The sequence below is a fragment of the Dermacentor andersoni genome, chromosome 10 (genome assembly GCF_023375885.2).
Source record: "Dermacentor andersoni chromosome 10, qqDerAnde1_hic_scaffold, whole genome shotgun sequence".
Classification (NCBI taxonomy): Eukaryota; Metazoa; Arthropoda; class Arachnida; order Ixodida; family Ixodidae; genus Dermacentor; species Dermacentor andersoni.
In genome coordinates, this window is record NC_092823.1 from 53,782,206 (window position 1) to 54,070,563 (window position 288,358).

A 288,358-nucleotide genomic window follows, 5' to 3' on the forward strand; every position below is an offset into this window, starting at 1 on the left:
AGAAATGGAGAACTGTTCGTGGTCTTCGTGGAACCCCTCAACAATGCCACCCTTTCAAATTTTTGGTCCTTCACCGACAATGCCGAGAGATTGACATCGCTGACGATTTCTGCAGGAGGATTGCTGGCGAAACTAGTACTGCTGGAACACTGACGCTCGACCGCTCACCAGCTTTATCCAACCGCGCGTGGACAGTCCCTTCTCTTTGGACGATCTCGAAGCTGTACTTGCCTTGTGCAAGTGTTTATCATTGCCAGGACCTGAATGTATAACCTACAATGCCATATGTAATCTTGGCGAAGAAGCTCGGAAAATGCTCCTGATCTTGTTCAACAGCTCCTGGCCGACAGGCATGGTGCCCCAGGAATGGAACACCAATCGCCTGATTCCACTGCTAAAGCCTGTCAAGTCGCCTATAGACATTACAACATACCGAGCAACTGCACTTGCCAGCTGAATCGGAAAGCTAATAGAGAGGATGGTTCTAGCACGGTTAGAATGGTAACTCGAACACTGCGAGGTCTAGACGCAATGACCGGTTCAGGCGTGGCAATTCTTCCACAGACAACGTTGTCAACTTGGTGACGTAAGTCGAGCATGCGAATAACTGCAAACTATTATCTACTGCCCTGTTACTGGATGTTAAATGAGCATATAATAAACACACGAAGCGATCTTCAGACCGTTAGAGGCAGTAAGGCTTTTCTTATCCAGAAATAAGATCTATTCCTGTATCAGTTGCTACCTACAATGTCAATGAGGATAGTACAACATCCGAGCATTCGAGATACCGTGGGGTCCCCCTGGGCTAAGTACTGACCACAGCTTCAATCTAATACTCATTAGACCCGCCGACATCCTTCCGTGAAGCGGTTGCCTCCCCCTCTACATTGACACAGTTTGTATTTGGACGTCGGGTGTGATGTGAATTCATCTTTTCATGCGGCTTTAGAAGGCAGGCAGTTTAACATCATCCCTCCTTCGAGAGGAAAGACTTCCAATATCATGTGAAAAGTGTGCAGTAGTGGCATTTGCCAGGGAACCAGTGTCCGCATACGTGTTATCTGTCGAGGTACAGATGACCTCGTACAGCACAAATCACAGATTTCTCCAGGGGCTAATTGACAGAAATCTCTCCTGCAGCGCTCTTGTCAATAATGTGAAAACACTCCTGACGACAATTGGCCATATGTTTAGGTCTCCAGCAGAGAAGATCTGCGGAGTGTCAGTAAACTTCATCCTGCAATTGTAGAGGTTCCTCTTTATTGGATTCCGGCCATACAGCCTCCCTGTCATTTCCAACACCTGTAGAACTAACTTGATTATAATCCAAGGTATCCAAGCCCAAGTCCTGAGAATATGCCTCGGTCTACAGCGGAGCGTATCAACGACAACTGTTATTGCAATCGATCAAGATTACACTGTCGCAACACACATTATCATTGAAACAATGCGGCAGTACTTAAGACACTTCGTCCTGACCGCCACACACCATCTCGAAAGTCTTCCTGTAGAAAGTCCCCACACGATATTCACTGCAATCGTCTTCACGCACCGTGCCTCTCTTACGTCAGGATATGTACCTGCGGCAACGCCTTCAATTCCTCCATGGTGTTTGGGCTTTACTCATACAAACCTCACAATCTCAAAAATTCCGGAAAAGTCAGACTTACCGTCATCCGCACTCAGGCAGCTGAGTTTACCCCTCTTGTACGAGATACGAGAAATACAGCGACTGCATGCACGTCTATAGTGATGGCTTAATTACATCAACCAGTTCAGGTGACGCTGTCGTTATACCAACAAGGGCAATAACGCAAAAGTCAAAGCTTCCCATTTCACTACGTCTACAACAGGAGAAGTCACGACTCTCCGCGTTGCCCTTCGTGTGTGTAATACAGAGAGCCCTGGAAAATGGGTACTCTTCTGTTATTCAAGGCTTGTCTTACAATGTTTGTAGTCGTTTCGCCAATGAATTCACGATCAACTGACGTACGAAATCGTGGAACTGATTGATAACTTCAAATAAATATGCCATGATAACTCTTTTTTATGGATACCAGGCCATTGCAGTATTAATGGAAATTATGACGCCGGTAAGGCATCTCGGATGTCAAACAAAGAGGAGCGCTGCGTTTCCGTTACTCTCTAAAACAGAAGATGCCAGACAGTATCGCATTCTAGCACTCGCAATCGCGTTAGCTGAGTGAAATACCACACGTACAGGGTGCGCCAGACTGCACAGACTAAACCCTTCGCTGCAACGAGGATCTCGGGACGCACTCCACCGACGTGAAGCGTCTCTTCTGTGTCGGTTGTGATTAGGACTTCCCTTCACGAAAGCTTCTTCAGCACTAATTGGAATGACTGAGAGTCCTGCTTATGATGTCTGCGGCTGCGAGGGTAACTGTGACCACCTGTCGTGCCGCTGTCCTCAATTTGAATCACGAAGACGAATCTGTGTCCAACATATTTAGGAAACTAGATGATTACTGTCTGAATGAACGGACAACACCAGAACACCGCCTCGACCAAACATCGGTTCAGAAGGCAGCGAAGGCACTTTTGGCCTTTCTGAGGACCTTGCTTGCGCAAGTGCCTTCGCCTCCACAGTGCTGTCGGCCCACGTCTCTCTCCCCCAATCTCTCTCTCATTCCATCACTTACTTTCTATTCCCCTGCTCCCTTACCGCAGCATAGGGCAGCCAACAGGACTCTTGACTGGCTAGCATCTCTGCATTCACTTTTATATCTCTTTCTTGTTACCAGCTAATAGTCGCTCCTGTTGGGGTTGGTTATAGTTTACCTAGTACATATTAGCCAATCGAGGAAAAGACAAGCAGTTCGGCGCAGTACAGGCGCCATCGGTATTCTCCGTACCTCCTCTTGTTATTCACTTATATTCATAAGGAAAATCACAGCTTAATCTCCAAGCAACAAAGACAAGTAAACTGCGTTTCCGGCAAAGGGGACTCTCACTCTTACAAGTGCTACTTCACCGACAGTTTATATAACCATGTCACATCCAATTAGCGCATGTCATGTCCCATTCTAAGCATACTGTCTTCTTTCTAATAAGTGTCACGTAATCCACGAGAGGCATCGCAAGAGCGCTGCCTGTCAGTTCTGGTTGAAGACTAATTGTGTGGCAGGCCACCGGCTCCCAAATCCACTCGCTAATCCTTAGCCTGAAACCATATAGCCATGCATAGCGCGCAAACAGGCTATAAGCCGCCCAAGCTTAATCTGGAATGAGAAACTCGACCATGCTAACTCGTCGCGTACTCCTCCTGCTGACATTGTACGAAACTGGGAATGCAGCGTTAGATTTCAGCGCTTCTGCGGGCACTGCAATTGGCGGTGTGTCCGGTGTTAAGCTCCATGCATTGTCCCCCGGTACGGGCTGGTAGCACGGAAGTGCGACAAAGTATGTTGACGCACAAACAGTAGAGCAAAGCGCGTAGGATCGCGATGTGTTTTGTGTGAATGATTACATCCAGTACTTTTAGCAGCCAGGATTACTTGAATACACATGCTGAGACGTGCTTTAAGGTTGAGGGCTCTGGAAAATTCAGCCTTGGAGAGCAACGTAATTAATTAGGTGCGTATGCCGGTATTTACCACCATCCCTATAAGTGACATGAAGCTTGAACATTAGTATCTGCGTTGAACGAGATATTGCTCCCTGTAGACGGTACCGGCTTAACTTATTCTTGTGAACACCAAAGAATTATTGTACAACTTTCCAACAAAGAATAGAGAAAAATTATGCAGATCCCAAGTACTGTGGGAATTGAAGTTGTGCGAAGCATTTTCCAGGTAGCTGGCTCTGGCGTCAATCTTGTGGTGGTTTGCCTCGACCAGCTTTTTGACTCTCTGGATGAGTTCGACCAGGCGTTCATTGTACAACTCGGACATGCTGAGGTGAGAAATAGCATGGGCGTGCCTGGCTTCTCGAACACTACGAACACGTTCCTCTTCCTTTACACCCAATAGCACCACAGTAGTGCGCCATCCTCGGATTTCCCAACTCCTGAGGAATAGAAAGCCTGATTTTCTGATTGAACGAAATTTTTTGACGAGGCTCCGGCTCTCTAAGAGCTTCTTCTCTGGTGTCAAAGGGCGAGATCATTGATCCGAGCCTCTGTAATAACGTTGCTATGCTGGAGTTCGGCGCTTTGTTTTACATAGACTTCATGTGCAGAAGGTAAGAGCAGGCCTCGATGCTTAATTACACGGACTGGTAAATACAATAAAAGCCGTGAAAGTACGGTGCGAGCGTGAGGGATGAACGAGATGATGGCGCGTCGCTGTCCGGCGATCGGAAATCTATGCTGGTGGGAGGCTTGCTTCAGAATAGAAGCTCGTAAGGAGGCAATCACCACCCGACGTTCCGTAGCCGAGATGGCCGCGTCTTCTTGCGCACTCCACCTGACCCGAGCGGAGGCAGTAGTCGAGAATCGAAGGCGAAAGTCGGATGCTGAAGCTCGAAATGACGACAATGCAGCGATCCGCGACAGTATCGCGAACACGAGCCTATATACCAACGGCTCAAGTTGGGAGGCACCGCCAGCACCGTGGTGAAGGAGGCTTGGCATACTGATAGAGACATTTGAAACGCTTGAAGTTCGCAAACAACGCTTGAATTGAAACGAATGCAGCAACAAACGTTCTAAATCGCATGTGCTCTCAAACAACAAAAACAAACGCGAAGAAATATCGCTTAGCCACTTACAAAATACAAATGTTCTGCAAGTACTAATGACCTCCGTCGACGTTGCCAAAATGGCGCTCGTGAACACGCGCACAAGAGTCTCAAGATACACAAATACGCATCGTGCAGGTGCTAAAGAAATGGCTTATTTCTGCATCTGCAACGTTTGAAAGTGGTCAACGTTACAATAACATTTGCGGTATTTTGTTCGACAGCGCATCCCTTGCTTCAATGGCCATTGGATTTGGTTAACTCGACAGAACAGCATTTATTCTGAAAAAATGTGCTGGAGTAGCCTGCGCTGACAAATGTGCTGACAGCATGCGCTGGAGTAGCCCTCACGCAGGTTGTCACCTGCGAGCAAAAATCGGCAGAATGCACAAATGCTAACTCCCACTCAGTTAGGACCACGCAAAGAGGTATGGAACGAAAATTGTTAAGCGAAATGTTAAGAGGCGAAACATTAAGTGAGGCTGCGAGCTCATTCACAGTCATACACACTCACACTCGTCTGCCCTCTATCGCGTTCCTGCTCGCGCCACTTTACTCACCAAAGTTCCCATGCGTTTGTAGTCACTTCCCTTTCCACTCACTGCTAACTCGCATACATGCTCCCGTCCACTCGCTGTGATTCCCGCTGTACTGTGATTCGCCTTTACGGCCACGCCCACCCAAATTTACCCTCACTGACTTACTCCCGTACTTAAGTAAACCGCGAATCACTTCCTTTCATCTTTACCCACACCAAGGCTCTATCTCCTGTCCGTGAGGCGGGCATGGAGTGATTATCAATCTGCGAGTCCTTGAGTATGACGGCCTATTCGTGAAAGTGCAAGAAATTCCTCAGTAAGGACACCGGCTGCCACAACTCTAATTTTCTGACCCAACGCGGATGTGTTTATCACCTGCTATGGACTTGCCCAGGTTCAACTCACATCCAGGAGCCATTGGCTCGAAGTAATCCCATCTGCAATGAGGAACCTGCTGATATCAGCCCGGCGCTTCCAGCAAACTATCACTACAGAAGCTTTTAAGGCGAAAGCCTCAGGTGTCCCTGTGGGCGGTGGCCTTGGCGGAACTGCGCCGTGATAAGAAATGGCCGACGCCGCTAAGAGTAAAAACGCGTAAAAAATGCTCGGATTGACGTCACATTTCACAGAGAGGTTCCTTTAAACAAAGTAAATTACTGGTTTTGAAGAGAACAGTGGGTACATTTTGTAGGGGTGGGAATCGAGCCCGGGCCTCCGGGATGCGAGACAAGCACGCTTCCCAGGCACCACGGCTGCTGCACGGTTCTGTCTTACATAAGCTATGCCTAGTTCGTGCCTGACTGCACACGTCAAGTCGCAGCCATCTCGCTAACTAGTGCGTGAGTCATGGGCGGCGCAAGTGAAGGTGTGGAGGAGGTTCCGCCACGTCATAAGTATATAAAATGAAAGCGTTGATGACGCTCCGACGACTACAAACGTATAAAACCTTTCGCATTCTTATAGCAGCCTTAGCTATATGCTGAATATTTAATCATCCTGCATAACTCAAGGTGCATCCACGTAAATAATTTTCCCTTCTTGCGCTCCACATCGCAGCCTTCTTCGAATTAAATGGAAATGCTTATGATTTCTCCGTCAAATTGATGCGAGTGGCTTAGCGAAAGGTAACTGTACAACTTATTTAGGTTGTAGGAACAAGGTCATTAGTTTACGAGCAAATACCGCGATTTCATTATAAGCTACGTCATGATGGGCAGCTTTAGAATAATATAGAACAGTTAAGGTTCTTTATCGCGCACCTAAATATAAGTACCCAAATGTTTTTGCATTGCGCCCGCCTCAAGATGCATTCGCTAAAACCATGACTCCTAGACCACCAACGCAAGCCATAGCCATTTACAAAGTTGAAGCTACTGCTTAGGAAGCAGTAAAATGGTATTCTTCGCTGTAATGTATGCAAGCTGCCGACAAAGTTTATATGAAGTACCATAACACGATGTATGCAGTGATAGATAAGCAAGGTAAGTTGATCAGCAATTTTGACGATATAGTAGAAGCAAATAGCTCTGTACTGACCTATACAGCACCCACAGCACAGCAGCCACGAGACCTCCATTAGTAGTAGTGAACAGGACACAGAGGCTGCTTCTATACTCAGCGATGATGTTAGAAGGGCGTATAGCAAGACATGTCCCGGGGAAAAGCGGTAGGAGAAGATGAAATAACGGTCTATTTATTCAAAGATGGAAGCGACATCATTCTTGAGAAGCTGGCGGACCTCTATACGCAATGCCTAACGACTTCATGTGTACCAGATATCTGGGAGAATGCCAACAGAATACTAAACCATATGAACGGAGACGTTAAAAAATTGCAGAATTATGTGCACATTAGGTTGCTTTCAGCATTGCGTCAAGTATACACGAAAACATTTTTCGAATAAAATCAGGGCGACACGTCTTCAATTAATCAAGAGAACAGACTGACTTCAGGAAACGATATCCTACAATAGATCAGAAGCAGAGAAGTGCAGAATCAGGAAAATGGGATATCTCCGGAGTACAATCAGCCTCTCTCCTATATGACTTTCGCAGATTGTGGAAAGCCAGGGAAAACAAAGGCAGAGAGCAACAATCCAATCCAGAGGCTGATTCATCAGTACGATGGTACCGAAGAGCAGCTAATGGAGGCCTTGAAAACTAAACGCTACGGACAGGAAAGACCCGAAGAATATAAAGGGGAATACCAGGGGGAAGAAAACGCAGATATGGACAGGCCAATCACACGAGAAGAAGTGAACGCAGCTCTGGCTTCCCTAACCAAAAACACAGCAGCGGGAGCAGACAAAATTAACAACTCCCTCATTCGCAACCTAAGCGAGAAGGCGATAGATCAATTAACAATCTACTTAAACAAATTGTGGAACGAGGGAACGATCCCGGAGGAATGGAAACACGCCGAGGTCGTAATGATCCCGAAGCCAGGAAAGGAAACTACGGATAGAAAACCTAAGACCAATCTCCCTTACCTCGTGCTTGGGAAAGTTATACGAAAGAATAATCACAAAGAGAATACAGCAACTGATGGAAGGCAAGGAACTGTATCCGCACAGTATGTTTCGCTTCCGAGCAAAGCTATCAACACAGGATGTCCTCCTACAGATTAAGGAAGAGGTCCTAAGCAAAGCACCCAAGACAGGAGAAAACATCATAATGGCACTAGACATCAAGGGAGCCTTCGATAATGTCAGCCACGCGGCAATAATGGAAGGGCTTCAAAACATAAATTCTGGGAAGAGGACTCATGACTACGTGAGAGCCTTCCTAGCAAAAAGAACGGCCACAATAGGACTAGGGATATAAGAAGCGAAACCTTTGTCACCCCAAGCAAAGGTACGCCACAGGGCTCAGTCATTTCACCCATACTGTTTAACATTGCGATGCTTGGCCTGGCCAGGGAACTAGGCGAAATCGAGGGCATACGACATGCAATGTATGCGGACGATATCACAATATGGGCCAACCAAGGAACGCGAGGACAAAAGCAAGAGAAACTGCAAGAGGCAGCAAACCGCGTAGAAAACTATGTTAAGGCAAGAGGCCTGGCTTGCTCCACAGAGAAATCGGAAATACTCAGAATTGGAAAGAACCCCACCAAGGCCGAAATCGAAATAAACTTAGAGGGCCAGCCTATAGCGGAAAAGAACATGATAAGAATTCTAGGAATGTGGCTGCAAAGCAGCGGAAAACGCAGTCACACAATTAGCTTACTCCAAAAATCGACAGATCAAGTAAGCAGGATGATTACGAGAGTTTCAAATAGAAGACATGGCATGAAAGAGGCAGACACGATCAAGTTGGTTAAAAGTTTAGTGGTCAGCAGAGTCACATACTCGCTACCTTACCACTTGATGAACAAGCTAGAAAGCGAACAAGCAGAAACCATACTAAGGAAGGCGTACAAAATGGCACTACACCTACCGAAGAATACTTCAAACGACAAGCTACTGCAGCTAGGAATACACAACACGTTCAGCGAGCTGGCAGAAGCGCAACTAAACACACAAATAGCGAGACTTTGGCAGTCGGCTACAGGAAGAATGCTCCTAAAGAGACTAGGATACGATACGAAAGGGGCAATAGATCGAGAGGCAGACATCCCAGACAACGTCAGACAAACCCTCAGAATAAGTCCAATTCCACGCAACATGGATGCGAACCTACACGCAGCCAGAAGGCAGGCAAGGGCAGATTACGTGGAAGACCACCTGGCAACCCAGGAAAACACGGTGTACACGGATGCAGGGCTATACCCGTGGGACAAGCACACTAGAACACACAGAGTACCTACGGCTGTAGTAGACTACATGGGAGAGACAATCAGCTGCGCAACCATAAGGAATTGCACGGTAGCGCAGGGGGAAGAGGTCGCCATAGCGCTTGCAATGACCGAAGGCTACCGAAGTAACAGATCACTAACCATATTAACAGACTCCAAAGCTGCATGCAGGCATTACATGCAGGGGATAGTCTGTAAAGAGGCCCTGCGAATCCTCCTCGGAGCAGGAACCCTCGGAAATAAAGTGAAACACAAACTTTTCTGGATACCGACCCATACCGGGATAGAAGGGAACGTGAGAGCAGACAGATCACATACCGAGCTGGACAGATAGAGCCTCTCGAGAACCCTACAACGGTGGAGCCGACGTGTGCGGAAATATTAAACTACTACAGAGGGCAGAGAATCAAATATCCTCCGCCACACACACTACTTACACAACAGGAAGCAGCCGACTGGAGAAGGCTACAAACCGGAACTTTCTATAACCTACACATACTAAGTAAAATGTACCCGACACAATACAGAAACTCCTGCCCATGGTGCGGAGAAATACCAACTCTTTGCCACATAACATGGGAATGTAAGCATAACTACACATTCCATAAACATAAAAACCCGAGTGCGGAGCAATGGGAGGGCCTGCTCACCAGCAGCGAGCTCACCGCCCAAAGGGCAATGGTGCAGCACGCGTGCGAAGTGGCCAGGCTCAGTGGAGCCCTGGAATAGGGGCACACCCGTGCTGAAGAGCCAGGCAGCAAGCGCAAGACGGCTCACCGCTAAACCCCTTGATAGCATCAATAAAGTTTCTCTCTCTCTCCCTCTCTCTCAGTACACGTATCAGCAGTCACGCAGGTATTGCTTAATCAAAGCTTACATGAGGTATACACAAACATCTTGGGAAATGTCTACAATTCCACAGCTAGCTTGTTTCTCCACAAGACAACTGAAAAGTACCTATAAAAAACTGGATCAGGCAAGGAGACATGATCTCTCCAATGCTATTTACCGCATGCTTGCAAGTATTCAAGCTATTGCACTGGGTAAACTTAGGAGTGAGGATCGACGGAGAATATCTCAAAAACCTTTTGTTTGCAGATGACGTTTTCCTGCAGAGTAACACTAAGGATAAAATGCAACAAATTATTGAGGACCTTAACCGAGAAAGCGTAAGAGTGGGGTTGAAGATTAACATGCAGGATAGAAAGGCCCTGGTAAGGGAACACGAACTGACGGCCACCAGTCAGCCTCTAGTGTTTGTGCTGGAGTACGTTTATCTAGGTAAACGACTCACAAAGGGCTTTGATCGAGAGAAGACAACTATACAGTAGAAAAAAAATGGTTGCAGCGCATACGGCAGGCATTACGAAATCCTAAGTGGGAGCTTACCACTACCGTCGAAAATAAAAACGCAGAATCACTGCATCCTACCTGGGCTAACATAGGGGGCAGAAACTTTGAGGTGAACAAAGGAGCTCGAGTGAAAGTTGAGGACCACGCAAGGAGGTGTGGAATGAAAATTGTTAAGATACACATTAAGAGACAGAAAGAGAGTGGTGTGGGTAAGAGAGCAAATAGGGGACAGCCGGTATTCTAGGGGACGTCAAGAGAAAAAAAAATTGGAGCTATGCAGACCATGTAATGCGCTGAGCAGATAAGTAGCGGACCATTAGAGTTACAGAATGGGTGCCAAGGGAAGGAAACTGCAGTCGTGTATGGCAGCAAGTTTGCAAGCGCAGCTTGGAATTAGCAAGCGCGAGACACAGAGAGTTAGAGATCGCTGGAAAAAGCAATCATCACGCTTTGCAGATAAAAATGCTGATAACGATGACCCTAATATGGTCATTTCATGAGCAAAAAGCAGCTTGGTGCCTAAACATTGGACTTGAATACTGTGCCAAAGGCCGAAATCGCAAGCATATCAGGGTCGATAAGGACAGTGACACACTTGGACCTCCCTATTTAGAGAAGCGGCAGAACCACTTAGGAAGTTAGTTGTCATACTAAATTGCAGCTGTAACCTTGCGCTTGTAAAAATATTTATTTGAATCACTCAGCAATCCTAACTGTTCGTGTGGTTTATACATGCATGCCTCTCTTAGCACTCTTTAGGAATGCAAGCGTTGACAATCTTCGCAGTTGGAAAGTGGCACTATTCATTCAGTGATAAAGAGGAGTAAAGTAGGCAAAGCGAGCTTGATCGTGCCCATTGAGACTGCGTTTCAAAGGCGAAACACCGTATGGTGCACTTGTACAAAAACCACCATACTGGATAACGTAACATCAGCGTATCATCAACTTCGTGTAAAAAAAGTGATTCGTGCAACGTTCTAGAGCTTTGCTGGCAAAAAAATAGTTGACGTGGCCTTCGTGTCGAAACAGAGTTTAATCCGCAGCGAAGTAGAAATTTGGGGTTCTCTTTACCAGTGAGCTTACCAGTCAACTTTAAACTGCACGTGAAATCCAACCTTCCGGTAAGCTGTTTCTTTCTTTCGTATATATGTCATAGCACCCGAACTCTGTCGAGTGAGGCTAGCTTAGCAGGACTAATTGAGGAATTATCAGGCACTGTGGGGGATATTATTGGCCTTAGTGAGGTTACAAGAACTGGTGGGGCTTATACAGTGCTGACTAACGGCCATGTCCTCGGCTATAGAGGACTCGTAGATAAGAAGCAATACGGGATAGAATTCCTAATCCATAAGGACATAGCGGGCAACAGTGAGGAACCCTACAGCTTTAATGAGAGCGTAGCAGTAGTGGTAATCAAACTGGATAAGAGGTATAGAATAAAGGTAGTGCAAGCCTAGCTGCTCCAACCTACAGTCATGATGATAATGAAATAGATCAGTTTTATGAAGATGTTGAATTAGCAGTGAGAAAAGCGCCTACTCAGTATACTGTAGTAATGGTCGACTTCAATGTAAAACTGGGGAAAAGCAGGCGGGCTAACAAGCAATTGGCAATTACGGAGCGGATTCTAGGAAAACTAGACGAGAGATGTTGGTAGAATTCGCGCAGAAGAATAAGCTGCTAATAATGAACACCTTCTTCAGGGAGCGTAACAACAGAAAGTGGACCTGGAAAAGCCCTAATGGTGAAACATGAAATGAAATAGATTTGATAGTTTCTTCTAATCCCGGCATAGTGCAGGATGTAAACAGACCAACCTAGACACAGTAAGTGTAACAACCCACCAATTCAGGCTGGTACTTGGAAACAAATACGCAGCCTGAGAACAGAGAGATTAATATGACATAGAGGTAATGAATGAAACCATAACTAGGCTGACTTCAGAAGCAGCAATTAAAGTGGGAGGTAAGGCACCAAGGCACCAAGCTCTCCCAAGTAACGAAGCATCTAATAAAGAAATGGCAAAGAACGAAAGTGTAAAACTCAAGAGAGAAGATAGAATTCGCGGAACTGCCAAAACTGGTCAACCAGGAGAAAATGAGGAATGTTCGTAATTATAACGGGAGAAAGACTGAATAAGAAGTAAAAAAGTTACGTAGCATGAAATCAGTGAGAAGGAAACTAGGCATAGGACAAACCAAGATGTATGCACTGAATGATAAGTAGAGGTTATATCATCAGCAATCACGAACGTATAGTAAATGCAGCAGGAGATTTCTACACTGACTTGTACAGTACCCAGAGCAGCCACGATGCCTCCATTCGAAGTAATAATGAACAGGTTGCAGAGACTCCTCCTATTACTAGCGATGAGGTTAAAAGAGCCTTGAAAGAAATGAAACGGTTAAAACCGGCAGGAGAACATGTAATAACCGTCGATTTAATCGAAGATGCAGGGCACATAATGCTTGAAAAATTGACGGCCCTCTATACGAACTGTCTATCGACATCCAGGGGTCCAATGATCTGGGAAAATGCAAACATTATACTAATCCACTAAAAGGGAGTCGTTAAAGAATTTAGAAAATTATAGGCCCATTAGTTTATTCCCAGTTTCATATAAAATATTTGCCAAGATAATTTCCAATAGAATAAGGGCAACACTGGACTTTAGTCAACCAATAGGACAGGCTGGCTTTAGGATGGGATGCTCTACGATGGATCACATCCATGTCATTAATCGAGTAATCGACAATAGCGCATGCAGAGTACAATAAGCCTGTCTAAATGGCTTTCATAGATTACGAAAAGGCATTTAATTCAGTAGTGATATCAGCAGGCATACAGGCGTTACATAGTCAAGGTGTACAGGCCGCTTACGTAAATATCTTGCAAACTATCTGCAGAGATTCCACGGCTACCTTATTTCTCCAGAAGTAGGAACATACCTATAAAGAACGGGGTCAGACAAGGAGACACTATCTCTCCAATGCTATTCACTGCGCCCTTGGAAGAAGTATTCAAGCTATTAAACTGGGAAGACTCAGGAGTGATCATCAACGGCGAATATCTCAGCAACCTTCGGTTTGCAGATGACATTGTCCTGCTGAGCAGCACTGGGGACGAGTTACAAGAAATCATTGAGGACCTTAACAGACAGAGTATAAAAGTGGGGTTGAAGATTAATATGCTGAAGACAAAGGTAATGATCAATAGCCGGGCAAGGGAACAAAAGTTCAAGATTCCCAGTCAGCCTCTAGAGTATGTGAAGGAGTACGTTTACCTACGTTAATTACTAGCAGGGTACTCTGATCATGAGAAGAAAATTTACAGAAGGATAATAACGTGTTTGAGCGTATACGGCAGCCATTTTCAGCTCCTGACTGCAAGATTACGATTTCAATTGAAAAGAAAGGTGTATAATCAGTGCACTTTGCCGGCGCTGACATATGGGCAAGAAACTTGGAGACTGACGAAGAAGCTTGAGAACAACTTAAGGACCACGCAGAGAGCGATGGAGCGAAGAATGTTAGGCGTAGCCTTAAGGGACAGGAAGAGAGGGGTGCGTAGCGCAGAGCAATCTGCTAGAGCCGATATTCTAATTCACATTGAGAGAGAAAAATAATCGAGTTGGGCGGGTCATGTAATGCGTAGCTTAGATAACTGGTGAACCATTAGGGTTGCAGAATGAGTGCAAAGAGAAGGGAAGCTCAGCCGAGGACGGAAAAAATGCTAGGTGGGGCGATGCAATTAGGAAATTCGCTGGCGCCAGTAGGAATCTGTTGGGGCAGGACAAGGGTAATTGGAGATCGCAGGGACAGGCCTTCGTCCTGCAGTGGACATAAGATAGGCTGGTGATGATGCTCATGATGATAATCATTATTATTATTATTATTATTATTATTATTATTATTATTATTATTATTATTATTATTAAATACGGCTGTGCATACACAAACTCGGCCAACCCCCCCTTATGGATTCATCCATCCATCACACTACCCTTATACAACAGGTCCATCAGTTTGTCCTCTAATCAAACCACAAGCGTAGCTATAAAATCAGCCACTAAACATTACGGATGCTTCGTTCAGGCAGCGATGAATACGCTTTCTTTTTCAGCGCATAAGTGGAAGTACAATGAAAGGCTAGCTCCCTCGAATATTTAGGATCATGAGTGGGCGCTCGGAGCAGGGAGGATTAGGAGGGAATTTAAAAGAGTAAAGCCGTTTGATGAGTGCTTAGAAGCTGCTTGGAAACTTAGTAGGGCATTTCAAAAAAATGAAAGACTCATGCATGATTTGAAACAAAGGTTACACATTTGCGCGTTTTCGTTTTCGGATTTTGTAACATCCGAAGCAACCCTGACATTCTGTACCCAAGTACCCTGTGCTGTGACAACAAAAAGCAATCAGCATTTGCTTTGTTTTATCTGGAAGTTAGTTATATGTAAGTACACAAATATAACGCAAAGTACGAATAAAGGACCATCAAAAACGCACAGCCATATACAGCAGAAAACTGGCGGCTCTGATCAAAAGGACGGCTTAGCTATTGCTAATGGACGTTTCGTAATAACTGTCTGGTAACTAACTATCCGGCTTGCTGCAGCCCACATCGCGATGCTGACGTGTCTAAATTACTGGGCCACCATAAAAAAAATGAACAAAACAGAAATGCCTGAAAATGAGAAGCACCTGTGCTTACGTGACAAATAAGTTCCAGCGTGTACAGGGAATTGTTGTTTCTTTCCGTCTGGTCTGCAGCGATCCGGTCTGCAGTCTGGCCTGAATTGGTGGTCTCAAAAGGACGTACCTATCATAGATTTTTGTCGTTCTTGTGTACTCAAATGGCACAGCAGTTTCTTTCCTCGCCACAACTTGCACGCTTCTTTTACCCACTTTGGTGTCACTGGCAGACAGGCCATTGAGCAGGAGGAAGTGCCACCGGTGGACGGAATGAAAGACTGAGCGAATGTGGCGGTACCTTCGCGGACAAGTGACGCAATGTGTCTGGCTGCTTTTCTTTTATTTATTCTAATGGGCGCTGTTCAAGTAACTCACGAGAAAATTCTTGTTCTGAATAGTTTTTTTATTCATATTTGATTAATAGTTCGAACACTCCTCTTTAAGAAGAAAAAAACGCAGCCCAGACACATTGTGTCTGTTCTCCAGAAATTCTTAGCCATGATCAGTATGGGTCTCCACTTTGATTAGAGCAAGGAAGGAGGAATATTTTCCCGTTTCTTTCTTTCTTTTTTTGGCTGTTTTTCTGCGCGCACGCACAAAAGTAAGTTGGTGGGTGAACAACTTCAACAGCGCTGAATAATTGAATTTAAGAAATTAAGGCAGAATCCACCCAAGACGATTATCATCATGTCAATTTTCCGCCGTTAGGGCAGAACTAGGATTTTTTTGCATTCCTACAACTGTGAATGAAATCCCTTGATGCGCATCACTCGTAGCGTTATTTGTTTGCCTGGCTGCGGCCTCCGTTATTGGTAGCCGTGTGTAGCGGCTTTGGCGGACGTGCGGAGACGTCTTCCCGCGGTGGGACGCGGAGGGGAAACGCATTTCGCTTCAATAGGGTCGAAGCGCTGCTTATCGCAGCCCCGCAATTCTGGTCGTTCTTTTGTCCATTCTCTTCTCGCGTCATGTCCCTCATTTTGAGTGGTTTATAATTGCGTAAAGTTCTGAGAGGTAGGCATATTTGCACAGTTCTATGCGGGTATATTTGGCCAGTCCGGTGACGACACGGAGGGCCTGTGAGTGCAAACTTACAAGTTTGGATTTTTTGGCCCTTTATCAGTTGATAGGAGCTAGCGCCGTAAAACGCGCTCGATGTTAACGCCCTAGCGCCTGCACTACCGTTACGGGGACATGTGCTCTTTGTGATGTGCAGAATGCGGCGCCACGTCGGTGACTGCTGTTTGATCCGTGTGCTTGCACACTCACCCCTATCGTGGAAGGGGTTGGCCCGCATGTATACGTATCGGTCACGTGGCCGCCAATATACCCATCCTTCCACTGCCAGACTAATACCCCTCTCACACGGGAAGATTTAATGTCACTCGAATCGAATGGCATTCGACTATAATCCCACTAATCGGGGTTTACACGGGTAAATTTAATGTCATTCGAATGGAATGACATTTCCCATCGAATGAGTTAGGGGAACTCATTCGCAATCGATTTCAAACGAATGTACACTCTTGACCCCAGATAGACAACAGCGACACGCAACGCGAAAAAGTAACGCGCGCATCAGTAAATTCGGAAGATATTTCTCTAGACTTATAAAAAGGAATAATTATTTTTGCCGCGATGATATTTTCACCACGGGCTGTGCTCAAGCGCTACTACTCTTTGCATCAGGAGTCTGTCGCGGCGGTCGGTCACATTGGATGTGTTGATCGAAGTGCTTTTAGTTGTGAATAATTGTAGTCAAAATGTTTTCGTCCGTTTTAAAAGTACTCGCAAAAGTTCTTAAACGCGTTTAGTAGGCAGAACATTTCTTTGCATTTCACAAATTTTGTTCCAGATCGTCATTGCTATCATTTCCGAATACCATTATATCTTACTGTGTAGCACCGCAAGAGACCGAATGGCATTCGACGCATCGAATGTCATTTGATTCGAATGACATTAAATATGCGCGTGTGACAGGGGTATAAGTTTATTCCGTTTTCACTGTCCTGCTCCAGTAAGGATGAACTGTGTCTTCTGAGGTAAAAGGGACTGCCCTTCGACAGCAGACAGGGGTCAATAACGTCCAGGACTTCCTAGATCGCTACGACGGCCTTGTCAGCTCTAAATTTATCTTGCGATTCAGTCCACGCGGTGATATAATCCACGTATATTGCCTGCTTAGCAGCAGGGACTGCCTGTATACGTGCTGCAAGCGCTCGCATCATGAAATTAAACAGTGTCGGTGATAGTACGGCTCCTTGAAGTGTTTCCCTGGTATTGTCAAAGACGCGCGATTTTTCCTTGTCTCTGCGCATATCATAGTTTCGACCGTGAACAAACTATTTGGCAAAGTTCATAATGCGGCTTCCAGGTCCCGTATTCCTCCAGCCCCTTGATGACCGCTGCATGATCGACTGTCTCGAACGCCTTCTTGATATCCACTGCTGCAAGAACTCTCGGGAACTTCGTGTTACCGCGCCGAGAGCTGGCCATTTGTGCCAGGATGTGCAGGCTGTCACAAGTTGACAGGTTAGGGCGGAAACCTGTTAGCGCGAGATGGAACTTATGGAGCCCATGTTTTCTTGAGACAGGCCAATCGGCTGAATTCATTAAACTTTTTGTTGGTAAGTGCTGTTTGGGACTAGTTGGCCGCTTTTACTAGCAATGGGTCCGTTATCTCGACTGCGTAGCAATTCACAAAGCTTTTTATTCGTGCCTACTCTTTGCAATTGGTCGGCCACTTTGCTGATATTTCCGTCATCATTTCTGCTTTTATGAAAAGTTGTAGTGTGATAGCTCTTTTATTAAATGCGGGCCCTGTTATTCGGCACTTAACTGCTTAACGCATTAAAAAGGACAATAACTTCAACTCCTTACGTACGCTAAGAATAATTCGCAATTCGGAACATCGACTTGCTGTATGCTTGTAGCATAACCGTAATCGCACTAGCGCAGCCGTTTACTTATTTCAAATAGGAAAGCGGTGATGAAGTGATCGATGACCTTCGCGTAACTAAAATATTTGAGGGATATTCGCGGCCCCCATGTACTGAACCTGTTGAATGTATCGGATTACTTTCAATCCCTCTAAACCGTTTAGAGCAGGAAATCTTTTGTCAACAGCTTCATGGTATGAACAGTGTCAATCATTCTGTCGCCAGCTGATGGGGTTTATCGTTATAACAGTTAGTCACGGGACAGTTCCAAAGAGACCCGCCATTGTGGCTGGGAAACTGTGGAGTCGAGCTGGTGAGCTCAAGGTCATGATTTCATCTGCCGACCACATTTATATGAAGTCGAAGTGCAAACATGCGTACTTAGATTTATGCGAACCATATGCTACCACAGCTGGTCAAAGCAAAATAATCCTCTATTTCACTTCATCTCGAAAACATTGCCGTTTTGGAACGGAAAATAACGCAATGTATTTCAATTTTTTTGTATGTGAAAGGTATTCAGGTATTCAGAGACCTGGATTGGGAATAATTGGGGATAAGAGTTAATGGAGAATGCCTTAGTAACTTGCGATTCGCTGATGATATTGCCTTGCGTGGTAACTCAGGGGACCAATTGCAATGCATGCTCACTGACCTGGAGAGGCAAAGCAGAAGGGTGGGTCTAAAAATTAACCTGCAGAAAACTAAAGTAATGTTTAGCAGTCTCGGAAGATAACAGCAGTTTACGATAGGTAGCGAGTCATTGGAAGTGGTAAGGGAATACCTGTACTTAGGGCAGGTAATGACCGCGGATCCGGATCATGAGACTGAAATAATCAGAAGAATAAGAATGGACTTGGGTGCGCTTGGCAGGCATTCTCAGATCATGAACAGCAGGTTGCCATTATCCTTCAAGAGAAAAGTGTATAACAGCTGTTTCTTACCAATACTCACGTACGGGGCAGAAACCTCGAGGCTTACGAAAAGGGTTCTACTTAAATTGAGGACGACGCAACGAACTATGGAAAGAAGAATGATGGGTGTAACGTTAAGGGATAAGAAACGAGCAGATTGGGTCAGGGAACAAACTCGAGTTAATGACATCTTAGTTGAAATCAAGAAAAAGAAATGGGCATGGGCAGGACATGTAATGAGGAGGGAAGATAACCGATGGTCATTGAGGGTTACAGACTGGATTCCAAGGGAAGGGAAGCGTAGCAGGGTGCGGCAGAAAGTTAGGTGGGCGGATGAGAATAAGAAGTTTGCAGGCATGACATGGCCACAATTGGTACATGACCGGGGTAGTTGGAGAAGTATGGGAGAGGCCTTTGCCCTGCAGTGGGCGTGACCAGGCTGACGGTGATATGTGAAAGACAGTGCTTTTTCTTTTCTTTCTGTCTCCTTGCGTCTTACTTACAAAAGGTTTCCCAAACATGTGTAAGTTTAACACTCGCGTTCTTGTCTCCAAATTTATTGTGCTGTCGAGCCATAGTTACCCGAAAGGCCAAGAGGACAAATTGTCCTGGGCTGCTATCCAGCTGTAGCATTATATGTACTTCAAGGCTCTCGCAATGCGCTTCCTCACGGCTCACCTTGATAAGCTGCAGGTTAATCGATAATTGTGCGAATTCGAACAATTGCATGGCGGTGAAAGCAGCTCGAGAGACTAACGCAATGCGGAGATGAACAAAAAGCCAGCCCTGTGTTTCTTCTCTCCTACGTGTGGCGTTTCTTGCACTGTTTTGGTCACCACCCCCAGATAAGTGTCCTGCATAGCGTAGGTGAGTTTTACGGAGTATTATAACGTTTCCTTCATGCACACCATGTTTACTCTTCCTCCTACTTCGTCTTCTTTCTGGAAGCTTGCTCACTGTCGTCGTCGCATGCTTGGACGAGTGGAAGTATGATGATACGAAGATTGAAGTACTTCGCCGGACCTACCGCCATAAAACGACGCTATTCCCATGCTGCCGTATGCAAGCAAACGTAATTTATCAGTGGCCCTTTCACTGACGTGCGTTCAGCCCGAACTAGTAGTACAAAAGCGTCATACAGTGAACTTATAAACCAACCTGAAGCTCTCAATCGTGGCTGCCTACTGCGAAAATATAATAATTAATAATAATAATAATAATAATAATAATAATAATAATAATAATAATAATAATAATTCAATACATAACAGTGTTTTTCATATGGGGCAGGCGGTGGCGGTATATCGCTGTAGCCAAACATGTATTTTCTATCTAAATTTTACTGCTTGTCTATCACATATATTGCGACGCATATACCAAAGAAATCGCTAGAATGAACTAGCTGAAATGTCTTTGATACATAATCACGTTAAAGACATTCGTATAACGAGGAACATATCAAAGAGCGTTTAAACCGAAATAAACTTCGTGTCTTGATAATTTCTACACTAAGAAACAGTACCTAACAGCGTTTCACTGCCTATAAGGTGCATCTTTCTGCGCGCTAGGGTTTCTCCGCAGCTGTTCGCATTAAAGAAAAGCGTGTTGTGATTCATGCTGGCTGGGTACTTAAACATTCTATCAAGCACTAACTTCCCAGTTCCTCTCCTTAGACACCAGAGTACGACAGTGACAAGTCACTTCTAAAAAAAAAATATTGGGAAGAGCAACGATACCTTTCGAATAAACTCGCGTCAGCGCAAATCAGGACATGGAAAACAAATCGGAAGGAGATCAGAGGCGGTGGAAAGGCCACGCGCCGATGGGAAGGCCTCCGCTCCTTCCCGCGCGTTCCCTACGCCCCTCTTCCTCATCCAGGGGGCGCCAGCGCCCGCGTTCCCTTCCTTTTTCTCCCCATCCCGGTTCCCTCACGGCGGGCACGCGTCACGACTCCGGCGCCAAAATTAGGCGGGAGCTCGCCGCGACCCGAACGGCGCGAGACAGCGGTCTCCGCGAAACGGCCTGCGGGGCTGGCCGGTGCATCCGGCGAAGAAAACACCGCCAGCTGAGGATACGAACCAAGAGAAGGTGGGGGACGCGTTTAAAAAAAAAGAAAACTAAGGAACCGGGTGAAGTGCGGAAGCTCGGTCTTCGTGTTGTGTGGTGGTGTTGAACCTGCGGCGCTTCGTCGATAGTGCTGTTTCTTTTTCTTCTGGAAGGATATGTTGTGCGCACGTCGACTAGAGTAGCATGCGAAAGGGTGGAGATATTATCTGCACTGCACTCCAGTAGCGGACGCCCGGGACAAGGAGCCTGCGTGGGCTGTCGGCGATGCCACATGACGAATGCGCCGGCGCTTCCCAGGTGAGCTTCGCCGGCTGGTGCGCTCAGCGAACGCGCGGCTTTTTTTTTTTTTTTTTTTTCGCTCCCTTCTGGGACAAGGTGTGGCGAAAGGGGGGAAATAACGAAAATCTGGTGGCGTGTGTTCTGAAAGAGAAATGCGATGTGGCGAAGCTGGTTAAAGCTCGATGTTGAAAAGAAGAAAACTTGGTGAAAAAAGAAAGCTAAAATGAAGAAATGGTAAGATAGGGGTAGACGTGTTGCACCAGTGTTGGCTGTAACTATTTAAAGTTAATCCCGCGCACAACGTATTTATACACAGATCGCGTGAGGCAACCGTCGAACAACGAAAAACGTTACACTTATTCTACCAACAAGGTATTGGTGGAGTCAAATTATCAAACATTACAGGCAAAAGCCACAAACACACAAAAAAGTGCAGTGCAATTGCGGCACACTTGATCCAAAACAACTTTGGTTTCTTGTAGTCGGAGTTTTGCGACGCCTTCATGTTATGCCCGTTATATTATTATTTTTTTTTTTTGATCAGCTTGCTTAGCCGCATAGATATTTTCAAATAAGAGCGTGGAGGCCCTCCTGATGTAAAAACAACAGTTTAGGCTATGCATATCACTGTGCACAATCCAACACCCATAACTTTTTTTTTATCCACTCGCTACTTGACAACTCTTAGAATTCTCGCTCGAGCATTCCTCCTCTGTGGACAATCACAATAGGTATTGGATGTGATGTCTGCTGTACATGCTGGAGCAGCCCGCTTTGGAGAATGCACGGGGTCTTAAGGTGTTAATCTCCAGGCTTAGCTGACGGAAGGTGTGAGAGCCGCCCTACCCTTCAATTTCCGGAGACATACTTCCTCAACTCGAGCAGGATTCTGGGAAAGAGAGTAGAGACGCGAAAGGATTAACTCACCTGCGTCCAGACAGAGAAGTGATACTGGGGCTAAAAGGATTGAGCCGGGGGTCTCAAGCAAGAGCATTAGGTAGGATTTCTTACGCCCAATTTTATTTCAAATTTCTGTGCGCTAGATTCTTGTACTGGTTCTGACCAAGCAGTATACAGAGAGTCTCACAGCTAACTCTAGCCAGAGTTTAAAAATATGCATTTGTCATGTAGCTGGAAAGAGCAAAGGTAATTGGTTTGCCGCCGCTAGGAGATACTAAAACTATTTCTTCATGGCACCTAATTAGATAATTAGTCTTAATTAATCAGCTTCTCAAATATTATATTTCGATTAAAAGTTTCAATGAGAAATTTGTAGAGCGACATGAGAAACTTCCGATACAGCTTTCTGTTCCTAAATACCTGCTACGTAAAAGTGTTTTTCTGAGCGCGAGAACTTGTGAATACACGCAGTGTCTCGATCGGCCAGTTGCGCGGCAATTTCGCGTGCATTTGCGGGCTTTCATGCTCGAAAAGCTTTTATGTGGCTCGTATTGAGCAACAGAAATCTGCATCGAGAGTTTTTCATGTCGCTCTGCAATTGTCTCATTGACACTTTTCATTCAATAATAACATTTGAGAAGTTGAATAATCAATTAGGGCTAATTACTTAAATATGTAGAACTAAAAAATATAGTTTGAATATCTCCAAGCGACGCCAATGAACATTACCTTGCTTTTGCCCAGCTACGTGGCATTTGCATATTTTTAAACTCTGGCTGAAGTTAGCTGGGACATCCTGTATATTATCAATCAATATTGGAGACCTGTGAAGATTGCGATCGCAAATTTCGTGGCGTCTTGCAAACATTCTTGAGGTACTGTACAGAGCTGGGCGAGTCAGCGTAAATTTCGACCTTAATAAGACTCGTAAGTGTATTCGCAGCTTTCACCGATTCATAGACGGCCTGCAGCTTATACAGTAAAGCATCTTGATATTCTGTGTTGTAGCATCGGGTAGCTCAAGCTTTAGGATGCCTTGGACTGACGAAGGCAACTCGGTTTCCTCATGAGTTAACATCGGTGTACGCAGTGTCTATGAGGGACGGTCTTCTCTAGTGCTCTGGGCTATCACGTCACAGAAGCCTGTTGCTTTATTAGGCGTGATGGTACAGTGCCACAGCGGAAGATTGCCCACCGTCGTGGACATTCGTAGCCAGTGGAGGGTATCCGTAGAACTTGGAATAAGCAGCCGCGGCTGATGGGACGTTACGGCTTCATTGTGCGAGCTTGTTGGAGCTGATTGACAAGTTCCGAGGTGGTATGACGCTGGGTGTGTTCTTGCAATGTAGGAATTGGGGTGAGAGGGTGACAGGGATCGTGGCCGCACTCAGTGTCGCCTATTTCTGCGTTGTTCTCCGATTGAACCGCGCGTGGTATACGATGCTTGCTTGGAGCACTGAGCGCACTGGTCAGCGAGGCACATGGATACGGTGGTCCACAGTCCTGGCGCAAATCGCTCTACCAAGTTCAAGATTTCGGTCGACGTTTCGTGGGCCGTTTAGAGCCATGTCGCGCCTGACGCGGAGCAATGGGTTTCAAGCCTTGGGACTCCCAACCTTTCCGCTGCTGGATGGGCCAAGATTTATTTGACATCTTGATTTGGCGACCAACATTTTTCACATTGGTTCGCCATTTGCGTGTAGCAAGAATGTTCTGTTGAAATGTTAGGTGCAGCGTGCTGGGCGTATGCGTGAAGGACATCATGAACTTCATGTAGCTGCTGGTTTTGCGTATGAAGGTCTCTATATGCCAACCAGAGTGCAATATCAGAGCGTCACTCGGAAATCTGATGTCAGGAATGTTATTCAATCTCTGTTTGAGTGGCACAAGAGCAACAGCAGGAGCGCAAGCACTCATTCCGGCGGAGCTATGCGGTTTCACGTGAACCAGTAAACTATGTACATTCTCGAGTACTCAAAATGTCCCGAAGTTAGAAAATGACCCCGCCAGCTTTGTGATCCGATCCGAAGTGGTAGTCTAACATCTTACATGTTTTTAAGTATTGTCGTAGGTTGGACATTATGACATGCATATTTTATATCAGTGGGCACTTTCCTACGTACCAAGGAACTGTGAAATGATGGGTGTAATGTATCGTCCACCCAAACTCGCAAACCAGCTTACATGGCCAAATCCAAATATAAGCTGAATTCGATCAGAACTAGATGACGCTTTGTGTAATGCTCGTGTGAGCTGTGTGAGTTTGAGCTGTGTTATAACTGCTTCCATGAATACATTATTTGTCCAAGCAAATTTTTATGGTATGTTCTCGCTTGAGTGATTATTTCTCTTTGGACACTTGATACCTTTGCATTCTGTCAGTGCCTTCAGGATGCTTTTTAAGCGCGACATGTGTCTTGCATCTACCACAAGAACTTTATCAAAGGCTGCGGCTCTAGTGGAAGCAACGGTGCCAAAGCACTCATTAACCACTTAACCTGGCTAGGACTACCACTGTCTAATACTGGCAAACCTAATAACCTTGGGCGACGAAGTAACAGTATGTATATCTAATCTGCAGCACGGAAAGCACTCATGCAACGTTGGCTAAATATAACGTGAGCACCCGCGCGCAGGAGTTCCATACAACTATTCGTGGCCATAAAGCTTAAAGGTTACGGTAATGCAGGAAGAGAGTACTCATCTCGAGTGCTGTATTTAGCTGCAATGCCGCATTCTCTACCAAAGGCAAGCCGTAAAGGCACACAAGCATTGCATGAAGGCCGGGAAGTGCCTGCGAACACAAGTATAGTTGCTGAAGGTGAAACCCGGCTCGAAAACGATAGGCGTGTCCGCACGGCACAACAAAAGAAAAACTGTTTTAACTACATGGGCATAGAACAACTAGTGGAGCGCTTTGCGATTGGTTTGATGTACGAGTTCCCAAGAAACTGTCTGTAAAGGCAGTGGTCTAACATCTGTGAAACATTAACTTGCCGCTGCATATGCATGACCGCCGAAAGCATGCGATTTTGGAGGATCGAGCAAACCCGACGTCCTACGCCGTCTTTCCCGTTCGTATCTTGCATGCTTAATAGGCATGAAACAGACGTAATACGCGCTCGTCTTGACGTCACTGTAGCCGACTTAGGCATGAAGACTACCCGAGTTATTCATACCGGAGAAGAAAAAGCCTTTTCGCACACAGCCTCGATGCTGGACATATCAGCTTCCAGGGCTGGTGTGAATGTTTAATGGTCGAATCTGATGTTATCATTTATTTAAGCTCTACCGCGCGAAATGTCCAGATGAGGAATGGTTCCTTCAAAGATGTAGGCTCGAAGTAATATTCTTAACACGCACCTGTGGCCGCTCGTATGGGAGGCGTCAAGACAAACTCGAATAAAAAGGTTCGAGCTTTGTTCGGCACCAACGCCTAGATAACAGGATCAAATCTTAATCTTGGTGAGTGGCATGCCATATAATATTCGGAGTGCCAACTTGCCAACATTCGTAAATGCACCTGCCAAGACAACCTTGCTTTAATCCTCTTATAGTATTCGCTGTTCGGATGTTCGCCCTGCCTCTGTTTTCCCTTCAGCTTTGCCGACAGGCTTAGCGGCTTGATACGATTGTATGTTCAGACTGCGATCGTAACGTTAGCAAAGCACGCACCTGTCGTAAAGCTAGTATCGCGCGTTACTGCCATTAAGATCGTTAACAATGCTGGTCGTGCGCATTGGAAGTTGCACACGTTACGCTCTTTAAGAACGGCCACTCAAAGCGTGAGCTGGCCAGTGGCATCTCAGTGGATTTCAACATGACCAACCCACCGAAAAACTCTAAGCGAAGGCACCAAAGAAATACGGGCGCTATTGCAGCTCGAAAAACGCAGATACACATTGGCAGTCATGGTTGCTGCTCTAAGTGGAGATGCCGGAAGTCGAGTGACGGGAAATTTAAAACCGAAACTGCGGCGCTTGTTGGCCACGTCGTAACTGTCGTATCTGTATAAAACGTGAAAGTAGCGCGCATTGTAACATATACGCTTGCGTGTGTGACGGCTGTTGGGCTATTAATGCTTCGTACGATCGTAGTGTGAAGAATTTAGTTCTAATTTAAGCGTTCTCGCTTGCGTTTCTTGCAAATTATCTGCACATTACGCGCGTAGCCTAAACGTACCTCGTCTCTCGAAACACTTTAATGGGTAATATCAGGAAAATGGTCACACTGGCAACCTTTCAAAGACAAATGAAGAAAAATGTTTAAATGAAGACTTAACAGAACTTCAGGCCTATAGAATTAAGGTGAAGATGACGATGAGTGTCTTCGTTGTAAATAAAAACAGTTATTTCCCATTTTGCGGGAATACAAGGAAAGAAAAAGAAAAAAATATATATACAGATCCAACATTCATGTTGTAAGCTGAGAAGTGGAGCTTTCATGGAGTGCTTAAGGAAATGCCACGCTATTGATTATATATTGCACGACGTCTTGCCCACTTGCGATTACCGGCCTCCCAGTGAAGACGTCAACTTAGCGCACCACCCCTCGCCCCCTCAACACCATCACGTGGCCTACTCGAGCATACATTGCAATGTCTCCGGGATTGGCGCCTTTTGCCATGACAGTGGATGCAGGGTCGGGGCGCTGACTGGTTTGCGCCGATCCTGGAGATAGTAGTAAACTTTATTTTACTCGGGGAAAGGCCGACCAAGCAGGTTTACCAAAACCCTGGGAATGTAGGCATGGAAAAGCTGGCGTTAATAGAAATTGCGTTCTTGACGACAAATATTGGTTGCAACGATGATATTTGGGTACCATTTGTTTCCAGCACTGCGTAATTTCGTAGAAAGCAAGGTCAACAGCTAGGCCGCATGTAAGGGTAGCATAGGTGGTAGTGCTGTCCAACATATGAGGTGCTCAGCAAAAGCTAGCAGCCGCGGTCAGAAAAGTGTGGAAGGGCTCACGTATAAACGTTCGCTTTAAAGTTCTTGCATAGATCCCTCCCAGATTATTTTCTTCAAGACTGCAGCTTTCAGAAAGTAGGAAAACATTTGCAGATTGTTCTTTTCTACCGCCGAACACTGCCATTTTTCGGGCCGTAAGAGGTTATAATCGAACTCGTCCGAAGCAGCTAACAGAAAATAGACGCCTTCCATAGTCATTGTACTGTATGTTAGCGAAAAACACCGTAGATAGCTAGCCACTTCGGAAAGTAAATGGCTGACTGTTCAAAAGGGAGTCGTGCTTATTTTACCACTAGGATTTCCACAGTATAAGTAAAGCATATATTCTTGCAGTTAAAGAGATATTTCTCGTCATCTGTGATAGGAAATGATTTTTTTTCTGAGCATTCTCGGTGTTACTTGCTAGCCCGCTTACATTAAACAGACACGGTCTATTCTGAGGCTCTTCGCATGGCCTTGTAATAATGGCGAGAAGCATTCGAAACCAATATAAGATTGAACGTTACGGTCCTGTCTTTGTCAGTCTGTCGCACTTATTTCTCGATCCTGGAGCAATACTTTACAGTTGCTGTATAGGAATAATGTTGGTAATATTTAGGAATGCTGAGTAAACGATAATAGAACACGAGAATGGCCCTGTAGGCAGGGCCGCCGATTTGCCAGAGCTCACATTCCACCTACTTGCAGAAGTGCGCCGTGGAGATTAAAAATATGTAAATATGGAGCAGTTCCTGGCCTCTATGATGCAGATTGGGTCAAAAGACTCACAACCAGACTTTTTCAATCATACCATTTCGCGAACACTCATTAGGCTGCTGGCTTTAAAACGCCGACGCCATAATTGGGAAAGAGCGTATGGGTTGCGCATGGCAGCCTTGGTACCAATGGACAAGACGAATTACAAGACGTTACTTCCTAAACGCAACAATTAAATAATATACAAGCAAGCACTGAAAAAGTTAAGGCCATTCCGCGGAGCAGTAAACATCAAGCGGAGCAGTAAACGTCATGGCGAGAAGTGTTCGCAATCGTCGATAGGTTGTTTTTCAAAACGCAATCGGTCCCACACACCACAACTGAAGCCGAACGTTTTGTCCGCACCATTGTAAGTATCAGCCTTCCGGGCGTGATGGCTCTATTCGTTGCGCCGCATTAATCGCTTCGCAATCTGGGGGACTTTCCGCTCGAGCCCGTCGCTTACGGGCAGCCAGCCTCCTGGGCACGCTCATCGCTGGTTCGTGTCGCCCGGCGCTTCCGCTCACGCTCATGTCTGTCGCTCTGGAGTTGGGCCTCGTGAGCAGCTTGTTCTTCAGCCGCACGCACTACACACTGCCTATTCGCTTCTTGGAGCAGGCGCGTAAATGCAGCACATGGCTCGTTACCAATCACATGTCACACCAAATGATCGATGGGCCCTACGGCAATTTGCGCTCCCTAGTCGCAGCCATAACAAGTAGCTGTGAGCAGCAGTGAGTATGTAGTCGTTCACCGCAAGCATGCCGAAAACACCGACAGGTGAGCACGATAGCGATTATACGCCGGTATTACAAGGAGGCAATCGACAAGTGCGGCCGACAAGCTAGCAGAAAGTGTTATTTTGTTTATCAAACTTATCTTCCCGCGAATCACATTGTACGAAGCGTCAAATTATTTCTCGAATAACGGCTACGTGAATTCCTGGTTTCCTGTCAACCGCTTTGGTCAACAACCAGACAAGAGCACTTTTTGGCCAAGCCAAGTTCTCGAAAGCGAAACAATGCTTTGACACATAATACGAAGTTTTGTGTGTGGCCGTAGCCACGCATGTGCTAATATTGTAGAGCTAGCACCCATTTACGGCACAACTAGCCGATGACATTTTGTTTCTCACATGGAGACCACGCAACTACGGCTATTTACTCGCAAGCTCGCACGTGCGTGCGACAGCATGTGCTGCGACATGCATTGTGGCACGCAAGCACCACTCGTTAGCGTATTCTACGCGTATTACGAAGTAATACGCATACAGTAAAGCCGGAAGCATCTAGTAACATCTGAACTGCAATTTTAAGCAATAAGTATGCTGTGCATAATACTAGCCGATTTGCGTACACTAATCTTGGAGGCTACATCGGAAGTACGAAGATTTCACCACCAGGCCGCGCCACTTATTAGTTATTGAGATATTCTTTGTCAATTTAAAATCATAGTTCCTAGTTAAATCGCGAACAATTTGCTCGATTGTCACTACAAATAATCGTAATTTCATTTCCATCAGCATTTCACAACATTCTGGCCAGTTGTCACTCCCTTTACCAGGCGTTAGGTGACGATCAGTTTGATACTGAGACTCCCTGATAATGCGTGGGTCAACTACCCTCCTGCCCCCCCCCGCTCTCCCACAGACAGACACCTGAGCATGCCCAGAGTCGCAGTGCAGTCCCAACTCGGCCTGCTGCGATGCGGGACGCAAAGCAGTACTTGTCTGAATTAAAGGAATGACAGCGCAATCTGTCGTTGCTAAACTTGACTATAGTGTGTCCCGTTGCATACCATGACCGCGGCAGAGAGCGTCACTGTTTCGGTCCTAAGGAAATCTACATTTGTCGTTTGTAATTGCAACAGGCAATTTCTTTTTATGGTTCATTTTGAAGTAAGCATGAAAGTACAACCAACCACAAAATTTTGCGGAACACGAGATAGGAGGAAAAGCTGAATATCCGCGCAGCCTCAAACGCAGCCTAGTATACACATTTAGGCCTCTGCTAGTATAAACGAACAACATTGTGATGTGCTCTTTTACTGACTACTGTTACAGGCTGCTCGGAAATTGAACGTTTCCGTTGATCATATGGTCCGCAAACTTTCGTGGTTTACCGTACCATCCACACCGGGGGCAATAAACAATATGCACACTGCGAAATGCGCCACCTTACCGATGTACTCGGGCGACAAAAACTTGCGCTGAACCCGTCTCAAGATAACTGTCGACTATGAGGCGCGTACGGCAGGGGGGGGGGGGGGGGGGGCTCGTCTTTCGCGCCTCCCTAAGAACACTCGGCGCCATCTAGCGTCGCCGCCGCGAAGGCTGCGCGTGCACTCCGAAATCCGCGGCGCACCGGTGCGTGCGAACGCCGAGAAACGCGTCATGCGGGCTCCTTTCTCTAGCTTCATCTGGTGGCTCTGCCGAAAAGTCCGTGCATGGCCTCCGAGACGAGAAGCGTTGCGCGCCGATGCGTGCGAATGCTGAGAATTGTTGAGAATGCTGAGAATTGCTGAGAATGCCGAGACTTGAATGCTGAGCACACACATAGTGACCCAAGTTTTCGAGAGGCTCATTTGTGAGCACGACATACAGTGCATACATGGCGCAGCTAGCTAAAGCGTTAGCGCGAAAGGCGTTCTTGGAAAAACCGCGCATGCCTGGTGCATTTGTGGCGCAGCCTGCTAATGCGTCGGGTTTGCTGTCCTTCAGAAACCCACGGGATGTGGGTTCAGTTCAGTTCTGCATCGATTAAATTTAAGGAATCTTTTACGTCATTGTACTGCGGCATGTCCCCAGTGGGACATACAAAGTTAGCCAAACTGACTTCAAAGAACCTTATTGATGAGCGGCACACACATTGGTACATACCCATAGGGCCAAGTTCGTATCAAAGAGGTTCACTGGAGCACTTTTCTTCACCCCACAACGGCCAACGTGTCTTTTTTATTATATATACACTGGATTCGGTGCCACAAGGTTACATTTCAAAAGCCGCAAACTCAATGGAAAACCCAAGGTGGAATGTTTTACACACCAGGGAGTTTTTGGCTGTGGATTATTACGATACTACAGTGAACTCTCACTTGAGTGAACTTCAAGGGACCGAAGGAAATAGTTCACTTAACTGAAAGTTCACTAAACTGAATATTCACTAGACCAACATAAGACATGGCATACAGAGTCAAAAATTTGAAGTGAAATTCATGGAGCAAAAGAAATGGCATCCATAGTGTTAGCAATGTGTGAAATGTAATTTGTACGTGTCAACAAGTACAAGGTTCATAACAGTTATAATGCTGCCTTTCTCACTCAGAAAAAAAATCTGTAATCTTCTTCTGCACTTGTACTCTTAAAGCACAGGAAGTAACAAACTGTCCAAAGAGTCAATGTTCTTGTACACTTCTGGCACAGCTTGCTGTTGAGACACAAGGTATTTCAACTTTCCAATGTACCCTACAACCTCAGCTAGAGTTATAGGGCTTGAAACTGGCTCGGCAGTTGCCTCTTCTTCGTCGCACCCTCTTCTTCTTCTTCAGGACGAACACTGGAAACAATCTCCAGATCCGTCTGTCCAGCACAGGTAATCAGTGCACTGTCACACTGTGCATAGTCTTCAAACGAAGTATCTGATCGTAACTGATAAGTTACGATCAGATAACTGAGTAAGTAACTGATTGTAAAAATAAGCCTTGGTCCTCTGAGCGAGTTCGTTAAACTGAAATATTGACTTCCGAAATTCGTTCAAGTGAAACATTTTTGCATAGAATCTATAAGAAAACTGCCGGGGATTTTTAAAAAGTTCGTTATTCTGAAATATTCGATAAACCGACGTTCGTACAACTGAGAGTTTACTGTATATAATACTCACATATCATTTTCTTCTTTTCTATTCGAATGTATTCCATATGTAGAAATAAGCGCGAACAAGTCTTTTTAATTTTCTTTACTATGGAACGGTGTTTTGATTTTAGGGTATAAAGGTCGTCAACAGAGGTCGAGCAAGGTTACCCTCAGACTTGTTACGATTGTGTTATAACCGAAGGACATCCGCCGACGTCATTGAAAGGTCCAAGGATACAGCATTCTAGCACAAAAAAGGGGGGGCGTACGCTGTGGGAAGCTGTCAAAGCCCATCCTAATAAGGAGAGGAGCCGATGTTGTAATGATAAAACGCTATTGGGAGGCTTGCGTGTTTATCAGACGCTGCCTAATTGGCGGCGTTCAGCCTAAAATCTCCACGGTGAGGCCGGCAACGATAACTCCAACAGGGAAAAAAAGAAGCGGGTGTTGAATATCGGCAAGCAGTTCAGACCGGTGGCGCCAGAATGCCGGCTAATTACTGGTGACCAAACGAGCGGGAGGACGTTCATCATAGGACCTAATCGAGGGAGCCAACATGCGGTTATTTGGAGAGGGTCCCGATCTCTCCGGTGATCGTGTTGTGCGGTTGTCCGCTTCTCGTTCCTGCGCTGGAAGAATGCCGTCTCGGGTCCGCTTCACTTTCCACCTTCGTGTCAAGCAGGGGCACGTGTGCTTGCGCGCAGATCATTCCACCCATCAAAGGCGTAGTCATGCGACAGCTTCAGTCAACCTCATTTGACGTACTACATTACGTTCCCGGTTTTTCTGGCGCAAGAATCCAAAGAAGACCAACGGTCTATATACAGCCCATGTAGTGCGTCACAGCTCAGCTCCGATATTCATTTGCGTGTGCGCTCCGATATAATAACCAGTCTAAAACCTAATATCCCTGCAACTATGCCCCATAATTTTGTAAGAACGGAAATAAACAACTTAGGGTTTCTTTAAGCTACCGCCCTATATAACTCATCACCAGTAAGCCACTCAACATAATGTTACACACGATGGCATGTTTCTCATTAGATAACTTCGTGTGACGTTGCGGTAGGGGGAGCCAGCTATCCGTTTTGAGGCAGCCTGGTGACGTAAGCAAGCAAACTCCTTTGGAAACTCATAATATGCGGCAGACGTTTCCAAACGCTGACTTAGCTTCGGCAGGATGCACTCCTTCATAACCGTGTTATTCCCTCCATGCGTATAAACAAATGAAAGCGTAAATTCTTGGGTATTACGTGCCGAAAACCACTATCTGATAGTAAAGCACGTCGTATTGGTGGACTACAAATTTTTTTCGACCATCTCTGGTTCTTTCACTCGCACCCAATAAAGGATACTCGAGCGTTTTTGCAATCCGCGGCTACGTGAGCAACGCAGCTGCCAAGGTCCGAATCAAACCTGTGACGTCAAACTCAGCAGTGCAACGCCACAGCCAATCAACAGAGTTACCGCGTCGTTTTATGGAGAAACATCGTAATGCTTTGACACCGCCTACAAGTCCAAATCACGTGTCTTGAGACGGAGGAATTAAATGGTGCGCCTGACATCTCGAAGCTTGTCTACACCTCTAGTTCAGAAGGTAGTAAGTTTGGGCGTGCTGCACGCATGATTACATGGTGTTTCGCGCCACACTTTTGCGCCGAAACAGTTAAACAGGACGCCTGAAATGTGACTTCAAACAATTTTTGTCTGGATATGTACCCACAAATACTTACTGTAGCAAACGTACAGCCAAAAGAAAAAGAGTTCAGGGCTGAATTTAGAATGCTTTTTCGTTCGTAAGTGTTTTTACGCTTGTGCCAACCGCCTTCGCAAACGATATCTCCACCATCACCATTCGAATAAATGTTCTCTTAGGAAGATTTCTAGGATAAGCGTTTTATATGTGTGTGCGCGTGTGCTCATGTGTGTGTTCGTGGAGGGGGGGGGGGGGGCTAGATGCGCAAGAATACACTGTTAAATACAAAGAAGGCCAAGATTCAACAAATATGGATGTCAGCTCTCGCTCAGGTATGGCAGGGTGCCGTGCATTACTCCCGGAAACGACCCTTCTTGTCCGCAAGTAATTCATACCCTTCTTAACTGAAGTTGTGTGGTTTAACGTCTGAAACTGCAGTATGAGTTATGAGGGAGTGTTACTACGTCGTAGTGGACTGGTTAGAATCAGTTTGCCGCCATCAGTTCGCGGACGTAGACCTAAAGTAAAGTACACGCGCAGTTTGTTTTCTTTCTTTTGCATTTCGCCTCCGTTCCCGTGGAATGCGGTCACCGCAGCTCGAGAATCGCGCCCTCGATTTGGTGCTCAGCACCAGGAACTCACTTGCAGCAGCTGCACATGTTCAGAAATATATATAGTTCTCTGCCTACTAAAAATACGTTCTCAGATCGGAACAAGAAGGCAAACAACGATAAAAGTGAAAGCATTCCGGGAGCACGCGCTAGTAATATTGCCAGCTGACAGAGATGAAGCGCCATTACTGGATGCGCGTTCGTATCGTCTTTATGCGGGATAGCGAGGAGATGGATCTGCGTTTAAGAAGCGCCGTCAGACCGTTCGCCCGTTTCCCATCCCAACGAGAATACAAAACTTTTTTTTTTGTTTTTTTTTTTAGGCTTTGCTGCTGCCGGGTACGGCGCGCGAACATGGGTACTGCGGCCACACGCCGGAGTTCACTGCATGAAAAAAAAACAGCAAAAGAAAAAAAAAAGATGTCTGTATTAACCGGGACACACCGGAGCACTCCGTGCACTGAGGCAAACAGAAGCCCCGCATCTGGGAGTTCGAGCTGGCGTGCTGGCACGCGAGAAGAAATGTAGGACGGTCTCAAAGTAGGTTGTCTGGCACTGGAATCGAGTTGCCGGCAGATAAGCAACACTCTGCCCCATTTTAAGACCTGCATTCAATGCTATGACATCAAGTGTAAGGGAGAACGTTTGTTTCAAAAGCTCGCATAAGAAACAGGTGCGTAGGTTATTTAAAAAGACGCAGTTACGCACCCTTACGGCAGTTTTCCTCTGTTTAAAAGGGCTAGGAATTTTGTCTTTTTATTTCGTTCATGTTTTTTTTCTTTTTTTTTTTCAGGAAATGTGGTGATACGTTTAGTTTCAAGCGTGGGATACGTTTCTGTCTGAAAAACGCATTTCGGCGCTCCAGGCGAATGACTGCGTACCTTCAAACATACGTTAAAAACGGCTCGCTTATTCGCAATAGACTTGCGTAATAATCTAAAGTGCTACGAACTCAAAACAATTCAGTGCGTTGGTGGTCTCACATGTTAGCTGTCTGAGTTGGCACGACCACATTTCTAGGTTTCTCAAGGCAGCGCGAGGGAACTCTTGCAGGAGAGAAAGGGCTAACCCAAGCGTTCCATATAAAAAAGCCAAAGAGCACATGTACTCGCCAGTCAGCCATAAATACACTAGTTTGCACCACTGTGATTTCAGGGTTTTAGAGGTGTCCAGTTCATTGCAACATAGCTCTTTTTTTAGTTTCCACAGCAGCTAGGATGCTCCTATGTCGCGCGTACTATAGCGCCGCATGGAAGCCCACTTATTGGTGATGTATTTCTTTGCGTCTTTTCTTTAAGAAGCGTTACTTCTACATCCATGAGTGTTTCCCTTTAATTTTTTTCTTCGTATCTATCGCATAAAATAAATGATTGACAAATATGTTCAGAGTGGGTATATGAATCACTGTATTTTTGCTTGCACGGAACTCGAGGGCTGCGCATACATTTAATGGACCATGGGTAAACCGTTGCATTTGCACAAATACGTGCTGCTCTGCATTGTATCAAGGCACTTCTCTGTAACATTTAAACAAAACTCACTTTCGCACACCTCGAAAGAAATTATCCGTGACGTGCCCATGACAGCGTGGCCCGGGTGTGCCACGGCGTGGGTCAAGTAGAAATTTTATGTGTGTACTTCAGTTGATTCCACCACATAATTCAACCACAGTCCGTTGGGGCAGGCCTGAAAATCGGACTCAATTGGCTGACGCTGAAGAACCGGAGGGTGTCAAAATTAAAACAGGAGCGCTCCACCATGGCATCATATTGGCATCATCATATCATCATATTGGCCGTTGCTTTGGGCTCTCATATGAGTCATGCAATCCTTCAAACAATCTTGATAGAACATCAGCTATCACAGCGCTACCAACAACAGAAAAGATAAACTTGTTTTACGAGTGATACAGCGGTCGGCTGCAGCTTTACTCCTCTAGCCAGGTGCTCTGTGCCCCGAAAGAAAAATAGAGTGCTGTGATTGGCGGCTATGTGCTCAGAAGGCGTGAATAATTTGTCAGATGGACTTCGCCAACCCGGAGCCAAGAACCCTGTTGTACTGGTTTGGAAGTATTGCACAAATTTCTCAGCCAACTTAACCTGCGATGTGCATTTAATTCTGTACCGTCAGTAATCGCTACAGTTTGTTGGGCTAGTTGGCGGAACGTTGCTATTACAACAGGGGCGTGAATTGCCTCCCAAACACAGGAAAGGGCAGGCGATACAAGTGCCAATGTGTTATAAGTCACCCAGTGGAAGTTTAGAAACTCGCTATGGTGCCGTGACTGAATATAAAAAAAGTTGGAAGGTGATTCAAGCTGAATTGGAAATCGATTAAAGGTAAAGTCTTCGTGGGCAAATTAGGATGAGAGTTGGATCATCACATACAGTCGGTGACAAGCCAACAATAACAAAGATTCTGCATCCACAAAAGTCCAGTGCACCTGCACTTCACCTGTGAAAGAGAGCTGATCCAGCCGGAGTCTGGTGACAGCTTAATGACTCTGGTCGGCTGGTATGAATAATGGTATGCTAATTAGAAATTAAAAGCTAGTTGTTTCAAGCGAAAATGTTCCTGTTGTCTAAGCAGTGGCGTAAGGATAGGGTATAAAATATGCGCAGACTTTCAAGTTCGAATCCGAAACCTGTGACACAGCGACGGAGAGAATAAGTGTCCCTAATGCAAAACCGCTTGATGACAGGTACCTAACTGAATCTCATTTACAAGATCATTCGTGCAAATTTTCTTTTACTTGGACAGTGCAGATATAACGTAATTCTTAGGTTGTCACTAACCTCAATTTATTAGGAGAGGCCCGCAGCGTCTCAAAGTCAGCGCACAAAGAAACGCATTCAACAAGAGCGAACACTTCCACGGAACCCAACTACCCTTTTGGTTACGTTTTCGGCGCGTGTGTTTTGAAAGCTAGTGGTGCGCGTTACGCCGGCTGCGCTGATCGGCGCTGCACTTGTTTTTGCTTCTACTGCTGAACCGCTGGCTGTCTTGGTGAGGCATCGCTGTTTTTTTCTTTTTAGTCAAACAAGTATGGCTGCGAGCGATCGTTACAAGCCTCCATCGATTCTGTCCTCTGTGCAACGAGCAATTTCATAAAGTTTCACAAGGCGCAGTACGCCTTGTGAAACGAGGCAATGTTTATTTTGCTCCATATAAATGTTCGTTCCAGGTTTTGGTGCGTTCATCCAATGCCGTGGCACCAGGTAAGCAGCAGTAGCTCCTGTACGAAGCTCTACCGTATGGCATGATGTTAAAGAAAAAAACTGACTGCGTCACAGTGGCCGAGCTGCGTTTCGCTAACTGCTTCACAACGACGCGTGCGGCCAACGTAAGGCAAAAGTACCACTAGACGTATAGAAATTAAATCAAAAAACGTTCGGAGTGAGAGAAAGCATGTATATAGCCATATAGACACATAGACACATATAGACATATAGACATATAGACATATATAGATATATATAGACATATATAGTATATAGACAATATAGGAAAACTGCATGTGGAGGCGAAACGTGCGGAAGTGGAGAATGGGCGCCATTACAAAGAAAAGCATTTCTCTTTTACAAACATGGCATAGAAAACACCCGACTCGTCCCAAAGAATACCATACATAAAATATGAAGAAAACGGGTGAATTCCTAGCATTCCTCCGATTCCCGGGCCTTGCTGCACTTCAAGCGCACCAATACATGGGCGACTGCACGTTTCTTACACAGCTGTTTCTTCAGCCGAAGGGATGCTAAGCCAGTCACACAGGGGTGGCCACGACACAGGCTCCTAGCCAGTCCGTGCTACACGCTCGCATAATGCATCCTACTCGCAATCAAGACAAATGCGAGGGTGCAAAGTCTAATTTCAGTCGCTCACAAGACAGAATTTTCGAGTTACGAGTTCCTGGTTTTTGGGCTACTCGGCGTTACCTTTAGCGCGTTCTGGTAGCGAAAGCATCACACTCCCTTGTCATCCCTCTTGGCAATCTTAAAAACAAAGGTTACGGCGCTAAGCAGACGAGGACTAAGAGAGACACAAACCACACATCTGGCGCCAACTTCCAAATGCTTATTCACCAGAGCCAACGCCATTTTATACAAGAAACCTAAGTGAAAGCCAATCACAGTAGAGATAAGCAGGGGTGATAGAAATTAGCACTGCTCGTAGGCCAGTGATGTGTACTGAATTATCATGGCATACGATCACGCTTGCATTACACGCGCAATCCGAGAATCGAACTAGATGTGGCAGATGCACGTTCTAATTTCCGCGGCGAGTAGAGGCTATCATTTATAAATTGATTGATGGATATTGTATTTTGGCGCAAGGGCCAGAAATGGCCAAAGAGCGCCATGACATTTGGTGATGAATGGCAATGAGTATCGATGAATATGGCGGTAATCGAGTGGCTGTATATTGGCCTAAAATATTCGCTATAGATATTGTAAAATCTGTATCTATTAAAATAATGCCAATGAAAAGTGAGTTCTGTTTGTAAAAGTACGTTGTGAAGGATTAGATACTGAGACATGTTAATTTATAGCAGCACCAGTGCCTCTGCGGAGCCCTTCAGCGTAAGGGCTGCGAGGCATGTGCTCTGTGATTTCATTGCAGCTACAGCCTCTAGACAGAGGCTGTGCTACAAGTAGCCTGGCCAAATAATGTCTATGGTATTTGTTTCTTCTAAGAACTTGAGTACTAATATAAAATTAAATAGAGGTTCATTGCCTAAAAAGAAGACTGGGTGTAAAGGTACATTATGATGGTATAAGAAAGGGAAGAACTTTTTTCTCTCCATTTCTAATAATGGGCACTGAACGAGAACATGAATCATTTATGAATGACATTTCTTTGTCACTTAACGCTAGTGACGGCGTGCTAACGCATTTATTTCCTGCATTTTGTTTATGAAGAAAGCCTCGATTACTGATCAAGAGGGGAACATCTAACGCATGCCTCAATTCGCATTAATGAAGTCACGCGAGCACAATCTTGTTACAGGTTTCAGTAATCAGATTAGCCGACTGAAGACACTCGATTTCCTCCCTCCGTTATTACGGGTGTGTGCGAAAGCCTCTTGTAGACGGTAAAACACGGGAAAAAGGTGTGGCAGTCAAAAGAAAAGGTGAACACGCACGTTATTCCCTGCGTACATAAGCTGTCCCAAAATATAAAGAAGGTCGCAGCCAGATACGATGTGCGCATTGTTTTTGCCGCCGCATGCAAATTGGCCAAAATTTGCCCTTTGGTGGCGAATAAGCTGCCCGCTGCATGCTCCAAGAAGCACGTCACACGCTACACCGATTCTGTTAGCGATGTCGTTTACAATATTCCCCTAAAGTGCGGCAAGATGCATATTGGACAAACGAAACGATGCTTCAACGATCGAGCGAGAGAGCCCAGGTGGGCGGTCAACAGCTACATCGGCGGCCGCTTGGCAGACCACTTCAAAGGCTTTTGTCACTCCTGGACAAAACGACGTTTCTAAGAAAGCAAGGAACGCCTGTAATGCATGCATGCTCGTATGTACCCGCCATGATAGTTGAGTACAGATCACTGGTCTACGAGCAGTGTTAAATCCTATCACCCCTGCTTATTTCCGATCCGATTAGTTTTCACTTAGGTTTCTTGTAGAAAATTGCGTGGGTTCTGGTGAATAAACAGTTCGAGGTTGGCGCCCGTACGTGTCGTTTTTGTCTCACTTATTCGTCCTCGTCTGCTTAGCGCCGTAACCTTTGTTTTTAGGTCACGAACCAACTAGCTCAGCAACAAGTTTTGTTAAATCTTGGCAATCACTCGTCGCGTTTTCGACAACCACGAGCACGGAAAGAAAGTTGGTGCAGGGTGTGAGGGGGACGGGAGCATACTAAGCGTCATACGTTTGGCCCCGTAAGTTCAGTCACACAAACTGCGTCACAACAGTGAAATGGCCAAGCTGCTTTTCGTTTCCTGCGTCACACCGCCGGGTGCTCCCAGTGTGCCCAAAAAGTACCCCAAAATGTACCGAAATAACAATAGTGATGGGGAGGTCTGAGAAAACGCCACGAACTTGTCCCATGCAGCTAGCTTCAACACAGCTAAACTAACTGCGTCACAGTGGCGGAGCTATTTTTCGCTTACAGCGCCACAACGCTAGGTGCTGCGAACGTACCTCAAAAGTACCACAGAAAGTAGAGAAATTAGTTAGAATAATGTTGGTGGTCATAGAAATCGTCACAAGCATGTCCCAGATTTAGTACACGGAAAACTAACTGCACCACAACGGCCAAGCTGTTTTTCGCTAACTGCGTCACAGCGCTCGGTCCCGTAGCGCAAGTCTACATTGCTCGAAATGCAGCACAGACTGTCAAGCAAGGTTTCTCACCTTGCCATTGTCCAGTAGCGCAGTGGTGCCGTGTGGAAGTGCAGAATTAAGGAGCGCAGAAATACGCCGAGACCCCGAGAAACCAGCGCTACATCCAAAAAATAAAAGACACACGGGTTGCCGAACAGGCGAACGCTCACATGAGCATCGGGCCTCGCTCGCTTCGGTGGCGTGTCTGGCGCATGGCGAATGCATTCGGCGACTTTGGCATGTCATTGGCTCGTCTCTGGGTACCGAAAAAAAAATAGGTCGCAAAGTACAAGTTCATTTATTACGCAAAACTTTTTTACAGCCAAGCTGTTTATGCGGATCCTGTGCGGTCGTTGTCGTACTTCGCTAAAGAGTGGCCACGTGACCTAGCGGGACAGGAGAAGAACAGCTCAACAAAAGGAAAGGAGTTGAAGTGACTTCCTTCCCCCTGTGAGACTGCTTATCTTATACGCGAATCTTAGACGGCTGTCAGACGAGGAATTTTCCACGATCGAGCAAGATTAGCGCCGAAGTTATCGGCAATTGATTCCCCTCTGCCGCGCTAGAAACAAATGTTACACTGGCGGTTTCCTGCCAACGAAAAGTGCCCAGCGATTGAAAGGCAATACTAGGAGCTCGTGGCTGCCGGCGCTTCTTGCTGCCTCAAGTGCAGGCAGCCACGCCAATCGTCAAACCAATGCAACCAATCGTCAAGCCGATGGCAGCGCCCGCATCTCCAGTGGCGGGCATTGCGCCCAATACATGGACCTTTGGATTATTGGTTCCGTAGATTCCATCCCAGCTACAACTACGGGAAGACCCCGAGTAGTGCGTACTCGTGCCATATTGCCACCGTGTCTCTCCCGTATGTGGTAATGAACAAGCTTTGCATGTCACTTATTCCTGAGAATTCCTTTATCTGTCATAATGACGGCACTTCACACCCGAAAGGGTCCGACGGCCTTCCTTTTGCAATCATCTGTTGGCTACAGCACACAACCACGTAAACATGGTTGGCTCGCGTACACTTAAGAAGTTCTCGTTTTCCCTTTTTGTTTTTCGGTTGGGGAGTGCTTGCTTTCTTCAGCCATTTAAGGAGAAGAGTGCAGTGGTGCTCTCAATTGTATATTAGCTAACGCCAGCTTTCTGTTTTCTCGCACGCTGCATGGTTCTCCAGACAGGCAGTAAAGAAACAAGGACGGGCGGATAGATGGGCCTGTAGCGCCGTTTCGCAGAGGCAAGTCAGACGGACCCTCTCGAGACCAACCCACGCAGGGAGCTCGGTCGATACATCTCCAATACCGACTGATGCCCTTACGTCGTTAGTGCATGGAGAGACACGAAGAAACAAGCCGCTCCCGCGGTGTTTTCTGCGTTTGTCGACTACGCTGTGGCGGCAAGGCGTCGTGGCACATGTCAAGTCCTCGCGGCAGACACACCGTACGGCAATAGGGTAAGCGAAAAAAAAAGGCAACGTAAAGTGAATCTAACGGTGCCACGCGACAAAGGCGTCATTCCATTCTTCGCGAGTGGCCATAAGTGCTCAATCATGTTGTTCGATCCCCCTTTCTTTTTCTCGAACGTCGAAAGGAAGTAAAAGGGGCACTAAAATTAGGCAACTTTCCTGTTTCTTTCGTTTCTCTCTGCTTCGGTATGCAGGACGGAAGGAAATTTGCATGAAAGAAACTGGCGATAACGTTGTGGCGACCTCTTTATACTAAAGCACGTAAGAGAATCCCTCCCCTGCGAAGTGCTGCAACAGCAGTTCCATTAAGCGTTTCCTACGGGGTCATTTTCGACCCCGCCGTGATCCCCGTTTGAAAAGGCATCTTGAGGGCATATGCTATGCCTGTCACCCTTTAAGCTCTGAAAGGTCTCTATGTTCTCTACTATAGAAACACCTAAAAAAGTACTTACACCCTAACCCGCCAACACAAAGAAAGAAAGAGCGCCTTTCTCACACATATACTGTGCGATGTAAAGGGAGTGCACTCACACGATGTCACGTACGACACAATGTTGGCCTATATTCCCTTCTTTCCCTGCCATTGTTTCTTTATCTCGTTCTCTCTCACCTGATTTTTCCTATAGTGCTCTTGAATGAAGCTGCTATATGGCTATGGAACAAAAACCATGATGTGATTGCCACTTTCAAGAGTGCAAGGTCAACGACCACGTTGCTTTAGGCCCACTTGACTTCCAATCTCACAGGTGCCTTTTGGTGTGTAAACAACCCCGAATAGGGTATCAGGGCTATCAGACTTATCAAAGCAAAGGCCAGAGCTTTTGTTGTTGTTGTAATCTTTTCGGGTGAGTAGACGCCGTTCGGTACCAGGGAAAAAGGGCAGGCACCTTTGGTGCTCACGAGAAATCTCCCGTAAATCTGTCATCACAGGTCTCGGCGAGTAAATTTGTTTCTTGTCAAAGAACCACAAGGACTAGTTCAGGTGCCAGAACGTGCTGAATCAAGCAAGCGATGTTAAAAGCTCAATGTACATCGATATACTGGTAAATGCGCATTGTTCACTAATGAACGCTGGTGTCATCTTGGCCAGAATAAATTTTCTGTGTCAAATGCCGCACACGCGTGTGCAGTCAGTTTCGGCCATCCTCATCAGATAGGCAAGAAATAAAATTGAAGCTACTATGTCTCACTAGCTAGGCGCTTGTAGAATGTGCACAATATCCCCTGTGGAATAAAAAACAAGTCATGCTCGTATATAAAGGTTGGCCCATCGAGCTTCGGCAGCTTCATTGGTAAATTCGCGAACGAATTAAATGTTTCCAAAATGAACCCAAATTGATCAATTCATTATTCATGGTTCTTGAAAACTAATATTCGGCGGAATCAGACAAAAAATTCAAAACTACATAGTGCAACTTTTATTATCAGTCGCTTTAATTACATAACATGCCATTGCCGGATTGGCCTCAAATAATCTTTTCATTGAAAAGACGCTCACTTCACGCCACGACGGGCTTATCTTAAGCCTGGACCAACAAGCCCCTAGACTGGCGCATAAGGCCTACTACGCGGCTTGAGGGCCATGTTAATTGTCCTCGAAATTTTTTTGCATGCTTTTCTTCACATTCTTATCACTGGTAGTTTAGACGCTTAGACTGCGATTAACTCTTCATATTCTACTAAACCGCTCAGAATAGTCATCGGTGCCTTACATAAAGTTAAGATTCTCTAGGGCTCCTTCCGTATCGTGTAATTGCTGAGAAGCACTTTGGAAGTGCTAGCACAAAACTTCGCACGCAGGGTGTTGGTGCTATTCGCTATAAGAGCTCGGCTTCTTCAAAGGCTTCGGTGTTCTGTAATTTTCACGTTATACGTTGAACAGCGCTGCAGCATCGCAGTTCGCATTCACCTTGGATCAACGTAAAACAGTTACTCAGTCTGCGTGGCCGCTGACGTAGAACCACAGATAATTCAGAAACAGCGCCTAAAAGTAGAGGTGGATGAATGTCAACTGTTTCGAATGAGCCTAATACGAATAGTGAGCACTGAATGTGGAATCAAATATCGAGTGGAATATCTAATAATCACGCGCTGATGGCTGCTTTCGCAGCAAGAATACTACGCCTGCACTTACTAGGGTCAGAAAGGACAGCTAACTATCAGGGATAAGGAAAGAGCTTTAAACACAGGATCCTAAATTTTTATTTAAAGAGTTCCAGGAAAAGCCTCTTAAACTCTTTATAGCCTGGTTGCAAATAATCTTGGAAAAAATGAATGGCTACTGTTCGACTTGATTTAAAAAAAAAAAACTTTAAATAAATGGTTTTCGCAAACTTATTAAAATTTGGGGGAAAAGAAAAAACTACACACGGACTTCTGTGCCCACGACACATGTAAAAGAGCCCATTGCAGAGAAAATATCACTGGTTATAGCGTAAATATAAAAACTGCTACCAGACTGCCGAAAAAAAACAATAAATGGCACACCATACATGCAAAATCACAGGCTTCCGCCACGCTAACATAAACAAAGCGTGCATTACCCATACTATTTCTTCACTGCTTAGAAACCTATTGTTGATTCATTTCTGACAATTTTCAATGCTACTTTGTTTAGTAGACAAAGACGGCCAACCAGACTTCAGCAGTTGGTTGTTGCGAAATAATTGTTTAGTTTTGATAATTCGAATGTACAGAATAGCTACTTTTGAAATACGAATACGAATATTTAGTCAGTAATATTATATTCGTGTTCGAAGGTCAATCACGCTTCTCCATAATGGCGTGCGCTATTTTCAGATTGTTCTGTGATATGTTGCGAGCCGACAAAATACTTTTTGCCTATAGTTATCCGGATGCATGAAACGTTCAGTCTTGCTGTCACCGTGCTTCCAGTAGGAAATGTGTTGTCTCAGCAACGCCAGCTGTAGATGTGAAAAATATTTATTTTCCCCGTATAATTACTACAATTTTCAACATACAAGCCGCGTTTGAAGCTAAGCCTTACTATCCTTTCACTCTAAAATAGGAACTCTGTCCTTTCTTGACGAAGAAACAGCACAAAAAACACAAAATGAAGAAAAGAAGAGAAAGTGGAGGAGAAAAACAAGAAAGGCGTTGAGTATATCTTCATGTTTAGTTTTTGACGCTATATTTCTTTTTTCATGATGCAGGAATACCAAGTCACACATTAATCGATGCATCAGCCGCATATTGTCCTTTGCAATGACCCGCTTTCTCGGTAACACTATATTTATGCAACCCGTTTTTTGTTTGCGCGCCTTGAGTCCTACGTACTACTAGCTGGAAGAATGACGTCTCACGAACACAATATTCGTGCACAATTCGCGGCCCATCTTACTTTTCTGAGCCATTCTCCTTCGCCCATTGCAAAGGTCAGACGTTACACAAAAATATACTATACCCACGCCACCCCACACCACGGTACACTGACCAAAGCCGAGACCTACGGGAACGTGAGAATGGGGCCGCGGACTGGCGCAAACACGCAGGAACGTGGAAGAGATTCCTTTTGCCGAGGAAATACGAGGTAGCCGGCGCTTCAGCTTAGAGCGAACGGCATAAGCCTGACACGTACCGAGAGCGTCGACGTGCAATAGAAGAGGCATGGCAGGGACCGCTCTCCCAATGCCTGCCGAGGGAAGTATTTGGCCGATGTCTTGAGACCGTTCGAGATCCAGTACAAGCAAACATACTGATCCATTGACGATACTGTCCGCACAAACTCCGGGGTGCAAATCCAACAATATGTCCCCTCCTTTATGCACTCAGAAATATTGATGAGCAGGCCAGGGCGTCCTTCTGATAGCAACACTAGTAGGGGTATACATTGGGAGGTAATATATTCTAAGTTAGCAGCTGATAAATTGTCACACCATAGCAGCAGCCTCGTCAGGTGAGCTGGCTTCCTTGTTTTTCATTTCGTTTCTCTCGAAGACTGGCTACTATATCGCAGACCAACACGGTACGCAATTTGATTTTTCAATGGCAGTGAGTCGTTTAGTCATGCAGTGTTATCAAAAGACTGGCAGAAAGAACCGTAATTGCAAATGAGGCATTTTTTGAAGCAGCGACAAAGCGAGACATTCGAAGTGACCACCAATTTAGCGAAACCATTACGGTCCATGCAGCAGTTTTCTCGTTTGAAAGCGTTTGCCGGCGCGCAACACATGCCGTTTCTTCGCGTTTAGCGCACGCCTCAACGAACGACCAACATCAGACGAAAAATTTTGTGCCCGCGCTGCAATGGCACCGCTTTCCGCTGCCCATTATAACATGCCTGAAACGTGTCTGCAAGGAGCACCCTTGTACTGAGTTAACCACACGGCCAACTCAGGTTTCTGTTTCGAAGTACATGTGAAAAGCGGAAATGTTTCTTTCAGACAACCGCTCGACCGATTTCAATCAAATACATCGAACTTAAGACAGAAAAGAAATCTTAATTTGACCGGCAGCGGGAAATGCACTGCTGACTAAGGGTCTCGTTATCTGCACAATAATTGTCACAAAATTTTTTTGCTTTAAGAACAGTTGAAACACCAATTTTGTGAATCCGTACTTTCGCACTAAATTGCAGTCGTGAAATCGTCATCGTCAAACGCGGACACATTCGATATACGAGTGTGCGGCTCATCTGCAGTTCTTGCAATAATTATGAGGATATTGTGAAAAACTTACAGCCCTATTTATGATAAATTTCACCGTGAAGTATACTAGAACACTTTTGTACACTTTAGATGCATCAATGGGGACGTTTCGCAGAATTTTTGTGAAATTTTTATTGCTGAGTTAGAGTGTTCGAGGCTTGGATGCCGCTGATTTTCTTTTTTGACAGTTTTTAACAATATTCAGGAAAAAATTTATGGCTCAGATATAAAAAACATGTACCACAGGCAGTTGCTTGACTTGGAACTTTTCTTCTCAGTATAATGAACCTCATCAAATTTCGTGCAGTGGTTGCAGAGAAAAATTCTTCGTTTTTATGTATCTAGATAGGAACCCGTTAGTTAAAGCTTGTTCTTAAATGTGTCGTAAACTGACTTCAGGCCATCTCTTGCGTTAAGCCTCGGATTCATTCTTGTATGGCCCTCACAGACAGCTTTTGAAGGTTCATCGTCGGACCCTTCTCCAACACACGACCACACCTTCCAGTTGCCCAGGGGCCTTGACATGCTTTCAACATCGATCGTGCTTTTACAGTAGATGTGCCTACGTCACAGCCCATAGTGTCTTCTATGCGTTGCCATGGCGTCGAGAATTCAGCGTTATAGGCAGGCTTTTTTACATCCCGCCATTTCCAGCTTGCACAAGGGACACTGATCAATCTTTCCTCACCGGCTGCCATTTGCGTGCCTTTCACTGGCTTCGATCTACTTCGTGCATTTTCGATCAAATTATTCTGCCTTTCCCCTCTTGAACCATATAAATCGTGGCACGTTTCGGCAGATCTCTCATCCCCGCCGACCTAGAAAGGCGCTATTCAAGAATTGCCTGTAACGTAAGTATACGTACGTCGACAAAACCTGATAGTCCATAGCCACCCAGAGAAAACCTCCATCTCGCTAATGCTTAATGCTCGGCGAACGTCTTGGGTAGTCCCATGAATTATGGATATTCTGAGCATGCGTGCCTGCATGCAGTCATCTTGATTGGAACGCAGCACAGTTTCCACTGGGATAGTGCATTTGTGCGCGAATGAATCTTCACAGCTGATGCAAACTAACGTTGTCCCGATAAAATTTAGTCATTTGGCTAAACCGCGCACCTCACACGTTAGAAAACTTTGGACTTGAAAGGGCGCGAAATATTGGCGGAAAACTAAAGCAGCCTTTCGCCATTTGGCACTCATTTTTCAACCAATTTGCCGACAGCACTTTGTGCGGTTTCAAGCATAAAGTTTCAACATGAGCCACCTACCTCACATAAAAATGTCACGAAGCTGTTTGTCACGACGAAATTTCTGTAGCGCCGACATAAGAAACAGCACAAATCGATCAAGTTTGATGAAACTTTAATAGTTTGGATTCTGAAATCGGAAGAATTCAACATTTCCAGGAGAACTGCACAGTTCATTCATAGGAACTGCCTTAAATATACAAACGGTCGACATGGAGCCTTTCGGGTGCCGTGATTAGAGGCAAGAGTACTGGAACTCGGATAGTAATATCAAAAGCAGCTGAAAACATTAGCACTGTACCACCAGTGCCTTGTCTCCTATGAGCAGCTGCTCTTGCAGCTGTGCCATCTGAGTGAGACTCATTTTAGAGCCCGACCGGTAATTTTCGCAGCCTGCAATCGTTCCAAAGTATAATCTAGGGAGAGGTGTTCTCCAGCAACTTTGTAGGGTGACGGAATCTTACACTATTGTGGGGCCCAACACTCTTCGCATCCATGATCTGCAGTTTAAAAAAAAATACTATGAGGTCTGGAGCCATCATGATTGTATTGCGACGTCATCTAAAGATTTCGGCAACTTGCAGGGAGAACCAGACCCCTCTGGCGAAAGCGAAATCTATGATACTCGAGCACTTGGACAGAAGGTACAACTGACTAGAAGAGTTTACGGACCATTGGATCTCAGAATACGGTGAATTTCCGAGCAGCCTGCAAGAGTAGCCAGTAAAACCGCACATCATAATGTTGTTCGCATATACTTGTAAATACTGGAAATGCAAATACGATGCTGTGCTGTGAGGCCGCGAAGATATTCCGCTTTTTCTCAAATCCCATGGTCTCTAACCTTCTGTGGTCGACTGTACTTCCAACCAACGTCCACTTTCTTCAAAAGAACATGGTTCTGGTGGTAAAAAATGAAGCTGGCGCAGCCGGTTACTTGTAACGTTCTCACGTGTCGTGTCTTCTCTGTCGTTTCTCGGCGTGTGTCATGGGCTGTCACACGTGACCACGCCGTGTCCTGCACATTGCGTGAAAGTGTTGCCATCGAAGCTGACTAGTAGAAACTCAAGTCTTACGGGCGGCAACTTGTGTTTCCAGACAGAAAACCTGCACTGGAATTTGTACAACGCGTCTTGCCGCTTGGCATGCGTACTCAACGTGCATTAAGATCACCTAAATAATTACGGAATATAAGGCTTCCCAACGTTTTTCACTGGCTTCCTTTGCATGTCGTCGAAGCAGGCAATGAAGTTGCTAACACTCTTACGCACGCACGCTTGAAGTTCAGGCCAATAAATTCTCTTCGGGATGCAGTGGTCTTGAAGCGGGTACTATTCGGCCACGTCCGTTGGGTGTGGTCTGCACTGCGCCGAACTTGTGGCTCCAAGAAACTTCACAAAACTGAAGCCGCCCACTTTTACCACATCAATGTAAACATTAACGCATCGGAACATGACAAGTGCGCGATCGTCAAGTTTTAGTGACATATTTCATTGTTTTTTTGGAGTGGCCTGAATTTGAAACACCATGCACAGTATTAGTAAATGAGCTTCAGCGTAGAGTGACACAGCACACAAGCGCAAGTGACATTAAGTTACTGCGAGGACACTGGATATTCAGGTGGGAACTGTTTTAGCCTTTCAAATTTTTCCGCAATAGAGAGCCAGAGTGTGAGCTGTGATTGGTCTATATGGTATAGCAGGGTGAAGTGCAATAAAAGGCGGTTAGCCCGTTGCACCCAGTTCGGTCCTGTCCACCCCATTAGTCATGCCTCTGTATAATATTAGAGGCTGCAGGCTCTAGCGTACTTAAGTTTGAGCCTAAAATAACGCTCGTTCGGCTTGTTTTAGGCTACAGGGCCTGCGTGCAGCAATCAACGCTCGTTCTTTTCTTCTTTCTCCTCCTCCTTCCCGCTTAATATACGGCACTTGCATATGGTTACAACTACGCCTTCCGAATGTTCTAGAAATAGGCACAAAACGCACATACCCGAGGCATGGTTATACGTTATACCGTCTCGAGAAGCTAATGTTCTTAGTCAGGAACTGGCTGAGTGGTTTCGACGACCGCAAATCCAATTATCCAATGAAGCGCAACGGCATTGTCTACTTCTTGGTGTTACCGCGTTATATTTTATTTAGCCGTTTCTTTGTTTAGTTCACTCATTTTCCGCACACTGTGACCAATGCCACAGTTTGCATAAACGCGTGGGCTTAAAATTTTATGTCTATATCTGCGCTGCGTAAAAAGAGAAGAGGGCCACCTGAACCAAATGTTATGTATTTCTCTTCCTGATGAAGTATCAAAGAGCAATTCTACAGTGGATATGAGCGTATTCAAGACGTTTCAGACTTTTTTTCTACTGGGAGCATCACGAAATAATGCATAAATCTCGGCGCACGTTATACCAAGAGAGCAGAGGAAGAGCATATTCTCGACATCTGCCCCCACAAGACTGAGTGAAGAATAAGAAAATCTGAATAACTCAATTTTTTTGTCAGCTACAACTATGTGTAGGAACAAAAGACGTAGTCTGTTTTCGAATCTCAGCTGATAATCAACCTGCCGCGGTAGCTTGGCGGCTATGCAGTTGCCCTGCCGAGCTCGGGCCTCCGTGTACGACTCCCGCCTGTGGCGGCCGCATTCCAATGGGTGCATTTATTTCAGACATACTGCCAATCCCAACGGGGACTTTAGCAGGAAGGGCATGCGCAAAATAGGCACATTACACAAGTGTAAAATGATTCAACATGGCAAAAATAAGAGTTTTGACTATTTACAAAAGGATTTTGTTGCGCGCACAATAATTCAACAAGCACATGTGGTATAACATGTGTAATAAATGAAGCATTAATACAGGAGTTACAATGTGCGCGCCATGATAAAAAAACGAAGAACCGTAGCGATAGGCGCGAATTGCAAGAACGCTTATGTACCCGGACTTAGATGCATTTAAGACAACCTCTGATGGTGAAAATTATTCCGGACTCCTTCACTGCAGCGCGTCTCGTAGTAATATCGTGCTTTTGCCAAGTGAAACTCCAGAATGCAATAGAATCCCCGGGTCATCACTGTTGTAAGGGGCGCTATAACGCAAAACGATTCCAAACTTTTCTATTCCAATTCTGTAACCAGCCCTCTGCCATTGGTCATAGGTTTTTGGACCCCCCCCCCCCTTCACCTGTCTGTCAAGCGACATATCGAGAACCTCGATAGCTCCCCATTTGATATGACGTGCACACACTGATTATGTGTGATTTGACTGAACAAAAGAAAGATAGTTATTTCTGATTCGCCGCCTTTTCGCCATTAGCCCTCGGCTGTCGGTCAAAAGTTTTCGGGCTGCACCCACTTCACCTGCCGGTCATGCGACGTCACAAAGCTGCAAAAACTCACCGCGTCAAAGTGACGTGTATGCGTTAAAGATGCATTAATATGACGAACAAAACTGAATTTTCTTCTTAATATCCCCAGGCTGTCCCGTTCCTAAAGGAACAATAGATGGCTGCAACCGATCGCTCAGGCACTGGCTACTAGCACCTGCCGGAGACCATGGGTCTATTTGCGTATAATAAAATTTTTACGTGGCTGTGTCGTGTTTTGGAGAACTTTCAGCACAATTGCGACATCGTTCTGTCAAATCCTCTTTGTTGAGGATCAGTTTTAGCGTCATTCTTAAGCTTGCGTTGCATGCCGCCGCGACGTTCGAGCCATCGCAAGCTAAGTAAGGGGAAGCAGACCAGTCGCCCGACGCCGACACCGACCTCTTCCTCCGGTTATCGATTTCAGTGCAGTTGCTCGGCCCCATCGAATCTCTCTCTACTTATGCGTGCTCCTCGACTCTTGTCAGCCAATTAGAGGAGACGAGCCGCTCAGTGAAGGCAATGTTATTCGTTATTCAAGAGAAGAAAAGTGACCTCCTATGAACGAGGACAGCGTTTGTTTAGTCTGTTCAGACAACCCCGTGGGTCAGCGTACGATGCTTGCGTCGGCGGTTACGCAAATTTGATGTCAGAAGATTGGAATAAAAGCATATTGGAATAGTTTTACGTCATAGGGCCCAAGGTTACGTTTGCACCCAGGTTATGCCTACTTTGTCTAAATTTTCACGAATCTTTTCGTCGTTTTTAAGGCAAAGGAGTCTTCTCTAATGAGACTGTGCGTGCGATAGAAATACAATTGTACATTTTCGAATGCATGCGAGCACCAGCGGTTATAACCACAACTGCATGCGCGGGGATCCATACCGAAGTACTGGACGAACTTGACACGCCAGTTCAAAATTGACGACCGACAGAAACCGCGCTATAGTTGCGATTTTTGTTGCTAGTTTTACTGAGCCCAAGGCAGCCCGTCGTTGCTGCTTACTGGCTTTCGCGTTGCGCTGCTAAGAAATAGAGCAGGGGATCAAATCCCGGGTTTGACGGCCGCATTTTGGTGGGGCGAAATGTAAAAGACCGCTGTTGTATAGAGTGCACTGGCTGCATGTTGAAGGACCCGAGGTAGTAACCATTTATCCGAAGTCACCCACTAAGGCATGCCTACAATCAGGTAGTGGCTTTGGCCCGTAAGACGACAGAATTTATTTTTTAGAACACGCCAACGCAGTACAGAGGTAGATTCTTGCCTCCCAATTTTGGCACTGCCTGGTTTTGCCACCCGTCACTAGATAATTAGACAGAGAAAGAGATCTCTTTAATAAAACGCAGAGACTTCTGCTGGCGTGGTATTCGGCATGGGATATGGGGTGCAGGAATGAAATGGCGTGCGAGAGATAGAGAGGGATAGATGGCACAAAAAATGTGAAAAATATGGACTCTCTAGTGTCCATACACGTGATAGTATTGTCCCATACGCACTACATCACCTGAGCATAGTAATAAGAAAATGTGCATTCTAAAACATTTGAAGTACAGTAATGTGGAAAGTTGGGCGAGATGCGAGTGCAGCGAGTGTTGTGTGTGTTTTTTTTGTGTGTGTGTGTGTGCGTGTGTCTGTCTTCGCGTTGTCCTTGTCAGTGCGCTGCTTCAACACCAAGGTATGATGCTTCTAAAACACATTTGTAGAGTAGTATGAACACTAATCGGCGTCAACGTTGGTAGCAAGAAGGAGAAGCAGGCAGACAGTACACAGTGTAGAGGGGCAAATGTAGAGGTAGGAAAAGTATTATAACCCATCAACAACGCACAGGGCAGTATGCAGGCTAACTGCTAGCTCTTAGCCTCTGGTGGGTAACAAATCTCGCGGCGCGTCCTTGCGGAAAAAAGCACATATATCTATTAAAATAAAAGCGATCAGTGATCGCAGGCGAGAGAATACAACGTACAGCACAACATTCGTTTCAGTAAATACCTAGCACAAAACAAGTATCCAAATCAAATCGTTGATGATGAGGCGCTCCTTAGAAGAATACGAAGCATGCAGAGCTCTCCGTATACGTTCCCTGGTAATAAATATTGTTGTGTAAGCTGCCGCGGCGACGGCAGCTTGCGACGTAGGGGGTGAAGTCACTAGCGTTTGATCCAGAAAAGAACCAGCCTAGCAACTAATTTCATTGATGTTGCAACACCGCTATGGGTAGGCAATGTACAGTTAGTACTCCCGAGGTGTAGAGGGAATTCGAGGAGTGTCAAGGAAAAATAAACGCCAATACGACCAGCAGAGGCATGCTGCCAAAATTACCATTGCTCTAAATTACCATTTCTACCATTACTCTAAAGCAATAAAACATTACATACACCCATCAGCAGATGTAATGGTGATCTTAATAAGTTCGCTGCCCATCCACCTTCACAGGGCCAGGATGGCGAGTAAATTTTTCTTCAATTGCATTCTACTTTTTCTATAATATACTTTGATCCGAGAAGGCGATCCCGGTGATAATGCCGTTGTGTTAGCGTTGCATTCAAAATTATATACATTAGTTTGACGTGCCAGAACCGCGATACCAATATGAGGCACGCCGTAGTTGGAGCTCCGAAACAATTTTGATCACCTAGGGCTCTTTCACGTGCACTTGAATCCAATTACCCGTGCGTTCTTGAATTCGGCCCCAGCGGATTGAGGCTGCCACAGCCGGGGTCGAGCCCGCGACGTCGAGCTCGAAAGCGCAACTCGTTCAATTCAGTGACGAAGGCCCGAACAGGAAAAATGAAATTGGTCGTTACATGAGCTAACGCTCTCGCAAGCCAACGCTCTAGAAGTGGTCGATTGAGTCTACAAACAACTGTCCGGCAGGGTAATTAAGCTTCACAAAAAGAAATCAATAAAAGAGGAGAAGGAGCCCGCGCATTTTACTCTTGTACGAGATCTCCTTCCTTTTGTTGACTCCCCCGGCACAGATACGATTTATTTAGTTGTATTTTCTTTCAACAGCGCAGGCCTCCTGTCCATTGTTGTAGATTGATCTGTAACCTACATTCTTACACCCTCTTTAGCCGTAAGAGTGTGAGTAATAGATTGAGATGCGTCATTCTTTACTTGTAAGGGTTCAAATTATTTCACAGTGTACGGTCAGGGTCTGCGACACCTTTCTTGCAATATGTGCGTCACGTTTTGTGACGTAAAATTTTTAAATTTAATGTTGCGGAGAGTCACATGACCCATATGGACATACTGTATATGTGGCGCACTACTTTTTGGTAGCGGATGCAAGCAGTGAAAGAAGTCTCTCTAGCGTTCGTACCATTGCCTGCTATGCATGACACGGCGTGTTTAGTTTTAGTTTGACGGATGAGTTTTAACGTCCAGAACCAGAACAAGGGCTATAAGATATGCTGATTTAGGAGGCGCCAGGATGAATTTAGATAATATGCACTCCTAAAAGCGGCCTCTAATCACATATTTGCATCCTTTTTGGGTGTAAAGGTGGGAATTATAGAGTGATCTACACCCTCGCTTACGTTGAACGGTTTAGTGACGGTACATATGGATACCCGAAAAAAATGTTTATTTCATATATAAAGGTACAAACCACATCGAGGATAAGCATAGCCAGCGCCAGTAAAAAAAATATTGTGTGGAAACCTTTCCTGCAATATCAGAAAAACCTAAGGCAGAAAACTGGAGGAGGGCTCCATCCCAATCCACCCAGGGCTTCGATTAGAAGTTGTACAAACAGCTGTCATCATATGCGTGACACCACTCCTACCGAATGCATTGCATTTTATTGGTCTCCACTGATTGCTTTTAATGGAAAGGGAGACGCGTGCCGAAGTTATTCTCGTTCGTTCTGTGTTCCTGCTCTAAACCAAAATATGATGCTTGGTACCTGTCACTCATTCAGCCAGAAATTTCGTATTCAATACGGAAATCCCGCAAGAAAAAACAATTTGGTCTGTGGCCAGTAGGCCTAAATTACCCCTTTAACCCTTTAATGGTGGATGTTGCCTGTAGGTAACATCAGTCAACAGATGGTTTAAGGTGTAAATTAATACAAACAGTGGGACTCTATATAGTGTAACTAAAACCAAGCATCGATACGCAAGGGTTCCTACTTTCCACTGCAATGAGAACGCGCACTCGGTGGCCGAGAAAAGAACCCCGGTCATCGTGAGTTTAGTTGGGCTGTGCTGGGTCACTTAAGTGCATTGCGTGTTTATTTATTTATTTTTTTACTCCGAGGTGTACTGAAGATGATCAACTATACCAGAAGGCAAACTATAACACAACTACCAGCCTACGCGTGCGCAGAACCATAGTCTGAAGAGCTTAGCCTCGAATCACGACCTCCCAGGGGGTCTTATTGCTGTTGCTTATAAAAGCAACAAGTTCACTCAAGCTTCATCCAGCGATTCCATTCAGTCCTAAATCAGTCTCAAAATACTTCCTTTATTTAACGTTCGCTCTATCGCACATGAAATGCTGCAGTGTGTTTAGGTTGGGTTTCTTTTTTTTTTTTTTTGTCGGGGGTGTTATGAGAGGCAGGCTTACACTGGAACTATGGTGCAAAAAATTGTCCGCTTTTTTTTTGCCTATATTCTTTTATGGCATGCGAGCGCTGTTTGCCAACATAATAATAATAAATCACAATGGAAAAGCGACGACCTGGGTCGAAGCACTTAGAACCCCCTTTCTTTTCTCAAGTAAACACTATTTACGCCATTTCTCGTCTTTCGAAATCCCGATTGGACTAGCCCATTGACCGGATTGAGACGCAGGAAACTTTTGTGAAGGAGCGCAAGGAAATCGCTTTCCTCAGTAAAATCATTTTCTTCTCTTGCGCAAACCGGCGCCACCTAGAATGTTTTTCCCGATAATGAAAAAGGAGCAAGCTGACGTCAAGTGCATAAAGATAACAGAAAAACAAATAATAAACGCCACAACAACGGCCTCGAACCGTGCAGCTCTTTTCTGTGGAAATCGGTCGCCTCCAGAAAGTGGCTGCGATAACTGAGGAGCAATCTTTCCCAAAAGAAAAACTGCAACAACGAAATCAAAATTAAAGAAACAAAAATGGTCTGCCTATTTTACTAGGCCCATAATTTTTTTTTTCGTTCCACCAATGCTTTAGGATACTGTTACGTTTCGCCTACGACGCGCGGTATAGCCGGCGCGGATGCAACGGACGCCGGGGCTTCGTTCAAAGCGGCGGACATTTTCGCCCGTTCGGAGCTCCCGCAAAGCCTCCCCGCCAAGCGCGTCCAGGCGTGTTTCAGTGCCACGTGTCTTCGTGTGTGCGTGTGTGTGTGTGTGCCCACGCTTGTCAAAGCGCGGCAGCCGAGGAGAGGAGTTCCCCAAGTGTGAAGCGAGGAGGTCTGACAGGCGCCGGCTTGGCGGATGCGTCACTACACTCGTCTCAACGTGTCTCTCAGCCTGTCCGTGCCCGCCGTCACGTGGTCTCGACACGAGGCCTTCCTCTTGCCCTCAACTCCGAGAGTATAAGAGCAGCTGCCCCCGGACGCCAAGGGAGAGGCTCCGATTTCTTCCGTTGAGTTACGTGCTCTCCCGTCTTTCCACTTCGGTCGACCTGACCGCCGGCTCTTTTGCGATGTTAGAATAAACAAGTTGTTCTGTTACCAGTCGACTCATGCTTTGCCGGGACCTTCGGATGCTTCCAGTTGTGCCCCAGGCCGCCAGGCCAACGCTAGCCTTGGGGCTTGCGACCCATTTGCAACAACGGGCGTCAGCGCTGAGATCCCAACAACTGTCTGCCAGCGGTGAGATCGCGACAACGGAGGCCAGCAGCGAAGAGATGCGGTTGACTGTATGCTGAGCAGCACAACGATCATCCGGGAGCAGTGCAACGAGCCCTGTGTGATGACTGGTTGCCTGCAGCGGAACGACTGCGCTGAATTCTTGGCTGCGAGGTTTGCTGAGTGCGGGACTTTCTTCTACTGAGTTTTGCCAGGCTTTTGTTAGTGTCAGAAACAGAGCTGGTAATTGTGGTTGTCGTTGCTGCCGGGTTAGTTTGCGGCAAGACAATAGTAGGCAGTAGAGAAAGCAGCATTCAGAGCAGCCATGGATTTGAAGTCGTTGCGCAAACCGAAATTGCTGGAGCTTGCAAGAGAGTTGGGTCTGGATGTCTCAGACAAACTCAGAAAACCAGAACTGCTAAGGGCTATTCTTGAGTTAGAAGCTGAAGATGACGAGCTGTCGGAATGCCTTGAGACCATTGAGGAGCGGGCAAAAAGACAGGAGCGCGAGCTTAAAGAGCAAAAAGAGAAACAGGAGCGCGAACGAAAAGAACAAAAAGAGAAAGAAAAAGAAGAGCGCGACCACGCTTTGGAAATGAAGCGTCTCGAGGTAGAGATGGAACGCGCTCGTAATGCAAGTCAGGCACACGGTGCAGGAGAACGAGTATTGTTCAAAATGACTGACCTGATGCGGCCGTTTAAGCTTGGAGAGGACATTGGTTTGTTCCTGGTTAACTTTGAGCGAACGTGCGAGAAGCAGGGGTTCTCTCGGGAAACGTGGCCACAGCGCTTGCTCACTTTGTTACCCGGCGAGGCGGCCGACGTAGTCGCTCGCTTGAAAAGAGAGGAGGCAGAGGATTTCGACCAAGTGAAATCTAGTCTGCTAAAAAAGTACAGGCTGTCAGCGGAGGCTTTCCGTCGGAAGTTTCGGGAAAATGAGAAAGGCAGAAGTGAGTCATATACAGAGTTTGCCTACAGGCTAATGTCAAACATGCAGGAGTGGCTCAAAGAAGAGAAAGCGTTTGGTGACCACGAGAAAGTTCTGCAGTGTTTCGGGCTGGAACAGTTTTATAGTCGGTTACCTGAGAACGTGCGGTACTGGGTCTTGGATAGGCCAGACGTTAGTACGGTGGCTAGAGCCGCTGAGCTAGCCGAGGAGTTTGTGACGCGTCGGGCTCGCGGAGCTAAGGACGGTCAAAAGGGTGAATTTGGCTCCAAGTTTGAGAGGCCGAAGTTCACGCCCATGAGAGCAAAGGGGGACACACGTAGTTCGGATGCGAGTGAAAGCAGTCCGACCGAACGTAAGGAGACGGCGGCAACCGAAGCCGAACGCAGAAAGCGGTTCGAGACGAAGCAAGCGCGCGTGTGTTATACGTGCCAGAAGCCGGGTCACCTTTCGGCGCAGTGTCCAGAAACAAAAACAAAAGTCGTGTTTTTGTCATTATGCAGCACTGACGAGAACATGAAGCTTCTCGAGCCTTACATGCGAGACCTCCTCGTGAACGGGAAAGAGTGCCGAGTGCTTCGCGATTCCGCAGCTACAATGGATGTAGTTCACCCCTCTTACGTAGAACCCGATATGTTCACGGGCGAGTGCGCATGGATCAAGCAAGCCGTGGAAGCTCATAGCGTGTGTCTGCCCGTAGCAAAAGTGCTTATTGAAGGACCTTTCGGAGCGCTTGAGACGGAGGCCGCAGTGTCATCTATGCTGCCCCCCCAGTACCCGTACCTATTTTCGAACAGGTCCGATCACCTCCTGCGCGAGAAGGGGCTTTTGTTTGGTGAGGCTAGCGTTCAGGCCTTAACCAGATCGAAGGTTCGGGAGCTCGCTGCAAAGGCGGTAGTTGCGGGGCCGACGTTGTCGAACAATGAAAAAGGGTCAGAGGCGCAGCAAGCTGATATTCAGAGCACGTCCAAACTGAATAAAATTGAGCCTGTAGCGTTAAAGGCACCAGATACTGGAGAGGAAATGCCCGACACGGGAAAGTTAGAAGAGCTATCTGCAAATATGCTCATCGCGCCTACGTCAGACGGACTTAATAGGTTGCTAAAAGTCAGCCGGTCGGCTTTGATAGCCCAGCAAAAAAAGGATGGCAGCCTAGAAAACATGCGCTGCAATGTCAAGGAAGGTATCGCCAAGAAAAATGCTCGCTTTGTGGAAAGAGGTGGGGTCCTGTACCGGAAGTATCTAGACCGCAGGGGAGTGGAGTTCGATCAGCTGATCGTGCCTCAGTGCTATCGTCAGGATCTGTTGCGCTTGTCGCATGGGGGTTCGTGGTCCGGACACCTAGGAGTTAAGAAAACTAAGGACCGTTTCTTGCAAGAGTACTATTGGCCAGGGTGTTTTCGGGACGCAGACCACTTTGTGGAGACATGCGACACCTGTCAGCGGGTGGGCAAACCAGGGGACAAATCGAAGGCGCCGTTGAAGTTGGTACCTATCATTACGAAGCCTTTCAGACGGCTCGTTATTGATACAGTGGGACCTCTGCCGGTAACAGCCACGGGGTACAGACACATTTTGACTGTGATCTGCCCAGCGACAAAGTTCCCTGAAGCAGTGCCGCTTAAAGAACTCAGCTCAGTTGAGATAGTCAATGCACTACTGTCCATATTTGCGCGAGTTGGTTTTCCTGCGGAAATCCAGTCAGATCAGGGCACGGTGTTTACGAGGGCTTTGACGACAGCCTTTCTCGAAAGGTGCGGGGTAAAGCTGTTACACAGCTCAGTGTACCACCCACAGTCGAATTCCGTTGAGAAGCTCCACTCCGTCATGAAGCGCGTGTTGAGAGCATTGTGTTTTGAACATCAAACTGACTGGGAGCTGTGTCTGCCTGGGGTGATGTTTGCATTAAGGACCGCGCCGCATGCGGCTACGGGGTTTTCGCCAGCTGAGCTGGTGTACGGTCGCTCGCTACGGTCTCCGCTTCGCATGCTTCGAGAATCGTGGGAAGGCAGGGGCGACGACCCAGTCGTGGTGGAGTACGTGCTTAAGCTCCTCGAACGCTTAAGAAGGGCACAGGAGTTGTCAGGTGAAGCAACGGCAAAGGCCCAGCAGAGGGCCAAGGTTTATTATGATCGGACAGCCAGGGCCCGTCGTTTTGAGGTGGCCGATGAGGTCATGATATTGCGCACGTCGCTAAAGAACAAACTCGACGTGCAGTGGGAGGGCCCAGCACGGATTGTTCAAAAACTGTCGGACGTTAACTACGTGGTGAGTCTGCCAGGAAAGCGGAAAGCACAGCAAGTTTACCACTGTAATCTGCTCAAACCCTATAAACAACGGGAAGCAGTGGTGTGCATGATGGTAAACGTTCCCGAAGAGCTTCCGGTCGAGCTTCCGGGACTAGGCTCAGTGACGAACAGGAAAGACACCGATCAAGTCATTAGTGACTTAATCAGTAAAGCATCGCTGTCGCCTGAGCAGAAAACCGAACTACACCAGCTCTTACAAGAGTTTCAAGGTCTGTTCTCTGAGAGGCCTGGTAGGACTTCTGTCCTTACTCATGACATAGAACTTACCTCCCCAGAGCCAGTACGATCCAAGGCCTACCGGGTGTCACCCCGCCAGAGCGATATTATGGAGGCTGAGGTAAAGAAAATGCTACAGCTCGGTGTTATTGAGGCGGGTGAGAGTGATTATACCTCCCCTTTGATTTTAGTTGAGGTACCGGGCAAGGAACCTCGTCCTTGCGTCGACTACCGCAGGCTTAATTCCATCACTAAGGATCAAATTTATCCGATCCCTAACATCGAGGAGCGCCTTGAGAGAGTGAGTAGCGCTCAGTTTATTTCCACCCTAGATCTTGTCAGGGGTTATTGGCAGGTTCCACTTACAGAAGAGGCTAGTAGGTATGCGGCGTTCATTTCACCAATGGGAACGTTCCGTCCTAAAGTTTTGAGTTTTGGTTTGAAGAACGCGCCATACTGCTTTTCAAGCCTCATGGATAAAGTGTTGCGGGGACAGCAAGAATTCGCTTTACCGTATTTAGACGACGTAGCGATATTCTCCGCATCCTGGTCTGAGCATATGGCACACTTGCGGGCAGTGCTAACCCGCCTGCGCGAAGCGGGCTTGACAGTCAAGGCTCCCAAGTGCCAGTTAGCACAGGCCGAGGTTGTCTACCTCGGTCACGTGATTGGTGGGGGTCGTCGCCGCCCCTCTGAAATAAAGGTGGCCGCTGTGCGAGACTTCCCGCAACCGCGCAGGAAGACCGATATTCAGTCGTTCTTAGGTGTCGCCGGCTACTATCAGAAGTACATCGCCAGGTACTCTGATATCGCGGCTCCCCTGACGGATGCTCTAAGAAAGACAGAGCCGCAAACAGTCGTCTGGGACGAGACAAAGGAAAGAGCTTTTAGCGCCCTAAAGAGCGCCCTAACAAGCCAGCCTGTGCTACGATCGCCCGACTACACAAAAGGGTTCGTTGTTCAGTGCGATGCTAGTGAGCGAAGCATGGGCGTTGTACTGTGCCAACGGGAAAATGGAGAAGTAGAACACCCCGTCCTGTATGCTAGTCGTAAGCTGACCAGTCGTGAGCAGGCGTACAACGCCACCGAGAAAGAGTGTGCGTGTATCGTGTGGGCCGTTCAGAAATTGTCATGCTACCTAGCCGGCTCGAGGTTTATCATTGAGACGGATCACTGCCCTCTCCAATGGCTGCAGACCATCTCTCCCAAAAATGGCCGCCTCCTGCGCTGAAGCCTCGCTTTGCAACAATATTCCTTTGAGGTGCGTTACAAAAAGGGGAGTCTCAACGGTAACGCCGATGGCTTAAGTCGAAGCCCCTAACGTGGGAATCAGCCTCAAAATTGTTTTTTACTGATGTTTTTCTTCCTGAGGCAGGATTTTTAACATATTGCTTTTGTGTAGTGTTTAAAAGTGATGATGTGCTTTCTAGTGCAATTTTCCGATTTGTGGACGCGTTCTGAGTGCTGCTAAACTACTGTAAGGAACTAGGCAGTAGTATAAAAGGGGAAAGAGCCTGGCAGGGCTTAGTGAGGGTTGTGCCGTGCTTGCTGACTGAGCGGTTGAGTTTCGGCGTAGTTCTAACGCTTGCCGAGAACGAGAACAAAAATGTCAACTCTGCCGAAGTCACTTTGCAGTGTCCTGTGTGAACCTGAACGAGAGAACGAGGCCTTCTCTGTGCGCTGCGCTCAAGAAACGCAGAAGGACGACCGACTTCGGTTATGAGCATCATCAAGCGACATCCCTCCGGACAGCGGATGCAGTCCCCTGACCATCGGGATCTCCTTCCCCCGGCGGGGTGGTCTGTTACGTTTCGCCTACGACGCGCGGTATAGGCGGCGCGGATGCAACGGACGCCGGGGCTTCGTTCAAAGCGGCGGACATTTTGGCCCGTTCGGAGCTCCCGCAAAGCCTCCCCGCCAAGCGCGTCCAGGCGTGTTTCAGTGCCACGTGTCTTCGTGTGTGCGTGTGTGTGTGTGTGCCCACGCTTGTCAAAGCGCGGCAGCCGGGGAGAGGAGCTTCCCAAGTGTGAAGCGAGGAGGTCTGACAGGCGCCGGCTTGGCGGATGCGTCACTACACTCGTCTCAACGTGTCTCTCAGAGTGTCCGTGCCCGCCGTCACGTGGTCTCGTCACGAGGCCTTCCTCTTGCCCTCAACTCCGAGAGTATAAGAGCAGCTGCCCCCGGACGCCAAGGGAGAGGCTCCGATTTCTTCCGTTGAGTTACGTGCTCTCCCGTCTCTCCACTTCGGTCGACCTGACCGCCCGCTCTTTTGCGATGTTAGAATAAACAAGTTGTTCTGTTACCAGTCGACTCATGCTTTGCCGGGACCTTCGGATTCTTGCAGTTGTGCCCCAGGCCGCCAGGCCAACGCTACCCTTGGGGCTTGCGACCCATTTGCAACAACGGGCGTCAGCGCTGAGATCCCAACAATACTGACGCCCAAGATCGTACTTTGTGTTATTTACCGAAATTTTTTTGCCAAATAATTATCGCTAGGCGCAAGGTGCAACGAGTGATTCGACCACCATCTCCGTATACGAAGCTTCACCAGCTCTGCTGCCACATACACCATGCCAACATAACCGCTTCAGCAAACACAATACTTTCGTTGAATGCTCCACAGGGCGACCAACCGCGGGAGTAACACGCGCTGGAGTTGAGTAGAGACCACCCGCTGAGAAGACGTCAGGGCCCGCGTCACGGCGCCATTTAGTCATGGTGTCGTTCTGCAGGCGACTACATGAAGTTGTCTCTCTCTCTCTCTTTGAATGCTTATCCGTCAGAGCCAATGATTATAATAAATAAATGAATAAATACAAAGATACATAAATATACAAATCGGCAAAGGGGTTAAACTACTAATAAGCAAATGAACACCGCTGCCCATTAGCAATAAACGCTGGAAAGAACTCCACAATTTTTCATATACTCCCACCAGAACGTGCGACACCATCCGATTGCAGGAATGTACCATTGGTTGTTGCGACTTTTTGAGCAAAAAAAAAGTTATTAACCGTATTTATTACCGCGAAAGCAATTAAATGGACATCCAGGCAAATTTCCCCGTCGCCGTAGCCGTCGCCGTGATGATCCATGTGAAGTCCAAGTGCGATAACATCGTAGCCGCGCGCCGTATGCTGTACGTTCGAGGGAAACATGCCAGTGGGAGGCAAGAAGGATGGTGGCTCGGTGCCGCGGCGTCTTCCCACGCGCGGGAGAGGGTATAGGGGTGAGGAGGAACGCTTACAGGGTGCATAGTGGCGCTCTTCTCCCCTTCTGATCCCGGCCATCACAGCACGTGGTGCGGCTGACTACTGCTGAGCGCGACCGCGCCGCGCGTATAATCTTGGAAATAATCTGCGATGGGTTCAAAGGCTAACCGACCCAGAGATAGCTGATGGCTTCGTGTGCACTGTGTTCTCGCGCGCCTAGTTCGCGTTGAAGCGAGGCTGCACGAAGGGTAATTTTGCTAGCCGCTGCTGGCACCCTTCAACACGCCAGCATTCTGACAGCAAGCTTTCGCGGTCATCGAGAGAGACGCGTTCGTCTTTGCCTGTGCGTGCGGGACACCATGCTTGTTAGGTTATTTAGTAAGCGAGAGTTTGCAGCAGCTTCAGAGCTGAGAAGTCTACTTACCTTATTGCGGGTAGACGTCTATTTATTTGTTATCGCATTCGTGCTTCGGGAGAAAGTGCGACTCTTTCTGTAACGAAGTCATGTGCTGATAACAGCAAGTCGGGAAATATCGCTTAAAAATAATTATGCATATCCAACACACATGTTCAAGCCTATGTCCAAAAAAAGCTTTAGTGACGCGAAGGAAGATAGTCCATTTCATATTTGGCAGGATTTTTTGTTTCACTGATACTATTCACAACTTCAAATTTTTTGCAGAAATTATCTCTCTCATCTACTGAACGACACACTTCCACAAGCAGTAAATGTCACCTTACTTGTGCGCTTGCTACTCGATGCATTCTCCTACTACAACTACTTCACTGGCCAATCAGGCGCCATGTCATGTTCATCAGAGATTGCTCTCTGATGAACATGACAATCGTTGGGCTCCCTAAACAAAAGCTTGTTTTCATGGTTCAATTGAGTCCTCATACCTAATAGTTGGCCACACTTGTTTGTCTTCTCATTTCCCACTTTCTTTCTCGTAGATAAAAACAAACTTGGTGGTAATATTTTCCACACACGACGAATCTTTCATTGCCCCGAAACAGGGAATTCGTGGCGAGTACCGAGACGGAGTTGAGGGGACGCCGCGATGCGCTTGAAGGCCACCCTCAATGAATGTCAAGAAAACTAAGCATGCTCGACAACACGCGCTACATTCGCATCGACGGCTCCCCAACACAAGAAAGCTCGAAGCACCCGAGCCGTGCAGCAACGTCGCCTTCTAGAAATGGACGATGCAGCAGCCTTCATGGAATGCACACGATGATCATGCACACGATATGTCACCGAATAACTAAAACTCGTTCGCGCCTTGTCTGACGTGACTATCTTGCCGCAACCTTGCTCACATATAACCCGAGCTGTATTTCTTTTTAACGTAGCGATGAATTGTGTGGCATTCGGCTGCAATGAACGTCTTTCTTGCTATCTTGGTACACTGGGCATGAGCCGCCCTTCGATTCTTCTATTTCACGCGAAGATCCCTAGGCATGTGCCGTCCTTCAATGACAAAAAAAAATATTTAAGATTTAGCGCTGCTGGGCGGTATCGAACCCACGTTATAAAGTATATTCACTTATTCAGACAATGCCACGTCAACTGTAACCTCCTCAACTGCCACCCAGGCCACGCACATCAGAAAGGTCTACAAAGGACAAGGGCACGGAGAAGAATGTGGACACCTAAGCCGGGCCTGCGTTGCCAAAGCGGCAACCACCTGCAGATTCCCTGCACGCCGACGGAAGTAATCTACCTTAAGCATCTCCTGCCGGTGAATTGACCGAACAGGATCGGCAAGTGGTAATGATGGCGCAATCCCCAATGAATACGATTCGCATGCTACTGAACAAAGTCAATCACGAGTGAAACGCATCAGAAACGAACATCCGGGCAGCAATGCCTCGCAACTTTCAAATGAGAAGAACGCGATTAGAAATAAGTTGTAATGTAACACACCGCGTTCCCGAAGGAAGTCACACACGCCTGGGAAGCGCCAAAGTTTCCGTGCTAATTAAATATGTTAAACATCTGAGTCTCTGAATAAGCCGTAAGGAGAAAATGAAAGCACATTCTGGGGGGGAAAAGTATCGTCAGCGCCGACTTGCTAATGTGTCTCCGCTTTGGAGAGTGGCTCAACAAATTGCACTTCGCCCCACGCCGCCGCAGAGAAACTATACGATCTGGATCGAAAATGGAAACGGCATTCGAGAACGGCAGCACCATTCTCTCTATAGCGGCGCACTAAATCCCGAGTCAATTACTTCAGATTAGCCCCTAGAAGATTACTGGCCTTGCGCACAACAATCCCTACGCTATTATCTAGAACCCCCGGGACGATCTTGGGCATGTATCACCGGATCTACGACGGTACAATGGGGGGCATTTTCGGGAGCGCAGTTGCCTCTCCCCACCAGAGGTCATTAGGCTTACGAGGCACCCAACAACGGCACTGGCTCAAACGAGCACACGGACTTGTGGAGATTACGCGGGGCCAGCCATTCACGACGGACTTGAAATCAGCCGATGAGGCCGCACATTTTAAGGCGTGGACCGGCACTTCAAAACTCAAGCGATGCCCCACGTTTCCTATACAGGTGAATGGCCGAAGTTAGTAGTTTCGTTTGCGTCGTAGCTGAAGTAATGCTGCGCCTACGTGTTTTGAATTGTCGTCAAAGTATTCAACCGGCCAGTATCAGGGAGAAATTCGAAATCTGCGCCTTAAAATATATCGTACTTTTACGACTGGAAAGTAAGCACAGGCATGCAGCTGAAGTGTACCTTCCCTAACACAGCATTTACTCGCTTAACTTCTTGCGCGGAAAATTGATGAGAAAGTGGAAATATCAAGTAGAACGTTCTAGGTATACTGAAAAAGTGAAGTGGCTCTAAATAGAGATTTTAACTCCAGACGCTCTTAGTTATATAGGATATTACTTTCAAATAGAGCCTAACTTTGTGATAAAAGCACGAGTTCCACACAAGTAGAAACTGCAAAGGCCCTTTACTTGCTAAATTAACTCATAAAGGCCGCTATTTCTAAAAAAAAACATCAGGTTACATTATAAAGTTAGTGAGCGAAATTGTGTACGTTTAGTCTGCATATTTTGTTGCTGGATTCAGAGACGCCTAAACACATGCACACTGCGCACTGCTACGACAATAAAGATTCCAGAAAGGAATGACGGGAAAACTCAACTAGACTGCCTTTCGCAATCGTCATCACCAGCAGGCACAAACAGGCAACTGTCGCTGCAGCAGGTTTCGCTGGTGCGATGATTATGGGAATAAAATACATGTTTTGAAAATTCCTAAAAACTTCAATGCGAACATTGCGGGTGCACGTATTACCCAAGTAAACAGGGTGGCTGGAAGCGCGTCGCAGGAAAAACCAAGGAGACCGGTAAGAAATACTGCTTAATATTTTCAAATTAGATAAGCCCCGTATACCAGAACGTCCCCCACCCCTCCCCTGCTCGATACCAAACCGCGACGTGACGAAGTGAAGGACAGAACCGTCCCTCTAATGAAGGGGTCACTGGGCTGCAGATGCTATATTTAACAAAATTCTCGGGGGCCTTAGCTCTGATCGAATTCTCTGCAATGCAGATGTGTATTTCGAGCGCTTCTTGTCGAACGAGCGACCGAGGAGATCTATCGAAGTATGGTATGTTCTTTATTCGAAGAGAAACGCTCTACCCCAAACGACGGCAAGTTGTCTTACTCGTTGGCAGAGTCGAGGAAAAACACTCAGTCAAGTGCCGCCTGGGAATACCGGGGAGAGGGCTCAAGGAAATCGCACACTGTACACACGTGATCAACATGGAGTGAACGGTAGAAGTTGCAAGCAGGATCGAGCGACTCGACGAGGAAACGTATCTTGGCCAGGGCTACACCCTAAAATAAGTTTACACCCTTTGGGTTATATTTTGTCCCCAAACAATAGTAGTCATTTGTCTTGCCCGCATCTCCTTTGTTTAACGTTGCAAACCCGGTACTTCCTAGTCACGAACGGCTTGCGCATTATCAGCTTCACACAGCATCCTCGGCAGGAAAGTAGCGAGTGCCGAGTTTTCAAGAGAGGAAATGCAAGCAAGGAAAGTGGCGATTATCGTTCGGGGACAGGATAAGCCCCAAAGGGTGTAAATTTCTTTTAGAGTGTATACAGCTAGGAGCTAGGCTAGTTTGCCCGCTGCTTTAAAGTGTCGTTACACTTTTCGTCGCTATAGCTCCGAGCGTCGTCAAAAAAAAAAAAAAAACGCTACGGTACTGTTCACAAGTCTTCCGAGGACACAGATAAGCGACGACATTTCTCCCATCACGCTATTATGCCGCAAGCGAAGGGAGTGTTTTTCAGCTACGTATTACCTGTGTTTTCCGAACAGGTGCTTATGAAGGCGAGTACACAAATTGTTTTACAACCTTTGTTTATAAGCGCTAACCGAGAAGCAGTACAGGCAGCGCTTTCAGGTACGTCGCGTGTCTAGCACAATACGCGGTTATATTGTTGCTGTTGGTAATATTTATTCAAGTCGCCATAGATTCGCTATCCAAAGAGCTTATTTTGGCGAAAATGCTCCGCTTAATATCAGCATTAGGTGAACCGGTCATGTCTAAGCAAAAAAAAAAAAAAGAAAGAAAATGAAATTTAGGCAGCGAATATCGCGAGATAGTTGCCTAAGCCAATTGATAGCTTCGCGGCATAAACTTGCTGAGACGTCAAATTGCGTGTGCTACGATCGTGCGTGTGGGCCCATGAACTAGAATATATGGCAGCGACGGTGATGTGACCGCAACGTGGCTGACGAAGACAGAAGCCGATAACAGAAAGGCGATGATGGAGTGACGACAACGGAATTATGCGGACGACATGACGGCGACGAGTACCACATGAAGTTTTTTTTTTTTTTTTGTGCTTGGCTTCCTTACTTTTTTTTTTTATTGTCACGCTTCTCTTGCCGTGCTGCTTCGGTCTTGGTGGCACCGATGCTCACGCTGTCTATGACCGTAGCACGTGCTGTTTCCAGTCTCTATGACGTGACATCTCGCGCAGGAACACGAGGTGAAACACCCCAACCACAAACCGGTGAAAGGAGGCAAAGAGAGCACTGGAATTAATGTTGCACACTAATTGCTTTAAACGCGTTTCGAACCCTGGCTGGACCCTGTTGCGAAGACGAGCAACACGCGGAAGTCTAACAGGCAACGCCCTTCTGGTGCCTTAGAACGTTTTGTCTAATAGAAGCTTTAGTATAACACTATATTAAATCATCTACGAATTACGCATTATTTCTCTCTCTAATAGCACGAGGACATCTGCTGTACATTGCACACTCCCTCTGTCGCGGTGTCTGTCGGGGCCTGTGAGGTATTCCTCAATGAATAAAGAAATATGTGAATAAAGAGACACCGAAATAAACATTCCTTTACATAGAAATTAAATATGAACAATGAAGACGCTGAAAGAACAATGCAATCCCTTAGCGCTCTTTCAAAGGCAACGCGTTAGGACACCGCTCACCCGTAGAACAGCCTAATGTGCCGATGTTGCTATATCAGCATCCGCTGCCCCTGATGCATCGCAACGTCTCTTAAATACTGCGTCTGTAATTCTAACTAGGATAAATCACACGCTCGAGTATAATTCGCGACGGGAACAGTGCATATGCTCTGCTTCAACTTTACCATTTCAAGATTTCTTTTGGCACTACGATATCGTGCTACCATCGTCATTACCAGTCTTCACGGCTCGCGATAAGGATATAAGAGGGATAAAGAGCCAATAGTCACAGTATATTACGATATTAATCTGCATACTTGCTTTCACACGACTGACTAAGTAATCACACTCCCGAGGCCTGTGACATCAGCTCGCATATTCGATCGCATAAGTTCTCTCTCTTTCCCTCTCTCTCTCTCTCTCTCTCTCTCTCTCTATATATATATATATATATATATATATATATATATATATATATATATATATATATATATATATATATATATATATATATAGATATACAGAAGTCGTGCTTATCCAGATTCCGCGTGCTTCTATCGGAACCCTGAAAAATTGTCAGTACATCGTCCTCTTAGAAAGCCGCTGACGGCGTATTTGTCAATATGCCCTGAAAGTGCTCCGTGAAACGCTTTGCGTTTATATCAACGCTTCATTACTTAGCTTCAGTTAATTAATAATGGTTCATAAAATTTTTCGTATCCTTCAAGTAGACAATAAAACAATTAAAATTCCGTTGCGTTTGTTCAGCTTACACTTTCCTTGTTTGTTTCGGGAAACGATTTCATAGCCATATTTGATGCCTATGTATCTGTTCCAAGGCTGGAAAGTTGGCGTCATTTTCTTCACGTCACCACGTTTATGCTCATACTGCCTACAAGCGTCACCCGCCGTGGTTGCTCAGTGGCTCACTGACGAGGTCGCGGGATGGAATGCCGGCCACGGCGGCCGCATTTCGATGGGGGCAAATGCGAAAACACCCGTGTGCTTAGATTTAGGTGCACGTTCAAGATCCCCAGGTGGTCTAAATTTCCGGAGTCCTCCACTTCGGCGCGCCTCATAATCAGAAAGTGGTTTTGTCTCGTAAAATCCCATAATTTAATTTTCTTTTGCTTACAAGCGTCACTCGAAACGGAAGGCATCTGCGCCATCATATGCTTTTCCAGTCTATTCTAATGCAACAGTATCTCTCTCAGACCCGTTTCTGTTTACGAATACATACGAACGGAACCCATATTTTTGATTAAATAGGGATCGGCTTACCCGATTGTAGATGTCGAGAGCACAAAGACATTCTCTCCCGAACCGAAACTACGTCAGACCGATCACTCGTATTTCAAAGACGTTACATTGTACAAGTGCATGCTCGTCGTAGTACGCTTGATACGCTCGCAACCGGGCTCCAGAGAAACAACGCGTTCGGACGCTACGATGTCACCAATCTACAACAAGCACGGAGTGCAACAAGGCAGCAAGCAGACAGACACGCTTGGCGAAATATAAACTCCCCTAAATCCCCATGCCAGAACGCATTTGGGAAATTAACCCGTGTGCCTATTTTCTCCAGCGTCTCAAAATACGCGCTCGTACACGTGTATTCTCGCGTCTTCTCTTACTCCCTGATACTTCTAATCTTGCTCGGCGACTACGTCGGCTGGCTGGAACCGAAGCGCGCGGCGCATGACGCACATCAATTAGCCCCGGCTCCCCGGGGCTGCCACAGGGCTGCAAGTTAACGCCCTTAAGCCGCCTATCCAGTTCCTTTGTTATTGAGCGGCCCTGTCTATTGTCTCAGCAACTCGGTTGTGTTCTTGCTACTTAGGAATTTACTTGTCTTGTCGTGATCTCTGCTCCAATTTTCTCGCGCGTCGGTACGAGCAAATAGGGAGCGGCCAGTCGATACTCTCCTGATGGGGAAGCGCTCGTGGAGTAAACAAACGGCAAGTGCGCGTTAGGAAGCGAGATTGTTTTGCTAGCTCCGGGCTAGTCGGTTGGACGTAGCCCTATTTTCCAAGATAAGGCAGAGCGCTGTCTATCAAGAAAGGTGCCTTTCTTATTTTAGAGCGCAGCTCCTAGGCGCCCGTTCCTGGGGCGAGCGTCGTCGTGGGCCTCAGCGTCGGCGTAACCAAGCGAACGAGCACAACAGCGAAGGATGAAGGAGGGAAAGCGGAGCGGGATATGCAAGACGCGAGCCGTGGACGGCGGGGACCAGTAAGAGCAGCCCCTTCAGTGACGTGCGTGCGGGAAATTGATGTCACGTGGACCCGCCCGACCGCTCGATGCGCACCGAAATCTTGCGTCAGCTGCAGCGCTCGTTTCGTGCTACCGTCTGCACGTGTCAGCTCTCGCTCGCGCTTGTTTGGTCTCGTTCGCGCTTATTTCGAATGTCATGGTTTGTGATTGTTTTTTTGCAATGATGAGTCTAAACCGAGACGTCCTGACGGAAACGTTTTTGGAGACAGTGCGCCACATCTGTTTCTCTATAAGACTGACCCTGAATAGAAGGTCACGGAGGCGACACCCACCACCTCATCCTCCTTTATTTTGGATACACGGTGACTCCCCGACAGGAGTGAGAACACCAACATGATTATGATCAGTGGAAAAGACGGTGTCACCTTCATAAGACATGACTCGCGTTAAGGACGAAGGGCGAAGAACGTAAAACTAGCGCCGACCTGTCAGCAGACGAAGGAAAAAGCACGCGGCGTCTCGCACCTAGAGAGAGGAGGCGGAATTTTCACGCTGTCACTTGAAGTTAGTGTAGCAGCTCTGTCGCTGCTGCGTTTCAACCAAGACGCTTAAGGAAAAGCTGCTGGAGTGGAAGCTCCTGTAGCTTTTTACTAGGAAACGTGAAGCTAATGCTTGCCCCTACTTCACCTGAAATAGAGCCTTGACGGGTGATTGATCTCCACTTAAAGATTAGGTTATTTGGCTCTTTTATTGTAACGTTAGACTTGTAATGTATATGTATAATTGTACTCTAAAGTTAAATTAGAAAATAGAGGCTGGTTGTTCCCAACGAACATAATAATTTCTTCTGAATATTGACGACGTTCTTGCCAATACAATATCCGTGGATATTCAGATTTCACTATATAAAAAAAGTAATCAGAGATACGTGTACATAAGGACCCGGTGAAATAAGCCATGTTTGACAAATGAGGTTGAATAACTTGTGGGAAGTGTGGGCAAAGCGCTTCTTCCCCATTTTTAAAGCGAAGCTTTCCATGTCTGAGTGATTCGTCCATGAGCGCCGAAAACGCACTTCAGGACAGCCAACTCACACATATGCGTAGAACCCTACGGTTTAGATTCGCAGTTGTACGGATAAGAACAATGAGAACAATGTCATGCTCTCGACCAATATATATGCTGTGCAATTGTCTAGTCGTCCGTGAAAGTGTGAGCGTGTGCGTGTATTCAAAGGCTACATGATCTAAAATAACGGCTATGCAGCTAACGAAACTTGTCTACATTCAACTTAGAAACTTTCAAAAAAGGCAATGCTACACAAGCAATCCCCACATATGCATAGCATCGGGTCTCTCAGCATTTCTAGGGTTCGAAGCGTGATCTTTGGCTTTCGACTTTGACTCCGATTCACTTTGCATTCGGTGAAAGCTTCGCGTTCAGCCATCTTTTTTTTAAGAAAGAGGCTTTGATTTTTTTTATCTTTTATGTATATTTTTACCGTGCCCCTCCTGTGCCACTTCACGTTTGGGACATCGTTTCCATTCCAGCAGTTTTTCTTTAACCTCCTTGGTTTCAACGCAGGCGGCACGCCGCGCGCGTTTCACCGCTCGTGTGTGAGGGGCTTTCTGCGGCGACGATCGCTCCAGGTGGCGCTAGAGTAGCGCGCGTCGTCTGTTCACCGATGACGCCATCGATAAGGCATGCGGCGAGCCCGTCGAAACAAAGCGCTGCATGAGTGGAGGTCTGTCTGCGGCGGCTGGTCTGAATCGCGCCCACGCGTCACCCGCGCGCTGCCTCTCGCGATCTGCCGATTAGCGAGGCTGTCGCGCCGCCCTTCTCGACACACTTCGCTATAACGCGCTGCAAATGACAGATTGTCCGCGCCAGCCAATATATCGCGAAATGATAACACTTGATAACACGAGCTCAAATTTCGTATTACAGAGTATAGTAATCATCGGTGGATTTTCCTGCAATAAAAATCAGTACTTATCCAATTTCATGTGCTTTCATATCAAAACGTTTAATTAGTTCTTTATTAGAAATTATTTGCATTTTTCAGTTATTTATTTTTGTTGTGACTATTTTATTTTTTAGCGTGTATTTGTCTTTGCTGAATAACCGGCGATATTTCGGTTGCTGTGTAAATTTTTCATGGGCCGATGCCGAAGATAAAGTGGTCGACCGCAGCGGTAAGAAGCGCGCGCTAGTATCGCCCTGCGGTGGTATTGGCAGTAACCGCAGTACCGCCATTGGTGATACCGGTGGCACTGGTGGTACCACACATTGGCACGGATCTAAAGGGAGCATTATCTCATTCTTTCGTGACAGCTCGTGCTTTTAGACGCTGTCGTCAGGACTCAGCACCTTCGACTGAATTCGAAGACGCCGTCGTTTAAGACGCCTCGCCTGGGGTTGCAGACGCTGCGTGAGGTCCAGAACTGGTCCTTGAGGAAGTGACGTCGCGAACTACGTGAAGTCATGAGCAGACACGTGACCAATAAACCCTCGTATGCTACCTAATACATTTATTTATTTATTTATTTATTTATTTATTTATTTATTTATTTATTTATCGTTTTGTTTGTTTCTAAGCTCTCCATTCATCACATTGAACGCACAAAAACTTGCCTAATTGTCAGTTTTCCTAGAGTTGATACGCTCAAAAGTCAGCGCTTTTATTACAAGAATGCGCCGATTATTTATGTCACTGTCGCTTGGTTTATGCGGTCTATTGAAATACGAGCGATAAATTATTTCAAGGAGAGCCGTGAAACTACTACCCAACACGTGAGAGCTTTGCCTCCCGGTAATAAGCATCCAAGAAGAAATATAAATCAATATAAGAATCATTCACCCCTACGATAGGAAGAGAAGTGGCGTAATAATTTCGTTGCGATGTGCCAAACTTCCCTAAACTTTGCAGCGCGTGCCACATTCAAGCTCCCATTTTACGAACCGAAGAGTGTAAATGGGAAGCACGACAAATGTCCTTCCTAAAAAATATCGATGGCTCAAAATTTCCTGTGCGAGTCAGTGAGCGCTATTTGCATCATTTCATCAAATTGATCGGTATATACTCATCATCATCCCATATTTTCTTCTTGTTCATTAGTCATTAAATACCGCAATTTACCGAGCCGAAGCCACGATATGATTATGAGGCATGCCGCAGTGGGGGACCACAGAATACTTTCACCACCTGGGGTTCCTTTAACGTGCGCCTAAATGTAAATACGCGGGCGTTTTTGTAATTATGGAGCTCATTGAAATCCGTCCACCATGGTAGGGATTGAACCAGCGTCCACGAACTGGGCACTGCAACTACCTAGCACCTACACAACGGTAGAGTCTTTTTTCTTCTCTGTATTCGATCGCTATCCCCTGGCCAAATAAATATGCCCGGCCTGCCTCCGTCTCACAATAAGAACGCTGCTTTTCCAAAAGAAGTAACTATTGATGATTCCTGGTATTTTTTTATAAGACGTTTAGACACTTAATTTGTTAGGGACATGAAGAAACTACGACTTGTGTAGTTGTGGTATGAGTAAAGTTAGTTTTGCCACCATTACGTGAGGAGTGCTAAGAAGTGGCCTGTGCAAGAAAAACTACCACTGTGCGACCTCGAATGAAATGATCACTTAGCATGATTGTTTTGTGCCACAGTCTGATTTTACTTGTTTGCGAATCAAAGGCTGCCTGAGCTGATGGCGATTGACTACATAAAGTTTATGTTAACCAAGTAGTTACTTTGCCATCCTTCACTGTTCCTGCAAGAGGTGGCCACGAAAACGTTACGATTGTAACGGCCTGTACTAACGACAAAAGCCATTATTATCAGGCAAGATTAAAATCAAAGCAAATAGCCTCTTTTGGATTTACACTTACATGGAATCTTCACGTACTTACAGCGCTAATAATAAGGAATTAGATCTAACTTCTGCAAAAACAATCGTGTATTTACGCAGGCTTTCAGGGAGCATATATATCGATTGCATGCGTAGTTTCCTCATTTCGCTGTGCTGCGTTGCATTGCATAGCGTAGGTGCATTAGATGATTGGAATCGCAGACACAGCAATGAATGGTGGGATTGCTGTACTAACGCAACCATATGAGAGCTACTGATATGCGGCACAGAATATTTGCTTACAGGGCAGAGGAGGCGCCAAGCATGCTTCCTTACTCCCGTCTGCACAAAAACTTTCGAATGCAGGAGAACTCTCCGCCTTCCGTGCATTAATGAGCGCCTTAGGCATTCCGAATTTCTTGCCACCATTTCGTGCAAACGACGCCGAAGCCAACCTGCATCTTGTTCCTGTTCTTCCTTTGTTGTCGTTCTTTTTACGTATATCTCGTAGCCCTCAAATTGCGAGACCAAAGGCTACGGGGATGGCGAGGAAACGTGGATGCAAGAGTGCCATCAACTAAAGTGCTGCCGTGCTTTTCTTTTTTTCAAGATGCAACACCGCAATGCGCGACGCACCTGCGGAGTAGCAGACCCCAGGGAATGCTAGCCTGGCGGGCGCCGCCGCGAGAAAACGGAGCGCCTTCCTGCCGGCAGCAGCGCGCAAATGAGCGCAGACGCAAGCGACGATTCGGGATAAAAAAAAATAACGGTTCGTTGTCTTATCTGCAATGCGCGTGTACGCGGAGAAATCCCGCGACTTCAAGTAGGCACTGGGGCACTGTTCAAATCGCAGAGCCGATTCCGAGAAGGATGCAGTAAGCATGGCGGGCGCACGTCGAAAGCGGAACGCGCGCTGCCGGGTGGAGAATCGCAACAGCCGGGCAAGTGTGGAAAACATCCACTCTTAGGCCTCGTTCTGTATTCTGTAAGGCTGACGTCCGCACAAACACCATGAAGGCATCTGGCAACGATTGCATTCTTTCGCACGGCCCCGATACTCTCAAACAAACGCGCTCGTGTCCTGCATTTTCTTCTTTGTCTCTTATGTTTGCGCCGAATTTTCGTAAGCAGTATCTGAAACAAACATCCAGATGCCCTTTCCCCTTGCCTATTGTACAAAGTAACCAATTGGACAGTTGATCCTATTATTACAGCGAAGCTGCATATGGCTATGATCCCGAGATTCTTTCGTGTCAGTCGACAAAAACTATAATCTTCAATGGCTCATACCTCCGTAAGCACTCATACCCTCGTAAGCAAGCAAAAAACTGCAATGGCTCATAGACCCGTAAGGCAGAAGCTACAAGCACTCAGCAAAGTGAAGCGAACAGCGCTTACATTCTTTGGAATCACGCATGTGACATACAGAACAGTATGTCCAAAACTGTCATCATCAATGGCTCATACCCCGGACGCAAGCAAAAAATGCAAGGGCTCATACCCCGGCCAGGCAGAGGCTACAAAGCACTCAGCAAAGTGCAGCGAACAGTGCATACATTCTTGGGAATCACGCACACAACATGCAGAACAATAAATAAATAAAGAAAGAACAAACCCGACACAAGCATCCGAACCACATAATTGATGATGAGACGCTCGTGAGAGCAATGCAAAGCACGTAGCGCAGCCCGCATACCTTTCTCTGTAGAGAATACTGTTGAGCAAGCTGCCGCCGCGACGCCTGCCTTCGTTGTATGGTGTGACGTCCCTAGCCTTTCGCACATAATTTAATCAGCCTAGCAACTGATTTCAGTCTTATTGCAGCACCGCTATGGGTGGCGTCGTGCCGTAAAAATTACGATTAGTCCCAGTCCTACCATTACGCTAACGCCACATTGCCTACCATCCTGAGCAGTTGTAATGGTAGGTTTCGACAGCTTCCCTGAACATCCACTTTCGCAAGGCCGGAATGGCGATTTTTTATCTCCATCTTACATGTATTTTCTGTCTCAGTGTCGACGTCATTTCATTTATTTATAAAATTGTGCGTATTCTATACGTATATAGAGTTGTGCGTATTCTGGCGCATGCGTTTCCTCCTAACGAAATAAAAGTTAGTTGTCTTAGAAGGGCTAATAGGTTCTGAAGATGATGATGATGATGATGATGATGATGTTGATTATGATGATGATGATGAACATGATGGAGATGAACATGAAGAAGAAGAAGAAGAAGAAAGTACGCAGGAGAGGTGAGCTAATAGTTGTTGGCTTCTGGTCAGAGAGCTTCTAGATTATGTTCGCGCATGATCATCAAACGTCGCGAACCGCGTTACAAGAAGTAATATATGACATAGATATTGCGAATATTTTTTTACCCTTTTTTTATCCCGAGAAGTTATCGCCACAAAACAGTAAGATCGAGCGATGAATCACTAGTTCAAAATAAATAAATGTAATCAAAGCAAAAGTAGCCCTGCAACATACCGCTCAAGGTACACCATATGTGACCTTTGAGGGGAGTATGTATATTTAAGTGGCGGACGACACCTGTTTTGTTGTGGGCTTCGCTACACAGCATATACAAAAGTGCGAGCGGCGTCGTGACTTGGCATGCGAAGCTTAACATTTTCAAAGGGTGTTACGTGCATTCCCCGGCTATTCTATATTTAGTAAGTGTAAATGGGCATGTGTATTCCGGGCACAAAAAAAAAACAATAACGACTGCTCCGATAAGAGCGTTCCACATCCTCTGATTAGGCAACTATAGGAACAGTAATTTCCGGAAATTTTCATTTTTCACGCAACGAGGCAACAGCAGACCCCACTACGCAAGCGCTGTGTCGTGTGGTCACCTTTTCGTTCATGAATAATGTGTCAAATTATCACTGTAATACGTACAAACTAACCCTCCTCCCCCTCTCAAGTTTACCTTTCGTCTAACCACTCGCGCTGCTGCTTCCAAAGAGTATATGACCAAATCACTCCGTTACGGTCGATAGCCAAGCCTTGTACCAGCTTCGGAAATGTTTGGTAGAAGAAAGCAAAACAGTTTCCTAAAAATGGATAGTAGTGCAAGACATTTACGAAAAACCAAAGGTAAGCTCTTAATCAATTTTTTTTGTGAATCAAACTTTCGATTATTTGCTTTAATCATAGCGTATGAAGAAACCGTAGTTTCTTTCTAAAAATATTGCTGCACAAAAGAACGCGTATTTGCAGATACTTGCAAAGGAAACATGAGATTCAGGCATAAAAATTCAACATGAGATTCAGGCATAACAGTGCCCAAGATTCCACGAAATAACACCTCGTCTTTGGCTCATCGGTACCTTCTGAATAAATGTTTTGGTCTACTTCAGCCTCACAGCACTAACACCTGGGCAGAATCACTGGCGCAGGACTGGTCAGGGTGCGGTGTCAGCAGCCATGTTATGCGGTTTTAGACAACCGACGTGAAGGATATAACTTTGTCGGTGCACAGAGGAGGCCATAGGTTCGACTAGGACAAACTCACAGGCCGCGTCGGTGGCCTGTGAGATTGTGTGATATGGATGTGTGGTATAGCGCAATACGCTCCACGGACAGCTGTAGCACGGCGTATGCACGCAACACTTCAAGATGGTGACCAGAGAAGCACTAGTGACCTTAAGGAGAGCACGAGATATTCCTGAGGCGGCTGTCGTAATGTAACTGCCGTGGCGCCTAGCAGAACATACTATCACAACAGCTCAACATATATTGCTCAGCTGAGTTCTGAAGCCTCAAATGCGCAGTTTGCAACGTTGTCCTGTATCGAATAACAGAAATAAAGATTATACGTGACATAATGCCGCAGACTGGACGACTACCTTCACAAAGTTTGAATATTGTGGAGCGTAGAGCATGTAGCCCAGTCATTACTTGCTCTCAAAAAGATGGCCTCGTTCAAAGCCAAGCGAAAATAGTCGCAGTTTCGCCCGAAAGGCGAAGCATGGATTGCCATCGCAAATTAGTAGACTGCTATAGGAGTTAAGGATAGTAGATTTATCGGCCGTTTAAACTTGTAAACATCCGCATACTGACAAAATTAACAAGCACGGTATCGAGCGTGCACAAGCAAACATGAACACATCCCACTCGATGACCGCGCAAAATCGGTGTCAAAACTCTGGAGTGAGAAAGCGTGACACCAGCAGCAAGCGAATTGACATTCGTGCTGCCTCTTGCTTCAACGTGACCTAAGTGGCGGGAACACAGTGCACACGAAGCTATCAGCACTCAGTGCACTCTTCAGATCTTTTTTGTTTTTCAATATAGGGACCGCACAGCGGCGCGCGAGAACGCCATACGAAGCCGCCGCCCGAGTAGAACGCCCTTCACCCCTCCCTCCCTGATTTTCTCCCTTGCGCGTGCGAGATTCAGCGACCATTGTCGGCCCAACCTCGCACGCTTTCACTGGCTTACAGCTTACAGTGCGCGGTGACGACATTGTCGCCCTTGGACCTCATACAGAACATCACGGCGACGGCGATGCACCCCGCAGAAATGCGCCTGCAGTGTCCATATAATTGCAATGAAAGAGCTTTCAGCGCTGCCGTCGGCCTTGGTGTTCCTCACATAATCACCGCTGTATTCGCCCTCAGCAAAGTGCCGCCTTGTCATCGTCATCCAGCTACTGCCCTTGTCGATATTATGTTGCCCTTATTGTCGACGATGTATAGATTTTTACATAGCCAGCACGTCAAGGATAGGCCGTGAATGTCGTTGAGGCCAGTCGCTTGGCTTTAATAAACAGGAAGGCGGCTACAAATAATACGGAAACAGCACGTTGTAGATGTTGCACTGAAAATAAGTCATTTATAACCTTTATACGAGTTTAAACAGTCATTCGACAGTTCAAGTCAGAGAGACTAAAGAATCAGTAAAAAGATGAAAATTTCTTCTAGCATTGCTGCACAGCGTGTAATGATTTCAATGCGTTGCGTCGGTCAAGCGCCCCTACGTGAACTGTAACTCTTGACTTAAGTGTGCATGACCTAGGCTGCGAAGAAAAAATAAACTTCCCTTAGCCGGTGGTCTAACAAGTTCTGCGCAAGAGTGTATATAATATATTGCATCTGTAAAATTCGCATGTCGCTCTTCTTTCAAGGTTGAGTGAAATGAGGGAATTAACTTATATCTTGTTAAATTTGTGTTTCAGTCGACTCGATCGTGGTTAAAAGCCATACCTGCAAGAAAATTAAATGAAAAGTCCTAAAGATAGCAAGTTAGGTGATACGCAGGCTCAAAAGGGATAATTCTTTTCGGTGTAAGACCACCGGTTGTTGAGTTACAGAAGTGCCACTTTATCTTTATGTAGGGGCATCGCACATTATACGAGTGTTTCGATTATGATGACGACCTAGTAAATCTAGGACCACAGGGGTCTAAGACACCGCGTCTTCTTCTGTTTTTGTTGGCTAGAGCTCACATTCTTTCGACGTTCGTTTACAAAGATACAGAACACATAGCTTCACGTTGTAACGAAAGAACGCGCAGACACGAGAACGCTTACAAAGATGCGCGGTACAAACAAGGATGCCGCGTCAAGAGACCTGAAAACGCGTGAAACAACACTCCTGACTGCCTCCTGAACCAGTCTTTTCGCGAATTTGCGATTCACGCTTGTTTCGACATAGTCGGCAATCTCACTTCGACATTCAGTGGACCAAAACAAGTCGGGTTTGCTTGCGAGACAGCGGCGTCCAGTGGAGAAGCAGCCAAGAAGGTCGAGCTGGTGAGATTGAGAGCGTAGGCGTCAGCGCTAACGTCTTGCGAAACGCGTTCCATCTTCCGCCGCTCCGCTGGGAGTCAATAGGCACACAGCAGAACACAGCCGAAGCAACGCCCAAACTGTGCGCCTGAAGTGTGACGTCTGGGAGACGACTAGGACACACGTCGATGGAGCCTCTTGAGACTAACCCGCGCCAATGCGTTGGTCGATACGTCAATATGAACGGGTCGCTCACCCGCCTTAATATGGCAGAGAATAAACACGAAGCCTCGCACAACTCGCACTGCGGTTGTGTTTTGTGGGCCATAGTCTGCGCTGTGACAGACTGCTTATTACCTCTGCGCCGCTTGTAGGCGGCAGGTGGCGTGGCAAGTGTATACAGAGGCGCTGAAAGAAACGCGCCTGTATATTGCACGGCGCGCCAGCACCTTTCGTCCGCCCCAGCGTTTCATCTTTCACAAGGATGCATAAGGGTTGTCATTCTCCGCACGCAATACTGTAGGCCGGTATCCACAAATAAGGGCGTAGGACGTGTCTTTGGTGTGTTTGTTTTTCCTTGAGTGTCAATGTACAATTTATATGCGCACTCACGCAGAAATTCTTCAACACTGCAAAAAGGCAGTATTCTTTAACTTCAGAGAGAGAGAGAGACACAGAGAGAGAAGCATTTTAACGCGCGAGAAGCCGGGTCAGGAGTGCCTTTGTCTCTGGCCTGCTACTCTGCTTAGCAGACAGGGAGAAGGGTAGATGAAAGGAGAGACCGGCAGCGAGGATGATTAAGACGCTGTACAGTGAACTATGTACACGTGAGATGTACATACATGCTCTGCTCGAACACATCACCCACGTAAAAATGCACAGGCGTCTGTCATGTAGGCTTAGAGCGTTGAAGTGAAGCCACATTCGCCTAAAAGTGTTGAGCGCTGTTATTGCTTGCATCTAAATATGCCGAGCCCATCTGTGCCCTCATCTTGAATTCCTCTTAGAGTCAGGAATAAAGACGCCAAAACTTGGCGATGGCTGGCGTGCTACAGCAACTGGAGCTTCGGCCGAAGTGCAACAAGCGTACTGTTTGCACGCACGCGTAAACAAACAGATAATACCGTGCTAGGTACACAGCTTTCACTACTCAGCCGACTGACAATCATAAATTATTTGGGTTGTACGACCAAGGAAGCATATACGGGATTCATGCTGCGGTATTCTCTTCTACCGCCAATCTAAACACAGCCATCACTGGCAATTATGAAAAGAAAGGCACATTTAACAGCAACCTCACCTACAGCATTTGTGAGACAGCCAAGATTTGTGTATAATTTGCGTATAAAAGTAAATGTTTCTTAAAAATCCGAGGTAAAAAATCGTTGCGAACAAAAATAGACAGTCTCACACAACGTCAAAAGGCTCAATAGTGCCAATGTGTTAGAGGGAACAGGGGTAGCATTTCGGTTTCACACGGAGAAATAAAGGGTTCGACTCAAAATGTATGAAAGTTCTTTTAGAGTAGAATAAACGTTATAAATAAGCAGTTTCACGGCGGCAGGCAAATATATTTTACCTTTGCTTCTGCTGATTATTTGTGCATATACAGCAAAGCATATGCACCATATACAGCATATACACTAAAGGATATTCGGCCGGCAGGCGCAGGACTCGTTAAAAGCAAACCGTAAAGCAGGCCGAATGCGGTAGAATATAGCAAGGCCACCAGGGGAAAACAGATAAATCAACATGGTGCCGCGTAACCAATACGCGATTTCGCAATGGAACTGCCGCGGGTATCGTCGCAAGCGAGGAAACCTGCTGCAGTTCGTAACAAGTAAGGAGACGCCAGATGTCATCGCCCTGCAGGAGACCGGCGGGATGGCAAAATTATCGGGGTATAAACCTTACAGCGCTTCCGGCGAGAAGGCAACCGTCACGACGCTGATACACAGAAACCTCTCGGCTGTCGAGCACGATACTGGTAGGCGGGGCATAGACCATGTCCTGATTGAAATAATCCCCTCCCGTAAAGAAGAGGGAAGTCCATTTATTCTTAACATATACAGTCCACCCCGACACAAGCGCAAATTCGGCCCACTCTTCCACAAAGCGTTGAGCGTAGCGCACAAGCAGGCGCTAGTCGTGGTCGGCGATTTTAACGTGGCACACGCGGTTTGGGGATACAGCATAGAGAACATTAAGGGCCGAACCCTATGGGCAGGCACTCAGCACGAAGTGCTAACGCTCATAACTGACCCTCATGAACTGAACCTAACCATAATAACAAACAGCGTAACCAACGGCACGACACCAGATCTCACATTTACAAAGAATGTAGCCAATTTTCAATAGACAAACATGCAGGAAAGCTTAGGTAGTGACCATTACATCGTCGTCAGAACGGTACAAGCAGGCCCAAGGAAAAGGAGGGGTAGTGAATTGAAACTTCTAGAATGGGACTCTTTCCGCAAAATCCGACAAGAAGATGCGGAAGACACTATAACAGACATTGAGAAATGGACAGAGACACTACAAGAAAGCATTAAACATGCTACCAAAACTGTTCCAGAGGAGGCAGGGATAGAGGAGATCGATAGCAGATTATTGCACATCTGGGAAGCGAAAGGAAGTATGCTGAAAAGGTGTAAAAAGCAAAAATATGATCGGAAATTAAGGGAGATAATTGGGGAATTAAACACGGAAATCAAGATATATTCAAATAGGTTAACCCCTCAAAAGCGGGAAGCCACGTGCAACTTGATGGAAAGGCAAATAGCAATGTCCAAGACTTGGAACGTTCTCTGATGCCTCTTGAACCCCGGCAGTACAAAAACCATACAAAGACACAATCTACATAAGGTTATACACAGCTACGACGGTACAGAAGAAGAGCTCTTTCGAGAACTCCAAAATATGTACTTTGGAAATGCGGATAAAGAACGACTCCCGTATTACCCAGGTAACGAGAATCCTGATCTTGATACCCTTATTACGGAGGCAGAAGTCAGATATGAACTTACCAGGCTCAACCCGAAATCTGCACCAGGACCTGATGGGATAAGCAACAAAACACTTAGGAACCTCGACGATGTATCCATCCGAGCTCTAACGGACTACATGAATAACTGCTGGGAGCAAGGTGGCATTCCAAGTCAGTGGCAATCAGCCCAAATCATTTTGTACCGAAGCCTGGAAAGAAACCACAACTGACGAACTTAAGGCCCTGATCGCTAACATCCTGCGTCGGTACATGGAACATGGGGTTCTCACACGCCTCACGAGATACATGGATGACGGAGGACTTTACCCACATACCATGGCTGGATTTCGACCCAAGTTATCGACACACGATATTATGTTCAAACTAAAACGTGAGATCATAGATGCGGGGGAGAAAACACTAGACACCTAAGGCCTTTGACACCGTCATGGACAAGGCAATACTACAATATCTCCAAAAGCTGGATGTAGGACGTAAAACATACGCTTACGTCCAAGACTTCTTGACTGATCGTACCGCAAAGATTTCAATTGGAGAATCCAAATCGGAGGCGCTCAAACTAGGTAACAGGGGTTCCCCGCAGGGTTCAGTCCCATCTCCCTTTCTATTCAACGTGGCAATGATCGGTCTTTCTGCGAGACTCGAAAGGATAGAAGGACTCGAACACAGCCTAGACGCGGACATCACCCTTTGGGTGGCGGGTGGAAGCGATGGGCATGTGGAAGAGATCCTTCAAACAGCAGTAAACGCGGTCGAAGACTACATCAAAGACAAGGTACTGAGATGCTCCTCGCAAAAATCAGAACTTCTTCTCTATAGACCCACATGCCGGGGTCGAAAAAGCATTAAAGAAAGGCCTGGCATTGTGGTCACAGTAGAAGGCACCACGATACCGATAGTGGAGAGCTTGAGAATACTGGGACTCCGCATAACGGAGAAACCATTAGACTACTTGACAATAGTGTTCAACAAACAATCAGAATAATAAAGCGGATATCCAACAGGCACTATGGCATGAAAGAGCACAATCTCATCTGATTAATAGAAACATTCGTAATCAGTCGTATTGTATATGTGGTCCCTTACCTCAAGCTCTACGCTGCGGAGAAAGCCAAGATAGAATGCATTATCGGAAGGGCGTATAAGCAAGCCTTGGGACTTCCGGCAAATACGTCAAACGAGAAATTCTTGCCGCTCGGCGTGCACAACACACTTGACGAACTTACTGAGGCCCAGAGAGTAGCGCAGTATGAAAGGCTCACACAGAGTTTGACAGGGAGACACATCTTAGATGACATCGGAATAAGCTACGAAGCACAGCACGCAGTGCGGAGAGACATCCTAAGGAAAGTAAGGGAACATGTGTCAATACTCCCAGTCCCCAGAAACATGCACCCGAAGTTTCACTAAGATCGAAGAAACGCAAGAGCGAGAGCTCTCCACAGAAGGTTCCGTAGTGCCAAGGACGTGGTCTATGTGGACGCGGCGGAGTACACAAATAGATAGAGTATGTCGATATTTGTTACGACTCCAGGGGGTGACTGCAGAGTTAGTGGCACGGTAAAAACAAGGAAGGCGGAGGTGGCGGAGGAGGCTGCCTTAGCACTGGCAATAGCCTCCACGGAAGCTAACATCGTAGTAAGCGACTCCAAGACAGCCATCAAGAACTATGCAAAAGGATGAATCTCTCCGGAAGTGCTGAGAATTTTAAACAACTTTCGCGAAGATCGCGACATTCACATTATATGGGCACCCGCACACTCCTCCCTTCCCGGGAACGAAATAGCGCACTACCTGGCTCGAGAACTGGCAGGCCGAGCAGGTGACACGCAACAAATACTGGGAACGGAGAGAGACCGGATGACCAGCTTTAACGAGATCACCAAACACTATAAAGTGGGAAGGGCCCATTTCCCCCCGGTATATTCCTCAGTGAGTAGACGGCAAGCGACGGCACGGCGCCTCTTACAAACAGATACATATCCGAACCCGGTGGCCTACCACCGCTACTACCCGGACCTTTACACGGATAGATGTAGATTCTGTCAAGAAAGGGCGCACCTACAGCATATGGTTTGGGCTTTTCCTCGGACACCCACACCGAATAAAATAAACAAGACCAGAGAGCAGTGGGAGACCGCGTTGCTCAGCTGTGCACCGGAAGACCAACTCAAGGCAATCCGGCAGGCCGAAGATGCCGCCAGGGCCCAAGGGCTCGAGGCCGTCATCTAGGTAGAGAGGCCTAGGTCTCAAATCTGCTGTGCACAAATAAAGTTTATTCCTCCTCCTCCTTATCCGTATCCTTGCTTTCTTTTAAAGTTCAGGAATGAATTATCACACTGGCACTCTGGTATTCGTACTAATTATTGTATTACCAATTTTGCATGTTATGCTTCAATTATCACCGTGTTAAATGAGCAAACGAATGATCGAAGTAAACACAATTGTTATAATTTTCTTTAAACGAAAGTAAAAGCACCGCTAACCAACTTTTTTAAACAAACTTTCTTCAAACGAAAGTAATAACGGAGCCTACCAACTTTCTTGAAACATGCGTTAATATGAAGTAAAATTATATATGATGGTAATGAAGTTGATAGGAAGTTGGAAAGCGTTCTAAAAAAAGTAAGCATGCGTTTCTGTATGAGGCTTATTAAGAAAGCTCAGGAGCAGGGAATTCAATGCAAAATTTTCGTGCATTCAATCACATGTTGAAATGGAAGGTAATGGAAAAGCTGACGCTCTTGCGCGCGGAGTTCTATCACATGGCTCCGAAATTGAGAGCTTAAATAAATTTGTAGAAATTAACGACGCCATCCGCAATAATTTTCCGGCGCTCGACAAAACGCCGCATCGAGCATGTGTGATTCAAGGACTTACCCTGGTGTATCGCATTAGAACCAACCATGTTTACACTAAGGATTGGTTGTTTAAGACTGAACTATCGGTTTGCCCGCTTTGTACGTCACGTGCTGAGATCATCGATGTGGAACAGCTTATCTGGTTATGCCCACAGTGTGACGAGAAAAGAAAGACGTTGCTTCACAGTTTGCAAAAGAAAGTTCTCCCACACGCGAGCTATCTAGTTGTAGTGTTCCCTGGAGGGCCCACAGCAATCGGAAAGAGAGTGCATCGACTGTGAACTGCTTGCGCTTCTTCTAGACATGGAGTTTCGCAGTCTCATGAAACACCCTTGTTAAACATGCATGATATGCTCAGGCCGAAGAAGTGCCGGCCAAGCGTGGCACGCGAAAAGTTTCTGCTGCTACACAACCACCACCACCACCACCCCACCCTGCATGGCCATTCTAGAATTACCAAAGCGACAAAAAAGAAATGAATAATGTTATTTCTCAAACATTACAACATAAAACACTGACTTTTTTCCGATATAACGTGGAAAATAAGCTTATACCTCTATACACAAAACGATAAGTAAATGCGTGCAACACTGGGCACAATATTCAATGGGCTTTCCATTTTAAAAGAAAACATATAAATGATGCAAAAATACTAAGGTCATTCAGCACTAGAGAAAAATAGTTCGCGGCTTTCTTTTTTTTTTCGAAATGCTTTTTTAAGGTTGCACTCACCCAAATTCTCGCTCAGTGTATTGCTATTTTATCAGTCACTTCCTTCGTTTACCAATCTCCAGAACACTTTCATTCATAGTTACTTCATTACATAAGAACTATTCCGGCCATACGTGCATGTCGATTGGCATGAATGCCTGCCATTGGACGGATACAGTTGAGCTAATTAACGTGGAGTCTAGGGCAATTAGGCTCGCTCGAGATAGCAACGGCTACGCTCTGCGAGCCAACAGGTGTACATGCAACCCCGCGGACATAAAACGTGCGCACAAGCCTTCTTTCGCAACGTTATCGGGGGCCAGATGTGGAGTTGCGCAACGGTGATCCATAAACAATGTTTTCCACGAACGCGAGAGGGGTCTGTCGCAAGCGCGAGCTCGCCGCCGTCGATCGGGAGCGACACAGAAAACCTTAAGACACGCCGCGAAATCAGGTAGCGCTGAAATTGCAAGGATGGTTACGAAGTGCAAAGTAAATGAAGTTTCTTTTTTCTGGCTATCAGGGCATGACGTCATGCGAGAGATTGCACCCGTGCACGTCCATTAAATTTTGGCCCTTCTTTAAAGAGACATTAAAGAAAACGTTTAACCAACCTGTAGCATTAAATTAAGCTTCTCGAATAGCGAAATCAAGGATGGTTACAAAGTGCAAGGTAAATGAAGTTTTTTTTTTTCGGGCTAGCAGGGCATGACGTCATGCCAGAGATGGCACTCGTACATGTCCATTAAATATTGGCCCTTCTTTAAAGAGACATTAAGGAGAACATTTAACGAACCTGTAGCACTAAATCAGTCTTCTCGAATAGCGAAATAGCCCCTTTCAAAGCGAAAGGAGTTATGGTAAGCCAAATAGGAGGCAAGAAAGGAAGAGTAGTTCGCGAGGCCGCCTTGAAGTTCGACAAGTATCGTGATATGACGTCGTGGATTTTTGCCGCGTCTGCTCTCGCCTAGTTGGTCTTTTTATCCGTAGCCACATTGTATTTGAAAGGGCCCAAAAGGCCGAACTTGACAAATTTTCTTGCCAGTAATAACTCCTGCAACATACGCATTGGTATTATTGGAGTACCGGAAAACATTTAGCGCTGATCGAACTACATTTTTCGGCGTAGAACTAAATAAGCACCTGAATCTCGACAGGCGCGCCATCTTAGTCACAGAGTGTTCTATGATATAAGGGAATAATTGAAAGCTGGTTCGTTTGTGAGATTCCCTCATGACCATATATTATGCGTTCACTCTCAGTCACATCATTTAGTGCATTTATTCATTCAGCAATACATACCCAACCCATTACATTGTATGACAGCACGTTTCAAATCTGGCCATTTGAAATGTAACTTTCAGCAGCTTAGCATGTTGTTTGGCTTCTACGGCGCTATTGTAACATTGTCAGATGACAATCTTAGCAAGTGTGGGCCTGGTATTTGGTACAAAGACATTTTTAGGAGAAACTTCCAACGTCTGTAGCTAGCAGCTGCCAGGTACTTATTTATAGTGCCGAGAGTTTCACAACAGAAAACTTGTTACGTATGCCAAAAACTAAGTATAGTGAATTCACATCTACCTTTGCTATTATTCACATCTACCACTGCTATTAAAAATTAGGAATAAGACTAGCATCACAATTTTCAAATGTATTGTGCCTGTATTTATTTCATGGTGTGTTTCACCCGCCCACCCCTCCTTTTTTTTCTCTCTCATTTTTTCTGCAAATGGCGTACCAACCAAAATATGTGTTTACTTTCGGTCAGCCTAAATGCGGCAATGCATTCTTAGCGCCCTTGTCATGCGATGTACAGAAGGTCACCCAATGGTCAAAGACCACGTCACCACCTTTTGTATATACGTATCTTGTATATGCATATCTTGTGTATGCATATCTTGGTAATAATAAATCTGCACTGAGTGCGCAAACCGTCCTCCAACATATTGTTTTCTGCTTCATGACCAAAACGGTATTTTATAAATATACGTGTTAAACCGCAGTAACTGTACATTCCACTGAAGCGGGTTGATCTCAGCCGGACTGATGTAACCGTTTTATGTTAACATTGTGGAAAGTTTTCTCTCATGATCCAGATTGCCTAAGACTAATTCGCTTAGATCAGCGAGCTCTTGAAGAGCTTCTGAAGGCTGACTACCACTCACCAATTATTGTCACCTTACCGGGTTGCTAAATATTGCATTAGTGTTGTTGCCCAAGAATTTGCCTGTTAAAATGTCTTGGCAATATTCCTCGAGAATTTCCTGGATAAACTGTTCCATCGTTTGTCGCCTAACCAGCGTTCCTGTACAGGATGAAGTCCTCTCCGAACTGCCCGTTGAGGCTAACACCCAGTCCTTCCCATCGCTTGGCAAATTATCCCTCCACAATACCAATTAAGTTTGGCGCCAATCATCGACGATCGTCAATGTACGCGAATAATCCAATGAACAAACCGTCGAACGAGCAAGCGAGCCAGCGAACGAACGAATGAACGAACGAACGAACGAACGAACGAACGAACGAACGAATCTTTTCCTTGCCATGTCACACCCCCGACAATTAACGACCGAGCTAACACGAAAATGGGCAGAAGAAGCAAAGAAAGATAATCGGCTTAAAAAGTCATGCTTAGCTTGGTAGATGTCATGGTAAGAAGAAAAGAAGCGCTTTGGGTAAGTTGGGTAATTTGCGTAATTTTGGGTAATTCGAGTCTCCGGCTGACTTTGAAGCTCCCGCGCTAGCCGACTGTGACGTTGTGCATATTTCATGGTGTCTACTCGGTTTCAGTTATTCTTTTTTTCGGTAAACATTGACTAAGTTCAATTCTAAAGGAGCCAGTAAGTGATGTAAATTTAGGAAACCTTTGCTTTATCACAACAGCCCATATACGGGAACATAATTTGAGATCCATGACGTCAGAATGAAGTTATTACGTGGTCGTTTCGGAGCAAATAAAAGAAATGACAATTTCGGATTCATTTTTTTTTCTTTTAGTAATCAACTTCTTACCACAAAATTTACGGAAATGGAGTTCGAAATAAAAAAAAACGTCTATTATAGCAAAAATCATCTGCAATATCTCTTTAGTGCCCATTCAAATCCAACCCGCCTTCCATGATGGGCTCACCGGTGGACGTTTTTTCGTCTAAAGTTCGAATATAAGCCTAAATGTAGCGGGAAAAATAAAAACGATTACATTGGTGGGACTACGCGCAAGTGATAAAGCTGTTAACAATATGGTCAGGCTTGAAGAAACAGGTTCTGTAACACTTTCCTAATTTAGCAGCAGTATCCATCAAGCTACCCTAATAATCCATTACTTATAAGTAGCAACAAGCATGGTCTGCCAAATAAAGCTTCACATGGATGATCTTAGGTCTTAACGAAAAGGGAAAAAAAAAAGAAATCGCAAGGTAGATGTGGGTACTGTTAATTTTCTGTTTGCGTACGTGTTTTTGCAAATGGCGGATGTCCGACCCGCTTTATGAAGAAGTTGGTGAACGCTGGCGTCGAAACGGGTTCTCACTTCACAGTTATTTGTAGAAGCCGTGTAAAAGTACGCTTAAGACCTCAGACAAGCCTCCGAGGTCGCAGTTGTTCCCACAAACAGGAAAGTAACCGCAAAATTGTCAAAGAGATCAAAACCAGCCTACACGCGGCGAAGTGCTTAGCGCCAAGCATAGCGTGCAGCCTGCTCCGTGCTTTCGAATCGGCAGCAGCTTTCGAAGTGCTGTCCACTAAATTGACGCGGAAGCCGGGCTGACCAGTCTGACCCATTTTGTTTTTGTTTTTTTTCGGTCCGTTTTGAGCCGTCGCGGTTTGAAGCTAATGGGAGCCGCAGACCGCTGCGCTGCCTCTTTGGCCGTGTTTCCTGTCGAGCGGAAGGGATTGGATTCGCATGCGCCGCCGGGAGTTTGAAACCGCTGTGTTTGCGTCGGCGTTTGCACTGCGCGGAAAGACCCGAGAAACGCACTCACTTTCGGATGAGCGGCTTGTCACGCTCGAACTCGTTGCGCTGGAGCGTGAGTTCATTTGGTTTGCTTCTTTTTTTTTTTTCGCTTCGCTATAACCATGTGTCCTGCGTAGCGCAGAATCGGGCCACTGAATCGATGATACCCTTCAGTTCATCTTAGCCGAAAGCTGCCTTTCAAAAAGCGTAATGATGCTGAGAGACGCTGTTGCTTTTTAAAGCGAACGCTGCAGAAACAGAGAAGAGATTAATCTCCGAATATGAGAATGCAGTTCAGGGTGCAGCGACTTCAAATTATATCATGAAAAACGCTTTATTTGAGAAAATTTTGGCACTTAGTGAACACAAATTTGACTGCCTTGTTGAAAGCCCGTCAGAGACATTGATTGATTGATTGATTGATTGATTGATTGATTGATTGATTGATTGATTGATTGATTGATTGATTGATTGATTGATTGATTGATTTTAACGTACTAAAGCAGCACACAGTCTGTGAGTGACGCCGCAGTGAGGGATTCAAAAGTAATTTTGACAATCTGGGTTTCTTTAACGTGCAACTAAATCTAATGGCGCGACCACCTCTGCATATTGCCCTCATGAACTCTTCTAAACATTGTATTTTCGTCACCGCAAACGAATTTACAGAATCTAGAATTTTTTGAGATGTTGGAAACCCAGTATGGCTGCGTAGCCTTCGCAATTCCAGCGCTCCTACCGAATCAAACCGGAAGTCACCGAGCCCGATGTCGCCAGCTTCTGTTTTGTAATGTTCATTCACAATTTATGCGCACTAGTTAGTAGTTAAGCTTCCTTAGTTAATAATAAGTACTGGACAGTAATATTACGGTATGGTTGGCTAAAAACAAAGCCATTCAGTGAGATTTCTTTCGACAGAACTCTAATAAGCGCTTTTTTAGGAATGGTTTCATATCTGCTAAAGAATGCCTCAAATTGAAAGTTAACCTTAGCTTGCCGCCTGCGTTAGCGCACCCAATGATGTTCGTGTCAACGTCTTTGCAGAAAGGAAGCCTCGAGACATTTAGTTTCCATAGTTGTGAAAACGCTCCGAAAAGATGCGCTTGCGTTACGGAACGCTTGACCAACAGAAGGGCGTTTGCGGCAGGCACACGGTTGTATAAGACGCTCTTGACAAGTTAATCGAGCACCAGCTCTTACGCGTTTCATGAATAAAAACAAAATTGCGCAGAAACCAATGACGCCGATTGTCAATGTAAGCAAGTAGCCGGACACTTCTTACAAATTTATACGCTGTAACAAAGCAATCGCGTTCTTGAAGACCTGTATTTGCTGCAGTGAGAATACTTACGTAACACTTGCTGGTCAACCGCATAATTCTGTACAAGGCAGAGCCGTTAGCCGGCATTTGTGCAGCTGTCGTACAGGTAGCCATGACTATAAGCTGATTCCTCACCTAGGTGTCGTCAAGTGCAGCTGTGCGAGCCCCGAAGTGGCAGGCGACAGCGGCGCTAATCTCCCGCCGTCCGCGCCCACGGCTGCAGCTGCCATCGGGGTAGAGGGTGGCGGGAAAAGAAGGAGGGCTCAGCTTCCAGAGCGTACCGGTCCAGAGCACGCGATTAAGCTATCACACGACAGGGCGAGCGTCTGAACGAGATATAATAGTTGGCGCACGTCAGTTGCTCAGTTGCTCGAAAGCACGTGACCTTCGCATCGGCGCCTTTGTATCCGTGGTGAAAGATGTGCCCCCAGCGGCCACGACTAAAATGAGAGGAAAAGCCGAAAAACAAAAACGAAACTGTCGGCCGAAGCTTTGCCCGCAACGTGTTCGTGGCAGCTCAGAGTATTTTTTTTTTCTTTCATTTGTCTTTTTATGTAATAATAACCGAAAGAAAGCACATAGCCTTTAACAGAGATGGCGCGGTTTCGAAGCGAGTGATATAAACAAAGCTTCCAGTACACGCTCGTCATCACCATCCCGCTTTCTTTTTTTTTTTTCCTATGGATGAAAGGCAAACGAAGTTAGCCCGTGAAAGGCTGAAGCGTCAGCGGAAAATAATGGGCTGGATATTGCTCAGTGGCTGCCTCGAGCGAACCGTGGAAACAACAACCTCGGATGTCATTCCACACAAAGGCGTTCAAACATGAAAGCGAAAAAATGACGAGAAGGGTTTGTTTCCAGCGTCTCCTTTCACCCCTTCGAGGCAAACTATGCTCATTTTGAGCTTTTTCTTCCACGTCGCACGCCCGCAGCGATGAATGACGTCGTTTTATTTATGACGTAATTGGTTATGTGATGTATACCTCCAGGAAAAGCTGCGCTTCCATCAAGAAGAGAATGAGGACGTCCGCGATAGCAAGTTAGGGAGAAGAAAAGTAAATGAAGGTTAATAAATGCCTGGACTAATCAAACCTCCTAATCTGTAATTATTGAAGCTTTAATTGTGTAACTGGTCTTTGTCCGGTAGAGTCGCAATGCATAAATGATGGTAGTGCGTTCCTGCTACCCTCCTCATTACGTAGCAATTTCTTTCTTCTATAACTACAGAAAGAAAATATATTGAACAATAGTGTTCGATTTTACGTGCGAAAACTACAGTACAACTGTGAGGCGCGCTGTGTTAAGGGACACCGGATAAATTTTTGACCAGCAGGGCTTCTTGATGGTGCACGTAAATAGAAAGTACACGAGTGGTCTTGCGTTTCGCCCCATCGAAATGGGCAACAATTGAAACTGCGACCTTGAAATCAGGAGCTTTATATATATATATATATATATATATATATATATATATATATATATATATATATATATATATATATATATATATATATATTGTTTTCTCAAGTTAAGTTCTTTCCCCGTAAAAATTACAAATTATTGGACCTTCTCTTTCTGCGGCTATATTCACAATTTTCAGCTGTAGATTGTCAAGCCGGCCTTGCATCTCACAATGGCCGTTGGAAAAGTGTAGTTTCTTTCTTGTAACGTTTTCTCGCCTCTCGGTTATTTACAGCCAAAACCTTTATCATTTCTCCAATTAAATAATTTGTTCCTAAAGCAGCAGCATTACATAAGCCCACTGTTGATATGAATAGCCTATGCAAAGCTCAACTACACACAAGATGCACGCGACGAGTAGGTCACGTCATTGCCGTCTACAGATTTCAGCGAGAATATATACTATTTCAATGACCCTGTAGTACCGAAACAGCGACGCTGCTTTTAAACCCTTAAACTATGATATATATGTCGCGGAATATTTATCTCATAGCCCATAGAATACATGATACGCTGGATAATATGATACACTGGAGGAACTTTTCAGCTGTTGATAGTTCTGCAGACAAAGTACTAATTAGGTAATTATTTTACTAGCTAACCACTGAAATAAGATTTCATCGTTTTCTGTGTCGAATGCGCTTCCTACACTGTAAAATACTTACACACTTAAGGGTGTTTTCTCATCGCATTAGGTAACACCTCTACCGATAGGGCCTTACAAAAATTTATAGAAGTCGACAACGGAGCTCTAACTAGACGTGCGATGACGAAAACTATGTGATCATTTTGACAGCCTTGGGCGCACAGGAATATCTCAGAAGAGAATTTCACATGGATAGATATGAAACCCTCCTGTCGGATATTTCTGTGCGCCCAAGGCAGTCAGAATGATTATATGGTTTTCAACTACGTCTTTCGTCATCGCACATCTGGTTAGAGCTCCGTTGTCGTCCTCTATAAAGTTTTGTAAGGCCCTAACGGTAACAGTGTTACCAGTGCCACAAGAGAACACCCCGAAGGGTGTAAACATTTTTTTTACATTGTACGGCCAGACGTAGGGTTGAAGAAATTGTTAGAATCTTCTTTCATCTTGGATTGCGATTCGGTCTAGCCCGGTTAATAGATGATACGAGAAAGAGCGTCTAGAAAGAAAGCAATCATATTTCGCTGCACTCTTTCGTGAAGTTCCATCTAAGCTTCTTTAAGGGCACAAGCTTAACCCCCGTATTCACAAACGGACCTCGACTTGACCCTCCACTCGAAATGCTCCTTGAGGGCGGTTTTTCATTTCACAAATCGCCCTCCACTTTAAACGCGCCTTGAGTGAAGGAAAGCTCGAGCGCTTTACTCCAGAATCTCAAGGTAGCCTAGCAGCTACCTTGAATCGCTCCTCGAGTGAAATTAGTGCGTAAACATGGCTACCTTGCGATCTGTCGCTCGCCTCGTCAGCTTTTTCCGATGGAGGCCAGTTGCCTCCGTAGCCTTTCTTGGGTTAACCGTGCTGCGCATTCTCAAGGGATACGTTTTAGGAACTGGTGCAGTCGTCTGGAGCGCATCGGCAACGAAATCGTTTCAATGCGGCACCGAGACAGATCGGTCGTTCTGTCAAGAAGACTGCGAGCTAGTGCAGTGACTGTCGTCTTACTCCGTGCATGAGCCAATTGATGACCTGCACACGGGTATTCTTCGTGCCAGCGCTCCGAAACTACTATCGGCGTCAGTGCATTCACGTGTTTCTCGCGGCTCATCGTAGAAAGCCGCGTCAGTTCAAGCACGGCGCGACACATAACTGCGGCGAACTGCGATCTTGGAAAAAAAACAGCTACGAAGATTCCTGTTATTAGTGCGTGTATTGCCTGTGTGCGTGTGTTGCTTGCGCGAGCGCCGTAAGTCGCCCCGTCGGCGCTGTTTTTACTCGGGCAGATCATCACTGCCTACGCTAATCTAAGGACGGCGAAGCACACGGCAGCAAAGCGAGCATCTCTGTAATCGAGCAGGTGCGTTCACTTTAATTTTTGCAATTTTCTTTAATTTGATGCGGCTAGTTGCGTTAAGGAAAATAAGAAATGTACTGTAATTTCGCGCTGACCATGTGCAGTTCGTGTGGTTTAAAGTCATACGCAATAATTAGTAATCCTTGCTTTAAGTATTTACAAGTGAATTCTCGGAAGATTAAAACATTGCGTAGCGTATATGTGAAGTGAGGAAGCACAGGAAATGCAGGCACCAGTGCTGGTTCGTTGACCATATGTGCTACAAGTTGAGCAAGCCGACTGACAGCCACGGCTTTTAAAACAAAGTAAAGGACTCAAAAGACGCTTGTTTTTTTTTTCAACCTGCCGGAGCTACGCACTCAACCATATACGCATTCTGCCACATGTATACTATAACTGCTTCTCCTCTACCGAAAGATTTCATACGCGATACTGGAATGATCGTTGGATGCAGGTGCCAATCCGTACCTTCTACATTTTCGTTTAAAAAAGCAAAACCAACAAAAGGTTGTCGTGCCGAATCTTCCACAAGTTCCCATTAGCAAAAGAAATATATGTTTTGCACAAGCTTATGCTGCCTCGAATATGTTTCAGGTACTAATTTATGTCCGCAGCATGAGCAACTGGAGTCAATCATGCTTGTGTACATCGGAAACGGCTCATCGACAGCGCAGCGGCAACCTCAAGAAAACCGCATTGACATACTGTGCTTCCATAAAAAAATGGCTCACTCACCCATATTTCCTGTCCTGTTGTTGCTTTCAGCAAACTCACAGCCCCACTCGGTCTTGAAAGTAAACAAAGCTGCCCATCGTCCGTTCCATCTGTGGCTTCAGAAGTCATTCAGGTTCGGTCACCATACGCACAAGGACGAAATCACCCATGATAACCGCGATTAACAACCGCAGCGTCAGTCACCAATGAAACACTAGGAAACGAAGAGCAGCGGACAAATGCCGGCGCAAATTATCTTGGTTCTCAGCCATGCGCCATGCTCTCAGCTCTTGGGATGCGATTGTTGCCAGACCTCAAACACAGCTCCCGCTTGCTCTATCAGTCGAACGCTCACACTGGCAGCGTTGCCGAGCTAAAGTGCCATGTAGTGCCATGCCATTGCGCCGTGTAGTTGTTTGACTAGGAAGGCTAAATGAAATGAAACACATATTTGTCTTAAATAATGGGACTTTTAATAAGCACATTGAAGAATAGTCTCGATATCAGACGCTTTTCTCGGTCGATACACTTCACTTAAGTCGAGGGCGCATTTTCAAGGCGTTCCTTGGCGGAGGAAAGGTGAAGTAGTGTTCATGAAACGCAACGGCGCCTTGAGTGAAGGAAGCCCCGTCGCCTCGACTTGGCTGAGTCGAGGAGAAGCTTCAAGTGAAGGCGTGTTTAAGAATACGGGGGTAAGTCTTCCCGCCGTTTCGTCAAAGTCGGCTGCTTGGCCCCAACACTTTCTTCTTTGAGTAGCCTTATGCGCCCTCTGCTGTTTGCGAAAGGGCGCCTGGCCAACGGCCTGCAAACAACACGGCTCGTTGCTTAGGAAAATTCGGCCGTCCTTGGATCAGCACCCTCTGATGCAGCTTCGTGGGGCAGCATCACTGTGATCCGGCCATGACGGAAAGCCTTTTCATGGCTTTCGAGGCTCAGCGAAAAAAAGAAATGTCACCGTTCGGCAAACAGCGAGTAATAATCCGCGATAAGACAAACGACAAATAAAACGCGAGTGACTGTGTGCCGAAGTCGCCAGATCTTCGACGTCATTGTGCACGTCAATCCCTTAGTGTGTAGATCTCTTGGTTGCTTCACAGCCTTATCTCTCTTTGGTTCTTCGCCCCTCTTAGCGGTTTGCATGTATGTATGCTTCTGTTTGGCCATTTATGTGACCCTGACGGTGCCCATGACAAGTGCATATGTGCAGGATGTAACTATCTTGCACCAATGTTTCAAAAAATACGCAAATGCCACGTAGCTGGAGAAAATCAAGGTAATGTTGTTTTCCGTCACTTGGAGATAGATTATTTTCTGCATTCCGCCTAATTACGTACTCGTAATTAACTAATCAGCTCCTCAAATATTATGATTCGAAGAAAAATGTCAACGAGAAAATTGCAGAATGACATTAAAACCTCCCGTGCAGTTTTCTGTTGCTCAAAACGTGCTACATAAAAGTGTGTTTCCGAGCATGAAAGAATCTCGTGAATACACGCAAAGTGCCTCGAGTGGCCAGTCGCGAGGCAATTTTGCATTTATTCGCGGGCTTCTTTCATGCTCGGAAAAACATTTTATGTAGCACGTACTGAGCAACAGAAAGCTGTATTGGTAGTTTTTCATATCGCTCTGCAATTTCCTCATTGATACGTTGCATCTAATTATAATATTTTAGAAGTTTATCAATTAAAACTTATTATATAGTTAGGCTGAATAAAAAATAATAATCTGACTATCTCCAAGCGACGGCAAACAACATTACCTTAGTTTTATCCACCTACATGACATTTGCTTACATTTAAACCATGGTGCATGATAGTTAAGATACCCTGTATAATTTTAGAGAGAACAGTACCACATAAGTTGTCTCACGCACGATACATTTCTGACGTTTCGGCTGGTGCGCCAGCCTCAGCAGAAAGAAAAAAAAAAGAAAAATATGAAGAAAAAAAAAACGTTTGTCAATTGTGACAAGTTATCTTTATGCACGCTGTCATTTACTTTTGCCTTATCACTTCTGCATTTCAATTGGACGTAACAAATAATGTTCGCTCTGCTGTTTCTGGCTTCAGTGTCTTTTTTTTTTCGTACGGTAGGGACTGGGAAAGAAGTCAAGGCCCTTGGATCTCACCGATCTTCTTGCTCGCTGTTGTATTTGTGCAGTCAGAGAAGCAAATGCACTACTTATCTACCCATGTCACTTAGGCTGTCAGTGATTAAGATAGGGAGTAGAAAGCTGTTAGTTTCAAATCCAGATAGCGCGGACAGCCCTTTATTAAAGTACAGTCATTCATCTAGGTGCATCGTCGAGTGAAAGTCAGCGCATAAGCTAGTTCTCCAATCCAATAACTTGTATAAATATTTATTGGCAGATTTGCTCGTGGATGTTCTTGAGCACGTTTTCCTTGCCGCACACTTAAATGGAATGTGGAGACACTGAAAATGTTCAGATCATGTGCCATATTACCGCAAGCTTGAAGTTCATTGGTGCGCGGCAAAAAAGTTCCCAATCAAGGCGCGAAATTCAGTGCTCAATTTCACTTCAAATATTTACGCCGCAGAACAAAAAAGGTGGCGATATTTGCAGCGCCTACGTTCCACCAGCTAGTCTCCGCGAGACCAGCAGGTGCACGTCACCCGAAAGCGTACATAATGTGTCTTTCGGAAACAAAAACTAGAAGATTGTGCTCATATCGACATTAATTACCTAGTCACGCTCTCACCGCATCTGTGGATATCAGAATATCGGCCTCTACAACGTGTAAATGGACCGGCCAGTGGAAACTAATTTCACGCTTGCAAACGACGACACAATCATTTTATACAGCCCAAGGTACCCGAGAAGTTTAGTTCTAGCGGTGACAAAATGGTGGAATCAGTGCCCCCACTTTTGTCACACTACGCAAATACAGGTATAACTTTTAAACAGGTTGCTCAAGCTGGTCCAATGTAAACGTTCATTGAAGGTTCTCGCTTGAGCAGAGTTTAAAAGCGAAGGATTCTTACCTTGGTATGTGTGTAAATATTGAAGCACGTATTTATGTTTTTATGCACTTAGAAAAAGCTAAGGACCACGCAACGGACGATAGAACGGAAATGTTGCGAGGCGTAACGATAGGAGAGAGAGAGAGAGCAAAGAGAGGAAAGGTAGGAAGGTCAACCAGACTAGCGTCCTGTTTGCTGCCCACGATAGGAGCATATCAATGTGGACAGTGGAGAGAATGAAAGCGGAGGCTGGTATTCTTGTTACATTCGAAGGAAGCTTTAGGTCAGGAACTCCTATCTAAATACACGAGAATAGAGAAATAGTCTTTCTCCCGGCAACCAATGCACTGAATTTCATGAGGTTGGCTGCCGTTAAAAGAAAAAGTTGAAGTCCGGTGTCTGTTGGAAGCAGATTATATTATTTTGGGCGTCAAATATTTGACAAAGATTCTTAAAAATTTCAATATTTAAAAAACAAGACTATAAATTTTGCAACTTTGTAACTCAGCAAATAAAAGAAACGATATACAGTGGAAGTGCAGTGAATTTCACCTAATAATACATCTAAATCGGATTAAATTTATGTTTTATACCCCCTCAGAAATATACCACTGATTTATGAACGCATTTATTGCAAAACCCTAGTAGATATTGTTAACAATCCACGGCCGCTGTAAAGCTATAGGTCAGATGTGTATGCTGTATAGTATACAGAGGCTCGATATCGGTTTTTCTTGCATAGTTCCAGATAAGCAAATTCCGTGTTTTCCTTCTTTTTTGCAACTTATCGATTTATGGCAATTTTCTTACAACATTCTAGGACCTAAATCAAAGTTTTGCTTTCATTGGTCGCAATAATTTTAACTTTCTCTCGCAAACGCAAAAAAAATATTTCAAATCGGTCCCGCGGTTAGTCTCATTAATGCATTTATGTGTTTTACGTGTATTTGTACAGAAAGAAATCGAAGGTTGCCCCAGCTAAAGCTTTCTAGTATGAGTTAAAGGTGGACTTAGGCAGGTCAATTAATGCGTAGGACGGATAATCGGCGGTCCATTACAGCTGTTGAATGGCTGCCAAATGAAGCGAAACACATTTCTATAGCGCATGCAACAGGGTGGTGTGGTGAGATTAGGCAATCTATATGCTGGAATAAGGTCAGCTAACAATATATTGGGGTAATCACAGATAGCTGAGAGAGGCTATCGTCCTGTATTGATAATAATATATGACAGCCACGATGGTTACCCTACTGGTGTCACTGTACTTTTGAATGTCTGCCAAGCGAAACGAAACGCATTTCTCTAGCGCAAGAAACAAGGCGGTGTGATGAGATTAGGCAATCTATATGCTGGGATGAGTGTCAGCTAACAATATATAGCGGTACTCGCAGATAGCTGAGAGAGGCTACCGTCCTGCATTGAGCATATAACATAATGGTCACGACGGTTACCCTACTGGCGTCACTGTACTCAGCGCCGTTTTCACGCGGTGTGGGGTGTTCAGACCCCGAGGCGTATTCGCGCGCCAAGGGCTAGCGCGACGGCGCTGCGGCGAATTCGCCTCCTGTGAGGACGCGCACACAGCGAGAGCGCAGTCGACAGGAGGCGTCGCGGATCGCCGGAGAAGATTGATCATGGCTTATAGCCCGCGAGCAAGAAGCGTAGTTGTTTGCGTTCTCGTCACTTTGCTTTCAACCAACGGGATTGTTCCATCTTGTTCACCGCCGCCGCGCTCGCCAGGAGGAATCAGGGGAGCCAGGACACCGAAACGGCGAGGACGCGCCGAGTTAATGGAAAGTCGGCGTTGCGGAAAATGGCACGTCTTTCGCACCACGCGAAGGGATTGAGGGATTGCGCCGAGAAAAAAGGAAAAAGAGGGGAGGGGGTATTGTTTTTAGGGAACGAAAGCATTTGGCCGGCGGGAAAGGTTTTCAGGTATATTAAGCGTGTTCCTCCTCTGTGAAGTCCTGTTCTGTCCGTGGGAAGGTCTGGTAGGGAACAGCGAAACGAGAGTAGTTCCAGTGCTTAGCTTAACCGTAGTTCCTTATATGTGTAATTTTCACCTCTTCGTTTTGGCTGGCAGCCATCGAAGATTGAGTGAATTTGTGGATGCATAAGACGAAGCAGGCCGTAGCAGGTCACATTTCCTGGGAGGAAAACGCTAGGCAAGTAAATGCAAGAACTCAGCAAAGCCTTGAAACCTGATGTGATCTGACTATCGTAACGCCGATATATATCATAACGGGGAGGAAATGGGGGCGGTCAAGCCGTCTGCTTGCGTCTGTGTTGTTATCGCAACCACTGCGAACACTGTGTTATCCTTGCAAAACGTGTATCACGCGACAGTGGCAGAAACATTCGTTTAGAGGAATATTAAACCCCCTTCCGGTATTTTGATCACAGTCACCGGGTTTTGTATGGTTTTTCACATATCATACGTGGCGTCGTCCGCTGATAGAACGAGTACTCTACTATTAAGCTCAAACTTTGCTAACACTCTTGCTGCAATTGGCGGCGGAAGCAACGTCAATACACTAAACAGGTTTGCAGAAAACTCCCTGCAGGACCGACCCCGGTGATTGTAGGCTTGCCAGAGGGAGAAGATTTGCCCCATGTTCTACATCCACGTGCTCTCTTCAGTAGTGCATCGCGCGGTAGAATGCGTAGTATACTTACACTTGCTTTCACTACATTCAACGCTTTATCTGTACCTCACTCGGTATTGTATTTTTTTTTTCTGTCTGAACGCAGGTAAAGGAACAAGGTACGAGGTGCATCGCCGGTGCAGTGAAGGATTCTCCCCGACGCAGCAAATACAGCTCCTACAAATAAATATGGCGGCCATGTTCACACCGACGCCATTCTGGTTGACCCCTGGCCAGGTGGTTACCTAAGAAAAGCCGAAGGCTTCGGCTTGGAAAGCGCGCGCTCCGCATCAGTAGTGCGCAGTGCTGGCCTGAAATGACGAACAAAGTGCCCGGTGACCAGTTGCTGCCCGTTATGGACACTGGGCTCAGACCAGAGCCGCAGCGTCAGTTCGAAATGGAGGGTAAAGCATCCCTTCTGGGCTATTCGCCATTTTGCAGCCCCATGGTCGACGACCGTAGCTCCTTCGCCAGGTAAGCTCCAAAAAATGTGCTGTGCGTTTTTGTGTTTTTTTCAATGTAACGCTTTCTCCGCGAGCCTTCCCGGATTTTCATGACCACGGGTGCCGTGTGCAGCTGCTGTAGATCTGGCTGAATGGCACGTAGATATAAACAAATATCTTAATACGTGCGCTACGGCGGGATCAAACGGCTGTCCCTAGGCACAGCAGCTCGATACTCCAACCATTGGGTCCCAATCGTACGTGTACTTCTAATGTGCCAAGGCAAACTAATGTGCCAGTGCGAGTCCTCTTCGCCTGTGTCCACGCGTGCGAAATGCCTCGCTCTCTCTGCACACGCTGGCCCTATGATCGGAAGTGTGTGGGGTTACCAGCTAATGCTTTCTTTCGCGGGCTTTTGACGACATCCTTTCTGCGAGGAATGTGTGAGAAGTTATCTGCCCGTGAAACAACCGCAAGACTTGTAAACATTGTCGGATGGCCGCTGCAATTAACAGGGATCATGCAGCGTTTTGTGAAGTAATGTGCTCTCGCGCGCTATAGCGTGCTCCTCAATATTACAAAGCACGCCGGCAGGAACCTCGTAGCTGTGGCCAGTACACATCGAAGTGTATTTTCCAACACACGCTTGGAAGTAAGTGCCAGCGCCAGGCAACGTGTACGCGCAATCATCCAATCGTCCCTGGCCGCCTTGGCAAAATATGTTTAAAGAAACATTCACAGAAATTCGTTCAAAATAACGTTTTCGGTTTTTTTATCCGTGATGAGGCATATGCCAGTGCATGAAAACACACGGCTGAAAGCCACACGAGAAACTGCTTTACGCGCCGAATCGCTTTAAACGTTATCGCTGCCGGAATGTCTCCGCGCATATGCGAAAAGCCGAAATACAGTAGCAAAGTGGATGTAAAGCTTACTGTTATGATAGCGTGCCACTGTCCTCTCAGCAGTGTTTTGTGGCTGTGCGTTCCGTGCGCCAAGCAAAAGCAGACCGCCACTCACGAGATTCGCAGTATTATATACTCGGCAGACATAAAGACAAGTTCCGGAGCCAGGATGCGCATAGCACAGCCACTGCAGACCTGATGGTTGTGGCACCCGCGCAGCATTTTGTGGCAACTTGGGCCACGTTTATCTACGTTGAGCTATGTAACCTGCTGCGCTATAGCTAGCTAAGACGGTAGAATAAAAGGTTGACTCCCATTTGACTAAGCACATCTTACGCGGGCGCCCGCAAGTGCCGAAGACAACGGATCACCCTACCACAAGGTTCTCGGAATGCCTTACCAGCGGGCGTTTGTGAAAGCGAGCCACTATCTAAAGTTAAAACCGCTCAAACTTCGTAAAGTAGTGACACGCTTCGAAGAATGCCGCCTATCCGTCGCGCGCCCTGGCCAAGGCCGACGCCGCGTCGCTATTGGACTAACTGCATCACGTGGGCCTTCGCGCCGGCTTCGTTTGTTTCCAGTCGCGCTCCAGCACTGTTTTCGCGTTAAAACCCCTCAATTTTTTAAAAGTAGCGCCATTCTTAGATCTTTCCGCCACCCCGCTCACCCTGGCGCGTCCTCCTCCACGCTTTCTGTCGCCGCAGCTCCTCTGCTCCCCCATTGGCCAATCTGTGTCACGTGGAAGCCGGCGCCGCGCTTTTGTATATTTTTTTCTTTCCAGCACGGAGCAGGCGCCGCGCTTTTGTATATTTTTTCTTTCCAGCGCGCCCCGACCTCCATTGTTGGGCCTGCGCGAAAAAAGTACGGCAGGCGGACTGACGGAGTGCGTTAGCATAATAGAATGTGCAGGGCCGAGAACTTAATTGCGATGCCATGCTGCTGCGCCTTCAGTTGCCGCAACAGACACAGCGAGGGCAAAAAGCTTTTTGCTTTGCCGTCCGGCGGGCGCAACGCAATAAGAAGTGTGGATTCGCAGGATCGGGCGGGCTGACTTCGAGGAAGTGGCAAAGAACGCACGGCTTAGTGAAGTAAGGGCCACGGCTACTCACAACCTCTTATTTTGAGCCTAGTTCACGCCTTCCGCTTCGAAAAAGTGGCTGTTCATGCTCTGCGTGGTTTTTAGCGCGTTGTTTGACTTTCTTTTTTCGAATGTGCTACCTTTGTTTCATGTAGTATCGTCTTGCGGTGAAATGCACGCATCTGCAGCTGGCCTATGACATAAAAGCGACTTTATTCAGGGTGTGTTTTGAGCTCCACCAGAAGTTAGCTCATTCTCGACGCTATTGCAACGCTCACTATGATTTACGATGCAGTCTTTTAGCTTCGAATGTACGCCCGCATGTATTGATGTGGTTTGTGGTGATTAATGTTTTTAGCGTTCCGAAGCGACTAAAGCTCGGATGGAGGTCGCAGTGGATGGTTCCGGATAACTTTATCTAGCTCGCCTGGGGATGTTTCACGTGCACTTTGATCGTAGAGTCGTACGTGGGCCGGTAAATTCCTCGTTGGCGTTTCATAATACTCGCGTGCTAGCGCTGCTTTAGAAGTTGGCGCCTCGGCGCGATTGTATTTCTTCAATAAATTTTATTTACTAGTGTAACAACTTGTCATTATTTCGTATTATTGACGGCGCCTCCAGGGCACCAAAGCGGCAACGGGAACACCAAAGCTAGAACCAGCGCTGGATGGGGCTCGCCGAAGCCTGTGCATGCCAAGGGGGTATAAGATCGCGGACAGCCAATTTTGTATGCGAACACTCCCTGCGACGCCCGCATTAGTGTAATGTTACGTGCTCTTCAGAGGCCTCCGTTAGCCATAACATGTGCCCTCCTGGAGCAGTACTTGTAAAAAAAAACAATATATCGTCACGATTACCAAAGCACCCCGCAATGAAAAAACGGCCCTGTTGCCAGGCATTGCTGACCGCACACAGCCGGAATCTCTCACGCGCCGACCGAACAAAAGTGTCCTGCAGGTACGTGAATGAACCTACGAAACCACGTACACATACTTTCACGCTGTCAACACCTGAAACTTTGGTAATTACGCGCGTGTTTGAGTACACCGCGTGCTTGCGTCGTGTTTCAGCAACACGAACTCTCAACGTCGCGCGCTTTACGCCTTAAATACGCCTTGAATAATGGTCATTTTCTCTATTTCCTCCGCAATTCTAACACGAAATTCTAAAGGCCAGTTACCGACTGACGAAGTAAGATCTCGATTGAAAAAAAATTACCGACGATTACGTTACTTCCTAATGCGAAATTTGAGCGCAGCAAATAAGCTGTTTCACCTTTTCGATAGATTGAGGCAAAGAAATCGAGCAACACATGTATGCGCTATCACAGAATTTTTTTTTATTTTTCACACGTATTCCTTTAACAAAGACTCCACTAACAGTTCTTGACAGTCATGAAGGAAGCTTTGTGGTCGGAGAAATAGACTGATATATGTTCGACTTGGTACACCAATGCTTGATTCTCAAAGACGAGATCTATACAAGTGCCTCGCGAGGTTGTCACAGCCGTGGGACGCGTTACGAGCGAGAGGAACGGGATGTTCTCCCGCATAAGTGTTAGGAAATTGCTGTTTGTCTTTATGTCAACATTAAAGTCCCCCACTACTAACATCGGTGTGGATCGATGGACGGTTAATGCGAGTTGCAGGAAGTGCACGACGTCTTTCGTGAGTGCGGTAGGGGCGAAGTAGGCAGCTACTACCAGCAAGATAATTTCGCAGTGGCGAACGGCAGCGGCAATTTCGGCTCGGGCGGTGCACATATACAGATCCGCCGCCACCGATCTGGCTCTCTGATTGCCACCGCACAGGGGTTGCATTGGAGGAGGAGCGAAGAAAGGAATTAAGTTCGAGCCGGCGCTTTGACAACCGGAGACTCGCAGGAAGAGGGGGGAGGGGGGCGGCGTGTACACCCAGCGGCAAACGATGGGGGCAGAAGCGCGCGCAGCAAGCGGACAACACGATAAAGGGAGGAGGGAAGAGATAGCAGCGACTGACTGATACCGCTGACGCCGATAGTGAGTCAACCCCAGCTGCGGAGTTGGTTTCAGGGACAACGCCGCCGATGCCGACACAAACAATATGATACCCTCGCTTCCGCAGCGCTAAGAACCAGGTCTAGCCGTGGGAAGGTGGTCACGTATTCGTCGACGTGCCGGGGCCTACGTGAAATAACCGGCGCGTCGGCAACTGAAGAGCACCCTATCCGCCACACAAGAACAGGGGGGGCGGGGGACCCTTTCCTCCTCTTTCTGCATGGCGGCGGCGGTGTTCTATGCAGTCACGTTATCTTGACTCTCTAGCGGCGTCAGCGGCATCCAGCGGTATCAGTCGGTCGCTGCTAGCGCTGGGGGGATGAAAGGGGGGCGGAGCTGGTTACGAGGCCGACGACAACGCCGACGACGACGCGAAACCCAGGAACGGACGCCAAAGAGCTGCGCTCTAAAAACTGCTCCGCAGGGCTCGAACGGACTTTTCTGCGGATTTCCTCCCGTAGCGTGTTAGCCGTCGTCTGCTACGGCAGGCCCACCACCGGCGGCGCCACCGTCGAGGCCGCGCCGAGCGGAGGAGGAGGGAAGCGAATGGCGCTACTTTGGGAGATTGAGGGGCTTTATTTCGCGTGAGAAGCGTGCGCCGCCTGGCGAGGAGCGCGTGTAGACGCTGTTGCTATTCCGTGTCGTTTCGGTTTGCGAACGCCTTGAATTAAATTTTGTGGCAAGTGCGTCGTCGTGTCACGGCATTTTTCATCACCATGACCTGTTGCGCCCTCATATGCCAAAATAGTTTCAGCAAACGCAAGAAGCTCTTCTCGATACCGTCCGGTAAGCGCGAGGGCTTAAGAAAGGCATGGATGAATCGAAGTCGCAGGGCCAACTTATTGCACAGTGAGTTGAGCATGTTGCCGTTAGTCTGCATGCTTTAAAACGATTTCTATGCTACGTGTAGTTCGTTTATATAAGCAGTACGCGGTCGTATTCGGTGCGCTTCATGGTTTCGCACGCGAGGATGCGTGCGGAAATGCGATGACGAAACTTTTAAGATTCATCCCAGTCCTTCTGACAAAATTTCAGGTTCGAGCGTGAAAACTCATCTTAGGAAAGCAACTCTCTGTCTTTTGTTTTTACTTACTAGGCGTCTTTAAAGCGAATAGCTTTGTTTGCCTTCCTTAGTGCGAATCGCTTTGTTTGCTTCCTTTGTTGTCGTTCGTAGTTCGCGGTAGCCCGGTGGATTTGCGATAGGAAGGAAAAGCGTGCGTGCTCTCCCGAAACAGAGTTACGGGGCGCGTTCCTCGCCGAACGACGACATCATATGTCTTTGAGACGTACGCTCATTCGCGTGAGCTTTAAACTGTGCGAAGGTTAAGAAGCGAGGATGGAGCACTCGCAAAGAAAACGTGCGGTCGCCCGCTCTTTCACCGGCTGCTTTAAGGCTGTTTCACATGCTGCGACTGCAACGACGAAAATCGGTGCTGTCGCACGCGTCGCAATGCGATTTTTTGAGGGCTCATTTCACATGATTGCGATTTCAACAATGCGACTGGTGCGACGCCCAGGGTTGCTTACTGCCAGGCTTCGTGGCACACGCTGCATAATTCTTTTATTGTAGTGAATAAAACGTTTACACTATAATATTATTGACTTCTCTTGATTAGAAGCAAATAATATGTACGTTTACTAATTTAAAAACGTTAGTTAAGATTTGTCTTGGGGTGCGCGACGGCGGTTTCTGTAGTTCAGTGCGACATCGCGCACGTCGGTGGCGCACGTAAACAGCTGTTCGCAGGTGGTTCAGCGCTGTGTGTTGTCTTATCTACATTCTATGACTGTTTCGTTCTGCCTACGCTACAACAATCTACAAGATGACCTATCGACAAGTTCATATAGCTACCCTCACCGTATATGCAGTATTCGGAATTCGGCTGCCACGAAGCTGTCGTGTCAGCCCAACAAGATCCTCGCGCTACCCGTGCTCGGCGTCAGCTTCTGGAGAAATGATGCGTGTATATTGCCCGTCATTGCGCATATGTGGTGCCTGCTCCTAGCCATATTCTTACGCCAAACGCAACAAGAAGCACCTACCCGAACGCCCGCGTGTGCCCCTGAACGAAGCCTCAAACGATCTGTGTGATTACGACGTGGAATGAAAATCGTGTTGTGAAATTCAACCTTAGCGCTAGCCTGGTTCGTCCATCGCCGTGCTTGCGCTGCGAATATATATATGGGAGCCCTCTCTAAATATTTCTAAAGGCGCAAAAGCCGACGCATCAAATGTTTCGAGCAGTTACCGTCACTTTTGTAGAAACCTGTACGTTGTAACAAAGCATTATAAAAGACACGCTTCTCGTCCACTTTGTTGTCCCGTGTCTCGCGCTGGTAGTATACTCGGAACTTCTAACAAGAAGACCATATCAATATGCGCTATTCGTAATGCAGGATCGTAGGCCCACGGCAGGCGCACTTGCCGTAGAATTTTTCAGCTTTCTCCTCAGCCTCGCACGCCTCTCACGGTTAGCCTGTTTTGTGGAAATAAATATTATTATTATATTATTAATGTTATTAGATATTATAGTTTCTTCATTGTAATATATAGCAATCATCCAGATTTCTTAAGCTAGTCATGCATTTAACCTGTATTAGATCAACATTGTTACGACATGCTTATGGGAGTCATTTCAAACTAGATTGCTCAGCCAGAGAAAGTACAAATGCAAGCCTCAATGTTTATTCCAATTTGGTATTCCTAAACAGATTATATTGGCAGAATTTTATGCCTGCTTGCATTTCCTGCAATTCAATGTTCAGAGCTGGAAAAACTGATTCCTTTTCTAGCTGTCGAAAGGCTGCTTCAATGTCGATAGCAAGCTATAATTATTCATTTTAAAAGTGTGAAGCAATGACTATATGTCTAAGCTTATCAATGCGTTTTTGTTCCACGCACAAAATGAATGCATGACGTGCTTATGTACTTATTTATTTATATACCTCGCAGGCTGCAAGGTTGGAGTATTATGCAAGGGGGAATAAAAAAGTTGTTACAAAAGGAAGAAGGGCACAACATTAAGAAAAAAACCAGCAAAAAAACCAGTACCAATACATTGCACCAACTAGCCCAACGTGTTTTACTTGCACAACAATATACAATACTTAACAAACAATAACAGAAAAAGTTACTGCCCATGCACCCTGTAGAGACGGTGAACCAGCAAAGCTGAAATGTGCAGCCCCGGTGTTTATCACTGGGTTAATTCCAATGGTTTATTCAAGTCTTTCTATATTATTGGTTATGTCTGCGTTTCTTAATGAGGTTATGCACATGTTTGGCTTGGGTTTATCACATTCTTTATTTGGAATGCCACACATTGCACTTTGCAAGATCACCATCATAGAAATTGCAATGGAGTGGTTCATTGTGTTAATCCAGCAGGTCCATCAAAGTCTTTCTGAATTATGTTACGCACTTGTGTTTTGTAATGCGTTAATCATAATGTTTATGACTCAGTTATGCACTGTAGTTACGAAGTGACACACTGGGGCTGCACATTTCATTTAAAAAAATACAGGGACACATTTTCGAACCTATTGGGAAGTCGGAGAGACTGCTGCACGCGCGCTCTGCTGCTAGAGAGAAACGACGTCACTATCTGTCTAGCCAATGGCCCACCACACCTTTGCTGTGATAATAATGACATCATGATCTTGTCTTAACCCCATCCCCCTTTGTGTCCCTTCCCTGCAATAATACGCAAATATAATGTATGTTTGAAATGCATAAGCATTTCTATGTCTACCCAACAGAAATGTCTCCATCCATCATGCAAGACGAATGCAATGGCTCATACCCCTACACTAGGGTTTTTGGGATCGGACCATGAGTGTTTCGCCTAGGCATATACAGCTTCACTGTAAAAAGAATGAACGCCTTTCTGCTAGAGACCAAGACAATCATGAGGTGTATTAACAAATGAAAGTTTATTGAACATGCCGAGTAAATGCTGTTCGACAAGCAATAAATCGAATTTACACAAAAAGCAGAAGCAAGATCTGATGTGTGTCCATACAGATCCCAAGAGGAAACGCATCCATCTCTGAAAGTGTAACAGCGGCCATGCTGACACAAGATTCTCCCAGTGTATTTGCATCTACAGCATCCATAATTTCTCTAGGCAGCCGATCTCCACAGAATGCTAGCTTCTTCCTCTACAATGCACTCTCCACATCTGAGCGTGCATTGTAGAGGAAGAAGCTAGCATTCTGTGCAGATCTGCTGCCTAGAGAAATTACGGAAGCTGTAAATCTAAAAATGCTGGGTTAATCTTGTCAGCACGGCCTCCGTTAGAAATGGATGCATTTCCTGTCAGGAAACGCACATGAATTTTTGCTTCTCCTTTTTGTGTATGTTCAGTCTATTGCTTGTCAGCGAGCATTTACTCGGTGTGTACATTAAGCTTTTGGTTGTTAGATCATCTCGGTTTTTTTGTTTGTCCTATGTGTTCTCTGGTGCCATTTGCAGCCAGGCTATTCATTTTTTTTTTTTTTAGACTGCAACAAGTCACTTTAATGGCCCTCATGATACCTTATAAAATCTTTTATTTGGCCAATGTAGCAAGAATGTACAGTGTGAAGCAGTAAGAACAGGGTATGCTAACTTCTAATTAAAAAAAGGTTTATTGTGAAAATGCAGTGATCTATAAAGGTTACCACAAAGTAGTACAGCAATAAAACCTGATAAAGACTAGCACTTGATGAAACCAAACATAAAAGCGGGAAAAGGAGAAAATACATATAGATATACAAGTCCAGGGGAAAAAAACATTGTGATCACCAAGTGTGCATGTGGCTACCTTCCAGGAAACTCATTTTTTTCCCAATGGCATGGAACTGGAAGAATGTGCTTGCATAAGCAAGCTGTCAGTCTGTCTATTGGAATAACAACAGTGTTCATTGAAAGGTGCTGGCATGCAGGATTGGCAATTGTAATGATTTTTTCCTGCACTTGGAATTTTTCTCTATTTTCTTTCTGTAGCATATTTATTTATATTTGGCTGCATCAAGCACCAATTTTTATCTATCCTTCAAAGATGTCTTTCTTTTTCTGGGGAAAACTCGGGGAAGGCAGGAGATGGAAATTCAAGACGATGAGCAACACGAGAACAAGGTGAAACTAGGAGCCAACGTTTCCACACGTGGACCTTGAAGAAGACAAGTCCACTTGTCGAAACGTTATATGGGGTTTAAGTTTATGTAGTGTCATACTACTGTTACACTGCTATTGCCAGATCAGTGTACTATATGTGCCTTATGTTTGCTTGCATCTTCATGATTAGCAACCTCCTCTGTGTGTTTGGCAGTTGCATACAGTCTCCTGGCCTAATTGTTTGCCCCCATATTCCACGGTATGGGCCTGTCATGATTCAAGTTCAGGTACTCCCGAGGTTGTGTTTCTGAAGGGAGGGGTAGTCGTCTTTGCATCTCATATGCTAGCTGGCATAGTATCTTGGGACGAGGTTCTGAGCTCTTGAGACAAAGAATTTGTGCTGCAGGCTGCAACTCTACTCTGTCGAGGTGCTTGTTCGTTAGCTCTTTCTCATAGAGGTCTTCAAGCATGGTACAGTTGGAAAGACCTGTTATTACTACCCGATGCCTGTATTCGATGAGTTGTCTTTTTTGTGTGCTGCTGGTATTGCATACCGTACCACACCTTGAACACGAGCACAGCGTCTGCGATTTTCTATAGTATCCACTCGTCCACCCCCATTATTTCGAGATTATTCTTTTCACCAGGCGTGGAAGTTGCGCCCAGGCATTGCATAATTGTTTCACCCACGTGCTGGCTCTGCCGTCATGGGCTTACACTAGCTGAGGATTTGTGGATGTTGACTTGCGGGCATATTTGTCCAGCTGTGTGGATCACAATGTGCAATCTGGGGTAGTTCTTGATTCTAGTCTTTCTTTTTTTTCCAACGTCGATATGAGCTGACTTATCAGAAAGCAAGAGGCCAGACTGGCCAAGAAAGTCTGCAGTGTTGTCAAGGGCTTGTTGCATCATTCTTGATTTCTGTATAAGATAGCTTTCCCATAGACTGTAATACACCATAGGCTGTAGTGTTTCTTGTAGTATGCCTGTGTTGTTGGTGTGTGTGGGCCTAATGTACCTCCAACTCTCACCTGGAATTTTCTGTCTTTCAGAAAGTTACTGTTTAAGTGTTCTACCAGAAATGTTTTTGCTCATCGTTCCTCTTATTAGAGCAGCATGAGCTACTGCTGTTAAAAGCCTCTTCACTCTCTGCATTCTTTCATAAGCGGTATTACACAATGTCCTGCAATAAAGTTTCTGCTGCTTATGGCCCACTCATATCTGCCAGAAGGGAAAACTCTTGAAAAGGGTTTTTTTTTTGTGCTATGTGTGCAACGTAGTATGAGCATTCATGCCTTGACATTTATACATCTGTAGAACCAGCTTCCTGACAGAGTACTTGCTATACCTGATCATGCTTATTTGTGCAGTGCTGTTGAACAATACATATTGATGCAATGAATATTTACACACTTGAATTGTCACGAAAGATGGTTGTTTTACAATTCTGCCCTTTGCTTTCTATTGGTGTTAGATTTTGCATAAGCATGCCCCCCTATGCAATAGCATTTTGAAGTGTAAGGGTTCAATAAAAGGTGAACTAAACCTAAGTGCAAGAGCTTTTTTTCTCACCTACGACTCCCATCGAAATGCGACTTCCATGGCTGGCAAATCAACCCCTCGCCTTGTGTTAGCAGCAGACTGCTATAGCCACAGTGGCAGGTGAACAAATTGAAGAACAATATTTCTGTCTATAATTTCTTTTCTTCCCTATATGTAAGTAAAGTTTGGAATAAGTTTGTCATTGCAAAAAAAGCCCAGTTTGTGGTCTTTTATTGAATAAACAACATATTGTGTATAGTTGAAATGCAGAAATTTGTTCTAAAATCCTCGGGTGATGTATGTTCTTGCAAGTAGCATGGTATTTCATTACTTCTAAAGATAGTAATCGCAGCGGATATCGTTATATGGGTTTACACACTAATATTTGTGATCACAAACTTATTAGAAACTTACTAGAAACATGTAAGGCATGAATGTTTCTGCACACTTGATCAGCTGTGAACATGCAAGAACTGCTTGTACTGGCTGACTTCACTGCACAGTTTTGATTTACTTTTCTTCAGCGTGTCGTTTTATACTGGTTTATCCCCACAAGAACAGCCCGTTTGCCTGCTTTTCGCATTGTTGCACGAGTTCTACATAATTGTGCAGGAGGGTACGTCGTCACTTTGCCACTATAGCAAGCAATTTAATTAATCTACTAGCTGTACAGTTAATTACCTTGCAGAGCAAGTGTTCATACAGCTGCAGTAAGGATACAAAGTCCGCAACATAGTCTATGTTTATTGGTTTCTGTGCAAGAAAAAAAAAATTATCCAGAGAAGAGGTGCAACTTAACGTGCATGTAATATTTTATTCAAGCCACGGATCTAATGCTATCGTAGCAAATTCATTACGATAGCCTACACTTTTGCTCTGTCAAATTTAATAAGAGGCAAGATAAGCTTTCAAGATGCATCGGGAAATTCATGCTTGAAAACCGACAAGAAAATGCAACTGAACGGTACCGCGTTCAGCGCAACGTTGAAACTTCGGGTACTTTGCTGTCTTGTCATTTACCCTTGCCGAGGTTGAAATAATTCAAGCTGCTCCGTAAGCGCGATTTTACAAAAGAACATTGTGACGACCTCGTCGTCTGCTGGGGATCGAACACCTCCTAGCACTGACAACTCGCAAAGGCGTACGAAGCAAACGTGAAAATGCACTTCATTTGCTGTGTAGCGTGTCAACAAACGCATAGCAATCGGAGAATGCAATCTGCGGTACAAGTTTTTTTATTCTCCCTTCGCGTACGTACCGAATTCGACGATCCACATCTCCGCGCATTGCACTTGTCGTACGAGACGCCATTTTCCAAAACAAACCGGCGAAATAGCTCCGTTGACAGCTCTCCGCGCAATTTCGACGGAAAATCGCAGCGATCGGTGCGACGGTGCGACTGTGCGACAAACCGGTTGGTCGCAGCCGAAAATCGGGGGGTCGGCACTGCGACTGCGATTTTCATCGCAAACGACGGAAATCGCACTTCCGGTGCGACGAAAATCGCATCATGTGAAACAGGCTTTAGTCGTCGTTCGTGCTCGTTCGTTTAGTTCGCACGCTCGTTAAGTCATCCGTTCAGCTATTAGTTCGTACGGCCACTATGTCTGAGAGACGCACTTGCTGCAGGGCACTTAGTCTGGTTCATTTAATTACGCACTGAGACAACAAATGGTGCCTAAACATCAACGAATAAAAAATAAATTTCATTTACCGCAATTTCGGCCGCACCATAACGCGGCAATTATTTGCGCTGTCGTCACTTTAGTAAAGTCATATCTCGTAGACGGTATTTCGGAGAAAGCCCAACCGTCCGCAATACATGCATCTAAGTGCAACTCGGTTCGTAAGAAGTACGTCACTTCATGAACGGACGGGCTAACGCACGATGAAATGTTGTTCGTAATGAGTCACTAACCTGAACAAATAATTTACTCAAAGGAAGCTCACTATGATCTTCGTCGAACCTTAATCAAGCGCTCTTACCACGCGTCCACTTCGCGAACGAATACTAAAAAACTGATTTCATTTTCTATGTACGCAGAGTCCCGACTCTATGATCGGCCACGCGTATTTCTGTCAACTTTGCGGCTCTAGAAGCATAAAAATAGCACGAGCGCCCACCTCTTAGCCTTTCCATGTGCTTAGAAGATTTGCAAACACGCATGTTTGCGACACTGTAGGGGCCCTATAACGTAGCACTATTCCAGGATGTTTTTATTCCAATCTCCTGACGTCAAATTTGCGTAACCGCCGACGCAAGCATCAGGCGGTGACCCGCAGGGTTGTCTGAACAGAGCAATCAAACGCTCTCCTCGTTTATAGAAGGTAACTTTTGTTTGCTTTAAAAACGAATAACATTGCCTACACTGGGCAGCTTGTCTTATCTAATTGGCTGACAAGAGGCGAAGAGCACGCTCAAGTGGAGAAGTATTCGGTGGGGCCGAGCCACTGCACTGTATATCGATAACCGGATGAAGAGGGTGGTGCCGGCGTCTGCGATTGGTCCACTTTCCCTTACTTAGTTTGCGGTGGCTGGTGGAAAATCGCAGCGGCATGCAACAGAAAGTTAAGAATACCGCTAAACCGGATCCTCAGCAAAGAAGAGTTGGCAGAATGAGGTTGTAAACGTGCCAAGAGTGCTCGTAAACCTTACACTGCCACGCAAAGAGTTTTATTGTACGCAAATAAACCCATACTCTCCTGCCAGGTGTTAGCAGCCGGTGCCTGAGCGATCGGTGGCAGCCATCTTTTATTCCTTTCGGAACGAGGTAGCCTGCGGCTTTTCAGAAGAAATTTCAGTTTTCTTCGGCATAATAATGCATCTCTTACGCGTACACGTCACTTTGACGCGAAGAGGTTTCGTGGTGTCGTGACGTCGCGTGACAGGCAGGTGAAGTGGGTGCAGCCCGAAACCTTTTGACCAATAGCCGAGGGCTAATGGTGCAAAAAGCATCGAATGAGAAATAACTATATTTCTTTCCTTCGGTCCAATCGCGCATAACCAGTGTGTACACGTCGTATCAGATGAGGAGCTATCGCGGTTTTTGTGACGCCGCGTGAGAGACAGGCTAAGTGTAGGTGATCCAAGAAAATTTTTAACCAGTCGCGGTGGGCTGATTGCAAAATTGGAATAGAAAAGTTTGCAATAGCTTTGCGTTATAGCGCTCTAGCTTGTAATACTCTATCGAACCTCCATAGCAGCGACCATGCCCTCTGCCGGCCTTTGGGCGTCATAGCTAATACGCGCCGCGAATTCACATAGTAAAGACGGCACCATATATTAAGGTACTGAGGGCTAGCTGGAGGCCAGGATGTTGACGTTCGATCGTGAACGCGTTATTTACAACCATTCGCAACAAGAACGTGCGACACGCGATTGGCAAATCTTGTGTACCTAATTGTAGCGGGCGCGATACAATTGGAATTGTCATGGTACGATGTTAGTGCTCGTTTAGATAGATTCTTAAATATATTTATCAAAACAGGAAAAAGAAAAGCTGCCGTTACTGAATTTGTATAACCCTCCGTATAGAAATTCTATGCTGTACACGAGTTTACTCGGTGCTAGAAAGCCAACACGAACACTTAAAGCACACCGCGTGCATTCACTCTGCGAAAGGTCATCTGATACACTCAAGCGTTGTAGGTGGCGCCACAGTCGAGGAGGGAGCGCGAAAGAGAGGAAAAACGAGGAGGAGGGAAGGTCGAGGAGTAGAGTGTCGCCAGCTTACGAAGTTTCAGGAGCTTTATCTAAAGGTGTCCATTCATAGCACGGGTGAATGACAGCACATACCCACGCACGAGCTGCTTTTCTTTTTTTTTTTTGCCACAAGAACGGAGAGATGAAATGGGCAAATTTATGCAATTTCAACAAAACATTTCGCCTCACACAAATTGCATGATTTGCGTTAGATCTGCACAATATTTTGTTGGGCTCCTTAGCCTTTTTTTCTCGCTTATAGACTTTGGACCAATACGAGAAACAGTTGTAATCTCATTTGATGTAAAGTTTAAAATGTTTATCTACTAGTAGGATAAATTCAAATGCGAAAGCATCGAACACGACTCGAATGCTTTGTTTAGTTTCAAAGTTTCCCCTAACTTCCAATAGTGGCTTAATTAGCGCTCAAAACCGTACTTCTGGAACTACTCCACGCTTAGAAACCTTCCACGGAGCATTATTGCACCAAGTTTATGTGCAACTACACAATACAAGCGTTCTTATCGAATATTTTCTGTTCGTTTGTTAATTTAGCCTGAGAATACACTGTAAAAATATTTGCACCCTGCAGGGTGTTTTTTTTGTTGCACTGGTAACACCCCACCATTAGGGCCATACAAAAATTTATTGAAGCCGACAACGGAGCTCTAACTAAACGTGCGATTACGAAAGACGTAGTTGAAAACTGTGTAATCATTCTGACAGCGTTCGGCTCACAGAAATATTCGACAAGATAATTTCACAGGGAGAGGTATGAAACTCTGTTATAGTGCGAGAAGAAAACACCCTCGAGGGTGTAAACATTTTTAAAGGGTACGCCTGGAAGAACTTGCTTTTAGAAATTAACAGTGCTCATTCTTCCAGCCTTGGTTCTAGTAAGAATACATTGCTTTGTATATCACGCTTCAAGAATCATAGGCTGCGTATTCACAAGGTGAATCATGAGGTAACAATGACAGCCGTGAATCTTTCAGGTAAGCAAATAATAGCAGGTTTTCTAGATATTGGTCCGGTTTGATGAAGAACACTCTCATGATGACGAGTGCATCCTAGAGAACGGGAGACACAACTTAACGTGATTAAGAGCAATCTGAAATTTTCTAACCTCACTAGAAAACCCTCTCTGAATGATGAGGGGTAAGTTTAATGGCAGAATGATGGGGTATACGATATTCATTAGCCCACCGTTGCCTGAAAAATATCAGCTGTAATCGATGAGAAAACGACAAATAGCAATACTTCACAATATACTGAAGAAAGGTACTGAGGCAATTGGAATCGTATAATAATGCATACGCACTCATTTGTGGTTCACAAATGGTCAATCTACTGGCAATACGTTTTCATTTTTAATGTTCAGGCTAAGCTATCGTGCAGCACACTTCCTTGTGACGCAACAAATTTCAACAGAAATTCATTCATTCCCCTGTTATTGAAAAAAAATTACCGCTGAAACGGTCATGAAATCAAAAGATCAATTGAATTCAAGGCCATTTTAGAGGTAACTTTTTTTTCCGAATAAAAATCCAGTCTGAGGCAAACTGGGCTCTTTGGGTCTATTGTGGTTCACAATTATTGAAAAAAGTTACGTATTTGCTACTGACGAAATGTAACCTAACTTTACTTATGAGTTAGTCTGCAATGCTTCCTTATACGCAACATTTTGATTTTCATGACCCTGATTGTGTTTATCTGTCTTTGCCGTTCCGCAGCCCAGTTGTGGAGGATAAGCCAGTAATCAGGTAAAACGTAGAATAGCGATGCTTGTAGACATAACATAAATATAGTGAGCGGCGACTAGAATTAGGCTGCATGCTAATTACCTATTGAAAAGTGCTTTGATTTCCACCGTGCGTGTTTCATTTCGCAGCCTGATACAGAAGAAGAAGGTCGTGGCCAGGTAAACCTTAGATTATCGAAGCTATCTAAAGTAAATAGAAGTGAGTTGGTCTGACAAATATTGTTATTTTGTTTTTGTTGAGGTGTATGAGTTACATCATTTTTTTTTTTTTTTGCGAAGGAGCTTTGGTCACGGAATACTGCTGCGAAATGTTTATATCCGCAGACAAGCTTTTTTTTTTTTTCAATAATCAAAACGCACCTCTTTTGGAACCGGTGGCTTCTGAGAAGGCTGCCTGTTTCTGATGAACCTGTACCGGTATAGGCAGCTTCCAATTTTTGGGGTTCAGATCGCATGGGCTTGTACCCAGAATTCCTACTGGTTGGTCACAGGCAACACCACAAAAACCATCAGACCGAATGTATAGATTTTTTGGTTGTTGTTGATGTTAACGTAGGTCTTTTTGTGCCGGAGCCACGTTTCCTGTGTCGTCTTCCTTGTCAGCAAATATCAGAAGCGTTACATCAAAAGCAAAAACATCGAAAGCATTCGGCGTTTGCTTGCACCGAGTGCCTATGGTGGGCGAAATCCAAGGAGGATATAACACTTCCTTGGCGACAACCAAAGCACCACAAACAAGCTCCTCCTACAAAAACTCACGTGTTCACCTGCCTTTCACCTCACAAAGAGGGCCGAACGTCTGTTCGGAGTGACTCGAAACAATGTGTTGCTTCTTTCTCGTCGGTATGATCGCAAAAAAATGCTTTACGAGTTTACCTGAAAGGTGTCAAATACCATCTCGCGAAGACGAATAATGCTAGTGAACTTCCTCCGGTTAGTTACAGACAGATAGTCGAAATTTTTGCACCCATATGAATGCTGGTTTGTTCCAAGGCTAAAAATGGCTAACCTGCAGCGCTGTAAAATATTTGCTGCAGCGAGCTCTAACTACACTTGCAATCGGCGAAGACATATTTTAAATCTGGGCGCTTGCTTTGAGCCCCTGAGGCGCACCGAAATATTTGGCATGAGGGTTGGACAGTGATAGCTATAATGGCTATTCCATGCCATTTTCCTGTCGTCATAATAACTTTCCTTAAATGTCGCTGAAAAACAAAAACTTAATTTCTCCCTATCAGTGATGCCATATCTAACGCCTTTGGAGTAGGGTTGTCAGCCTTGGGACTAACAGCACCCTTGAGGATGGAATACTTTTAGCTGCGTATAAGGACTAAAGATGCGATTCTAAGGAAACATTTATTCAACAACCTGGGATAGGCCATTTACATTTAACATTATCCGGTTAACGTTGAGCAAGAAAACGTTACCCTTTCCTTCTCCAGCTACATTGTTCTTCGCTTAAGTCGGCTTTGTTAAATCATCACTTTAGCAAACAACCTTCTCGTTCTTTTCTTTCTCTAGTTCTATGTGCTATCCCACATAACGAGACAACTTCATTATTCATAAAAGAGGGCAGAGTGTTTAACAAACTGGTTGCTCTCTATTTAATGCATTTTTACATGAGCTTATGAAGTGTATAATAAGAGACCTTGCGCCATAAGAGACCTGCGTGGGCTTCTTTTTTTCTGTCGAGCACAGAATTGCAAAGAAGTGCGTGCTTGAGAAGTGTTGCGTACAAACTAGTGTTGCGTGCTGCATAAAAAAAATTATGCGGCGTGTTGCAGCCGAACTGGCTGTGAACGTCTCCGCTAGAAAAAAGCGTCGCCACAAGTCTTAGATAACGCTTACGTTTCGACACATTGAACTAGACCACAATTTCTTGTTGACAAATACTCGCTTGGTACCGAAACTGGATGCATCTTGTTTTTAATGGTAAATTTACCGTTCAGTAACAGCGCAAGGACTTGGGGCATAAAACTCAAGGGAAAGGGGCGCGTGTTGAAAGCGTATTAAAAGCCTTAATGATAGATGTTTGTCCATGTAAAAGGGGGAACTGAAAAAACGCGTAATTAAAGCGTTGACTGGTTCAATTATTTTTTTTTTGTAAACATGTAGGATATATTATTTAGGGCTATATTCACACCGCATCAGGGCCCATTGTATTCACCAGTTTTGTGTCCAGGCAAACAAATTTATGACAAGGTAGTCTTATTCAACGGGGAACAAACTTTCAGAACCACAAGCGTTGTGCAGAAAGAAGCTCTCACACATGAAGTACACTCCATTAGAAGAGCGACATCGAAAACAAGAAACGAATAACTGGTTAACCAGAATAACAGTTCGATTGATTACTTCGGATGCTAATGTCGACATTCGCGTGACGACGAAAGCATTAAAACGGCGCCCTTTCCTACAAGTTCCGAAAGTGCCATGCAAAATATTTACAGTGACGACGGAGAAAACGTTGCGGAAAAACTACTGGGCACTCATGGAGCCAGGATTTTCGAAATGGGCTTTCAACACACAATCTATTCCCCGTTTTCTGAAATCATCCTCAGTTCGAAGATCTTCCTGCACTTCATTATGATTAAACTAATGACGGCTTATTAGCATTTCCGTTAAAACGGCGCGGTGCAAACTTGCCAGCTATAGCCTGTTCGAGTTCATTACGTATATGCTATGGGTGGTTTTCGCTCTAGCATTTTGTATACGTCTCCGAGTTTCGCATTCATCCTCGAGTTGAGCCCAGTGCCACCCCTCAGTTGCAGAAGACGCTACGCTTCTCAATAATTCTCGCGCAGTGTCTACGAAACGCGGTGAATACATATGCCGATCGGCGGCGTTGATATCACCATTGGTGACCTGTTGAGTGGAGGGACATTCTAGAATACACGGGTTAGCCTTGCATGTTTCATTTTATGCAGAAAGTCTAGGTGGGTGCTTCCCAACGCCCTCTCTTTGCCTTCTTTATTTTCGATATGCTCGATCGGGAGCGTCGGTTTGCCTAAGCCTGACGATAGTCTAGCAGGACGGGGAGAACCATCTTACTTGTCTATATTTTTTCCTGCCTCATACATCGGTATGAAACCTAACAGTCGCAACTGCGGAGTCTACAGGTCAGGCAGCGAGTATGGAGACAACGGGGTCAAGGCTTGCAAAGAGCTTACTTCGGGGCTTCAGATTAGGGCCCCTGTGTGAGTAAGCCAATTTCATTTATTCTCTTTTTTTTGCCTTCCCACAATACAAATATGTTTTCGCTATTGCCTTAAGCCGGCTCGACCCGTCCCTTTCGGTCACAAATTAGCTGAGTCATGTAATCTTGGGCAGTGCAGTGCCATATTTTGTATTTTTATGGTACACGTCGTGTTTGCTGAAATTTGGGTGAAATCTCTCCCGGTCATTGCATCCGTGGAGTTTCCTACGAAATCACTTGAGGGAACTGTGGCGTTAATGACTACGGGAGTGTAAGGGAAGAGAGAGAGAGGCCCTTTATTTAATAGCACAGAGGTATGTCGCAGCAGAAGTATTCGGAAACATGCTGCCCTTGAAGAGGAAGAGGGACAGAAAGGTCCTAGAATAAAGGAGGGCAGAAGAAAGAGCCATAAATATTAAGAATAAAATTAATCGACATCTTGATTTGGCCTTAGAGTCATGTCTCAATATGTAAGCCCTCATGACTTCAGCGATCGTTGATAAGATGTACATAGTTCGAGTAACAGCCAGAGTTTTGAGAGGAAGCCAATTTATTGTAGGTAACCATTGTAAGGAATGGGGTCGGGCATGAAATAAATGGTAGCTGGCCCATGCCGTCATCTAACTCATCCACGCTGAGGACGTTGTTGAAGGGAGAGACCTGTTCTCATCGAGAACGAGGAATATGGGATTTAGTTACAATATCTACATGAAGGATGGAGAACGTTACAGTTCATCAGTCTAGCATGACTGAAAGAGAATGCACACTGAAGAGCCGGAAACGGCTGCTTTAAAACACTCTGTCCTCCCTAGATCACTAGGTGAGGGAAAACTGCCGTTCAATCTTCGACCAATGGGAGCGTCCAAAGTCATCGTCATCAACCCGCCTTTGAGGGGAGCGTTCACACGCACACTTCCGCACTTTGGTTTCACGGAACACACCGAGGTGAGAGGGTTCTCGTATACAGAGGTCTTGACCCGAGCAGGCGCCTCTTGATCCCAGAGCTGACCCCGAAGTCAGTGGCCCCCGCGTTTGTCCATTGTCCGCGACGACTTCTGGGGCCCGTGGGAAAGCACCGCAAAACATCCCCTTCCAGGAGTGGCCCCGCTCCAAGCCAACCGTGAACGCGACAGCGAATCAACCAACAATACTTGGCCCGCCGAACGGCTAGCCCCGCCGGCGCCGCTGTGCTGTACGAGGAGGCGCATTGTCGGCTTTATAGAGGGACTCGACGCAGGGAGCCGGGAAGGGTTCCAAGGGCGCCTCTCTGAAGATCGCCAGCCCCCGCAGGCCGATCGCAGCACCATGCCATAAATCAAGTGCTTGACATCGCAATTATCAAGAGAATTAAATTCTGGAATTTTACTTGCCTAAAACATGATTTTGATTATGAGGCGCGCTGTAATTGTGGTCTCCAGATTAACTTTTGACCACCAGAGGATCCTCAGCGTGCCCTCAATTCGCGGGACATGGGCGTTTTTCGTTATTTCGCCCCCATCGGAATGCGGCCGCCGGGGATCGGATTTGATTCCCCAAATTGGTGCTTAGCAGCCCAACACCATCGTCAATAAACCACAACGACGTATTATTATATTGAGTGCCAGAGATCTAATACGCACCTAAGTGTTTTGATTCCGGGACTGTTGGTGCTTGTAATTTTTTCTTGAGTGCACCTTACTGCCTTCCTGCGTTCAGAAAAAAAAAGGAATTGCTTAGAAACTTAGCGCATATGGCGATTCAGCAATCATCAGAACGATAAGCAGTACATGGACTATTCAAAACTTCATCTTTCTCCAAAGAAACAGGTATGTGATAATGCAAATGCATAATTTTCAGCAAAATGTAGCATTACAAATGCGACACAATGCAGTCACAATGCGTGTGCGAAGTCTGATGGGTGATTGCTTGGAGCATTTTGTTTTTTGCACTAAATCCCGGAACCTATGGCACAATATCTAGTGGTGACAATGTCGAGGGAGCGGAGGGGGGCTATATTATGTGGAATTATATACGACACCTAAAGAGGAATTGTCCAATAGACTGTCAAAAGCTAGACGTAGCACAGGATATATAATTATTAAAAAAGAAACGTTCTTCAGAAACCGATTCGGCACACGAGCAAAATGCAGTTGATGGTCTTCCAGAGCAGGCAACCGTCAGTTGGAAAACACCAGCATGTATATATATAAAGGGTGTTTTTCTTTAGCTGCACAAAATTTTTTTTAAAGATGAATATTGCCTATGCCAGATAGCGCAAGTCTAACCCGTAATCTACATTACTCGATGAGGTGGCGGTTACTTCTACGCGAAATCAAAATGTTCAATTGAATAATCAACACGCTTACGCTAATTAAATTTTTCACTAATTGTTTACGCCACATATTTGAATTTACGAATTATAGCCTCTGAGTTCGCAGGGCGTATCCACTTGGAACGAATTCTCTGGACAGCACCAGTTTCACGATATTAATCTTTAATTTGTCCGACGAAATGCATTGGAGTTCCAGTTACTTTCTTTAAGAAACCGCTGTTTTCTGCATTGAAGCACACGACTGATACGAGTGCAGAAGACTTCGCTTGTGGCGCTGAATATTTCACAGAATCGCCCCTCCACGTACAAATTACCGTTCTCAGAATGCCGGAAAGGTGCTCCAGTCGATCACGTTGTTGGCCTATAGCTGGCACTTGCTGTGAGACGCAATTGCAGCTAAAAGAACGCGCGCTAACCACAGACACGCAAGAGGAACAATCATGACGTCGCGAGCGGCCCTCCATATATGTCGCCGTGATTGTTTGTTGTTGTTGTTGTTTTGTTGTTGTTGTTGTTTTCTACCTGTTGTTTTTGTGCGGCCCCTTAGTGGCAATGTCTCTCACAGCCGGAAAGATTGAGGCGAGCAGCACTACTGGTGGTACTAGGAGTTTAGTATTAGTTCGATTAGAGCGCACATGAGGGTTAATACGATGACAGTTGTGCTTATGACAGGTAGCACAATGCGGTCGCCCCCGGTGCAGCGATTAGGGTGAACTGCACTCAGTTTCGTGCGCAGCGTGCAACTATGCGGAGGCTGGCAAGACTCCTTCCTGTAGCTGCATTCGAACCGAGACATTAGTTTGGCGTTTTTGTACCAGCAATTACGTGAATTCTTTTTTTATTAGTTAGGCTCAGAATAAAAGAAAAATAGTATACACCTTAGAAATGAGCTGTGTTGTACGGCGATTAATATGGTACTTTAGGTCATCTTATGTTTCGTTGTTTTCCTTTGCGAGTTTGCTTATGCTTTCCTCGTTAGGAATTTTTTTTGTACGTCAGCTTCCAGTGTATCGCCGCGGCCTCGCGCGAGCGTGAGTGACCACAAAACGTGACCACGGAAAGCGTGGGGCTACGCATTTAAACGCATTAAACGCATTAAACTCATTAAACGCTGTACATGGAACAGATTATAGCCATTCTCTTTTCCTTCGACCATGACCAGTTGGGCAACCAGAAACTTCCTACGACAGTGTAGTTCAGCAAAGTGCCTCAATATGGCGCTACCAGCACTGTCGCTGCCGTCCACGTCACAGGTGTATCACAGGAGTATCAATACTGTATCTACTGTTCATCCGCATTGGTCATGAGGCTGGCTTAGCGGGTGGCTCCAGATCAATTTCGACCACGTTTATACTGCGACATGCACCGAAATTTCAATACGCAAGCATTCTTGCACTACACTACCTCTGAAAGAAGCTGCCGTGACAGTCGGGAAACGAACCCACGACCTCGTGCGCAGCAGCACAACACCATAGCCTCTGAGCCACCTCGGCAGGTGTGTAGTTTCCGATATTACGTAAACTCTACGCATCGCCCCTCGATACAACAAGAACTGATATAAAATTATATCTGATACAATGAAAGTAACTTAAGATATTTCTAGCAAGTTTCATCATGTACCAAATATATCGAAAGAACTAAAATTAGATATGATGACGGTGCTTTCGTGTCGAAGTCTGCGTCGATGTAACGAGGCTCCACTCTTGACCAATTCATAGAAGCATCGTACAGAGAGGCCGTCATCGTGGGCGGTTCACAGGAGTGCTTCTAACTACTACAACAAGTGCACTCTACTATGGACGTATGCTATCAATTACAATTGTTGTGAATGCGCGTTCGAGATGTCATGACCATGGTAACTTGACGTCTCTGTACAAGGAATCTTTTTTTCAATGGTTCTTGTAACAGCGCCATACGGCGGTGCTTATGGGTATTAAAGTCGATGGGTGTGTATAACTGCTTGTGCACGAAGCATATCCAGAACCTATTCAATATACTCAGAAGCTTATCTAAAAATAACGCGATTACTCCTCTAAAATAAAGAAACAAAAACTTAGTTTTATATGCACATAATATCTAACAGATAAGTACCTTATAACTATGCTACTACGTACAACGGAAAAACTTGGAATTGATATAGCTACGCCTTGTGTGCGCGTTTATGTAAACAGGTTATGGAGTCATTGTAACATTGTGACCAGATTCGTATGGTTCTTGGAACCACCATCTTCTTGGTGGGCTGCCAAGGTCTGTCTTGGAATTTAAATTGTTGTGTCGACCAAAACGCAAGAGATGCGGGGTCGTATGATAAAGTTATACAACTATTACATTTCGGCTGAGTGTACTGAAAACAAATTAACCTCTTGTATTCACTGGGCTTCAAGTTATCCTTGGAAAATAACTTATCAATATGGCTCTAAATGTATGATGTTCGTTACTCTCGAACATTGACGAGACAAGATTTGCCGCTTACTGCAAACGTTCTCGACTAACTCTATTTTTCAAAATTCCTATTTCGTGAAAACCAACGCATCAAATTCTAAGCTAGCTTGCTTGCAAACTCCGGAGAAAGATTTGTCTTTTCGCAATTCACCTGCCCTAAGAACTTCAGCTCTCGACTGCACAAAGCAAATGCGTGAAATTACAGGAACCAGAGCTTTTGAAGACGGTGCACACGAGACAAGAAAACTGTTTTCTTTGACAACGCATTTGTAGAGATAGTGAGAGTCTGTGAATTTTAGCAATCTCTCAGTATTTAGCACGAAATTTTTACAAGTCAACCGCACAATAATATGTTTAGGCCGAATGTTTTCACTTGCCTAAACAAGGACGGTAACAACTCAAGGCATCTGCACCTAGTAGGGATATTCAGGCCAGCACCATTCTTGAAATATGCATTCCCAAACATGCAGAAAGATACATTGCCTGTCCAGTTACTGTCATGTTAGAAAGGATCCTTCTCCGCACAGTGCTGGCAAAAGTCACGGGCAAAACAAAAGCATCTTTCGACTGATTCGAGTACGATTATCTTGAATGTTGTGCCAACATCACGTTTCATGCAAAAAGGACATGCTTTGAGAACTAACAGTCTTTAATTCGGCAATTTCAGCATTTGCCCTAAATTACTACCTAGAAGTTGACTAGGCAATCATATTTAAGAAATTATTATCCCGAATATATTCACGTTCATCACCATGAGCGACGCGTTGCTTAAAGAAAGGTTACCTCTACAGAAATTTCTTTCAGATTTTCTCATCTCGCCATTTGAAGCACGTGCTATGTGCTTGCTTTCAAGGCACACGGGAACAGCAGCGCCCACCTGCTGCTATTCAGAGAGACATGAAGTTTTGAATTTATTATTGCTAGAACGCATGAGTGTTGTGTATTGCGATTTTGCTTATTTTATTTGTGAAGCAAGACCGCTCAAGGCTTCAATTTTTCAGACATTGTCATGGTGACTGTCAGCTCGATGTGAAAAACACTTTTTCACGCGGTCGAACTTCATTTAGAATGCCTTTCTGTAGATATTTTTGGAAACATTTACAACAAACGGCGACCAAAAAAAAAAAACACAACTTTACTGAAATGAACGCCGTACTTCCGGGTACCACGAACATGAGTAGATCCCGAGGATTCGTCATCAATTTTTCACTGAGCTACTGCCCGTTTCTTTTCTCGCTTTCAGGACAAACCTAGGGGTCTTTCCCTTCCGGGATGGCTGCAAAAAGGGAAAGATGACCTTCCAGGGAAAGGTGTACAATTTCCTTGAGCGACCGACGGGCTGGAAGTGCTTCCTCTACCATTTCTCAGTGTAAGTGCCACTAACACTTCCGGAACATCAATGTCTCGTTGTTTCATTTTCCGCTGCTTCACTTCATACACAGAAGCTTTCGGAATCAATACCTGGTATACACGTAACATTGTTGTTTTATTTCCTTAGTGCGGGGCCTGACTAGTTCCCTTCGTTTGGTCTCAACACAAGGCCACAGGAATTCATAATTTTCTAAATTTCATTTGTTTGAAAACACAGGGAAAGCATGGCAACTTAAACAAGGGTAGTGATGTATTCGACAAAAGCTGGTCTTGTCAGGAAACACAGTAGAAATAAATGCAAAGACTTCTGTGAAAAGTCCAAGTCGAAAGCGAACTGACGTTTCGTAACTAATCTCGGGCTTCGTGTTCGTAATGCAGTGTACACGGTGGTCGCCACTTTAAGTATGCAGCACGTGACGTAACGATTCTAATTAAACTCTTGAATGATGTAGTCAACACTCTATATTATAAAAGGGTATGATGGTACCTTGCCCGTACTTTATACCTATCCAATCATTACGTCGCGTGCTTTCTACTAACGCTTGTGACGATGTTATGTCTTTTTCCATAGCAAACAAGAAACTTGCGTGAATTTCTAAACGCCCAAATTTCATTGTCAGCGGGGGAGAAGAAGCCTATAGAGCATTCCTGCGGCTGCGCGCTTGGAAAAGCATGCTATTAGTTTACGTGTCTCTATATTTCAGAGCCGTCCAATCAGAACCAATTTTGTGTTTCTTGTTACAGTGAAGCACACCTCTGCTCCGCATTTGTAGCGTGCATAAAACATACGCGGAATTCACCAGGTACGGTGACAGATCTAATATATCCACCATATCTAATGTGGCGTGGCCGCACTGATTGTTCTAGACAGCTTTCGGTTGACTATGCATAAAAGAGTAGTCAAAATGCTAATACTCTCTATTTCGCAACACCAAAGATTAACGTTCCACAAAGGAGTACTACAGCAAAGTCAGTGCCTTCTTTGTAACAACCGCTCACTTAATTGAGAAATAACAAAAGGTGTTGGGCGAGTTCTTTAATTTATTTATTTATTTATTTATTTATTTATTTACTTATTTATTTATTTATTTATATTTTTATTACCTATACCGCAGCCCATCGCAGGAGTGGGAGCATAGAAAAAGTAAGCAGTGTCAAAGTAAATTAATGCAAAATTAAACAATGCACGTCAAGGGGTCAATCAACAAAGAAACAGTTGCGTGGAAAATAAGCACTAGGAGATGTAGTTCCAGGTAAAAATAAAGGTGAATTCTCTGCGACAATAAAAATGGTAGGCGACCCTAATCCTTGACTTAGGTGTCTCTCAGTAGCAATCGCACCTGGGGCGTTGGGGTTCTTTAGGTAACGCGAGCGAACGAATTTCCTCTGGCGCGATATGCGGGCGAGGAGCGAGAAAGGGTGAGGAGGAAGCTCAGCGCGCGCCACTTGGCGGGGCGTAGCCCCCTAGCGAGCGGCGCCCGAAGCGCGCCTCACGCGCACTCTCCGGTGCTGACGTCAGAGCATGTAACGAGCGCGAGCGCGCAGCTGTTGCGAGCGAGCGAGCGAACACGTGAGCGCCGTGAGAGGAGAAGCGAGAGAGGAGGGAGCGACGTCAGATTTGTTCTGCTAGGTAGATGTTCAGCCAGGCAACTGTGTTCCATTAATTAGCCAGTTAAATATCACGCCACCTACCTGTGTGTGACGTCATTAGTGACGTCATTACTTCCGGTTTCTATTTACGGGCTTTCAGGAATACCGCCAAAGTCGCGGTCATGTGGCTGGTCTACGATATTGTACTTTGGTGTGCGGTAATCAGTGGTTTCTAATTAATTCTAATTGTACCAAGCACTTCAAAACAGAACTTATAACTAAACTTACGCTATGATATCATATCTATCATGAAAGCCATGAATTTTGTACTGTACTAATTCTTTCTATCTTCTTCTGATTTATTTTGAATTTCATCCCCGATCGTCTCAGGAGGTGAACCGGAAGTGCTGCGCAAGAGACAAGAGTCACTTGCGCCACTAAAATTTATGCTATAGGTAATTAGTCTGTGTTGCTAGGTACTTTGTGCCACCGTTCTGTGTTTGGGGAAAATAGGTGTGCCTAAATAAGTCGGGCTGAGAATAAAAAACGTATACAGGAGACTGGTTCATGTCCGCAAACTGCAAAAAAGAAGGATATAGAAATCGACAAATACAAAAAAAAGCGACAGGGCGAGTTACTTTTCCCGTCATCTTTCTTGTATTTAGACCTTGACATTGTTCTTGGGTTTATCTTTTTTTTTTTCGTTTCTTATTGACGCATGCCTGAAACTGCATAAGCTTTTATAATAAAGACTTCTCCATCAATGGCTGCTTAAGCTATGCATTAGTGATTCACGTTTTTTTTATTCCCACAGCAACAACTTTAGCGCTATTACACATAGTTACCTATGCAAATAAATTTAGCACGAACGCACGCCTGTGAACCGAAATTATCATATCAAGCGCAGTTGTATATAAATCATTACATCGCGGCTTGTAAACACTGAGCGTTTGCAAGTCCTGATGTCACTGGTATTCTAGACTAGAAAAATCAGACACATAAATGTGAAAAAAGCAAAAAATACTAATCATATAATAAAAGCTGCGCTTTTATGTATTCTGCTTCCCTCTTATGTTTCATCTTGAGGCTTATTTTACCAACAACCACAGCTTTCGAGCGTGTTTTCTTTTCTCCTTCTTTTTTTCCTCAAGAGCAAGCGCAGTTCCTTACAAAGGGATTTAACTCGTTAATCCTATTACTTGTTGTTGAACTTCCGGGATGAAGTCATGTAACACGCTTAATGAGGGGATTGCCGTGCACCCCGTGGCCTGAATAAATGATTACCGCTGCGACAACTTGAAGAGGAAAAGAGTGTACTCGTGTACTATAGTTGTTGTGCCGTAAATACGCATTTTAACCCTCGAAGTTCATAAACGCGGAAGACAATTCTGTCAGATCCTGTCTGTGGTGTTTTTGTATTGCGCCAGCGTAAATATTTTATGCGGCAGGATCCTTTTATGGAAGGGTCCTTGCTACCACTAACGGTTGCCCAGCATCGGGTGGTAGCTTTTCGCGTGCCTCATGACCTCGCATGACTCAGGATTTTGGCTGTCACGACTCCCACTCTGCACAGCACGCGGATTTCAAGTGAACTCATTTAGAGCATCCCAGAAACTGAGACAAGAGATAACGTAAAACTCCCGCATTAAAAGAATACACGTCAACCTGGTTCGCCGGCCGCTCCCGCAAACTACAACGTACGGCAAATGCGTACAGAAACACGTGGTACGTTCGACAAGTTCCTACCGCGTTTCCAGTTGCTTTCCAGCAATGCAGAGCCCTCTCGAGATTGGAACCGCGGTTTTACTTTCCCCAGCCGAAGGTTCAAAAGCTCCCAGAGATAGGAGTACCGTGCTGTGGGGTGGAGCACAGCACTCTGATGGAACGAGTAGAACTTGTTCCCAGCGCTCGGATTTCGACCGGCCCGAGTACAAACCGCACCGCGAGGGCGTTTTTAGAACACTCTACAGCGAAACGGTCAAACGTACCAATAGTGTGTCAGGTGATTATGTACATGCTGTGCAATGAAATGCTCGTGCTTTTTAGCTTCGCCGCTGGGGGAGATATGCAAAACCCTCAAGTGACATCAGGCTCGGTCGCCTGAAACCGTTTGTTTTGCTTCGATAGCAGTTAAAGATACATTGCGTGGGCGTTAGCGCCCTCGTGACGTCACGTTATCGACGGCGTAGCCCGTGGCACGTTAGGGAGCCTGCACATATGCACACGCACGTGAATGTGCATGCGTGTCTGCGAAGGCTCCCAAGGGTTATGTCTCCGGAAACGCGAGTGACGCACACTTCATTTGGCCGAAAAAAGAAACGACGAAGCCAAGTGCACGAACTGCCACGCTCTTCTCAATCGGCTGCGCAGAACAGCCATAGCAGCGTTCTGCCTTCCGGTTCTGGCGTGAGCGCTCCCCGCACAAACCCTACGTTGCTCCCTACGCACCACGGTACATGGAATGGTCTGAGCGGGCCGGACTACAAGCTTGAACCCACAAGCGCCGACGGTTCCACTTGGGATTCACCTCGTGCGCCGCCCAAGTACGCCGCCTACCGGGCCAGTGCTGGCACTCCTCATCGCACCAGTGTAGTGTCGCCGGATAGACAAGTCCGTTGTTTCTTCTGCTTAGCAGGCAGCTGCGTCGCGCGCTGTGTGGCGCCGACGTGTCAACCCACGAGCGCTGTGACAACACTGTCTTGTCTGCGATAAACACTGCTATCACTCTCGATGGTTCACTTCTTGGGCTAATGTCAATGTTTTCTCTAGTAGACCGAGATGAAAAGAAAGAAAACATAAGCAGGATAAGATTTACTATCGGCTTGTTTGTGTACGAGCACTGGCAAGGGGATTAGAGCGCAAGTGCTAAAGAATATACTGTGTTGTAGAGAAGGTTCGATGGGTTCGCGATTAGGTTATTCGAATTTGTAGTCCCCGGATGCCGTCGGCGGCATTGTCGTAGAGCCGTCAACGCCGTCGTCGTTCCGTCACAGTCGCCGCTGAACTAGTTATCTCGCAGCAATTGTCGTCTTGACAGTCGCCATCATTCTCGCCGCCGTCGTTGTGATCGTGCGGATATTGTACTCGTCCCCGTCATCACCGCTGCCATGCCACCTCAGGTTATTTTTCGCAAGCAACAAACGATAGCAAGAATTTTGGCTAGGTGTTCCTGCATGACAGGAGAACCACACTGCATGAGACGAGGCACAAAGTAGAAAACGTAAGTAGACACACAATTTGTGTCTCCTACATTTGTCCCGTGTCCGATTCGGTATTAACATTTGAGGTGGCAGTGAGGCTTGCTTTCAGTGGTTGTCTACATATATTTTGCGCCGTTTTCAGTCGCAATGTAGCAAGCTTTCAATGTCGCTAGTTGACTTCGATAGCTATATGAACATCCACAAAATTTATGAAATCCTCTGCGCCTTCTATGTGGAAAGCTGACCAATATAGTTATATGAATACACAATGAACTAACTTATAGAAACCCCTGGGCCTGGAAGCTTTCCGCGCAGTCATGTGAGGTTTCCCTTTGTTAATTTTTTTGGCTGGTGTCCTCCATTTTCTTTTTTTAAGGGAGAGGGACAAGTGAAATATTCTGTAAACAGTTGTCCTGGGCCAAGCTCCACAGCGGTCATAAGGCGATCGGCAAACACTCAAAAAGTACTGCAAAATGCTTCGCACAAGCGTTGATAATTTCTGGATAGAACTCTTATAACAAAGACTTACCGAATCTGCCATACCAGAGCCAGTCTCGCGCCTTCGACTATGACAGAGAAGAGAGGGAGAGAAAAGAATACAGAGAAAGGCAGAGAGGTTAACCAGATGTAGCTCCGGTTGGCTACCCTACACGGGAGGAAGGGTTAAGGGGAATAAAAAGAGAAAAGTTTGCCTCATGCATAGTGCCGCATCGGGTGCTTTGAATAATCTCTTTCTTATGCCGGGAAAGCACCAGTCAAATCACGAACGAAGTAATGCGCCCTACAGACATGAAGAATCTGAAGACTGCGAATACAGGAAAACAGGCACCATTAGTGTTTGAAAGTGCCTACACGGTGCTTTCCAGCATGGTGATTTGATTGTATTTGTAACTCCTTAATATATTATTATGATATCATCGAGCGGTGCTCAAGAGACGAGCCACCGTGAGAACGACGGTGAAGTTGGTCGGTGCGCTTAGCGCGAGCGAGTGTCGGCCTGGCTGCCTGGCTCCAGTGTAAATAGCCTGTAAATAGCCTCTTCTGTCTGTGTCTTTCCACACGCAACAATATCTTTATTGTCTTTTCATAGTTTTATGTCTGTGTAACTTCCACCTTGGGTCTGCAGTTTATAAATGACAAAAACAAAATGTACTGCTCTGATATTTACTAATTAAAAAAAAGATGGCCACAACAAACCTTAAGGTAATTTTTATATCCTGTAAAAAAGAGTTGCCTACAAATGAACAGTTCTTTGTAAGCTCTTAATACGTATATCATCATTGCATATTCAAATTACGGGCACGATGTATGCGATCGATACTCGAGACTGCGTCTTGATGGTAGATGGTACACCTGACAATGTTTATCGTTTTCTTTTCCTTTTTGTCATTTCACACGCTGTCATTCGAGCTGGTCTGCCTGGTTAGAACATAAGCTTTCTACATGAATTTGGTCAGGTTATTAGTGCTCTACAGATCTAACCGTAGGTGCCGAATCTTAATAATGGTTACTGTGATAAAATTTATACGTCAAGTACAGATTGCTTTAGCTTCACTTGCATTAAGCACATTACTCAGTGTACCTTGACAGCCTTAGGTTAGATAACAGTGCGGGTTTCCTTTTACCCTACGTGAGCGGTTATGCAAATGGCGTTGCCGTTCTCAGCAGCTACGGCCAAACCAGCGTTTATTTTGGGCCAGGAAACTCCTCTAATAATTACTCTCGTGGCCCCAAGCGACAAAAACAAGATGCGTGCATCATCGCGCGTACCGCACCCGACCGGATAATTAAAGGTTTCGCGTCGCGAATGAGACACACTAACATTCTTTCGGTTCACATAGCAAGCTAACGAGAATTAACGATCCAGCAAGTGGCCTCCCAAAGAATGCTGTGTTGTTAACCAAATCTTTCCGGCAACAACATCCTTGCAATTTTGCTGTATACTGCGATGCCTGTGTTCGCTGCACCAAGGCAGCGTTTTTTCACAGTGCGCTCTCTTTTACGTAGGTGTTTTCACGGCGGGTTGCTAGCTGAGTCAGCGAAAGGCTAATGGGCCTAAACGCACTGCCCAGAAAACGCAAGGCATTGAGTGCTTATTTCCAGACATTGCTACAGACGCGTGCGGTGTTTCTGGCACCAAAATGTGTCCTTGATGCCGTCATTGTTGTTGCTGCTGCTGCTGTCTCAGCCCCACAAAGAGCTTAATACAGAACGTGTTGTTTTCTGGTCTCAGCTTTCTACGTGTTGTGCGTACTGCCGAAGCATCACTTTTCCTTATTTTTCTATTTGTAGTGTAGAAAAGTGAGAAGGCATGTTTTGTTAGGACCAGCTATACCAAAACCCTAAATACATTCCTCGGGCACTACTAAAAAAAAAGTAAAAGCAGAATGCAAGAAAAAATATGAACAAGCAATATCAACGCGAACATGCCACAAGCACAGAACATTCACCTTTCCTTGTCATGTTCTTTCAAATATAACTATGGCCGTTGTTGTCACCCCAGACGAGCGTGGAAATAGAGTTCTTAGAGGTGCCCCGTACGTCGCGCCTGAAAAATAGTAGCGGCATAGGAGACAATCGACCTAGTCGTACCAATTAACAAAACCGCAAGATGTACTCTTCACACGTGACCGCCTTCTACGTTAAGATGCCACCAGACTGTAACCGCCTAGGAAACGAAACTGAAACTGGCTGTATAAAATCTAATGTAATTAATCGTGTAAGGTGAGCTTGGGCTTGCCGCTGTATTTTAAGGTATTAAGGTATAGAACCTTTATTTGCAGCAAAGGATTAATAGTCCTAAAAAATGATGTCAGTAGCTTTTTAAGGCTTTTGTTTGTATGTTTCTTGATGTAGAGGAAGCACTATCGGCAGAAAACTACGAAAGATAACTATACTGTGATGGTACTAACCGAGTAAACCTACTACGAGCGCTTAAGCCGTAATATATCTTTAGGCAATGAGTTTTTGCGCTCACAGCAACGTGGGAAATAAGGCGTTCCTGCAGACCTGCGCACGAAATGCGATAGCTGGTAACCCCTCGCCGCGATGGCGTGCCTTGCGATAATAGAACTAGAAAGACGGAAGCGCTCGAAATTACACCGCAATGGCAAAGTGCCCTTCGCAAGCATCGCGTTATCTTGATTGTCTGCACAGGACCGCAAACTTTGCCGCAGTTTCAGTTCAATGATTACTGTGTTGTCTTTCTTTAAGACAATGTACGCGAGTTGAAATTGCCCCACGAGCCACGGCGTTTGCTACTAGACGACGCGTACATGTGTCAACGAAATTCTATAAATGTTGAATCACCAATGACAGATGCAAAATGAGCTTATCACAAAATGTTAGCATAGGAATAGTGTCTCCAGCTTGCACACGACGCCTGTGAAGATTCCTGTGTGGACAGGTGAGCGTGGATTAAGGCTGTAATCTGGTGAATGATACAGAATTTCAAAATATTGCGAAAGACAATAACGGCAATATTGAAACTGGCAAACAAATAACTACCACTAATGCTTACAACATTTCTTGTGCATGTGCATTTTTTAAACTTGGCTTAAGTAGCCTGAAAAGACTTCTTATCGTTGCATAGACAACGAACTTAAAGCGCCTTAGGTCTAGTCCTCAACCGTTTGCTGAAGCACTAGTGCAAAATAAATTCAAGATCAAATAACATAGCTAAAATATGTTTGCCGCCAAAAGCACGCGTCAGTCAAGGTGTTCATTTTTAGGATATACTTTATATATTACGTTGAAATGCAGGTAAGCGCAATGCCCCGAACATGACCACGAACGTCTCTTCATTTAGAAAAAAGACGGGCACCGTTGAGGGCTTTATATAATATGGGATAAAACAGCGAATAGAAAATATAATTTATTGACAGGAAAAACAGAGAGGTTGACCTGAGCTAGTGTGCTCTAGTGTGCTACTCTGCATGGCGGAAGAGGGGAGTGAAAGTACTGGAATAGGTGAAGACGACAAGAGATGGAGTGAGTGCTTATATATATTGAACAGTGACCCTACTAGAGCCAAGGCTATATTATACATTATGGACGCGACTTACGCCGCGCATGAAGTAGATTTTTAGTTCTGATAACAGTTGCTGCGTTTTTATGTTAAAAGCAGAACTAGGAGAAGGTGGTTTTGGTACGGTGTACGATGCAGCCGACGGTAAGTTATTACGAAGCGCACTTGTTGCATGCTTGGTGCAGCTTGACTTTGGCTCTGCGCCTGTTAAATTTATTGGAAGCCGCTCAAAGGACACGTCTTAACAACAAATGGGGCATCTTTACACTATGCTATTTCTGGATACACTAAGGTACTCATTGACTGTACTGAGTGACACCAATAAAATTGCTGTCTGGGCTTTGCGTGGCGTGCATAGAAAGACTACACGCGAATTGCTTTTCGAAGGATGATTTACTTGTCGCGTCTCCTTTCATATTTACTAAAACTAAGCTCGCAAGGCCTCAGTCCTCCGTCAGGTCATCAGTAACAGCCTTGTTCAACGTCGACTCTGTCTATGTTGTAAGCGGAATAATGGTACCGTCGAACGAAAAAAGGTTGCGGACCACGGTATCTCAGAAAATTTTGAATTTCTGAGTAACTCGCATCAGTAGTTAGTAAAACTGTTTATCAGAATGTTGTTCGCATATACTAGTAGAGGCTGTAACAGCAAATCCCAGGCTGGCTTGTGTGGCTACGGATATATTCATCTCTTTCTGAGATCGCATGGTCCGTAATCTTTTTTGGTCAACAGTACATGCCTTTTTAGGGCTTTAAATTTAGAAAAATGCCACAGGAACCAAAAAATACCTCTTGTAACATTTTATTGAGCATTATATCAGTTTGAGTAGTGACATACGTGTATAGCATGTTTCTCGAACCAGTTGCTATTCTTAGACGCTTCAGGTTATGAGACAAATGGATCACGACATGTTTAATCAGCGACGCCCTGAAGATGCATGTTCACGCGTTTACCGATTGCCTTCCTTCAATCCACAAACGCTTCCTGCGCGGAATATCGCAAAGAATCAGGCCAGCCACAATGGATGGCATGGTATGTGGAATGTAAAGAAGGTTCTGTCGGAGAAATTTATGGAGCGACCAATGGTGTTGAGCACCTTTTTTCTTCTTTCTTATCATTATGTGCAGTACCATTACATGAGATGCTTGAATATGGCCTCGCCCCAACAAGAGGGAATACGTTACCCTACTCTCAATGAAGCTCGCCGACATTTTCTTTCCCGATGAAGACGGGCCATCACCCCTATCATAGCAGCCGCCCACTACGACATGCACCAAGACCCCGTTTGAAGTTACCATGCCTATCTCTAATGCTTAAGGCGATTCGATTTGCTGTTTATTTTCTTTTTAATAAAGGCGATACCATCTAAATCAAACTTAACTTATCTTTTACGGCATTCTTGCTATTCCCCGAGCCTTATTTCACCGATTGACATGTCTGCAGCATTGTTATCAAAGCTAATGAGATTACTTTTCGCACGTCAGGGGAGCTATAACGCAAAGCTGTTTCCATCTGTTTCCATTCCATTTCGAGCGCTAGCGCTCGACGATTCATCAAAACTTCGTTCGGCCACCCCCCACTTCACCTGCCCATCACACGAAGTCACAAATACCGCGACACCTCCAAACCGAATAAGACGTTTACACACTTGATTGTCCAAGATTCCGCCGCAACAAAAGAAAAATACTTATTTCCGGTTCAACGCTTTTTTCTTTTAATCATTAGCCCTCCGCAGTTCGTCAAGAAAATTCAGGCTGTGCCTACTTCATCTATCTGCCACGCACCTGACAAAACCCTGAAAACCCACCACAGCGAAATGACGTGCGTGAACTACAAGTGGAATAACGCACCGGACACAATAGCGTTTCTCTTTTTTTTTCTTTTTTTGTTGGCATAGGCGGACACTGCCCCGTTCCGAATGGAATAAAAGATGGCTGCCCGCCGATAGCTCTGACGCTGGCTGCTCGCAGCTGCCGGGGTGAATACATTTCTCTGCCTATAAGGAAATTCTTTGCGTAGCCCTGTAACGTTCCCGAACCGTTTAGGCACGTATATTACCTCGCTCTGACAACTCGACGATACATTTTAACTGCATCCTTAAGTTTCGGTTGCGGGGCGCTGAGAATTTCGACCAAGTATACCACAAGCTGAGCAAGGGGAAGCGTGCCAATCGTAAATGCCGTAGCCACCCTCCTCATCCAGTTATCTGCTTTCACTGCACCGATACGGACCCATCGAAATCCTCACCACTTTTACGCGAGCCCCACCTGTTGTGAGCCAATTAGATAACAAACACTGATCAAGGTAGGCAAAGCTATTTACTTTCAAGAGAGAGAGAATTTTTAATGGCAGAAAGGTGGAGAGGTCGGCCTAGGTAAAGTGCTATTTACTTTAAAGGCAGACAAAGGGGATCTATAAAAGGGGACAGAGTTCTATTGGGGCTGCTCAAACACTGATGCGGGTGACCGCACGATACTTGCGTCAGTGGTTACTTAATTTTGACGTCAGAAAATTGCAAAAAGAAGAGCATGGTGTAGTTCCACATTATATGACCCCAGGTGGCATCTTCTCGTTAGGGCACCGCTTAAACGAAATGTCGTTTATAGCTCTCGAATGGCACACACAAACTACTTTCACAGGAAGTGCACATTGGCTGCAACAATAGAGCGGTGTGAGCCTGCTGTTGTAAACGCGCGGAGTGATTTCTTTCGCTTTAGCCCTGGAAGCCCGAAATCATCGTCTTCCTCCCTTTTTGTCCCGTCGAGGGGAACGGCTGCAAAGTAAAAGTAAAGAGACGGCTATCGGTGTGTGGCCGATGGCCGTTGCTTCACGATCGAAGCACAATGGGATAATTGGTAGTCAGCGTCGGGCGGCTATCGCCGTGACGGCATACAAGGCGTACGTAAAAGCTGTATTCATCCCGCACTGCGCGCATTGTGATCGTTGTAGCAACGCGTTTCTGAGACCGTGACCATTGTAGGAACCATTTTCAGAGCGAGGGCTTACTTGAAAGTGTATGCGCGCCTAAAGTTTGGCATTGACTGATTTCGTTCACGCACCGCCTGCAATTACTAAGCTACTACGCTATCGGTTTTGTCAAAGGGTGCATGCAGGTAGGAGCGGAGAGTGGGGTGACACATCGTAGGTCTGTCACCCTTATACCTTAGCTTGCAGGTGCTGCCTGTTTATTACTATTTTATTGTGCCCATTGCGTCGGGCTATGCGGCTTTGCGCAGGATACGATTGGTGCGCGTACGTGACCCTCTCCCTTCTTGCGTTTTTTTTAGGTTCTTTTTAGGAGAGGAGCAAACATCTGTAGGTGAGGTGAACGTAAGCGGGTGTGTATATAGACGAGGCCCAATGCTTGAATATTGAATAGCCGGTGGACCACTCACACGATGATCCTTGTACCGGATTGGCGAGTGATGTGTCAACGGGCCGTACTGAAAACCACTCTGTGGTGATTATAGGCTGTAAATGTTGGGGGCTGGGCACCAAGGTGTCGAAAAGGTGACCAGGTTGCTCTGACCCAGCATTCTGGGCTCAACTTGCGGTGCTATGCACCGTAGGCTCTGCCGATATAGGATAACCCTATGTGTTCTAGTTCCACCTTGCGATCTTTATATGCCCTTTCTGTAAAAATTTGTAAATACCAAGCATCCTCAAACTTCATCAGTGCCTGCTTCCATCCATCCGAAACGTCCAGCCAATCTAACACCGCTATCCTCAGTGGCAGTACTTCTCACTTGCATGCGCACCATCCCTGGCGGCTTCTCTCGGACGCCTAAGTGGAAAAGTAACAACGTACCTTCGAGAGGGGGGAAGCAGCCCTTCCATCCTCACTATCGGTCACCCAGCCTTCAGGAACTGCGGCACTAATTAAGTGATGTTACTAGAAATATGCTTAAAAAAGTTGTGTCTTCCGCAGAGCTCATAGCTTCGGCAAGACCTTGAGCGCATAAGCCGCGAAATGCGCCTACCATCGTTGACTTTCTGCGAAGCCATCCGGCCTTCCCCGACTTCAATGTGGATTACACGGCGAATTTCTTGAGCGCTGCAATTTTGCGACGACACTACGGAAATTACGCATCATGCCGTGCAGACACAGCTTTATAGTACTGCAAAAAGACAATGCGGCATCCGGTGGAACAATCTAGCAGACGTTATGCCGACCAATTTGCCAACGATAGTTCCTGCTGCACTGCCCTGCTTTTCGGGAACTTCGTCAAGAAATAAAGCGCTTGCGCTTGAAGGAGAGTTTTCGTTACACTAGCGGAATTTTAGGCGCTTCAAGAAACTTTGCCTTCCCTGCACTTCCGCCTTCATTACGACTAACCCGGCATGACATCTATGGTGCCTGACGGGGAGTTTACCACCGTCAGTCTTTTTCATCGCAGAGGCCATATGTAATAACATTTCGTCCGGGAGGCAAGAATAGCACGTAATGTTTCTGAGTGTCTTTGTTTTAGTGTGCAATGAATGGCTCAGTCCATCGCAGGCATGCCGGGCAACCGTTTTCTTTTTCCAGAAAGTGAAATTTGGAAGCCCCCATTTTTACCGCCGTTAGTGGAAGAGAAGCTGCTACTAAGAGTAAATACAGTGTAGGTGGAGGACGCCCATTCGAGAGCACCCAATGGAAACGTGCACTTCAAATTTTTACAAAAATTTATCTTAAAAGGCAGTATAGTAGAGAAACAAGATTTGCAGGAACCTATAACATGGATCTAGAAGCTGGACGCCTTGGGCTCTTTGTCTCAGACTCACTGGAATTTCGTTTGTGATCCTGCAAGGTCCCACATGTCAAACAGCTTTTCTAAGCTCGTTTGTTATTTCTCTCGTTCCGCACAACGACGTTGATTGAAACTTTCGCGCGCTTATAAACCTGTCGCTCTTTCATTTCTTGCCTCTCTTCAGGAATCCTATTACACGGTCCTTCAATATATCACGATAATGGAGTAGGATTAGGTATTGCCCAAATGCAAGAAGGAAATAAAAGAAAGCGAGGGCATTGACGCCAAGGTTAGCAAACAGCTAAGTTCTTTTTCTTTGGAGTCCAAAAAGCTTTTATTATGCTTAGTGTCAGCGTTCCAGAAAATTTAGCCTTTAGCCTGAAGTCATCATCATCATCATCAGCCTGGTTACGCCCACTGCAGGGCAAAGGCCTCTCCCATACTTCTCCAACTACCCCGGTCATGTACTAATTGTGGCCATGTTGTCCCTGCAAACTTCTTAATGTCATCCGCTCACCTAACTTTCTGCCGCCCCCTGCTACGCTTACCTTCCCTTGGAATCTAGTCCGTAACCCTTAATGACCATCGGTTATCTTCCCTCCTCATTACATATCCTGCCCATGCCCATATCTTTTTCTTGATTTCAACTAAGATGTCATTAACCCGCGTTTGTTGCCTCACCCAATTTGCTCTTTTCTTATCCCTTAACGTTACACCCACCATTCTTCTTTCCATAGCTCGTTGCGTCGTCCTCAATTTAAGCAGAACCCTTTTCGTAAGCCTCCAGGTTTCCACCCCATACGTGAGTACTGGTAAGACACAGCTGTTATACACTTTTTTCTTGAGGGAAAGTGGCAACCTGCTGTTCATGATTTGAGAATGCCTGCCAAACGAACCCCAGCCCATTCTTATGCTTCTGGTTATTTCAGTCTCATGATAAGTAGATGTATTCCCTTACCACTTCCAGTGCCTCGCTACCTATCGTAAACTGCTGTTCTCTTCCGAGACTGTTAAACATTACTTTAGTTTTCTGTAGATTAATTTTCAGACCCACCCTTCTGCTTTGCTTCTCCAGGTCAGTGAGCATGCTTTGCAATTGGTCTCCTGAGTTACTAAGCAAGGCAATATCATCAGCGAATCGCAAGTTGCTAAGGCATTCTCCATCAACTTTTATCCCCAATAATTCCCACTCCAGGTCTCTGAATACCTCCTGTAAACACGCCGTGAATAGCACTGGAGAGATGGTATCTCCCTGTCTGACGCCTTTCATTATTGGGATTTTGTTGCTTTCTTTATGGAGGACTACGGTGGCTGTGGAGCCGTTATAGATATCTTTCAGTATTTTCACATATGGCTCATCTACACCCTGATTCCGTAATGCCTCCATGACTGCTGAGGTTCCGCCTGAATCAAACGCTTTTTCGTAATAAATGAAAGCTATATATAAGGGTTGTTTATATTCCGCACATTTCTCTATCACCTGATTGATAGTGTGAATATCGTCTACTGTTGAGTAGCCTTTACGAAATCCTGCCTGGTCCTTTGGTTGACAGAAGTCTAAGGTGTTCTTGATTCTATTTGCAATTACCTTAGTAAATACTTTGTAGGCAACGGGCAGGAAGCTGATCGGTCTATAATTTTTCAAGTTTTGGCGTCCCCTTTCTTATGGATTAGGATTACGTAAGCGTTCTTCCAAGATTGCGGTACGTTCGAGGTCATGAGGCATTGTGTATATAGGGTGGCCAGTCTTTCTAGCACAATGTTCCCACCATCCTTCAACAAATCTGCTGTTACCTGATCCTCCCCAGCTGCCTTCCCCCTTTGCATACCTCCCAAGGCGTTCTTTACTTCTTCCGACGTTACTTGTGGGATTTCACATTCCTCTAGACTATTTTCTCTCACATTATCGTCGTGGGTGCTACTGGTACTGTATAAATCTCTATAGAACTGCTCAGCCTCTTAAACTATCTCATCCATATTACTAACGATATTGCCAGCTTTATCTCTTAACGCATACATCTGATTATTGCCTATTCCTAGTTTCTTCTTCACTGCTTTTAGGCTTCCTCCGTTCCTGACACCATGTTCAATTCTATCCATATTATACTTCCTTATGTCAGCTGTCTTACGCTTGTTGAATAACTTAGAAAGTTCTGCCAGTTCTATTCTAGCTGTAGGGTTACAGGCTTTCATACATTGGTGTTTCTTGATCAGATCTTTCGTCTCCTGCGATAGCTTACTGGTATCCTGTCTAACGGAGTTACCACCGACTTTATTGCACACTCCATAATGATGCCCATAAGATTGTCGTCCATTGCTTCAACACTAAGGTCCTCTTCCTGAGTTAAAACTGAATACCTGTTGTGTAGCTTGATCCGGAATTCTTCTAGTTTCCCTCTTACTGCTAACTCATTGATTGGCTTCTTATGTACCAGTTTCTTCCATTCCCTCCTCAAGTCTAGGCTAATTCGAGTTCATACCATCCTATGGTCACTGCAGCACACCTTGCCGAGCACGTCCACATCTTGTATGATGCCAGGGTTAGCGCAGAGTATGAAGGCTATTTCATTTCTAGTCTCGCCATTTGGGCTCCTCCACGCCCACTTTCGGCTAACCCACTTGCGGAAGAAGGTATTCATTATCCGCATATTATTCTCTTCTGCAAATTCTACTGATAACTCTCCCCTGCTATTCCTAGAGCCTATGCCATATTCCCCCACCGACTTGTCTCCAGCCTGCTTCTTGCCCACCCTGGCATTGAAGTCGCCCCTCAGTATGGTGTATTTTGTTTTGACTTTACCCATCGCCGATTCCACGTCTTCATTCAAGCTTTCGACTTCCTGGTCATCATGACATAATGTAGGGGCGTGGACCTGTACTACCTTCAATTTGTATTCTTATTAAGTTTCACAACAAGACCTGCCACCCTCTCGTTAATGCTATAGAATTCCTGTATGTTACCAGCTATTTCCTTATTAATCAGGAATGCGACTCCTAGTTCTCGTCCCTCCGTTAAGCCCCGGTAGCACACTACGTGCCCGCTTTTTAGCACTGTATATTCTTCTTTTGTCCTCCTAACCTCACTGAGCACTATTATATCCCAATTACTACCCTCTAATTCATCCAATAACACTGCTAGACTCGCCTCACTAGATAACATTCTAACGTTAAATGTTGCCAGGTTCAGATTGCAATGGCGGCCTGTTCGGAGCCAGGGATTCTTAGCACCCTCTGCTGCGTCACAGATCTGACCGCCGCCGTGGTCAGTTGCTTCGTGGCTGCTGGGTACTGAGGGCCGGGGTTTGATTGTTGCATTTATATAGGAGGTTGTGGCCAAGTACTGCACCAGGGCGGCCAATCCTGCTCTGATGAGAGAGTGCGTTACCGGTTCTGGTCACCGGGATCAGGCCTCACTCCAGGCCTGTTTTGCTTTCAGTATATGCTTTCAAAAACAAATTTAAACAAAAAGAAACAAAATAGAAAATACAGAATTGATCATCAACGAAATGGCAGCCTATTTATGAAAATGGATTCTGAATATCTTTCAAAGATCTTTTCTTTATTTCGCTAAACTCCAGTAAAGAGGAGGAGGAGGAGGAGGAGGATGAGGAGGAGGAGGAGGAGGAGGAGGAGGAGGAGGAGGAGGAGGAGGAGGAGGAGGAGGAGGAGTTGGTGCTAGTAGTGATGGCGGTTGTTGAACATTTTTGGCATGGCAACATAAAAACATATTTCACAACATAAAATCATATTTCAGTTTATGGAATATCATTTCTTTCGTGATCTAACGTCCCCTGCCCCATATTCTGCAAGCTGCAATATCACTGCCTGTAACTGCTTGTATTACGAGAGGCATAGTTACGAAAAGATGGACATCGTAATGACTTTCCTATCACGTATCTGCGTTCCCACTTGCCTTATCCGCTAAGAGTCTAATTGACAGACCTGTACGCTGTACACATTTGTACTCATGTCATGGAAATTGTGGGCACCTTGTGCCTATAATTGTAAACTCACGCCACCATGCTGTGCAAATCGAGACGACGTCTTCCTCCAGTGTCCGCCGGCGCAATGCAGCATCATCAGTAACAATAGAAATTAATCAAATGATGGGGTTTTACGTGCCAAAACCACGATCTCATTATGCGACGCGCCTAGAGGGAGGCTCCAGAATTATTTGGACCACCTGGAGTTTTTTAACGCCCACCTAAATTTCAGCACGCGGTTGTTCTCGCATTTAAGCCCCAGCGAAATGTGGCCGCCGTGGCCGGGATTTGATCCCGTGACCTTGTGCTTAGTAGCCCAGCCCCATAGTCACTAAGCAACTGCGGCGGGTCATCAGTAACTCTAGCGCTTTGTATGCTATGCGCTCTTTCCATAGAAATGAGCAAGCATTCATTTTCGTCGACAGAGACGGATGCGGCCATGGCAACTTCCATACTATCGATGCATTCATTCGCTGTCTGCTTATAGGCAGCGGTCATACATAACAAAAAGCAATTTGTCTTGACTATGAGGCTGCAACATTCTGAGTTTGCCTGACTGTTTATTGAAAACCACTTCCCATTCCAATTGACCTACACACATCACTCGGAAAATACAGGCAGCTCGTTTAACATACCACTTGATATTTATTAGAAGCATTACACAAGTGCAACCACACAAATGTGTACGAAGTATTCACTTAGACTAATATTATATATGTTCATGCACCGCATCCATACACGCATACATATCCGTTGATTCATTTTGAAATTAAATTTTGCGCATGAAATCTCCATAGAAAGAAGCAAAAAAAGCTATATTTTGCTTGATTTGACTTAACACAGCCCAATAGCGGAAAAGCTTTTTGAAGGCTGATTCCTATTTGGTAAATGCGGCGACATCCCGACAGCACAATAGAATTCACCGCTGTTTAGGGACACTTAATTGTGCGTAGTGTATCTTTCCTCGCAGCTTCAACTGCCAGCTATAGATTTTGTTGTTTTGAGGTATTTTACTTTGTATGCGGTGATGAAAATCAGTTTCACCAATGCTTGGCTATGCTCACACCATAATGTTTGCTCACACATGCTCACACCAGAATGTTTGTGTGCTTGGAGTATGCGTCTGTGTGTTATACGGGAAAATAAGTAGCCTCAATGTTTTCACTGCGCCTTGAAAAAGCTGATTTTATTCATGGCAGATAAACAACAGCGCACTGAAAACCAAGGTTAAGGAAGACGTGGGCATAACACAAGCGCTGACTTTATTGCAGCCTAAGTGCCTATATCTCTACAGTTCAACGGGCCCTCAAACACTTTTCAAGTCACCGCTTTCAGGTCGCGAGTGGCCTAGGTTGGCGGTTGGCGTGATAAATACAACAAGAATGATAGCGACCGGGCTGCGCCCTCCGATGTCATTCAGCCGAAAAATTTCAAACAAAAAAAATCTCTGGGGCCGCAAAATTAATATGGGGACGAATTACCAGCGAAGCTGTTTAGGCTGCATGCATGGGCTGCATACATTATGAAATCATACTTGTTTTTTCTTACGGTACCACACTACGCCGACACAAACGCCGCCGCGGTCGCCGCACCTCCCATGCACTTGCCGCAACCGCTGCCGCAGCTGCACCGGTACCTTCGACGCGAGTGACGTTATAGCCACAGAAGCCCCAGGCGACGTGCACAGGGGCCATCGCGGCACTCTTTCCCCCTCTCCCGCTACCCGTCCCCATTGCTGCAGCGCCGTCGCCACTCTTTCTCCTCTCCCGTACCTGTCTACATTCCTGACCACGCGCTGTGTCCCCGATACGCACGTAAGCCGCCCTGAGAACGCATGCGGGGGATGCATACGGGGCTAGATTGGATCGGATTGGAAAAACTTTAATAGAAGTCCTGCAGGACGCACGTCAGCGCGCAGTGGGCGTCTCCCACGCAGGGACCGACAGGGAGTACCTGGCGGCCGCTGCGCGAGCCTGCTGGACGGCCCATTGCTGATCTGGTAGGAGCGGGCTTCGTATCGTCTTCTCCCACTTGTCGGAGGTAGAGTCGGGCGGAGCGTTTCTGCACTCCCAGAGCACGTGTGCGAGTGTCGCCGTGACCCCGCACGAGGGGCACGCATCGTCTGGGTAGACGTCCGGGTAGATGATGTGTAAGGTGGCGGGGTTCGGATAGGTATCTGTCTGTAATAAGCGTAGCGTTAGTGCCTGAGGCCTGTTTAGTTTGGGGTGCGGGGGCGGAAAGAGACGTCGTCCCAAGTCAAAGTGTTTGGTTATTTCATTGTAGGTTACTGGGGCGTCCCTGTTCGCCTCCAACTCATCGAGACGTGGTTGTCCGGGGGTGACGGCGCGGTCGGTAAGCGCGCGCGCAGCGACGTGGGCTGTCTCGTTGAGGTTGGGCGTGGGCGCCCGGGATCCGACCCAGGTGGGCGGGAAACCAGACGATGGTGTGGTGTTTGAGGGTGCTTGGATCAGCGCTGCGGAGAATGCGTAACGCCTTGACGGAGACGACTCCTCTCTCGAACGCTTTGATGGCCGGTCTCGAGTCGCTGAATATTGTCGTTCGCTTATCGTCGAGCATTGCCAGGGCTATGGCCACTTGCTCCGCCACCTCGGGATCACGTGTGCGTACTGTTGCGGCGTTTAAAGTCCGTTGCGAGGACGAGACGGCTACCGCGGCGAAGGCTCGGTTGCATCGGTAGGCGGCGGCGTCCACGAAAGCGACGTCGTCCGCTTTCTCGTTGATTCGTTTGAGGAACGCGGTGGCCCGGGCTAGGCGCCTGCCTCGATTGTGTTCCGGAATGGGTGCGATTGTGATCAGGTCGCGGAGCTCGCGGGGAACCGGCGTCCTGGGGGTTCGGTGGAAAGTACCCCAGCTCGCGCAAGTTGTGACGGCCAGTCTTCGTCATCGTCAGACGTATCATCTGCGCTCTCTCCTGAGCCTCAGTGATCTCTTCGAGGGTATTGTGCACCCCGAGCTCGAGGAGTCGAAACGTCGGCGTCGTGATCGGGAGCCCAAGGGCCCGCTTCACTGCCTTTCGTATGAGTGCATTGAGCTTGTCACGCTCCGATTGTTTCCACTTATGCATTGCTGCGACGTAGGTGAAGTGGCATAGGACGAACGCGTGTACGAGACGCAGCAGATTGTCTTCTTTGAGGCCGTGGTGACGGTTGGCCACCCTGCGTACAAGTCGTATTGCGTTGTCCGTCTTTGTCGTCAGCTTGTGGACCGTTTGGATGTTTGATCCGCCCGCCTCGATAATCATTCCCAGTACTCGGATGGAATCGACCCTGGGGATTGGGCGACCGTCTCTGGTGCGGACAGTGATGTTGCGCTCGGTCGGTGGTTTCCATCCCTTAGGCCTTTTGCCTTGTCGTTTTGGGCTGTACAACAACAGCTCCGATTTGGCGGAGGAGCACTTGAGGCCCGTCTGGTCGAGGTAGGATTCGGCAGTTTCGATTGCCTCCTGCAGAGCGGATTCGATGAAGCCGTCCGACCCCGCGGAGCACCAGATGGTGATGTCGTCCGCGTATACCGTATGGTTGAGGCCTTGTATCTTCGACAGGCGTTCGGAGAGCCCAATCATCACCAGGTTGAACAGCGTCGGCGAAAGGACGGAGCCCTGGGGGGTGCCACGCTGTCCGAGCTCGACTTCTTCCGACGTGAGGTCTCCGGCACGGAGCACGGCCTTGCGACGGGTTAGGAAGGAGCGGACGAACTCGTAGAACCGGTGCCCGAGCCCTGAGGCCGTGATCGCCTTTAGTATTGCCGAGTGCTGGATGTTATCGAAAGCCTTCTCCAGGTAAAGGCCGAGTATGGCGCGGGTGCCTCAAGTAGCCCCGGCGTCTATGATCTGGTGTTTCAGGAGAAGCATCGTATCCTGAGTAGAGAGCCCGGGTCGGAAGCCGATCATGTGGTGTGTGTAACAGTCCTGGTCTTCGAGATACCGGCCGACTCTGTTGAGTACGACATGCTCGGCCACCTTACCCACGCACGACGTGAGCGAGATGGGGCGAAGGTTATCGAGGCCAGGCGCCTTGCCCGGTTTCGGAATGAGGATCGTCTGGGCGAGTTTCCAGGCATCAGGTAACTCGCCCCGCCTCCACACGTCATTGATGGCGCCCGTGAGGTACACGACCGAGGGGTCGTCTAAGTTCCGCAGGAGCTTGTTGGTTATGCCATCGGGGCTAGAGTCACGCAGCCTTATTGTAATACAAGAAAGAAATGCATGCCCTGAACTCAAATCTTGCGTATTCTTCTTTTGTCCATCTCTCTCGCACGCTGACCTAACCCCTCGCTGCCAATGGCAGAAGCCCGAAGCACCTACGTAGCGGAAGCTCGCACTTCATGGTTGCCTACATCTTTCTATATTCACGGATTCCGGCTGCTCCGATGTGCTCATGAGTCATGACGCTTGACGAGCAACCTGGGACTGCGCAACGCCTCTTGTCTTCAGTTCAGCTTTAGGTCCGCGCAGCACCCCGAACAACAAAAAAAGGATGTGTCAAGAACGACGGACGCCCAAGGTGACAAACCTGCATTACGAGAACAACGTGCGAAACGAGGCAGCGAGCCGACAAGGCTGATCACGAGCGTACAACATCGATAAGAGTAGCTTTTGTGCTCAGAGGCCAGAGGTACGCCGCCATACCAGAGGCGAAAGGACCGCCAGCACCACAACCGTGTTTAGTGGTTGCAGTGTTTCTTTCTTTCTTTTTTTTCTTTTTTACGGCGGTATCTATCTGCGTCAATATAAAGATTGCCCCAAACGAAAAGTAAAACCAATCCGTAATTAATTACCTTTTTGTTGTGTAGCAGTAGTTACCTACAACTTAGTTTTTAACCAATCGCGATTGTGCCATCAATGATGGTTCTGGTGAGCGCCATTGGATGATGGTGCAATCGGCAGCGATTCTGTGATTTGCTTGCATTATTAAATTATTAAATATTTTGATATCACTACTTTGACCTACGCTAGAGGCATCCCCAACCCTTAGTCTGCACAGCGTGCAACAGAAAGTTGGCGGTTTCAAAAGTCTTCGAGGGTCTCTTTAATAATGAAAAATAAACCCGCGAGCATGTCTTGCGGTTTCTGAGATATTTCTGACCAAATGTCCCCTCGCTGACGTTCATAGGCTGGTCTCCCTTACGAGCTTCTGGATATTATTCATATATTTCTGTTCTTGTTCAACTCCTCTTGAGTACACACTGTAACCGTCTCAACGTCATTATTCCAGAAAGACATTTATACTTTCTCACGCACACTGCAAGTTCTTTTTATTTTACGTTATTGATTATCTGATACTTCCTATGATGACTTCATGACTTCTCTTTCATTTTTAAACGACTATTCTTGTTTTTCTTTACTTGTAGTAAGACATTAACGAGTAATTCCCAGCAATGTTACTCTGAATGCAGCTGTACTGAAAGACTAAGCTTATGCTGCCTCCGTGATCCTGTCTTGCTTTTTTTTGTTTCTTTTCTCTACCGTGCTTTTGTTCTAAAAAGAACTGAGTCAAGGGCTAATTAAGACGCGTAATCTCCCATGTCACTTCGGTTTATTGCAACTCATTGTAGTGTCGACAAGAAGAGATGAAGCTATGGGCAACCTTAGTATATACCGGCTGTGTCAGCTGCATTTATAACTAGCGAATGAATGTTCGACCCCTGTCACAAACATTGTTTTATGAGCCTTTCAGCTCAATGACACCTAGGCATTGTGTGGACTCGATTATAAAGCGAAGATTTTGATGCCAAGCTTCACCCCCTTCGCGGTGTCGCGTCATTTAGTTACTCCGCAGGTACCTTCCTTGGTATGTAACAACAAACTCGCTTATAAGCATAGAATTCACCCACAACATACTGCACGAGAGCACTCCTGTGTTCTGCATAAGAAAATACTGCATCACAACATAACACTTGTACACCCGTGAGCAAAAGTATACGGACCACAGTGTTTCCGAAAAAGACTAAATTTCTATGTGATTAACATGCATACACTGAAATTGACGAGTACATTGGAAAGTTCGCAATGCCAAGACTAGACTGCAGTCCTCAATTTCCAGTTGCATTCACAGGCAGAGGAAAAAAATCGGCTTTATCGCGCGATTTCTGGTCCGTATACTTTTGCTCACGGGTGTACAAATAATGAAAGCGCATAGGCATATTCAAGTAAAACTCTTGCTTGGGCTAGTTGGTTCATGCTTGAAGTAGGTAAAGGCAAGGCGCAGAAGACCAGGACTTAGGAAGAAGAACACAAACGACAAGACGGGCGCCACTCAGTGAGTGGCGCCCGTCTTGTCGTTTGTGTTCTTCTTCCTAAGTCCTGGTCTTCTGCGCCTTGCCTTTACCTACTTCAGGCATATTCAAAGCGCACAGATATCTTCGTGAAATAGCGCATCGTATTGAACGGCTTCTATGATTTCTTGGCGTTCTTTATACTTGTGCTATCTTATTCTGAGCCAATACATATGTACAAGATGGGTATGTGTAATTCTTCATCAATTCCCCATAATGGGTAGGGGCCACTGTGGCATAAGTAATATGGAAGCCTCTGTGCATACTTCTGTCATTGTCATTCTTCCCTCGATAAGTATCAAACATTGCCTTCATCCTCGTTTCATTGCTGCATCGACATCTTACAGTGTACTTCCCTTGAATCATTGTTTGCGTTTCTACAGAACTTAGGGAATGCGTAGTCCGTAAGCACAAATATCGCATTATAGTAAAGCCGCGATTCGTGTCACGCATGATCATAAGCATTGTAACGTAATACTCGTTCAGGGCATTTGTACGGGTCGCATTTAGTTGTACAGCATTCAATTGATTACGCCAAGAAAGCTTCATTTCACGTACGCTTCATCGTGGCCGTCGAACGTGCAATACACTTTCTAACTTTCCCTCCTACTTTTTTTTTTCTTACAGATTTCTAGTTGTATTGATTTGCCTCATCTTCAGCGTCCTGTCCACCATCGACCAATACAGCGATTTCGCCATGTCATCTTTGTACTACATGGTAATGTACACCTTAATTACTTTTTTACATTCAATATTTCACAATTACAATTACAATAGCAGCTACCGATCCTTAGAGGCAAATATGCTGCAGCTACACGAGAAGGTGGTTGGACAGTGTGCAGAATTTCAGTTGAGTACGTGGTGTTTCAGAGAAAGGCCAGCAATCTTGAGGGCAGTTGCAATGCAGATAAATAGGTTAACGGTAGGTCGAAGGACCATATGGGCGCACCCAGAAATATTGGGTTTGCAGATATCACGGAAACCTTTTATTTAAGAAATTTTTTTTCGTTAGCACTCGAGTTTCTCACTTTAGCGATCATGTTGCATGACCAAAATGAATCTGATGAGCGTGAAAATTTCAACACACAATATAAGTCCTCCGGCTGGCATAAATATGAAAATATTTGTCAGCAATAGCCTGCACACAGCACATTGACATTACGCTTCGTCTCTTCGCGTACTCAATAATAAAGGCTTGTTTAGGAGAGCAATTCGTGAGTTGGAAATGCATATTCCCGTTCACGTGCAGACACGTATACTAATGATGATGGTGGCTACGGGATGCAGCTAAGTTGACATCCTACGAGCGCTCAAAGTGAGGCACGATATCATCCCTGTTATGACGCCATGCAGCGCTATATCATTGTTAGTGCTGGATCATTTGGGCATTACCGCATTACCACCCATATTTTAATATTCACACTGTGGCATCGTAACCTGTTCTTTCAGCCATGTAGCGATCATGCCCAGCAGCATGTGTCCACGTGCTTGTTGAGTAATCAAGCAAGAAATGTGACGCAGCCCAGCAGTTCTGGTCAGAAAGGTTACTCCTAACCTAGGTTTTCTACGGTGATTCGCACTTTAGGTCCTAATCTAACCTAACCTAACCGAACCTATCGTCATTCACGCTAAGCTTTAAGGTAAACATACCAAGAACAGTAAAAATTGGGCCTCAGAAACTGCAAATAAGACAATTCCTTATAAATGTAAAGCTCAAAACACAGAAAAGAGAGATTAAGTCAATCACCAACATTTGAGACGTCGCTGTGACCACGTACCTAACATCGCTCATTTTGGGTGTTTTTTTTTTCGATATTCTTTCAGGAGATTTTTCTCGTAGTCTTTTTTGGAATGGAGTACTGCGTCCGGCTTTGGGCTGCCGGATGTCGGAGCAAGTATCTAGGATTCTGGGGCCGGTTGCGGTTTGCTCGAAAGCCCATTTCTATCATAGGTAAGCAGAATACGATGTCGTTTATGGCTTTGAGCAGTGTCAGTACACAGTTGTGCTGGGTGGAACGTCCGAGTCCCAACTGTTTAATGCGAAAGTCGTGTTCCATGTGGCGTTGCGCAATGAAGTACTGCTCTATTTGCTCTCTCAACTTTACGGTAACGTAATATTTTTTTTCTTGAGAGGCATAAGTAAGGACATGTCGGCACCAACACATGGTGTTATTTTTTTCTTGCGTAAGTAACATGGAAATGCATCACAAGTTACACAACATCGCAATGGTAAAAAAATGGACAATGTAAAATGCGTTTGCAATGAGTCCTCAAAACTCGAGCTGTCACCACAGAGAAATACGACTTAAAATTTCATAAACACTCAGATACAGTGCAGATGCACAAAATATCACAATAGAGAAAGCTGCACGCATTGTCACGCGTATTCATGCCACGTCATTTTCACGAGGAAAAGTAATCTTGCACTCAGTATGTTACTATTTATCCAGAATATGAGTGACCTTTAAAACCTGCTCAGAAGAAGCAAGTGCTCGTTCCTTAAGAATAACTATTTGCCAGAGTCCAAACAGCTTCTTTAGGCACGTTGGCCACGAAGCCTCATCATTTGCGACACCGTATGGCTTGCTTTATTCAATAACGAACATTCTTTATTCACTTTTTAACCATCCCTAAAGTAGTAAGTGACAATCTGCGTTATACAGTCGCATTTTCTTGTCGTTTTCTTGCGCTTTTTAATATTGCGCTTTGACTACGTCTATGTTCTATGGGTGGAGCTCTATGGCGTTATGCCTATGGCTATCTTCGAAAATTCACTTTGCCATGTCACATTATAGTGCAGCTATCTAAATATCTTTCGTATTGTCGCACTGAACTTTAAGTGGTTTAGGCTTTAAGCACGTGGTTTAAGCTTTGATTTGTGAGTTTGTCATCACAAGTACGAATTTATTTTTCAACCGAATGAAATTTGACCCATGGCTTCTTTCTGTTTCTTTTTTTTTTGGCATGATAACCTTGCGCACCTCCAGAACTCTTCCATTTCTTATAAGTTCCATGAGGCTATTTTCTCATATCAAGTTCACCTACTCTATTATTTAGTAAAAAGTTCAGCAGGAAACAGCGCTTCGCTGCGACTAGCTAAGTTGCTATCCCACCTGTAATACTGAACTCACTGCATAAAGTAGAATACTTTTTTAAAACATTACGCAAGTTCGAAGTGAAGGATGATACAGGTGAGCCTTGAGAACATGACACGTACCCACAATGGGGAATAAGCCAGGAATCGGGAGGGTGTACGCGCAGATAATAACCGCTTTAACTAATGAAGAATCGGTAAAGGTTAAACTGTAAAGAAAATAATAGTGCCTATAATGAGCAGAAGAATGAATGATTACATCTACAAGAAACGACAAGAAGGTTGATTGAACATTGTTATTAAAACCTGAAATCAGCATCGTAAACTGACTGATGATTGGATGAAAACACACACAACCCCAAACTGATCCCTATGTAGAAAACCTAGTATCGAGTCCCCAAAAGGCAGCAAAACCAAGCATTTAAATTGGCTTCAAGTTCACGAAGACGACCTTATTATTTTCATTTCCAATAAACCGGCAACAGAATAATATAGGTCGTGTATTTTCTTGCTGTCCTATTCTTTTCAGATCTCATCGTCGTTGTCGCTTCTGTTGTGGTCCTAGTGGCCGGGTCGAACGGCCAGGTGTTTGCTACCTCAGCCATCAGGTAAGGAATTCGACAAATATGGCGAGTGCGTTTACTGTTAGCAGATATACGATGGTTAGTCAATTTTTCTTTTGCTATGAAAACCAAGATATGTGCCTAGGCACAATGATATCTCGAGTGAAGACGAAACGGGAGTTGGTTCACGCGTGGATAAATACAACTTTAAACCATGCAAGAGAAAAACGTAATGTATCAGTTTGGTCAGCTAAAATTCAATATGTTAAGTAGTACTAAAAGACAATAGTTTAAATCTTACAGAAGAAATTGATAATGGGTAAGTTAGAGTGTGAGCACAGATAAGAATAGAATTAAAGTTAGTGCTTACTAGGAATTTAAATACATGAATAAATAATCGGGGCTGCGCTAACCTTACGGAGTGATCTATTGGTTTTGAAGGAATGAAATTCCCTTTTCCTTGCGACGTAAATACAGAACACCCACGTCTGGGGCCGGCACCATCTTACAGATGAGTAGTGATGTGTATCATATTGCATTTGTTTTTCGCACATACTGGCACTGCATATCCACACACATTTCTACAAATTCCAGTCACGTTGGATCCGCACATATTGAATATTCTGCAGATAAGCGGTCAAATATTGTAATACGACACAAATACAAAAATATATAATTGCTCGATTTGGCAAGAAGTCTTACCGTAAAATATATTGGTTGTGAAAATGTTTTTAACTGTCAATGTCTGTGATAATTAAACCTTCTGTTCTCTCCAGCTGTACTTGGTTTGAAAATTTTGACCTCCGTTGCACACCAGATTAAAACAATCTTAAAATTAAAACAAGAAAGATGTAAAAATAATCTCATCTGGTTCCATCTTATTCGTAAGAGTTGACAGATTGCTAGATTTAAAAAATACAATTGAACACGATTATCTGTGACCCACAATTGCAAATATTTACGCCATTTCACGTTCAATGAATGCAGCTGAGAGACTAGGTGTAACCTTGATTTGGCAATGGAAAGATAGTCCAAATACTGCTCCAGCTACTCTTCTGGGAGGTTGGAGCTGTCGGCTGCTAAAATTGTGAAATTGCGGGAAATATTTTGTGTTCTTCTTGAAAAAGCTTGCTTTCCGTCTCATCTTCAAGTTTTTTTACAGAGGCACATGCGAAGTAAAGTAATTCTAGCTTTAAGAACCAGCTACACCAAAATCTTTGACCGCGTAAAAACTGCAGCTTAGGATAGCGTAGACATAGTGCAGCTTCGTGTCAAATTTGACGCTTAAGATACAAATGAAAGCGTCACAAAAAGCTTCCCAGAACAGCCATTTTTTTATACCAACGCTGAAAAAGAAGACACCGCCATTACAGCTCGCCGTAGATGACTCATGAACTGAACTCGTGATTAACCGGCATGGCCTCCGAGATAAAGTGGAGACTGCGGCTGCGCGCGGTGCGCTGAGAAATCTCGGAGGCGGTATACTGGGGCTTACGTCATAGCCACAACCAACCGGTGCATGCGTCTTCTTATAAGAAAGAGAGAGAAAGAAATAGAAATCAGGAAAGGCAGGGTGGTTAACCAGACGCACGTCCGGTTTTCTGCCCTGTACTGGGGGAAGGGGGTGAAGAAGAGAGAGAGATGAAGAGATAGCACAGTTTCGCCCACAGTGCAAGGTTCGCACCGAGTCTACACGCGGTTCTCAAGACCTGTCGACTTGAGGTATTTCAAGAATGGTTGCGAGGCCTTCGGTGCCATCGACGCGAACGGCCAGGGTTCAAGATCTTCATTACGAAAAATGGTCTAGACTTCAGCTGCTTCAGTGCTGTCCGGAGAACTTAGCGCTCGACGTCGTATTGGGGACAGATACATAGGATGTGTTCAATCGTTGCTATGGTCCCGCAAGAGTCGCACATGGGCGTATCCCCCATTCCAATGCGCAACGAGTAGGCCTTCGTAAATGCCACCCCGAGCCAGAGCCGGCACAATACTGTCACCTCATAGCGGGGAATTTTTTATGGGTCTTCTACTTGGATGCTGTATAAACGATGCTAACACGAAAACAATACAATTCTCATCCCGGTGGCTTTGCGGGGATTGCTTTAGTGTTAAATAATAGTCGTTTATAACATGTTCGGCCAAAGTAAAATTGTGTTGCAGTTGTCCTTTAAGACGCCCACTCTGAGGACTTAATTTAAACACATTTCACTGGGAAAAAAAAACGACGTTACCATGTCGCAGGCGCATGGCGTTTTCCTACAATAGATACCCCCGAATAGAATAATTGCCAAAAGAAGGAGCGCGGGGCAGGGAAACGAACCAAGTCTCTTTGCTGATGGCGCTACTTTACGGACATCGTACCTCTCCTGTTGTCCACAGGGGAATCCGTTTTCTCCAGATCCTGCGCATGCTTCACGTCGACCGGCAGGGAGGCACCTGGAGGCTGCTCGGGTCCGTAGTATTTGTACATAGGCAGGTGAGTTTGCAACTGCTCGTGACCAAAACCTGAACCAAAGTGCGCACCTGCTATTTTTTTTCTCGTCTGCACGCATTCGAGTGCCGCGCTTTTGTTGTTACCTTACGCACTGCAACCATAAATGTCCATAGCAGGCGCGGGTACAATAGATAATTTACAAAGAATTCCACACGCAAAAAGCATCTGCAAGAATACCACAAAGCCCTATATGTTGGAACATGACGTAGCAGCACCGACAGCAGAAGTAGATACATTAGGAGGAAAAGAGTGCTCAGCAGCAGGTAAGGAATTTAAAGGGTCGATTGTTCTCGTACAAAAGCTGTAATCACATGTAACGTGGGTGGAAAGGTTCCAGGTTATGCTCGTGGTCGATCATGGGGAAACTGTTCGTAACAAGTGCGCACAGCTTAATAATCACTCAAGTAACCGAACACAAATGTTCATGGGAATAAGCTGCACGCTGCAATTTTACAGTCCAATAACTTCTCCAGTGGCTCCACGGATTGCCAAACGTCCAAAGTGGAGAGTTGGCAAGTGGCGCAGCGGTCCGTGACAAGCCAAGATTTCCCTATTCTCGTGGCATACGCACATTTAGGACCATCCAACATATTGAGCAGCCCTTCTAAGCCCCGAAAAAACTCCTCTGTGCAGACGACCGAGCAGTGTTTTGGAAGGGCTAGTTGGATACTCGGGTCTGCTGTTGGGTCATCTGGTTTTACAAATGTTTGATGATTATAGGAGCGGGAGAATCGTATAGATCTAGCAAAACATAGCGCTTGCTGTTAACGCATATGTATCGTTGGATTATCGAGAATTTATGAAGTGTAACCACCAAGTGAAAGAAAGACGCCCTCCTATCGCTTTGAAATGGCGCCTTATGTATTCCGGAAAAATAAACTATACCCACGAGCTGACATAAGCGCTGTGCCTTGTCTGATCTGCTCGGTTGTCTCGCCATTTCTCTGTCCGATTACGCTTTACATATCTTGTGGAATCAACTAACTACAAAGATGAGTTGATACTCAGAGCTCTGTATTGTCTTGACAATTTGTTTGTCCAGTTTCGGCACTGAAAAATTAGCACTGTGTATGTTGGCCCTTCACTCAATCAGACATCGTTATTGTCGATGTCTGATAAATCAGCTCTTTATAGCAAAACGTATTGGGTTAAAGCTTGTGTTGTACGATGCGATCTCATTCCTACGCAGGAGCTCATCACAACGCTGTACATTGGTTTCCTGGGCCTGATCTTCTCATCCTACTTCATGTACTTGGCCGAGAAAGACGCCATGGGCATCGAGGGAAAGTCCGATTTCACAAGTTACGCCGACGCCCTCTGGTGGGGAGTGGTGAGTGTTTCCCGAATGGTGTGTGTTCAGGGTACAACGAGAACAGCTATGTCCACCGATTTCGAGATGGCTATGGGCAAATGAGCTGCACGGCTGACGAAAACACTGACAGTAGCTTGCTCGAAGCATAATTAAGACTGTCCATGCCAAGGAAAACGGCATATTTCGTGAGCCAATACAGTGATTATAAGCTTAGGCAGCTCCTCCATGCCTGCAAGGTATGTACAGTCTTTATGTACAGGTCCAGTTCAACAGTTAACTTGATCACCCAGAACAGTGTACACACATTTTCTCGAACCGAGCTGTAAGCAGTTTTCGTGTCATATCTTGTTTATTTGTGATACTGTCACTTGTATGCATTTAGGTTAGTCATTCCAATAAATCTGACAGTTGAGTCAGGGCATGTCCTGTGGCTGTCTTCTGCTGAACTTTGTTTAGTTAGAGCACAGCCCTAACTTCTAGACGAATTCTTGCCAACATGATCAACCTTCTATCTTAAGGTAAATACACTTAGATGTGTAGCTGCGTGTCAGCGTGCTACTGTACTTGAGCGCGGCACTTGTTTATCTCATTGAAGGGCGTCCGACACTCAATACCGAAAGTAATAAAACAAAAATATTGAACGCGAGCAACATTTTAAGGAAAGTTTACGACGTGGTTGTTTGCCATGATGTATTTTTGACTTCATTCTTTTGCAAGCAACAATACCAGAACATATGCTTATTCGTCCAGACGACTGTGCAGAGAATCTGCCTCGGAGAATGAAAACCCGAACCCCGAACCCCCTCTACGATAAGACACCGAATAATAAATTGCCACAAACGTCAGCACGAAGTTGTTTTTGAAGGTGGTGAGTGGCGGGGGGGGGGGGGGGGGGGGGTGCATGACGACAGCTTTACGTGCCAAACGCACAGCGCACAGAATTAGAAACACTTTGTCACGCCACCTTCTTTGGCGGTGCCTAGAATTCCGATCCAGGAAACGCGCTGCAGAGTGGCGGCGTGTATGAAAACACTGTATCGGAAATCGAACTCAATCTCGCCGAAAAGAAAGCGGGTTTGGCAAAGGCGTTCAGTTTCAAAGCCGCCGACTCGACGCCAGCCAGAATATGCTATCCTCGTTGACGGCAAACACACCGCGGCCTGAAGGCGCCTACTGACAAGCTACCCAAAAATGCTCTTACGCGAAACGTGAATCAAGGACTTGAGCAAATATTGCAGCGCGTATCGATCGCAGAAGCCTTGAAGCGCCAGTGTGTTAAAAGGGAGCCTCTGAAAGTCTCTGTACGTTACTACTCATGCGGTGGACACTCAGCTGGGAAGCACTTATTGGTAATATGGCTCGAATAAATTGGCTACCGCAAACAGAAAAAGAAAGAGAGAAACAGAGAAAACAACTTATCGTCTCCAAGAACTCTACAGCACTAGCCCGATGCTGCACATGGACGCAACTAAACACGTGTAGTTTCACCAAAATGTAAACACAAAGACGGCAACTTGTGCATCAGGTTCATTGTCAATACGTCGCATAAACGTACGCGGCATAAAGTATGCAGTGCTCAGGCTAAATTTTCACTATTTGTTAAACGCGTGGTGAGGTTTGCTTCATTTCGGAACTTTTTTTTTTATTAAGATCTCGATGAGGGCTAGTTGGTTCATACTTAGAACTAAGGTGAAACAGCGCGAAAAAGACGAGGACACAAGGAAACGAATACCACAGCAGCGCTTGTCTGTGGTATTCGTTTCCTTGTGTCCTCGTCTTTTTCGCGCTGTTTCACCTCAGTTTCTTTTTTTTATTTTCCGAAAGTTGGAAAAGCAGGCAAAACTTACGCAAACATCAAAATGTATGCTGAACTAATCAAGGCATTTCACTAATGAACTTCTTATGTAGCAATTTACGCGTTGTAATCAAGGAGTTCTCAAATCGTTGCCCTTGGGACAAATTCTCAGGATGGCAGATGTCTCGAGAGATGCATTCCCAAGGTGTGCGACGAAATACGTTGGCGTTAATGTCGTATGTTGTGCTTCCGTGAGTGAAATGAAATGTTAGAAAAAGTAGGTCGAACAACAGTATACTGAAGCAAGGTCTGACTACGGGCTAGTTGGAATTCCATGTTATAAATCGTGACTTACAGCGCAAACATAGACGGAGGACGACAAAAAGGACGTCGTCCTTTTTGTCGTCCTCCGTCTATGTTTGCGCTGTAAGTCACGATTTAGAACAACAGTAGTTTTTTACCGCAAGTTTGACAGCGCATACCTTAAAATAAATGCAATCCGCATAATTTGGTCCAAGTCAAGATTCCGGTGCGAACTGACGGGCTAAAATTTGAACAAATACATGCCGTTAAGTAATTATTTAGGCTTATGAATTAAATTTTTATTTTCTTTTTCTGTCGAATATATATCTTGAATTATTGGCCAAGAAGCGTCAGCCTCTTCGAGCAATCCAGTTCAAGGATTGATTTTGCTATCTGCCTAGAGAGAGAGAGAGTAAACTTTAATGAACACCAGCAGTTCTGTCGGCTGGGCCTAGGCCTCCCACGATGGGACGTCGAGGTCTTGCCTCTTCGCCGCTTCGTAGGCCTGCTGGGTCGCCCAGAGTTGGTCGTCGAAATGGGAGCTGCGCAGGGCGGCGTGCCATCTCGACGAGAGGGTCACGGGATTAAGCTCTTGGTATTGATCTTTGCACTCCCATAGCATGTGGGGGAGTGTTGCCGATTCAGTTTTACAGACCTTGCACGTCTGGCTCGGGTAGATGTCGGGGTATATAGTGTGATAGCGTGTGAGGGAGGGGTATGTATTCGTCTGTAGCAGGCGAAGGGTGGTTGCCTGTGCCCTGTTTAACTTGCGGTGAGGGGTGGGGAAAGTTCTTCTTGCGAGGTAAAATGACTTTACAAGGTCGTTGTATCTTGTAAGGCGGTCGCGCCCTGCGGGTGCACCTGCACCGTCTCCGGCACGGTTAGATGCAATAATTTTTAATTCTGTGTAATATAAATAAACGTCTGGTATTCAGATGGAATCTTTCATGTTGCACGAGTTTGACCTAATACAATGCACTAGTGGGTTACGTGATGGTCACCGTATATAGTAGTTCACTTCACAACGCGTACTATTTTCCCACATCATTAATATAACGATATCAATATCTGTAGCACACAAGCACTTTTCTCCAAAAGCGCTCGAAACACGAACACATCCGCTAACCCAACAATCGCCGTTCTACGGGGAGATCATTTATAAGGTTACCCAAAATAAAAAATGGCCTTTTACAGGTAACGTAATTTTATTCCTTGAGCTGAATTATTGAGAGAGGGGGACATTACTTGCACTAACCTAATTTAATTTGCAACTAACTGCCACAATTAAACTGCAAGTAATTAAAACAATTCACTCAGTACATACTTAATTCATTTGGGGCGCAATAATGAACTTTATTAATTGTAGCCGATGAGTTTGCAAGGCGCATCTACTTGGAAAGGATTTCTAGAATGACGCTAGTTTGGAGATATCGGTCATCAAACTCGCGGTAAATATGCGCCGTTTTTCCAATTTTTTTTTTTTTCACGAAGACACTCTTTTGTGCAGTCCTGCACAAAAGTGACTGGAACGCCCGGGCATCTCGTCCCACGCTTTGGGAATAATCTATACAGAGGCTATCATACAGTCAACCTGTCTAAAAGCTATGTAGAACACATCAAAGGCTTTATCAGAGTAAGCTACTTACAGGATGAGAACGAGGGAGCTCGTTTTCTGAGGCACAAGAAGACACAAGTCATTATTCACACAAAAAAAGTCGATCAAGGAGCGCGTTTCGTAAACTGCACATCAACGCCTGTATTTTTATCATTTCTATACGACATTCAGATCACGCGGCTCACTTTTGAGACACGGCGGAATTCGCATTTCAGGAAATTTTCACCAACCAGATGGACACCCCTTTGTAGTGGGAAGAATGAGGCGACCTTGCAATATTGAAAGGGGATTTACGCGCTGTGCCATTGAAGCAATGTGCCTGTTTGTGCTTGCCTATGTCCGATCACTCCGCCATTTCCGCTACGGTCCTGAATGATGACGGAGTGTCGATAAAGGAGTCACATATAAATGATTTCGAGGTGCTGGAGATTCTACTGCAGGAGAAATTTGAGGTGGCAGGATAATGAATTTTGCACATTTTGTAATGAGTATTCATGACTACACAGTAATTCTATACCGGGGCAGTGCGTAGTCCTTCATGTAGCGTTTTAACACAACCATAACTGAATGACCGGCTCAAAGCACACGATTAAGTTATTTATTGGCTCCAAGCATCAGAGGAGAGCAAGAACGTTTCTTTCGCCATTGCTTACAGAACGCGGTGCGTAAACCGCACAAAGTGGTCACGTGTTCTAATAGCCAGTGAACTGGGACCAATTCGAACCATGATGGGTAGGCAAGAGGTTCGCTTCACCCGCCACTTAATGTGAGATGCCTTTTCTTGCTGCTGCTGAACAGCACAGGTGAAAACAAGTCACCGTGATCAAGTATACGAACGCCGTGACTGAAGTGGGTATTCGAACAAAACTTATTCACAACTGTGTGAAACATGAAAACTATTATTCCATAAGCAATTATAAGACAAGAAAAGGCAATTCGTACCCAGCGAACGTGCCACGGCTGCACTATGCTCCATTATTATTATTATTATTATTATTATTATTATTATTATTATTATTATTATTATTATTATTATTATTATTATTATTATCATTATTATACTTTATTTCTTGCGCGACCATACGGCGCGCTTCCCTTGAGCTTCCCAGCCCATTCCTTTTTCTTACCATTGTGTTGGAATTAGCGAAGCTCTGCATTTTTTTCTTCTTTCTTTTTCTGTCTTTTTTAATTCTTTTTCTTTTTGCACAGAGATATGTCAAGAAGGGCGTCCGGTGCCCGGTCACATTACCTGGAAATTCTCCCGCATTAGTTCGGCACTCCCTCGGTATATTTGCTTTCCTTTTTTTACATCGATAAACCGGCAGTAACAGCAGTTCAGGCGTACGGAAGTAATCGACACTGCAAAAATATACGAGAGGCCCCAGTGGAAGAAATGAGGTAATTTATTCCGTTCACCCGGCGAGCCGCCCACTCTCCACCGCGGAGCAACCATGTTGACGGTTCCCTTCGCTGCACAGGTCACCCGAGCTCTCTGGGTTCACCTGATGGGGCAGTTTACATCCCATGGGATCAAGTCGAGTTAATGAGAGATAACGAAAAGACCTTGGCCGTGTTTTCTTACAGTTTAAACCGCGCATCCCAGGGTGCATTCTTCAACGTTTAGAACCAAGTCGCTTAACTTTTTTTTTTAGCGCTCTAAAGTTCTGAATGCACTGACAGCTTCCTGCGTAAGTAAAGCGGCTTAACTCGTGACATCTTCAACAAGATTAGAAGAAAAAAACTTGTGAAGGTTGAGAAGCCAAAGAAGCAACATTATAGGATAAAAAATATTTTTGTCGTTCGCCAGCCACTTTCGCTTCTAATACGGCCAGAATGAAGACTGGCGGCAATTTCCTCTTAGAAACAATATTTTAGCGTAAGATCGTTTTGTTAATACCGGCCGAGTTTATCTTGCACATTTATTTCACAATAGTAGCAGCCAACTGTGGATGGTACTATTGGTACCTGCCACAGCAGTGGAGCAAGAATTCAACATAGCGCAATACACTGCCAAACGCTGTACTCGGTCATATACACCGCACAGTACATACACTGTACAATGCACATATTGTACAATTAGAGGGGCGCTGTGATGTAATGCTATTGTAATCTGCTTCTATTCGGCTTCTGCACCCACTTCACCTGTCTGCCACACGACGTCATGAAAACCACGAAATCTGTCCATCTGATATGACATGTACACACTGATTATGTCTGTTTGGGCCAAACAAAAATATTTTTGCAATTATACGCCTCTCGCCCTGGGCCCTACACTATTGGTCCAAATTTTTCTGGCGGTGCCCACTACGCCTGTCTGTCACGCGACATCATAAAACCGCGAAAAATGACCATGTAAAAAGGACGTGTATGCACTGAAGAATCAAAAATACGCCAAACGAAACTGAATTCTTCATTCAGAATAGCCGGAGACGGTCCAGTGCGAGAGGAATATAAGGTGCTTTCCCACAGGTCCATCTGGCATATATTCAAAATTTTGTGGTGGCAGTCTAATGTTGTCGAGCCCTTTTTTCCATGTATTACACATCGCTGTGCCAACTCGTCTTCGCTCAGTATTTGTTTTACAAGTGTTTTTTTAAGCTTCCGTTCCACCCCGCCGCAATTTTCGATCAGCCACTGCAAGCTAAGCAAGAAGAAGTGGACCAATCGCAGACAGGGACACCGTCCTCCTCACCTAGTTGTTTACTTTCACTGCAGTAGCAAGGACCCACCGAATCCCTCTCTACTTGTGCGCACTCCTGGTTTCTTGTCAGTAAGTTAGATAGCGAAAACCTATTAAGCTAGCAAAGCCATGTTATTTGCCTTCGAAGCAAACAAAAATGGCCTCCTATAAACTAGGAGAGCATTTGATTGGCCTGTTCAAACAAGGCTGCAGGTCACCGCCCGATGCTTGCGCTGGCGATTACGTAAGCTTGACGTCGGGAGATTGGAAAACGGTCAGTATGAAATAGTTTTACCTTGTGGGGCCCCGATACACGTACTTGTAATGCCAAAAAAAAAGAGATTCATGTTTTATTAGAAAGAGAAATACATTAAAACACCTTTATCAGAGTTAGGCACCATAAGTACGTACGTGTTCGGGAAGAGAATTTCAGTTTGAGGCTGTGCGCGGTGTAAAAAGGACTGTAAGCTGTCGGCTTCGGTGAAGGTTGCTATAGCCAGTAATGGCGAGTTTGACGAGCTGTTCATGTTGGTGGTTTTAGAGACAGAGTTCTGCGGATTTTAATCAATCCTGATAAAATAATTCGCAAAACTTTCACACATCCTATCAGTGCTATTTGTATTCTTTGTGAACTTCACCCGGTTCCGTACGTCGATCTGCCCGTATCGGACCTCTTTCTCGTGAACTTGGCTCAATGGCTACTCTATGGTCTAACGGTTAGAGCAACTAAGGTGCTGCTGGGTTGAAAGAACCACGTTTGAGACCAACAGTCAGAAACTTTGTAAAGCTCCTAGCATTCCTTGAGAAAAAAATTTAAAAATTTAGTATATGCATTCATGTCGCAGTTCCATAGGTAGCCAGCATAAGCTATGTTGCTTGTGTGCGAGGCTGGCTGCCGGCAGGTAAAACTAATACGTGTAAAGAACGGATTAATGAAGCACAAGAAATATTAAAATAAACTAACATCGCAACATAAACGCAGGTTGGCCACTGTGATATTGAATAGGCGTGCGCATACAATGCCTATAAGGTAGATTAAAAAGAAAGACAAAGACACTGACAGCAAAGATAATTCCACAATCATGTTAGCACAACCAGATTACGATAAGTACCAAAACGCGAAAAATGCACATAGCAGATAGCCGTGTTCTGACAGTGCTCCGTATCTGAGCATTACATGCATCACTCATGACCTTAAGCATTATTTCATTTGTTTAAGTGACCCTGTGATCTCATCATCCTTCAACATATCAAACTTAGGCGGCACAAGCTTCGCCCAGTTTGCGGCACGCCGATTTGTCTTTACCTGATCTCTTTTAAAACAACTTGAGTCGCTCCGTATGTGACACCGGCTGCGTGCCACTCTTCGATAAACCTCTTCCCCGCCAACTAGGGTCACTAAGTACGTGTGACTGCGTATCTTCCGCTCTCCAATAAACCCGCTTTGATGTCAACTGGAATAACCGGATGTGGGTCAATAGGTATCTGGCGCCATCTACTGGCAAAAAAAAACATCCTTTAATATTTCTCCGGTGGTGGGCGTAATCGAAAGCGCGTCATATACACTCAGAAACGCTCCACACGCGAAATTCCCGGCGGCGCCGCTAGATGGCGCAGCTTGTCCAGAGGGAAGTGCGACAGATAAGCAGGGCGGCTGTACGCGCCTTTATGTTACGCACTTTTGCAGTGGCAGTATGTACGCGTACTGTGTGTTTCGGCATTTATTCAGTACTAATCGCATTAACATCGACAATAATCCCGACATGGTTTCTGTCGACATTTTTATTCGCAACGCTACTGCTGCTACACTATTTGCTGTCATGTGTTCAGTTATAATGTCTAGTTTTATGTATTTCCCGGATATGCCTAAGGACTCTCCACTGTACTACTTCTAAGCGGTATAATGTCTGGTTTAGCATAAGGGTCGTTTATATATACGTTTATATATATAATAAGCACTTCACGTTCAGCTTATTAAGGAAAACAGATATAAGTAAGAAGTTTTATTAAAGATGTAGCCAGCTAGGCGCAAAACAAATTAAAAGTGATATTCAAGCAAACATTGCAAAGCGTGACAAACCCCTCGGTTACGTAAGGAAAATAGAAACCTAAAGGAAATACTGAAAGGTGGCAAAAATTTACTTAGATATATCGAGCAGTTTCGCATCGCGAAACTACAAAGTGTGTTATCAGGGACTCCATAGTGAAGGGCTTCGGCATAACTTTGACCACCTGTGTTTCTGTGCGTATCGCGTATCATGCATCGAACGCATGATACGCGAGCGTGTTTGCATTGCCTCCAATCGAAATGAGGCTGCCGCAGCGGGGATTGAACCCGCGACTTCGTTATTAGCAGCACAACGCCATATAGATGCTCTGCTGATGCGGTGGGACGAAGTTAGGACAGAGGCTGGCACTTCTATTTAAGGATTGATTCTCAGCTCCACTTTTTTATGAAATTATACAAGAGAGAGAGAGAGAGACGAAAGGAAAGACAGGGAGGTTAGCCAGTGCAACTACCAGCTGGCTACCCTGTGCTGGGGAAAGGGTTAAAGGGAATAGAAGGAGAAAGAGGACAGATAAAAAAGAAACAAGAAAAATCCACGCAGTAACGCTATGTTACGCGCAACAATAGTCAAAGGCGGTCGCACAATTAACAGGCCCTTAAGAACTTCAGCGAAGCCCTTAAAGCCTTGAGCGCTGAAACCCGTCTGGACCAGTGTCCTAGAACATAATCTTCTGTGAAGGGGCGATTGTCCAGTTTTTTGGAGCGCGGTCACGAGCACATTTCGTTGCACATTGTAACGTGAACTCTCCTGAAATTATGCAAGCCATGTGTAAAATATTGAAAATTGAAACAGCTATATATATAAAAAAATGAAATTATGGGGTTTTACGTGCCAAAACCACTTTCTGATTATGAGGCACGCCGTAGTGGAGTACTCCGGAAATTTCGACCACCTGCGGTTCTTTAACGTGCACCAAATCTAAGTACACGGGTGTTTTCGCATTTCGCCCCCTATCGAAATGCGGCCGCCGTGGCCGGGAGCTATATATATATATATATATATATATATATATATATATATATATATATATATATATATATATATATATATATATATATATATATATATATATATATATATATATATATATATATATATATATATATATATAATGTAGAGAAGGATTGGAACGCTATAGTGGGTCATCCTCCTCAGTGCTGTTGCTCGTGAATGCCGCTCGTGCTGCGAATCTGTGCCCTGCGCTTGCGGTTCTTCCCATACGCCGGAGACTAATAAGCGCCTTTGCCATATATATATATATATATATATATATATATATATATATAAGGGTGATAAGAATAAGGATATAAGAGCGATGAGGACTCATGATGAGAGGGTATTGAATTCACATGATCACGCACATTAACAAGGACATTCGCTAACAAAAAGAAGCTCCCCGTTTTACACATCCTTTTCACATTATCAGTCAATTTCAGTAGGCTGAAATTTGCTGCATTTCAAGGAACATGACAAGTTCGGGAACAAAATTTTCATTTCAACTCACTATAGTCTGAACGAATTCGCAATAACAAACATGATTAGACGTTTGGAAACTGTAGATGAAAATGCGCTTAAAGCGGGCAGGCTTACCACATCAATCAGCATTTAGGTAAAAATATGTACTTTTCGTCAACATTAAGCTCCTATTCATCGCTCAATGTGTGAAGTCACTTGTCAAAAAACATTTTCGTTAAACATTCTCATCTGCTAATTTTTTGTCAAATACGGAGGATCCGAACAAGCACTACTAATGTTTACTGCAGTTATTACGCTTGATAAACCCGCAAGCAGTATATCTTACTCCAAGAAAGCAGCAATTACACTTTTTTTTCGCAGCTTTCAAAATACGTCGAGCGAGACAGAAATCCAACAGTTGCTACCTTCTGCACATGAGCCAGCAATTTTATATATTCACACTTTCAGTTCACTCCTTTCTTAAAAGCGAATTAGTTATTCTGTAAGTCGGGCATTGCAAGAGCGATTCAGCCCAGATTGGAAGATCAGCTCTGAGAGCGGTCTGTAATCTAAACAGTGCTCAGAAAGCTCACAGGGCATTCTTTTGCGTGTCGAAATACGGGCTACTGTACAGGGTATGACCGTGTCCTCAGACACCCAAGAATTGTAAGTGGTGCTGTTGGACGATTGCTACGAGATATGTATACACCTGAACAAGCTAGAACGTCATGGTAAGGAAAACTTAGACATCTACGAACCGCCGTGCGAACTTACTGCTGTTCTATTAACTTTCAAGTAAACTACTATCCGGACTACAAAGTACTTGTCGCCTAGTACTGAGGCTATAAAAATATGGGGTCCTAAACTGGAAGTGGATGTAGGGAAAACATCGAAGGTATGCGCCCGCAGCTTTAGTGCATGACAGAAAAGCAATGACGGATGATTCGGAACTGAACGCCCGCATCTGCCTTAGATCACTCATTTTTTCGCCTACTTGTATGCTTCCGTTTGGCATAGGGGGGAGCCCAAGATGGAACAATCGATTTTCGTTCCCGGCTTGCAAGGTTCGCAGTTTTTGCCGCGTGGCCTCCTCTACAAGCACCGCCTTGAAAAGCTTACACGTTTCTTTGAAGTCTGATGAATTCGGGGAATTTTATTGCTGGGCTACCCATTCTTCCAAGTGACGTTGCCCAACTCAGCGGTCATCGATTGAAGCAGGCCTTTTTTCCCACTTTCTTCTTACATATTTCTTTTTTTTTTTTCATTTCGTTACGCCACTAACTCGCAAAATCATTCACTAAGAATATCCAACTAGGCTCTTCATGCCTTGGCCAAGGCCGAATGAAGATAACGGAATGTCTCCCGGGGACGGATAAAGCTCTTTGCTAATTGCTTTCTTTTGGACAACACTGAAGTTCTCTGAATTTTTGCAAATGAGATATTTTTGAGGCTGCTTTTCGATGAATGATGCACGTACTTCAAGGAGCATTTTTTGTACCTACATTAGCGCACACAATTTTGAGCACCCGTCCAATGTCCTGATGACGTACTTGCGGCAACGTCCAATTTGCACGAACGCTATGTAAGCTTTCGAGGCAGTCTTTCCAGCAAGAAGAATCCGTCAGCATTTGCGGAGTTCATTTTTCAAGTAATTAAACAGGGGTCACGAATTTAAGCGTCTAGGGCATGGCGTATGTTACGTTGCCTCAAACTGCGGGACCTCAGGTATGAACGCCATACAAAAAAAGTGCCATGACGACTATTAAAGCGTAAAGGTTAAACTATGCGTGATTTGCCATGATTTCACCTTTCGTGATTGGACCAGTGTCACGGGTCCATGTATGCGTGATGGCGAAAAGGAGGCATTAGCATTTCAGCGCGAGTTTTCCAGAACAAATTGCTCTTGCTCTGAATCACGCAGAATGAGGGCTTTTCCCTATATACGGCTGCGACTTTAGTGCCTAAAGGGACACTAAAGGCAAGTGCAAAGTCAATATAAATTGATAGATTAGGGCTCGAGAATCTCTAAGGCGTCACTATGATAGCGAACAGAGCTTTAATAATCGAGCAATGGAGGTAGATGCAGGACATGATTAGAGACTCCCCCGGGACATTCAAGCACTTGACCGATGACGAAAGCACTCTTCAGTTAAATTCTGCCACTAATACTATACTACCCGTTGCAAAAAACCACCATCTTATTGTATTATAAGATGAAATAAAATGCTACTTGTCCAGTTCCATTTCATGCTCAGAAAAAAGAACTCATTGAAATTACAATTGACACCGACGCGGGCGGTCGAAAGGTTTCGTTTTCACTCGACTCTGCGCCGCTCGCACTTTCGCGTTGAAGTACTTTCCTGATCTCGCAGTGCTTCGCGGGCTTTGCTGGCTCACGAAATTCGCAGAAACTGCAAGTAGCAGAGAATTCAGCTTCCATGCCCGAGCGGTCTACACCACTTGACCAAAAAGCATCTGCAGCGGCGAGTCCCCAGCTCTGCCTTGACTCGGTGCTGCCATCCGTCGGGCGCCGTTTTTACTCACCGACGGCAGCACAGAGCGGTAATGGCGTATGCAACGTCACAACTCCCCCGGTTGGGTGGTGGGAGATTTGAATTTCGAAAAAGGTATTCGCACCCATTAGATACAATCTTCTCGTAAACTAAGTCTATCCTTGGCACTAAACAAGCGTTTCGAGCTTTCTGGAATGGTGTTTAAACAGTGCACGTCGACTTAGTATTCGCCTTTAGTATCCCTTTAATCATAACCACGTGTAGATTCCACAATATGAAAATAAAATGATCTCTAACGGCTAATTTTGAAAAATTTCAGCATGAAACTAATGATGAGGTGCTGGTTGTTCTAGCGATATTATTTTTCTGAGGCAAAAATTTCAGGCAGTGCGTGTCTTATGTTTTCTTTAAGCTGCCATCCGTTGTCACTAGAACAGCAATCACAATTCAATTCCACGGTGCTATGTCACAAAACCAAAATCTGATTGTCAGGAATGCCGGAGTCAAGCACCTCGGATTTATTTGGCCACCGGGGAACAGATGCTATTACACTTAGCAAAAGCAGAATATTTCACCGTGCCAATGCACATCACAATACCTGCAGCCTGCAACAATCACTGTGACAGAGAAATTCAAGGGTAGTAAACTATTGTCGTAGAAGGATTAACAGAAAATTGTTTCACCATTCACCAGAAATTTCTAACGAAGTTCTTCACTATGTACGTCCTATGCTTAGATCTCTTAAGCCAGAACAGTTCTTTGGACACAAACAGTGGCAAACAGTGAGCGCAGCTGGAAAGCTTGTGGTGGATTGTAGCAACAGGCGGGTTTAGACAGGCGATAGACGCTGGCAGTTTCCCCGCCTCAGCGGAACTTGTAACGCTACTACGATATGTCTACGATACTACGATACTACTACGATAGCCTCACCGTTGCCTTCAAGGACCCACCAATTACATCATCAACTCCAAATAATGGGAAGTCACCATGGCGCTGCCGAACAACTTCTCTTCGCCCCTTTGAAGGTACGGCGTCTTCGGTTTTTGGGGACACAGGCATAGCTTCACCAACTTTTATCTAGGAAGCACGTCGACTTCACCGCCTACAGGAGAGGAAAATAGAGAGTGATAACGAAACAGGAAGGTTCTTAGGACCTTTTCTTTCTGAGTATAATGTCTGCGCTTCACATGCTGTTGGTTTATCCACGGGCTGCTTCCCCTTCTGAAAAAAGGAGCCTACTTTGTTTATCATTTAGTTACCATGAGGACATTGAAGGTGGATGTGTATGCCGCGATTTTCTGTTGCAGGATGTGCCATGGTGAACATTAAACCTCTATGCATTTGATGACGCTGCTAAGCGAATTCTTTTATGTGACCGTGTCTAGCCTAGTGGACTCCGGACACTGCATTGTATTAGTGAGAGATTTCAGTTGTGCGTGTGGTCCGAGGGATCGAAGCGGCATTGACACTCAGCGGCACCGATGTGGTGAAGTTTCCTATAACGTAATAAAGAAATCCAGGGCTCGCTGATATACACGAGTCGTGACAGAGATCTTGTTCTTACACACGTATTCAAGGACGCTCTTACGCCTGCCTTCATTGCATTTGCCTCTTCATGATTCCTCTCCTGAGGACTGTCCTGTATCACCATCCCAGTTTGTAATTGTCTGGTTATCACAAAGATTGGTAAGAGATCTGTAACACATTTCCGACCACAGTGGGCGCTCTGGATGTTTAACTCGGGACTGACTCCTCTCCAGTTTTATTCTTTGATCATTTTATGGTTATCACAAAGATTGGTAAGAGATCTGTAACAAATTTCTGACCACAGTGAGCACTCTGGATGCTTAACTCTGGACTGACTCCTCTCTCGAGGAGTGTCCTGTATTACCATCCCAGTTTCATTCTCTGATCATTGTATGGCTATCACGAAGATTGGTAAGATATCTGTAACAAGTTTCCGACCACAGTGAGCACTCTGGATGCTTAACTCTGGACTGACTTTTCTCCCGAGGACGGTCCTGTATTACCATCCCAGTTTCATTCTCTGATCGTTGTATGGTTATCGCAAAGATCGGTAAGAGATCTGTAACAAATTTCCGACCACAGTGGGCACTCTGTATGCTTAACTCTGGACTGACTCCTCTCTCGAGGAGTGTCCTGTATTACCATCCCAGTTTCATTCTCTGATCATTGTATGGCTATCACGAAGATTGGTAAGATATCTGTAACAAATTTCCGACCACAGCGGGCACTCTGTATGCTTAACTCTGGACTGACTCCTCTCTCGAGGAGTGTCCTGTGTTACCATCCCAGTTTCATTCTCTGATCATTGTATGGTTATCGCAAAGATTGGTAAGAGATCTGTAACAAATTTTCGTCCACAGTGGGCACTCTGGATGCTTAACTCTGGACTCCTAAATGATGAAGAATTTGTTATTATCGTTCGTATAACTCTAAGAACTCCTTTTTCTACCGACTTAACGTTATTTACTGCTTGGAAACTCTTTAAGCAAGAGGTTCACACAATGGATATAGAAATTGGAAAGGTGAAAGCACTTTATAGAAAGAGTGAAAATAACGCTTCTTAAAAGTTTGTGTCACCTTTACGAGATGGAGTGCGAAATGCCATGCACTTACATCGACGACATAGAAAATATTAAATGACAGTTACAAAAGTATGACGCACTGCGTCGCAGAGATGCGGGTGTTCGATCTCGAAACAGCAGTGCTTGTTACTCTGAGTAGCCAGCGTGTCAAGCTTTACCTGATGAGCCACGTCACGCTATTTTCCAAAGCACTTCCGGAAATATTCTCCAAAGGTAGTCTTGTAACTAATACTAAAGGCATAATGTCACAGTTAGAAAATTATTACAACGGTTTGTTTGTGCCCCTCCCGACGATCACGATGCGAAAGTCCTAGATAGTTTTGTGTCTATTGTAAAATCTTTGCAGGATGATGAGTGTGCATTCCACAGTCGCACCCTTACGATCCAAGAAACTAAGGTTCGGGTCCCGTAAGCTGCCTTCATTGAAAACACCCAGCCCTGATTGACTCTCAAGTTAATTTTATAAATCTGTGGAAAATTATGAGTCCCATATTGTTGTGTATATTTATTAGAAGATTAGAGGTTTAGAGGTTTGAACAGAACGCAGTTCTGTTGAAAGCTACAGACCAATCACATTGTAAAGGTTGATTATAAAACTTCTGCAAAAGTTTTATCTAAGATATTACAATTTGCGCTGTCAATTTTCATTGGTTTCCTTCAGACATGCCAAATTCGGCGTCGATCCATGCAAGCAACCATATATACCACCCTTGAACTTTTTCAATACTGTTACGGTTCCACTGAGCAGCTTGCAATGTTCAAGGCAGACCTTGCAAAAGCTTCTGATCGTGTCAGTCATTCCTCTATTTTCTAGTCTGGAACACGCCATTTATTGACTCCATTGTGCTTAAAGGCGTTAGGTTTTGTTACACATGTTGTCCTACTCGTTTAGTGATTAACAGCCAGCTCTCGGAACCCGTTTTTATTTGCTCTCCGGTAAAATAAGGAGGTCCGATGTCCACTGCTCTTCGCCCTTTACCTGGAACAGCTATGCTTAAGCGTAATTCAGTCGATTTGCATCCATGGCTTCAGTATAGTGGGTAATAAGGTAAACGTGCTAGCTCACGCAGATGATCAAGCGTTCTTCTGTGCGGATAAGCAAAGTGTTGAAAAGGTTATATAGACAATAGAGAAATTCAGCAGCGTGTCAAGAGCACGAATGAGCTCCTCGAAAAGCTTAGGCTTATGGCTTGACTCGTGGTGCTATAGGCCAGAACAGTTTTGCAGGCATTAACTGGACTCATCTTTCGCCAAGATATCTTGGCGTGCCGCTAGACGCACATAAATTAAGCGCGCACTATTGGACAGAAAGGGTTTCGGCCCTGCAAAGCTTCACTCAGACATTCGTTCCACACCGACTTTGTGTTTTCGGAGTAGCTGAAATCTGCAATAAGCTTTTGGCAGCAAAAATTTACTACGTATTGTAAGTGATTCATAGTGCCAGGAACTATACATCCAACGCTTTCACCGAATTTTCGCAACTTTCACATGCCTTCAACTTTTGAGCCTGTCAGGCGAGACAATATCTTTAGGCCAGTTAGTGAGGGTGAGCTAGGCTTAGTGCACCTTTACGGGCGGCAAACGGTGACTCGTTCCTATTAATTCGGGATACCTCGCATCCTATAATTCCGTCATTCTTGCAAGTGACACTTGTTTAAAAAAATTAAATGATGGGGTTTTGTGCGCCAAAACCACTTTCAATGATGAGGCACGCCGTAGTGGAGGGCTACGCAAATTTCGACTCTTTAACATGTACCTAAATCTAAGTATACGGGTGTAAGTCGCAGCCGTTAATGCTTTACCTGGTTTACTTGTTCCTTCAAGTGTTTCTTCGTGTTTAGGGTCGTTGCGCTTCATGCAAGAGGTTTACTAGGCAGTTCGTTTCCCGACAGTTCGGTATTCCACTGAATGCTTGTAGTATGGCTGGCATAACAGTGCACGGTGTGCCGGAGCAATTCTTGAGGATGTGGTACTCGAAGTACCGGTGGGCTCCCGCGCACGAGTAAGCCAAGGTGGTAAGGTTAACGCCACCCGCAAAATGTAGTGCCACAAATAGCGACCACCTAATCCGATAATCCGACCTCTTAATCCAAATACCGACCTCCGCTAAGAAATCTCGAGGACGTCAAACCGCTCCTGGAAGAGCCAAGCTATTAAAGAAATGTACCCCTTACAGCGCACTATCTTGAAGACAAGGTCACCTTTGCTGACTTCCCACGAGTTTGGCGCATCTGGGGTGCTATAACGTAAAGCTATTCCAAACTTTTCTATTCCAATTCTGTAATCAGCCCTCCGCCATTGGTCAAAAACTTTTTCGAACCATCCCCACTTCACCTGTCTCTCACGCGACGGCACGAATACCACGATAGCTCCCCATCTGATATGACGTGTACACACTGATTATGCATGACTGGGAAGAACAAAATAAAATAGTTATTTATCACTCAACGAATTTTGGCCATCAGCGCTCGGCTATTGGTCGAAAGTTTTCGGGCGACCGCCACTTGACCTGGATGGCAGGCAGCGTCACAAAACCGCGAGAACTCACCACGTGAAAGAGACGTGTACGCGTTAAAGACACATTAATATGCGGAACAAAACTGAGTTTTCTTCTGGATAGCCGCAGGCTGCCCTGTTCCGAAAGGAATAAAAGATGGCTGCCGCTGACGGCTCAGGCTCTGCCTACTCGCACCTGCCGGAGAGCATGGGTTTATTTGCGTTAATAAAGCTTTTTGCCTAGGCATGTAACATTTTCGAGCACTTTCGGCATGTTTACAACCTCGTTCTGCCAACTATTCTTTGGTGAGAATCCGTTTTAGCGTCACTCTTAAGCCTCCGTTGCATTCCGCCGCGATTTTGGACTAGCCACCGCAAGCTAAGTAAGGGAAAGCAGACGCCGGCACCACCCTCTTCATCCGGTTATCGAGAGAGAGAAGTGGTTCTTGCGGGGAAGGAGGAAAGGCGAGCACTATTTTCGGCAACCCATGCGGGAGCACGGCTCAGAGCTATCGATTTTCAGTGCAGTGGCTCGACCCCATCAAATCCCTTTCCACTTGTGCGTCCTCCTCACCTCTTGTCAGCCAATTAGATAAGACAAGCCGCTCAATGTAGGCAATGTTATTCGTTTTTAAAGCAAACAAAAGTGACCTCCTATAAAATAGGAGAGGGTTTTATTGGTCTATTTAGACAACCCTACAGGTCACCGCCCGGTGCGTGCGTCAGCGGTTATGCAAATTTGACGACAGAAGATTTGAATAAAAACATATTGGAATTGTTTTACGTTGTACGGCTCCTGTCAAACTTGCAACCGCTTCCAGAAAAAAAAACCTTTCGTGTCTCCAGGGCGTCGTAGCGAGTTGCAAAAGAGATCAAAATGTAGGTACGACCAAGACAATAAGCTACATTTAGTAGCAGAGTAGGAAAAATTAACGGTGTGGACGCAATCAGCACAAATAGAGCCGAAAAGTATTCGTACTGCACCATAGTTACACTATCTCCGAGACCAACCCGTCTGGATTCTTGGTCTTTTTAGAAAGCGTACACCAAGTGTCGACGCTATAGAGGATACGGTCGATGTAGTAGTGCGTGAAACACCGTAAGAATAAGATGTGAAGTGAGTGAATAACATACTTGAAGAAAGATACAGGACGCGAAAGAATGGAGATATGCAATCAATATTTAGCATGCGAAACACCATACAGATCGACCTTGTCTTCTTTAGCGTCGACAGTTGCCTGACTCTTTTGCTTCTTAGAGTGCGCGTCTTATTGTACCATACCTATATTTTTAATTTTACCAACTGTCGCAAACATAGTACACTCTGTTTTGAACAGTTATCGTGGAGAAGTATTGCAAACGAATGCAAGGTGAGTCAGTTCTTCGATGTGTGCCCTCAACACGTGCTTAATTTTTATTTGGGCGAGAGGAGGCATTCGCAAACGTATTCACTTAAAAGATCGTTCAAACGCTGGATACAAGTTTTAAAATCCGTAATCGGTGTTTGACATTCTAGTTGATACCACTACTTTCATAATAATTCTACTTAAGCCTGGAGTATACACGTCCACACGACGATATATAGGGATGACATAAAGGCCAAGAAAATATTTTTCGCTGTATTACAATTTTATTACAGTTTATTACAGCTCTCATTCCGGATATAAGAGGGCCTCCGTTACTTTTGCTGTGAGAAAACGTTTCGATATGTGTGTCTTTTGCATTCTTGCTTGCAATAGTATACTACATGGTACAAGATTTAACTACTTCACGATGATTTAAAACGGTGATTCCTTGGTTGTACAGCTTCCATACCATCTATTTATCACTGATTTGATTGATACATCCCAATAATGGGACATTAACGACATGATTTTTATCTGTTTTGGGAGCGCAACGATTTCACATGAGAGTGGAACTACGCAGTCGATAGCGTTTAACTTATATCCAGAGTGAAGGAATAGGATAAAAAGAAAGCTTCGATTTCAAAACTTTGTTTTATAAGTAACCTTGATTATAAGAAATTACTTCAAGTTCACAAGTCCCACTTCACAATTTTGAGCTCACAATCTATTAATTGCGCAAGGACTTAGACTTTGGATAGTGTACGAAGGCGGGACCTCAGAATTATAGCAGGAATCGTAAGAGGGAACCCTAGACTATCAGCTTTTGTATAAACATAATTTGCGCATGAGTGGAAAAAAATGTGCTTGCAAATCAATTGCCTCCTTATTGAGTGACGCAAACATTAAAGAGCAAAGGTTAGTTTTGTAACAGATAAATTACTGTTATCATGTTATAGACCCGTCGGTAATTTATTCCACCACGGTGCTGCAGCATACGGAAAGGAAAGTGAGCGGCAATCTGAACGGGCATGCATTTCGTACCACTAGCGTGCTCGGGGTTGTTGATCGCAGTGGATGCGCAACGTTGGGATAAATAAATGTTTATTCAAGAGCATAGAATAATTTTGCGTGGAATTCTGTGAAACAACACCATAATACGATAATGTAAGCAAGCGATTACGGGTAGAATGTTAAGCATGGGAGCGGATCTAACTGAGGATATTCTCTTTAAGTAGAACCTAACTCGAACTGCAGTTTTCTTGTGCAGCAGTAATGGCCAATAAAGTGGTGTAAACTGCAATCTTATGAGATAGTCGGTAAATCACTCATATATACCAGAAAAACAAACGGGCCGAACATAGATCCCTGGGGTATTCCGCGTTTGCATATTAGCCGAGAAGACGTCATAATATTAACAACCACATACTGCTGACGGTACTCCAATATTTACCAATCAGGCTAAACGATTAATATAATAACAAGCAATAATATTCCTGGATGTTCTTGCCTGTCAGTATCTTTACGACTTTCGAGAGCTGTTTTTATTTTAGTTGCCACGTTGCAGTTTCCGCGTTGGTTTACTACAACATCACGGCAAAATGTGTACCCAAGCGATATCAGGTTCGGTTGGTATCGAAGATTCATCCCACTACCGTCGCTCCCGGCAAACCTATGTTGCCATTGTCACCACTGGAAACCGAATCTTGTACCATCAAAATATTTCCTTAGCTTGGAAAGTGCAGGAGTGGCACCGGCGCATCAGGCACGTTTGTCAACACGTTATCTGTACAGATATAGAGATACCAATATGTGCGCATCGGGCAAAGTGTCAGACCTACGCGTGAAGTCACGTGTTCCGAATCAGCTCCTCCGTGCTTGCGTCAAAAAACTCCTGTACGAATGAATTACTTGTCCTCTTGTTTAGCACGAATCATGCATCAAGAATTGCACGAGACGAATTCGTGTGAACAAATTGGTGCATTTGATTTTAGGCTAAGCTTTCTCCGCCTCCGCGCCTCCCATATTGCGAGCCCTGGCTATTGGCTGGTGTCTCGCCTAGTACAGAACAACTTGGGACGCTGGGTTCGCGCAGCTGGACATATTCCACTGGATAGAGCGGGACACGAAAGAAATGCAAGAAGTTGGCTCAGAGTGAACACGACGTCAACAAAAACAGCTGAGTGCGGAGAAAGAAGTGAAAGGAGCAAAATGGGAGCAAAGCTCCAGTTTAGCCAGAAACTATAAGTTACTAGTACGCGAGATTGAGGACATTTTATTGAACGTGACGGAAAGCTACGCTTATCATGAATTCAGGCATACAACACCCAGTTGTAAAGCAGACACCCTTGGGCCGCAAACAAGAGACATTCGTTTTCAGCCGCGTCTATGAGGGGGATAGACACGCGCAGGCACAACTAGCGGACTGCCTGTTCCACCTCGTTCATACTTGTATTTTGTGCCATTTTTCATGCGCTCTTTCAATGAATCAGACATGCCGACTTAAAAGTGCGTGACGCTGGGCAAACGGTGCGTCTGCACTTTGTTACGGCGAAAATGTACAGTCACGCTCAATATGAGCTACAACGCCAAAGTACGTGGCAAAGCGGTTCAAACGATCTAGCTCATACTGATCGCTAAAGTGCATGATTGAAAAAATTCAATACGGCGCTTAATGCACCGACTTCAGCTTTCGGCTCGACCATTGTCTGGCAAAGCCGACACTTCGCCCGTATTTCACCCTAATCGTAAAAGCCAGATGCAGAAGCTTCGATTCATCAGTAACACAGTGTATTTAAAGGAATGTGTACAGTGAACACGATGACAGACAGCGGACAACGGACAGCGACCGCAACACCCGCTTGCTTGGTCGAATACTCAAGTGTTTACGAGGCTACACTACGACCGTGCTGGACAACCATGTGGAATTTTTTCCCCGGAACCTATCACACCATGCCACGCTTCCTGCTTTGCTTTCTTCTTCTTTTTCGGGTAGGTTTTTCGTCGTGTAGGTTTCCGTCTACGTCAAAGTCGTAGCTCCTACTTTCACTATAGTGCTAAGCGACGACACGTTCTTGGTGCAGGCCGGGCCACATGCAAAGGTATTCCAACAATCCCGATGCCGGGAACGAAGTTTGCGTTCGCAGGGCCGTGTTATGCGGTCAACAGGCTGTCTGTTAGTCATAACGCCATAGCAAGCTCAATGAAACCTGTAGCGGAGCTTGTGCGACGCCAAAGCTTACCAAGAGCGCACTGCATTCGCATGCGTCTATACTTCACGATGATGGCAAGAACCGAATCTGCGCACAGGGTTGTTAGCATTATGCAAAGTGTCTATACGCGTGGTATGTACCGTTTTTTTTTTTTGCATTTAGTTCGATCGAACATACTTCCTTTATAGAATCTAGCCACAAAGGGTGCTTTTATAAAGCTCCTAGAGGTGTTGTCATGACGACAAACCTATACAAGCCCATTTGCCTTTAAAACGCTTTACTGCATACTGAAAAGAATACAGAAAAAAAAGTAAGAAGTTAGTCTCTAGGCCCATTTCGTGATCCTCCGGTTCTGCGTTCCTTTTAATCGCCGCTAATTTGTTCTCTCGGTCAGGGCGTGCTTCATTTCATGTTTGCACCAGCCGTTTGGGGGCTCGCCGGATCCGTTGCGTCCAAATTCTTGACATCTTTCGATGTCGCTCAAGATAGGTAGTTAAATCCTTACCTTGGTAACAGAGATAGCTTCATGCCGTAATTTCTTTCCTGCTCATAATGATTTTATCGCTTCAGATCATCGACTAAAGCACTCATTAGTCATTCTTCCCTCCCAGCATGCCTCCATAAAAAACAAGTACTGCCCAAACAGTGCATGAATGGCATAGAGTACATTGGCTCTCCTCAACGTTCACAGCTTCGTTTCGTGTTCAGCCGGATGATGTTTTTCTTTCGCCAGTGATCACTTGTGATGGCCGATCAAGAAAATGATGCTGAATTCTTTACTGTTGGCCTAATGATGTTTTGACTAAGAAATTTGAACAATTTCTCTTCTGAACAAAAGTAGGTTACCGCAGAAACTGGGGCCTATGAGTGTAATATGAACAATTGAGGTAGTTACAAGTAAGTTTACAAGTACGTGCCATTGAAATGTTTATTGCCGCGTGGACACCTATCCGCTTAGTTTCAGTCACTAGGCGGTCCCAGAGTTCCTCGCTCGTTTGTGCTACTAGATCGCCAGCCATACGCCTTAACTGGTGGCGCAACCTACAGAGCACTTCATTGCATTCTTTGCCGTTGATGCAGCCATGGCTCCTGATGGAGCCATGCCGGTTTGTAACACACGACACTGAAGCTTAAAATTAACGTTAACCATGGGACATCACGCGTGTAGCAACCGTCGACGAGCTATGGAATATTTATACAGTTGATATGACCCATCCGAAGGTATTACATAAGCGAGGGGAGCATATATGATGGTGTATGAAGCCTGAAGGCACGCCAATCTAGGGCAATGGCAGCGGTGTGTCATCCGCGGTGACATGAGTCAAAAGATGCCGATCTTTCTGCAACAGAACGGTGGCGCCATTTCTTACCGCGTGGCGTGTTTCGTTGTCTTTTGTCATATCGAAGATAGATGGCACCACTGTTTCACTGATGCGGAAATATGAGCTTCCCATGTGTGACTAGAAGCTTGGCCATTCATTCCTCAATATCAAGAAACACTATCGAGAAAACCACCGAGATAATGGTCAAAATTCGCTGCCGAGGTGAGACAAAGCGTAGGGAAAGTCCACTACGCTATTCAGCTGCCGTGAAGCAGACAAAAACGAATTAGAAATGGCAACACGTTCAACTTGAAGCTGGCAAGATGCTGCTATGTCACGTGATGGCGCAATTTCCTTCGCATACGGAAGCCTCCCGGAAGGCCCTACAAAATCTGTTTTTGTTGCATAAATCAGCCTCTTCGTTCCTGTCACTTTTGTCGCTCACAAAAACGTGTAGTTATGCATTGTACATGCTGATAAAATATGGTTCCTTTTCGTCTTACGCAGATAACGGTCACAACCATCGGCTACGGCGACACTGTTCCTAGAACCTGGATGGGGAAGATTGTGGCCTCCTGTTTTTCTGTTTTCGCAATCTCATTCTTCGCATTACCCGCGGTAAGTACTCTCATATTGTCATAGATAAGATACCTTCGTTTTGTGTGCTTCTTGGTTCTGATGTTTGAATAGCAGTGCGAGTTGATCCACACATTTCTCACATTTTGAAGCAGTTATCATTATAAATATCACTTCTGTTTAGCTTCGCACTAAACTCAATTCTCATTCGTAACCTGAAGAGAACTGGCGCACGGACGATGACATTGCTATATTTGTGGAACCTTCGAATGCAGAAGACTCTGATCAAACCCTGTCAGTGGTTAGTTGAAAGTGGAAACGCGCTGTGCTACGCTATGTTTGCGTAGAGCGTAGCTCTGCTGACCTTTCAACTTTCTTTTTCATTTTTCAGGGCATTCTAGGATCAGGGTTCGCATTGAAGGTCCAACAGAAACAACGGCAGAAACACTTCAATCGTCAAATACCAGCGGCTGCCACATTAATTCAGGTAAATGAAACTCCAATGTGCAAAATTGTCTCTGTTGGCTCATACTCATACCACCCATTTAATGCATACTGCAGTGACACCAAAGTTCTATATAAAAAAAACATCTTTCAGATCTTGTTTGATTACCTTGAATCAATTGGCTGCCTTTCGGAACTTTATCCGTCATTCGGACTCTAATGTACACCATATAAAAAGCCAGTAATGTAATTAAGACAACAAGTCCGGCTGAAATATTCATTACTGAAGGTATCAAGTTGTATTGTAATGTTAGTCTTCTTTTTTTCTTTTTACTTTGTTCGGTCCTCGTTCTCCTAGGGTCTTTCTCTCCGCCTTCCCCTCCATAAGAGAGTAGCAAGTTGGCGAATAGTTTAGTTGACGCGCCGTTCTGCTTTTTAATCGGGAGAGAAGAATCCTGGGGTTGCACGCGCCAAAACCATGAAATGATTATGATGCACGCCGTAGTGGGGGACTCCGGGTTAAGTTTGACCACCCGGGGTTCTTCAACGTGCACCCAATGGACGGTACACGGGTGTTCTTGCATTTCGCCCCCATCGAAATGCGGTCACCGTGGCCGGGATTTGATACCCACAGCCGCGGGCTTAGCAGTGCACCACCAAAGCCACTACGCCACCTCAGCGGGTTTCAATGAGGAGATCTATCCTTCTTTCTTATGAAATAACGCAATCGTGGCTCTCTCTAACTCAATGTGCTGCTTCTGTGCAGTGCCTGTGGAGGTGCTACGCAGCGGAGAAAACTTCCCGGTGCGAAGCCACTTGGAGGATTCACGTCAAGGAATCCAACCATGGTGGCTACAACTCGGGAACACCACTCAGCAGGGTAACGTATTGTTCTGTAGGTGGAGCACGCTTGTGTTGAAACGAAACTTTTGTAAATGCGCACACAGGGTTGCAGAAAACATCCGCGTGCAGAACTTTCGTTTGGGCTATTTGGTCGGTGAGGAGGAGGAGGAATAAACGTTATTTGTAAAAATTAGCTGACAGTGGAGTCATCCGACGTGGGCGGCGCCCCTAGTCCAGGATGCCGCGGGTCTGAGCCGAAAGCTTGGCCCTGCTCACCAGACAATGCTGGTTTTTAGGGCTCAGGCTCGTCAGCTGGGCCTCCCACAGCTAGACGGTTGGCCCAGTTATGTGTGGTGTAAATGCAAAAAAAAAAAGTATATGGAGCGAACTAGACGAGGACACAGATTCCGCATCCGCCAAGCTAGATGCCCTTCATCATTCATTTCCAAGATTTGTGAAGGAAGTTTGAAGCAGGCGCCACATGCATCGAAAGTGCCATTGAAGAAACACGCGAAGAATTTATTGCCTGTGCAGGTGGTTCCGTACATTCACGCACTGTCGCATAAGATTACGAAGCTGGCCTTTCAACATTATGTTGGCTTTGTAATGTCAGCACCATGCAAACTGTCCAACATTTGTGCTATCATGAGCCACAAGAAAAAGAAGGTTTGTGAAACAAAACCCGCAACCACGTTTGCGGAGTGTATGTCAGGGGTAGTGTGTATCATCCCACTTAGCAGTCAGAAATATTGCATCAGGTAGACCGGTCGGTGTTTTACTAATTGGACGTGACAGCACCAACTTAATGTCAAGAATGGTTTTGGCTGCATAATGGCCACACGTTGTAAGAAATGCGGATCTTACCCGAAGTTCCCTCAGATGAAGTTTACAAATTGAGTTAAAGCTAGGACATAGACGAAAGTAATAAGTGCTTATTACGTCAAGCGAAGGGGTGATGCCTGTGTCAGCATCCCGTCTTTATCCCTTCTCGGTAAGGAACAGGTTTTTCTGGGCAGATCTCTGTGCGAGTCATTTGATAAATACGCGACGCTTATCACTGAGCATTAGTACTTTGTCTTGGTTATTCTGTTTGCAGCGTGTTGATTGTGATTACGTGACTTGGCTATGCTTAAATAGCTATTTATTGTTCTCAATAAACTTACTTGGAGGATTGGCGCCCGTTCTGCCATTGTGTTCTATGTCCTCGTCCAGATAGCGCCATAAGTGTCTCTGAACATCCGTGTGAGCCTTTTTATAGATCTTTTAGGAGCTCTCCGACATAATTTTGTATTGCTTCCACCAGCACTATCGACATTGTCACGTTGTATAATGATGACAAAGAATTGAACGCTGACAGAGCTATGAGCTAAGTATCTAACTCTTTATGGAGCAAACTTGCACCAAGAAAAAATAGGCAACACTGAAACAAAATGAAGGCTCCGAGCACAGCGCCAAGAGCCTCTTCCATCGCTTAATATAACTAGCTTAAATTATTGCTGTATAGTGTTTGATTTGCCGGTATATTCATTATCTTGTCTGACATTTCCTCCTTGTATCAGTTACCAGCCTGCAGTATATTAAAATAAAATAACTACAATAAAAGTAACCTTTCGCTCATTAAGTTCATGGACACGACGTTGATGAGCGTGTTCGCGGTAACTTCACACTGCAGGCTTGTATCGGGAAAGCACGTTGCTTCCAAAAAGAAGAAAGGTCGACAGGTTAACAACCCTATCAGCGCGTTTTTAAAGCGAATAGCGTTCTTTGGCCATTTCATTCGTTTTCGCAGTGGTCGGCGGCCGGACTTTCTTCGACGACACAAAGGCACCGGTGCAAAGACCGCGTTCTCTCGCGCGAAGGAGTTGTAGGACGTCTTCGCCGCGGAAGCCCGTCTAGCGTTTTGACATACACATGCTGTCACGAAAGAGTTTTCTGGCGTCTGACAGTTTGCATCGTCTGTAGTCGGCGGTGGCGCTGTGTAGCGTCTTTTTTTTTTTTCGGCGAACGGCCAGATTGTTGCGGCGCACAATCGTAACCGAATCACGCTGCGCGTCTCTTGTCGAGACGTGCCGTTTTGTCTTGCCTGCTCACCACACCATTGCTAAAGCCGAGTGCCACATTGCATGTGATGCATAATTTTAAAGCGACTGGTCCTTTAAGATCTGTAACGTATCAAGCATATCGTGGAACAAAGACTGTGGTCAACACACAGGCTATATCAGTAGTTTCACAACGCCGAGTTATATGGAACACTGAAACTTACGTCAATCACTCAAAAGGTCGTCATAAATATAGAGAAGTGCAACTAAGGAATGAAAAAGGGGCCAGTTTACTTGCGTTCCGGGGGTGTGCTTTAGCCAAAATCGGCTGCCAAAGTCGCATGCGTTGATTTTCGAAACCTTTTCCGGTCCCCCTCCCCTCCATTTTTGGGCTAACGCCACGTTTCGCTCGTGTCTCTCTCTCACTTGTGTCCGCAGGTGGCCAAGAGGGCGAGCGTGCTGCGGCGACGCAAGTCCAAGCAAAAGATCGACGTGTCCAACTACTCGGCTAACACGGCCGCCAACGAGACGGAAGGCGACTCGCAGGCCGAGGACAGCGCCAAACTAGGCGAGTGGACACTGTTGCGCTATTTTCTCAAAGAGTCAAGTTCTTTGATCGATGCATAAATGTATCGAAGTAAGAAACATTGATTCATTGTTTGATTTGAATGGTTTATTGATTTATATGGATTAACGTTATAAAGCAGGCACGCGGGCTATGAGAGATGGTGTTGCGGAGGACTGCGAATTTATGTCGACGACTTGCAGCTCTTTGACGTGCATTTAAATCTAAATACATGAGCGTTTTTTCTTTCTTGCATTTCGCCCCCCTTGAAATTTCGTTGTCACGGTAGCCAATCGAACCCGCGACCTCGTTCTCTACAGTAAGACAGCATAGCCAATGAGTCATTATTAGGTCGTTGTATAGACTTGCCTTTGCCAATAAATTCAGAGAAAGTTTAGAAGTTCAGTTTTTCGAATTCATAAACAGCGGAGGTTTCATTTTTTAGCTTGCATAATATCTCATTGCCCTTTTGTTCTCAATGAAAAAGAACATCTCTCTGTTTCACGAAGATAACAGCTTACTACCGGCACGTACCGTCTCTTGAGTTTTTAAGCGAAGCATATTACTAGAGCTCAACCCAGCTCCTCAGGCGCGGCGGTGTCGCCTTCAATGACCTTTGACCCCATGCCATACCACTTGACACCGTGACGTCACGACAAAGGAGAAACGGGGCTCCAACTCGCGCCGTCGCTCGTGGCGTCGCCTTCAAGGCTCACCACGTGACACCGTGACGTCACGACAGAGGAGAAACGGGGCTCCAACTCGCGCCGTCGCTCGCGGCGTCGCGGCGGTATATAAGCAGCTGCGCTTGTTGCTAGGTGGCTTTGGCTCAACTCTTGCAAGATGGGCTGGGTGGGAATCGAATCAGGGTCTCCGGAGTGTGAGACGGAGACGCTACCACTGAGCCACGAGTACGATGCTTCAAAGCGGTACAAAAGCGCCTCTAGTTAATGCGGTGTTGCCTTAGAAACGAGCTGTTTCTAAGGCTCAGGCGTGCGTCGCTTGCTCAGGCGCACATTTCGTTGCCGCGCCGAACGCTGCGTTGCTCGACGCTCACCGCGTCCAATGCGCGGCGCGTAGTCGCTGCGCCGTAGCCCATTGTCTTACACCCCTTGGCGGGTCGACGGGAACGCTGTCGCGTTCCACTCTTGAAGGCGAAGCAGAGTAACGCATGAGTTGTTTCTTCGTCTAGCCGAACCAAATATAGCCAAGCAACAGCAGTTCACCAGGCTAAACAGTGGTTCAACAACTAAAATAAAGGCTAGTATGCTTCGCATCCTGGGCTTAACCTTAGCTAAGCCACAGCCATTTTTGACAGGCCACTTAACCAAGCGGTCGAGTAAGCTTTGCGCGGCACGTGTCAAATGCAGAGTCGCGCGCAATGCGAGCTGCAACACGATGCCCGTGTCCGAAGGGGCCTCAAGATTGCACGGCGGCTCCGACGTCCGAATAAATAGAGAATTAAACACCCTCGCAATTACTCGCATTTATTGCACCAAGTTTTCTTATGCGGCCACTGCCGTGCAGCCTTGGAGTACTTTTAAACACGCGTCCCGTGTTTGCATCTCCAGTTCCGCGCGACTGTATCTGAAAAAGTAGCCGACCAAAATGCAAGAAACCCGCCGTGGTTGCTCAGTGGCTCAGTGGTGTTGGGCTGCTGAGACAATATGCGACAATATTCCTTTCGCTTCACGAAAGAAAGCAGCATGCGATGTTCCTTTCGTCTTCACTTTTAGCACTTTTTGTGAACACTGCCGAGATGAAGCAACCCGCCCAAATTGAGGTACTGTTGCAACATTGTTCAACGCCAATACAGCCCTAGGAGACAAGTGCTTCGCATCCTCCCCAAAGCCAACGCAGTCGTATGACACTGTTTGTCTTAAATCAACGACAAATATAGTCAAAAGAAAAAAAAATGATTCATTAATGTGATTGTAGCGACGCAGTATAGATTAGTTAGCCGCTGGTATGCGACCGCACCTAACTATCGCTCTGAAGGTCTCGACAATCATAAGAGTGTTTAGTTCCTCCGTTCTCGTTCAACGCAGGGCAGCGAAGAAAAACGATATCGACGTCCAGCGCGAACTGTCACGACGCAAACAACGAATTCGTCGAGATCGACATGGACGAATCGCCTCAAGTGACCAGGTAGTGGTAGTAACTTGGACTGCCGCGTTTTCTACCTCGCGCATCTGAGCGCCCTCTGCATAATCCTCCCGCTACGAGTTGGGGCTGTTGTTGCTTTTAATGGGGTAGTGGGACAAATGGCCAGAACTGATACATGTGTATTACGGTGCACGGCCGTACTTTTGAGGCTGATTGCGGCTGATATGTGGACGCGTCAGGAACTCTTGTTCACCCGACCGCTTGTTGGCGATCAAGCCCTGGGTGTGGCCAGCATAACGTAGCACAGAGACGACGGAAACGAAACGACTACATAACTGACTAACAGCTGCATGTTATTGTAGCGATGCGCCAACCTGAGGTAGAAAAATCCACCAACTCGTACTCTTGCCACAAAACACAATGGCCAATCACCCATATGGGGGCTCAGTGGAGGGAGCGTCGTCCTGTCTGTCAGAATTGTTTTCTTTTCGACGTAAAAAGAGCTTTCCATTGATAAATAACAAAATCAAATTGCGCCTACGAACCTTCCTAACGTGTCGTGAACATCCTCTCACAACGGTGTTCAAATAGTTCCCGCAATACGGTGAGAAAATTGGCCTGTTTTCCACGTAGCCGATAGCTGAAACAGGTGTTTACGCTTTTCATGCTTAGTGAAATGGAGAAGGTGCAGACAGTGCAGTAGGGACGTGATTGTATCGGGTGACATTTTCGACGATAGTAATGGGCTATTGATTGATTGATTGATTGATTGATTGATTGATTGATTGATTGATTGATTGATTGATTGATTGATTGATTGATTGATTGATTGAGTGAGTGAGTGAGTGAGTGAGTGAGTGAGTGAGTGAGTGAGTGAGTGAGTGAGTGAGTGAGTGAGTGAGTGAGTGAGTGAGTGAGTGAGTGAGTGAGTGAGTGAGTGAGTGAGTGAGTGAGTGAGTGAGTGAGTGAGTGAGTGAGTGAGTGAGTGAGTTTGGTTAGCGCTCCAGTGCAACACGTGGGTTACGAGAGCCAGTAGGGTGAAGGAATCAGGATCAAATGTCGCCATCTGGAGTTCTTTCACGTGCCTCATTGCTGATTACTAAAGAACTGACCAATGTGCCAAAACATCACGCCGCACTGACCACGAAAAGTCTACCAGGGAGCTGCGCCATCTCAATGGCACTGAACGCATACTTGCTCCGCTTACCCCTCAAGCGCTAAAAATTCTTTGTTTCTCGGTACAAAATCTAAGTCGTTCAAATTGCAATGAATGTTTGGCTGTGGGAATAGTAACATAGAGGCAGCGTTTACTGGCACCACTTTCCCATCGGCAATGTAAATAATAGAAGAAGTGGCGATGCAACGGAAGGGGCTCAATAGACTTTTTATGCATTCTCTTTCTTGTTTCCGCAGCCTGACTGAAGCACACAAAAATGCCATTCGCGGAATACGCAAGATCAAGTACTTCGTGGCGCGAAGAAAATTTCAGGTACGTCACTGCTTGACAAACCCGGTAGGAAAAAAAAAACAGAAACAAAAAAAAAGGAACGCGGCAAGACAAAGCTCGAGGTGACTGGGTATTGGCTCATATTAACTGCAAGCGAATGTGGAACAGTAATAGCACGTAACACCGAATCACATAAGCCCCCCTTGCATGAATGTGAGAGTGGCTATTCTCATTGTGCTTTTTTAACTAATCGCGTCCCAAGTCGCGCCTTTACATGAATGCAACAGTAGCGCATCCCACCACCATTCTTGTTCGTCACATATATATCAAGGAGAATAATTTGTTGGAGAAATACACATCGCAATAATTTGGTGGGTGGAAGCGGCCCGAGTGTATGAAGGCGCCTTTAGTCGAATTCAAGTAAATGGCTAGCGCATCGCATCCCAGGTTAGAGAGCCAATGCGAGATGTCTTGCCTTTGGTCTCCGCCACTCGCAAGGCCAAGACGTGCACGCTAAGAAACAGGCACGGCCGCTGTCTCAGTGCCATCACATGAGAATGGATGCAACACGGGTAAAGGTTGTAGCGCGTCGCACTACGGCATTGCGCTGCTGTGACATTATTGCGCACGCGGTTCACCTGTAAACGGGGCGAACGCAGTCGGAAGGCAGATAGCGTTTATCCGAGAACGGTAAGTCGTCTCTCGTTGTCCGTCATCTGATCGTCACTATAGCGCACTTGCCGGAAATTGGCTCCAGTTCGTTTTGGGCGCCTTCTGGAAGCGATGATGCGCCACATTCAACGGTATCCGTAGAGCTACGTTGGTACTCTAGTAAATGCTAGATATTGTCATTCGAATTCCCATAAATGACTTTACACAAGCCATCGCTGGTTAAAAAAAAATCAAGAAAAAGAAAAGCGAGGAACTAGATAGTCGATAGATAGATAGTCGGAATAGATAGTCGATGAAACACTTTTCTTTTTCTGTGTGTGTGTTGCGAATGCGGTTGGAAGTGGGAGCCGTTGCGGCTACAATCTATAATTACTTCTCGGGGATCAGGAGCCTCGTCTGGCCGGGCGCTGTTGTTACTGTTGTCTTGACGAGTACCCACATTCCGGGACCAGCCCCACGAGTCGAATGATTAATCGAGACGAACAAGAATGAGAGGAAGCAATCAATTAGAATTTGTCGCGCGCACTGGTGCGCTCCAAAATCCCTTGATGCAGGTTCAGGAGCCGTCGTCTTCATCATTGGCGCAGCAGACGATTGTCACGCCACCTCGATATCAAACAATTGGGACTCCCACTTTCTGTCTGCTTCTTTTTTTTTTCATAAACAAGACCGGTTGAAATTCAAACGCACAATTCGCAAAGTAATGGAGATTGTCAAATCTCGCATCCTACATGACCTAGGAACGGTGCAATAAAATGTGTCCTATTTGTTTCAGCAAGCACGTAAGCCCTACGACGTTCGTGACGTCATCGAACAGTATTCTCAAGGGCACGTAAACATGATGGTGCGAATAAAGGAGCTACAGCGGAGGTAAGAACAGTTGCTTTTCATAAACTAGAACGACCCAGGGTTGGGTAGTAATAGTAAATACGCTCAGTAGTTATTCTCCAGGGCGAAGGTTATAGCAGTGAAAGAAATAACACTAAAAGTTTTTTTTATTTTGCAATGACTGCAATTGTGAGTTCACGTATAAGTTCATCGTCAAACTGAACGGACAAGCTGTGTATAAAAATGCAAACTAACTATTCTACTGTGCCGACAGCAACCGTCCCGACATGTAGTAACTGCGTAGATTGTAACTGTGTTACGAGCAACTGCGCGCATGGTAATGGGAGAGAGGGATTCTGCGCAGATAGTGAACAGTTTATTCTTTGAGCAAAACAACGAACATAGTTATTGTCAAACCTACGTAAAATGCCCTTGCTGTATGGCTTCAGAAGGGAGATAAAAATTTATTCAGACAAACTTAACTTGCTCTGGACTGCCACTCTGGGCTTAGGGAAGAAAGCCGGAAGAAAGAAAGACTGGTGAATGGTAATAAGAGACGCAGCTGCATATATACCAGTCTTCTAATTGTCACTCGACTAGTAATGACACCGCTAGGCAATGACAGTTTTCACTGAGACTAATAGCACTTCAAAGAGCAAGTGCTTCTCTAGTAAGTGAGCTTTCAGTATTTCGCTATTTAGAACTGAGACGACGCATATCAACGACACAAGAAAAGAACACAGAAGCTCTGTCTGACGACTGCGTTGAGACTCTTTGATTTCTATGAGTGAATTATCTTTAGCAGCACTTGTGAAACCCTCGTCTCTTCGCTAGGTTTTGGCTCCCGAGTGATATTTCAACACAGACCCTCGTACGCTGATGTAAAACCTTGAAATAACTGCAGCGGCAGTTGAAACGAACAAGTTCGTATCATTCAGTGCGGTCACGCACTGCTCTTTGGAGTTAGGTATTCAGTGGAAATAAGGGCAATGCCGGGACACAGATTCAACACGAGCTCCTTACTAAACCTTCCGCCTGAGTCAACTATCACGTTTTTTTTAATTCCTTGCCTAGAAAGCAGCCACTTTCATGGATGAAGGATTTGTTAACACCATATGTTCGCAGAAACAGCGCCTAAAGAAAGCAATCATACTCTTAACGGAACCACAACAGACTTAAGCAGGCTGTCAGCTATTATACCATAAAATGACCCAAACAATTCCATTTATAGATAAGACCTGTCTTGTCATGACGTCATGTCATTTGGTGTACTTTTCACGGTGGTAACTATGAATCAATCAGGCCAGCAACAAATAGTGATCTATTATCAGCTCTTCTCTTTAAATTACATTTAAATTTCTAATCCTCTACTAACTCAGGCTGAACACAAAATTGAGCCGTCATAATTTTGACATCGATGTGCCAAACAGGGTCAGCCTGTGTTATTTAGGATAATTTTTAAATGATTCCTATTCAGAATAGAAATATTAACAAACACTTGCCTAGAACCTAAAACGTATCTGATCGCTCGATTCCGACTCACCCTTTCAATTTAATGTTGTTGCGCCTTCATTGACAATGGCAACCGACCGGGACAACGGTGGTAGCGTTGTGTTGAGGAATTCAACAGAGTGTAGGCAAAATTACCCGTTCGTCAATGAGGTATTACACATTGTATAAAATGCAATAAATAATCAGCCCATTTTTTTCTACCAACTCCTTCTCTCTCTCTTTTCATCTTGCCTCAGGCTTGACCAGACGCTTGGGAAACCTGGTTCCTATCTGAACGAAAAAGGCATGAAGCCAATGACTGTTGGAGCCAGGCTGCATCGAATGGAAATGCAGGTATTTTTACACATTGCTCACCGCTAACAAAAATCTCTGATCAAGATATCAGGGCTGCTTGCGTAATGCGTGTATTCTATTCTACTAAATCGCTGACAAAGTGCTCTGTTGGAAAGCGAGGTAAATGTTATTTATTTATTTATTTGAGTTGATTTGCTTTGCTTTGCTTTGCTTGCTTGCTATAAATGTAGCTGGCAACTTGAAATTTTCATTGGCTTCCCCCCCCCCCAACCAAATTATTAAATGATATCTCTGTGCCTAAAGAAGAGTTCTTTATTAGTAATGAATACCAAGTGCCAGTATAGGACACTTTGTTTCCCTTTGTATCCGCATTCCCAGATAGCACACCGCTCACGAAAGCCTAAAATAAGGATACCACTTTCACCATATGCCTCTCCATTAGTAACCGGGCCATTGAATCAAAGGACTATATTGCTTCCAGGAGCGTACGGGCCTACAAAGCGGTCGACATTTCAAATAAGCGCATTGTTCTTTACTCGCAGCTCGTGTCCTTGGAGCGAAAAGTGGACAGGGTTCTGTCTATGCTGGAACTAATCACCAGCGGACACAAAGCCGACCACGGACCGGAGTACGACATTTGAAGCGATGGCTCCGCAGTGAAGAACAAGAAGCAGGCGCTGAAAGCCAAGCAGTTTTGTCTTGCCCCTGAATCCGATCTACATCCAATGCATCTGCAGCTTGGCCAAGAGATACAGGAGATGCGTCTAGCGGCCGATCGACGTTTTCGAATCCGAAGCTGTCCGATTCACTCGTGGTCAGGGTGGTAGTGATTCGCGGAGGTGTCGCAATGGTCCTTTGCGAGAAATCATGTCAGTTGCCCTTCAACACCAGATGGCGTCGTTTTACCTTCCAGTTGTTCCATCTCCATGATGGCGTTGAGAACGCAATACCTTTCTTTATTTTTCTGTATCGTTCTCGTGCTTTTCACGCTTGCTCAATTTATCATTGATTATGAGCAAGCTACCCATTCAAAGCACACTTTGAGAATGTAAGACGTTACAAAACTTAACTTGGTCGTTCAGTAACACAATGCCTCCCGCTCTTCAATGCAGTTCAACGATCAGTACTGTAGAGTTCTCGCGGAAACACAGTAACGTTCAGCCAACACCACTTGCTTGCATGACGAACACTTAAGAGATCCAAATTCAAACCAGGTAAGGTCTGCGAGATTGAATTACAAAGATAGTAGAAGATATTTCCAAAAACTACCAAATGGAAATGCAAGATAGTCTTAAATGGCTACTTCATTCAGGCGATCTCACCTCTAACACTGAAGCATGACCTATCAGTGCAATTTGCTAGGTAATATGTATATATGATAATATTCTCCAGGGAAGGCGATGGTTACTGTTTTTGTGTTTTAACGCATTCGTTGCGCTCGACTACGGCGATCGATAGGTTATCGTGGAGAATTGCCCATCTCTAATCAGAGTGGATGGAGGCACTAAATGATAACAGATTTATATAGGCCAGGTACAGATTCGCGTCACATTTGCGTGGTGGTGTGTGTTGTACGACTTGATTGTTTTTTTCTTTTTTCGATGAGAGTTTGTGCCGTTTTCACGACACAGCATTGTTTCTACTGCTGCGATAGCATCCTCTATGCTGACACAGCTGCTTCAATCGGTATATAGCCTTCTGCGCTTTCGCGACAAAGAAGGCTTACATGCACTACGTTAAAATGCGTGACACTTTTGTACGTCACATTAGAGTGAGCATCGCCACGATATAAGTGGTACCCAACCTTCATGAAAGCAGCATGTATGAGCGTTTAGAGGACTGCGAGTTGATCCATCAACCTAGTGAGAGCCAAGGACTCAAGCTCTTAAATTTTCTACATAGTCATAGAAGCAACAAGCCGTATTGAATATATGCGTATGGTTCATGCAAACAAACGTAATTAATCATTGTCTACGCATCAGAATTGTTTTCAATTCACTCTACTCTAAGGTGAAATATTTTTTTCTCGGGGCGACCAGTGATCTCTTTAGTCATCAAGAAATCATGGAACCTACATTCAGTATACGTATCGTTATATGAAGCTACAAGGTATGCTTTATGTAGGTAGCGTCTAACTTTATAGCGCAACTTATTGCCTCGCGAGGACCAAGTAAAGAGAAGCAACGGTTAGGCACTCACCCATTATTAACTTCAAGAAGTTGGGTATGCATATAATCGTTTTAATGCCTTTCGAAGACCACGTTGGAATTACATATCAAAATGTTTTCCTAAAAAGCTTTAAAAAAGCCATCACAGACGTCTCGCGTTTGCTCATATTTGAGGGCACTTATCTGGGAAACAACTTATACGAGTACTGGCACGACATGGTCAACTGTTGTTTGTTCGAACTAAAGGTTGTCGAGCCCAAAATTTATGCGGTAATAGCAGCAAGCCTTAGAGTGGTTTAAATAATTTGCTATATGAATTCTTTTACGCAGCCATTTGGTTTCATTTGCAAGGAGGTGTATGCACCATGTTGGAGAAGTATGGGAGAGGCCTTTGCCCTGCAGTGGGCTTAACCAGGCTGTTGATGATGATGATGATGTATGCCTCGTGACGTCAAGGCTAAAGAGCTGGTCACGTGGGAAGAGCGCAAGGTGCCGTTTAGACATTCACTCTGCCTCGCTGGGTAGTCTGCTGTGTTGCAACTTATTTTGAGACCCGATGTAGCAGCACAGTAGACAACCGAGCGAGCCAGAGCAATTTCCAAAGCGCCAAAATGTCCTGCTCTCACGTGACCACCTTCTCAGACTTGACGTCCCGACAAACACACAAATTCTCGAAAACGAAACTGAAACTGTCTCGCACAAAAGGTAATGTAATAATTGATTTAGTGTGCTCTGGGGGCTTGCTACTATATTTTTGCACGGATGTTGGGGTGGAGTACATTCATTTATTAAAACAGTTAATAGTCGATGTAAAGCCAGTACTTCTTTGATGCAGTGACTTTTTTTCGCGCGTACGAAACTCCTGAGCATTGCCCATCTCGCCTCCCTGTGCACCATGGCCTGGTATAGCGTCTTCGTACAGACGTCCACCTTGTATAAAGCATATGAGTGAATATGGTAGTGTTTCTTTATATGTTCTCAATCTTTATTCTTCAGTGTGCTTGTTCTTTCGTATAACATGAACCTTCTTTCTTTATGAGCCAGAGCTACAATGATTGTCACCAGAAAAATCATGCTTAAAATGTATACAGTTCAAATCATGGCCTATTATAGTCAAAGAATGTCTGTGCATTAATTATGCATCTTGTACACAGTTCAAACGTTTTCCTACTTCGTTGAAGTAAGTTAAGAGAGCGGGGGTGATGCAAAATAAATTAGTGAGTACTCGCATCATTTATCGGCTATAAATTAGTAAATTCGGCCCTCAAATAAATAGTTTTATAGAAGAAGCGCCACGCTAAGATTCTTTCCGTCAGTATAAACTCTATATAAAACATATATTTCGAAAAGACTTTCTCATGCTAACGCAAGAAAGGCTTTCGACTCTATGCCAGAACAGTTACTTATTGTGATAAGGAGCGACCTATTATTGTATTAGGTCATTGTAAAATAGTCCCTTATCGATTTTTGTCAGGTCAATTCACTAAGCCTACTTGAGTGTGCCAATACAAATTTCCGAGAACGTAACTGTGAAAAGTGATTAGTGATCCATCTATTAACGAAATCACAACCTCATCTTTCCCCATAGTTAAGGAATTCTGCGATGTTATGCATAATACTTATGTTAACATTTTCGGTATATCTGCTGTTTTTGCCATTCTCGTCTTCTATAAGACGCATGAGGTCAAGCACCTGGTCAGGCGCACTGAGCATCTTTTGTCCCTGGCCGTTCAGTTTCCTTAAAGGAAGAAACTGAAAATGCTGAATATACAAACAAGCGACATCAAGATACCCTATACGATTTTAATAACGTTGATAGCACCTGGTATTAGTATGGTATACTTCTTAATTCGGCGCATTTTGATGTGGCAATTGCTTAGTAACTACTTTGGTAAATGAGCTGTTGCCAGAATAATTATTCATTTGAGAAACGTATTCAGCCGGGCGCAAATCTTTCGCCATGTATTGGCCAGAGGTCACTAAGCGTACCAATGGGACGTTCAATTTTATTTATTGAGAATATATATACACCGCTCTTAAGATGCTATTCGTAAGAATGGTATTTCCTAGCAATTGCTGTTTTCGCGGTCAGCTTTTATGCTTTCTTAAGAGAGACTACATTGCATCGCTATTGCAGCTTTCGTATGCGAGCTTACGTAGGCATGGGACATGTTCTAGTAATTGTTAATAAGGTTGCGTTAGCCCACATAAGATAATAGACGGCCCCCGTCAGTGCTATCTAGAGCACGGCAACATGGCGACGTGTTGCGGGCCAGCGCCTTCTGCAGCGACCTGTGCTGATTTGAAGGCTTTTACTCCTGTTACGCGTGAAAAAGCCATACTGTGTGGATGGCCCTAGTCAAATGCTGCCCCAGAAACAACTAACTATACCGTACCTTTTTTATGGTATACTATTTCTGTACCGTTCTTAGTAAAGCGTGATACAGATTGTCTAATCATTTTCTTCCCCGGCCTTTCACGAGGTTAGTACAGAGCACGTGTGCAAATAATTTAACTCCCCGTGTTACATTTCTGAAGGGCCATCGCCACTAGCCGTTAACTCAATATTCAGCATTTCGCTCTACTCCTGGATTTCAGTGACTGCTCGTCGGGGAACATTAGCACCTCGCCATGGAGCAAAACACTGGCGGTCGTCTATTCTCGCTCCTACATTATCCGGCATTTCAGCGGTTGTCATCGTTTTGCGGTGACATATACAGGTAATGATTACTTTTAGAACCTCATGTGCGATCTCAGACGCGAACTTGCTGCAGAGGCGTGCCGCCATACATAGAATGCAATCGCACATGTGAAAGCTTTCTTTCTCTTTATCCTTTTTTTTTGTTTGTTCAGCGGAACCGTTGGCCCGAAGTCATGTACGAACACTCATATAAAACCGGGGAGGTCTTCCGCACGTAAACACTTTGTTGAGGACATAGCGAATTTGTTGTCCATTACAGAACGCATATAACTCTTTCGTCAGGGGATAAAAGGGAATGTCGAGGGAGCCAACGTCCTGCAAATGAACTTCGTCACGGTGGCAAATGCTCTTCTTATCTTTGTTTATGTAACGCGTAGCGAGTGTTTGTGTACGCGTAGCTGGCTCTGCCCCATTCTGAATGATTTAAGAGGCGCATACCAAGCTGGCAACTTGAGTAGGGGAAGGCAAGCCCTCTTGTCATAACATTTACCTCTGGGACATTCCTTGCTTGCCCATTGTTTATTATTTGAAACTCACATGTCTCTGTGAACATTAGTCTTGTTTTGGTTTTGATATCTGATTAGATTATGGCTTGGCATCTGTTACCATTCTCCCTGAAGTAAGCTTTTCTTACTGTGCAAAGCCACTGCGAGAGGTGACTATCATCCCATAGATGCTGGAGCGGCATACTTTTTTGCAGTAGCACTGGGTCTACAGTTGTTGGAAGTCTGTAGGTTGAGGTGACAGAAGCTTTAAGGGCCACCCCAGCATGCATACTCCGTAGGGATATTTCCTCCACCTGAGAGAGGTCACAGTGAAAGTAGCAGACAAAGGGAAATTGGGGCACAACCTCATGCTTTAATCTGTTGTGACGAAGGCTATAATGAACCGTTCCAAAATTTATTTCTTAAATGTCTAAGCTTATCTGCACCTTCTTTGACGATTTGTGTGGCTGTTCCTCTTTTTCTTTGTATGAGACAATTTTCTTTTCATGGCTGAACTGAGAAGCCGTGCGACAGATACGACAGAGTACTTGTAGATACTGTGAAGGCCACTGAGATCAAACACGTCCTCTATAACTACCGCCGAATCCAACCTGAAAGACTACGGTTATTTTGTACGAGACAATTTATACTCAGAGTGTACAAATAACGTGAGCCATATCTGTCCCGTTTTCACCTTGCACGAGGCGGTGACATTTCGTTGCCAGCTGCGATTCTGATGAAGAAGGTTGTTTTGCTTCCGCATTGAAGCATGCACAGCATATGTACAGTGCGAATCGCACGTGTCTAGATAGGTGAGCCGACAGATGGAGTCGCCACCTTTTGCGAAAAAATAAAAACTTTCAGGCCGATGGTGCAATAAGACCGCACATGGTCATTCCTAATGTTGTCTGTATGACGTTGCAGCTTTTTAGACTTCCTACACGTGCTGCCGATGCCAGCCTCCTGGACTGCAGCGCCACTCTTCGAGGGAAGTAGTCGCTGCGTTTAAAAGACACTCCATGGTGATGCTTGAGAAGCGTGGCGTCATCTTCAGTCGAAGGGTTGTGCTGCACTGAAATCGGCGAAGTGCAGGAAGGGCTTCCAGTCGAGGTTAGTATTTCAATACAGGGGTGGAACCGGTTAAGCGAAGCCTCACCCAATTCGTGGCATGCGCTATTGTACAGCCTTTGCAGCACGTGGAAACTGTCTGTTTAAAATGAACACCGGCCAGCGGATACCGCGGTCGCGTAGAATCTACTGCAAGATCGGCGTCTTCTGCTCGCTATAGGCTATGTGGTTTGGTTCTGCTGCCAGTAAGCTACAGCGCGCAAAGCCTTACTTGCTGACCAGGCAAGCCACTCGGCCTCTCTGGACAGGCGCGATTCACACTGTACGAACGTAGCAAATCGGGTTTTGGTGGCACATCGTTCGTGCATACAATAAACTCGTACCTCCACCCTGCCACCGAGCCCCCCGGCTACTCACACGCAGTGTTTGGCGATCTTAACACGCCAGAAGTGTTAAATAGACCAATTGAATTGCATACTTGTTAACAAGCAACGCACGTAGAAAAGAATCGCGCGAGACCGACGCCACTGTGAGAAATGTTGACCAATGATGCTGGACCAATAAAAAAGATGCTGTGAGAGAAGTGGGGTCTGCGCAGCCGTTATTTCCACGGAATGTACACGCTCGTGACCACTGGCAGCGACGCTTGGTCCACGTGGCGGGCCTACAGAGCTCCTCTCCCGTCACTGTGCCCGCCTTGACTCACCCTCCGGTGGTCCTCGAGCAGAACGGGCGATGGACACTTCGCCGAAGCTGAGGTGCATGTACGGTGCGCACACCGGGGCGTGGCCGGCGCGCACAGCTGTAGAACTACGGTTCGTGCGCGAAACGCTTAATAGCACTGCCCTGGTTCCGTCGCAAGGCCGATGGAGCGTGAGGGTGCGTCCGTCTCCCTTGGTAGTTTGTGCAAGCAAACGCGCAGCGCGTCTCTAGAGATGTTTTTCTATCCCTCCGCGTCCGCTAACTTTGCACGGTCGACAACAGCCGGCCACAGACCGGCGGCAGCATCAACGTGACTCTTCTGTCTGTATAATTTATTATCGCAATGAGGTGCCCCTCGAGCGTTCGTATAACTGATATCCCAATAAAGCGCAATGAAGTAATTGTAAACTATTGCGATCTGTTCTATTTTCCACACCGGTTACTCGTGATGAATAACCGAACGTATCTAGCCACGAGCGTTTTATATTATTGTAAGAATAAGCGATCATACATGCTCTCCGTGACACCTTGTCTCCTTCAAAAAAAGGAAAGCCTCCAAATACAAATAAACATTGACGACGAAAAAAACTCAGATCACTTGGTTGTGGAAATATCGCATTTTTTTCGATCGGTATTTATTTATTACATGAATTTCCGCAGCATTTTGCTCAACACTGATGGAAGCTCACGTCACAGAACGGTTACACGGGACCGCGAACTTACCCCCGTATTCAGAAATATGCCTCAATTTGAAGCCCATTCTTGAGTTCATCTAGATGACGCCTCATGCACGTGTTGAAGACGATCATTGAGTTTCATTAGGCACGTTCATGTCAGGCATTACTTTGACCAAGTGAAGCATGGGCTTCTGTTTAAGGTGCATTTCCGAATAGAGGGAATATTCACGTAACGTAAGGTCTGCTTGTTAGCTGCCATTACACCGTGAATGCATCAACCAGATCCTGGGAATGAAAGCTGTAGCCTGCGACATCTGTCAAAAAGTTACGTCAACGAAGGTCTGGGAGTGACGAACCTATAGAGCGCAAGTATACCCTTGCTGGAGGATTGCCCAGGAATGCACACTTGCCTAGTGGCAAGCAAGGCTTCACTTTCAAAATGTTTGTTCACATGGTAGGGTTTTTCGTCACAAATGCTGTCAGTTGCAGAAAAGCTTGTAAAACTTAGGGCATGCCGTTAGAGGCGCATGTGGTTACTACGGCTCATTTCTGGAAAATTCGCAGTCGATAAACAAGAGAGAAAGGAAGGAAGCGCAGGGATGTTAGGCAGATGCGCATTTCTAGTTTGCTACCCTGCACTGGGGCGGGAAAATATGGTTTGTTAAAAGGACAAAGAGAGACAGAGAGAGAAAGGGTAAGAAGAAAGAAGGGTAATTAGGAAGTGTCTTTCATTTAGAGGCGTTCGCAAAAAGCTAGTGTAGCCTATGGTGGTGAATCCCGTTAACAATCTGTAAATAAACGAGCACTGCGCATGATTATTTCAATAAAGGAAACTAAAAACGTCACAATAGCAAAATTTTCAGAATCCTCATTAGTATCGTTGCGAGGGCCACAATTCTGGGAATGACAAAGCAAGCTGCGGCCATGAGGCAGTAGGTCGTAGAGAAAGCGCAAATTGAACGTCTCGCTCAAGTTCCGTGTCGGTGCGTAGACGTAGCGGCTATTATTATTCCAAATAGCCTTTTGCTTAAGCGCACAGTGAACAACAAGTGAATTCGAATCGCGCAGTGTAGTCATGGCGGAGGAATACGCGAGGTCGCATACCCTCGAGATCAAAGCGCTTTACAAGCCTCGCCACTAAGCAGGGACTCGAAAACCTGGGAGAAGCACCCACGCATTTCTTCTTATTCTTTTCTTCCTTTCTTTTTTATTCCTAGGAGTAGGCTAACGAGCAATGTGACGAGTCTCCACTCTCGCTCCGCCTCAGGCGTTTGCCGAGAGTTATCGATTGGTTTGCCGAGCTCCATCTAGCAAGCGGCGACACGCCTGCTTTACCTCCAGCGTTAAACCCTCGGCAACATCCATGTGGCGCGGGAAATTCGCCACGCTCGAGCGAGCTCAAGTGGACTGCGGGCCCATTTTAGGGACGACTGAATTTGAGCAGCCGAGCAGCAGCTGTCCGCGCGATTAGGGCGCTTCGCTGGTTTTCCGCGGGCAAACGAGGTTTGACGGCAAGTGACCAACTTCTCCGACAGCTGATTTGACCTCGCGTTGCGTTTCAGCCTGATGGCCCCTCACGACGCGGGTTTATTTGAATCTTATTTAATCTCTCAAATATGTACATGTAAGGTTGGCGTAAAGGTGATTAAACCCATAGCCAGAGGCTAGTTTCAGTTCCAGTTCAGAGGGCACATTAGGTACGTATCGGCACACAAAACTTGAATACAAATAATTTACATAAACAAACTGACAGATACTATACTACATACAGGCACTAGTACAGATTCGGGTCTAATCATATTCACATTGGTGCCTTTGGACGCGAGAATTACTCATTGTCAACAACTTGGCAATTCCCTATTGAAAAGGCCCATACACTCAGTAACCTCCCATACCCAATAATATCATTAGATGTATCATACGTTTCGGGTTTCTGTAGGAAATCTCTTTTGTACATACAGATTTCTTGGATGTGAAAGTTGCATGATTTTTTTTAATAATTTTTGTTGGGCAGTAGAGAACGCGTTTCCTCTTGGCGCATGACGTCGACGTAGTAGTCATTGGATGGAGGACCGCTTATATTCGGATCATCCTCTCCTCGGAAGTTGATGGGTGTCGGTATGCGGCATTGTTTGTAAGACACACTGAAGACTGTTTCAACGCAGTGACAGACTGGTTCAGGCAGGCGTGAACGTATTAGGGTTTGCTTGTATTCATGTGCTTGTTCCAACCAGCCACTTCGCTTAAACATTCATACATATGCCTTCGACAATGCTCCGGGAGCCGATGGTGGTGCCTTGTTACTTCGTCGGCATGCATATGCATTTTCACGGTCATCACGCAAAACAGTGGACTAAATATAATCTTTGCATACCTGTTCTCCCGTTTCTGCCCACCTCGCTGAAGGCTCCCCGTGGCTTATTACAACTCGCCTGTTCCAGTCGAGCAACCTTAGGTTCGTACTCCTGTAACTAAAACCCTAACCTTGCTTCTAGAGTAACATTTGTGCATTCCTATCCTCTTTCATTGAAGTTTCAAGTCCTTGTGCACGCCGTGCTCATGCAATGCATGAGAAGTCAAAATATAAGCTTCATATAACTAGCCCGGCTGAGGACGAGGACGAGGAAAAGAAGCAAGAAAAGCAGGGAGGTGTGCCGACGCGCGCCCGGTTTGCTATGCTATACGAGGGGAAGGGGGTTAAGAAATGAAAATGAAGGAAAGGGGAAAAGCAAGTACTAGTCATGCAAACGCGCTGTTTTGTCCATCACATCACGGCCTACAATCAGTCACTGAGGCTAGTCGATTTTATACACCGTAAAAATGCCCGCGTCGCTTTGGCCAACGATACTTGGACCATGGTCCAAGTATCGTTGGCTCTGAAGATTGTCTACTGTCTGATCGGTTTAACGCACACCGAAGAACGTCGCGTTCGTCTTCATAACGATCATAAAAACACAACACCGGTTCGATCGTCTCTTGAGTGCTGCACGAGAAAGAAATAGATGTGTCATACCCTCCGATAAGGAATGCGTAGGATTTCGTAAAAGCCACCACTAACCAGAGGCGGCACAATAAGGTTGCATCACGGCGGGATAAAAACAATGAAATCTGCACCTTCAATGTGCAGTAAGATCAAGCCTGTGGAGGCGGCAGGTCAGAAGAATCAGGGAAACCGCAGCGCTCTTTTTTTTTTTATAACAAACATGCCTATTAATCGTGCGTACGATTAAACCAAGAAAGGTATAGAGGAAATAATTGTTTTACGCAGTTGGAAACATGGAAATAATTAGAAATGTTGATTTAATTTGCGATCAGCTTCACATTATTACTACTGCAAAATAGGAGTAAAGCGCAATAAATCAGCCATAAGAGACAACTGGCAGACAGTGGAAGCCGAATTCACACTCATCCCATGACGTGTGCGACCCTATCAAATGAGACAGTAACAGCTTATGTTATCGATGATGATTGTGATGATGACGATAACTTCATAATGTGCTCAAGGTAAATTGTGTTCGTATTGAGAATACCCAATCATGACCCGGTTCTCCTGCGACTGCTTAGTTTAGAATAAATCGATAAATTTCATGAACTCCTGGATTGCTACGCGCCCAAACCCCCATCTGCGTGTGATTTTCACCGTAGTGAGAGACTAGGGATACACCTTTAGTTCACCTCGGCTTCGTTAACGTGACATCCCACCTAAGTACACGAGCGTTTTTGCATTTCGGCACTATGTCAACCCTGATACTTCGAGCTTAGCAGTGCAACACCACAGCCATTAATCTACCGCGCAGGGTTAATCGAGAATAGCGCACTCACTCTTTCACAAACCTTTTTTTCCTTGCCAGACATTGCAGGTGTTCGCGTATTATCACACATGTTATTGCGATGAGGCCTGGATGTCTTGGCAAACCTCACCGTATAGACTGCACTGGTGATGAAACTTACCACGGATCGGGGTAACCTGTAGACCTCTGTATGTTATCGAGCACCACAGAACGAATTTATTCGCTATCCCGGTTGGCGCTTCTTTCAAGGTACTGTTAGCTTACATTTTTCTCGCTCAATAGCGCAAAGACTACCTTTTTTTAACTTTGTGTAAAACACAAAAAAAGAAAAGAACAGAAACCGAGTAAAGGGAGCTTGAGCTCACAGTTTAAAACTTCTTTCGCGACAGTTCTGTGGTGAGCCACGCATTGAATTTCAAATTGTGGTGTCAGCACTCCGAGGCCTTTACGACGCTTGTCTCAACTCTATACGGGATCATGGCGGTTTCTTTTTTCTCGCATGTCACCACCCGCTGACGCCTGGGAGAGTGGCGGTGCGGTGACACAGAATACATAAGCAGAGTTCTTTCCTAGATGTCGCGACAGCTCAGTAAGAGGTGTGTGCCGTAGCTCCTTCAAAAGCCGGTGATAAAGCAATGCTCGAAAAGCAATGAATTACTTTTGTCAGCAACTTCTCACAAAAAAATGTTGCCATCACTCGGGAAGGCAAATATTCCATAAACCAACTGTCTAAGAAAAAATGGGAAAAAAGTTGAGCAAGTTTATGCCATCACCTAATATGAAAGAGAGTGTCCCCTCTCTTCGCCTTATCATTTCACAGCACCGCATTCACTAAAAGGAATAAACAAAAACACAGTTCATTGTTTGTAGGTGAACCAGACCGTAGTGCGGCAGGTGTAGCAGATATATCAGACGTTGAGAAATAACCATGGCCCAAACATCAGTGCGAAAACAAATCGACATCTTCCAGCCCCCCTGTTTTCATTTGCAGCCATAAAATGCAAGTTACTAGTCAGAATAGCGTAATAACTTCCCTTCAATTTCTTTGAAATAAATGAGTTCGCTTTATTCTTCCTATTTCCACTAGAAATGTGGCTATAATGGCGATAAATCTCATCTTAATTTGCCATCAACAAACACGTCACGTAGGTAGCTACCTACGGTACCTGTCTTATGTAATAAAGTACGGTATCTAATAAGGTACCTACCTTATCTAATGATGACATATGGGGTTTCATGGCGCAAGGGCCACATATGGCCAAAGGGTGCCATACATACAGTGATGGGTTTTCACCGAATTGTTTATGAAATTGAGAAATGTACTTGGAATGGTGGATACGGCATGGCTGCTAATTGGCCTAAAATCAGACACTGTCTATTGCTTAAAGAATATAAGTATTGACAATGACAATGAGAATGACCAGAGACTATGATACTAAATGTTTTGTAACGCAGGGATGATGTAATACAGTGTGTAAGTCAACACAGCACTGATGCCTCAACAGAGCCCTTAAATGCAAGGGTCTGGATACACGTGCTATAGTAGATGTGACAAACGCAGCAGCAGCAGCCGATGGTAAGAAGCTGTACTACGTAACATGTGGTCTGATAATGTGCAATGTAAGAACGCCATTTTAAAAATGTAAAACAGATTTGGTGTCGAATAATGGGTTCGTGCCAAGAAACTGTGCTGGATGTATGGGATATGCAGTCGATATGCCAAAGTAAAGTATTTTCCTCGAGCATTCTATTTCCGTACACTCCACAAGGACGTGAATGACCGTCAGTCTTTCACCACATCTACCACATGTAGGAGGGTCATCACCAGTCAGCAGGAAGTTGTGTGTACCGTATGTGTGCCCTATGCTTAGTCGACACAACAAGACATCGATTTCTCCTGATTTTATTGTTGATGGGAAGGTGCTTAGCTGTGGCTTAATTAAACGAAGTTTATTGGATGTTTGGGCGTCCCAAAAGCGTTGCCGATAGCCTATTAATTTTTTTCCGTATGAAAGGTTTCAAATCTGTGGCGGGGACAGCTATGGAAGAGTTCAAATCTTTTGCTGCTGCGGATGTGGTGATTTCGTCAGCGAGCAGATTACCCTCAGTACCTCTGTGTCTGGCACCCAGCCTATTACGACACGTTGATTGCATGCATAAACAGCGCACAAGAGCGTATAAAGATCAATAATTACAGAATATTTGTGCTTTTTAGCGATACTAAAGGTTTGACAACGTTTAGAAAGTCGGTAACTATAACCGACTTTCCCAGTTTTATTTGTTTTATGTGCTTCAGAGCCGATAATAGTACATAGGCTTCAGTCGTAAAGATACTTGTTTGCGCACACAGAATGCCAGAGTCCAAAAAGGACGGACCAACTGCTGCATAAGAAACGCTGACTTGTGACTTAGATGCATCGATGTAAAACTCCGGGCAGCAGTACTTCGACCGAAGTTCACGGAAGCGCATTCGAATGTGCATCTCAGGAGCACGCTTACTGACTTCGATAAACGACATGACACATTCCACTAGCTGCTACTGCCAAGACGGTGAAAGCTTCACTGGAAGAATTATATGTTGTTCTACAAGTGGGACATACATTTCTTCACTAAGATTGCTTACACGGAGCGAGAGGGACTTCCTGGCTGTAGGCTGATTATTAAAAATTTTGGAACAGGACATCGTTTACAGTTGTGTAACAAGGATGCTCAACATTCGAGTTTACATTCAAATAATATGTCAAGCTGGAATATGAACTCTGTAAAATGAGTGACCACTCGTTTGATTCTACACAGAGACTTTGTACAGGACTTGTCCTGAAAGCACCGGTCGCTAGTCGGATACCTAGGTGGCGCACTGGGTCTAAGACCTTTAGCGCGCTTGGCGTTGAGGAATGATAGATTATAGCACCATAGTCAAGACGAGAGCGGACGAAGCTCCTGTACATGTTCAGGAGACATTTTCGATCACTACTCCATGTTGTGCGCGTTGGGGGATGAAGGTAAGCTTAGAGTCTATAATTATTCCCAGGAATTTGTGTTCACCGCTCGCAGACAGTTCCCCTCGGGTAATGTTAAATTTTGGCACTTGTGTTATGCCTCCTTTGTTTGAAAAAAGTATACATGTACTTTTCTGGGCATTTATTTTAAACAAATCTACATCCGCCCATCTACACAATTTGTTTAATGGAAGCTGCACCTGTCGTTCGCAGATCTCAATGTTATATGACTTGAAACCTATCTGCACATCATCGACATACACAGAGTAAAGCATGGTGCGTAGAATGACTGTGCACAGGGAGTGCATTTTTTACATTATTGTGCAACTAAGCACACCCCCTTGCGGCACGCCAGTCTCCTGGGTGAATGTTCTAGATAAAGCACGGCGTACTCTCACACGATACGAGTGGTTGGATAAGTAGATTTTCACTGTGTTTAACATATTTCCACGAACCCTAATAGCGGAAAGATCGCGCAAACTCCCGAGGCGCCATGTCGTATCGTGTGCTTTCTCTAAATCTAGAAATACCGAAAGTAAGAACTGCATATGTATACACGCATCTCTTATGTTTGCCTCTATGCTAGCAAGGTGGTCTGTTGTCGACCTACCTTCTCGGAACCCACACTGGAAGGGGTCTAGTATTTTACTATATTCTAGAAAAGAGAATAAGCGATGGTTTATCATTTTTTCATACGGTTTGCACAGACAACTTGTTAGTGCTATTGGCTTATAGCTGCTAGCTAAGGACAGGTCTTTGCCTTGTTTAAGTATAGGGATCACTATGGCTTCTTTCCACGAGGACGGAATATATCCAATAGCCCACATGGCATTGAAGAAATATAGGAGCGTTTCCAGTGCTTCAGCGTGTAGGTAGCTAATCATTCCATACATAATGCGGTCGCCGCCTGGCGCCGAGTTGGTTCAGAAAGCGGGAGACGCCCTAAGTTCAGCAAATTTAAATGGACGACTGTAAGCCTCACTCGATGAACCTTTGTAGTTAAGGGGCTGCCTGTCTTCACATTATTTGAACCTCAGGAAAGTTTCTATATAGTGCGATGCACTCAAAACATATTGAAAGTGTTCGCCTAGATAATCCGCCTGATCTTCTAGACTATCACTTTGGCTACTTACTAATGGTAGAGAATGTGTCTGCCGGCCAATTAATTTATTTACCCTATTGTAGACTTTCGTCTCGTCCATGTATGAATTTATAAGGGAGTTGTACTTCTCCCAACTCACTCTTTTAGCACGTCGACGTGTTCTTCTACCCTGAGGCTTTATTTCTTTAAACTAGTCAGGTTCTTGGTGCTTGGAAAGTCGTGAAATCGTCCCCAAGTTTGTTTTGTCTTTTCCGTGCTCTTCTACATTCTTTATTCCACCTTGGGATACGACGCTTATTGGACAGTCCGTTAGTTTGACGGATGCATTTTGTGGAAGCCTCAGTTAAAAAACGTCGTCTACAGTAAAACAGGCAACAACATCCCGGATTATATATGTTAGCTCCCGGAAAAGTTCCCAGTTAGCTCATTGAAACTTCCACCGGGGAGCGTGTGGCAAGCATCCATCTTGTTTTGTTAAGTTTATTATAATTGGGAAGTGGTCGCTCCCAAAGGGGTTCTTGAGAACGCACCGTTCCCGGTACGGCATTAGTGTACTCGATACTATGCTTAAATCTATGGAAGAGTACGTTTCATGTGAAGTGCTGTGGTACATTGGCTCTTTTTTGTTAGATACATGCTCCTGAGGAAAAAAGGAAAGTGTTCAGTTAGGCAATCTCTCGCATCACAGCGAGGGTCTTCCCCCAAAGTGTCTCCCCCTCGCACAGCAATTGCCTCTAGGGGCGTATAAAGTTTTAATTCCCGGCAAGTAACACCGCTGTCGACTATAATGGTCACACCACCGGATGACACGATAGTTTGATGATGTGATATTTGGCTTTTTTGGAGCGGTTGAGACAATCGTAACTTGCGATTCGCTGATGATATGGCCTTGCTTAGTAACTCAGGGGACCAATTGCAATGCATGCTCACTGACCTGGAGAGGCAAAGCAGAAGAGTGGGTCTCAAAATTAATCTGCAGAAAACAAAAGTAATGTTTAACAGTCTCGGAAGAGAACAGCAATTTACAATAGGCAGCGAGGCACTGGAAGTCGTAAGGGAATACATCTACTTAGGGCAGGTAGTGACGGCGGATCCGGATCATGAGACGGAAATAATCAGAAGAATAAGAATGGGCTGGGGTGTGTTTGGCAGGCATTCTCAGATCATGAACAGCAGGTTGCCATTATCCCTCAAGAGAAAAGTGTATAATTGCTGTGTCTTACCAGTACTCACCTACGGGGCAGAAACCTGGAGGCTTACGAAAAGGGTTCTACTCAAATTGAGGACGACGCAACGAGCTATGGAAAGAAGAATGATAGGTGTAACGTTAAGGGATAAGAAAAGAGCAGATTGGGTGAGGGAACAAACGCGAGTTAATGACATCTTAGTTGAAATCAAGAAAAAGAAATGGGCATGGGCAGGACATGTAATGAGGAGGGATGATAACCGATGGTCATTAAGGGTTACGGACTGGATCCCAAGGGAAGGGAAGCGTAGCAGGGGGCGGCAGAAAGTTAGGTGGGCTGATGAGATTAAGAAGTTTGCAGGGACAGCATGGCCGCAATTAGTACATGACCGGGGTTGTTGGAGAAGTATGGGAGAGGCCTTTGCCCTGCAGTGGGCGTAACCAGGCTGATGATGATGATGATGATGATGATGATGAGACAATCGTGCAGCTCTTTTGGAGGTATGGGCGCCGTCTGTATGGGTGTTGCGTCAATCACCTCTTCCGAGGCGACGGACACCTGCTCTTCTGAGAGGTTTGTTTGCTTGGAAGGCCTCGCCTCGGGACATGAGACCCTGGAAGTCACCAACCCGGAAGTCGATGGCCCCTTCTTCTGGGACGGCGGAGGAGCTCTAGCTGCAGCTGCCAAGGGGATGGATGGCGTCACCGCCGGCTCACTGTGGGCGGCCCGGACAGCCGCCGGAGGCCGTAGTGGCGCTGCCCCCTGACGCGTCACTTCGCCAAACTGACTTTAGGCAGGTGGGACACCCGCCTGCATGCTACCTTGAATGAGATGTTTTCTTTTACTTTTATTGTCAATTTTTTTTCCATGATTGGCAAGACCGCGAGTACGCGGCGTGTTCCCCATCATAGTTTACACAGCGGATAGAGTTTCCACACGATTCAGGGGAGTGCGCATGAGCATTGCATTTAGCACTAGTTTGGTGGCCTCGGCAGTTTTGTGAACTAAACATCTAAGAGGGTTTGCGACATACGGTCTGACCCGGATCCTCACATACCCTGTCTCAATATTCTCAGGGAGCACACTACAACCAAAGGTAAGTATTAGATACTTTGTTTTAATCTCTTTTCCACCGCGCCTCAGCACAATTTTCTTAACATTGATTGCATTTTTATCGCTCCAGCCTTCTAATAGTTCAACTTTTGTTAGCTCCATCAGGTCATCATCGGAAACAACACCACGAGTGGTGCTCATCGTGCCGTGCGGGGTCACTTTGACTGGGACATCTGCAGATGATACTAAGTTACGCAGTTTCTCGTGTTGCTTGTTGTCGCGGAGTTCCAAAAGGAGATTGCCGTTAGCCATCTTTGATGCTTTATAGCCTGGTCGAAGTGCCTCAGTTGGGATTTTCGAAGCAACAAAAGCCGAGATTATTAATGCTAGTTTTTCTCGTTCTTCAGACTGGATCATATAAAATCGGGGAAGGTTTCTTTTTGGCCACCAAAAAATTCGAAGATTTCATCGGCGCGCCCTCTCTTCAGGGAGCGATCAGGTATGGGGGGAAGGAACTAGCCATAAGTGAGAGAGTATTCTTCGGCAGTAATGCCAGCCACCCATCATGGAACTCTACAGGGGCACACTGCAGGACCTGTAAAAGAGGCCCTGCAAACGCCAGCTATACGTTACCACTATAACCAAATTATCTTGGCTACCAAGGTTGGCTACTCAAACAAGGTTAACGCTTGCTGCCTGGAGTGTCCGAAGTAATAAAGAAATGAGTAGGAGACCGGAAAAATGAGAAATGAGAGAGACAGACGAAGATAGGAGAGGAGGATAGGAAAAGGCAACTACCGAATTTCCCCGGGTGTGTCAGTCCGGCGGTGCCGTCTAGGTGATGCCGAGGCCAAAGGGGCATGTTGTCTCAGCCGAGGGGCCGTAAAAATCCAAACTCCCGGCATCAGCTCCGCCCCCCGAATCCCCTTTTCCCCGGAAACGGATAAGCCACGCACGGTTAAACGCAGGAGGATCCGACCCCATGTGCTTTGGTACGTGGTGGCGTAATTCACCAAACGCCTGCTTACACAGACAACCCTGGAGGGAAGTACATTATCTAACCGCCATGCAACACTGTGCAATAATTTTATTCAGAGGCCTCACCATATGCTGCGTGATATCGATCGTCATCACATGGACTGCATCTTATCATACAAAGAATGTTTTCGCATCACATTGCCTTTTTTTTCATCAATTTGAGCGTCATATGATTTCTATCTTTTCGTCTCAAAACAATATGGTTAGCAAGTCATCATGTCAACAGGCTTTAGACTTATCAAGATCATAAGGTTCGCACCTCAGCATGTCAAGAAGGCATCCACATCACTTGTTATCAAGGCTTCATCTCCACAAGATTTCTGCATGAGAATGCAGATCAACTGGTGCCTTCGAGAAGAGCAGCGGCTAATATTCGAGAAAGTACGTTGCATTTGCTTCCGTTTCTGAAGTAGTCGGAATGGACGGAGATCAGGTAGCACGATTTCGTGAACAGGAACGAGGCTCTCAGGCGGAACTACACCCAGACCAGTATTACTGGATATTCCTGCATGTAGCAACACCTGCACTGCCACTACTGTCTAGTCGTGAGAAACTTTCTTTTTTTGTTCAACTATGCCTCGTGCTTCCAACAATAGAAATGACGTACGATACATGTCCGTAGAATCCACCATGATTTAAGCCTATTTATTTGTTTGTATTAAGGATATGGTATATTCCATGGATATGTAGGAGCTGGAGCAAGGCTTTCCTTGATGTTTTCAGAAATCATAGAGCAAAGGCTTGTGAAACCTCAATGTTAGTGACGCAAATATTCGCACAAAACGGTGCCTATGCAGTACAGTGTTGCACAAATGTACCGTTATTGACAAAAACGCCGGGCAACGTTTATGGAATTGCAAGGTAATTGCGCAAATTTAACACAATCACGCAAATGTTTCGCCATAGGGGCGGTGCCCACAACAGCTCGGCACAAATGCACAATGAATGTACTACGTGCGACGTGCGTGTCTGTTGCTGTTCTGTACTGCTTGTCACTTCAACGACTCACAAGAAATGCAGTTTATTTACGTTACGAATTATCAGTAACGCGTAACTGTTCGTAATCGGTGATGCGACTTGAGTTAGTGTCATTTAACATGGTTTCATGCGCATCGTATCATGACTGTCAGCTCGGCACGTAACTGCCAGCACACGCAAAGTGGAGGAAATAAGTGGTAAAAGAAGATTCGCTCACGATATGACATACAGGGTGTTTCAGCAAACACTTCCAAAATGTTTAAAGGTTGTCTGTGCCATATAGCTCAATTCTAGTGTCATGAAGCGGCCTACCCTAAAGTAACAAAAATAGACTAATTATCATTTTAACTATTTACTTTATGACCCATATTGCAATTTACAAATTCTAGCCGTGGAGTTAGCAAGGCGGATCCACTTGGAAGGAATTTTCAGGACGACACCATTTTCGAGGTATTAATACCCAAATTTTGCGGAGAAATGCATTGGTGTTCCAGTTACTTGCGTGTTTCAATGCATAAAACGACGTTTTATTAACAAATTGACTGAAACGTCAATGCATTTGTCCGCAATGTTCGGGAATTAATATCTCGAAATTGATGTCATCCTCAGAATTCATACCAAGTGTGTCCACCTTGCGGTCTCCACGGCTAGAATTTGTAAATTGCAATATTGGTCACAAGGTAACTAGTTGAAAAGTTAATTAGTTCATTCTTGTTCATTAATTTTACACTTCAATTCCTTGTGCAAGTTGTGTCCTCCACTTCGACTAGACCAGCTCAAGAAGTAGAATTGCGATAACTGCCACAGGTAACCTATAAAGACTTTTGTAAGCGTTCGCTGAAGCACCCTGTACATATGCTGCTCGGGCCAATACTATGCTATCAGTGTCAACAACATTCTCTATTGGCAAATTAGACCTCACTGCTCGAGCTTTCTGATAGCATCTCTGTGCAAGAGGACGCGTCGCTCAATTTTCAACTGCTGCCGGTGTCTGGGGAATCTCAAATGAAAACTCTTGGCCAACCATGTTCGATGCTGAATAAGTATTGAAGTGCTCGAGTCTGTTTTCCCAAGCTCGTACCATTCCCTCGCCCTCGTTGTTTACCCCGTGGTTGGAATTCGAGGCCAGAGGCGTGTTTACCCCGTCAAGGGTTCTCGCGCGAACTCTTGAACAAGCCCGTTTCCTCTCAGCACGATGCAAATGCGCGAACTCCACAACACCTGTCGGGGTTCCCTCGAGAAGATTGATCATAGTTTCGCGCAAGAGAGAAGCCGGATGTTTACGTTTTTGCTCGTGTTCTTTTTCCAGTTTGCACGTTAACTTGGTGTTTATTCCACCCGACCCATTTCCCCTCCAAAGTACAGCCCATAATGACACCTAAAGCCTCCTCGGTGGATGCCACCTTCGCATTACTGATAACTGTTCCTTGCACTGCATGTCATAAATGTATTTACTGAGTGAAAGTGACCTTTTAGGTGACATTATAATCATCCTATTCAACGTCTGCAAAACTTTTTCGCTGCGTAGAATCACGCACACCTCGCAGCAAACTGTCACCCCACTTCAGTCGCAGCGTGCGTGATGATAGGCACGCTAATTTGTATAGCCCGTTTGCGAAGAACTTAAGTTGATCGGGTCATTACATCGCGCGCAACAAACCTAATAAACGTGTATCAAAATATTTTGTACATATTGAACATCCTGTCTGCCAAGTCCGAGAATAAGAAAATTATGTGAGAGCGTTTCCGTGATCAACTAATAACAGCACGTAAAACGAGGGAAGAACATAGAAGAGACATACACAACGCACTTAAACGTTCGCTCATCGTTTTACACACTGTTATTAAGTGATCATGAACAACCGAACAGCCGGATCTGCCGCTCAAATGTTTTCTTGCTGGAACGCACAGTAAATAAGTCGCAATCCGCTTCAAGTAGTATTCAGTTGTCACCTGTATTTACTAAACTGCGACTTCTGTTTCTGCTATCGGTAACTTGGGTAATGTGTCGTTGCTATGAACATTGCCACACTTTTGATTTGCTTCTGTTTATACAGCAGCTTTATTTGAATAACTTTTAGCTGTTTCTTTTGCAGATGTCTACGTCCCTGTGACACTGCCTTTACTGCCGCGTGTTCATGTCAGACACTGTAAGCCTTTTGCCACGTCGCAGAAGATAATTTCCTCTGTATATCGTCTCGAATGAAAACGAAGAGCAAGATCGACGTATAGTTATTTAAGGCATATTTACCGTCGCTATTTTAGTATCAAGCAAGCCAGCGCTCGGCTGTAGCCTTGGCTCGGTTGCACATGGCCTCCGCGGGGAAAGTGAGAAAAATGGTTTTATGACTTAACCTCACGAAACTACACATTACTTATGAGGGACACCATTCTGACGACCTCCGGATGAGTTTCAACCAGTTGGACTTCATCAGTCTGCACCCATCTCACGGTACACGAGTGTTTTCGCATTGGGCCCTCCTATAGGAATGCCGCCACAGCGACCGTGATAGAATCCGCGACCTTGTGCTCTGGGTCATAGCCTTGACCCAGAGCACATATCATGGCCGCGGGGCCACTGCGGCAAGCGGATAGCGAAATTGTCGCTATTACATACGATGACCTAATTTCAAGCCTGTGGCGTTTTTCTTCGGGAGTGAATTTTCTTCGCCCAAATTATAAAATCGAAGCAGTTCGTGAAGCCATCACTCATTTAATGACATGGCGTGAACACGATCACAAGATGTCCGAAAATGTGGAAGCTGCTTTCTACTGATTGCAAGTAACGCAAAAGCCAGCACTGAAAGTACCGTAAGTGTATATGACTGAAACGTGCAATGCAAAGATGAACGCCCCCGCCTCCAAACAGACATAGACTTAGTTTGTTGAGCAGCCACGTGTGGTATTTTATCGTTTCAATTGAATTTCTGGAAGGGAACTGCACGAATCCTGCCTGCGTGCCACGGTGGCTGATTGCCTACTAAAATGCTCGAGGTGGCGAATTCGATTCCCGGCGACGACGGCGGCCACATTCCGATGCAGGAGAAATGAAAAAAAAAATAAAGTTCGTGTACTGCGCTTTCGGTTCACATTACAGAACCCCAAGTGGTGAAAATCAATCCACAACCCTCGACTACGGCGTCCCTCCAAACCCAGTGGGCTGTTTCGGCACGTTTGAAATCCCAAAAATGGTTAATCCCGCAGTCAGCCTCGGCAGACCCCTCTGTTTGGACATCCTCTGTTCTCACAACTTCTCGTGAATTAGAATAGCCTCTGTTCCATCGATTCAAGACAGGCAAGGGAAGCAGGACCAGATTCAGTAACACAATACTAGGATTATGTTTCGAAACAAGAAGGGAGTCGTCACATGGTACAGAATAGTGCCAAATAGAACCGATGGAAGCGAATCCTGCGCATGTTGAACCTAACAGAAATTGGCACGAAGCAGACTGCTGACGCCGTAAAAGGGGGGGCCTTCATGTAAAAGAATCGCGGTGATAGCGCAACGAAAGTCCGAACGGGTCTAACTACGCAGTCGTTTCGCGCAAGCATTCCCGAGACACCAATTTCGGCAAAGGGCCGGCCGGCTTTATGACGGCGAGGGAACGCGGCTGCTGTATTCCGCGTGTATCCTGCTTCTTTGCTTCCGAATGAGAGGTCATGCCAGGCGAAGCGAAGAAGCCACGTGTCGAATGGTTCCAGACAGGCGGCGCAAAAAGAACGGAGTGTCTACACTTTAATTTTTGTATTGTCCTGACTCAGTGCGAAAGCCGAATGCTCAGAATGAAAGCTGCTGACATGTAAGGGTCGAGAAGCACGTGCTGCCACACACTCGTTGAAAAGCCATCGGTAATATGCTCCCGGAATGTTCCGGGAGCATTCCGGGAGCATATATATATATATATATATATATATATATATATATATATATATATATATACATGTCGTTCACTTTTATTTCCCTTTACTTAATTATTACTACACGTCACTGAAAATTACTTCACCGTTTATTTTTCTTCGTTTCTTTGTCCAATTCATAGTTGGCTCATGGTACGAATCGTCTCGTGTACAAGCCAATACTTTCATGCACACAGAGAGCGCGCGCATGAGATAACAGAAGCTGAGCTATGGAATATAATAGGTAGAAAGAAGATGTTCAAACCACCAGCTTTTGATAATATCCACGTACAAGATCTGTACTACAACATTACCAAGTAAAAGGTGTGATTCTCTAAATACTAAACGGAATATTAGAAACCAAAATGATGCCCAAAGAATTGAAAATTTCGATAGTGAGACCTGTGTACAAAAAAAAACAAAGATTATCTGTTTTAGAAACCCACACAAACGAATGCTCCTAGGGGAGTCTCTCTTTTCACATAACTCACATTGCGATCCGGGCACATGTAATGCAATACCATTTGAACAAGCAATCAGGAATCTCGGAGTAATATTTGATGAGCATATAACATGGAATGATCATGTGCAATATATATGTAACAGGCTTAGAGCTGTCTCTGCGATGATGTACAACGGATGAGGTAAAACTTCGATGTACTTGAGGCGCACCATATACATGGCGCTGGCTAAATCTGTTATAACCTACGGTATTACATTTTATGGAACTTGTTCTGATCACAAAATGGGAGCCATAAAACGCATAATTAAAAGAATAATAAACAGTGTAACCTACGGAACTGCGCTGCAACAGGCTGACAAGGAGGAACAATACAATAGGCTTGGCATACTGAAAATGCGTGAAATATTTTATTACACTGTGCTCACACGTCATTACTATGCAAAGGATTTCAAAGGACCTGTCAAGAAAAACGTTGCCCTAAGAAAGACAGAAATATATATTAAGCCACGATGCTTTACACATTACGCGAGAAAATAAGGCGATACTACGTGCCACAGATATATAATGAACTTGGAGAAGCCTTTGGAAATTGCAAAACTAAACGGAAAATGACTAAATCAATAAAGAAATGGTGCTCATCTTTGCAGATAAATCACTGATGACCTCTTGCATGTAGAAGGTTGCTTTCCTGGGTTTGCGCCTTAGATGTTCTGCGAGTTGTGATATGGCTCATTGTCAAGCTATTATGATGTCATTTCTTTATTTATTTACTTTCTTTTAATTTTCCTCGAGTTGTACTCATAAATGCTCATTATGTCTCTATAATTTTGTATAGTATGCATAGCATGTACTAGCATGCCTTACTTCATTGTTTCGTGGCACACATTCGATGATTCACTTTGCTGCCTGAACTACCAACAAGCACGCTGTGCTTCGGTTGTACAGGAAATAAAAACCTATGTACCAAATGAAGATGAATAAATTTTGATTTGATTTGATTTGATTCCCTCCGTATTGGAACGCCAAGTATTCCGGGCCAATTTGATACTTGTTTATACGATGTCATGCCCTTCAGGTGCGTTTAATCTATCTATCTATCTATCTATCTATCTATCTATCTATCTATCTATCTATCTATCTATCTATCTATCTATCTATCTATCTATCTATCTATCTATCTATCTATCTATCTATCTATCTATCTATCTAGCTAGCTAGCTAGCTACCTAGGCAGCCTCTTACGCCAACCCTGTTGCGCAAGCTACTTAATAGTTTCGGCCACTATAGGTGTGCTCGTGGTCGTGATGCCATTGTTGCGATTCCGTCTTAGTCACTCCATATTCGTCATCCAACTCTCGTCCCACGGTCGTCGTCACGTCTATGTCATCATACACATTATCCTCCCATTATCGCCATACCGTCGTCATGACAGCGTCCTCAATCGTCGTCGTCCTTCAGTTGTCGTTATGCATTCGTTGTCATACCGTCATCCTGATGCCGTCGTGGTTGTCACATCGCCGTCATTATAACTTCGTCATCCGACTCTAGCCACGCTGCTGTTTAGTCATTGCCGTTACTTCAGTGACGTCATCCCATTGTCGGAAGGCCATTGTCATCATACCACTTTCGTCGCTCCATCGACGCGCGCCGCGGTGGCTTAGCGGTTTTGATGTTTCGCTGCTAAGCACGAGGTGGCGGATAATATCCCGGCCGCGATGGCCGAATTTCTATGGAGGAGAAACAGAAAAACTCCGTTGTCCCGTATAGATTTTGGGCACGTTGGTGTTCAAAATTAATCCGGGGTCCCCCACTACGGCGTCCCTCCTAATCAAATCGTGGTTTCGGCACGTAATACCCCAGAGTTCAACTCGTTTTATCGACGTCAATCCTTGTTTGTCAGTCTATTGCAATCGTAATTTCTTCCTTCAGTCGTACGTGTGACGCCATTACGTCGTATTATAGTCGGTATGATGCATCCACTGTCATGCGACTGTCGCCATGCCTTCGTGGTCACGTCATCGTCCTCACTCTAGCTTCATCATCCGATTCCTCACGCATTCATCGCACGCCATTGTCGTCATACATTCGTCGTCAATCCACTGTTCCCATACAGTTTTCAAGCAATCATCATCATTTAGTCGTCCTCATGCATGTGTTGTGATACCATGGCCGTGACTTCATCGCGGTCATTCCGTCGTTCTCATTCTAACTTCGCCATGGAACTTTCCTCATGCCGTTCTATTCGGGTCGCCATTGTCACACAATCACCGTCATACCATTGTATTCGTGCAGTTTTCGTCACGCTGCCGTTTTACCATCGTCATGACTTCTGTAAAGTCCCATTGTTGACATGCCATCGCTGCCATACCTCCTTTGTTATTGATCAACGTGGACCTTTTATTTTTTGTAATTCTATCGTAAACATGCTACAGTCATTTAATAGTCTTTATGAGCCATTGTCATGTCATCGTCGCTGTTACCTCATGGTCACACAGTCGCTACCGTAAATCCGTTGTCATACAGTCGTCATACCGTCGCGGTCGGGACAAAGTCACCATTCCAGCTTCCTCATCCAGTTGTCGTCATACCGTCACCTTAACGCCATCGCTGTCATACACTCGTTATCATCCTATTGTCCTCATCTCCTCGTCATCACGCTGTCATCGCTATACCAGCATCATTTAAAAATCGTGATCTCGTTGGCCTAATGCCATCTTTTTGCCATTCCATCAGCATCATTCCTTCTTAGTCATTCCATCGTAGTCTCGGTGTCGGCGTCATACAGTGATCGTCATGCCACCATGCTCATTGACAACGTTGGCAAGCGAGCGCCATAGCAAAGTGGAAGGCTGCAGTAACTGAAGGCTCACAACGACCACTATACGCTTGTTAAATAACCGCGAATTCAGAAATACAGTGCTTCGCTACATTGCCCGAATTCTAACCGCATTACTATCAACAGAAAGTTGTGACGCAATTTTTTGGACAGGAAAGGCAGATATACTAACGGGGCTCTTTTTTTTAGATTATATTTTTATGACGAAAAATTTACTAGGCTTAATGACGCTTCAAATTACATGCATTCTTGAAGAAAAAAATGAGACGCTTCATTGCTCAGACTTATAGGTGGAGGCTGCGTGAAAGACAGTGAACGCCATTGGTGCCATTATTACGTTGTGAGCATATAATGTAGAAGCTGAGAACGAGAGCGAATTCAAAGTTAAGGTGCGAAGAATTGGTAACTCTAAACCGAATGAGATTCTATACACACGTTATTTCAGTATTTATAAGTTTCAGCGAGCATCAGACACGAAACCTGGCACATACCAGCGCCTAGCACGTAGCCGTACTAGATTACATTCTGCATTTATTTTAGGAGCGCCAGTGAAATCGGGGGTGTGCATCGCGCAGTGTACATTGAACACGAACAGAAAGGACTGCTTAAAATATTGCCACATTTTAGTGATTCGCTGTACTGAATCACTGAGAATGGTTGCTTCACAGTTCGACATCGGCATTCACCGGATTTTGATAACCCGTGATTGTGTTCACTGGACTCTGACTTGCGACTTCGCCTGCAACCTGGACTCCCCCGTCGTGAAACAACTTTAATGTGTCGCCTGTGGTTGGGCATAGCATTCACAAACGCTTATTTATTACTCACGGGAATGGCCACAGCTATCCATGCCACTCTTGGCGACGGGATGAAACAATAGAACACATTCTCTGCCGCTCAAGAACCTACGACTGCCAAGGGTCTGCTCTGCGTTCGTCTTAGCGGCTTAGACAACAAACCGTTCTTGGAAGAAAAGATCCTGGGGCCTTCGCCGTAGACCTCTTGTATGCACAGTACCACAGAAGCCCTAATTCGCTTCTTGAAAGGAAGTTGACTAGACGAGACTATACGTGAGCAAACGTTCATCTGCGGGTGTGGGCTCACTGACTCACCTCCTCTCCTCATTTTTTTACCTCTTTACCCTTGATTACCAGTAGGTCAGCCAAACGGACACGACCCTGGTTAACCACCCTGCCATTACTTCTTTATCTATATCTCTCTCAGCCATCAAGCATTCCGCGTACGGATGGTTTTCGTTTCGATACACTACATTTCTTGTTAATCTTTAGTTTCGCGTCCTTCAATACACGAAGTAATAGATTGCATGGTAAGGTGCACTTCGTTCTTTTCTTTAGAGCACGGCTTTCTTAGCCTATCATCCAAAGGTTACTCCTGGGCCGGTTGCTTTGTCGGTCACTGGTTGAGTTCTCGCTGAGTAATTTGCTCCTCACTCATGCGAAAATTGGGGCAGAAACTTCCCACTGGCCAATTGTTATATAGTGCGTAGCATTCTTAGAGGGTAGTATGAGCCTTCTGCGAGTGGTCAGGATGTTTTCTGGAAGCGCCCACTTCACCTGTCTGTCATGCGACATCACCTAACCACAACTCAGCATGTCAGAGTAACGTGTACGCAAAAAAGAGGCTATAATATTTCGCACAAAACTGTTCTTTCTTTCTCTAGAATAGCCGGCGACTGCCATTCTGAGAGGACTAGAGGACGTGTACCCACTGATCACTCTGCCACTGGCTACTCAGAGCTGCCTGGGAGAATAGATTTATTCCTGTACCATAAAGAAATTGTGTGACAATATAGAATATCAGAAGAACTTACCTGCCACCTCACCCAAGCTTTACTAGGGAAAAGGCAGTAACCTTCAGAAAATTACAAACCAACAGCTATGTCCACGGGATCCTATTTCACCGACTCTCACCGACTCAGCATCTATACTTCTGCACGTATGCTGTAATGTCCCAGGCACCTTATGCCATATGGTATAGGTACGTGTCGGAAAAAATGACACCATAGACACCCAACCATCACCGAAGAGTATTGGGAGGCCAAGCTATCAGACTCGGACCCGAAAAGAGAGCGCAGCCTCATCGAACGGGCACGGAAGGCGGCTACCTGCAATAAGGAAGCCGCCCACCTAGGCCGCAGACTACGCTTGTCCAGAATAAAAGCTTATTCTATCTGTGTGTGTGGCAATATAGCGTTGTCGATCCCTTTGTCGATCTGCCAAGAGTTGGCAGATCGATGTCGACGACATCTATCTGCCAACTCTTGTTCGCTGAGGATCCGTTTTACCTGCATCTTTAACCTTCCGTTGCAGGCTGCTGCTATTTTCGACCAGCCATTGAAAGCTAAGCAAGGGGAAGCTGGCCAATCACTGACACCGGCTCCGCCCTCCTCACCCAGTTGTCTATTTTCACTGCCCTAGCTCGGTCCCATGAAGCCCACTCCACTTCTGGGTGCTCTTCGCCTCTTGTCAGTCGGTTAGATAAGAGAAAGCCTGCGAAACTAGGCAGTGCTGTTCTATTTGAAAACAAACAAAAGTGATGTCCTATAAGTGAGAGCACGGTTTGATTGTGCGGTTCAAACAACACTGCCCGTCACCGCCCGATCCTTGTTACTGCGGTGGTGTAAATTTGACGTCAGGAGATTGAAATATAAGCAGATTGGACTAGATTTCCGTTGTAGGGCCCACGATTACAATTTTCATACTATAGTGCATACCTAGTACGGGAAATAGGCCAGGACGCAGCCGGTATATTTAAAATAAATAAGAAGGAATGAAGAAATATAATCCATGATAAGATTTATCAGATTGCAGAGGACGGGCGCTCGAGAGCCCATGTGCGTACCAGTTTCATTTACTCCAGGGATGCTGAAATGAAATGGCAGATTTATAACATTCTGATGAATCGTTCATCATAGCTTCGCTTGACATATTTCCTAACATGTTCGTTAGATCTGCATAATATTTGGTACTTCCATACGGTATAGCTTAGCAATGACGGATAGAGACATTTTTCTTGAAGGTCCGCGTACAGTCAACCACCAAAGTTTACGTACCATGGTATCTCAGAAAGCGTTCAATTTTCGAGTGGCCTGCAACGGTAGTCAGTGAAACCGGACACCACAATGTTGTTCACGTGTACTGGTAGAGGCTGCAAATGCGAATACTACAGGCTACGTTGTCAGAATGCGCAGATATTCAGCTTTTTCTCAGATTTCGTGTTCCACAAAATTTTGTGGTTGACTGCACGTGCATGCTCAATCAAGTCTGTTCCTTAAACCTGTTCCTTTCTCAATGAAGTCAATCGAACCATCGACCACACTTTCAAGAGCAGAATTGTATGGTCGCTGATTCAGTGCGACTGCAATGTCATGCTCGTGCGTAGGGGCTTTCATTATGTGAACATTTCGGCATATTGATGAACACGTGTTTGGCAAAACCCACCACTTTTTACGGTATGTGAACATTACATACAACAGAATGTTTTATGCGTTGTCTTTGCAAATGTAATTTTCGAGGCTATGATGGAGGCCATTTCGAGATGCCACCGAGTGCTTAAAACAAGGCCGCTATTTGGCCTCACAACCTTGTGCTCACTCTAGCCAAGAATCATAGCTAATCAGCCACTGCAGAAGATAAGATATAGTATACTAGCGCTATACACAAGAAACGGTAAATTGCATGACAATAATGTGATATTTTGTTAGTAACATTTCGGATCGCGTGAGTAATATAAGAGCTGATTTTGGCTTCCACCTTTCCAGAGTTTCATGACTTTAGTAGTAGATCGTGAATTTAGCAAATACAGAAGTAAGGACTGCAAGAGCGCCTATAATGACCTTAAGCGCAATGCGCGAATACGGATACAGGACATTCCCTGAGTTTTACAATTTCAACGTTCAAAATGTATTACGAACCAACTACAGAAAAAGCGATTCTCCCGTAATATAAATCGCACCGCTCCTCGAAAAAAAAAATAGAATTTGGCTAAATTTATTAAGGCTCTATTGCTTTCGTCTTCACTTTATTTCCGAGTTGTTCGATTTCGCAATAATATCAGTGCTCCTGGCTGTTTTTACTCCAGCAATGGAAGTTCACCCCCCTGTAACGTCATTCGATTCAACCTGTTTCCAGTAGTGCTCGCTTTTCTTTTCTGTTTCTTTTTATACTTCCCCCACAGTGGAGGACTGAGTGATACATTTGACGCCGGAGCAGTGAAGTACCGCTCCCTGTGAATCATTGATGCGTGACGTCAGCCAATGGGAAAGGAAGACCGTGTGCAAACAAGCCACTGCGGACATGTATATATATACATATATATATATACACATGCAGCTTTTATGGCCGGGCACACACCGGATGTGCCGAGCTCCCTCGCTGTCTTGCGCTAGCGGCGTATTTATGTCGCCGCGTTTCTTTTCGGTAAGTGCCCCTGCTCTTAGTAACTGGCTCCCGCTAGCTCGCAATGTTCGTCGCATGGCTGATACATTTATGACACGATACCTTGGATAGCTTTCTGCTGTAGGTGTACTTCTGCGGTACAAAACGTAGACGACCTTGTTGTTTTTGTTTTGTTCATTTGATGTTGTTTTTGAAACAACAGAAGGAACGACTGCATTAGGGATGTTTTATGTAGTGATCTTCTGCTGTCATGTGCCCTGCAGCAGCTCAGTGAATCTGGCGTAGATCTTCTTAGCACGCGATGTCGCCGGTTCACTCACATCCACGGCGGCCGCGTTTTTATGCAGAATAGAAAGACGCCCGTGTACCATGCTTTGGGTGCAAGATAACGAGCACAAAGAGGTCAAAGTATAAACCGGAGCCCTAACTAGGGCGTCCCTCATATTCCACTACATAATCTACTCATAACCCACTTTCGTGATTGTGGCGTTCCATAACGGCATAGATTGCTCGTGCGCCTCACGCGATCAGACCCTCATTCACAAGTGACTGACCGGTTAGATCGGCGGCGAGACAAAGCTGGGTCTTGGCATGCCAGCAGGTAGGCTATTGTCGAGCGAGGATGCAGCTCCACTGGAGACGCCAACAGGAGCCGTCCACAACGGCGGAGGGGGCCTCGACTTCCGAGGTTTGGCACCACTAATTGTCTCGACGTGCCCACGGCCGACGTCTTCTGCGGATAGCTAATCAGTCCTTGCTTTCCCCGACTGCGTCTCTATTCACCTTGCAAGCGCCAAAGAAGGTGCAGCAACATGGGGGTAGTCCTGCGAAGAGTTGGTCCCCTCTGAATGGCCGGGAATTGAGTTGGTTTATTTATTTATTCATGTTACCCCTGAAAGGTCCCCTGGTTCAGGGGACTACATAGTGAGGTCTGGTACAAATAGGATTACAGTACTGTGAATTGTATTCCAAGCAAACAATAGTTAACCAATTCGTAGTCCAGGCGCATAAAAAATAATACAGTACAATAGATTAATATAACAATGCAGTAGAGTTATCGGATTCATTTGTATAGGTACGTGGGGAAGACGACTGCTTAAAAAAATATTTCGTGAGCGTTTCTCAAGCTTTCCCAAGAGTCTTCTACTTACTGCAAGAGAATATCTACCTTGTTCACTTTTTACGCTCGACCTTCCTCATTCCTACACCTGGAAGGTTGATGACTTGACCAAAACACTTGGTCAGGGCATGACGTCACACGATCAACAAACAAGCAGTGTTAGTAGAAGCGGTGTAGGTGAACATTAGCGCAAGCAAATGTAAATCAGTGCATTTCGGAGATCCCCTCGGAAAAAGATAGGTCTCGGGCTGCGTCCTGATTATCTGACCTGCTGCGCGACAAAAGCGAGGGAAGAAATTAAAGCAGCGTCGTCATGGAGGATGACCGACCTTGGGAGGATGATGGCTACATTTAAACGTTTCGAGATGCACAACACAACACGAGAACCTTCGTGTTGCAATGCCAGCTCGAAGTGCCGCGATTAGGTTATACTGGGTCAGCTTTTCAAAATCACATACACAGCCTAAGAAAGAAGCCGAGCTCCCGATTACTTTCAACCTTCTTAGGTTATCTAACTATTCTAAGCAATCCTACGTGCGCGAATATTTTTGCATTTCACCCTCTTCCTTATGCGACCACTGAGGCTGAGAGACGAAACCATGACATTATTCTCAAAAGAAGAATGTCATAGCCAACGAGCCACCACGGTGGGTCACACCGGCTCACCCAGGTATTCATTTCACTTCCGCGACGAAGCAGTCTACTTTCTGATTACTTCCATTTTACAAATGAAAGAATGTAGCTTAGAAAACTTGTCTGGGTAGCTTCCTGTACCCCGCAAAATGCAAATTTATTACCCTTAAAGCATCCAAAGAGCCATTTTTCCTATAACCATGTTAGGATACACGGCGGATTACTGCGTGAGCAACAGCTCAAGTAACTAGTGCAGTAAGCTCGCGAAGTGAACTTCAGATGAAGAAGAATTCACCTAGCGTGACTTCTTTTGTAAACCAAGCTCCTCTTTTTTTTTGGACTTGCAGGCTGAACGAGGGGTTACGACGCTGTGTGCTTTAGTTTAAGTGTCTAAGTGCCCAAATTTGTTTAGAAATATGCCGCACCTGCAAGATAAAAGTCCCGACATTATCGGTAATAAACGCTATTTCAAACAACGCCCAAACAATAAAGAGAAAATAAATAAGACTTGCGAAATCTGCACTGTTTATTCTTTCTTTTGATTTGGTGTGAACATGCAGTAACCCCGCTGTTAACTCTGCGAGGTGGTAGCTTGGGCGCGTTGGTTCTGTTTGAGTGAGTTGCTAGCGTGAGGTTATGATGATTCTTGATGCTTGAATGACATTGCCATGTCTGTTCTGTTAGACTTTCATATTTAGTGGCAGTTTGTAGGCATCTTTCCTTCTTTGCGTCTGGCACCCGGCAACGTCGTGTTATCTATGCGAGCCCTGTGTTTTCTTTTATTCTCGTTTTTCTTCGTTTTCATTCTAAGAAAAATGTAAGTATAAGACAACTGCTGTGAGATAATCATTTAGAAGTATAGCAAATGTGTATTTTCCCTTTCTGTTTTGCACTGACGAAATGCTGACTCTGGCCACAATAAGGAACATTTTGTTGTATTTTGCGTATTTTGTGCAGAACAAGCTTCTGAAGGCTAATTAGGGCAACAGTCGCTTTTTGTTGCTCACGAGACTCTCCCGTCGTTCTTTCGCAACCCAATTAAAACTTTCGGTATGCCACTGCCAAAGCGCTTAGGGTAAACATGCGCTCAGTTTGAAACGACCAAGCGATGTCGCAACAATTAAACTGCACGCAAAAAAAAAAACTTCTAATTAGATATTCTACTTCGCAACCAACCAATGCTATAAATGTTGCAGGGACACTGGGTGCGACAGAGAATCCAGGATACTGCGTACTGCTTCTAACGAAAAAGCAAAATCTCCAGCACCGTGAGCCAGTGTTGTCGAGAGACGTGCTTCCCAACGGAGTGGCGAAAAGCGTGCAAACCTGGAGACGTGGCAGCATCGCTCTAAAGTGAAATGGACGCATTCGTCGAAAAGAGGCGGCGTCGGGGTGGACTGTGGTGCATTTTTTTTGGCGCTGGTTACCGTATACACACGTGTAAGCGCCACACTTTTATTTCCTTTTCGACAATCTTGACAAACTGCGACCCTTACGTGGGGGGGAGGGGAGGGAGAGGCGGCCATTGTTGTCTAGCTTTGCCAACCGTGCGTAATCTAGTTGAGGTATTTATTATTATTATATGGCGCCCCGGAGTAATATAAACAATATTACTCAGGTGGGAGCCCCGGGAAGACGCAGTCCCTGGAATGAGTTCACCCCGAAATAGGTGGTTCCGTAAAGCGGTAATGCTCTGGTGCTGTCCGGTGCTCTCCTGTCGGCCCTTCAAAAATCCGGGTGATGGAATGTACTTTTCGCGCTGGTCCGTAGCTGCATCCGCAGCAGTTCTCCAGCATGAACATCCTCTATGTCGTAGATAAATGTACACAAGGAAAGTCGGCAAAACGTATCGCTAGACCTTGGGAAAAGGATCGGCTCGGAGGGATGAGCTGCTCGGGCTGAGGTCCCGAAGCAGGAACGGCACTGCACCGGGACTGGGCGAGGCTAGCTCTCCGCCGTGAGAAGTAGCCTGGCGCTCCCGGGCTGGCCAAATTCTCCAACAGGTGGGCATCCTCTAGAGCTTTCTGAAACACCCGTAGCTGCCGAGCAACCAGGCCAGGAGCGCGCTTGTAATTATTTCACCGGTAGACACCCGGTGACCAGCACTCGTCCGGCTCCCACAGACGAGGCTGACGCTCTTATCATTTCGTTGACGCTGTGGGTTTATTATTAACCCGCAGCAGGAGTGAAATGTTATTATTACTGTTTTATTTTTGTTATTTATACTACAATTAAAAATATTATAGTAGTATTCTTATTGACCTTATTATTATATGTATTTGGGCGTTTATTTGTTCCCGCATGCACATGTTCATCTAGTTCTCGCATGCCGCTGTCGCCACTGCTTAGGCTCCGTTCGGCAGCCTACTCGTGCATACAACTGTCATCCGTGCCATCCAGGCAGAAGTGTAGATGGACACTGTGTATATCCAACGCCGTCGTTAAACATAGACAAGGATTCGCGAAAGCACCGCAGGCAGCGCACTAATATTACGAGAGCAGAGAAGCTGCAGTGCGCCTTAGTCGTTCAGTCGGAGTCTTCAATATTGTATGCAGCATTGATTTTTTTTTTTAATTTTCGACCCCCAAGTTGAGTGCGTGGCTCTTACACTGATGCGGCCCTTACACGAATGTATACGGTATTCGATGTTGCCTAAGCCCTAAGGTGCCTCTTTCTGTAACAAAGTATGGAGAGCGAAAATCGCGAAGTTGGACGCCACTACAGTATCTAATGTACTACGTTTGCTTCTGAAGCAGGGACAAGTATCCACGTTCTCCTGTCTCCATTGCAGCGAACGCATTGTCGTCGCAGCATTTCTTTCTTTGTTGCGAGGTGCAATGCATCCTTTTGAATAAAAGGCGTGACCTCTTTGTGTACGAGCATAGTGTACGTTTTTTTTAAGCATTCGTCACATCATTTCTTCCACGCCCTCATTGACTACGCTGTTATTATAAGATTTCACTCGCTTTAGAATGCCAAACTAATCTATCAGTTAGAATGCGCTCAATGCAAAAAAAAAATATATCGTACAGGTACGGCAGTTCCCGAACTATGAAGCGATGCTTGTAGCACTGGATAGTTTAACTCGGTTACCGCATACATGTTACTGCTCATTCATATTTGGAATTATGTGTTAATGTTTTATCTATTTATTAGTATGCCAGTCAACAAATTGAAGCGTACTACGCAGCCTGAAGGACATCACGTGAAGGATACGCGATTGCTTGCCGAAACATGTAGACCATTCTCTTAACTCCTCATATAATTGATGTGACTTGAATAAGCATAACGACGAAGCCAATTCGTATGGAGCCTTCATTTAAAACTTGCCGCGCAAGAACGCTGCAGTTGATATGTCTGTAAATGTTACCTCATGAAACTCTATCAAGAATAGTTTATATAACATTATTTTTTCCTCGATGCAAGAGTTCAATTTGTCAAGTTTTCTCTTCGAAGTCTTTCCTCTCGTGCCGTATATTTATTTCCTACAAGAATACCGAGCGACATTTGCTATCTTTTTTCGACCCCACGAAGTCCCACGTATAGTTGTCAGTGCGGTGAGCTGGCAGCGCAAAATTCATTTAATCGTTGCAACCTTAACACAAGAACTCACAGCGGCGTTGTGGACACGCTGTAGCGAAGTTTCGGTTAGAGATAGCTCAGCAAATCAAATAGGAAACAAATAGTTACTATACAAAATAATTTGTAATTGAAATCTCATAAATTTTTTTTGAAAAAATAAATGTGCCCTTCATGACCAGAAATAAAGGGGATCGAGTTCCATTCATTTTCGTTGACGCGGAATGACATTCTGTTTTTCTTTTTCTTTATTCTTTGGCGAGGGGGGGGGGGGTAAAGCAGGCGAAGTCTCTCATTCTACCCTGACCATGTAGCCGCTTCTGTGCCCGGTTAAGTACTCGTTAGCCTCATTTCCCGTTAACGACCTACGCGTCGCATTTAGCGTTTCTGTAGTGCGCGGGACCATAAAGGCTTCAGAAGTGCGATGGAAAGCTTCATTAGGGCGTCATCTAGAGTATGTGTGGCAGAACACCTACAACGTCCATCGTGCTAACAGTATTCTTATGTGGCGTACATTTTTTTTTTTTTTTTTGTCAGGCAGCTTGCGGCTCTCTTGACGGGCAGAGTGATGAGACGCCAGTAAATCTAAGCCAGGAGCCTGTTTAGGTGGGCCTAGCAAATATGCTTCGGACAGCTGGCACAAACTATACTGTTTCATTTTCAGCAATAATAAATATATTACTCTTTCCTGCCCCACTCTCAGTCACATTTCCTTTCTTTCTTTTTTTTTTCTTTTTCTTTTTTTGCCGCCTTCCCATACAGGAAACTTACGTTTTCGACAACATCTACGAAACTTAGCATTGCATGAGAACGCCGTGCAAGCGCTGCTCCGCATCTTGAGGTCCACTGGCCTGTCTGAACGCCTCGAATTCCAACTCCCTTCCTGTTGAATTTCTTTTGTAAGCCTCTGTTTTTAACCTCTCCTCTTGCAGCTCCTTTTTTTCCCCACTCCAGTGCAGGGTCGCAAGCCACAAGCTCGCGTCTGGCCAAGCTCCGTGCCTTTCTCCCTCGCTATCTACCTATGTTCATGTATGCGTGCTAGGCGTTCATAAAACTTCCACGCCTTTTAGGGCTCATCTTGCGCCCCCACCCCCCCCCCCCCGCCCCCCATTAATATCGTCACTATAGTTGCGTTCGTACCATGGAAGCGCACCAGAGAGGAACGAAAAAGAGATAGACAGTAAGACGCACTGATTGGAAAATAGAAAGCCTGCTCACCACACCTAAACTATATAAGCACATCTTGTAAGGGTACTGTTATGGGCCAGTTGGTAACTATTGATTATAAATGTTGCCCGCGCACCACTTGCAGAGAGGACTAAGAAACTACAGACACAAGCGCAAGCGTCAAAATGGTTTTAACGGTAGGGAATGGAGTGGTTTTATACATACATAAGTGTTATGCAACCTGAAAGGAACCATAAAATATGCACGTGCCATCAACAGAACAGACTTCTTGCCCGTATGCACTCGCAATAGCAAGACACCAAGTTAAATTCCAAATAATAAGTTTCAGACCAAAAACACAGATGTCAATGGTGTGCACATCTATCGCACCACGCTTTGTTTACAGGGCGGCGCAAGGGCATTTGGGTTTGCACTGTCGGGATTGCGGTTGCAAGCCGTTTTTTAGCGGCTGCAAGGTTGTAGTGGGCCACAATAATGAGACGACGCCAGAGATAATTGAAGCGGCAGAAATTTTCCGTCTTGGGAAAAACTGTGTCGATGTGGCTTCGTCGGGACTATCACAAATAGAACTCAGTTATCTTAACGGGACCGAATTTTGCGAAAGCTGAGCAATAGATGCGTAGACCATCGACATGTGTGTATAAAACCACTCGACTCCCTACCATTAGCGCCAGTTGAAAGTCTTCGCTTGCGCCTCTCGTTTCCTTGTCCTCGTTTCAAGTGGTGCGCAAACAACATTTATCGACTATAACAACAATACACAAATTTTAAGGCAACTTATCCTGTCCAACGACGATAGCTGTCACCTGCCCAACGTGGATCTTTTTTTTTAATTATCCATGCTTGTTCGGGGTACTTGTATCCCACGAACAGCATGCGCATAAACCGGATGTGCCGATCCATTTTTCTTACGGCGCTTGTTTTGTAGACGTCAGGATAACTCCGGACAATCGATTTGGCTTTACCCAACGCCACTTGCAACTTTCCTTTTCACCAGTATGACGTCGCTCAAGTGTTTATCGTACCCTTAAAAGAAAGAATGAACATTACACCATCACCGTCGTCGTCATCATCGCGTATGCACGTGCTGTGGCAGGTCGCGATAGCTCAAGGATCTACATCTACAGTAGCGACTGGAAAGCGCCGAGCCCGCACTGCTACAGAAAAGAAATTCACTCAAGAATCATGCACGCAAGAAATGCTCTCTAGTGTGAGTGTGTCAGCTTCACCGGTATTTATTTATTGGTTCTGCAAGGTCGCACATGCCAGGCTAGAATTCTCAGTTACAATTTATCACCAGTAAAGTCCATCACTTTCGGCTGGTAGAAGAACGCATTGCATCCACAATATCGTCGTCAGCCTTTTTAATGCTATCAGCATTCTTTGCGACATTTATCTAGTTGGCGGTATGCATGTACGTATGTACGTATGTATGTACGTATGTACGTATGTATGTATGTATGTATGTATGTATGTATGTATGTATGTATGTATGTATGTATGTATGTATGTATGTATGTATGTAAAGCACGTCACCAACAACTATGCATTGACTATCAGATCGATTGTTCATAGCTATAGAGCCACCGATCATCTCTGAATGATAGACGCACAGACAATCTGTTTATTATTATTATTATTATTATTATTATTATTATTATTATTATTATTATTATTATTATTATTATTATTTGCACTGCAGGACAAAGGCCTCTACCAGCGACAGACCACCACTAGCCGAAATTATTCCGCGGTTACAGCTTAATAAATAGAAATCTGGTGCATGGTTTTCCATGCTAACAGTTCTATGCGTCGCAACCACTCCATTCAAGACATGGCGTCAAGTGCCAATTCAGCCAAATAAATTAGAATATGCATCGGACAGGAACCCTTCTGCGAGCAGACGTAAGAAAATAAGCGATCACGGAAAACACTTATTCCCTCACGCAGCACAGCCGAAAACATTTCCTGCCTTCAGCCGGGACGGGAGAATGGGGAACGAGCTAGGCACAAGACGTCCCGCGCATGATGGACGACATCACTTAATGAAGAAATACGGGCTCGCCAGGCGTCAGGCAGCAGGGAGTGACCGCAGCTGACAGGCATTGCAGCGCGCATGTTACGTGAGTGGGGTCGCAAAAAGGCATCGCAGAACCCCCGCCGTTACTGGCTTCTGAACAAGAATCTTACCCACGTACTATCGAGAAGAATCGCCTAGCATGAAATGAGACTTGTTACTTGCGCATGGACAGAACGTGCTGAAATATTGAACATGTCAATTTCAGAACTGAATGTCCAGCGATGTTATCAAAACCAACAAGGCAAGGAAGCCACCGTTTTGCCTCCAATATCAAGGGTCAAGTGGAAACGCCCTCGCACGCCTGGAAACTTAAATGAAACTCAGGCTGGCAAAACAACGAGCGCAAGATTGAACTAGGTCAGGTTATACGGGACGGCTCAATCCTTCCCTTAAATATTCATTAAACGGAAAACGAGCCCAAGAAAGAGGACATAATGACGGCTTCAAGAACCCATGCATTTTTGTTATTGCTACTCGGGAAACAAAAAAAAAACGCGTTTAGCCTTGACAATGTTTACACGGCTGCACTAATTAAGGTTTGTGCGATTTGCAGGCTACCAAATCTAAACCAACAAATCTGGGAACATTTTCAAGTGGTGGAAAAAAGCCAAAGCAAAAGCGAAGGATAAGAAGCGCCAGAAACTAGTTAGTTAATTCGAGTTTAGTGGCGCCAAAGCGACTGAGGCCATGCTGCGCCAGCCACAAGATATTATCCAGAGACTAGAGCTAGACTAGACTAGCTAGACTAGACTAGAGACCCAAATTTTAGATGTATGGCGCTACGCAAATAACTGCTCCATGCGTTTTAGTTGTCTTAAAATACAGCTATTTCCCTATTTCCCTATTCCCCTATTTCTTTTTAGCCAAATTACTGCTGCAAATGCGAAGTCAACATATCGGTTCTCAGGGGCGGACCTTTCTTGTACAGGCCCGGCCTTATCTGCCATTGTCAGTTGTCGAAGCTGGCGGTTGTGCTTCACACGTCCATGGAGTACGAGCAAAGAAGTGTGATTCGTTTTCTGTAAAGCCAGGAACGAACACCCACCGAAATCCACAGGGCAATGCAGCCCATGTATGGGGAAAGGTGTCTCGCTTTGAGAAGTGTGAGGTGGCGGTATTGCGAGTTCTCAAAAGGCCGTGAAGACTTGCATGACAATGAGCGTTTGGGGAGGCGGCGTGCGTCGCTGACTGACGACAGGGCCATTCTACCAAACACCAACATCTACCAAATATCATATAATTAAAGAAAGCACAACTAATGTCATACACTGTGCTTCCAAACGCCTTATTATTTTTTTACGACAGGAGCAGACAACACGAACGCGTTTGCAATACACATAGAAAGCTAGCGTGAATTCGCGAACTTTCCTCTCGCCCTCGCTTTAAGCGCCATAAACCTCAGCCATCCGACCGTACGCTGTAAAACAAAGGCCGCCAAGGCCAGTGAGCCTGCATGATACGAAATTGCAATCGATGCGTTTGCTTTTAGAAAAGACCGTTGTGTACGAGGGTGCTGCTGCCTTTTCTTGAACTTTTGTCTTGCGTTTGCTTAGTGTAAAGCCGTGCCAGGGTTAGCCGAATTCGTGGCAGTAAAAAAATTGTGCAACTTTACGTCGCTTCGAGGCGCAACAGCTGTTCTTTATATCTTTTGCAACAGGGGACAAGTGTGAGAGACACAAGTGCAGAAGGTTGTTCTCCCTGGTGGACTGAGAGAATTCCTCAAGTCGTACTAGTATAATTTTTGGCGTATCTTTGCAAACCACGGCTATTGTCTTTGTTTCCTAATTCCGGTGATAATACGCACAATTCCAGACTCGTTTTCTTTTTCTTATTGTCATGAATAAATAAGATGTTCGCACCAACGTATGGTGACGGCTCCTGCTCTTCATATGGGTTACATGGAAGTGTATCCCATGTTATCGCATATTATAAAAAATTTCACTCACTATCACATGAATCAATGGTAAGAAAATCCATTATATAATAACACATGATAAACTAATGCATCATATGTGTCGCAAGCACTACAGGCATAGCACACGTCCACCAATTATCACATCACAGAAAGATGCCTGCAGTCCACCGATACCGTAAAAACCGGAAAATAGGTCGAACCGAAATATAGGCAAAACACGAAATAAAAGAAACTGTATAAGCCGATAAAAAATGTGTGGTATATAAGATGGGGTTCACTCCGTGGCACGCTTCTTAAAAAAAGTTCGACCTGTATTCCGGTTTTTACGGTACTCATTGAGCATACGTACTTCTCTATTATCGCCACGCAAACAATTCCTGTGTTTATGATTTCACGTACTCCTTCAGAATATCAGTGACCTCCAAACACTCTGCAAGAGAAGCCAGTCCATGTTCCTGGAGAGCAGCTGTTGGCCTACCGCCTGGGGAGCTCCTTTAGTCTCATTGGCCTGCGATCAAGCCTCATTAATTTTGAAGCCATGCCAGTCGGTTTCTTGGCTCACATTATTTGTGTCATTCCAAATGTACATGTTGTACATTCTCATCTGCGCTGGCACGTTCGCAGTGACGGTTTTTAGCACGGTCAGTCCGATGTGGCAACCTTTTTGTGTACGCCGCGCTCAGACTAAAACGGTGCATGAGTGTTCCGAGACGCCTCTTGTGCTCTTTCGCTGTGTGAAATTCAACAAGCGGATCAATATTATACATATCTGTAGTCTTATCAGAAAAGGGGACATTAGGACACTAACGGGATATATTTAAGTTTAATGCACGGTACAGTACGTTTCTGTTGCTTCGTAAAAATAATAACCATGCAAATTTGGGAAGCGGACAACTGCCGCAGAGCGTGCAGAAGCAGAACCGCATCAAAGCGCACCGTAGGGTGAAGGCGACAGTACGTAAACGGTCATACGTCAAAGCAACGCTTCTGTGCACCCATGGGTAGCTTTGCGGCAATGGCCTTGCTCTAGGTCACGGATTTGACCCCGACCGCGGCAGACGCATTTCGACGGGGGCGAAATAGAAAACGCACATGCACTTAGATTTTGGGACATGTTAAAAAACCCCACGGTGTGAAAATTATTCCGGAGTCAGGCACCACGGCGGGCCTCCTAATCATGTTGTGATTTTGGCACGTAAAGCATTATAATTCAATTAAAGCTTGATACTTCTGCCACGATGTGGTGTGCTATGTCAGCCAAGCTATGTCACCCTACGCTCTCAGAGGTTATGAAATTGGCGACAGTGCCTCAAGCAAACACTTCCCCCTGTGTCTTCTGCGCACTACGCAGACAGAATGCAGTGGTGCATGCAAGGTAACGTTGAACATCAAGTCACCATTCTCATGTTGGACTAAACGTTGAAGAAATTAAACATTCGTTATCGACCTCATTGCTATAGTTCTCGTCAGTCAAAGCAAACAGCACAGAAAGGTTCGCTTACATCAATTCCCACAGTGCTTGGGATCCACATAATTTTTCTAGCTGTTTCGAATCCACTTCTGCCACTGGCTCTCCACAATTGGTAGAAAAAAATAAAATATGAGCTACGCTCTCTTCGTCTGTGTGTTTCGCGACGTCACGAAAACTGCGGAAACTCTCCATCTCCTACAAGGCAAACCAGAAAATATTTGCCCCTATCTTTTTTTTTGCCAAATTGCGACTGTAAATGAGAAGTCAACATATCCATTTCCAGCGGTTGACCTTTCTTGGACGGGCCCGGCCTTATCTGCCGGCAGCTCCGCGGCACGGCGCTGCTGTCAGTTGTTGAAGATGGCGGTTGTGCTTCACACGTCCATGGCGTACGAGCAACAAAGTGTGATTCGTATTCTATACGAGCAAGAGACGAACGCCCACCGAAAATCCACAGGGAATTGCAGTGCACGTATGGGGAAAGGTGCCTTGCTTTGAGAAGTGCGAGGTGGTGGTGTTCCAGCTCGCGAAAGGCCATGAAGTTTTGCATGACAATCAGCCTTCAGGGAGGCCGCGTGCGTCGCTGACTGACGACAGCGCCATCTCAAATTCAGTGCTGCGATGGTACACATATATGTCTGAAGTGGTGTGGTGAATATGTGGAAAAAATAATGTAAGGTGCGTCGAATAGTACCTATATTTGTAGTCACCTGTGTGTACCTTATTTTGGTTAGTACACAACAGGGGCAAGGACTTTGTGATTCGCCCTCGTATATGACGTCTACACACTAATAATGCTTGATTAAGCCGAACAAAAGCACAAAAAGTGTTTTTTGAGTAGGCGTCTCTCCCGCGAACAGCTCTGTGCTATCGGTCAAAAATTATCGGGTCGCACCCACTTTGCCTATCTGTCACGCGGCGTCACAATATCGCAAGAACTCACAGCATCAAAGTGAGGTAAGCGCATTAAAGATGCCATTATTATGCCTAAAAGACTAATTTTTTTCGAAATAGCTGGAGATTGCTGCATTCCTAAAAGCATACAAGATGGCTGCCCGCCGATAACCCTCACGCTGGCTACGGAGGGCACCCGACGAGAATGCATTTCTTCGCGTAGAATAAATTTTTTTGGCGTAGATGTGTAACCTTGTCAAGCCCTTTCAGCATGCATAGGACATCGCTCTGCCAACCTTAGGGCCCGTTTTAGCAGCATTTTAATTCTCCATTGCAAGTCGCCTCGAGTTTTGACCAGGCACCAAGGGCTAAGCAAGGGGAAGCGGACCAATCGGAGCCGCCGGCACCAGTCTGCTCCCTCGATTATCAATTTTCACTGCTCTAGCTCGCCCCAGCGAAACAGTCTCCTATTCTGCATGCTCGTCGCCTTTTGTCAGACGATCAGGTAAGAGAAACCTGTCAAAGTAGCCAATGCTATTCGCTTTGAAAGCACACAAATGTGGCCTCTATAAACAAGGAGTGCGATTGATGGGGCTCTCCAAACAACGGTAGCGGGTCACCACCCGATGCTTGCATCGGTGGTTATGTAAATTTCGCCTCAGGAGATTCGAATACCATCCTATTCGAATAGTTTGACTTTATACGGGCCCCATACCTATTTTTTAATAATTCCTTCCGCCGGGGATTTCATACTTGGAACCACATGTACCCATACGTGGCAACCATTCTTCAATACTCATGAGCCGGCGATATATTCATGTGCTCTCGTATAATAATGCGAAAGGTACACTTGTCCCTCTTTAATCATTTTAATGGGGGCTTGTGATGCGATGACTCAAGACAGCGAGGAACCGAAGTCCTGTGGATCGATTTCCAGCGTCCTCTCATCAAAAGGCAGCCAGTTTCGCTGTAGCCAGAGCGGATTTCCTGTTACGCAAACTCCTTTTTGCTAAGACAAAGCCGTGCTTTTGGGTGTGTACGTTACTGAGCGAGCACTTTTCGTTGCCAAGACACGAGAGGCTTATTGAACACGTTTTGCGAATTTGCGTATCATCGTTGTCATCATCAGCCTAATTTACGTTCAGTCCAGCGTGAATGCCCTCCCCAGCCAACTATAATTATCCATGTAACGTGCCAGATGAGTCCGTCCCTTTGCTTACAAATTTCGCAATTTCATTAGACCACGTAGTTCTCTGCCGTTCTCGACTGCTCTTCCGTTCACTGAGCATTCATTCTGAAAATCCTAATAGGGCACCGTTAATGGCCCTGGGCATTACGTGGCCGGCCCCAGCTCCATTTTTCCCTCATAATGTCAACTGCAATGTCAGCTACCGCCGTTCGCCCTCTGATACGCACCACTTTCTTCCTATCTCGTAAATGACTCCTCACCAAGCCCCAAAGGCGACGAGCGTGCAGAATAGGAGACGGAATAGGAGACGAGCTAGCGCAGTGAAAATCGATAATCGAGGGAGGAGACTGGTGCCGGCGTCTCCGATTGGTCCGCTTCCCCTTGCTTAGCCCTTGGTGCCTGGTCAAAACTCGAGGCGACGTGCAATGGAGAATTAAAATGCTGCTAAAACGGGCCCTAAGGTTGGCAGAGCGATGTCCTATGCATGCTGAAAGGGCTTTGCAAAGTTACACATTCCTCCCCGTCCCTCTTCCCCAGTGTAGAGTAGCAGGCCAGAGTAAGTTATAGCTCAGGCCGACCTCTCTGCCTTTCTGTAAATAAATTTCTCTCTCTCTCTCTTGGTCATACGTTGGAAGCTGTAAAACGGCGTCTGATGAGCGTTTTACCGAAATAGTTTTTCAGGCCAGTTTATTATTGGAGGAGACAGAGGAAATTAATTGTCCCGTTACCATGCCGCCAATAAGCGAGTTTCAATGCGCAACGCAGACACTCTTTCCCTCTTCCTCTATACTCGCGCAGCTCGCGGACAACTTTCTGTGGCTATAAAGGGAAAGCTAAGGGAGCGGAGTTTCTGCACGTGTGTTACGGCGCCCAGTAGTCCGCCAGCCTTTCACAGTGCTTTCGGTTGCTCGGAAATGACGCTGAATTGGCACAGCTTCCCCGTTCGACGGTTTCGCGTTCGCCTAGACGCGGAAGGGACAAGCCGCAACATAAGTAAGCTTTTACATTCACTGGTGTGTTTTGTTTTATTTAATTGTTGCTAATAAAGGTTTCATGTTCTCGATTCCCCAACGCGGATGCAAATGCGGGACTTTTTCTCACAAGCGCTCTCACTTGTGCGCGCGCTGCCTCCGTAGCTTTCCCTTTATAGCTACAGAAAGTTGTCCGCGAGTATAGTAGCTTTCCCAAGCGCTGTTCCTTCCCTGCCTTCTCTAATACCGGAGCCGAGGGGCGCACCGCGGTGTAAGCCACACATCCCTTCTTGCGGCGTTGCGCCTTAAGGCCCAACCATTGGCTTGCGTCAGCACGCTTCGGCGCGTGCCGAGAAGCGAACGCGTCGCTTCGCGTCGGTGGGAGCGAAAGGGCACGCAATCACTGGACACAAGCTCTGACGCGCGCAGACGCTCGCTCCTCGGCTGCGGCCACGGTGTAAGAATAATATTCTTACACCGTGGCTGCGGCGCGCTGTTGTTCGACCATTTTGTTTTCAACCGTCGAAGTCCGGGCTAAACAGCATGTAAACTGAGTTTGCGAGAATAAGTTAGTGATGTGTATGCTCCTTTAGATATAAAAAAACAACCGTTTTATTATACAATATACGCCGGCCGCAACATTTCCCTTTTACGTTTAGAAGTACCAAATCCTTGGAGGACGCTTTAGCTTCGCTTTTAAGAGTGGAACGCGATAGCATTCAAAGATCCTTGACTGCTTCGCACACTTCCGGCAATTGGAGTGTATGTAACCGTAACGTTTACCGGGAATGCTGGCCGCGACTGCTACACACGAAGTCGGGCTTTTTCATAGAAACGCGGCCTATTGCGTGGGCCGCGATGCGACGGAAGCGAGCGCCAGCTGGAGGCGTTGCAAGAAACCGGGCGCGCCGCTCCGCTGCCTCCGAGACGCCCGCGCGTAGGTGCGCGCAAATGGCGGTCGCCGAGGCTGGTTTGTGCATGGTATAAATGCTGGAAAAGGGGTTTGTTTGAGTGTTCGCGTAAACAGAATTATGTTTTCGCATATAGTCAAATTACAATCCGAGAGCTATCATGTCTGTAGGTTGTGTGTAAATCATAGTTTACGATTTTTCTACGTATTTTAGCTTGAGAAATTCAATTAGTTCAGTAAATTCCTTGCGTCACGCGTAGGGCCTGGGTATGGGTGGTTCGAAAATCTTTCCGGGGATGATGACGTCCAGTGCACACATCGGATGTTCTGCGAAATGGGCTCCAAGGTAAATATACCTGGTAGCGAAGCTTCCATAGGAGCCCATACGTTCAAAACATGGCGGTCCATCAGCGGTCCACGGGGCTTAGCGCCATCTGTATGTGGTGGGAACACTTCCGGCGGAAGAAAAAATAATGTGACGCCATGTCCGTTAAAAGTAGAAGTGACGTCATTTTGTTTTCGAAGGCGCGAAATTTGTATACGTAGAGGACAACATAGAACCGGACCTTCTCGAGGAGCGATGGCTAAGCGCTCTGACTAGCTCAGAACTAAACGACCAATTATGGGCTATCCAGCGGGCCCGGGCAGCGGTGGAAAGGCTATGCCTCACCGCACACAATGCCCGGGTGGCCTGAGCCCGGGCTGGCAACCTCGCAGGTCCTTTTTCCATTAAAGTTTTTTCCGTCCGTCCGTCCGTTCTTCCTTTGGAGCTATATATTCAAATGCCCCGCCATTCGACTTGATGGGCGTTTCGAGCTTTCAGCGTGGAAAGCGATGCAGGAAAAAGGCCAGCCGTACGGTTGTCGAAATCGCATCCCTGCACAGAACATACCTTCTTTGGAGGCCGACGAAAGCTTTAGGTGTAGAGTGCTGATCCTATTGTTGGATGCCAAGCCCGTCGGCCAGCGCAGTCGCACGAAAACAACTACATAATTATCTGGCGGTCGTAACTCACTACTTTTGACTGAATAGATTAAGAAGCAATGAAGCTACCCGCGTCACCAAATTCAGACAAACTTCGACAAGCAAGAAAGCACAAACTGTGAGGGGGGCGTATTTCAACAGGTGATACGAGTGCGCCTTTCTGCCCATTTCAAGACGTGCATTGCAGTGCGAGTGATAGTGGCGTCAACGCCCCCTGTAGCGATGGGCGCTGAAAAGAAATGCATTTATTAATAATAATAAAATTAAACTTGTATTTTCTTAACTCGTCACGAATATATAAAATTGACTAGGAATTTTATTTTCGTTGAATGAATCTAACTGTGTCTCGTTTGAATTAAAAAAACGCGTTTTTATTTCCCAATGTTTGTTCCCTCCAAACGTAGTCGCGCTTCAATCGCTGCTCCCATAACCCCCCATGCTGATGTCGGTGACAATCTGTACTGAACCGCTTTTCGCCCGAAGCTTCGCGACCTATTTGAATCGACCTTGTGGGCTCCTTAACGCTATCGCCTAAATAGTGCACAAGATATCGCCATAAGCGCTTGCGCTGGCTGCCCTTGTCGTCATCTGTCTACAGGATCGCTTTCCTAACACCTGCACGGCTATGTCATATCATTTCAAACGCTGTCGCAGAATTTCATTTTTCGTAGCTCATTGCACAGCGAACTATGTAAGAATTAGGTGCGCAAAATATCATTGAAAAATCTGTATCAGAAATATAATTATGCTTGCTGGCGTATGAAAAAAAAACGCGAGAACGTGGACCTTGAGAAAATTAGCAAATAGAATTGAAACACTTGTAGCACTCAAACACAAAAAAAAAACATTTAGAACCGCTAGAATTTCCAAAACTTGTAGCTTGTCTTCTACTGATTCTTGCGTCAGTCTAATCTTGCCCATCGACCACCTCATTTATTTTTCTAGGTTGTTTTCAAGCATCACATAGCATAGGGAGGCCTTCACGTTGAGCAGCATTGACTAGAAAAGCTTTCACTGTTTAGAGGACATGTTCTATTGTAACTGGTTTCAACGTGCCAAGTGTTTCTTTCTAGTCAATAATGAAATGACATACCGTCAGATATTACAGACTTGCGAATCGAAGAGTTTTAGTAGGTGCCTTTTGTGGCGCTTTGCCAAGTTGCACTATTGCAGCACTTAGTCCAATATAGAGGAACAGCTCAGTTGTCTAATAACACACACACACACACACACACACACACACACACACACACACACATATATATATATATATATATATATATATATATATATATATATATATATATATATATATATATACAGATTATTTTCACGAGTTATACATTTCAAGTCGCCACACAAAAAATGAAAAATATCAGTTTGTTCAGTGTTTACCATTTGCAGTGATGTTTTGGGTGACAACGAAATTTTTTTTTTTTTTGTAAGGCACGCAATAATTGCTGTGCCCTATTATTTTACTGCACAACACTGGACACGGTAGTCAACCGTTATGAAACACCAACCGTTATTAGCGCAATGCATATGATCGGGCACACAGGTTTTTATTGCATCCTAACCGATGCTTTAAAACATTGTTACACTATAACAACATTGCACAACAGTTACTGCGGTGAAATATTGTAATAGTACATACTTAAAAAACACAATTTTATGCTCTAATAATAATAATAATAATAATAATAATAATAATAATAGCAACAATAATAATAATCAATCAAATTTTTCTTATAGTGCCCAGAAACACTAGAGATCCTTTGTGATGATTATGATAATGTCTGGAGTGGCTGAAGGGCCAGAAGTGGCCAAAGAACGCCAAGGCTATGATAATAAGCTGCCATTGGTAAATGATTAATGATCATTGGAATGCGGGTGAAACACGGCTGTATAGAGGCCCAGATATATTAATTGGAAAGTACGTAAATATATTCCTAATAAAAGTAGATAGGGATACATGATATGTGCTATGGAGAAAGGATGTACTACGAAGAGGTGATGTACTAAAATATGGCGCTGCAAGTTAGCACTACTGCGCCACCGAAGCCCTTAAGCGCAAGGGCCCGGAGCAATCTGCCGCACAGGTCGCTACTCTATCATAGCATCAGACTCTTGTGAGAGTACGTGTTAAGCAATATCGTGGGCTTACAACGCGCACAAAGATCATTTGTACTGATGGGCTTAAAAAGAAAGCGAGGAAACAAGAAAGCGCAAAAGAGAGTCAATTATACAACCTTATTATCTACATATATACAAAGCACAGGAAATGAACCCTGAAATATGTCAGTACAGGAACAATTCTTAATACGTGTTTTTTAGAGTCAAGCCATATATAGGACCGTCTTTATTGTAAGAAGGCCAGGCAGAAAATGTGGATTTCTGCCTGGTATACGGTTGCAGCACGAAAAATCGCACATGATCAAGTTTTGGGGAATGTATAATGCCATGGATCACCTTATAGATGGACAAAAAGGTCTGGTTTAATTAGCTTTGAGCCTAGAGCTGCAATCTTAGATGTACTTGAAGTTGGATCATTGTTTCCGGAAGGGCAAAAGGGGTGCTTGAACATAGACATCTATTCTGGACGCGTTCAACGAGGTCCGAATTAGATTTGCACACTACACCTATAGGAAATACGCTAGTATTTCAAGGCACTCAGCAGAATATAATTTCATAAACAGAACAGGTGAGTGGAAAGCACGCAATATACGACATACAATTTCAAGAACTTGAGGGGCACATCGTGCATATTGAACGTGTGAAGAGAAGCTTAGCGTTTTATCGAAGCACACAAAGATCTTCCGTTTCACCGACCCGGGGTAGTAGAGCGCCTCGCGTGAACACTGCACATGGTGTGTTTTCCGCCTACAACCTAATACCATAGTTTTCGAAGCATTTAAGAGATCCTTAGTGCTTCTGAACCAGTTTGAGAGCAAAAAAAATATATTTTCGGAGGTCAATGCAGTCGTGAACACTGTTGACAGTCTTAACTAGATTGAAGTCGTTTGTATACAAAGCTATGTTGTTCATCTAGCAAGATGTTCTGAGCACTAACAGAATACAGGCTTTTGACGCAGCGCAGAGCATAGATATAGGCCGGTACTAAGTAACTCCACTCTAACACACGATTTCTGCACGGGCAATATCCATGCTACCTTCCAAGTGCTAGAATATCTACTGGACTTTAGGGAACTATTGAAGAAGCTTGTGAGAACAGGGACAAGTACGCTTCTGTACATGTTAAACAGTGCAGCAGCATATACCATCAGCACCACAAGAAAATGAAAGTTTGAGGCGCTTCATAGACATGAAAACAAAGTCTTCATTCACTGATAGCGTGCACACCGCGCTATACTGAGATGGAAGGTTATTTGAAGCATCTTTTACACCACATAGAGAACAAAAATTCTCTACAAAGGCATCAGAAGTGTTCGAGACAACATCACCATTTTCATCAAGAAGACATACATCATCGGCGCTCTTTTTAGAAGAGTGAGAGCGCATGCACGAAGCTCCTGAAATATTTTGAATTGCATGTCATGCATGCTAGCTGCAACACATTCAATGAGGTCGTAGTGATGCTTGTAATAATAATAATAATAATAATAATAATAATCTTAGCAGTAACATGGCACTCTAGAAAGCTCGCAAGGCTAAAAATATATGTGCATTATAATGTCTCATAGAGCGTCTCATAGCCAGCCATCTAGAGCAGGACTTGCAGAGCAGGACTCGCAGAGCACGTCACACACACATACAGGGCAATAACTGGGCAGTCGACGGGTGCAGAATGCGCAGGCGCGCCCATTCAGTCCGGTCGCAAGGAAGGGGAGCCCGAATGTCTAGGGGTTGGAGAGAAAGCTATGTATGACAGATATAAGCATGGAGTTGCGGTGTCGGGTGATACAGTCGTGATGGGCCTCAGGCTGTCCCAACCGCTTGTTCAGACGGACTGAAGAAGAAAGATGAGTGCGGTCCAGAGAGCCGTCAAGTATCCTGCAGAATAGACGGACTAGTGCAATGTTGCGCTGGTATTGCAGGGCGTGCCCCTTGAGGGCTTTGAGGCGATACTCGTAGGCTGGCATGAGCTTGCGACGACCAAAAAGACGGGAGTAGAGGGTGCGTGTTGCGCGGCGCTGAACAACCTCGAGTTTATCAGCGATGCGAGTTTGGTACGGGTACCATACTTATGAGCAGTACTCAAGCCTTGGCAGAAGAAGAGCAGTGTAGAGTGCTCTGAAAACCTCAGGCCGAGAGGGAAGGGAGACACGGGACACAAACCCAGGAATGCGACGAGCTTTAGATATGGTGCTGGTGACACGTGCGGAAAAGTCGAGAGAAGGGCTGGTTGCTGCACCCAGAATGGGAAGGGCCCAAACAGTTTTCATAGGGGCCCCTCCGAGGAAGTAGGTTGGATACGCTGCCCTTTTGTTGTGGCTGATACGCATGGCAACACCTTTTACAATGGTGACACAAAGTTTGTTATTGAGGGCCCAGTCGTTCACCTTTACAGGACGTATTTATTCTAGAGAGAGAGAGAAAGAAGAATACAGGAAGGCAGGGATGTTAACCAGTCTGGTTGGCTACCCTACACTGGGGGATGGGAGAAGGGGAAGAGAAAGAAGAGAAAATATTCTAAGTGCATATGCTGCGTACCGGCATAAGGTTGCAGTAGAAGTGTTAACACATTCCGCGAAGGCGAATTAGGAACTTGGTTTTGAGATATTTTTTCTCACTGCATGATTCAAGATGTAACAGCGTGACTTCGAACGAGGGTACAAACAGAAGAGCCGTCAACGAAAATGAGCGATTATCCTTCTCCGTTTCTTCTTCCCGTGTGCTTCATTCTCCTAATTCGCCATGTTACATTTAGAATCTTCTTAGCTAACATCCACGCTTCGGCCTCATATACAGTAGTACCGGCGACCATAGGTCCGCAAGATAAACGGAATTTGCTCAGACTTTTTTCGCTTAGGGCTCACTTGAACTCAGACTCACAAAAATTCCACCGAGTCGTGTTCACTCAGATTCCCGAGTTGGTCTGAATCTGAGGCAGTGTGAGTTAGCCCACTTGAAAGTAAGTTTGGAGAACTATGCCGGTGGCATGCAATGATTGCACACACTTATGCTCAACGGTAATGCTAAATTCATCGTGTCATCACATTGCCAGTCATCACATACGAATTGTAGTCGAAGCGTGCTTGGAAGGGAAGGGTTTGGGAGGGTTTATATTGCCTATATTACTTAGAACGAGAAATAATCATATTTTGTATATACGGATTGTAATAAATTGCAACACAATACGAACGCAAGCCCGCTGTGCCGTGTTTATGAATAGTCGATTGCGACGGCATAGATATAATGTCTCTAAAACAGCTGGCTACCTGGATCGATTTCGCGGGTGTACAGAACAACATTATTTAAGAACTCGTCTAAGAACGTAAGACTCGAGCGACAATGGATGATTTATTTGTTCTTATATAGTAACACAGCAGACTGCCGGAGAGCAAAATCAATCATCCTGTTTGCATGGCAAGGCTCATCTTGCTTCGCACATCGTGGAACTTCATCGCATAGCGTTACACTTTGTCCGAAATATTACTCATTTTGGTTCCTTGAAGACAAACAGTACTGTGGCGCATTCTTGCTCTTGTACTAATATGCTAAGTGGGATGTCTGCTCTAGATCATGAAACATCATGTATCTCCATTTAAAAATTCATATGCCCCACAGTTCCAATAGCCAATAATGCGATATGAAACATATAGAATGCCATACAAAAACCAGTTTTTCCTACATGTCATATGATGTTATCGGATATAGGAGTTATGGGAATTACGGGCTTTTTTTCAGTAGGGATGTTTGTCGCCAAAGTACGAAGTAGATATCTAGGCTACTAATAATGAAGTAGATAATGAAAAATTTCAGTGGAGCGGTTTGCGGCAGCTTGCTAGTTCTGCGAAGCTCGAACGAAGTGTCTAGCGGGACGAGTGTCCTGCGGAAAGTATGAGTAATCTTTCGTCCCGCCATCTCTCTCATAATTATCAGAATCTCAATATGAAGGGGAAGAAGACGAAGTGCCTTTCAGGCAGAACGCCGAGTCTTCCAGCTCTACTCATTTTGTGAAGTTCTTGGACTCTGCCTTGAACTGCTGTTTCCTCCTTAACTGCGACGGAGATGGAGTCTCACGCGCGTCCGCCGGACTCGGCAGTGCCCGCGACGGCTGCCTCCAGGAAGCGCAACGGCACCGAGAGCGACACTGACAGCGACGACACGATGCAGTACTATGTCAGCGGTGAAGATTCTTGTGACGACACCTTCGAGCTGGTGCGGAGTCGTAAAGCAAAGCGAAGATTTCTCAGCGCATCATCGAATTCGAGTGAGTCCACCGTGAGATCTTCGCGCAATACCGAGGAGCTCACCATCCTGTTCGCGCCAGTTCTCGCCACTGACAACCTGAGACGCCTCAACAGGCAAGCCGTGTCTTCACACCTAGAGGCGCTAGTTCCGAATGAAATCAAAGACATCAGAGTGAACACCCGTAAGAACGTCCTTGCGATTGACGTAGAACACGCAGCTGCGTTGGATTCTTTGCGCAATGTCACGGAACTTGACGGGATGAAAGTCCGCCCTTATATTCCGCTGGGCAAACAAGTCAGTACTGGCGTAATTTACGATGTTGACGAGACCATTGTCGACTCCGATCTGTCGATCTTAATCAAGCCGGCTACCGAAAAAACCGTCATCACAAACGCGTTTCGTCTCGGCACGTCACGGTGTGTGAAGATCATATTTAAGGGCGATTCCCTCCCATCGCATGTAAAAGTGGGCCACTTTCGACACGCAGTTCGCCCATTTATACCAAAACCGCTGCAGTGTTGGAAATGCATGAAGTTTGGACACGTGAGTAGTGTGTGCAAGAACACTACCGTCTGTTCTCGCTGCACTGGGCCCCACACCACTAACACGTGCAAGGCCAATGTGCTGAAGTGCACAAACTGTAGCGGCCCTCACGATGCATCCTCGAAGGAATGCCCTTTGATACGAAAGGAAATGGCAATATTGAAAAAAATGGTTAGAGACCACTCGTCTCACCGAGAAGCAGCAGCATCTATTAAGCGACGACGATCACGTCGCCGACGTCGATCAAGAACCTCCAAAGCCTCTGCAGAACGCCAGCCGCGGACATTACCACCCGCTCTTCCACCCCGGCCAAACGCAATCAGCTCAAAGGACACAGGTGCATCGAACAGCACGGCTGCTGACGCTTGGCCTGCACTCCCGCGGCTACATGCCCCTACTGAGCGAAATCAGAGCTATACAGCAAGGGATACCTCATCTGTTCCTGATAAATTGTCAGACCAGGATCAACAAGTTGTTGTCATGATAAGCTCTCTGATGAGTGCTATTCGTGTTCTCCTGGACAAGCTACAGACACCAACAGCTCTAAGTGCGTTGCAAGTGCTGGATGCCATCAATCCGGTTCTTGAGAGCCTTCAGAAGTCCAGTGCTTGAGGGCTTCTACAGCGGAACCACGGCTCATCAACAACAACAGCGATCGTTCCGGGATTATGTCAGAAGTGCCTCCATATTCCAATGGAATGCCAGAGGCTTGCGGTCACGTATTTCGGAGTTGCGGCAGTTCGTGTTTGACAACCACTTCCCTATACTGGTTATCTGTGAACCGAACTTATCAGCCTCCATAAGACTATCAGGGTATGAACCTTTTGTTTCAACCACGTGTGTCCGAAGTAGTAAGGTTTTGGTTTACATCCGCAAAGACCTTACGTATTTTTCCCAACCCGTAGCGCCACACGACGGTAACCAATATGTCTGTGTTACTGTGAAAAAGAAGAGGCTGTCTTTTACTCTTATTGGCGTCTACCTATCCCCAACCAGTCAGTTTGATAGCAAAAGACTAGAAGATATCATGACTGCTACTCCCGGTCCTTGGATAATAACAGGGGATTTCAACGCTCACCACCATATATGGGGAAGCTCCAGGATAAACTCTAGGGGCAGGTCACTAATATCTTTTGCATCTGGCCACAACCTATGTCTTCTAAACGACGGAAGCCCGACATTTCTGCGAGGAACAACGTACAGCAGCTGCCTTGACTTGACTTTTGTGTCACGTTGCCTGACTTCGAGCGTGCAGTGGTTCACCGATATTGAAACCCATGGAAGTGATCACATTCCGACCTATGTGAGAATCGATGGATTAGACGCCGCATTACCGGTTGTATCTCGCCAAATCGACTGGTCAGTCTTTCAAGCTCGTGTAGAAGACACATGCAAGAAACATATTGCACGGAAATTAGAAGAAATAATTGCTGACGCAATGCAAGATTGCACGCGTTGCTTCACACATTCATCAAAGCGTACAGAGAATGACATTGAGTTGGAAAGGCTTCGTGCACTACGTCGCCGAGCTGAAAGGAGGTACAGGCGCACGAAGTCAATTCTTGACCTCAGAGAAGCTCGGCGCATGCAAAAGAAGATAAAGCGGCGAATGGATAAGCTAGCGGATCAAAGATGGAAATGCTTTTGCGAGTCACTGGACCCCCGCAAGCCATTATCCCGTGTGTGGCGCACCCTACGGGGTCTTAGCTCAAGCCCCCAGCAACGACGCCCTTTCAACGCCCTTGCTCTCTATGAAAACCGCCGCGAGATAGAAGTTGCGGAGGATTTTTGTGCGAAAGTCGCCGGCGGCACAAATTTAGTCTCTGACATGACTTTAGGTGACATCCCCGGTCCACGAGATACAAGTATGGACGTTCCATTCTCTATGGAAGAGTTAGAAGCTGCTATGGCGCTCTGTAGGTCTTCATCTTCACCAGGGCCCGATGGGATAACATAGTGCTTTACGCCACCTAGGTCAAGAAGCACGAAGAGAACTCCTCAGCCTTTTTAACAGCTCATGGTGAGATGGTGTCGTCCCACAGGAATGGAAACGAAGCCGCCTGGTACCGCTACTAAAAATTGGAAAGTCACCGCTCGAACTGGCATCGTATCGGCCGATAGCACTTGCCAGCTGCGTCGGGAAACTCATGGAACGTATGATCCTCATGCGTCTCGAATGGTACCTTGAACACAACAAAATTTACCCTGACTCAATGGCGGGATTTCGACGAGGCCGTTCATCGATTGATAGTGTCATCGATCTGGTATCATCTGTAGAACAACAAAAATCTCGGAAGCGATTATCAGCAGCACTCTTTCTTGACGTGAAAGGCGCCTACGACAATGTTTCCCATCAAACCATTCTAGACGCACTTCTGACAGTTGAACTAGGAGGGCGAGTATATCGATGGATCAGAAACTACTTGACACAAAGGTCCTTGTTCGTGCGTACGGAAGATGGTCGCACTACCGACCACTACACATGCCGAGGCGTTCCCCAAGGCGGTGTTCTAAGCCCTGTTCTTTTCAACCTCGCGCTTCTTGGGCTGGCTGAATCCCTACCGGAAACAGTGAGTGTTTCAATATACGCCGACGACATCTGCATCTGGACATCAGCGGTCACTCGCCTGCAGGTTCGCGCAAGGCTACAGCAAGCAGCAACACAGGCATCTGACTATCTTCGGACACAAGGGCTTACCATCTCAATAGAAAAATGTGCGTTAGTCGCTTTTACGCAAAAAGCGATGTCTGGATATCCAGTGTACATCAATGGCCAGCCTATCTGCTACAAGAAAAATCATCGGTTTTTGGGTGTCATTGTTGACCGGGACCTCTCTTGGAGCCCTCAGGTTGCCCACTTGAAGAAGAGGCTCACATCTATTGTTCACATCTTCAAGTTCATCGCCGGCAAAACATGGGGATCGTCAGTGGGCTCCATGCTACAGTTATATCGAGCACTCTTTATCGGATTTCTCGCTATAGTTCTCCCGTGCTTACTAAAACATGCAAGTCAAATCTTCGAGAACTTCAGAGCGTGCAAGCACAGGCACTACGTGTTTGCCTAGACCTTCCGCGGAGCACCTCAACAGCAGGAACCATTATAATGGCTCAAGACCATCCGATCACGACTTACATCAGCACCGACTCGCTTAGGGCCCATGTTCGTCATATTTCACGGATTCAATCAAGCTTTCTTGCCTGTCTGCCAGAACGACGACCACAGGCATCCTTCTCCAACGAGGTCAGCAAGCATCGTGCCTCCCTACCATCGGGCTTCACACCATCAGCACGTTCAACCTCAGCTTTGTGGTGTTTAAAACAACCTCAAGTGCGTCTTACGGTTCCAGGGATAAGACAGAAGACCGACCTGCCTACCTTGGCCTTGAAGCAAGCAGCTCTGGATTGTTTGCACACTTTCTACTTTGACCGCGTCCACATATATACGGATGGCTCTTCTACCCAGACCGGCTCCACCGGGGCAGTGGTTATACCATCACGATCACTAAGCATCCGATACAAGATTTCTCACTTGACAACATCGACCGGTTCGGAGCTTGTTGCCCTCCGAGGTGCCGTAGATTATATTAGCAACCAACCGGCTAATCGGTGGGCAATATTCTGTGATTCAAAGGCGGCCTTACAATGTCTTCTGTCATCTCTTCGTCGCGGGTCCTGTGAACAACTAGTGTCGGAGATACGAGAAATGCACCATGGTATCATAGCGAAAGGACACGACGTCGTGTTTCAGTGGCTGCCTGGCCATTGCGGTATCTCCGGCAACGACGTCGCTGACGAAGCTGCTAAGAAAGCACATGAAGGAGCAACCCTTGTTTCTATACCTTTATCGCGGACTGACGCAGCCCAACACTTAGGCAAGCTAGCGCACCGTATGACATTGGAGAAGTGGCACACACCTGATTTCACTCAACATCGATTGCATTCCCTCGATCCATCTATGCAACTGCGGCTGTTACCAGGGCTTCCGCGTAATGAGGAAACAATGCTGTGCCGCTTACGCTTGGGCGTCGCATTCACGAATGCATATACGTTTTTAATTGGAATGGCTGATAGCGCCGAGTGCAATGCCTGCGGTGTCGAAGAAACTATAGACCATCTACTGTGCTACTGCCCATCATTTGAAAATGAAAGACAAGAACTCTGCACAGCTCTGAACCAGTTAGATAGAAAACCGTTCACCTTGAACAAGCTCTTGGGACCATGGCCTCGCATATCGCAGCTACAAAAGGCCACAAAAGCGCTGCTGCGATATTTGAAAGATACAGGGTTGAGTCAGCGTCTGTGATCCGGACTGAGTGACTGAACGATATCCCCGGTGGACTTTCTCTTCTTTCTTTAATCTTTCCGTCCCCGTTTCCCTTTCCCCAGTGTAGGGTAGCCAACCGGGCTCAGTCCTGGTTAACCTCCCTTCCTTTCATTTATCATTTGCTCTCTCTCTCTCTCTCTCAATATGAAAGGCTAGACAGATCGTGGGTGTATTAGCGTCCAGTTTGAAAAATCTTAATGATTCTGGGTGAGGAGGAAGGTGGACGGGGGATCTTTAAGTTCGAAAGTCAGAAAGCACCCACTTCCCTTGAGCACTTATGCTGACTTTTCTGACAACGTAGTGAGCGCTACGGTACGGCGAGTTTTGACACATGGCAAAGAATTGGGTCCGTTCCTAGAGCTCCAGGTTCTTTTTTTGTCATGCGCACCGATTGCAGAAACCTCTAAACAGCGATACTTTAAAAACACTCCCATTACGCATGGCTCGAAAGTGTCCACTGGTGTGCGCTTACTGCGAATATTTTCGCTTGTTCCGGATATTGTTCTAAGATGCCATTCTTCCAGCCTAGTGTCGGAACGATAGCATCTCGGTGGAAGAACCTGGCCCACAGGCTGTCAAATCAGTAATTTGAACAAATGAGCATGAACAAAAACTACAAATGCTCCACGAGCTTCATTTCCAATGAAACACTGCTTCTCGCTTGAACCTGTCTTGAAGCGCAAAGTCTCACCGGCGCTCATCAGCACGTTCAAAGCGACGGAAGATTTGCGTATCTGGAACGTTCAGTGTGCATATCATTTCATTTTTTTCGCATGTACATCTTAAGTATCATGCCAGGGATGACCTCTCCAGAACTCATAAAGGATCTTTCTCTCTCTCTCTCTCAATTCCTCGACTAAAGTGTTTCGGGACTTCACCAGACAATTGTGCAAAAAAGCAATTTGAGAACACATTTCGGAACGTGAGGAGCGTGAGACACCTCCGATTCTTGGTTTTTCGATAATAGAACAGGATTTATTTGACGGAGGGCAAAATCCATCATCATGTATTCATGGAAGCGCTTGGTTCACGTTTCACAAACGAGGGTCTCTCGAGTAATTGATGCGAGCGAAAGCATTTCGTCATCATTTGAGGCGCCTGTCGATGACGTAACTGCACCACAGGGTTGCAATCTGAGCCCTTCGTAGCCACGGCGTATCACGAGGCGCGATGAATGTAAAGGAAGTGCCTAAATAACTACACAAGCCATAAGACATAAAACTATATGAGATATTCCACTTTCTCTTGGGAAATCTATTGCTCTTACTGTTGAACATGATTCATTCTCGACTGCCATAGTCATCAATGTCGTCTTTTTTTCGAGCTCAGTGATGAAAACAGGATTGCAGAAATAGTATTCCAATCTCTCACACATTTCAATCATCGAATACAAATTAAAGAGTGGTGACGTCTATACATACGTTTTATATATTTCATTGAGAATGCCCAACACCGTCTAGACCGATATGCTGGCCTGGTTGCGAAAAGACAGGTAATTTGGCTGTGCTACCCAGACACAGCGGAATGAATTTTATTCTTGCGTACGGTAAAGTATATCAGTCTAGACAGTGCTGCAGGATTCTGAATGAAATATACGAAACGTATGTATAGATTTCTATGCATAGGGGCTGCTTGACCACAGCGAAATTAATTTTATTCTCGCATTCGCGATTGTATGTCAGTCTAGACAGTGTTTCATAATTCTAAATAAAATGTAAGAAACGTGTGTATATACTTTAACACTTCTTTCGTTGGTTTGTATGTACGTTTGGACATGTATACTCAACGAGAAAATCATTTGTTCAATTCTAGTGCCGTCGTGAAGCTTGAAAACGCAGATATTGATGCCTCTGAGCGTGAAGAATCGTGTTTTATTCAGAAGTAAGAGCAATAAATTTAGTTACAACTATCGTCAGAACAAATAAACGACTGTGTAGGCCACTTAAAGAAAACATAAAGTGAGTGCCAGGTTATTCCTTCGCTCACCATACGAACAAACCGTAGAGCTCAATTATACGACACCCATTTGCGTTAGCATCACCACGTTTTCTTGGCCATTTTAACACCGCGGTTAGCGTTCATGTCTTTTACTTACTTGATATTAGGCAAGTAAATATTTAAAAATTTTCAACGTTTTACCGTCGCATGAATAAGGTAATGATGCGCCGTAGCCATGCTCTCCACCAATATGAAAGAGAACACTTCGCTTGTGTTAATATGGTGATTCTAGCAAACCTGCTGGTCAGAACTTCACTCACCAATATTTGTTATGCTCTACTGGAGATGAAGAATCCCGTTCACGGAACTTTTCCTTGTTACAAGCTTACCCACAAAGAAATTACAGTTGTAGAGACAAATTCGCTGTGCTCTTTTACATTAACGGGTCGTGTCCGTTCCACAATAGCAACCAACGGGCGATTGACACCATTTTTTGATATATACATATATATGATTAGCACCACCCACTTTAACTAGCAAGCTATTAAAAAAAATCTGGTAACTTCCAACCGGAGCATGATGCTAATTTATTTACTAAGGCTATGAGTAACCCATGTGTGAGCACTGCTTCGCTGCTGTAATTTTGTCGGAAAATACACTTTGCTGTTCACTTAACCGGGCACTAAAAAAGAAGCAGCCTACTTTACAGCGACAGATCATACGATGTGTCTCATAATCAGATCACACTTTGGGCACGTAAACCCCCATGAATCATTTTAAAATATTTCAACAAGCCATCATACGACAAAATATGTGCCGATCCAGAACGTGTGCAGTGCAGTTCAAGATTGTGGGTTGATCCCGAGAATAGTGCAGTCAAACCTTTTATGCAGTCCGATGGTCCTCCTACTTCCCTCAAGCGACGGGTGACGTGATAGAGTGCCGTGTGCAAAGATTGCATTGCATTCTAACACCCTACTCGCTCTGGAAGACATTGTCTGTCGTCGACTAAAAACAAATTACATTCTGGCGTTTTACGCGCCAAAACCATGACACGATTATAACACTATTATAAAGGCTATAAGATTATGAGTAGTGAGTGACTCGAGAATGAGTTTGGCCCCCTGAGGTTCTTTTGCGTGCATTCGATGCACGGTACATGGACGTTGTTCTATTTCGGTCGCCCTCCCCCCCCTACCGATATTGAAGCCGAGCGCTTGTGAAGTCATGTAAGCTTAAAAAAAATTCGAGGACAAGCACCGCCTTTTCAATATTCGTACTCAAAATCTGCTAAAAGATATCGTGGCATTCCCGCTAAGGATTGTCCCGCACTGCTCGGGAGTGTTCTGAGAAACAATGCCAATGTATTCCGTTGTACGTTTTGAGGTCCTGCATCTCGAAAGTGGAACTGTCTGGAATTCTCTAAGCGAACTTGACTGCAATAAAGCTCGGGTACAATTTCGCAGGCCGCCTAAATTCAATAATTACAAAAGTTATTTCCTCATTCGGTTCAATCGCCCGCCCACACATTGCCATTTGTCGTGCAGGTAACGGCAGCCTAGTCGCGCGTTCTACCTGAACTGATTGCACAGCGGTACATGTTCCATCCATTTGCTTCTTAATTTGCTCAAAACACAAAACTGATATTGTCAGGATATGGAAAAGATTCATGATATATTCTATGGGACGATAAAAAAGATAGGAAACAATAAAGAACAACCTGGCCCGATAATGAGGCAAGCAAGGCAACTTTATTCACCAAATCCTTCTTTATTCTTATAGAAAACTACAGATTCTAAAAAAAGCGTTCACAATAATTGCGCCATGGCGGCCAGTACTGCGTCTAGTCTAACTTGCTGCCATAATGGAAGAACGCAGTTCGGCAAGAAAAGAAATAACGTTTTCTTAGAGCGGATAACTAAATGTAATACAACTTATCCTCAAGATACAAAAAACTGAGATAAGAATGGCTTGTGCGGGAGAGCCATAATTAAGCGTGCATGGTTACCGTTCAAAATAAAAGAAGAGCGCGCGCACGCAGTTCCGTTTGTGAACGTTGGGCTCGGAACACACCTGAACATTTCTATGGGTTTATTTCTCGCTTGCGGAGAGAAATGAGAGCTTTCAGGAACGAGATTTCGTTCAAAGTATTTTCTGACGTAGTTTGGCTCGCATGTACGGTTCTTACCACGTACCTTTCGAGCAAGGCCGCTGCTTTATATGACTTAAACGTACCACAGCCCACTAATGATAGTGCCTTGAATGAAAACATTACGCCGGCCGATTTTTGGAGTAAAGGATTGTTGTTTCTTTTTTATTGATATGTTTTTTTTAGGTGGCCTCATGTGCACTTTTCTGAGAGTACGTCCTTTGGAGTTTAGTGAGACTTAACCTATCTCTCTTTCGAGAGCCAACGCAGCGAAAAACCTTTCCGCGCTTGTGCGTGACCTAACATTGACGTAGTGAAATTCAGCCTACTTCACAAGTGCACGCCTTCATACCTTGGACCCTAATTTGCTGCTCCGTATTCCGCCCGACCTTCCACAACGTAACTTGCACTCTTCTAGCCCGCCTGTGGCTTGGAGTAGCATTTTCAAATCCGTAGTCATTTCTTATCGGAATGGCCCACTCTGTGACTTCTGCGGGTGCAACGAAAGAATAGCGCACCTTCTTTATGAGTGCCCTCGTTTCAACCCGTAAGGACCAGCCCTCTCAACCACCCTAGACCAGCTGGACAAGCGCCTAATAACGAAAATCAGCATCATTCTAAACTGGCCGACGCGGACATCAGCGCGATCCGCTATGGAGGCGCTTCGGCGTTACTTAAAAGACACGGGACTTTGTAAGAAAGTGTGACTGTGCACTGTGTGACGTAGGATGACACGGTGACACTGCGCAGCACTAGGAACGCCTTCGCAGACTGCGTGACAGTGCCCACAGAAACAGTTCGTGTGTATCGTGTGTACATGTGTGTGTATGGTATTTTCTTGAATTCTTCTTCTCTCATCTTTCACGGCCCTTAGCCCCTCCCCCGGTACAGGGTAGCCAACCGGAGATAATCTCTGCTTAACCTCCCTGTCTTTCCTATGCCTTTCTTTCTCACTCTCTCTCTCTCTCTTAAGCCTATGTTAAGCCTCTTCCGGCTGCACTGAACGTTAACATTTGACTTAAGATAGTTGAGCGTAACTTAATTAAGAACAACGTAACTAAACATAAGAAAAAGCTGAGTATGACAATGACTAGAACAAATTATGAATTCATGCATGCAAACATCGTTGGAAATACGTTCCACTTATTTGTTGGAACCTTCGTCTAACGAGATTTGATTGTTCCAGTTAGTGAAACATGTAGAACAATACGGACAGCGATATAATGCGCTGCGTTTTAGAGCGCAGCTTTTAGGCGCCCTGCGTTGATCATCGACGTTCTTGGCGTAACCGAGCGAACGAGCAAAGCGAAGGATGAAAGCGCGAAAACGGAGCGCAACGGGGGAAGAAAGACGGTCATAGCGAAGAGAGCGCGAGGAGGAAAGCGGAGCTAGAGGGTGCAGCGCAACCATGAGACGGAAAGCGGAGGAGGAGAGTGTGGCAAAAGCGTGAGAAGAAAAGCGTAGCGCCACGCAACACGGGCTCTGCGGCGACGACGGCTACGGGATGGCACCAGACGAGGTCTGTTCACTGATGACGCCATGGATAAGGCATGCGGTGACCGCGTCCAATGATATCATATATATGGAAACAAAGCGCTGCATGAGCGGAGGTCTGTCTACGGCGGCTGGTGTAAATCGCGCCCACGCGTCACTCGCGTGCTGCCTCTCGCGATCTCCCGATTAGCGAGGCAGTGGCACCACACTACGCTCCGTTTGCAATGTGCCGCTTGAGACAGATTGTCCGCGCCAGCCACGCTACTAACAGCGCTCTCTTCTTAATATAAACCGTGCCTATGTACAATCATAACACAAAATATTGACATTAATACTCTTTTCGTGCCTAGAGCTGTGCTCAAGCTTCCCACAAGGGAGTATGGTAATCTTTCGTGAATTTTCCTTTCTTTGACAACTTCATTCTGTTTAAACTGCGTTTCCAAAATTTGAAAGACAGCCTGTTCTTTTCACCTAACAGTAACGCTACCGTTGTTTTCATGAAGGCGTCCCTGTTTGTCCGTTAAAGAAACTACTTTTATTTCCGCAACTGGCCAAAGCAGGTTTGCAAACCTCCACACAGGGTGTCAAAATTCTCCCCTGTTAACCTGCGTAAGAGCCACATTATTCTCTTTCGGCTGATGGGTGCAGCACCGGCCAAGCACAATGACCTCAAAGAACTCCTATCGAATCTCTTAATTAAATGTTTTAATTTTCGCTCCCTGTACGAAGCCCAGCAGTAGACGAATGCGTACTCAGAAGCAATGTGTTGAGACAGGCAGGCCGTTCTTTTCCTTTCTCTATATACTGCTTCTTGACGAATTCTTGTTTAGACTTATATCGCAGAAAACTGTTTACTGCGATAACGTTGAGCAAAATATTTGGTAAACTGACTGTACACTCACTTTACAATGTGGTGGCGGGGGAAGGGGCTGCAGTTCCTGCGTTCTCTCACCATATTGTGAAACATCATGAAGCATTCAGAGAAAGTAGGCTTTTCGCTGTAGGACATCAATGCTGGATTACAGCGCAAGATCATACGGGACCGAAATACGCATGTGTGTACTTAGTGCAAGTGACACACACATATATATATATATATATATATATATATATATATATATATATATATATATATATATATATATATATATATATATATATATATGTGTGTGTGTGTGTGTGTGTGTGTGTGTGTGTGTGTGTGTGTGTGATATCTCTTTTTGTCTTTCATCCATTGATACACGGGTCGACCCAGCTAGCTTTGGCCAGAGTTTAAAAAATATGCGATTGCCACATAACTGGACAGAGTCAAGGTAGTGTTGTTTGCCGTCGCTCGGAGATCCCCAGATACTTTTTTTCATTCCGCCTAATTAGAAAATTTGCCCTAATTAATTATTCAACTTCTCAAATTATATAATTAGATTAAAGGTGTCAATTAGAAAATTGTAGAGCGACCTGAAAACTCCCGATACAGCTTTCAGTTGCTCAATACGTGGCACATAAAGGTTTTTCCAAGGGTGAAAGACGCCCGTGAATACATGCAAAGTGCCTCGAGCGGCTAGTCTGGCGGCAATTTTGCGTGCATCGGAAAAACACTTTTATGTAGCACGTATTGAGCAACAGAAAGCTTTATCGGTAGTTTTCCATGTCGCTCTGCAATTTTCTCATTGACACTTTTAACCTAACTATAATATTTGAGAAAATGATTAAGTCATTAGGACTAATTACTTATTTAGGCGGAATAAGAAAAATAATTTAAGTGTCTCCAAGCAACGGAACACAACATTACGTTGGTTCTGCGCAGCCACGTGGCATTTGCATAATTTTTTTAACTCTGGCTAAGGTTAGATGGGACACCCTGCGTATTACAGAGGAAGTATCAGGCCGAGCCTTTCACTAGGTTAACCTCTCCAGTTATCACACGAAATTTCTACTTCTTACAGCCATAATACGGCCTGAATTCGTAGATGACGTCGCTACTTCATCGTCCACAACCTTAAGCCGAATACGGTGCGAGGTCGTATCACCCTGTTCCTGCGGACGTCGGAGGACATGTCATGCATGCTTGCGAATGCCGGTTGGTAATTCGACATCCGTAGCTTCCCTAACCGAGTGCTTTCCAGCTACGTGGCATAAGGCCGAGTGTCGGAAGGCTGGGCTCTCGGGAAAAGCTCGCATCTATGCCAAGCCTCGTGACACCTGCAGATTACAACAGTGGTGCAGCGCGAAGGGGCGTTGTACCCGCCGCATGCCTCTGAGGAGTTCTTGAGCTAGACTTCGTAAACAATCAAGACAGAAGTGTTCCTAGCTGGTTTGAAGCGTGCAGCACCTGTCGTGTGTTCTGGTTTATTTTTCTTCTCTTTTTTTTCATTGTCGCTTGGCTTAGAGAGCGTTATCTTCGCCAGTTACCGGGTATTTGGGCACTTGGACAAAAAGTTAAGTTGTGAAAACAATGCACCTTCTGTTACATTTCTCCTTCTTTGTGTTCGTCCGGCCACGACGCCCAAGTCGCCAAAATACTAACTCGCCCACCTGTCTGTTCTACCAAAACAAAGTTATTTTGCCTGCCCACTCGACTTGCGCCAAGCGGCTCTTTAACAGTTGAGTAAGCATGCCCAAACAAAGTCGCGGTTAGAGTCCACAACCACGTGTAACATCGCAGAAGGATACAGCTCTGCTGTCTTACTTCGTCCAGAGAAATCAAGTTTGTGCTTCCGTAACGTCACGTCTAACGAGCACTCTAAGTCAAGGCACGGTAAAAAAGAAGATAGATAGACACTATCTAGAATAGAGCGCCGAGAGACCGAGGTTAGTTCCACTGCAACAATGTATGAGTAAGCGAGCGAAAGATCTGAGAACCGTTCGGACCGATGTCAGGAGCCGAAGAAACTTTTTTTGCTTCTTCTAACCTCTCAGCAGGAGACGCGATACACACGCGCAGGAGCGAGCCATATATAAAAGGCGGCTGAGGAAGAGTACGATGGCTACTGGAGGGCTCTCCTCCCCCTTTTTTTTACGAGGAAAGCAGCGGGGCAGTGGTGCCGAACAAACAGACTTTGCTGCCGGGCGATCGGGTAGATCCGTCGTTCCAGAGAGAGTTCGTGCGTGTGCGGCATTATTTTGCGCTTGCATGGTTTGCTCACGTCTCGGTTTAGAAGGTATTCGAAATGCAAACCAGCGTCGGGGTGCGCTCCTAGTTTGTCTAACTGTCTCTTTTGTTTCTTCCTTTCTTTTTCTTATCGTTATTCTCTTTCCCTTCTGACGAGATAAACCGCGGCGTTGCTTTACGGTGGAAGCTGACTTTACAATAGAAAGGCGCGTTCGCTTGGCGCTCGACTGCTTGCAATCAGCGACGCTGGTTAGAGAACCCACACCAACAGGTAAGCCCACGGGAATCAACCGGTACGCTAACGTAGTTCGACAGTTGTCGAACGAAAGAGAGTAAGCAGACGAGAATAGTAGGCGGAAGCTTTTAGTACCGAAGGAGTGTGTTTTCTCTCAGGATGCAAAAGGGGCGCAAACAAAGGCCCTAAGCCCCTGAGACCACCGCCAGCACGAATTGCACCCACTTGCGAAGAGAAGGAGGCGTGAAAGCGGTCGTTTAGAACGCCGAATTTTCGACAGGGCTAAGTCCCCAAGCGCCCGAAGAAAGGGACTGTAGAGTCAGTTGCTCAAGATCTCGCTTGTACCACGTGCAGAAGAGTTTTGTGCAATCACTTTTCGCACACCCGGTTGCCAGCCTGCCTCGAAGTGTTCCCGCAAATTGGAGCTGCGTAGCAAACGGTGAAGCTGAGTGCGCACTCTATGTTTTCGTACAGTTGTTGAAATACAGTTAAACCTAGGGAAGTGTGTTAGAGAAATGTGAAAGGAAATGCTGGTTTAGTTCTAAGGTTTACTAGTTTAGTCTCTTTCGCACCATTATGGCGAACCTCATATGATACATAACCATTTTCATGGGAGAAACACTTGGGTGCGCGGCCAAGAAAAAGCTACACGAGAACGGCCAGCCAGAGCCTCGGAAAATTATTGGAGAATTTTTTAAACATAACTTGTTTACATATGTTTGCTTGAAATATGTTTGAAATATAAGTTTGCATTCAAAACATTCAATATATGGTTTGTTTAGGTTTTGTCTTTACACTTATTCAGACATCATTGCTACATTTGGGGCTACACTGAACTCATAATTTCCGAAATGTGTTCTTGTACCTTCATTGCATTGCATACCTTCGTTGTTATTCGTCTTCCACTGAGTAAGAAATCATCTACCCAAAAACTAATCTCTGACTACCGGAGAGGTAACTATGAGGCCATAAACAGTGGACTAGAGTCATTTTGGCAAAACTTTCAGACCACTTTTTCGTCACGCTCAGTGAACTCCAACTGGGAGCTATTTAGAAACGCAATGTTAAAGCTAAAAGATAAGTACATACCCACTATTGTCGTAAAATCAAACTATAACAACCCTTGGTTCACTAAACGTGTAAAATCTTTTTTAAACGTAAAAAACGTCTCTACAGGAAAGCAAATCAAAGTAATAGCACTGCAGCATGGGAAAGGTATCGCGCATGCGTAAAACTGTATATTCAGGAGGTTAGTCAAGCTAAAGATAAATTTAACAGTCACGATCTACTCTCCATTTTCCAATCAAATCCAAATAAATTTTGGCGCATGCTCTCCACTAAAGACAGATCTAACACCATAGAACTTGTTGACCTCGATGGTGAACCTATCCATAATGATGGATGCGCAGCCGCCCTAAATAACTACTTTTCTTCTGTATTTACTGCTCCCATTCACGTACCTGACCAGCCCACACTTACTGCTTCAGTGCAAACTATGCCAGACCTAGACATATACGCGGAGGGCATATTTCACCTAATCAATAGCCTTAAACCATCATCTTCCGCTGGCTGTGATGGTATTAGTAGTAAACTTCTGAAGAACACCTCTCATGTATGAGCACAAATACTCTGCGTACTATTCCAACAATCGCTAGAAACGGGGACCGTTCCAGGTGATTGGAAGAAAGCTAATATCTTGCCCATTTTTAAATCAGGTGACCGCTCAAACTTTACCAATTACCGCCCAATCTCCCTTACAAGCATCTCCTCAAAATTACTTGAACACATTATAGCCTCAAACCTAATGAAATTCCTTGAAAGCAATCATCTTTTCTACCCATTTCAGCATGGTTTCCGAAAACACTTATCGTGTGATTCCCAACTCGCCGAATTCAGCCACGACATTCTGCTTATCATGGACAGGAACCTGCAGATCGACGCCGTTTTCTTAGATTACTCAAAAGCTTTTGACAAGGTGCCTCACAAGCTCCTACTGCAAAAACTATCTGGACTTGGAATCTGTAATAACTTACTCAGATGGATTGAGCAATTCCTATCCGGGCGCACACAATACACTTCCACAAACAATCACCGCTCACCTCTTACCGATGTGACTTCGGGCGTCCCTCAGGGCGCCTGTCTGTCCCCTTTATTATTTCTAATCTATGTAAACGACTCGCCTACTAGCATACATTGTAAACTACGACTTTTCGCAGACTACGGCGTAGTTTACAACACTGTTCAAAGAACATCGATGTTCTTTGCCTGCAGCGTGACCTCGATGCCATCTCGTCATGGTGCGAAACATGGCACATGCCTCTCAACTTATCGAAATGCAAATCTATGTCTTTTACCCGAAAAACGCAGTCCTTTTCAGTCCACTTATCGCATTAGCTCTGTCAACATCAGCGCCACTTCATCTTACAAGTACCTGGGTCTTATTTTGACGTCATCACTCTCTTGGATAACACATATCGAAACAATACGTCGCAAAGCTGCGCGCGGGTATCTACAAAGAAATCTAAAGAAGGCGTCCCCAGAGGTAAAGAAGTTGGCGTACTTGACATTTGTCCGTCCACAACTCGAATTTGCTTCTGCTGTCTGGCATCCATCTCAAGATTATTTGTCCGTCCACAACTCGAATTTGCTTCTGCTGTCTGGCATCCATCTCAAGATTACCTAGCTGCATCATTGGAATCCGTTCAACACTGAAGTCTCACCGCATCATATCACGTCTTTGCTTGCTGCACTCTTTTTTTTTTACAATCCACGCTCAAGGCACCACCTTCTTAAACCACCATTACGAACTTCCTCTCGCATAAGTCACAGCTCTGCCATAGCACGTTTACCCAGCCGCTCATCTGCCATGACCACTTCCTTCTTTCCTGATGCAATCGTTTATTGGAATGCGCTCCCTGACAACTTCGTTACCTGTACTGACCGCAAAAAATTTCGTGAATACCTAACAAATCACTTTGAATAACTTTCTGTTCGCAGTGTACATCGTTCATGAACCCATCATAAACCTATCGGAATAGTCTACCCTTGTCAACCTTTCCACCTAGTCTTTTTCTTTTGTTTCTTTTATTACGAATGTATTGCCGTGCTACTTCTTTCAATTCGAATTTTTTCTTTGATTGTTTAAAGTCGTACAAAATCAGCAATGTGTTTTTTTTTCTTTTTTTTTCGTTGTTTTTGCAAGAAACCACTCTTACACGTGTTTGCATTGCCCCCCCTTGTGTAATGCCTTCGGGCCTTCAAGGGGATAATAAATGAAGTGAAATGTATATTCTTCTATTGTGGTGCATGGTGTTTTGTGGTCGTCTCTATGAAGTTAAGGCGAAACTTTCTTTTTGCCCTTCAACTTTTCCACTGCTGTCGCCACTTCCGCCACCATCGCCGCTGTCGCTGTGTGTCATGCTACGTCGGGAGGTGGTGGTTCAGAGTGCGCATATAGATGATAGGAGCGCTGCAGAGAGGAAAGGCGATGTGAGGAACTCGTTTGCACATTTACATCGCGTCACCAGAATGTCCTCTGAAGCTACCTGGGCGTCTCCACAGTATCCACATTACCCTCTAAACTGCTGTAACGTGCAACAGTCCAAAAGCAAGGTAAATGTATTGGCAGAAAGTAGGTCAGAAGAAGAGGCAGAGAACAGGCAGAACCAACGCCAGGTAGTGTTGGAATTGACAATGCCAACCATTCCGGAAGCTGCAAACAATGGCGCACAACAACGCCTCATGCAAGCCCGTTTGGCTGGGTTTTCTGTGCACTACGCATAGAACAAGCAGGCTGGCACGCAAGGTAACGTTTAAGATCAATTCACCACTTTTGTATTACACTAAACGTCAAACGGCTTAAGCATCCGCTGTCAACATCACCGGCAGTTATCGCCAATCAACGCAAACAGAGAAGAAGGCATCCTTCACACCGATTCCCAAAGTGCATTGGATCCGCACGATTGTTCCCATTTTTTAACCTTCTTGTTTTGATTTCTTTCACACGGACTACGGAACTTGGATTGCGAACTTGCAGCTAAAGTGTCACAGTATGTGAACTATTAATGGGAACTCGTTCAAGAGTACCTTACTGTGTCGCTGTAGCTTTGTTCTTGCCGGAGTGTTTCTCTCATTATCGCACCATGGAGAATAAGAGCAGCCGGTGCTAACACCTCCTCATATACATTATTATAACAATCCGAATTTTATCTTGTGGCCTTGGTTGGTCTAGATTTTTTTAGTAACTAACAAGCATTTCCGGCGTAGTGTACCTTGTATTGGTGTTGCAAGAGAGCCTGATCATCACTTACAGAGACCATTATTATGAAAATAGTTCTCTACCTGCAGCAGGGCGCGAATAGAAACAAGCGCTTTTGCAGAATCTTTCATCCTTAAAAAAGGCCTGATTTTTATTAGTCAGAAGCCAACAAACACTGACCCCAAGGACAACATAGGGGAAATTATTTGTGCTTAATAAATCAAATAAAGAAACCATGAGGTATGGAAATGAAAGTGGATGAAAATACGACTTGCCGCAGGTGGGGAACGATCGCACAACCTTCGCATTTCGCGTGCGATGCTCTACAAATTGAGCTACCACGGCGCCGCTTCCCCATCCAGTTTCTTGGGTATTTATGTTTCCTAGTAGAACCCATTAATTTCCATTTCCATTTCGAACCGAAAAAATTGTGCCGGGCTCCTAATAATACGCCAGCGCATGTGCGTGTGACAGTTAAGAGATCCTGCATAGAGCTCACCAAACTCATCAGCTGCCACGCCGGCGTTCATGGAGCAATAGTGAGTTAAGCTATTAGGTCTGCGCCGCACGAGATTTTGTAGGCGCTGTGTGACGGAGAGCTTTCCGTACAGCTTTTGCTTTTGCGATACTTTGCGATACGTTGCTTGCTTGCTTGCTTTGCTTTGCATTGCTTTTCTTTGCTTGCTTGCTTGCTTACTTGCTTGCTTGCTTGCTTGCTTGCTCACTTACCTACTTACTTACTTACTTACTTACTTACTTACTTACTTACTTACTTACTTACTTACTTACTTACTTACTTACTTACTTACTTACTTACTTACTTACTTACTTACTTACTTACTTTTCTCACTTATTTACTGACTCACTCACTCATTCACTCAATTACTCACCTATTCCCTCACTTACTTACTTCACTTACCAGCTCACTTAGTCGATCGATCGATCGATCGCTCTTTCAATCACTTATACTTTAATTCTCAGCTTACCTACTTACTTGCCTACTCATTTATGCCTTCATACATGCACGTCATAGCCTGAAGCCACGACTGCGATGCAAAGTGACGCGACGCTTTTTCACAAACAGTGCCCAACTGCTCCCTCCGAATTGAAGGGAACCCTCAACAGATTTCATTGGCAGGCATCGCTCCGAACGGTTCGGATCACCCCAAGGCAGCCGAGCATTTACATTACGCTCGAGTAAGCCTTCGCCAACGGACATTGCCTTAACACGAAAGGACACTTTGTAGCACGAATCCCTCCCACGTGATTGACGCTTCAGTCTGGACGTCTGTCGCTTGGGCATCGCAATTCACGTGGCACACCGAATGCTCTCCGAGGAACGCTGATTGCCCGAGAACAAAGAGGGCGAGAAGTGAAAGCTTCTGTTTACAAGATGGCGACGAAGTTGGCAGTATGCCTCTTTCGTGTTCTCCCCGCCCTCTCTCTTCTTTGTAGACATTCTGCGACCAGTGCTGCGACGCCCAAGATGACGCCCATGTCTGATTACGAGCAAACACGTGGAGTGTGCAGACAGCCATTTGTGCATCGCCCACGCTTAATTTCCGGCTAGGGCGGCTGAGTATACAACTGAACATCTAGTTGCAATCACGGAGTTATACGGAAAAGAATATATGAGGGCAGTACCCCGGGTGAGCCTGTGTGGAAAGTCCGATTTCTGAAAAAAAATAATAATGAGGTCTTCATCTTCTCCATTATAGTAGTTAAAAAACGTATAACAAAACAATGAGCAAAACGAGAACAAGGTAAACGCAGGAACCAATGTTTCAACAAGTGCACTTGTCTTTTATAAAGACAACATATGCTGTTCTCCGCATATATATATATATATCTATCTATATATATATATATATATATATATATATATATATATATATATATATACACTGCACCGTTTTGCTCATCTTGAATTTCCGTGTCCCGCCTTCCCCGTGTTTTCCCTGGATTTATAACAAAACAATCGCTGGCGAGTCTGTGTTGCTTACCGCGAACTGGATTTCCAAGCCGGGACGACAAATACAATAGACAATAGCTATGGCTTCCATGGGCCTTCAACAATCCTGAGCAGCACTTTGCAACTTATATTTCTCTTGCTCCTAGAACTAAGAAGCAGGCACAGACATTGCATCTCAGAAAAGCACTGTCAGAGGTCGGCGTGAATCCATTTCATCGTCTTAGACTGTCTCGATATTAAATTAAGCTCGTCCCCAATTTTAATCTGTCTCCCGCTAAGAACACACGCACAGATAAAAAATACCGATGGCATTGCGTCTCTTTTAAATCACAGTCTTCGACTGCCAAGGAACAAAACATTCGACGATTACAGTGGATATGCAGCAGTGAATGAAACGGAACGGGTTGCTTGCATCGACAATTCAACGGGAAAAAGAAAACTCGCTAAGTCGAAGCCCTTTTAAATAATGGATTGTCGCGTGCGCACTTCCAAGAGGGAGGCCTTCGTCGGCTCGAAACTTATCGCGCTTTATTTTTGCTGAATTTGGTTGTGAATGTAACCTCCTCCTTTCGAGCATCACTTAATAATTTTCCATCTCGCTACAGTTGGCTCACCAGCCTAGGGCATTTTCACGTTCTTTTTCGTAGCATAGATAGTAAGACAGACGTTTTCAAGAGGGAAAAGAAAAGAAAAAGCGCAGCAACGTTGCAAGCGGACGTAGAGAGTTAACGCCAGAGACTTCGAGAACCTGGTTTAAGCAAGCGAGGCAGTCACGCCGCAGAGAAAAGAGCTAAAAAATAAAAACTAATTTAGGACTCGTTAAACTCATTTGATTCAACGATATGCTTTAGGAGGAAAGCTCAAAAAAACATTTTCGCCGTTCTATATTTTTTTTTTTTCTGTAGAGCTCTCGACTTCTGCAGGATAGAGCTAAAATGCGTGTATATTTTGTCGTTCGTATGAAGACGGAAAAGCGAAACGACAATTAAAAATGTATTACGTGCGATAGTGTTATTTAAATAAAATATCTTCTTGAGCACGTAAGATAAACGTATAAAGCCGCCTATAAAGAAAGCATAGGGGTTACTATCTAATTATGGACTTAATCTGCACGCTCTAAATGTACGTCAAACTGAATACCATAGGTGCGGCCTTACTGCGCATTCGCTGTTTTCGAAGAACGTTTTAATAGCATGCGCGAGAATTTTCCATACTTTCGATGCAGGATAAGGTAGTGAAAGTTGCCAGACACAAAGTCGGCGGAACCCATATCACGATAACTGTCGATGGTACTGCGTTCAGCATTGAATCGACATAGCGATACAACGGATTGCCACCTTCTAAGAGAGTTATACAGGAGGCGTGTACTACAGAGGGGCTTCTCTTTCGCGTCCTCCTTACTGTGACATGACTGCCTCGCTAATCAGGAGATCGCGAGAGGCAGCGCGTGGGTGGCTCGTGGGCGCGATTCACAGCAGTCGCCGCAGGTAGACCTCCGCTCATGCAGCGCTTTGTTTCCATTCTACTACGCTGGCGCCATCTCGTAGCCGTCGTTTCCGCACAGCCCGTCTTGCGCGCTACTACGCTTTGCTTCTCACGCTTTCGCCTATACCCTCACCCTACGCTTTCCTCCTCGCGCTGACTTCGCTATCACCATCTTTCATCTGCCGCTTCACTACGCGTTCTCCGTCATCCTTCGATCTGCTCGTTCACTCGGTTTCGAGGTACGACGCCGGCGCAGCAGCGCACAGCTAACAGCCGCGCTCTAAAACAGCTAAACAGCTAGCCTAGCCCGACAGCTCCCTGAAAGTCTGTGAAGTACCCCATGAACGCTAATCACATTAATACAAAGGAAACGTTCATTGGACCCTTGTATTCGTGGTTTAAGAAAATAATAACGCTGAAACTAGTGCAATTATTATATACAAATTATATTTTGAATGTGTGGTTTTGCGCGTTTTGCCCCGACCCCATGGGCAATGTGGGACAGGTCGAGGGAGCAAGATGACAACAACAAAAAAATAACACGATTCCCTACTGGCGAACAAGACATTTGTGGTAGGGCGCGTGGGCCACCAAGGAGATTTCATGGGCCCACTTACGGCAACTTCTCTGGTGAATCCACACAAAATCAAGGGCTGTATTGCTGCATCTATTCTTGGGAACCAAACACTGGGCCCGTTCCCTTTCGTACTATTCGCGTGACTTGCAAAACACTTCTTCCTGACTTGCTCGTGCGCTCACTGAACGCTGCTTTCATTTATGTTCTTTACGGTTTCTTCATTTTGGGCAGGACTGCCAGACTTCTAGCAGTCTTTTCCTCCTACTTGGCCTTCCGAATAGATGATGTGAGAATAATGCTCAGCTCTGCATTCTTCTCCCGTAGTTTTTCTTTCTCTTGGTACTGGAAGCATTTAAGGTTTTATCACTTTGAATACACTCGTCATTGTCCAGCGGGTTTTCACGAATGCCTTTGCAGAGTATGTTTCGGCACACCGAAAACTCTAGGCGAAGCTCGCATAAACTCGCTCCGCTCATGAAGGGCTTCAGTTGCACGTTAAGTGTAACTTGAAACTAATGCAGGACTAACAGTCTTTTTATTGTACGCACGCACTATCCAAGACAAAATCGAGTAAATTGCGTAGACAGGTAAGATACAATGTCCTCCGTAAAAATTATAATGAGGATGGTTAGTGCGTTATGCTCCCTCCCATAGAATAATAATCAAATAACTTTCTGCACTGAATGTTCACACGTGCCATGCTCAAATTTCGGTAAAGTGTAGCAAGTACAGGGAAGAAATATAAAAGGAAATTTCCCTAATGAAGAACAGTGCCAGGACTGCAGGGTACAGTGCCATACAATTCTGTGCAGTGTACGCGAGCTTCAGCTCAACTCTACTGCGGGCGCTGCCTGGCACCGGCTGTTCGCACCGAGATCGCGCGTCTAGGAGCACGTGCAGCGTGATAGACATTGCTGAACTGCTTTTGACGAGTGGCAACGTTGATAAGCGCCTTCATTTTGCCTATGCATGCACTCAGCCTTATGGCGCTCGTGGTCTCGCTGCACCTCGATGCGACAGATTGACGTGTATGGGCTGATAACGCTCTGCCGATCCTTTCGCAAAAAAAAAAAGAAATGGTGCACGCTGTAAGAGTGTTCGAGATGCCGTTCCTCTTCTGCTGCCAGTCGACGAGCCATGGCGAAACTGGAAATTCAGCAGTAAGGTTTTTGGTGTTCGTACAGCTGCTTACCAATTGCACGCGTGATATATGCATTTTATCGGCTGATGGCATTATCTGAGATGAGTGCAAAAAGCGGTGTTTATCCCATACCAAGTTATCTGAGGCTCCACGCGGGTTATCAGCCCATGCATGTGGTTGCATGCCCAGCGACGCGGTGATAAATAGCCACTAGGCTGCGCACACACCCTGAAAGTCAAAAGTATTTACCGAAATCCCGCTTGTTTAAGGCAACACGCGTGCCACTGTCCATCACTTAGGCCGCGCACGCGCCTTGGCAGTGTGTCTCGGACACCCAGCAACCACCACAGGTGGCGCCCCGCACAGTACGGCAGACACGATGAATGAGAACCTTCAGAAATCCCAATACAGCCAATCAAGCAGCTCGATCCGAAGAGCAAGGCACCGCTGAGTGATGCCACTGAGATATGGGATAAACCGCACGAGATATTCGCGGTTGGGTGGCGTGAATAGTTGCGAAAAGTTGTGGAATATCACCGAGGACTGAAGCAAAGGTACCCTCTGTCTCGATTGTTGTTCACGCTTTATGTTAATGGCATAGAAAGACGACAGAATGCAATGAATTTTTATTATAGGGTTTTAAGTGCGTAGTGAGGGACTCCAGATTAATCAAAGAGCATGTTTTTTCTTTTTTTTTTTTGCATTTCGCCCCTATGGAAATGCGGCCGCCAAGGCCGGGATTTGATCCCGTGTCCGCGGGCTTATCAGCGCGACACCGAACCCCCTAAGCAACCACGGCTCGTGCAGTAAACTATGTTTTGATCTGTCTTACATCTGTAATAATTAAGCAAAAGGTACAAAGGAAGCTCCCTGGGCTAGGTTGTACGCGGACGACATATTGCTATTCACTAGCGGACAATGCAAGGGATCTACAGAGACTTGAGGATATAAGTGGCAGTGCCGCGACGAATGTAGGTCTTAAGTCAAGGACAGTGAAATGGGGAATGATGACCTTTAATGAAGAGACAAGTGGTGACGGGATATCAATTCAACAGGAAGCCATACCTATTGTCAAGCAATATATATAAGTGCGTGTATACATACACGAAGGTAAAACCGTCTCAAGCGTCCTCCAAGATAAATTAAAAAATGAGAGGGCAACGGAATACAGCAATAACGAAACATAGAGCAATTTGAGCCTACACTAAATGCCAGGTGGTGCGAGGAATTTAGAAAAGTGTAATGTGGCAGCACTAACGTTAGCAAATCAAATTCTGTGCTATGAATAAAAAATTAGTTCGGGATGGGAGATTAACCATATACCGACAGGCTTTGGGGCTGCGCAGTAAAACCAGAAATGAGTCAGCGTAAGGTGACATGGCTTGGGATTCTTTTGAAGCTACGGAAGTGCAGACCAAGTTTTATTTTGAATAAAGAATAAAGATCAAGATGAAAAGAAATTGGCGTTTAAAGCGCACAAATTTTTGCGCCTGAATAGCGTGGATACAGAATGGAGGAAGAGGTCAAGAAAGTTGGCAACCACGTTAGCGCTATTGAAAGTGCAAACATGACCTACATGACACGCATGTCATGGCATTCATGTCATGACCTATCCCTTATGTTCGTCATACACTGTTGTCATAAAATGATAGTTTTGGTACCCACCAAGTTAACGAAGCGACCACAAGAACAACAAGACGTAGGGGGCTGTTTCATGACCTATCGCTTCTGTTCGTCATACACTGTTGTCATAAAATGCCAATTTTGGTACCCGCCATGTTAATGAAACGACCATGAGAGCACCAAGACGTGGGCGTCTGTTTCGTGACCTACGTGACAAGCATGTCATGATATTCATATCATGACCTATCACTAATGTTTGTCACACAGTGTTCTGATACAATGCCAATTGTGGTGCCTACCAAGTTAACGAAACAACCATGAGAGCACCAAGACGTAGGCGGCCACATAGATAGATACTGTTGAAGGGGCAATGGTTCGCCAAGAAATGCTTCGCATTTAAAAGCAGGAGGGCCATGGATTGCGAGAAGGTGAGGCGAGACCTGTATTTTATTTCAACTTTCTTAAAGCAAAAGAGGATCTGCCGCTATTCCCCACCAGAATGGTTGGTAGCGCCATCAACTAGCCGAGATGTGTCACGCTTCTAACCAATTTAACAATCAGCTACTGGCCACAACCAAATCTGCCGTTGACATGTAGCCACTGACACCAACCTCGAATGCGAACACTGCCTCCCTGAGACACATGCAGCGTCAGAAATCTTAAGACAGGTTTTCACGGGAAGGAAACCATGATCCAATAAAACATGTCTACCAATCTAACGCTTCGGCAAAGGGACGTTTCTTCATCGAGGTCCTGACGATTACTGTTGATCAAATGCAGCCGTAGAATTATCTGAAAAAGTTCAACTGACGAATGCATCTTAAAGCGATTGCTAAATAGCTAGCGTGGGCGCCGACTTATTGCCGTGTTTACGTCTTTGCAACGTCATTCTCGGTAAACTGATCTATTCCCCAGTTAAGACATTACTTCAGACTTCAAACGAAATTCAAGCAATGCATGTCGAACGAGTCATTCTTTAGTTGGTGAAGACGAAATAGTGTAGCTGTGCCGTCGCGCAATCATTGTCGTATAATTGTATGTCGAGTAATTCATGCCCTGTAAATGAAACGACACTGATTGCAAGTTGGTATCCATTCGGTAAAAATTGAGGCTTTAAATTAAAATTAATTAAAATTCATTTATGGGGCTTTACTTGCCGAAACCACGATCTGATTATGAGGCACACCGTAGTGGAGGACTCCGGAAATTTGGACTACCTGGGTAGCAGCCAAAATTCTTTAACGTGCACCTAAATCTAAGTATAAAGGTGTTTTCGCATTTTGCCCCCATCAAAATGCGGCCGCAATGGCCGGGATTCGTTCCCGCGACCTCATTCTCAGCAGCCCAACACCATAGCCACTGAGCAACCACGGCGGGTAAAAATTGAGGCTTTAAAATGCTTTACAATATATGAACGTTACTCAAATGGACAGGAGAAAAGTAATTATAAAGCAGGCCATGCCCGAAGCTTACTACCGTAGAACAATTATTAGTTTCTCGAGCACATGAAAAATAAAAGTTATCCAAACAACTGAGGTGTAAACAACAAAATCTAAAGCGAACTTGAATTTCAATTCTGCGATTTTATTAAAATTCAAGTGTCATATGTCACACATTTACAGCTTTTTCTATGTCATTTTCCCTGTGTTACCACTTCTGTGGCCTTAGACATTCAAGCAATATCTGTATTCTCGTTGTGACGTGCGTTTGTTCTTCGTATTATACTTGTGCCAATTCTATAAAGCTTGCATTCTTTAAGCATGGCTTGTCATTTTTATTTTATGCGAAACAAAACAGACGCAATATCCAAACTCATCGTTTTATGCAGTAGCTTTCCTGGATACTTTTATTTTAATCACTCCTACCGTCACCATAGGTCGAAAGAAACAAGATGAAAATTCAAGTTGGAGTTCAACCTCATACGAGCTATTCTTCAAGGGCATATTCATAGCAGACACACCCAAGACAAAAAAAAATCGATAGTGAAGCTGTATTCATTCTCATTTCTACGTGCCCATGAGGTGGAAAAAAAAATCTCCGAAACGACAATCAAGCGTGCACAAGTTATCTGCACTGTAAAGCGACCCAGTAAGCATGAACACCAGACTAAAGTTTGAACTAAAATCTTAGCCAGAACTATTAAAGCGATCAAGCTGCAGCGCTACGAGATCTGTTTCGTGGGCAATAGACGTCAACCGCTGTCGATCTTCGGCGCGAATGCCAAGAGTTTCCAGCCATCCCAGCCATGCACGAACAAACGAGGACAGCAAATGTCACGAGCCTCGCTTCCAATCTCGGAAATGTTACATGTTTTGTCGAATGCATTTGAGATCACGACCAAAGAGAAAGAAATGTGCATACTTTACTAACTTTGTCTCTCCGAAGTGTATAACAGCGCTCAATCCGCGAGACAGTCGCATAGAATGTCGAGGATTTGTGGATACCAATGTCTCTGCCCGACTTGAATACATTGAAGCGAGAAACCAGCGCTGAGAGAGGCGCCACAACTTTCGTGATCCAATATTGAGCTTAAGAAAAACTACAGCCATGGTTTGACCATGTCTCGGCTCAAAGAAAGGACTGAAATGTCGGAATATATTCACAAAACGTGGACAAAGCGCCGAACGTAGACTTCAATTACGACTCTAGACAAAGCAAACTAATTGCAACGAGCAAAAAGAGTACCGGCTGAAAGTCAGAGGTCAAAACGAAATTTGGAAGCATTTGGTATGAGCGAAAAATATATAGCAAAGTTAGAAGACACAATGTTCAGAGAAGGAGGCCAAAAAACCTACTTGCTGCACAGCAAACGTCTGCAAGAAGAAATCCTGAAAGTTCTCTTTCCGCGTACATGTGTCGTTTTTCTCCGGCAGTCGTTTTAATGCGAAGCACTTCTTGCCCCCACACAAGGCCCTTTGCAGCAGGTAGAGGTAGGTAGACCTCTCCAGATATACAGACACTTTACTGATGGCACTTCGATGTTTTGCGATATCTTATCATTACTAAATAATAATATGCATTGAAACAGAAATTATTGAACTATATCAAGTTGTAGTGAGGATGACGTACCACAGCGGCACTAGTCAGGAAGCTAACTGTTTATTGGGCTAACTTCCATCCAGCAAGACAAGAAGCACTTAGCACATGCCTTCCAGAATATACAACATAGTCGCGCATGCAATCTGAATAAACTGGATTCGGCGACAGCATAGACAGCAAATAGAATCGGCGACAACAATCGGGAACGTTAAGATACATGCAAGAACGCCTTCCGCCAGCCTTTTACTTCGAATCTTGTTAGCAGGTGAAAAAAGCCATCACAGAAGAATGTATGCGCAAATACGCGTGTCAGTATAACAAAGGATGACGGACACGAAATTGTTGTTTTTTTAATACGAATCGAATACCAATAGTAAGTGTCAAATATCAAATCGAATCGAAAATATTATATGTTGCATTTTGCTTCCTCTCAGCTAAACGGCTCAGAACGTTGGCGCTGCGTTATATACGTCTACCCTAGGGCTGCAAGCGCCTTGAAAACTCACTGCCATGCATTATTATTAGCACTGCATAGCCCAGCCATCGGCCACACAACATGTGTATTTCAAGAATGTTTCACAAAGAAATCATGCACACCAACCAGTATGTGAAAGTAACTGCGCAGTGGTAAATGGAGTGAAATGAGTAACAAACGGAGTAAATGGAGTGAAAGTCTTGGCGTACTGCTTCAGGTTTATTATATTGCAAGATATCAAACAATCGGAAAAAACGGAGAAATCTACTTTTCCACAAACTCGGAAATGTAGTCAACAGTGGGCACCATGAGATAAACAAAGTGGAAAGTAGAGGTTTATGTCACCGCAAATAAACAAAACCTTACCTATAACTGTCCCTTAATTTCGCCACACCGCCGCACACCCTGCCTCGCAGTATCGCCCAAAAAAAAGAACAAGGATCAATCGCTTAGAAACACTGGCAATGAAGAGTAAACCCTTTTTGTTTATTACTGCATATATTTACCACAGGAACATTTATTTCTGCATAATTAGGTATCATGCCTGCACTGACAAGAGAAAGAAACTCTCTCAGTGAGAAACAATCAGTCCTACACACAAGGTTACTAGTGGTCATTAAAAACTGCCCGAAGAGTTTCTCAGTATCTTTAGAGCCTGGTTGACAACAAGAATAAATGGCGGCTATGTGGGATAGAGGTTTACAAATACGCTAAATAAATGATTCCAGAAAAGAAAGACGTTGTGGTAAAAGAAAAGAGCTGCTGAAAAACCTCTGTGCCATAAAAACATGTAAAACGGCCAGTTGAAAGAAAATGATCTCGGGTTGCAGCGTAAAGATCAATATGCTACAGAACTAGACTGTTAAAAACTACAAATGACAGACTACAAGCAATACTCACCGGCGGTCATGTAGGCTTCCACCGCGACATCCAAAATAAAGTTTGCATTAACCATCTCGTTCCTTCATTTTCTTCGCAGACTTTCGTCGTTGCTTCACTTCTTATAATTTGCGATAATTTGTTTAGCAGATGGAGCACGGTAACCAGTCTTTAACAGTCGGTTGTTTCGAAATATTTAGTTCGTTTAAATTACTCTAGGATACGGGGTACTTCCTTTTCGACCACTAAATATTATTTGGTGTGTAATATTCATTTTGTATTTGAAACTTCGAATATTCGGCCCCATATACTGCATATTCATAAAAGATCGTCGCCTTTTTGTAAGAATTATTCCGCACGATATAGTTCACATCTCTGCGAAAAGTTCAAAGCGCCCTCACGTAATCAGAAATTTGTTTCCTCAAAATATGGATTAAATCATTACATCCCACAATAATGTAAAATACCATCACTTTTTTCCGCAGCAGTGGAAATGGGCGAGAGGACACCTGGTATAATGAGACGCCAAAACCCGATTCTTCTATTCCCACATTCTGTGGATTCTGCATATTTTTTCCTTGTGTAAGTTATTCCCTTACGTGTCGCGTTATTCATTCCCTGCACTTTGATATTGTGATTTTATTACGTGAAGAGTTCCATGTTTCAGTTTCTGTGTATTATTCTTTAACTGCAATGAATACCAGATAGTTGCAGACGAGGGTCCCAAAGCCAAAGACTGCAACGGGAGCCTCGGTTAATAATAACAATGGAGAGACGCACGAAAGATGAGCACGCTAAGTAAAACAAACAAACACAATCGAGAGAACTACAACATAGAAAATTAAATAAACGAAAATAATTGTCAGTATACAAGCATATAGTACATACAAATGGCAAATGTGGTGTAATGAATGATGTAAACTTACTTATACATCTAAAAAAGCTTAAGGGCATGACTGAATGTATGAAAGATGAAGATTTCACGCTGACGGGTAAACCATTCCACAGTTTTATAGCAGTGAATGATGATGTCGCTTTTCCAAAGTTAGCATGAACCATAGGCAGCAGAAAATTGGAGTTACGAGCAAACCTGATAAGATTATTAGTGATGAGGTACCTGGAATCAATGAATTCGTATTAAAGCTATTTAGTAAGTACTTTGTAGAACATTACTATTATATGATAGTTGAACGAGTTTGTTACAATAAGGATGTCATTTTCCCGAAGTAATAGAGTAGCCCCCGTGAAAAAGCCGCTGTTAGCGATAATGCGTATTCCTTGGCTTTGTAAGTGCTGAATAGACGAGATATGACAATAATGCGTGTTTTCCCAGGAAACAATGCCGTAATTAATGTGACTGTGAATTAAAGCTTCTAATGTGACTGTGATTCAGCTTTAATGCTAGTTTCAATTCACCGTATACTGTATGACTGTTTTGTCTTTCAACGGGGCGTATGGCTTAAGGACCTCTATCCCCACATTCATTGAGAGCAGGCAGTTCTGGAATGCAAAGCGTTACAGTCGTCGCAATAGAAGGTGGTCAAAGCGCTACTGATGTTTCTAATCTCATCTGCTAGATTAGAATAACTCTGATACTGTGATCTTTGTTTTGTTTTTTGTACTTCGTGGATCTGCTTTCCTCGCTTCGCTTCTTTGTCACGCCTGTCCCTCTCCCCTTACCGCTCGCCCAGACGGGGGTAGCAGACAACGTGTCTCTCTTCTGTTTACCCCGCCTGTTTTAGCCATGTCCTTTATCTCACTATGTCCTTTTATCACTATATTGCCTCGCTATGTCGGCGACATTTTGGCCAAATATATTTGTACTGAGTATTACTTAACTATCAATCATTTTCATGACTTGCGTTGCTTCTTTTAGAACTCACATTTTGGCCCGACGTTTTCTCTTTTTTTTTCTGTTAATCGTCCCGTACCCATATCGCGTTTTTTGAAATGATCGTCACATTTATGAATTTGTCTGCATTCGCATTCTTTTTGAACCTTGAGAACGAGCATATAAAAAGATTGTGAGCCACGCATAAGAACGTAGCTTTATTTGTCGGCTAAACGGCATTGTGGTTGTTTATTAGCGTTAAAAGCTCATTACGAGCAATAGAAAAGGACCGCTTTGGTACGTTTTCTTTCTTTTTTTTTCTTTTGATTCCCTCGATATCAGTTCTAAACAACACTTCCAAGTGTCTGCCTTAATGCGTTAACCTTCCCAGATTTTGCCGTTTGTTACGTTAAAACTTCAATGTCACTGAAGTTTACGTCGTGCTTTGGCATCTGATGCCAGCGTTGAAACTACTTACATGCGTGTGATTTGCGGTGCATTCTGTGCAGAGTTTATTTCGTTGTTTTATTAAGTGTTGTTGCTGTCTAGTTCGTTCTTTTTCTTTCCTGAGTAGTGTTCGGGGGTTCAGGATAACCGGCCCTAAATAGGCATACTTTGCCATTTTTAGTCACTTAATAATAAATAATACATAATAAAAGCCCGCCTCCTACAGATAAGGAAGCTTCTAGTACGGTTCATTTCTGTTACTAGAACTTAAATATTTTTTTAAGCGAATAGCTTTTTTTATTATTTTCCCTCTTTTGCCCGTTTTTGCGGTTGCTTAGTCGTAGGTGGTAGGACCTTCGCTAAGGCGCCGGTGCAAGGGTCACGTGCTCTCGATCAACCGAGTTTCGGGGCACTTTAGTCGCCCAACACCAAATTTATATTCTTGCCAAACACACGTGTCATTACGCGTGAGATTTGATGTGTCTTAAGGTTTAGATGATCGCTCAGCAACAAAACTGTTCCTTTCTTCGTTCGTTGATTTGGGCTATTCACTTACATGGACATTCTCGGTGGCTTCTGCCTGTCCTTTTTCTCTTTTATAAGCTATCTTTTACACGAAACCGTACCAAACGTTGACTGCGTGAAGTGCGCAGTGATTTTTTTCTTTTATTCATTGTTTTATATATGAAAACGCGAACAGTGCTAGAGAAAACGTAGTGTCCGAGATAGTAGCGTCATGCACGGAGTACTCAGAGTTCATATTTCACAAAACAGGTTGCAACACATAGTTTCGTCCAAATGATTACGCTTTGAGTACTGGCAAAGTTCAGCTGTGCATTTGCAACAGGCATCCTAATGTCAATAATTTAATCAGTAATTCGCGAGATATTAGTTATGATCCATTCGCGATTGCCGTGCAAATTTTGATGTTCCCTATTGCAGAAAAGCTGAGTCAACAGGAACTATCATTGTCTCGAATCGCCTATGGTTAGTAACGAGTGACAGTCGTCGGGGAAGCGCGAGACATAAACCTTTTTCTTGGATTTGCGATGCAGAAGAATACGTGAAGGAGGCCGGACTGCACGTCTCGTGGCAAGCGATAGAAAATGTACTTTGCTGGTGTGCTAAAGCGTCTAGCGAGTGAATGGTGTGGATAATTGGCCTCTCGCCAGCGCCCTTTGATCTACGCCGCCGTTCTTTGATCTACGGCTGTACCGAAAACGCCTCCTTGTGTGCATCAAGAGCGGCACAAATCTCCGGCAAATCAGATTAACGTCTTCCGTGCAAGCGTCCTTAGTCACGTAATTGTGGTAGGCGATTTTTTTTCTCTATCCGAGAGGCACTTTTACAGATGTAGAGTGGGAACGACAGCAATTTCGCCATGTGAGAATTGGAGTGTGCCGACTTTTGTATAGGCATAAAACGACATTAAACCCTGAACTGGAAAACGAATGTGTAAATTCAAAGTTTCCACATACAGGCCCATGGAACGAAAAGAAACCTGATGGAATCTACACGAAGCAAAGCTTTCCTGTGGCGGTTAATTAAATAATATGAAACAAACTGAGGTGCATATAGCCGTCTTCACTGCAACGCCATCTAATATGTGTTCTCTCGGGGGATGTTGATGTTTATCACCGGCAATGGGCCACAAATTTGAAGTAAAGCAATTTCTCTGTTTGTGCAATACATTGTTACCCGCCGTAGGGGCGCAATTGCTAGTGTTGTGATCACGAAGTCGCACCTTCGGTTCCCGTCCGCTGCAGCGACACTTCAATGCGATAATATCTTTAAAAATGGTCGTGTACTTCGATGTAGATGCGATTTATAGAAGCCCAGGTGGTAAAAACCACACAAATTGCATAGAATTATCAGAGAGTAACCGAGATGCTAATGTCTGCGGGGGCCAGCAAGGTGGGTAAATCAACCATCATGGGAATGACGGTTACTACGTGCATTTGTCTAAACTTCGTCCTTCTGGCTCTAAACCGCTTCGTGAATTTACAACCTAATCACTGTCGGAATCGACGTTATGCGAAGCACTTTCTGTAGGTACTGCCTGTCTATTCAGTATTGTTTTGGGGTTCCGCAAACCGCCACCAGATGAACCAACGTGCATGTGTAAGTTGAGCAGTTATGCGTGTGCGCCGCAATCGCATACGAATCTGTGAAGACAGCAGCACGAAGACGATCGTACGGCAGCACAGGCACATCTACGCGGGCCGTTCGACGCAAGCTTACGGGATGACGATTGGTGGCTTCTGCAGAGGCAGCGGGAGAGCTTAAGCGAGTGAAACACGGACTGTGACATCATCAGCTACTGCGTGTTATACAACCGCACACGTGCCTACGGCTATGTCACGTCGTTAAAATGACGATGGCATTTGAACTCCGGCGAAGAAATGTTGAAACAATGATTAAAATTTGGCGACAAGGAAATTGGTACAACGTCGCATCTCCTTGGTAGCGTAAGCTGCTACGAGGAAAAGTGCTTAGGAAAGTGGCTAGGTCCCGGAGATGGCCCAGTTTAACGCGGCGCCTCAAAGCGTGAGCTGTCACAAACGAAGAAGGCGAGGGAGGAAGTGGCACATGGAGAACGCACCAATTGTTTCAAAGAGCTGGCTGCCTTTGTAACTGAGATAACTATGCGCACGCTTATCGGTGTTTTTCTGATTCTTTCAAACATTCATTGGACTGTGTAGCACGTATGCGTTTTTTTTTTTTTTAGTATGTCTCTAAATATAATATAAATCATTTCTGGTCTCTCGTTGTTGTTTTTTTATCAAAGCGAGGCGAGACAGGTAACTTCCTACCGGAGAGTGCAAGAATGAGGCAAAGAATGGTTCGCATTAAAATTGATCGACGGCAGGATTCGGACGCATGACCGGAGCACAGAAGCCCGTTACTGAAACTATTACGCCAGGGATGCGTATAGAAAAAGAAGCGAGGCGTGCAGACAGGACACAAGAGTAGAGAAGTGGACAACACGAACGCACAACACACTCGGCGTTCGTGTTGTCCACTTCTCTACTCTTGTGTCCTGTCTGCACGCCTCACTTCTCTTTTGCATAATGAATCATTGCCAACTAGCTCAGCTTTCTGTCGTTCTAAGCTTAATGCGTATAGAAGTGGGGCCACAGTAATTAACAGTGATTAAGCGTTTCCACAGAGTCTTTTCGCCTTGTGTATATCTAAAAATGAGTAGATTGCTTGTATACGTAGGTCAGTCAAGGCAGATAAAACGTGATAAACAAAGCCACAAGGACGTCTGAAGCCACAGGCAAGAAGATCAGACAAATCTATGTACTAGCCACCATTACCACAGTGGCAGAACGATCCCTGTGCCAGAATGCCCTCTAGTAATTATTGTATGAAATTCTATGGTCAAAACTATTCCGCAGCCCTCCAGTAGAGCGTCTCTAGTAACCCCACACTGTCACTTTCGAACATCTATCCACACGAATCGTTTATTACACCGCTCACAAACTATGCGCCTCGACACAGTGACGTCACGCGACTGAAGGAGACGTTCGTCCAGGAAAGAATGGCCAGGAGAAGTGTACGCAGGGTGAAGCACGACGCTAAGGAGCGAGCAGTGGTGAAGTCGACTATTCTTGCGTTTCATTCCTCCGGTCTGTCTCCTCATTAAATGATAACTGGAATCCGCTCGCGCGTTCTTGCGCTTACTACGCAGTGTGACGTACGCCTCAATCTTCTCAAACAGCTACACGTCGTTCGATTGCGCCCTAATGGTTAAAGCAAACGGCTACTGCAATAAGTGACCAACGTTCGGCTCCACCATCTGGCTCGAAATTACCTTTATTTTCTCTCCGTGAGCAGTTCGGCAGAACCGCGGAGCCAGCAGCCAGCAGTAGCAGCCGTGGTCAGCTTAGGTATGTTGTAGGGTTGTCAAAGAAATATTCGCTTTCAAAAGTAACAGTTTGTGCTTTAAGGCTGCAATGATTGCCTGGCTTCAGGCTTTGCAAATTCGTTTGAAATGCTTTCTTTTTTTCTTCGCTTTGGTGCCAACACTTGAGTATATATGGGGATGATATCACCCTCTGGGTTAACCGGGGAAGTGATTCAGCCGTCGAAAGCCTGCTCCAGGCCGCCACCGACATCATAGTCGATTACGCGGCCGAGAGAGGCCTAGCATGCTCTCCGCAGAAATCAGAATTGTTTATATACAATCCGAAACACTTAAGGTGCAAGGCACCGTCGGAGATCAAAATTAAAGTGGCAGGTAAGGAAGTACCAATAGTCGAGCAAATTAGAATCTTGGGCCTGATTCTCCAGTCACACGGCCACAGTGGCGAGACCCTCAAGAGGCTGCAGAATCACGCAATACAGACCCTGAGCCTAATTAGGTGGGTGGCCAGCGAAGGCCGAGGGTTAAAGGAGAAAATGTTTGGAACTAATACAGGCCTACATATTCAGCCGGGTGAGCTACGCAACGCCATATCTCGATTTGAAAGTGGTGGAAGGAGAAACGATTGATTCTCTAATGAGAAAATGCGTAAAAGAAGAGCTGGGACTGCCCATGTGCACATCCACAGAGAGACTGATGGCTCTAGGAGTGCACAACACACGGGCAGAACTGGCAGAAGTGGTGCGAACCTCTCAAATTGAGAGGCTTAGCACCACGAGGACAGGAAGAGCCATGTTGGCCAAAGTTGGAATAAATCCGGATAGAAGCCCCACCCAAGGAGGGGGAGAGAGAGCAAATGATAAATGAAAGGTAGGGAGGTTAACCAGGACTGAGCCCGGTTGGCTACCCTACACTGGGGAAAGGGAAACGGGGACGGAAAGATTAAAGAAAGAAGAGAAAGTCCACCGGGGATATCGTTCAGTCACTCAGTCCGGATCACAGACGCTGACTCAACCCTGTATCTTTCAAATATCGCAGCAGCGCTTTTGTGGCCTTCTGTAGCTGCGATATGCGAGGCCATGGTCCCAAAAGGTGCAAGTAGATAGGGAAGTGAGAAAAAATCTGATAATCCCCCCCCCCCCTGCCAAAAAAAAAATGCACCCGGAACATAGCAAAGACAGGAGGCATAAACGAGCCGAAGCATTAAAAATTAGATTCGGTAATATCTCGGAACATGAGGTGGCCTATGTAGACGCGGCGGGAGGTAGCGGCAGTTTTACGGTGGCAACGGCCGTCAGCGGCCGGGGTATTCCCGTGACCGCTGTCACTCTGCGCGGGCGCAACATAGAAGTTGCCGAGGAAATTGCGATCGCATTAGCTTGCGCTGGAACGGACGCAAAATTTGTGATCAGTGACAGAAAAACTGCCATACAAAATGTTAGCAAGGGAAGGATCTCGCCCTTAGCGGCCAGAATCCTTGGCCAGAGAAAGTTAGATAGAAAAATTCAAATAATTTGGACTCCGGCACACGAAGCCGTCCCCGGCAACGAGGCGGCCCCCAAGCTGGCTCACGATCTCTACCGCCAAGCCGCTATATACGGGGCCCCTCGATGACCGAGCGAGTGGAGAGCGCATGCTAAAATATGGGGAGATCACGCAACATTATAGATTGGCTCGTAGACTGCCATCCCCGCCAGACCCAAAATTAAACAACAGACAAGCAGTCGCGTGGAGACGACTACAAACTTATACGTATCGGCACCCGGTTATGGCGAACCACATGTTCCACGAGGCCAGGAGCGATAGGTGTAATCTTTATGGGGCGAGAGGGACCCTCGACCACATAATACGGGAATGTCCATACTCTCCCGGGGGAACGCACAAAATAGGTAGTAGAGACACCTGGGAGACCCTGCTGAGCAGCTCGGACTCTGAGCTCCAGCTCCGGCTCGTCCAACTGGCTGGAGAGGTTGCTGGGACCCAAGACCTCCCAGCCTGCATCTGAGGCGGCAGCACTCGCCCCCTGACCTGCGTGTCGGGGGGTGGGTATATCACCTTATCCGTTGGACAATGAAGTTTATTGTATCTTTCTATCGCTTTGGTGGCACTGTTCGCCGTAAAGTGAGGTGTGAGACGCAAAACAAATGATAGGGCTAATGATAACCTTCAATATTTGTGAATGAAAGAACTGAGCAGACGGAAACAGCGAAAGGAAGCTTTTTCTTCTTTTTTTAAGGAAAAGCAGAAATTTCAGCCGGCAGGGCTGAAACATCGTCCACCGCCAGACAAAGACTAAATGCTACAAAGCAAATACTCCAGCATTTTGGAAGGTTATAAGAAGAACAGGTGGGAATACCCGACACCACACTGCAAGCTTAAACAGAGAAGTCCAATGACGTTGAATGCTGCGCGAGTTGATTCATATCAGTGGGTGAAAGAAACTAGAGGAAAAAGCAAGAAGACAAAGTCCGCTATAGTTCTTTTTTGTGTTCGTGGTTTTCCGCGGGTGTCTTTCACCCACTAACCGTGAAGAACTCGTCATACTACGACTTCAGACGGGCAATCACCTCCACGGCACCCTACTAATCAAATCAAATCAAATCAATGAAATCTTTATTTCCAGCGACAGTTGGGGGTCCATTAGGCAAAAAGCGGTAATAACACCACTTGACAATGTGAAACTACACGCGATGTACCTCTCCACGTTTACGAAAGACTGGCCAATCCTGTAATACGCCTAAGACATTTCACCACATCATCTAGGAGTGCAAAAAGAATCCAGAGACAACGCCCATCCAAGCACCAACAGAAGACCAGTGGAAGGCAAAACTAACAAGTGCAAGACCTGAGGATCAGCTACGGCTGGTTAACCGCCCTAAGCTATCAGAACAGGGCCACGGCTACCTGGAATAGGGTGGGTGCCCACCTGCGGGCATCAGCATCTTGGTCTACGAAGCAATGTTTATTCACTCACTTCCTCCTATTTGCTCCCAGGCTTTGCAGTCTTTGCAGAGTAGGTCTCGGCATGTTCTTGTTCCATTTTATTTTTCTTCTCTTCCCTGCACACCCAAATATATTAATTATTCTTTTTTTTAATTTATCATTCCTAAATTTATTTATTTCGCTTTGCTTACTTCATTGGTTTAGTTTTATATGAAAGACGTTTCATCCCCAGCTCCTTCATTATTTTCGGCCTAATGGCGTGTAACGAGCAACAATACCACTAAGGCTTCTCTCCTCCCGCTTCTTTCGTCAATCGATATCGATTGGCATGACGTGGGCAACCGACGCGCTAAGCCGCTGCGACTGCGTAGGACGGAGGCATCACGCAAAGCGCACTGAACTTTGACCTCTGCCTTGCCTTGCTCTAGTGCGTCAATGCCACGTGACGGTTCGTTTTGTTTTCTTATTGCAGTTCAAAGGCGTCATCGCCCATTGCTACGTCGCAGTGCTCCTGTAAACCCGCAGAGATGGTGCGGTGTTGAAAGAATAACGCCAAAAAAGAGTGCGGCACTACGTCAAAGACGTCAACCTGCAATTATGTCGCAATTTCTCGCATTGTCGCAACACGTCGCAGTTTTAGAGGCCCACAATAATAGAAAGCAGGAACTAATCTGAAACAGCAGTCTCTATATTTGGGCACATCTGTTTTTTTTAAAGGTACAAGAATTTTAATACCTGTATAAAAAGA

The 288,358-nt window shown here is 45.4% G+C and overlaps 2 protein-coding genes across 4 annotated transcripts; both read left to right on the plus strand.

Moving 5' to 3' along the window:
• The first annotated feature begins 20,748 nt into the window (after positions 1 to 20,748).
• Positions 20,749 to 187,826, plus strand: LOC126543431 (potassium voltage-gated channel subfamily KQT member 1-like). Its single transcript, XM_055077972.2, has 12 exons — positions 20,749 to 21,296; positions 102,605 to 102,972; positions 128,254 to 128,379; positions 152,834 to 152,924; positions 154,031 to 154,157; positions 155,830 to 155,908; positions 158,243 to 158,339; positions 159,547 to 159,687; positions 183,589 to 183,699; positions 184,049 to 184,144; positions 184,868 to 184,981; positions 187,422 to 187,826. Exons 2-12 carry the CDS (start codon positions 102,815 to 102,817, stop codon positions 187,608 to 187,610), a joined length of 1,329 nt encoding a protein of 442 aa, XP_054933947.2. The 5' UTR covers positions 20,749 to 21,296; positions 102,605 to 102,814; the 3' UTR covers positions 187,611 to 187,826.
• A 1,681-nt stretch (positions 187,827 to 189,507) lies between these two features.
• Positions 189,508 to 201,440, plus strand: LOC140213614 (potassium voltage-gated channel subfamily KQT member 1-like). 3 transcript variants are annotated; one of them, XM_072284855.1, is made up of 5 exons: positions 189,508 to 189,699; positions 191,068 to 191,143; positions 192,549 to 192,643; positions 194,350 to 194,446; positions 194,950 to 201,440. In XM_072284855.1, exons 1-5 carry the CDS (start codon positions 189,671 to 189,673, stop codon positions 195,046 to 195,048), a joined length of 396 nt encoding a protein of 131 aa, XP_072140956.1. In that variant the 5' UTR covers positions 189,508 to 189,670; the 3' UTR covers positions 195,049 to 201,440. The 3 variants fall into 3 exon arrangements, with proteins under 3 accessions (XP_072140956.1, XP_072140957.1, XP_072140955.1); XM_072284856.1 differs by having other exon boundaries at positions 189,512 to 189,696; XM_072284854.1 differs by lacking the exon at positions 189,508 to 189,699 and having other exon boundaries at positions 190,498 to 191,143.
• Positions 201,441 to 288,358: the final 86,918 nt, after the last annotated feature.

Excerpts from the sequence above, each read along its gene's own strand:
- LOC140213614 (XM_072284854.1), top strand. The coding sequence starts at position 191,012 with ATGCAACGGAAGGGGCTCAATAGACTTTTTATGCATTCTCTTTCTTGT. Across the intron at positions 192,644-194,349 it reads ATAAAGGAGCTACAGCGGAG|GCTTGACCAGACGCTTGGGA; the intron begins GTAAGAACAGTT and ends ATCTTGCCTCAG. Across the intron at positions 194,447-194,949 it reads TGCATCGAATGGAAATGCAG|CTCGTGTCCTTGGAGCGAAA; the intron begins GTATTTTTACAC and ends CTTTACTCGCAG.
- LOC126543431 (XM_055077972.2), top strand. The coding sequence starts at position 102,815 with ATGACGAACAAAGTGCCCGGTGACCAGTTGCTGCCCGTTATGGACACT. Across the intron at positions 154,158-155,829 it reads AAAGCCCATTTCTATCATAG|ATCTCATCGTCGTTGTCGCT; the intron begins GTAAGCAGAATA and ends TATTCTTTTCAG. Across the intron at positions 184,145-184,867 it reads CGGCTGCCACATTAATTCAG|TGCCTGTGGAGGTGCTACGC; the intron begins GTAAATGAAACT and ends GCTTCTGTGCAG.